Below are 288,358 nucleotides of genomic sequence, written 5' to 3' on the forward strand. Positions count from 1 at the left end.
TTTGTCACTTTCCAAGAGATTTTATTCAGTTACAGCTGTTTACAAGGTCAGACTGAAATACATTGATCAATTTTCCATTCTATAGGCAAGGGGGTTGTGCAAGCCAGTCCTAGATTTGTTGGGGTAACACAGCAACAGAAGTTGTGGCAAAAGATATAAAGTCTTGACAACTTCCTAAAGCTGGAAATAATTGGGCTGTTAAGGGATGGCAACCCAAACCAACACCTTTGATTTGTGGAATGCAATTCTTTACCTGGGACATCTTCCCAGCCAAAAGAATAAATAATTATAGCTTCTTTGGGCAAACTTAAATCACTAGAGTATTTTTAAAAATGACTGTACCTCACCTGAAAGAATCAACTGTGAGGTTTAAAATCAACCACTCAGTTTTCTTCCTTGTTTTGAATTTTTAGTCTCCCTAAGGACTTATTACATTTATGAGACAGAGTACATCTGAAGAAGTTTGGAAATCTGTTACAACGATCTGCCATGATGTCTTCTGTGAGGATGAGAAAAAGACATAATGCTTATTTTATTTGGTTATTTTTTCTTTTCAGAACCTTTTCCCGTAAAACTGGATAAGGGAGATAACAAAACTGGGATCTAGGTCAATCTGCAATGTCTCAGATTGGTATAAATCTCCTTGGGATGGATTGACAAAGAAAAAAACCAGCATAATGAGAAGGTGAAGGTCAGAGTAGAGGAGCAGGATCCTCTGTTTTTCCAAATAGCTTTTTCCTTTGACTTTGGTTTTTGTTTTTCCTGAAGACTCTGGTATCCTCTAAGCATTTCAGCTCAGGAAAGAATTATTAAGAAACAATTTCCTAGACTGGATAAGAATTGGACAAATTACTGAAGTGAAACGATTAAGCCACAGTATTACAATTTAGATGTTATCTTACAGACATAATGTCTGTGTAAGTTGTGGGATAGATATCCCGCTCTCAAGACTGGGAAAAAAAACTCAAAAAAAGACAGAAAAAGGTAAGAATTCTCCTTCAAATTTTGCCTGGCAGGTTCAGTGTCAGGTTTCCTGTGCATAGGGAAATAAAATTAAATACCCCTCATACAAAGGATTGTTACATGTTAACAATTAGAGATGACATTCTTCTGCTAAGATCACAAAATCCTTTCAGATTCTGTAGGAGAGTCAAAGATATTTGATTAATTCTTCCCTTTTTTAGACTCTCATATTCCATACGAATTCCTTAACTGGTGTTAACTTTTTTCCCCCTTCTTCCTATTTCTCCTATTTAAAATAAGGGCTACCACCAGCGCCATCCTTTTGAAGTGAAGAGCTGTCCCCGGTGTATTTTGAGCACTTGCTGCCTGTGCCCTGCTCCACCCTGGCGGTAAAACCCCCCTCGGCACACAGGCTTTGCCCTTGAGGTGCCCAATGACACCCAATGACACCCAATGACACCCAGCGCCTCCCGTGCGCCTCAGCCCCGCGGCTGCGGGCGGGGCCGCGCCGGCCGCCTCCCTCACTGCCGGGCTTCCAAGGGCGCGCACCTGTCTGAGGCGGCTCCCAGCGCCTCGCTGCCCGCCCGCGCTCCGGGCCGGGCTGGCAGCCCCTCCCCAGCCCGGGCTCTGTGTCCCGGCCCCGCCGAGCCCGAGCCCGAACCCGGCTCCCGCTCCCGGCCGGCCCCGGCTCCCGCTCCCGGCCGGCCCCGGCTCCCGCTCCCGGCCGGCCCCGGCTCCCGCTCCCGGCCGGCCCCGGCTCCCGCTCCCGGCCGGCCCCGGCTCCCGCTCCCGGCCCCGTTCGAACGGCCGCCGCCAGCCCGCGCCTGCGCACTGCCCGCCCCGCCGGAGCCCAGGGCGAGGCGAGGCAGCTCGGAGAGACCAGGGAACTACGCGCCCCGTCGTGCCCCGCGCGGCCAGCTCCTCACGGCCGGAGCGAGCGGGCCGCTCGCAGGGCACGCCGGGAGCTGTAGTCCTCCGGCGCGGGGTATTGTCTCTCCCCTTTCTCTGTCCGGGAACCCGACCGCCACCCCGCCGGGCGAGCGCGGTGACTGACAGCGCCGGGCAGCCAGTCGCCGCAGCGCCGTGCGGCCGAGCCCGGCGCCGTCTCCCCGGTGACCGGGACAGCCGCTGCCTCGGCGGAGTCGCCGGAGTCCCGGGGGACAGAGGTGAGTGGGTTTGAGCGGGGCAGCGCCCACCGCAGCCCGCCCGGCTCTCCCATCCCCCTCGCCACCGAGCGCCCTGGCGGTACCCCGCTGGGATGCGGCGGGAGGAGCGGGGACGGCAGATGGACGGCGGGAGGGGGGACGAGGGGGGAGGGGAGCGCGGCGGCGGGGCCGAGGGGAGGCAGGGGCCAGCCGGGAGCCGCCGGCCGCCCCTGTGCGCGCCCCTCGGGCGCGGCGCTGCCCGCGACCCCCGGCGCGCAGCGCGGAAGGGGCGGCGGGTCCGCCCGCGGGGGGGTCGCGGGCGCTCCGTGCCCTCCCGTCTTTTACCGCTTGATTTTTCAAATCGTCCCTGCTGGCTCAGGTGCCGCTTCTCCCCTCCCCGCGGCTCCACCCCGCGGGCAGCGGCTGGTTAATGGGGCTGCTCCAGCCCCGCACCCGCCGCCCGCCGGGGTCGCCCCGGTGCCCGCGGGATGTCCCCGCACCCGCCGGGGGCAGCGCCGGGAGGCTCCCGGGAGCGGGGCGAGCGGGTGTGCGGAGCTGCAGCGAGCCCGCCGTGCGCTGCCCCGCAGATCCCCCGAGCCCTCCCGCCTGTCCCGGAGCCCATCCCGCCCGGCTGTCGCTGCTGCCGCCCCAGGTGCCGCCCCTCTGCGCGGCGTCCCAGCAGTTCTGGGACGAATTTGCAAGAAAAGAAGGGCGGGGGGGGGGAGGGAGTGCCTAACTGCGAACAAAACCTTTCCACCTTCTGAAATACAACAAATAAATTAATCGGAATTATGGGTGCATGACTGTCTGTACGATAGCTTTAGAAAACTGTGTCCTTACTCATATGCCTTGTCAGACAAAACAGCAAATGCCCTGTTTGTGTTCTTTACACTTCATACACTGTCTTCAGTGGGAGAAGAGTTTTTATGAATAACTACTTTTTAGCCTGCTGTTGCTGATTACAGTCAGTATTTTTTTGAATGATCACATTAGGTACACCTAAAGAAAACATAATGGCCTCTCTTGCCAATTGTGAAATGCTGATGAGATTTTTTTATTAAAACATTGTCCTGCCCAAGTTCTCAAACAACTGGTAGCTATCTTCTACAGGTTGTGCTGTTACATTTCTTGTGTAACTTGTCTATAAACATGTACTACATTTGAATAGTTAGTGGAATTCAAATGTTACAGCTTCATTTGAGCTTTGTAGAGACTTGGCATCAGTTCTGCCTCAACAACTGGCACCCCTGCTGAAGAGTCTTTTGCATTACTTCAAGACCTGTGTGAGGGATAAGGGAACAGTCTCTGTGCACTTCTACTTTGCATACTTTATTCTCTTACAGTCCTACTACTGAAAAACAAAATAAAGCCAGACAGAATGAAGCCAGACAGTGTCTCTGCACATCAACATGGATCCTGTAGTGCTGAGTACCAGCTCATTTCCAGAGGCTTTTTGGGAGGTAGTGGTGGTCAGTCCTGTGCTCCTGATCTTCAGGGGTCCCTCGCTGCCCTCTGTAGCTGCTCAGTTACAGTTTAACATGGACTGTAGCAGGAGCTTGCCTCCTGTTTCTGTTCGCTTTGTTGCTATGAGATAACAAGAGCAGAAGCAGGCAACAAACAACCTCTCTCCCTTGAAAGTAAGCAAATACATGTTATTTTCTTTAGAGCAAAGGGTTTGAAAATGACATGAAAAGCTAGCATGGACATGTAAAACCATACAGAAATGCAGTGTCTGTGGGATACAGTACAATTCAACTGTAACTGGTATTTTTTGTGCTTTGTACCCCACAAATAATTGATTCAAATGGCAGACCAGAATGTATGCTGGCAGAAATCTTGAATGTTTTGTTTTGTTTTTCAGTTCTGTGTCAAAGCTGATGTATTGACAAATTATGTTATTTCATAGTTGAACAACTCTTAATGTGTACCTATTAGTGGTTTTGCCTGAAATGTTCTTGAAATATTTTGTAGTTATAAAGGTACAAAGCTTTATATCAGTGTAAGTGAATTGGTGTTTTTGTTTCACTGGATATGCTACATGTCTTATAACTTAGTACAGGAAAAGAATATTCAGACATGATTACTTTGGAATTGTGGAAGTTTGTGCCATTTCTGTGCCATATCTCTTCAGTTCCATGTTTCCAGTCTGCAAAGAAATTAGGAGAAAAGCTAGCAATTAGATAACTTGATATTTTAGTTTTGAACTAGTCTGTTAACAGTTTGACAATCAACTAATCTCTGCTTAGGGGAAACACTATTTCCATAATTTTTCTATTGGCCTGTCATGCCATTATTGCAGTAAAACATACTTGAATGCTGAGGGTTCTTGCAGAAGAGAAATATTTGTCCTTTGTCTTGAAGTTTCCTAGATAAATTTAATGAGCTGTTGTTTGTCCTGGGTGTAATTAGCAGAAAAGTTGTGCAGTAATAGTCAGGTACTGAGGGAAGGAAGAAGTGATCTAGTGAAGTAATACAGATTTTCTTTGGTTGGTATTTTTTGTTTTGGGTTTTTTAGTGTATAGACACGTTAATAACAAAAACCCTTTAATGTTGAATTGGTTCCTAACTTTACATGTACAAAATTTCACAAATATATATAGCTGAAATATATTAATATAATATGTATATTAGATAATACATCAATATAGCTGGAAGTCTTCACACCTCTGGAACATCATTATTAGAGGAAAGTAACATGTTAACAGCCTGCTGCTTTGTTTTTATAATTGTCAGGTTTTTGAATAACATTTCATTATCAGTGGTTATCATCTACAATAAATGCTTGAAGTGTAAGGGTCATACGTTAGAAAAGCAAGTAGGTAAATTGACTTGTGAACAGAGTTAAAAGGAAAGCCTCTCTTAACAAATACAGAATTGTGACGTAAGAAAACACTGGAGTTTGCCTCTTCCCAAGAGCAGCCTAACTACATTTTCAATGTGTTATTTTATAATGACATTTAGGATATTTTTTATAGATTAGAGAGATAGCTGTAAAACATCTGTTTTTCTTATCAGCCACTTCAACATTACAATATTGAATCTTAAGTTTTTTTAGTAAACACTGGTTTTTATCATAGTTTAAAGGAGATTATTTATTATCTCATACTCTCTTAATTGTTTGCTTTCCTCTTGCAAGCTAGTAGCACAGTTTTAGGTGCCAGATAGTGTTGGGCTTTACAGTAACCAGGTTAACAGCATAGATTCAGAGGATACCCAGAGGTTACGTTAGGCTGTTCTCCAGACAGCTGAAAACAGAAATATTTACTATAAGGCAAATTAGATCATGTATATATTCAAGCTCCTAGATAGAAGGTTTTTATTTACTGTTGGGCATTTGTTAGTTCTATTTTTTTTTTTGGAGGACTATATATTGAAATATTTAATGATTATTCTCAAAAAGTACTAGATCTAATTAGAGATAGCTGAATGCACAGTGACCTCTTGATTCCCAAGTTTAGCTCCATCAGGAAAGGGTCGAACAACATTTAATTAATGAGGCTTTCTTACAGCAATGTAAGAGTTAAGTTTGGTTAAATGTTTGCAAAGCATTTCTTATGTTATGATTTCCATTTAAAGGTTAAGTGTGAAGTTTCACTAGTTCTTAATGCCAAGGTGGTTTTTTTTTTGTCTCAAATTATAGGAAAAGTATTGTTAATGAAGCTGGATAATTGCTATCTTAAAACAATTTGCTAAAACCATACTACCCTGAATAGTCACAGCTGCACCGTGGAGACATAAAAATCTGATGTTCCTTTGTTTAAAAAAAGAAAAAACCAACCCAGAGAAACTAAACCCCAAGAAGCAAAGCCAACTGGATATCTCTTGGTATCTTGAAATCTGTCCTATTTTGGGTTTGGAAGGATCCTGTGGGAATGACATCCTTCAGTTGAGTATCTAGCAGAATATTTGGTTTCTTATATTTGGTGGCAGTGGTTTCTTAAATTTGGTAATCAAAGAGCTCGATAGTTTTGGTTTGGCTTTTAATTGGTAAAACTTTTGAAGTAATTGCCTTGTTTGTTCTAAGCCAGGCAGAAATACTGTGAAAGTAGTGTGCTGTGGGTTTAATCACAGTCTCCGTGTGGTTTTTTGTTATTTCTGTAGTTGAGAGCAATGTCAGTAGGATTTCTTGGTCATTTTTAGTCCATGCAAGTATTGGGTGGGGCACCACTAATTTAGCACTTTAGATATGATAAAGAAATACATTATCTCTGTGTGTATGTATATTTATATGTGAATGCACTTACCTAAAATGTTGCCTGCATATTGCCCACGTGTGTAAGATACTTGCTTTCCAAGTACCTTATACACTTTAACTATGTTTCAATGTGACTTAGTAAAGAATAAGCCTGTGGACCGCCTCAGAGTAATTACTGTCACATTAGTTCTCACTTGCTCAGATGGAGTTTATTGCAGTTTTATATAGCTGTAGTCCCATGGGTTTTTCTGTCAGTCATCCTTCAAACCTATGGAAGTGAGGGTTCATATAGTGCAACAAGGGCATAGGTTCAAAAGTTGAACAAGTTGTAATTTGTTTTATTTATATTAGTCATTTTAATACATTTTAACCTGCTTAGTGGAGGAAACTCTCTAAAACAATGGAATTTGCCCAAGTATATTTAGAACAAGACATCCAGACTTCAGTGCTGACACCAAAATGTAGTGAAATATTCTACTTCTTGCTGTTCATTCAAAGCTGTTATATGTTAATTGTAAAGTCATGTCTAGATTAATACTGCCAGTGTGTGTCTTTTTCACTCCTTTTTTTTTTCCTTTTTTTTTTTTTTTTTGAATGTTTAAGCTAAACTAAAACACATGGATGTTGGAATGATGGTCTGAAATGGATTTTTACAGTGTTTGCTATCTGACAAATTGTTTTGAGTAGATTAATTGATGGCTGTAACAGTAAATCTGATCTTGGATCCCTTTAGTCTGATACATGACTGAATGCCCACTTTTCATTGCATATGTCAATGAAATATATGTAAGGATGTTGAAGTGAGATACTTATTTTAAGCTGCCTTTACAGTCAGTGGAGAGATACAGGCAACTCAAGGGGTAATTAATCTCTTTTACATGATACATGTGGTACCTGTTTCTGTACACTGAGTGTAAAGGGGGTGAGGCATAGCTGAGTAGTTGAGCATGAGCTCTCATTTTTGTTTTGCTGGGAAAGGATGTATGAGCTTAAATAAGGATTTCCTCTAAATGGTAGTGTAATGGTGCAGTAAGGCAGAAGGTGACTGAATAGTAGGCAATGTAGGGGAGTTGGGGAAGACATAACATGCTTAGTTTAAAAAACACTGACTGTACATCAAAAGACTTGGATCCTGTTCTTTGCTATTCTGTCCTGTTATCATTTTGGACAGCGACTTTATTTGCATTTGCATCTCCTTTCTTATCACTAAAATTATCATTGTGGTACCTGTTCTTTTCAAACTGTTCTGAGTATTTAATTAATTCTCTGGCAATAGTTTTTGGTAGAGCTCACTAGCAATTTTTTTCTCAACAGTAAAAGGAATACTGGGTGCTAAAAAACCTGAAATATGATGAGAATTAAAAAGTCTTTCTTTTTTTTTTAGATCTTCATCAGATGGAGTGATACTCTTGAAACATGACAAAAAGCTGGACTGAATAGAACTTTTCCTATTTAATGAAAAAAAATTGAAAATGTACAGACCAGGAGAAACGGTCAAACGTCGACTCAACACGCATGCTCCTCCACGGATAAGAAGCGTGGAAGTTGCTCGAGGAAGGGCAGGTTATGGGTTTACCCTTTCTGGACAAGCTCCTTGTGTTCTTAGTTGTGTGATGAAAGGAAGCCCTGCAGACTATGTTGGACTTAAAGCAGGAGATCAGATATTTGCAGTTAATGAAATCAATGTGAAAAAAGCGTCGCATGAAGATGTAGTGAAACTTATAGGGAAATGTTCTGGAGTCCTGCACATGGTCATTGCTGAAGGGATTAGTCATATGGATTCATGTTCAAGCGATGAAGAAGTTGGTTTTTATGATGGGAAGGGGTGGCTGAAACCCAAACCTGATTCTAAAGCTCTGGGTATAAACAGAGCAGAGAAAGTCGTTGAAGAAATGCAGTCTGGTGGCATTTTCAACATGATCTTTGAGAATCCCGCTCTTTGTGCTGGTAACTCAGATAATTCTGCACCAAAACAAAGATCATTTTCAGTTTCTGCTGCTATGAAATTTGAAACTGGCAATGAAAGTGTAAGCAATCCAAACCTACTGTCAAAGGAAGAAATAGCCAAAGTTCTGAATGATGATTCAGTTTTTAGAACTGGACTGGAGAGTGCAGAAGACTTTGGGTTAGATGCAAGCATTTTGAATGTTGCCATGATTGTAGGTTACTTAGGCTCCATTGAACTTCCTTCAACAACTGCAAATTTGGAAACTGAGAGTTTGCAGGCCATTCGTGGCTGCATGAGGCGTCTGCGGGCAGAGCAAAAAATCCATTCCCTGGTGATGATGAAGATAATGCATGACTGTGTTCAGCTCTGCAGTGACAAATCAGGTGTTGTGGCAGAATATCCTGCAGAGAAACTGGCATTCAGTGCTGTTTGTCCGGATGATAGAAGATTCTTTGGACTAGTTACAATGCAGACAAATGATGATGCAAGCTTGGCTCAGGAAGATGAAGGGGTCCTGAGGACATCTTGCCATGTTTTTATGGTGGATCCTGAATTATTTCATCATAAAATTCACCAGGGTATAGCAAGACGTTTTGGACTGGAATGTACAGCAGATCCAGATACAAATGGCTGTCTGGAGTTTCCAACATCATCTCTACCTGTCCTGCAGTTTATTTCTGTCCTGTATAGAGATATGGGGGAACTGATTGAGGGGATGCGTGCCAGGGCTTTCCTCGATGGTGATGCAGATGCTCATCAGAATAATAGTACAAGCAGCAACAGTGATAGTGGAATTGGAAATTTCAACCAAGAAGAAAAGAATAATAGAGTTCTGGTGGTTGATTTAGGGACCAATCCAAGTAAGCACATTCCTAGCAGCATATGGGAAAATCCAGTAGGAAGGGGACAAAATCAGCCTGCTTCTCATTGGAATGGCTTCTGTCATGAGCAAGAGGGAAGCGTGCCTTTAGAAGTAATTCAGAATGATAAGTCCCAAAATGTAAGCAAACACTTGAGCCCTTCTGCTCGTATTGAAGTTCCATTGGTTTCCTCCCGAAATTCAGTACCCCCATCCAAGAAAAACGCTGCAGGCCTGGGCAATCAGAGATGGCTGCCTGTGCATGTTCTACAGGATTGGCAGCATGGAAATGCCAGCGACCAGGAGTCGTACACTGACTCCACAGATGGCTGGTCCAGTGTGAACTGTGGGACCCTTCCCCCACCAATGAGTAAGATTCCAGCTGACAGATACAGAGTCGATGGCAGCTTTGGTCAGCCACAGCTAAAATCTCACAAAAGTGAATGGTCCAAGAAGATGTTCTGCATTCAGAACAAATTTGGCCCTCCGCACAGTATCAGGAAATCGAAAGAAGATAAAAAGGTAAGAACATGCTGGGGTTGGTTCTTAAAACCCCTCCACCCAAACCCATCTGCCTATGGTACTTTTACACAGTAATAGTTGCATATTAAATTTTAAAGGTGTATTATATAATTTGCAAAATTTCAGATGAAAAAAATAATTCATTCTGCTCTCATCTGCAGAGGCGTTTCATATTCCTCTTTAATTGAGTGCAGCTCTGGAATTGTACTTCTGCTGGAAGTGTTGTCTGTCAGGGCTTTCTCACTTTTCTTCTTGTCTCTTCATTGTTTCCAAATGTTTAAGTGGCACTGAAATGAAAAGAAGGCATGGCATTTTAGCAACTTCAGTTTCTTCTGACCTTCAGCTGCAAAAGAATGGAAACAATCTGCATCTTTAGTTTGGATCCTTTTTGTAGAAGGCTGGCTTGCAAATGCTATTATTTTAATGGCATCTATTTTTATAGAAACGTAGTCTAATGATCAGTCAAAGACCTTGATTATACACTTTTAAGTGAATAAGACTGTTTTATTACAAACTTCACTCCAGCAAACCTCTCAATACAAGTAGCATTAAAAACTGACATAAAAAGATGGTAGTGGTAGGTCACAAAGCTAACATTCTGTCAGCAAGCCTGTAATCAAATTCTATTCCAAATTACTGTTTCTTCTTGTTTTGTCTACTATTAGACAAAATGAGGAGACTTAAAAACAAAAAAAAAAAGGGGTGGGAGGAGTATTCAGGATGATTACATACCCTTTGTAACACACACTTTTGCTGTTGATGGAACTAATCTCAGGGGAGTCTGTTGTTGATAACTGGAATTCTAGTAAAGTGGAGGCCATTGTTCTGATACTGAAAGGATCACTAGCAGTCTTGTATCTGAAATGTTTGCTGACTCCGGGGAAAGACAGAATCTTATACTCTTAGACTTCAAGAAGCTTTGTCATTCCATGCTTATATATTAGTGTTCACCTTAACAATACACTAGTGTATAATTATTATATATACTAGTTTGTTTGTTTTTATTTTCAGCACAAAAAGCATAAAAAATACTGTATGTGAAACTTTTGTCTATTACTTGTATGATTGTTTCAGATGTCCATCACGCTATCCAAATCTGTTTTGAAAAAAATGTGTTTTTTTCTCACCTGATTAAAAATACACAACTGCTGATCAAGTGAATGACAGTAGAGGTTAATTAGTTGTTTCATACTGTTAGAAACAAAACCTTTTTAGGGATTAGGTTGCAGAACTTCAGAACATTTTGGGTTTGGTTTGGAAAGAGGAAATATTTTTTATTTCTTTTCCTGCACTGTAAAACAAGCAACTTTAGTGTATGTTCTATTGTATGCCTTTTGTGCTGAAAATAAAAAGAAATAAACTAGTATGTACAATACACTAGTGTATTGTTAAGGCAAACACTGCTACAGGCAGCAATGTTTTCCAGACTCACAATAAAATTAAATTTCAAGTGTTGTTAAATACAAGGTGATTTATACTTTCAAAAGCCAAACAGAAAACACTTAAACTTGTAAACATTGCCCACCCAAATCACTTAAGACTCAATTCTGTCTGCTGCCCTGAAGTTTTTGCTGATAGACCAAGGAAAAAGCCTCTTTATATGCAGCACCTGGTGCAGGTGCATGGTGGATGTTGGCCCCAACTGCTGCACTGGATGCTGCTGAAATTCCTTTGGGGTCTGTGTAATAAGTTTGTGTTTGCAGTGTTGTCCATGACAGTAATATGGATTAGATATTTTTCAGAAACACTTAATGGAAGTCAAGATTATACTAACTAAAATATAATTGAAAATTTTATGCTTTGAAATCAAAGATGCTCTACATGTGGCTAAAGAGTAATAATATTTCACCTACTCTATCACACAAATTAGCATAAACCAACACTAAGTATCCAAATATTCCCTTTCAAGTCTGTCTGATAATAAAATAGGCATTCTTTCTTTGATTATTGACAAATTTGTTTGCAAGACACATTTAAAATGTTCCTACATGGCTTTAGCATTTAAGCTCTTCATTAAGGCTACAGACCCTCTTTTTCATTTTAATTTCATTTTTCAGTATTATTGAAGGCTATTGAAACTGATGAGAAAAACTCATAAAGATTATTTGAAGTAATTCACAGAGACGAAGTTGTACAATGTTCTCATCTTAAATCTTTCATGTAAATAATCAGGGGATGTCATTACTGATGATCATACCTCTGTACTTCTGGTGCTGCAGAAATAGGGAAAATCTGTATTTTCATCTTAGAGCCCTTGTTCATTTTCATAAGAGATAAATTCAGACTTTATTATTTTGTGTAAAGGGATGAGGTAAAACTTCCCATTCCAAACCATTGTTCAGGTGGGTTAGCTCCTGTGTTCTAGAAAATTACATGTTCTCAGCTTCCTGTGACCTTTTTAAGTGGTGAGGATTTATTTTACACAGCTTGCTCAGAATCATTCCAGTCTTAGTCTTCATTTGGCAGAACAGCACTTAAATTGCTCTTGTCTTTTACATCAATACCGAAGGTAAAATATCCTATGAGTGGGAATGTAGAAACCACTAGAGGGAGAAAAGGTTACCAAAGCTAGAGATTCTTGTGATGGACTCTGTAATTCCATATAAAACACTGTCTTCCTTGGAATTTTCATCACACATGAGTTCCTGGATGCAATTCTGCTCTAGCAGAGCTGCTGTGCAGATAAACTGTGATGATCACAGCATGTAATTCTGAAAAATATGCTGTACTGTACAATACTAGTGGGGGGTAAGATGGGCATAAACTGCTTCCAGATTTTATAGCTGCACTTACAAAACATTTGTGAATTGTACAGCACGCAAGAGCAGATGTGAGAAAGTGTAAGTGAACATATCTATTTAAAATTGCACTTTCAGGACTGAGCCTGGGAAGTGCTTCTTGTGAGTAGGAATAGATATGGCATTTCAGACCTCCAGTTACAAGCAAGGAATCACATTTTTTTAGCTTTGTTTTCCTTTTAATGATGATTTTTTTCAGCTCACAGACTAGAATTGTGATTAATTCTCTGATAATTGGCAAACCCACTTTTAAAATATTAATTTCCTTTATGCTGCTATAAGGCATTTAAAAATTCAATATAAGTGTGAATCGTGGAAAATAGTTAAAAATGCCTAATTTTGTTGTTAGTGGATAGCATGAGGTTTCTTGTTTTCTTTAAAATATTCTAATTATGAATTATCCCCAAATTACTGAACACATACTTTCACAATTGCTACATATTTCATTCTTTTCTAAAACCTTTTAAAAAGGTTTCTGTGCATGGCAAGAGGAGAACTAAACCAGGAAGATTTTGGTTCTAGTCCATCTCTTCTGACTGAGACCTACCAGAAGACATCTCTGGCTCTGTGCACCTCTCACATTGTTCCCTGTACTGAACTTCACATTTCTGGTGTTTCTTAAAAGTGTCACATGAACAGATTTCTATTGAATAAAGGAGACAATGAGAATTTCTATTGAAGAAATGAGACAATTAATATTCAAATGAGAATTTTTTGGTGGAATCCATGTCTTCTGTAGGTCTTAGATGAAAACAAGCAGGGAGAGGCCTGATGATGTTGCTGAAGTTTACTGAAAAGGCAGATCATGGAGGGCAAAGTGTCTTTTAATGTGAGAACAACTGAGGAAGATTTCTGATGACAATGAGCTTCTAAATTGCTCTGAGGTTGATGCTGGGTAGGGGTCAGGTATGCTCTCGTGAGGTTTGTGAGACCCACATGAGTAGTCTGATTGTGGTTTCAGTGGGAATGGAATAATTCCTGCTTTTTTTGTTTGTAATTCCAGTTGCACTGTCCTGCCTTTGCTGTTGCAGTGCTCTTTCCACCTTCTTTAGCATCCCACTAATTTCCAGTCACTTACCTACTCACTCCTGTGCATGATTTTTGGGTGACGCAAATGTAAAACACCATAAGCAATATGAAAACATCAGGGGATGTTAGAATTGGCAATAGACTTGAGAAATTGCTGAACAGGGAAGCATTCCTTTCCCTCTAGACTAAATTAATATAAATATGTTTGATTTTGTTCAACCCTCACTCTCTGTTTTCAGGCTAGTGCCTGGCCAAAAATATGTCTACTCATTACTGTTTTAAATTAAGTTTTACTGGGAAAATACTCCCTTTTCCACTGGAAAGCTTCATAACAGTCAGTTTAGTCTTTGAATTCTCTCTCCATAAGGACAGAATCTTAGGCATTGACCTCTCACCATTCTCTTTTTTTAAAAAGAAGGTCTGTTTTAATAGTGTGGCAGTGTGTATAACATTGAAGATCAAAAGTTTTGCAGCCTGAGCCTGATAACTAACACTTGGGTCCTAGGTTTATTCCAAGTGAAGATGACAAAAGCGTTGAAATGTAATTAAAAAAGTTTTTAAAAATGTTGGGTATTGGCTTTCAGAAATCCTTTACTGTTTCACACTTGTTATACTTCTCTCTTGATCACATTATAGTTTGTGCTGATGAAAAGTGTGACTTTGTAGTTGGATCCTCTTTATAGGTCTTAGAAGACAAAATAGAAAAATCGGTATTGCAAATGTGTATTCTTTTTTAACAATAAAATAAATCAACTGCTTGGTAACCTTCATAATTTCAGCTCCTGAAAATATTGTAAAAATGTAGAAGAGAGAAGACAGGCAAGCAGTACTAAGGGGTTCACTAAGGCATCTTTCCCTGCTAATCTAGTTCCTGGAAAATAATTTTTATTCCTCTCTTTTTTTCAGAAGTTTAACTGTAACTACTTTAGAGTTGTCTTTGTTTCCAAAGCAAGTGTTACTGAAAAAGACATGCTGTCCAATTTAAAAATTATTTTTTTCTTTTTTTTTTGGCGGTGAAAATCTGTAATTTGCTTCAGATCCAAGAATTGCAGTTTTTACTGTTGGTAACTGGATGGTGAACTAACTGCAAAGCAGATATTTTAGATGCAGAGACAATGTTGGCAAAGCTTTGTGGTTCCCATATTTGTTTTTTTGTTGTATAATTACATGTTTTTTTCTCTTTCCTTTAGAATTCTGTTTTCTCACTAGCTTGAATTGTTCCACCAACAGCTGTTTTAAAAGCAGAATTAATGGCAGCTGGATTGCTATTCTTATGCAGTTTAATGTTCAATTATGCAATTTAATGTTCAATTTTGGATTCAGAGGCTTAGATCTGATTTGAGATCTACCTATATACCTTAAAGAGAACTCAATAAAAATCCCAAACACCAAGCTAGATCTGAGAATGTGCTAATGTGAATTAATCTGCAAAGAGGCATCTATAGGAAATAGGTCATCTTATTTTTGCTTAGAGAAAATGAAAAGCAATTAAATTTTTAGTAATTCAATGCAGCCTTTTCATATTAATTGTAATCTTCTAAATTTATTTTAAAAATGGTTCTAGGATCTTCAAAGTGTATAAAAAGCCCAAATAATGCTGGTTGTGTTTCTTTGAAAAAGAAATTAGATAAAATCTGGACACTAAATGTTTGTAGAGTGATGCTGACTTTTGTGAAATGTCCTCATTTCAAGTTTGTGTACTAGAAAGAAAATGGCATGGAAAAAGTATTTAGCACAGAGTGAATTGAAATAATGAAAATTAGCTTAATATTTATGTTTAAACATAAAAGCCTTGAGATGGGAGATTATAAAGTTATTGTTCTCAGAATTCAGAAAGATCTGAATTCCTTGCAGCTGAGAAGATTTAGAGGAGAAAAGGAGTTGTAAAATATCAGTTTTTCACTGGACAAGAAATAGAGCCATGTAGAATAAAGATCTTAAATTAACAAAAATAAATATGGAATTGCTAAAACTTATGTGAACTTGTACATTTGGCATTCCTGATATCACTTGACTTACATATTCTGCACTTTAATTATAAACTATAAAGAAAATACCACATAATTGTACTTTATAGTTTCATTTCATATCTGCTAATATTTATCCAGAGAAATACTAACAATCTTTCTCTCTGCTTTCTCTTAGTGTTATTATTTTTGTTTTAAATCTCAGTCATCAATCACTTACTTTTCAATCAGAAGTCAGCTTAGTCTTATCTTTTCCCAAAGTTTATTCATAACTGTAATACAATTGGTTGCTGTAATTTTATTTTTGAGATGGGTTACCAGAGTTATAAGCAGTTTTAAAAATGTGTACACAGATGGTGTATTCATAAGGCTTATTTCTTGGGGTTTTCTTTCCTTTTATGTTGATTTTATATTGAATTAATATTCCCAGCTATTTCCTACCTAATGTTCAAGATGATTAGAAACTAGTTATTATGTCATTTTTTGTATTTTTCTTCACATTTTCCTCTAGTGTAGTAAGGTCTTTCTGTGTCTCTGCAATTTCCAATTACCAGACTTCCAATGTATAGAAGCTACTTTTATCTACTTATACTGAGAAAATGATCTTACTTTTCATATGCATAAATAACATCAAAATTTGTGGGTTTGTTTTGTTTTTTTTCTTTTACTTGAAAAAGGATTAGGATAGTACTGAAGTGTAGATGGGTGAGTGTTTTATGCCTAATATCCTCAGTACAGGACACAAGCATTAAATTTCATTTACTTGGATGGTCATGTCAGGACAATCTCTTTTCTGTGTCTTCCTGGAGTCCGTATAAATCTTATATGAAATTTTGCAACATTCTTCCTTGTATCATGGACCAAACTGGCATTTGAAATGCCATTGTAATGGTTAGAAGGGAGTGAAATGTCTCATTATCATCTGATCAGTAAAGAAGTATTCTTAAAAGTCACCAAATCTGTTGATCAGCACTGGTGAATATAGCATTTGAATTCTTTGTCATCCTGGTGTACCTCAACAGAGGAAAAAAAACACGGGAATTGCAGTGTAATTAAAGCCTGCAGAAAAACTGATAGTAAAGTTTGAATGATGATCGACTTTTTTTAATTAACTTTCTGTCATCTAATGGGGTTTTGTGTGGTGCTGTCCCTCCGTGATGATGACACAAGTGCAGGGCAGCCTGGAGGGTGTCCCTTCATTCTGGCTTTGTGCACAGCACCTGGAGCCTGGCTCTGCCAGCACAGACACCTTACCCAGCACTTGCTGCTCCCCAGGACAGGCCAGGGGAGGGGAGCACAACCTTTCACTATTTTCTGAGATTTTGTGTGCTTTGTTGGCATTACTGTTTCCCATCCCTTTTCAGAAAGGTCTAAATCAGGAACTTATTCCTGAAGTCTTAAACCTGCATTCTTTTTAAAGGTGAACTGTCAATACAGCCTGATCCTTCTGCTGAGGGCTTCAACAGCCAGGATTAAATTCAGTACAATTTGAATATCCACAGGAGTTTCAAATTATGTGGTCAGTGTATCTGGGCTCCAAACTGTTATGCATTTTGCCACACAGAGTCACAGAATCAAACCTAAAAACAGTGGGAGTTTTTAAAAGCTTCAAGAGCTGGAAATAGGACAAATTAAAATTTAGTGATTTTATAGTTAGTATGATTAAGTTCTGTGAACATGGAACGTACCAAATTCTGTTTAGCTCCTTAAGAAGTTGAGCTCCTTAATCTGAAGCAAACAGTTCTGCGTGACCATTCTAGCATGTGCATGGTCCTCTTGCATTCTCTTGAATGGCCAGGACATAGGATAGTGTACTTGTTCCACCTGAACAGGAGGAAAAAATTTTCTATGAAAATTAGTGCATGCTGGTAATGATGTTTTTGTCTTAGAGCTCCTAGAACTCTGTTCATCACATTTCATTGCTTTCTTATGCTTTTGTTAATCAAACATGTAAACTTTTAAAACTATTTCACTCAAATCTTATGAGAGTAACTTTTCCTGTGAGACAGTTTTGAAAGCATAGTTCTAGAAATGTAGATCATCAAGCTTGTTAGTGCTTTCTAAACATTTTTGATTAGCTTCTCTTTTTACATTTTACCTTTCCTTCTTGCTGCTCTTCCACAGACCAGGCAAAACCTCTGTCCCATCAGATTTAGTCCCTTTAGTTTCTTTTAAAGATCACAAACCATAATGTGTTTTCCATGAAAAGTTGTAAATTTGCTGGAAGCTGGCCTAAAGCCTCATAGTTTTTCTTTCTCATTTTCTCCCCTTTCTGGATTCCTGCTGCCAGCTCACTGTATTTTTTTGTTGTCAGGGATGCCAGAACTCTTAACAAAAATTTCCCCCTTCCTCAGTCTCTTGTGCTCCAATAGCTGCCTGTCTCCTTCCTTGCTAACCCCTTCCTGCACCTTCAGCTTTAGAACTGGTACCAGAGGAGAGGAAATCTATTAGTAATATCCAGACAATAACTGCAGAGAGGCACAAAGACTATTTAGCACAAAATGGAAATTTCAGGTTGTTGCATATGATAATGTGTTACAAATTTATAATACTGGATAAGTGCATTTGCTGGAATATGAAGTACAGTACAGCTTGTGCTATAGCTGGGAATTCCTTTAAGCTAACTGAAGATGTTTTCTGAAGGTGTTTGGTTTCTTTGTGTTCTGAATAATTGATCAGGTTTCATCGACTTCCTTCTGTGCACTCAGGCTCCAGGTTACAGTCCCATATTGGCTGTCATAGTTTCATGTTGTGTTTCTTTGGTAGTTCCAGCTTAAAAGAGTTCCTGTGGTGCTCAGGCCAGATTTGGCAGAGAGTATCATGAGTTGTGCTGGCATGACTTCTGTGGATCTGCCTTAGAAACAGGATTATTTCATTTTGTAAACTCTGGTGTCAGTGGCGATGAGGGCACAGCCTGCTGCAATTTGTGAGTTTGCAGGAGTGGTCAGAAGTATATGCAAAACCCTTAAGCTGCCACAGCTGCCAAAAATCTTACATGGAGCTCCTGCCTAACTTGTTTAAATACTTTTAAGAACCCATCCTATTTCATTCTATCTTTAAATAATTAGAATTGTGCAAATCATCTTACATTGGAACCTTTTTGTTCTTTCTGTCTGTCCGTTTGCAGTCTCAGATTAATCACATCCTTCACTCCCTCTACCTTGCTTATGCATAAAGTACAATGTTTTCTGCTTTTTCATTTGTACTTTTCTTGTACATCATTCTTGTTCTCAGACAGAAACTGTTCTCACTTGGACATGTTCTCACTTGGACACGTTTGAGCTGCTCTGTCAGTCCTCCTCTGGTGACCTGTTTTCAGTGCTCTCCTTGTCATATTTGCACTTGCCATTTCCTGTCTGCCTAAAAAAAAAGGGTAATCTAGTAATTTATTAAAAATAATAAAAGACTCAGACCCCATTCATTGTCCTCTGTCTCTTATGATTATACATTTAACTGGTATTTCAATCCATTCTAATTTTTACTTTTTTAAGAGTAGAAAAAGGAATGGATTTTTTAGAGCATCAGTACTTTAATTCCTTTAATCCTTTGTTGGTTTTCCCCTCCATCTGACAAATCATAACAGGATAAAGGCTTTTAGAGATATATTCTTTTATATTTTCACCATGATAGATAGTAAAAGCAGGGTGGAAAGTATCTGCATTGCAAATAGGAGAGGATGTATTGCGGTAGCACATGCTTCTCACTGATCAACTTGTTTTCACAAATTTCTGTGCTTTTTGGTTGACTTCTGGATTCCTAAAATTTCTAAGTTGAAGGCACTTAGTAAAATGTCAGATGGCCTTTAGTTTCTAGTTCTGTTCTCATAGAATTTCTTAGATTTTGTTGACTATTTAGATATTTTTATAATTTTGTAGATTTAGCAACAATATTTTTGGAAGAAAATCTTTAAGATAGGATAATAAGTAGTTCTAGGGCTTATAGGCAATATGAATTTAAAAAAAAAACCAAACAACCCTACAGCCTAATGTTCATGCAGCAAATGTCAGTGTTTTAGCTTGGCAGCTCAGAGAATGTAACAGCATATTTTTCATAGAGTGGTTGGGGTTGGAAGGGCCCTTGAATCATCTGGTTCCAAGCTCCCTGCCATGGGCAGGGACACCTTTCACTGGACCAGGTTGCTCCAAGCTGGCCATTTTTTTTTGGTCATACATTTATTGTTCTGAAATGTTTGTGGATAATTTAGTGGGTTTTAATATCTGCTTAATAGTGTAATAAAGGCCTTTAGAAGTACAATGATTTATTTATGTCTAACAGACTGCAGAAATGACATTAATATCAGCCATTGCACTAACAATCTCTCTGTGCTCAAATACTATGGATTTCTTTAGCCATGCTGATTAGTACACTCTAGTTTCAATGGCTGTTTTCTGTTCAAGCCATGAATGCTTTTATTTCCAGCTCTTTAGACCCATGAAAAACATTTGCCAAAATGGTGCTGTTTGCTTAAGATACATGATTCTTTCCTTATTTGTGTGGATGTGTGTATGCACAGCCATTTTTTAAATTGAACTGGAGAAGGAGCTCTGCCTTCATAGTCTGAATATCTGGAATAGTGTCGAGAAAAGATGAAAAGGGGCACTTCCCAGGAAATGAAATACTTGTGAATTGTAGTCTTTTTGGGTTTTTTAGTAATGCTCTCCTTAATTTCCTAGATGATTTTTCAGAGCAAAGAAGAGATTTTTGTCAGTTCAAATTATTTTCTTAATTGCAATTGTTATCCAGATGGGTTGGGCAAATGGTTAATTCAGTGCATTTTCATATTTTGTAATCATTGCTTAAGCATTGTTTTATTCCGAGGGTCTCTTTTTTCTTAACCTGTTCTTATCTTTACTGTTTCACCCAGGGCTCAGTAATCAGTTTTGCATAACAATATAAAAAACCATAAATAAAAACTTTGATTGGATGCTAATTTACTCTCTCTTTTCTAATACCACACAATTTACAAATTGTTTTTGTCAGCTCTCCCTCTTTCTCTTTGTTATGCTTCTGACAACAAATAGGTAGGCAGCATTATTTCCAAAATGAGCATCTGGTGATAATAAATCTTATCTAGAATCTGCTTCTCAGTGGAATCTAATTAGATTTGTCTTTAGGCAGTTGATTCCTCTTCCTTCAATTTGTAATGTTATCGTTTCAAAAACTTTTTAAGTGCATGTTCTTAGTCTCCCAGCATCATATATGTCAGTCTCTAGTATTTAAATAAGTACTGGACAATTTATATTCTTTTTTTGGGGATGAAATAGAATGAATAGTGAAGATGTATTTGTTATTCTGAATAAATATGTCTGCTACTGATATTTTAAAATTTTTTTTCCTTTCACCCTTTTATTTGCAATGAAAGATGAAGTTCTCTCAGGGCATCCATCTACTTTTAAGTTACACATCAAAGACCACTAAGCATCCATACTGTGTAACTGTTTCATTAGTTTCAAAGTAGCAGTTAATGATGCCATTAATTTGCTGAGTTGTTGGTAGTCTGATAGTTTTATCACTAATTCTTGGATTAAAAATGAAAAAAAAAATCACAGAACTAGTGTGGTCATACTTGACTACTGGTGAAATCAAATAGATGTACTTGTGTATTCATGTTGGTCTAACAGAAAAATTCATACAGGAGGAGGCTTGTTAATGTTTTGATCAGCTGTGCAGCAACAGTAATGAATACTGCTGAGTTGAGTCAGGGGTGGTGTCGGAAACTGAGGTATTGATGATTCTGAGATTGTAAAAAGTCTCTGTTTTTCAGCCCTGCTGCCAAAGAAGAAGTCATCATTCGTCTGTGCTGGTTTCAAGGTTGTTTATTCTGTTTATCTCTCACATGTTCTGCTGCCCTGCCCAGCTCTGTCCTGCAGGGCAGCGTGTGGGGCTCTGCCCTCAGTGGGATGTTACAAACATTAAATACCAGAAACTCCCTGGGCTGCATTTACAATAACGTGCCAACATCTGTCACCTACGTTGGACAGTGTGTCCCCAGCCTGAACCAACAGAAAAATGCCAACACCACAGTGAAACATGGAGGGCATGAAGAAGGAGAAAAAGGACAAGACACACCCAATTTCCTCCATCTTGTCCCCTTTGGACCCCTAATCTAGAATCCTAAAATTCTACTTTTGCACCCGTGCCACACTTAATTATTACTTATATCAAACACTCAGAGCTTGTAATTCATCCTGTAAGATTGAAAACTCTTTTCCCTGGACAGAGATCACAGCCAGTGTCTCTGGGGGCTCTGTCCAGGGGGGTTCCTGACCCCTGCCAGGGTCCCAGACCTTCCAGGGCAGCCAGAGGGAAGCCCTGGGTTCCCACAGGGTGGAGGTGAATTCACTGTGTGGCACAGATTCCTGCAGGAGGTGTAAGCTTTCCATCCACACAGGAAAGGCTGGCATGGCTGTAAGGGATGAGGCAGGTGTGAACCTCCTCAGCAGTACCTGCCTGGATGAACAGATCATTTTAAAAGTTGCTCAAAAAGATGCTCAAAAAAGGCAGGAACTGTTCTCATTCCACTGGGTCTTGCTTGTCAACATTTACAGAGAGCAATTTTCCTCTCTTCACATTTATTTGATCACTTAGCAAAGGTCACCTTAGCTTGTTTATACTGCACTTGTAAATGCTCTCTGAAAACCCTGGAAGCAAATATCCAGCTACTAGATTTCCAGGTTGCTTTGGCACAACCTGCCCAATTTACTTCTCAGCCAATTAAAAACAAACAAACAAACAAACAAAAACCTTAGTAAATAGAAAACTGGGAGGGAAAGTGATTTCATAGAAAAAGGGATCACTTTTAGTACTGAATGAAGTTGAGGGGATGAGCCCTGCTGCAAACTTTGGATCCAGATTCTTGTTTTGTCTTGACAATTTTGGAGCTCGTAAACAGAATCTGTTGAGAGCACTGGTGATGGCCAGAGCCCAGTTGCTGTAGAATAGTGTTGTCTCCATGGGAATTAGCAAACAGGCAGACATCTCTGAGGCTGTACAATGCTCTGGCTGCTCTTCTCTGCTTTGTGGGAGTGGTTGTTGGCATGAGACTATGAGGATGTGAAATTTGTGGTTGTTCTTTTGATTAATGTGCCGTGTATAGACTTTCCAATGAGTGATCAAAGGAAGACCAAAATATTTCAGAACTTGGAGCACAGAAACTTGCCCAAAGGAAGAAATGAACACAAATAGAAAATTTAATAAATATTACAAATCTGCCAAATGAGCAATTATAAAAGTACTAATAAATATATTTTTAAGCTGACTATAATGAAGAAAGATGCTGACATGAAACAGAGGGGAATTTGCTCTGATTTAAAGTCCTTTATTTTCTATAGCAAAAAAACATCAGTACAGAGGGAGAAATTTTCCTCACATTGAATGTTACAGTGAAAGGAATCCAAAATTTCAGGCACATAATCACAAGGCTTTGTAATGTAGTAAGTTTATGTACATCTGCTTAGCACCAGTCACCGACTGTGCCTAATTTTAGGTTCAAGCTTACACTTTGCCATTTGGAATAAACTTGATATGTATATGCTGAGTAGTTTAACAGACATCTGGTAACTTTTTAGGGAGAAAGAGTATGATTATGGGCACAAGAAAAACTAGATTTAATTACTGCAGCACTGATTCTAGTGACGGAACAATCAAGTGAGGGAGTTGCTTTCCTCAGAACAAAAGTTCCTGCAATTTTATACTGTGTGATTTCAAAAGCTGGACTTTGCAGTAGCAAGGCTATAAAAAAAAGAGTAGTGAAAATCAGATTTTTAAAAATGTGGAGAAACATTCCAAGAGAAGCTGGATGAGATGATTTCTAGGATGGTAATTTTCTATAGAAAATGCAAATATTTAGTATTTAAATGGTTACCAGTTAAAACAGAAAATAACCAGGATCATCTTGCTTTTATTACTGACATGTATTGTGTGTACATTTTAGCAACCTAACTGATCGCTCATGTTAATACAGTAAATTAATGCTGAATGTTTAAGATATTTGACTTGAGACTGGAAAAGTCAACTTTAATGACTTTTAGTATGTGGCTTTACAAGAGCATGGCAAATAACTAACTAGTTTTGAAATTGTGGTCCTGTTACATTTCCTTAAAATACAAATCTCACTATGATCAGCAAGGTACTGAAATTAAAGAAATAAATTAATGTATATTTTCTGTGGTTTTTTAGGGTGCAAAATTTGGACATTCAATGGGATTAAGTCAGGCTCCTCCTCCACGTTCTTCTGCTCGAAGATCCTTTGGAAGATCGAAGCGATTCAGCATTACTCGCTCTCTGGATGACCTTGAGGTAATTAACTTTCACTTAAAATTTAGAAGTGAGTCTTAGAGAACTTACATGCTAATAATTGCTGAAAGGAAGTTAGTAATGTATTAGGATAATTAAGGTGCTTACTATCATATTAAATTTTTGTGAGGGGAATACAGATTTTGGGTATCAACCTGTCTTTTTCAGTATTTCTTTAATAGGTTACATTGGTGGCAGCAGTGGGCATTCTTTCTGTGGGGAATTCTAACTTTATTTTTCCAATCACAGTTGGTCCTGTGTAAATCCAAACAATACACTTTTGCTGATCAAAATGTTCATAATATATCAGAAATTAATGTATCATGATATATAGAAAAATCAAATGTTCATCATATTCTGGTTTTTGTTCAGCTGATGAGTTTTGACAGCAGTTGACAAAAGGGAATTCCTAATCAACTTGGTGATTTTGGGTCCTTTTAAGTGTAATATTATGCTATTTTACATCTGGTTTAGCATCAGCTGATGTCTGGCTCTCAAAACCATATTTACTTTGGAGAAAACAAGGAATGAAAAGCCATCCTGCTGCTCTACTGTAGGATTATGGCTTCATTATATGTTCATTCCTAGTGTGCCTCCTCAGGAAAACCTGACCTGCAGTGATGTCAAGACGAATGGAGAGATGCTTCCCTTAGCCCTTCAGCATGCTTATTTGGAGGAAGTCTGGTGGCTGGGGAGGAACAAAAATCTGTTTTGGCTCTTGGCACGAGAGCCATGCAATGCATCCTGCACCACTCTTCAGCATGGGAGGGAATGTGGCACACTGAGCCCTCCAAATGGGAAGGAGGTGTTTAAAAAGCATTTGAGATGGGAGGAGGGAAGAAGGAGACTGAGATTTCTGCTGTAGGAAAATGTAGGAAGAACAGCATTTCACTGACTTGAACAAAAGGAGAAGGGAGCTCAGTGCAGTGGATGTTTAGGGAGCAGAATATATGGAGGAGCTTCTGGCATGCTTAGGGAATGCAGGTAGGAACTGCAATTACTTATTTCTCAGATGTTTTCCTATTTTTCTGTTTTTCATAGCAGTCTGTGTTCTCTGAAGCTTTTAAGTGTCTTGCTTTTTTCTAGTAATAGAAAATACTTAATTTCTTTGCGCTCATAACTTTAATACAGTAACTGCATAACAAACACAACAAGAACTTCTGGATAAAGGGGTCTGAGAACCATCTAGCTACATCTTTCTTAATCAGGAAATGGTGGTTCTTCTAAATTGAAAAAGTTTGCAGTTATATATATCCAGTTTTGACAGAATTTTTGGTTGCAGTAAGAGTGAATTCTCTCAGAATACAAAAGAATCTAGTGCTAGTAATTCACATGCAACAGGAAAAACATGGTTCTTTCCACAGTCTTACAGATTAAAATTTCATGCAGGTTTTTTGCACATCTTATGTTTTGAGTGTTTTAAACATCAGATATAAAATCTAATTTCTGTTGTTGGAGTTGTTTCACATTGTGTAAATATTCATTAAAACAGTCACTCGGGACTTAACATTAATTTCAGAAAGATATTATATTTACTGGCCTAAAAAGTCTCTTTTCCTCCTCATTATGTCCTAGTTGGTATTCATCAGTGTCTGTAAACAGAGTAGCACCAACAGGAGGGATTGAGTCAATCTGTGTCCCAATGTTCTCATCATTACTGAGTTACCTTGGAAGGGGAAACTTTCATTCTGGGTCACAATATGAACTGGACAAAGGAATGGTCTGAATTCAAATCTGTATTTGGATTACTAAATGTAGCTATGTGGGTGTGGACTGTTCTCTGTCCAACTGCTTCTTTTCACTTTGAAATCTTTTTTTCACTATGCATGCTGTAATAGAATGATACCCTAGATATCCCAGCCACCAGGAGAAACAGCAATCCAGAGGAGAATTTAAAAATCTTTGTATGTCAAAATAAAATAATGTTGAGGTGTTTTAATTTTGGTTCAAACTTCAACACTGCTCCTTCAGCATTAGTCCCAAGTATTCTTACACCATGTGTGGTAGAACATAATGTTGTTAGTACATGTTTAGTTTATTTCAGGCCGTCTATTTAGGGTTGGTGGAAGAGGAAATAACAATAGCAGGAAATTCTTAGAGACTCCACCTTTGGAATAATGACCATGAGTGTATTGTATAGGCTGCTTGCTTGCTTTTGTGTTCGTTTCAGTTATCTTAGCAGAATGGATAAGGTAATAATCCAAACGCGAAATTTGGAAGTTAATATGCTTCTCTGAGCTTATGGGTTTGATTCCTGCTGGTATTCAAATTAATCTTCTAAATTGAGCATTGTAAGTAGGTTCCATGGAGTTTCTTCTATGGGAATTTGATGAACACTGCTCATTGCTTACAGGTCTAAAAAGGCTGTATTTGGATTTTTTGTTGAAGTGTGAGCAGTGTGTGAAACACCAGCTGTCAGTGTTGCTGACTACTGCCATAAGGTGGCGTGATTTCTTTGAAATTTGTTATTTATTTATTTTTAAAAATATCTGTCCAAGAATACAGCATATCCATAGATATTTTAATAAATAAAAACATGATTTCATGAGAAAATGTCACTTTTTCTCTTAACTTGTTTGATTACTTCTGGCTATATGTGCATAGACAGAATTATTGTAAAATTAGAATTAATGGTATAGGTGCTCCTCCTCCCTTCCTGCAAAAGCTGTATTATACATGGAAGAAAACAGACAAGTTTGTAGGATTAACCTCTAGCTGCTGTTTTTACTGATAGAAACTGAATACAAGAATTTTTTAAAAATGCAGGGATAAAGATGGGATGAGAGTGCAAAATTAATGGTGCAGTTGTGCTATGATTGTGGTAGGGAGAATGTCTCACAAAACAGAAAATGCACAAAATTTTATTTCTGAACTGTGGAAACTGTGCTTGTTCACAGCAGGTCTGATTATGGTTAATGAGTCTTTAAATTGTAACTGAATTCAGAAAATGAGCATGTCTAGTATGTGCACTAGTTATGTTATTTTCGCAAGAAATGTATTTAGAAAATTTTCTTTATTAAATTACAAGAAACATGGTTTTGTTAAGAACAGATTTACTTTTTATCTAGCCATAAATTTTCCTATTTATTACATAATTTTCCTATTTATTACATAATTTGTTATTATGAAGTAGTGTCCATTAAAAACCATGTTAATATTCTGTGAGTTGCACCAATTTTACTTTTTAGCATATTTGCTGATTCATATTTTCAAGGTGTAATTTAAACTAAATGGACCTTATGGTTATTTAATATTTGGCTTAATGAGAAGGCATGATCCTGTCTTTCTTCCCACTTTCCTTCCCTGAAGGTAAATGCCAGTACTCTCACCCTCTTGCACAATTCTGTTCTGGAAACGATGTTATAAACAAGTTAAAGGTGTCTGTGAGATTGTAGACAGTAGAACACTACCTATGTAAAAATTTACCTTTAGCACAGTCATTCTAATGCTTCTATTCATCACCAGTTTTGGTAACACTTTCAACTGTAGCCCATTCCACTCAGTTTTTAATTTTTCTTGAAGTCTGTAAAAATGGGGGAACCTTGCAGCATTTTCTTGAAGTCAAAAAATTTAGGTTCCTCCTCACCAAGAAGAACATTGAAAGCTGTTTTTTCTGAAAATAATTTTGGTACTTGTACTTTTTGTATTTATCTGTGGTTAAAAATAGGGCAGAATAGTATAATGAGAGACATAATCTCTTAGGGAAACAAGTGTCAAATTCTGTAGGTATTGTTAAATAATCATTTAATGAAGAGATATTTTTAAAATTAAAGGTTATTTAATTCTTTGAACTAAGTATCACGACAAGAAAAGATGGCTGTTACAGCTTTTCTTCTTCTCATCCTGTTTTGGAAGTCTTAAAGCTATATTGTATATTATAAACAACATTTGTATCAAATTTCTAGAGTTTAGTAATGTTTTCAAAGTTGGAATGTATCATGTATTCTTTTAAAAAATCAGCATGAGGGCTTTTGTTAGAATGTTCCATCTTAATTATAACCATTAATAATGTAGTATTATTAGGTGTTATTATAGATAATAATGCTTGATTTTTTTTTTTCTGTTTTGTTAATTCTACTGAATCAACTTCTTTTTGCTATTTGAAAGCATACAGCACATCTCTTTGGTATGAGGTTTTTATACTAATGGATGACATGTCTCTGCTGGATATTAGCTTTGGCATCTGTGGGTGGCAAAACTCCCCCTAAATGCTCATTTGACTTATTAAGGAGTTTTTAAGTGGGTACCTGTTTTTGTTTGACTGATTTAAATAATCAGACAAAGCTTACACAGGGAGATAATAGCTTATATTAGACCAACTAGTATACTAGGAAAATCAGACAAGAAGATCTAAACGTGCCCCAAACTTGTCCCACCCTCTCATATGATCTAATAAAAAGTATGAACTCTCCTTGCAGAGGTTGCTTTAGTGATGTTCTTAGGTCATCACCATGGCCACAATGCTACCACCATGGTGAGTGTGAGTACATGTTTTAAATCAAGAGGCCTCTTCATTCTCAGCTTGTAACAGTGAATTCAAAATTTGAAAAGAATGTATAGTTTTGTCTCAGATTTCACCAATTAGTTAAAAAAATGTTCTACTGTGTACCCCCTATAAGAACTGCATCTTTGGCAATATTTTGTCCAAATTTGTATGTAAGATACAACCAACCAACTGGTAGTTTTGCTGTCAGCTTTCATGAAAGGGGGAGGAAAGGCCAATTTTGAAATAATAGTGCACACATGAGAAAAGTCTCCATTTTTCTATGTAAAAGGAAGTACTGCATTTTTAGGATGCTGCTAATGAGTTCCTAAAGGTTTCACCCTGTCTCATATATGGATGTTCTGAAGTCTGAGTGCTAACGTTGAGCAGCCCCTGATGCTGCTGTGTTGGAAGCTTCATGGATCTGTGCCTGCATTACTATCAGGGTTTTGCCTGTATTTTATACTATACCATAATTTAAAAAAGATTTTCACTAACTGCTCTTCAGTTTACATTTATGGATCTTTTAATGGAAAGTTCTTGTGCTCCTGACACTCTTTTGTAAAGAATCTGACAAAGGTGGGCTGGTCAACAGATCAACACAGTTGTGTGCAACCTCTTTATTATGAATTTGAGGTACTTCTACATACAATCCAGAATGTTAAACTGTGCTTTTTTTTCCTCAGACACTGAGAATAATGGGATTTATTTTCTGTTACTTCAAGTGGTGGAATGATCATCCTTCAGTAATGTTGCTGTTTACTGTTTGCTCCTGCTTTTATTTCCTTTACTTCAGATTCTGGAGAAATTTGCCATGTAAATTTGCATGTAAGAAGCAGGGTAGTCAGAGAATGTGCTGAGAGCTGGATCTCATCTCTGCTTTTTTTGTGAGGTGCATATGGGCAGTGCTCATCACGGCAGTGCTCACCCCATGCTGTGGTGCTTGAGAAGAAACCAACCGTGTTGCCTAGGATGGATTCCTTAGGGAATTAGGTCCCCATATGTGCAAAGGCACTTGGCACATACAGAGAAATTGCTTCTTGAGGAGGCAGATTGTCTGACCCTGCCACTCAAGTGCTGTTTGAGCCTTATTTCCTCCAGGCTTGGCTCTCCAACACAAGCCCATTTCTGCCACAGAGCCAGAGACACAATATGTGCTTTCAGGTACTAGAGATAAACTTGTATTCTGTGTATATTAATTTTCTTGTAGTAGCCAGTACTGCCATTCTTAAGATGTGTGATTAAAGGGACACAGGTGAATTCACATGCTGTAAGTATCTCTGCAGTTTGTGGAACTACAAGGATCAGACAGGATGAGCAAGTTCAAGTAACCACCTGAAGGTACAGAGGGGTTACATTCCTTAGTTCAGTAATGTAAGATACTGGGCTTTGGCTCTGTTATTTTGGTTCTGCTTTCCTTGAGTAGTGACAGAACTGTCAATGCTCACACAAATGGAGCTCTTGTTAGGTTGTCAACCTCTCAGAGGTGTATTTCTCCCTCACCTAGCATTCCTCTAAAACTGGCTTACTTCTCTTTGAACTGAGAACCCTCTTCTGGGTCTGAGGCATGTGATATTAAGGCAGAATAATGCTACTATTTACTGCACTGATACTGAAATGCAGAACTATTTGCTGCTTAAGGCTGATCCTTGCTGCAGTTTCTTACATTACATTTGTTGATTCAAGGGCATCTTTTAAGGCTCCTCCCTCGAAGATGAGCAGTGAGGTGAAGTAACTCCAGGTAATAAGGATGAGAGCAGTCTCTGAAGATGAGACCAGGCTGCTTTTATAAGTCTGAATGACTGGGCAACAAAATGGCAGATGAAAATGTATGCAGATAAATGTAAAGTAATACAAATGAGGCAAAATAGCTCTAGCTTCATATAACAAATGATATATATGTTTCTCATCAACTTGTTTCTTCTTGGAAGTGAGATCTTTGAGTTATAAGGGAGAGTTGCATATAAGCAACAGCTCAGTACAGTAGCAATGAAGCAAAATCCTGTATTACCAATTATTACAAAAGGAATAGAGGATTCCATTGCATACAGCTGTGGTTTGTTTTTCCATACCTGGTCCCTTTATTTGAAAATGTTCTGGTATATCAGAAGATGAAAAGATTTAGAAAAGTGTAAGAAAGGGTGGAAAATCATGGGTGGAATAGGAAAAGTAGTTGGGATTGATTGCTCACTCTCTCCTTCGGGACAAGAAGTTGACACCATTAATTAAAGATAGCTGGAGCCAGGAGCAAAACAAACAGGAGAACACAGATTGTTCATGTGGGAGGTGAGTTGGTCTGTGGGATGCCTCACCACTGAGTGCTGTGGATGCAAGAAATTTGCATGTCCTGGAGGGAAAGTGGACAAGTATTTGGAAAAGAGAGCCACTGGGGATTATTAAGGAGACAAGCCACACCAGGTTCAGGAAATCTCTTGAGCTAAAAATACCTGGAGTCTGGGAGAATGTCATCAGGGAAATGTCTGATACGTTGCCCTGTGCTGCTCCTTGTAGGAAGCCTTGTGTAGGCTTCCTTGCGCCTTGTACTGGAAACATAATCCTGGGCTGGATAAACCCATGTTCTTTAGTGATCATGAGCAGAGACAGGAGGGTGGACCCTGCCTTTCCCTGGCTGTGGGACTGTGGATGGGCTCTTAGCACAGGAAGCTGTGCTGCCTTTCCCTTGCAGGGAGGTTGATGTGAAGGGCTGCAGTAGCTGCTGCTGCTGCTGGGTGCCTGCCCTGGGTGCTGGGAGCATTCCCTGTTTGTGCTGCAGCACTGTGGGGGATGGCTCTGGCCACTGCCCTGCCCAGAACTGCTGCTGAGATAGTCCAGGCAGCTCCTGGAATGAGTGGGAATGAGGAACAGCCTGACTGGTTTGGTGCCTTGCTGTCCCTGCCCTTCCTCGCTACTCTTCCTGTTACCTGGTGTGTCTTTTGACATGACAAAATAATAACTAAGGAGGGATTTTTGCTCTATGATGAGACCTGGTTGATGTTAAGGAATGAATAAGGCTTTATTGAGTGAATTGGGTTGGTATTTCTAGAGATAATCACAGAATACATACAGCACATATTGATAGCATCTGCAAATTGTTTCTGATTCTCTTCTCATACTTAAACTGCTGGGATTTTGGATAGGAGTTTGTACCACCTAATTTTCACTGTCCTCATGCATTTATATGTTGAGTGAAACTTAAGAAACAAAGAGGAGTCAGCTAGAACTTTTACTAGAAGCTTTTTATTTACTTACTAGCATTTCTTATTCACTATTAAATCATTAAAACATTTCACTAGTGCTTCTAAAACTTAAAATATAGAGTGAAAAGCCCATCCACAACTTCCCTCTGGACAAAGAAACTACTGAAGGATGATATTTAAGGATTATTTTTGGGCAGAAAGTGCATGCATTTTTTTTTTGAAAATGCACAGGTATTTGCTGTCTGGGTCTGTTTGGAGAGTAGGTGTGGTATTGAAAATTATGAGAGTAATGTTTCACTTGGAACATAATCCTCGTAAATGCCAATGCTCTGCTTACTCACAAGAACACGGAGAGTTGTGGTAGGATGAGATAGGTTGCACAATCTGCATACATGTGATTGTAATCACACCGAGACACGCACCTACACGCCAGAAACTGCAAGAAGTTTGCTGTGAGTCTTACGTGTTTTAACAGTATTGTTTTTTAAAGTATTTTTAGATTATATTTTAATTATTTTTAGTAGAGATTGGTGACTCGGTTCATTCAGGTAATATGCTCATCAAAGGGGAATGTATGAAAAAGGGAATACTTGGGATGAGAAAGCAACGTTGACTCAATGCTTAAACAAGTTTGGACAAACCTTTACGACAGAGTCCTGTAGGCCCTCAGTGAATGTATTTTACATTAGCAGATTCCTCAGCAGGGCTGTTGTCTTTACAGAAGCTTTATTGTTACGCAGGACCTGCCTAAACACCATTTTGAAAGCTGCCTGTTCCTTTTGATGAGAAGATGCAGAACCAGTACTGAGGGCGGGGAATGTGCTGGGGAGGGAGGAGAATGGGAGAGGTGTTGATAGGGCAACAGACAGAGAAGCCTCATTTTTTTACTGGACTCTGGAAGAAGTAAATATGTGTTCAGAAAGAGCGTAATAATAAAGTTGAAGGGGCTGTTTCTTAACAATGAGATATTAAACCATTTATACATGGAGAAAACTTTTACTGATAGTCAAGTGTCTGTAAGTATAAAGTTTTGTTTGTCTAAAGCGAGCAGAAAACAGGAATATGGTTTAATGAGTAGTCTTCCGAGCTAAGAAATCTTGCAGTGAAATATTATAAATTATGCTTCTCAGGATTCAATGAGGTTTTAAAGAGACAAAGTTCGTAAGTATAAGTATTTAAGTTGACTTTCTATATAAGTTGTTAGACAATTAAGAATACACCATTTTTGTAGCCATGTTTAAAATTCTTTTGCAGTATTGTGTTGTTTTTAAAGTGAGTGTAGTAGATGTACTGATATTTCACTAAGTTTTTTAATAAGCCTTTCACTTAATTTTTATTTTACTTGCGCATGTTTACGTAAAGCAAAAATGTCTTTACAGATATGTTACCTTGTAATTGTTACAGTGCTTTTTTAAAAGTTGTGCAACTAAAGGGATTTTTCTTCTTCCATCTGGAATTTTATCCAATAAAACAGAATCCAGATGGTGTGAGTTATTAAAATAACTGCAAATAGATGAAAGGTATTTATAGAATACAAAATTTCTGAGGTGTAGAGACTAAGATCAGTTTTGATTTGTTGTTGCTCAGAAAACACTTTATTTGCAAGAAAGCAGACTAGCCGTTTAATCAAATTTTGACATTATAGTATTATTCTTTCTGTCTATACATCTCAGTATACAATTGTCTTAAATGCTAAAAGTATGGCAGCAAAATTTTATTATTTTAAAATCAGGAGGGAAATAAATAATTGCAAAGCAGGATAAGATATTATATGCATTATTTACTTAAAATTTAGTAATTGTCATTCTCACTTTTACATTGATTTCCTCAAAATCTATCAATTTTTAGGGGCTACATCAGTAGTAGGAATTTCAGAAGTGACTAAATGTGTTTCAGTGATCTGTCACTTAATCATATCCTCTTTAATATGCTGTTTTACTTTTGTTTACTATTGGACTGCAAGTTACCTTCCACTTGGATATGCAAGTTATGCTGTTTCTGCATGTTTTTATTATTAGAGAGAATTCAGTTGTCTTAAAATGTTGATCAACAGAAGGGGAAATGTGAACCAGGAATTGTTCGCAAACATTATTGCAAAAGTATTTTTTTTAAATTTTCATTTTGCAGTCCTAAGAGAATTATTTTTCAAACTTTACAATTATGGCTTGTAGAACCAGATTTTATTTTTTAAAGTGTATTTCTGGATGGCAAACCTTGATCTTACTCTTGAAAACGTGCACAGGAGTCTGAGCAGCGTGGCAGACAGCAGAGGGCACTCGGAGCAGTGGTTTGCATCATTCCCTTTGCTTCGCGGGATTTACTGCAGGGGAAGTCTCAGTGTCTGACAAGACAGCTTGTACTTCACTTATTTATACACCAGCAAGTTCCAGCTAGTTTAGCTTCAAAATGTTTTTGTTAATATTGCATTGGAATAGGAAGGACTCTTATTTCAAAATTCGTAGAGGGAATCCACAGTGTTGTAAATGAGAGAATCTTTCCTCTTCTCATCAGTAGCACATATGGGGTCTGTTTATTGTTGAGTAGCTGACAAATCATTGACAAAAATATATTTAGTCAGATTACAGAAAATTTGGAGAATTAGGGGAAAAAACATTTTATTTTATGGCAGACTTTTCATAATTTATGTGGAGACTTTTTGATGCTCCTGCTTTTTATTTCAGTAACTGGGATCAGTGAGCTAAATCATCTTCTTAAAATGTGGCTGTCATGCAAGTAGTTGTTACTTTAATATGACATTTAAAAATCAATACTTGATGAGGTTTAAGATTTTTGGTGGTGCATTCTGTCAGTGTCTTGTTTAGTTTTGGACTCTGTGTGACGAGGAGCAGGTCCAGGGGATTGCCTCTTTCTGGTTGCTTGGAGGTTTTTGTGCCTGCTTTCTTCATCTAGGAGTCAGGGATAAAATAATAAATCCCATTAATCTTCTGACAAGTTAAAACTTATCCAGGCTCCCTGTCATTCGGTCTTTCTCTTCAGCTTTTTCTGCTCTGAAAACAAATGTACAAAAGCAAATATGAGCAGGAAGTAGAGGGAGGGTAGGAGAGAAAAACAGATCAACCTTATCTAGGGTCGCTACCCCTTCCCACAGTTTAGCTCCTAAGCAGATGGATGTGGGTTTACAAATGTCATCTTTGGTGTAGCTGAATAAGGCTTTTAAAGCTGTTGTACCATATTTTAACACTTTCCATTAATAGCTTTGCAAATTAGCACTCCTTCTGCTTTTGACCTTTGACCTCTGAGTTGCCTTTCCAATTTACAAATATGCTACACAAAATCACAAGATTTTATATCTGTAGCTGCTGGAATAAGCTGTGAAAATGTAGAAGGATATGAAATTTTTAAAGGGCTTTCATTGCCACATGACACTTCATAGCCATGATCATTAACTGCTGTTGTCTAATTGCTAGAGCTTATTTTTCAGTGTTAGTAGAGTCACTGTATGGAAAAAATGGGGACATGTAATGCTTAGTTCAGTGAAACAAAATCAACAATTCTCCATGTCTGTTTAAAGGAAAGGGTTATTATGTTTACAGTGCTTAGAATGTGTAAAACATTGCCCACCCACAGTGTTCCCACAACGTTCACTGCAGTTGCTCCAGTGAGCTGCTGGTCATGCAACTACATCCCACTGTTGCATGTGGGGTCAGTTTTCTCTTATTCCTTCTTATGGGGAGCATTCTCACTTGTTAATATTGTAGAAATTCTTCTGGTCCTTCTAGGTGATTCCTAGAGGACTTAGGCTGGATGTGAGGTGTAAGTGCTGTTGATAAAAGTCCTGTATTGTGTTACCCCTAAGGGCTGTTCACAGAAAAGTTCTTCAAGCACTTCTGGTGCATTTGTGATTATTATGCACCTGATTATTTATAATATTTTTGCTATTTGATTAAGGTATTGACAATGAAAATACATTCTGCATCCCACTTGGTTTAGTGTCAAACAAAATGCAGTATTTAAACAGCTCTGGCTTTTTTTTTTTTTATAAAGTTGCACATTTTGAATACTTATCCACACACAGTAAAACTGTTCTTTGCAAGTACCATAGGGCATTTGCTCCTGAAATCCTAGAATAATGGAGAGTGTAATTTGTAGTTTTAAAAACACATTTCTTCCTGTCTACCCACCCATTTGTTTCCATTGCATTTTGTCATGGTATTAAATGCTTGTAGAGACATTCCAAACTGCAGTGGTGTGCCTATTCAAACAAGTAATCAATCAAAAATTAACTTTCCATCACAGCAATTGGCTTATGCCTCTAAAATTGTAGTTAGAATAGGCTTCATATGCAAGGGAATTAAATTTTTTCCCTGATCACTCTAAATTAAATTGAGAAGATTAAGTTTGTCTGTTAAACAAGTCTCTTCATCCTAAGTGCAAAATGGGAAGATGTGCGGGCTTTTATATACTGGCTGTAGCAAGTCAGTCTCACCATGAAATACTGAGTAAAGGCTCTTCTCTTTCCTCATTTTCTCTCTTTATAAGTTCCGAGTAACATTTGCCTTCTTCACAGGGCTGTTTGTGTATTAGGGGCTCTACTTAGGAACTGTATGGCTGTGGGGGGTTCCACATGCTGTACTGAACAAGGGAGAAAGTTCCTCTTTCCTAAATGACTACTAGCATGTCCACTTAGGGCTTAAGGACATCCCACTAGCATAAAAATGCCCAATAATCACTCCCGGATTGCAGTTCTGATGTTTATTTTTAGCAGAAAATTGTGTTCTGATTGCTTTAAAAATAACAGCAGTGAATGATTTACGTACTGTCACTGTTGTGGACAGCAGCAAACTTCCTGAAATGCTGTACTTTCCATATAGAGTCTCTTGAAGACACCTCTGTCACAGGCAAGTGAATTGCACTTCCCTCTTTCATTACAAGGAGCCTATTTTGCTCTCTGTTCCTGAGGCTCTGTGCACAGAACTGTCTTGACATCAGCTGAGCACAGGTTCAGGTCGTGAGGAAGGAAGGGCACAACAGCAGTTGGTTTCTGCAAGAAGAATTTTGTCTTTAGTGACTAGGGGCTATTCCTAGGTTTAACGAAATGTGCTGTCTCCTTGTATTGCAGGGTTTTATGTGCAGTTTACAGTGTTAACCACTGAAAAGTTAAGCAGAATTGACTATTTGAGGTCCTATTTTGTTCTGGCTTGCATTATGTAAACCTCTGAAAATAGTGATTTACTATGTAAATGTTTCTCTAACTAATGTTAGAGTGATTAACTAGTGTATTTTTGGAAACTGCCTTGGAAATCTGTTTTATTGAATACAGGACTACCATAGGGTTCAGTGTCATTTTATTTTCCTGATTTGTTAGAGGAAACGTTCTCAAATACAATCAGCATGATTTATATAAAATGATCGAGCTTTTCTGGTGAGAGATAATTGAGATCTAATCTGAATCCCTGACGAACCACAGCTTCCTGCATTGGCCTGTTGCTATTGGTAACATAAAGGGAGTAAAATAGAACTTCATACGAAATGCCTTTAAACTTTACTGGCATGTACAGGCATGGAACAGCATCGAATTTTTTAGCTTAATCTTTGAGAAGCCGACGTGTTAAGGAAATGCTTTTTCCATATTAAGTGAAGATGAATTTAGGAAGAGTACTGCTAGGAAAAATAACTGCTGTTTCTTACGAGGAGCGGGTAAGTGATATGAATTATATTTAGCTAAAGCAAGGCATTGTTGTAGTGAGAAATTAGAATGGGTTATTGTTATAGGCAACAAATTACAGAAGAATGGGATCAACTTCAGAGTGCTTTTTGCTTAGCCTTTAAGCTTTTTTACTTTAAAGTATTTGAGTTAAAATTCCTTTGTAAATGCAAATATTGGTTTTATTCTCAGAGAAAAGTAATATTGTTGTACCAACTAACACTGAGATTTTGATAGGCATTTATGAACTATGCCCAATATGTATAAAGATAAAAATCCAGCATGCTTATAATGTGTTCCTATTATTTAATTATATGCAATATATTTTGTATATGCTTTCTGTATCATTATGTCAATATTGTATCTTTAGGTAAGACTGGATATATTCTGTATATATCTTTATAAAAATAATTTTAGGGATAGATTTGGTACTTAAGGTACTGATTATATGTGATGAGATTGGTTTTGTTTGGGGTAAAAAGTTGAACATTTATTTTTTAAAGGAATTCCAAATGTCACATAGTTTATTCTTCATATGTTGTTTTTATAGGTTCAAATATTTGACAAAATTATATGGAATGTATTCAGAAAGTTATTGTACAATAGTTGTACAGTATGCTTTACTTCAGAACTCTTACATATAGAATGCTTTTGTATTAACTGTTATAAATTCAATCTGGTGATGGAGAATTGAAAAGTGAAATTGTGTAACAGTCCTCCTTTAAGTGGCTTCTGAAGGGGCACTCTTCTCAAAGAATTCTAAATCATCAAATTAATTGCAATAATATTCTGAAATGGGATAAAAAACCTGTGATATTATGCTACTTTTTAGGTGAGAAGTACATTTGAGATTATTTATTAGAAGGAAAAACTAGCAATAATTGATGAGTAATGTGGCTTTCTTTTTTATTTAAAATGTTATAATTGTATATACCGTATTTTGAGGCATTATTTCCCTCCCCTCCCAGAGTCCACTGGAGTTCATGGCACGAACTATATTGATGCTGTAATATATTTGAAAATACATATATATCATGTAAATACTGGAGTAATGTAACTGAATACCTTGGTATCTGCTCTTAATTCATACCTTGGCAAAAGGGGAAGTAGCTTCAGGTGATTTAAGAAGTAGTTTGAACAAAGCTAGATGCAAGCAGATGGTCAACTGAGTGATAGGCTTTCCCTGAGATAAGGGACAGAATGTTTGAAAGTTGGCTCTTTGTATTCAGTCTGTAATCTTCAGAACCCAGCAGATTTCCTAGCATTATCCTCTATACTGAAATCGTATGAGAAAATTAGTTTAGAAGGTTGGTGGAGCTAAGTGTGCTATTCTAACCTGAAAGGTTTATTTACAGGGGGTTTATAAAATAGTGTGTAAAGTGATGATGTACTGGGTAAGTAACAGATTCTGGCAGCACTCAGAGAATTCTTTGGATGCAGCAAGAAATTGATGCCTGTATTGCAAGAAAGTGTGCTTTGGAAAGGTGACAGAGAGGTCATTTTTAATCCCTTTTATTCTGAATCTTTCTGGATGCCCAGGAAAAGAATAGATGTTTCTGTTTAGTCTGTGATTCTGTCATTGTTAGAATAGGAGAGAGAAATACATCTTCACTCTCCTTACAGATTTTACCCTCTGTCTCTCAGGAGGAGTGGGAAGCAGAGGTGTTTCTTGACTCAGGAAGGCACCCCCACTCTAATGGCACAGATGATTTAATGTTGCTCCATTTTATTGCTAAGGCCTGGCATTTCCCAGTATGTGTCACCCCTCAGTATCCCCCTCTTTCCCTTTGTTCTACTCCAGTATTTGAGCATGGCTTCGACTTGAGTGACAAATCTTGAGGTGAAGAAAAAGGGTATTTTTGTATTGTGTTACCTGGGTAGCTGTACACATGGATTTATTTGCTCAATATAATGTCTGGGCTATAGGTGGGGTATTTTTTGGTTTTCTACAGGATGTTGTTATGGCAGAATTGGACAGTACCTAGTCACTTCTCTGAGACCTGATCCATGTAAAATGGAACATGTGAGATGGAACTAAGTGGATAAGAGTTTTTGTCACCTGAAAGATGTCATCAGGCAAGCTTCATGCAGAGGTGCACACATCTAACAGGTTATAGCCCATGAAATCTAAAAGATACAGCCTGCTCCAACCTTATGAACTTTCAGCCTTATGAATTATTCTCCTCTATGCCCTCTCTCCCTTTGTACCTTGTTGTTGGTGCAAGGTTCTGTGTTGTCTACTTCTGTTCTGGAAAAAAATATTAGGTACTCCCAAAGTGGTTTTCTCCCTGATAATTATTGTAAGCTTAAACTATTTTAGATTTGTTGCTAGCAGATCCTGAACACAACATCAAAAGCTCACAGGCCCTTCTGGTTTTTCCACCTAGCAAATAGAGATGATGCAAAGAGAAATGTAACATGTTCTCTCTTATTCAGAACTTCATGCTATCAAATATATGCTGAAGCATTTGCCAGTTTAGAGAGCATCTTCTGCTGTGTGGTAACTGGGAAGCCACTCTTTAGCTTGCTGGCCCTGCCACTGGAATCACAGAGATGCAGTCCTCAGAGCAGAGATGCATCCCCCAGCTTTGCGGGGTGTGTGAGTGTCTGTGTAACTCAGCTGCTGGTCCAGCTGGATGAGCAAGCAGAGTTCCCATGAAGGGATATACTGGAAGGCATTTTATCTTCCCTAAATCAGGTTTATTTTTTAATTTTTGGTAGTTTGTTACCATCAGATTTCTGGCATATACCATGGGCTTTTTCCTAAACCAAATTGGTAACTGGGGTAATTGGAAGAACCAATTTCAGTTCTTATCTGGTTGTGAAAGGTTTGATGGTTTCACATAATTTGATTTTATCTCTGAATGATAGGTCATAGGTACATTCACAACATAGATGTTTTGTCATTTGGAATTAAAAGCTTAAATACTTAAAAAAAAAAAAAAGTTCACATTAGCCCTAACTGGCACAGAGTCATGCCCTGTCCTTCCTCCTCTTTCAGAAAAGGCTACCTATAGGAGCTTTTCAATTTTATAGCTTTATGATACGTATGTTTTTCAATAGGTGGATCTTAATATGTGTGTAGTGTTAAATTTCATCAAATAATCAAACTTTTTATGTGTAGTACATCAAATTTTGTCCTGAAGAGCCTCCAGTGGTAGGAAACACGAGTGCTGAAGAATGAAAAAAAGCCCCCAACATAAACTGTATTTTTAAAATGAGATCATCGTAGTATTTAAAAAAATCTGGTCTTGCAACTTATACCTTTCAAAGACAAATCTAGACAAGTTTCAGCTGAACAGTTTAGAAGAGAAACTTCTTTGTCTGAATGTGGACTGCATGCAATTTCTGACAGGTTTAAACTGAGATTTCTAAGTACTCACAAATGTAGTTTGAACATATTACTGTGAATTATTGCACAGAAATTACAAGCTTTAATTTCTAGGTTTTAGTGAGTTAGGTGGATTTAGTTACATAGGAATTGAAAGAAATGTTCTTAAAATATATTTTATTCTGTGATCTATAGAAATAAATGGATAATGCTTGGAATATGATAGGTATATTTAGTGACTGTAATGTAAACTATATTCCTCCTATAGGTGCTTTTCTAACATGTTCTAACATAAAAACTACTAAGGCCCTGCTTGGAGAGATTTTAAGATGCTGATACATGTAATGTAATGTAATATGCAGTAGACACAGCATAAACAAGCAAAACCAACCCGTGGTGTGTAGAAAGTTCACTGCATTAACTTATGCTAAATGGATTGAGATAAAACTCTCAGTGTCCATTCATGATTGAGCTTTTCCATGAAATTGCACCATTTTCTCTTTAAAATTGTATTTTATAATTGTTAACTTCCCGGTTTTTGAAATAAGTGGTATGAATATTCTTTCTGCTATCATGAAAATCCTATTAATTTTGCTGCATACCTTTCAAAAACATGAAGAATTGTACTTAGCGTTTGAATCTACATTAGTGAAAGCTAACAAAGTATATGACCATTCCTAAAATGTAGATATTTTGAAAGGACTTTGTTTTTTTTTTTTTTCTGTCTAATGTGTAAACTGATACTATTACTTTACTTTGAGTCATCATTTTCTTCCTTCTTTTAGAAATGACATTGAAGTTGTTTATTCATTAACTGTACTATACAGTGATGTGACTAAGAAATTAGAAGCAATCATATTTAAAAACCAAATTTCAGTAATGCAAATTAAATTTTCTAGATTACAAACATGAATTATGGCTTCTGAATTTATAACATGATCACTTGGCTTATGTGCAAAATAGAAGTAGAAAAGATGTCCTAAGCCCCACAGAAGGATTGTAACCAGAGCCATGTTTTTGATACCTGAAACAAAGCTATTAAAGGGAGATGATTGGAGATACTTTTCATTATATGATTATGCTTCAGAGATCCAGAAGCATTTATGTAGTTAAGCAAGAAATGTCACCGTTTTTTCATTTTTAAAATCCTTTTCATGAGCGGTGTTTTGTGTTTACCTGAACTAGCACCAGGGGAATTACGTCAATAGAGGTTAGTTTGGACTTTGAAAGTCCCAGAATACTTGTGTCAGAGGCTAGATCAGATCCTCCCCTGGTGATGGGAATGGTGAGGCCACACAGTTTGTAACAAGTTCTTCAGAGAGTGTCAACAGCAGGGTGAGAGCCTGCAGTGAAAGAAAGAAAGGAGAAGGTATTACCAAAGGTTTTTGTGGATTTTGAAGAAGAGTTGGGAGTATTTGTTGCCAAGGCTGAAAAGTACAAACTATGAAGAAGTAGCTGTTAGCTTGAATTGTTTTTATATTTGTGCTTTTCTTCTGTGTGTTTCTAACCTTGAAGAAGTTTTAGATACTATAGGGCATTCTTTCCCAGCTTTTTAATGAGCAGTATAAATGAAGAGAGTGTTTTTTAACTATTTAGAAGGTTTTCTAAAGGATCAAGGACACTTTCAATGACCAAGAAAAGATTGGCCAAACTAAAATAAAAATACTTTCTATTAGTCATTTAAAAATCAATGCAATCTTAAATCTCAAACTCATTGTCCTCCAGACTTCACTCAGCTGAGTGTCAAGGTTCAAGGATTGGAGTACCTCTTTGGGAGGTGGTCAGTACTTGGATTTAATGAGACGTTAGATACCTTGAGGTCAATTATGATGAAAGTTGAGAAGTTTAGGGTAGATAAGCACATGAACTTCAACATTTTACTAGAATACTAATTGTCCTTGAAAATCTGATGTACAATATAGATAGAGGTGGTGAGGAGTTCTTACTTATTGCAAGTTGAGTTCAAGCTTATTGTAAGCACTCTGAACATCCTTTTGTTTCTGTGACAGTCAGAAGTGACTGACAGTGAAAGTTTTTACAGTCACCTGACTGACAAAACACTGAATTTTCATTTTAATGCCACATATCTCCAAATACTACAGCAAATGAAAGTGCATGAAGTATTGTTTAATTGATATTGTTTTCCAGTCTCTGCAGGTCAGTTTTAGGTATCTACCTTGTCACAAGTCCCAGCTGATTGTCTCTGCCCCTCTTAAGAAGGACTTTTGGGAGCAGTGTAGTTACTACAGCAGGAAATGCTTCTTCCAGTAAATATTGGTGGGATCAAATCCCTGGAACATAGTGGTTGAAAGACCTGGGGTGAATTTCATACTGGGGAGAAAACAACTGAGAAATAACAGCTGGCTTCTTTAGATTTTCCTCTCTAATATTATCTGTTATTAATAAGATGATAAAAGTAACTAACACTGCAAATGATAAGTGAATCACAAAGATTTCTGATACTTGCCATGAAACTTCAGTAACAATTCTTGTTTTCTTCTTTCTTTTTTTGTTGCAGTCAGCAACTGTTTCTGATGGAGGTAAGCTGAAGCTTGTTTTTACTTTTATAATGAAAAATAATCTATTTTCCACATTAAGCAAAATAATAATGTGCTTTATTACAAGATGTAAGTTTAAGGTAGTGCAGAACTCTGTGGCTGCTTTGTGAACTGTGCTAGTGAAAATATTGCAAGCTTGTGTTCACATATTTTCACTGGTTTATTTGCATAATATTTTTTTGGGTACATTTATATATGCACATTTTTATTGTAACTAGGCTTCTTCAATCATAATAATAGAGGCAGAGCTGGTAGACTTCTGTGTAATTGGATGGTAGATAAAATCTCATTCTCTGTTTTGTTGTCCTTTACATACCTTGTTTGCTTTTAAAGAGGTGCTCTAGATTCTAAGTTGCAAGCTGTGTACATTTGTTGAGGTTGAACTTTCTTAAGTGTGATCCTTTTTGAGAAGGGGGTAAGTAATTTAATATTTGTAAAATCCCAGCATGGAGTTTTTGCATTTCTGGAGTACTTCTAAGTAAACTCCTCTTTATTGCACATAAGTTGGTTTGTTTTGATTTTAAAATTCCTTTAATGTTTTAAAGGATGTCCATTCTTTGTTAAACATTAGAAGACGATTTCTCTGAAGCTTTGAAGTTAATTGAAACAGTTTAAAAAGGCTTCCTTAATGGAATAAAGGAATTTGTATAGTGTAGGGTATACAGGAGATGGCTTTTCTCCTTGTCTTCTCTGGCAGGAGTTGGTTCACTTGATCCTGCAGAGAAACTCATGTATTTTTGCATTTGCTGTTCTTTGACAACATTACAAGACAAATTTATTAAATAAAAAAGGCAAGAGGGAGCAAGCTGTGTTGCCATAATCAGTACAGTGAAATTGGAAAACAATATTGGGAATGATGATTTTTTAATATTACATGCAAATGTAAATGAAAATTTGCAATGCTATTTACAAAACTTCTTCATATCCTAATTTCTGATTCCTTGCAAGACTAAAACTGCACTTCAGAAAAATATTTCTCTTTTGGCCCTTTTGCTGGACCCACTTTCCAGTTGCTGACTTTGGCAGGTATTTTCCTTCTCTACTGCTGACAGTCCAATGCTTCTGTCTGGATGAGAAGGTAGACTCTGTGTTGTATCTGTCTTGTCCACACAGTGATAAAACAACAAAGCAGAAAATAATAGTGTTTATTCTGCTTTCTATTTCTAAAATGTAGCCTGTGTTTTCCTGGGAAAAATATGCCTTTTTTTTTTTTTTTGCCACATGTTATCTTCTTGATATAAAATCAAAGCAGACCACAGACTTTCTGACTGTGTATGTAGTTGTTGAGGACCAAAAATTTGATTGATCTTTTTTTGGGTAAAACGCAATGTACTTGTGTCTTGTCTCTGCAAGGGGTCTTGTTCTATGTTAATGAAATTTATTTTGTTGCTTATCCAGACTTGGGAATCCCTGTGATAGTACAGATACAATAAGAATTTCAAGATTTTTATCCTTCCAGCTGAAAATTTATTTTAAAACTTCCACATATTTTTCTTCTTCCAATATAACTTGTGTCTTACTCCAAATCTGTAGGTAACTGTTTTCACAATTAATTCTATACAGTTTTATGATCTCATGAAATCTAAGGGCCGTGTAAGGTCACGAAGGTGAAAAAACAGCCAAGAAGTTATGTCCCATTTTCTGCTGAATTGTATTCCCTATTTTTTTTAGCTGGCTCAGAATTTAACATGAACTCTCTCTTAATTGTTAAATGCTACTTAGGAAGGGGTATAATTTGTGTAAAAAGTGGTAGTTGAACTATATTGCATAATATTGAATCAATGCTTAAATACCCAGAGAGTGGGTTGCAAAAATAGGAGCCAGAGAGACTGTAACCAGAAAAAGTGAAATTAAATAAATTCCTAATTCATCTCAAGCTGCATTGAGTAAATAGTTCTGATTCATGCATTAATTATATTTTCTAGCATTTACTTTCATTGAATATGGCACAGCACTGATTTTTTTTTCAGTTTTCGTTAATCTCACTAATACACAAATAGATCCACAGACTTAGACATTTTAGGGTATGTCTAGTTTTGAGAAATTTTCACCAGTGTAACCACTAGTACAGCACTGCATACTTCCCTTCCTAGATTAAATATTTGTCATCACAGAATCACAGAATGATTTGGGTTGGAAGGGACCGTAAAGGTCAATTTGTTCCAGGCCCCCTGCCATCCAACCTGGCCTTGTCACTTCTAGGGATGGGACATCTACAGTTTCTCTGGGCAACCTGTTCCAGTGTTATCATTGCTGTCAGAGTGAAAAATTTCTAATATCTAATCTAAATCTACCCTCCTTCAGTTTAAATCCCTTTGTCTGCTCTTGTCAGAAGTCCCTCTTGAGCTCTTTTGTAGCCCCCTTTAGGTACTGGAAGGTGTTCTGAGGTCTCTCCAGGACCTCCTCTTCTGCTTGGTATTATTACTTAATATTAGTATTTGTACATATAACTAGATTCTATAAATACTCTTGTTAAGCTTTAGTTTGGGAAGAAAATTAATGTGTAAAAAGCAATTATGTGTTTATATACATCTCTTCAGTATGGTGGGACAGTTCTTTGTGCATTTTCTTTCCAAAGTCAATAAAGATTTATGTCATATGGCTTTTATTATGTTAGAGCCCAGCCCTGAAAGCCATCTACCCCTTTGTGTTTATTTTATATTTTACATCCCAGCGTGTGCAAGACTGGGATGTTCTTATCAGCCAAAACTCTGCACTTGAGCATTGCAAGATAGCTGACATGTAAATTAGTGTTTTTTCCAGATGTGCTGACCAGTGGCAGCTCTTAACTGTAATTGATTTGTGTAATGAAATGCAGACAATCAGAATGCAAACTGTAATAATGCTTAGATGCAATATTACTGCTGTAGATCAACTAATCTGCAGCACCTCTGCTCTAGGAGCAGCAGGAACCATTTTATGATACTACAGTGACCTGTAATTAGCAGGTTTCTCTTGCTTCCCACCTCAGAAACTGTCCTTTGCTGCTGGCTGTGAGAGTGTGTACACAGCACGCAGGCTGTGCCTGATGTTTTGAGCACTGTGCCATCTGAATTGTCACAGGGATGATCAATAGTCCCCAGCTAATGTCCGACTTTGCTATTTATACCTGGAAGGCACTTTAGAAAGGAAAAGCCTTAAGGTCAAAGGATCTATAACACAAGTGCCATCATCATTCATCTCCCAGACAGAGGTGGTGAGGTATCTGAGCTAGTGAGAATGTCTGAGTCAGTTCTCACCTGCTATTCCCTGCAGAGATCAGTTCCACAAAGCTGAAATACTTCAGCCTAACAGATACTATATGCACATTTTTTTTTCCTAAGATACTACTTTACTGTAGTTTCTGCTGATTTTTGTTTTTAGTGTTCATCACTTGGAAAAAAATTTTCCTAAGGAAAAGTGTTCCTAAAGACCTTTTTGTAAGGAATCTGATGTTTGCAGTAATAAATAATGCAAAATTGTATTTTAAAAAGTAACTGAAGAAGGTAAGGCAAAAAATTCGCAATGAAGTGCAAAATAAAGCAAATCACTGTTTATGCTTTTTGTACTATAAATACAGATGGATTGTTTCCTTTAACAGGTATATGACTTATTTGTCAGTTCTGCTGGTGGTGCGTGCTCACTGTAGCTGTGTTCCACTGCAGCATAAATAATTCAAGTTCCTTTAGCAGCAGCGGCAGAAGGTCTTTTCTATAAATTATTTATGTAGCATTTTATAATGCTTTGTGTTAAGTATACTATTGCTTCCCTCTGCTTGAAGCAACGAGGGTAAGGAATCAATTTGTTTAGAGTGGTGTTGGAAGCTCCCAGGAATTGCTGTGGGGAACTTTGTTAGCTTCCCTGCTCCCAGACCTGCAGAGGAACAAACAATGTGCTGTACAGTGAGACTGATCTGCACCCAATGGGTTCCGGGACGTCTCAGCTGAGCTTGGTATGGATTCAGAAGGATGGCTTTCAGTGAAGGGCTTGAAGTATTTGATTAAGTGGCACCACAGTGGTTCTTACCAGCTTTATCCAGGTAATGCATTTAGTGATTATATGATTTGTGTGCGTTCCTATGATTACGAGGAATGTGCTTAGCTTCTCACAACAGTAAAATGTATTTGTAGGCTGAAAAATGTATACAAAATGCATACAAATGCATACAAAATAGCCTTCATTTATTTTATTCAGGCTTATGGCTTTATATTATCTAAACCAAAACTTCCGTAGCCATCCTATCCTGAATGCTTTCAAGACTTAGGTGATTAAAGCCTCTACTTTCTTATATAATGCTGTTTTATTAAAATAAATAAAACCAAGACCCTCCACGGAATGTGTGAACTCAAAAAGTGCAAAACATTGTGTTTTGAGGATTTTTTAGATAGCATTCTGTGTCAGTTCTGTATTTCCAAAATATAATAAATGAAATTAAATTAATTTGCACTCAAAGTAGTTTTTCCTCAGTAGGTATGGTTGCTATCAAACAGAACAAAGATAAAGCTAGGTCCCTGGAATTTGAAATGTTTGATCAAGGAGCCTCCTTTTACAGATAATACAAGATAAGTCAGTGCTTCCAGCTGTGATGACAGAGGAAGGCAGGCATTTGGAAACTTCCCAGAACTGCTGTATCCATGTTGTCCATGCAGAGCTGGGATTTTTCACATTAAACTCCTCTGGCATCTTGAGATTGCTGACTGCTCCTTTTCTTTTTTAAAATGCTTTCAAGGAGAAGTCCACTTTGCCCAACAGGCCTGTGGTGAGAACATGTGAGGGTGGGAGTCAGGGCTCTGTGTTTCCTCTGATGATCATCACAGGAGGGCTCATTAGGTGAAATATGGGACCAAGTTGGAAAGTTTCTCCACTCCTTCTTTCCAAGGTGGGCTGCGTGTACCTAGGAGTGCATGAGCTGTGAGTCAGGAAACCTGATGCTGGAGCCTTACATTGGAAACATGCCTCTGCAAGAGGAGTGGAGCAGGAGCTGTGCCCTACACAGTCTTCATTTAAGTGTGATTTGGATAAATTTGGTACTAATGCTAGAGTCGGGGACGTTTTTTTCCTTCTATCTGATTTTCTTTTTCTCCAGTTCTAAATGGTGTATCTGCACTAGGCTGGTAACTGTTTTAATTGCAACTGATGATCTGGGTAGTAAAAGAACTAGAATAACCAAGCCTTTTCTGGCAAACATTTTCTGTATTGTTTTCAGCTTGGTAGGTACCACAGCAAAAAGCTCTACAGATTTTAAAAGTAAACTGACTTAATTTTTTCATTAAGGAAAACCAAAGCTGTTCCAGGGTTAAGTATAAATTGAAATAGTTCTTTTGGAAAAAAAGTCTGAATTACCTAAATTAAGTCTACTACTACAGAGACAGTTTACTGGGAATGAGTAATCCCTTAGTGCTATGTTAGCATATTGAAAGACTTGTGCTAGTAACCCTTTGTTGGAAATAGGGTATTATTTTCATTTGTTTTCATGGGATCTCCAGAGTTGGGAGTGCATCAGAGGAGGGAGAACCCAGTGCAGTTTAGAGGAGTGTAACTCTGAGGAGCTGGAGAGAGCAGGCAGCTGGTGGCAATTACAGGCAGTTAGCAGTTACCCAGGTGTAAACACTGGAGGCTGTAATTGCAGTTTGGTTTCCCGGCTGCCATGGGGAAGTTGAACGCCTGCCACTGGAGGGAGGTGATGCTGATGATTGCTGCGCCTGCCACTTCCCAATCCCTTCTGAGTCCTAAGGCACTGTGACTCCGGGATCCAGAGCTGAGCACTTGCTGTGGCTGCTCCCTGATTTCTCTCTGTCAGCCAAGCTGGTTCCAGGTGTTTGGTATGTGGGATGAGTTTGCCTTTCTGAATTTGCCTGAAAGGAACAAGGAAATTTTCATCATTCATCACTGGAGAACACCCCAGGAGTGAGGCAGTATCTGAAACTGCTCCACATCTATCAAAAAGTGGGTGTCTATTTATATGCTGGACTGTAAAATAGAACATATCCACCTGTGGAATTAAAGCAAAACACAACAGATAATAAAGTTAGATATTGTTCTTTTCAGATTCACATTAACTTCTTTCACAATACTTTCACTCTGGTGACAGGTATTCTCTAATGAGGTTAACAGTTGATTTGGTTATGTTCTTTCATATGTCTTAGAGGAAAAAGTGAATAAATATTTGTATAAGAAAATCTGGCATTATTTGCTGAGTGTTTGAAATTAGCCTTGATTAATATCGTGATTAGGTGAAGACAGGTCTTTATAGAACTGATTTGTTACTAGTGTCCTTAAATAGTATCATTGTTGAAAATACAAAGTTACATTTTGTATTTCCCTCATCTAATTTTGTATCTTTGTCTTACTTATTTTATTTTTGTCTTAAAAAGTAGCTTTGTTTGCAGAAACTCAGAATAGTTAACTGTTACATCTTAGTGAATATTTCTGAGCTAAGAAGTTTGTTTAAAAATGAAATTTTGGAACTCTTAAATTTTTTTTCCTTATCTTTACAGCTATCTTTATCACTTTCCCCAATGCTTGTAACTGTTTTTGAATGGTGCATTTTTTCAAAGCTCTTACTTCCAGGAAGGAACAGTAATGTTTTGTAACATGAAGTTTGGAAATGCAGAGTACTTCCAAATGTTTCTAACATGAAAGGAGACCTTGGGAGAAAATATAAAGTAGGGTCTTTTTGGTGAAATTACTTACTCCTTTAGTTATTCTAAGTGATTAACTGAGGAACACCATAAAAATATCCCTGTGAAGCACAGTCCATTTCTGACTGGTTGTGAATTCAGTTTTCTCAAATAGATTGCATCTCTAGTGAGCTGCATACTTGCTTTTCCATTTGGCATAAAATTGCTGAATATACCATCTATTTAATTTGAGGGCATTATTTTCTCACATCTGTTACTGCAAATTTTTCAAATAATTGAATGTCTGTGATTTTTTTCGTCCCTTCCTCAAAGAATCTCATTCAGTTTGGCATCTCTCTGTGTGCAACCTGTCCTGCTCCAAGCAGGGAGATCAGACCAGGTAGCTCAGGCTTTAGTTGTGTCTCCACAATGAATTAAACCTTATATCACCTCTTTCAAGTGTGCTGCTGTGAGTGCAGCACTACCACTTTTACATTTGTGTACACTGGAGGTGAAGGGACAATCCTGTAAAAGGGCGTGCAAGAAGTAAATGACAAATCTTTGAATAGAGCCCTGCTGTAAGCAGTTCCCTCTCTTAGAGCAGCCATTTCTTTCTTTCCCTTTCTACTTCTGTGAACAAATGGTTACTTTGACACTTTTTGTGTGCCTGTTTTGTTTACTGACATGACAGAGATGATCTGTAGTTAATTCTTGAAATTTTTGGCCTGCTACACAAAAGGGATTTTTGGTGTTTCCCTGAATTCTCCATGGGTTCTTGTTAATTCGTTTCTCAGAATAAAAAATCACTTCTGTTTTTTCAAGATCTAAAGAATCTGGTAATTTCTCATCTTGGGGTCTGTAGATGATTCCAGTATGTTGGTTGAAGCCTGGAAGGGATCCCTGTTTTTATCAGAAACCATAATAAATGGAGGATCTGTGGTTTGATGTCTCTTACTTCCTGTGGATGAGGAAGGTATCCCTTACTACTCATTTTCCTAACATTCTTTTCCACAATTGATTCCTCTGCTAAATTTTCAGTATTAGTGGGAATCTTCTATTTCCATGTAAAATTTCACAGATTGCCTGTCTACCAATTGAAGTGTATATGAAATTTTGCTGTCTCCTATCACCGCATTCTGGTGAACAGTGGGTTCTTGAAAGTTAACTTTATTTGGATAATCTTCTGAAGGAGTGCAGCACATAGTGTGAGAAATATAAAGAGGAAAATGTATTTTATTTTGTGCAAGAAGAAAACAGATTTTGTTTTGGGTCTGCCCCTTCTGCTTCTGTCAGGGAATTGCTGTTAAGAAGAAACTTGAGAGGTGTTTGGGGTGTTTTTTTCTATGCAGGTGCTCTTAGTAAAAATGGACAGGGATATTTAGAAGTCTGCACCACTGTGAGCTTGCAGAGGAGGTGTGATAAACCAAATAAACAATACTGAAGAGTAAAAGTGAATAACACTTTACTGACAGGTGCAATTTCTTTTATTAACAGAGCTGAATAGCACTGAATTGAAGGACTGCATCAGTGAGAACAGCCTCAGTAGCAATGCCAGCCTTCCCAGCGTGCAGAGCTGCCGGCGCCTGCGAGAGCGCAGAGTTGCAAGCTGGGCTGTTTCCTTTGAGCGGCTTCTTCAGGACTCTGTTGGTGTTAAATATTTTTCGGTGAGTTTTGAGGGACAATGAGAGGCTTTCCAAAATACCTGATACTGCTGCAGTAGTTTTCCTGTATTCCTTTTTTTTTTTCTTGACACTTTTCTTGCACAGGGCAAGAGACAGGAGTTTGTTATCTGTTGTTATCTCTGTTGTTATCTGAGTATCTTTCTGATTTACACAGTTGAATAAGAGTTCGCAGTAATATTCAGATTGCCATGCATCTCTGCAAAGCAGAAGTTTCAGGTGAAAATGGAAGCTATATTTGGCTTTGTTTGGGAACTTTTAGAATGCTTCCCCCTTGTGCAAAATGGCTTTTTTTTTTTTTTTTTTGGATCTATAGCCTTTGTACAAAAAGAAGAAAGTACTTTCGGTAGTTTCCTAAGAATGGGCTGTTATTCATATCTATCTCCTGAAACATTGGAAGCCACATAGAAGATGTTTTCAATGATAGAGTGGCATATTTTCCTCCAAAAGGTTTTTAGAAATACTTGTTGGAAATTGTTATGGTAGTTAAGATCACTGGTTAAAACTGCAACTTCAAGGAGTAATGCTGAGTATTTGCAAAGCATAAATACTTTGCAATACATAAATACTGTTCTGCACTGCAGATTTATGAAGTTGTAAATAGCATCACCTCTATTTTGCAAGGAAACAGAGTGTGTATATTTTTGCTCTGTTGCACTGAGAGTGTGTTGCTGATTCTGAATGTGTTACACAGGGACAGTTTGTGCTGCCCAGGTAATTTTCACAGTGAGAATATAATGAAATGTGGTATAGGAGAAGTAGATTTTTCGAATCTGCACTAACTCAGAAAGACTCTTTTGCTTGATACAAAAGTATTAAGAGAACACAACGGTTAATAAGGAGATTTCCATGTTAACTGGTGGGGGAACCCAAAACCTGCATTAACAGTAAACATCTATTTGTGGAAAGAGAGAAGAGGAAAGCAAAATAATATATTCTGAATACTGTGTTCCTTAGTTTAGCAGAGCAGCCTGAGACTTAATAGCATTTCTGCTTTCATACTGACACTTCTTGTCAGGCTGGAAGAAAAATTACAGCTCTGATCTGATGTTAGAATCCATCTGAAAAATGATGTAGTTCATGGGGCTCCTACTGAAAGTCCAATTGACTTAGTTCTAATTACTTGTAAACTTCTGGTAAACTTGTGCACACAATTGTTCTATTAAATTTTTAGCTGCTATGATACTTTAAAACTCACATTATAAATGTCAAAAGTAGCCCATATAATTTTAATCAATGTTCAGATTAAAAGGTTAAAGGTACACTTAATTTCAGCAAAAGCCAACCTCAAATATTCTGAAAATTTTACTTTCCCCATTTTATTCTAATTAGAACTTTTTATAAATATTGCAAAAGCACATGTCTTAAAGAAATACCAACTTTGAAAAACCATTAGGGAATGTTAAAGTTTACTGTATGCACCACAATTTTCTTGAGGCCCAGGAGATGTCCAGAGGGTTGCATAGATTTATTAACCTAGTTGCCATAACATAGTACAGTTACAGATTGCTGCCAGTATCCAGGAGCATTGAGGCACCAGCATTTAATTTATGGTCCCATAGCAAGTGTCTTGGTGCATATGGGATCCAGCATCTGCCTTTGCTGAGGACAGCTTTGTCACCAAGCAGGAATTACTCTCTAAGAAGGAGAGATTTTGCATGTTTTGCAAATACTCACACTTTGCATAATAGCTGCTGCTTAGAGCAGTCAGCCAGGAGGTGAGAGCTGTTTGCAGGCTCCCCTTCAAGGGGTTCAGACCAACCTCTGCAGCTCCCAGCCGTGGGTGGCAGCTCCTTGGCTGCCTGATGTTCCAGCTGGGCCAGCACTCAGCCCTCCTGGTGGAGCTGAGTTGTTGGACAACCGCCTGTGCCCAAATCCTGTGGCCACAAGGAAGCAAGAGGGAGATGGACTCTGGGCTCACAGGGAATGTGCCAAGGGGGAAGTAGGCAGTTGCTCACTAATTTGGTTCTCTTAATATGTAATTATATGTAAAGTGCACAAATGTTCCCCTGAGTACTCTGTGTATTGTCCTTTATGTGTTTGGTGTCTCAGCTTATGTATCTGAAGAACTTTAATTTCAGAGCTTCCCTGTATTGTAGTTTATCTCAATTGCTTTCTTACAGCTGGACTCCCTAAACTCTGTGTAAATCTGAAAAGCACAAACTTTATTTATGTGGAGCTTCTTCTTTCTGAGGCTGCTTTGTATGATAAGGAAGCTTCACTGATACCTATGTGATGATTGAGTGAAGGTTGTGGTGGATCAGGTTTTTTTTTTTTTCTATCTTTATTTTGCCCTGATGGTTAAAATGCTTTTAAGATGCTGAGAGGATATTGAATTATACAGATTTGGTACGAGACAGTTTATGCTTGTAGAGTTTTCCAACTGAATCAGTACCAGTGTTCCTTTGGACTTTAGGATGCTGTAATATAAATGTCCTGATTATTGTGTGTTGTACTGGGTGATATTTTTTTTCCTCTCAGTGAGTATTTTCTGAAGAGAAACCATGTAACCACGGTGAAAATGATAATTTTTTTTTTTTTTATAGTTGCCATGTGATACAAAAAAGACTGTAATGAATCCAGGATTGATTATGGGCACTTCTTGATAAACGTCTATATCAGTAGAACTGCAATTAAAGACAGGTTTACGGTGTCACTTTTAAATCTAGTTTGTAAACTATTTAAATTTTTATTAAAAGTTTATTCACCAGTTTATGCACTACTTAGTATGACATTTCAAGCTTTGTACTTGAAAATTATTTGGTTGTAACTTCATGTATTCTTCTCAGTTATATACATTTGAAAAGACACAAGAAAGAGGGGAGCACCAGGTATGTATTGGACATACATTGATTTTTACTTAGAAAAAACTGGATTGTGAAACTGATTGAAAACTTACCTTTATGCAAACTTTCCAAGCATTATATATATGTTGTTTAAGGTGGCAAGTAACTTTTCTTTGAGACATTAATTTATTTGCTTATTTTCTCCCCTAGGAATTTCTACGGAAAGAATTTAGTGAAGAAAATATTTTATTTTGGCAGGCCTGTGAATATTTTAACCATGTACCTGCACATGATAAAAAAGAGGTAAATTAATTTCAGTACCTTATGCTGCTTCTTCAGAAATTGTTACTCCTTCACAATTATTGAAATTAATGGAGCTGTGCTTGGTCTGTGTACTGTGATATCACTAAAACAGGGTGGGATGATCTAACTTTATGATGTTGGATATGTTTAAAGTGCAGAGTTAGCTCTGTAAGAATGAGGTAAGGTATCCTGGATATTTCAAATGGCCAGCAGTGGTAGCCCAGTGCATGGAAGTGCAGAGCAAATTAATTGACCATGTCAAGGAGAGGCCTCTTACACTCTTTTGGCTAGACTGCCTCCACCAACCAAGGCTGTTTCTAAATAACTGAATTATCTGCTGCTCCAAGGGTAGGGCTCTCATGTTTGTCCACAGATTATGGGAATCTCCATCTCATCCTTTTGAGGGAATACTACATTGGTCAGGCAGTTTGGGTGAATTTTGAACTTTGTAGAGGTTGGCAACACTTCTGTCTACACCACAGCCAAATCCAGTCAGATTTATGTGGTGGAAACAGTCTCTCTTCCAAGTCTCTCTTAACTCTTTTGTCTACTAATGAGGATTTTTGTTTCTATTTTCTTGTCTTCAAACAATGTATTTTCTGAACACCACCCTTAAGGGCTGTGGGCTTACCTTGGTGGGTTTTTCATTATTTTTGTGATGTGGATGTTTCAAAGTAAACAAGTTAAAAATTAGTGGTTTTGACTGTAAATATTCATATATATACTTGTCTTTTTCTCACTTCTAGAAATTGAATCTTAGAGGATGTATTTAAATAGTAACTATTATGTAAAAGGTCTAAAATCTTAAAAGAATCTACTCTTCTTTTTAAAAAAATACCTGCTGTGCTTCACTGCTTGATTATTTTAATTTTTATTTGAAGGACAACTTTTACTGTTCAAGAAATATTTGATGAATATTTGTAATCACAAAGAAAAAAAAAAAAAACTTATGTGCTTAAACTCCCAAAAGCTGATATTTGAAAAATACATATATAAAAGATTCAGGAGTGGCTATCTATTTTTGGATGAAATATATCAGTGTAAGAAATGCCTAGCTAAAAATAGTGTTTTAAAACCAACATATATTTAGCTTTTTTTTTTTTCTGTAGCTTTCTTACAGGGCTCGAGAGATCTTCAGTAAGTTCTTGTGTAGCAAAGCTACAACCCCAGTTAATATTGACAGCCAGGCACAGCTGGCAGATGATATTCTCAATTCTCCCCATCCAGATATGTTCAAGGAACAGCAACTTCAGGTAACCATAGTAACCATGAATGCTCTATGTTTATGTCTGTTATCTTTTTCTTTCTAAACTATAAAAATAGTTTTACATGCTGTATATTTTAAACTCTGGTAGAAGAATAGAAAACAGGCTGCTTGGCTGTTTTTCTGTTATGTGGAGAGACAATTTTCACTTAACTAAAAAATAATCTGAAAAGTACTATTATTGAAATGAGGCTTCAGTGCAAGTAAATAATTCCATGTGTTGCAGCACCATTGCATAGAGTGTTTGCATATGGCTGCTTTTCTTTAGTGGAGAGTTGAGTACACAAATAGTGTCTAATTTTGCGTTTTAAAATGTCAGGTGTATAAAGGGAGTTGTTCTCTTATGCTTTAGTACTACTGTCAGGGTAAGAGATTTTAGAAGTATTGGAGTCTGAAGACCTCTGAAGTGGATGTATTTTAAATAATTATTGATAATCAGAACAGTTATGCAACAACAGGATACACTTTACATTTCCTGTAGAATTTAAGTTTCTAGTTTTTTTTTTTCTAAGTCATCTCTTTGGTAGCTCTTCCACCCTACCAGTTAATTAGTAAAAGTGGTTTTGATACAATTTTGAAGTCAAGGCTATTAGCTTTAATATGAACCAGGTCACAATCTTAGGACACAATCTCAGACCATGTGCTTTGGGGCAATCTGAGCAGGGGGGTATAGTGTCATCCTCCTGCAAAGTGGAGATAGAAGGGTAGGTCTGACTGCTGGTCTGGTAGCTTCCAGCACTTTAGCTACTCCTTATGCACCTCCCAAGCCTCAGCCTTCTGTGGGAATTACCATTCACCACCTTCCCAAACATTTTTTTATGCATTTGTCATCCTGGTGTTGTGGAGACTATGCCTGAATTCCTCCTTATCCTCTCCCATTTGTTTGGTGGAGTACAAGATGTCCTCATGAGTCAGGTGACAGGGCTGATTCAGGTTTTGTCCCTTTGGAAATGCTGTATCCTTGGTAGGAGGGCTCATAATGCAGGAGAAAATGCCCAGGAGAAGTCCTGCTGTGGGTGCAGTCCCAGCCACACAGCCTGCCTGTGCCTGACCTCTTATCTCAAACTCTCAATGCCTCGGTCAGATCCCTCAGTCAGAACCATTCCTTTCACTGAAAAGTGAAGTGAGGCAGGATGAGAGTGACCTCTGCTGCAGGCCGTGGCCTTGGAGCTTGTCTGAGGTGCTGGTGGTGTGCTGCCTGCCTGAGTTCAGTGCTGGGGAATGGCTGCTTGGTGGCCCTTAATTTCTTGGTGTCAGCGAGTGGTTCTACAGGCCAGTTTGTGGACTTGGTGGATGGCACCGCTTGAGAACACCCAGCTGTGGGTTGTGTAGTTACTGCAACACACCCACAGACTCTCAAAATTCAGCTCGTGGTGGTGACACAACCTTAATAAAGTGAGAGCTCTGCTTTTGTGGTCTTTCACAAAATTTTTTAGATTTGAACAGCAACCACAGAGTGCAAGGGTGCTGCTTCGTGGTGGTTGTTGGATGAGTGTGATGCTGGGGAACAAGGAGTGTTGCTGTAAGGCTGCAGAGGAGTGGCAGAAGTGTGTGGGAAAGTGCCTTGGAAATGCTTTCAGGCCATTCTCTTTCAAGCACTGCCTGTTTGGAATACCCTTGGAAATTACTTTCTGCCATGTCCTGACAAATTTGTCCGTGATCTTGTTGTTAGAGGTAGTCATAGCAGCGTGGATGCACCCAAAGCACCTAGTTAGGATGTTGTTCCTTTTTGTAAATTGAATGAGAACTAGCGTTTTCAGTGTTTCTGGATGGAAGATAGTGTAGGTCACTTGAACATACTAAAATAAGAATAACATAGCATGTACTTCATGTAGAGTTGATAATGGATGTAAGTTTTTCTACTCTTGTTTATCTGAAAATTTCAAATTATGCTTTTAAAATATGTTTTTAATTTGTAAGGACAAGAACTAGCATCTGCTAGCCTTTTCCCAATAAGCAGAAATCATTAAGATATGTAGATATGATAATAATTCTAATCATGGCTGTAATGTGGGCTAGAAACATGGGGCAGATGATAATCAGCTCGAGGTAGATTAGTTACCCTGTCATGACTGTCCAGCTAAGTTAAAAGGTTGTAATTTTTTTGCTGTATTAAGTATGTTAATTTGCAGACTGTCAAAGCTAGCATATACAGAAGTATTTTTCTGTACTTTACCATGTGGAAAACAGTGCATTAAAAGGCCCAACAAAGATGACAGGCAGCACCTAAGCAGGAATGGGAATATACAGAGGGGAACGTCAAAACCATGGAAGCTGGCATTCAGTTTGAGTTAGGCTTCTGAGACTCTGCAGGATCAAGTTCTCTCTGCTCTATTGTGCTGTTTACAAGATAAGTTTTGGGCTAAAGCCTGTTTAGAAGGGTGTCTGCACAATCTGAAGCATGGTTTCCATCTGCAAATGGGCCACTCAGTCTCACTGATGGACTTTCCTTTATACTCTTGGGAATGCCATAACCTGCTGGGTGGTGCCCACCTTCCTTTGTGAGGAATTTGTCATGTCTAAAGAAGTAAAAACTGTTTTTTCAGATCAACTGAAACATGGGAGAAGATACTGGGCTAAAAGTATGGATTAAGTTAAAATAGCATGTTTGCAAAAATGGAATGAAAATTTAAACATTATTTAGCATTTAAGAAAAAGCTCTTCTTCACTTTGATAAATTCAGCTTCAGTTAAATCAGCTTCAGACATTTATTCCAGGCCTGGTCTAGAGCTGCTTTCTTCCTGTGTGGTTAAAGATAAATGTTGGTCATTTAATGTAAACGGTTCTCTTTCAAGATCTACAGCACTTTGGTTATTGAATTGTCCAGAGATACTGATGGGTTTTTTCCTTATCATTGGGCACATGACTGTGGTTTACTGTTAACCCTTGTCAGTTCTGGGTTAATGACATGATGATCTTAGAGGTCTTTTCCAGCCTAAATGATTCTGTGACTCTGTGAGCATTAAATATTCTGTAAAGGACTCCCAGCTTCTTCTCACATCAGCACTTAAATTTGTGTGTCTTGTATCATTGTGTATTGTTCCATATTGTGATTATATAATATTTGTGTGTTTTAGAACATAAACTTCTTGTTCACAGCTACCTTAAAATATACTTGAATAACTTAATGCTGTCACATATAGTGCTAGTGTAATAACCTTTAAAATGCATGCTCCACATAGAATGGCATCAATGCAGTAAAAGAGGATGCTGTTGTCAAGACTCTACAGCATCTCAGTTTGCAGTTTGCACAAATCATAACTTATTTTCCAAACCTGTAATGAGGGAATAGATCAAATTATATTTCACTTTAAAATGGGTGCAGTGTATCTAGCCAGGTCTAAACAATGTCATACCTATGCTGTTTACATCCTGATGTCTTAAATTTTGTGTGAGTTTCCTGTTGCAAAGTAGCTTAATTTTCTTGGTGTGTTACTGGAATGAATGTAACCATTATCCACTGCCATTTAATTTCAGATATTTAACTTGATGAAGTTTGACAGCTATACTCGCTTCCTCAAATCCCCTCTTTACCAAGAATGCATCTTAGCTGAAGTGGAAGGACGTCCTCTTCCTGATCCTCAGCGTGTTCCCAGCAGCCCCACTTCTAAACACAGTGTCAGTTCAGAGAAGTCCAACATGTCAACACCAAAAAAGGTGACTTTTGCATTGTTGTTATCTCACAGCTGTGTTTTTAAATGATCTTTTTAAAGTTCTTCAGAAAATCAAAGATAATATATATAATAAAATTAAAACGTGGTTAGAGATGCTGGCAAATACAGTTGTAAAATTTTTGTGTACTCAGGAATATACTTATTTTTTAACCTTGCCTTTGAATCAGTTTTCTAGATATTGAGTTGCTGAATATAATTGAAAATCTTAATTATTATTTAACTATATGTGTACAAATGAAAAGTAAGGGTTATTTTGCTAATGCACCAGTTCAGAAGCTTATTTTTGTTGAATATGGGAATTAAGATGTGATAATTTAACCTTTGCTGAGAGGAGACATTTTATCAGAAGTTTTGGAGAAGGCTTAAGCTAAACTAACTCATTTTGGTAGAGGGTAGTTTTTAATTTCTTAGCTCCTACTAAACTAAGACAATTCTGTGTTAAATAAGTACAGCTGCTTAAAAAATAGACCAGTAGTCTTACTGACTGATCCCTTGACTTTATTTAGGGTTTACTTTTTCTTCTTGTAGATAATACCACCATAACATTACATAACTGTATGGGTAAATTATAACTTCTCATTTTTCATGTCAATCACTACAGATTACCCCATCTGCCATAATGTATTCTTATGACTAGGAACCTTTAAAAAGTAGCATTTCAAGGAATATTCTAATAATCTAACAAGAATACTAGCTTGTTAAAAGCAAGTTTAGTTTAATATCAAACATTCCTGACATTTGTATTCTTCAACTCTAATAAATACTTGATTATACTTGTAAATGTTAAACAGTACTTTATCATTGTCTTTGAAAGCTGTTCATGTTCAAGCCTAACCTAGGGAAAATACCAAAGTGAAATTCAGTGTTTTAAAAGCAAGGCAAATGGCCTTTCCACATTAACTTAGGCATTACTGGTGAGCTGGGGACAGTTCTTTCGTATTTACTGGAGCTCTCCATGGCTCATTTCCAGCTACTGTTTTGAACTCCCAACATTTCCATCTCTGTATTTCTCTCTTTTTGCCACTGGTGAGGATTTTTGTTTTTTTTTTTAATTGCTGCTGAGAGGGATGTTGGCACAGACACTTGTGCGTGGGGTAAAGGAGGCAGCTAACCTGGCCATCACACTCTTGTTTTAGGAAGAAGTGTGGGAAGGTTTATTTTAGACAATATACTCACACCTGTGATCCAACCAGTGATTTAATTGTGTTTTGGTGATAGCTAAGTGGTAAGTCAAAGTCAGGAAGATCTTTGAATGAAGAGTCAGGAGAGGAGGACACTGAGAAGAAAAAAAGGGGAACATTCTTCTCATGGTCAAGAAGTAAGAGTTTGGGAAAATCACAGAAGAGAAGAGAAAATGGTGATTATCCAAACGGTGAGTATCACATTCTGCTTTGTTTGAAGCTTGTTTCAGCAACAGCTATGACTAATCTCACCATGATTAGCTGCTACCTAAGTGCATTCTTGGGAGTGACAGAGGAAAAGAACTGTCAACTCAGAAGGCCATAGTGTGGCTGGTATTGCAGCAGTTTTGTGGAAGATGTACAAGTAAATAGATGAAAATATAACAATATTTAATACTGACTTTCACAAGATTATTTTTCTACATTTTGGAACATTCTTCCTTTTTGTGTGCTAGTAATTGCTTTTTCAAGCAGAGAGCTGCCATTTTTATAGAAAGATAATTTCAAATCTTTACAGAAAAGTCCAGGAGCTGTACAGCAAATAGTGCTATAGTTACAGCTATATAAAAATTTCTTCATCTGCATTATCGTAGTCTTTCTTTTATCAGTAGCACCCAGGTATGTTCACATTTGAACAGTCACCATCTGTTTTCACCTTCCCTGACTGAAATGAAAAAGGAAAGTTAGAGGTGTGAAAGCCCTTGTAACCTGCTGTTTTGTTACTTAATTGTGTTTGAGAGTTTAAGGAAGAGTTCCCTTATGAAAGCACCTGTATGTGGACTCTAGAGGAGACAAAAGTTTTGCAGTAAATTGTTCTGTTGAGTTGAAAATAATGAAAAAATTCCAGTGAAGCACCAAATTTGGTCCATATTTGATAATGTAGTTTTTGCTTCTGGTAAATGCCCAGACCCACAAGATACATTTGATAAGGATAATTTGGGTGTTCTTAGTATATCCATATGTGAAAAGACATCAGAGGTATTTGCTGAGATCATGGACATAACCTTCTGAAAGTGACTAGTAGTTGTCTTAAATATTTTTAGAAGTGCAAGTATGGTGTTAGAACACTAAAATCTATCTCCCTTGAGAATATCTGAAGAGGTAGAATAATTTTTTAAGATGAAATATTGAAATCTTGTTAAATCTAGTAAAACAAAACTAATATATTTTTTTTAAAATACGATTTTTTAAATATAAAAACAAGTGGGTTTATTCAGGGGTTACATAACCAAGAAGCACTTGACCAAAAGTTGCTTTGGTTTCCATGCTTCTGTGCACAGTATGAAGATTTTGTGATTTGTTTTAAATGAAAAAAGAAAAATTTGTGACCCAACAAGCTAATATTTGAAATAGTTTTCTGTATTATAATAAACAATAAATTTATTATTTTACTGATTGCTGGTTCTTTGCCCAAACAGATTCTTTTCAGTCCAATGGATTGTCGTACAGACGGGAATCGCAAGGCTCCATGTCATCCACTGCTAGTCTTGACTTGGTAAATGGCTGCCTCTTACTAATGAACCAGTGGGGGAGCAGATGAAACAGTCAATTATTGATTTTCTAAGTACTGTGATGTAGCTTGTTTGATGTAATCCCTTGGGAAAGGGTTTTTAAGTGATACAGCTGAAGCACAATGTAATATTAGGCAATTTTAGCTTGTTAGAAATGCAGTAGAGGTTGTATTCTTATATTACTTCTTATGCTGTCCTTGGATATGTTTTGCATCTTGTCTGTCTTAACATCATGCACCAGTTTCCCTTTTAAAGACTGTAGCTCTTTAAAACCAATTTGTTCTACCTGCATAGATGAGAATCTGTTTTAAACAGCCACAAGTTAAAGCTTTTCCTCTTCTTGGCCTATGCAATAAGGGGGATGCAAGTTGCATTAGGTTGATTTTGTTGTGCAGTGTCTCTGGTGCTTCTTCTCTGTCTGTTTCTTTTAAAGTTATGTGTTCTTGTCATTATGACTTGGTCCTAAAAACCTGCGAAGTTTGTTGTGAACACTTTGTCATGCTAAGAAATGTACAAGTGAAGACACTGTGATTTCTAACCATTAAGTTCTGCCTTCACAGTGTAAAACTAATGAGGTGCAAAATTAAAACAGTATTAATAAAACATAGATGTAATACTTTATCTTTGTTGATATAGAGGAAGACTCTCAAAAAAAAAGGAAATTTAGGAGTTTTTTTGTGTTTTTTATATCCCTCTGATAGACTAGAGTCTGTGAAATTAACCATTAACTAATAACTGTGATTTTTATCTATGCTAAAAACATTGATCAGGGAAACAAGCACGGTGAAGTCATGTTTATTTCTGTTGCAGAAAAGTCTTGTCTTAAAAAATAGAAAATGCAAAGCCTGCTTAAAGCAACAACCCCTCATTTCTCTCCCACTCCCACCTGATTTAAGTCAGAAAGTTACTGTGATTTTAATGAGAAGCACCAAGTTAAAGAAAAGAGAAAAAGCATGATGAGTACCCTAAAAGGTTGTCAAAACCAATATTTTTTAGTGTCCTTTTAAGTTTTAAGTGAGCTTTTTGTTAAATTTTCAAAGATACTTCTGGTATTTAGTTGTAGTATTATTCTACTGTTACTCTAGAATAAAGGTTAGTGCCTAACCCATAGCACTGTAGTTCTAATTCCCTTTAATAGAAAAAATAATGGTCATGAAGCGAATAATCTGAAATTTTAATTTCTTTGTGGTGTATTTGTGCATAGAATTTCTATTTTGTTAAAAGAAGAGGAAATTTTGAGAAGCAAGACTGAGGAACCTGGTATTTAAAGGCATTAATCTTCACTTAAATATTGATTCATAGGGTGCTAATGGTAGTTTTTGCATCAGCAGGACATTACTGAGCACAGACATTTAACTATTTGGATGCTTAAGATTTAATTAACTTTTATAGTTTTTACTTAGTATTTCTTTAGTAAATCTTTTAACTGTTTTACACCCTCTCTGTGTAAAACTTCATCTGTTCTTGAAATAAATTTAGATATTTGCAGTATTATGATCTTTATCCAAATTTATTTCCCCCAGGATTTAAATTTATCTGATATTTGTGGTATTTGGAAGGATTTCTAAAGCATGGTAGAAAGTACAGTTCTTGGCTTGGTTCAATCTGTGCGGGCTCTAAAAGTTTATACCCAGTCCTCATTTTCCCATTGGGCACTGACCTTTCTTTTTCCTTTCAAGTCTGAAACCTCAAGATTGCCTGCATTTGTGCCAGAGAAAGACAAATCCCCCAAGTACTGCTGTGTAAACCTTCCGGATGGCTCCTCGAGCAAAATGGCTGTGAAATCGGGGTTCTCCATCAAGGAGGTGCTCTCTGGGGTCTGTGAGAAGCATGGCATCAACATAGCTGCAGTGGACCTGTTCCTAGTTGGAGGTGATAAGGTACTGCATCTTCCTGGGCTTTTTTAGAAGCGTTTTCCTCCCCATTTTACAAATAAGGAATTCTGTTCTCTCCATCCTGACTCGTATCTCCTGGTTCTGCCCATAGCTTTATGTTGGCAGTGCTGGTAAATTGAAGGAGAGTTGAATTATCCACAAAGAAAACAAATGTCTGGTAGTAGATGCTACTGCATTAAAGCTCAAAAACATAGTGACATTCAGTTGTTCAGGGATGAATGAGATGCATTAATGCTAGAGATGAGGTACAGGTTTTAATATTGAGGAAAATTTCCAAGACAACAATCTGTGGGGATGATGCAGTGTGTGTGTGATGGCTCTTAATCCAAGAGAAGTATTCTCCAATTCAAATAGAAATTGTGAACATGAAGTATTTATTCTCTTAAATTCATGCTTTTGATCCATCTAGATGATTACAATGAAAAAAATAAATGAATTAAAAAGAAAGCCCATAGTTATGGGCTTTTTATTTTAAAGATTTTAAAGACTGCTAGCTGGCTGTATTTTCTAATGCATTATTCTATGTAATTTATAGGAGTTGAAGAATCTAGGTTTGTTGTAAAAACCAAGTTCCTGAATACCTGCTGACTCCAGTGGAAATTGAATTTTGGTCATTGTTGCACACCTAGCCAAAAGAAAACACACTTTAATCATGTTCCATATCGTAAAGGAGCAGTCACTAGAATGAGTGCAGCATATGTTAATAATATTCTGAGTTACCTTAAAAAATTTAACAGCACAGCTGCTCTTTTTTACATAGTTTAAAATTAATTTGCTCTCTTCTTTTATCCCTGACATGTTCTGTAGCCCCTGGTATTGCACCAGGACAGCAGCATCCTGGAGTCTCGGGACCTGCGCTTAGAAAAACGCACTTTATTTCGGTAAGAGTCAAAAGTAATGTCTTCCTCTGGCCTTTCCCACCCTGTTTTCCATTTCACTTTTTTTAAGTGCAGTAAAGGATATGTTGCCAGTTACCTGTGCAGTGAAACAGGAGGTTGTGCAGCTGCAGGAGGGGGCTTTCTGGATCGCTCTTAGGACACAAGTGGGATTTTGATGCCAGTGCTTCAGTTTAGGGACATTTAAATATTTTTGTGATGTCAAAATGCTCAAGCTGAGGCAGCTGTGAAAGCATTGGGCAGAGCTGTGGGTCCAAAGGGACCTTCCACATCAGAAAGAGACATGTTTAGTAGGTTGGAATAGCCCAAGAAAGGTGTGGAAGTTGAACTGTGAGTCTCCTAGTCTTAAAATTAAATGGATATATTTATTGATGACATGTTCGCAGCCAGTTATAGCTGTATATATATGCCCACCTGGAACATTACAGTAAGACTAATTGTATAAATAAAATTCCTCTGATGAACCCTGAATCTTAAGTCAATGTTAAATTATTAGTATGGATATAATACAATGGAGTACATGACATATTTAGTTTTATGTAATGTATCTGATAGCATGTGGGTTTTTTTCAAAACATTTGTGTTTTTTTCCAAAATGAATCCAAACTAATGCTATGAAAACACCTGAAATAATTATTTCAGGAAAAAGTATTGAAGTAAAATATATTACATTACTGTCCTGGACTTTTGAAGTGAATGAAGTTTATTTTGTCAGGCATTCCTTATTTTGGGTGTATATTACTTTTCCTTAGGAAGCTGGACTAGTTTCTATTTAAAGGTAAAGTATTTATTAACTGCATGGCATATTCAATTTTTAAATTGACATTGAGCAGTCTTTTATTAGGTGTGAGCTTGTTGAGTCTCCAAGTTAAAAAGGAACTTTAAGTAGGCAGTACCATATGTTATTTGTGTGTTAATTAAAATGCAGAAATGTTCTACATTATTCAATTCTCTGGGTAGATGCTATGTAAGCAAATATAGTCTAATATTTGGAACATTTTCAGACAAAGGAGAAATACTATGTGGGTATACTAGGTTACCTCAGTGTTTGCCACTTCTGAATCAATCACCATCTAATGATTAAATTTAGTAACTGTTGTATTCAAAGAAAATATGAAATACAAAGTTTCAGTTATTCTGGCTTCTTGTGGAAGAGAAAAGTCAACATGACTAAACATCTTGTATTTAAGTAATTTTTGTGAGGTAAAACATGAGTTTTGTATTTAATTGTGACTGAAAAAATTACTGATAATAGTAATATCTGATGATGATGTACATTTCTTCTGATTGTTTTGTTAGTAATAAGCTTGTCCTTGATTTCATACTATAGTACCATTGCAGTCAAGTGAGGCTTATGGAGGATTCAGGGCACAGATGAAGAGAATAAAAAAAAAAAGTCAAGACCAAACCAGAGCTAGGTACAGCTCTGTGCAGGGAAATAGATGCTAACGAAAGTTGTTTGGGTATAATTTAAAAAAAAAAAAATTGTAAAATTGGCTCTGAAGAGAGCTGTCTTTAGCCTGTAAATTCTAAGTTAATTACTTTTTCAGCTTTGGTATATAAGTTTCTCTTATACCAATATTTCATCATATGGTGGCACCCTAAAGAAGTAGCATCATCTGGAATTCCACTGTGTTTGTTAGTGTGATTAAAAGTTAAAATACTTGTCCAAATCCAAATCTCATGTAATTGCGTAAGAAGTTGTGAGTCTTTCTTGTGGAACTGAGAAGAAATATTTTTCTTGCATCCATGTCTATAGTTCAGGCATGGAGTCACTTTAGAAGGACTCCTGGACCAAACTGGTCAGAGAAATATCATTTAAATATGGGAGTGCTGTGGAATGCATTTCCTTGGTCAGAAATAGACTGGCTCAGGCCTTCCCTCTGCTCTGCCAAGTACAACAGTACCATTTTTATTTGTGTTAAATATAAGTAATAATAAATATAATAATAAAGAAATAAAAATAAAAGAATACATTATTTGTCACTTCAGTTTAGCATACATTCATGCTACTTCAGTTCCAGCTAGTTACTAGCTGTAAATTGGTACAACTGTGTTGTGTATTGGATTTTACATACTTCTGTTCACTTTATTTACTGGAATATTTCACACTTGATGTTACAATTGCTGTGTTTCAGGCTGGATCTTGTTCCTATCAATCGGTCAGTTGGTCTGAAGGCGAAACCCACCAAACCAGTAACCGAGGTCTTAAGGCCTGTTGTTGCAAAATATGGTTTAAATCTTAATGAACTTGTGGCAAGACTAGTAAGTATTCTTTGATGTAATTCAAGCAGCAATATTTTCTGTCTGCAGAAGATCATATGATAGTCCCTGGAACGATTCCTCTCCTGAGAATTAGGCATTTAAATAGCTACAGATACATTTTGAGATAAAATGAATTGTAATTATAACCATTAGGCTTAGTAGTAGTTACCTCAAATATTCAGTTTATGTCTGTTTTATATTCTCCTCAGAATAAATCCAACATCCAAAATAAGCAAGCCTGAACTTTTCTTCTTCGAGAGCTCAACTCCCATTATTAGCCAGGGAAATTTGGTTGGATTAAACCTTTTGTTCCATTGTCCTGGGAATCATGAAAGTTGCCACAAATCCCCTTGCAGAAATATTTTGTGAAAGCAGACTGATTCAACTTCTCTACTACTGAACTCTTGGCTAGCATGTTCTCTTTTCTATTGTGCTGGAACACCTAGGAATGTAAAGTTAATTTCGTGGTTTTTCTAGTATGTGTGCTCTCTTAGCTGAACCAATCCAATTTTTTAAGATAACTGAAAAACCTATTGGCATAGAGGTAACTTCATTTAATGAAATTACAAAATTAACTAAATACAATCAATTTAGAATAAAAACAATCTGAAGTGTCCTCTGAAAAACATGACTTGCTGAACATACACACTAATGGTGCTAGAGTTATTTGAGCACACTTACAAACTGGAGGATTTTTTTTTCTCCATGTATTTTTTCCCCCAAATACCATTCTTCTCACAGAATAGGACTACACTCGTTGAAATCTAGGTAGTTTTACACTACTGGAATAAACATTTTTAGAATGGTAGAAGGATACATTGAAGCTACTCTGAAGCATAAAAATGCTTTGCTTTTTTTCTTTCAAAAATGTCAGACTGCATAAATTTGTTCTGAAAACAGCTTTTTCTCTATTACATACAAACTGTGATCCGACTTTAGAGTGGTGAGCAGGAACCCCTTGATCTTGGTGTCCCTATATCTAATCTGGATGGTCAACGGGTTGTTCTAGATGAAAAAGAGCCAACAAAGGGTAGAGGTAAGTTTGTATAAAAGCTTTTGTTTATGGTTCCAAGTAGGTTTAATAAACCCTGACTATGGCTAGTTTTTTCCTGTTGCTGTAAAGGTGAGGTAAATGTGATTAAATATAGATATATCACATGTGGCATAAATTCTTTTTAGCTAAAAAGCAGTGTAGCTTCTGAAGATTGAAGATTAATTTAATCTGTGATAGCAGGTACTTTTACTGTTGCTGTAAGAAATTTTGCAGTAGTAATATTTGAATTTTTTGCACTCAGCCACAGATCCACACACAAACTTAGGAATGTAGTGCCCAGTGTAATGATAATGAGAATCAAGTGCCAAATATCTTCTGTGCATTTGGCAATTATTAAGTAAGGAACATTCTGTGTAAGGAAAACAGATGCAGTTTGTACAGCAGCTGTATATGCTGCTATCATAATATCCTTCTTAAGCGTGGGAAAGTACCAGAACCTACTTCTCCAGTTTTAAGTGATGGTTTCTGAAAATAACACCAAAAAGGGTGAAAACTCATGACCCCAGGAAACACAATTGGAAAAATAAAATTTTATCAGCTAAACAGTTGACAATCTCTTGGCACAATTAACACTCTAGATTAACCTAAGCAGCCTTATGAGTAAAGGTTTGATTTAATTTGGAGACCCTTTTAGAGATATCAAACACTTATTTTCAAAAACTTAATTAGATATGGTTAAATTAAATAGAGTTAGAGCAGAGATTCTCTTTGAGGAAGAACTGGGATTATAAAGATGGAGGCATTTATTGAGGAGAATCAGATTTTTCCTTTTCCTAACCAACAGAACTGTTATTTTGAAAAATGGTTTGGATCTAAATACTTTCATAGATAATTAGTTTAAGGATTACAAGTAAAGCCTAAATCCAGTGTGCTGCCAGCATCTGTATAAGCATAAATCATAGAGGATCATTCTGGCAGTGAGTTGGTTCTGTGGCAATGTACCAGTGAAAGAGGGCTATGATTCTGTGTTACTGAATTCTCTGTAGTCAGATTTAATTTGATGGAGGCATTTGGTTACTTAGAAGATGGCAAGGAGGATACATCAGCACCTACAAAATAATTGATGTGTGAAACAGAATGAAAAGATTCAACATGGTCTTTCAATGGTCTTTTCTGCTGATTTTCTTTTTTAAATTATAATGTTGAGAATTGTGAACTGAATTATCAGATTTTACGATTATTTGATCTAAAGCAACTGAAAATTTAGTACACAAGTGAAATTTCATCATCTTTAAAAATAATGCCAATGTGAGGAAAATCTGAAGATGGGAGGGAGATTCTGGTAGGCTTTAACTGAAAAGTGTCAGGGTTATCAACTGTGCTCCCTCTTTATTTTCTGAGTACATATTAAAGCAATTTTAAAGCAAAAATCTGTTGTGTCCATCATTGTCCCTTAAATCTTGCTTCTTTGGGGAATTATAAATCGGTAGTTACAGAAGGTATATTTATGTTCAATGTTTACAGAGAAACAAAGAGGCGTATTAGTAAAACAGACTGCAACTGTATCATCTTCTTCAAGAAGTCAAGGATCTACTGTAAGTCTTCTGCAACGGTTTTTCTCCATTAGATCATCTTCTGTTTCCTTCTAGAATTCTGTATCAAAGACTGCATTCACACATGATTTTGAATTGGCCAAATTATGTAACTAGATTGAATATAGCTGTTATCTGTCTGATAGTTTTCCACTGTCAACAGCATTTATTTGTGAAGAACTTCGTCTTCATGATGAATCAGTTAACTCTTTCACTGTGTTGTGTTTGTTGGTTTGTGTCTCATTGGATTATCTGTGTTTGAAAAGAATTGAACTACTCTGTAGTTCAAAGGCCATTTCTGTCATGTGAATTCTTCAGAGTAAACAATATTATATTTATTTCTACATTTTTGGAAACTGCTATGGCAGATGTTCTTTGCCATAATCAAGACTAAACTAAAGCATTTGTTGTGGTGTTAGAGAAATGTGTTTCCAAAATAACTTTCCTCATTCCTTTAGGCCATATTATGTATACAATGATAGAGCCTGAATGTAAGTAGTACCTTAACTTTCCTTCTAATGCAGGGAGAGGGAAGAACTCTAGGAAAGTCTAATTCTATCAAAATGAAAGGCGAAAATGGAAAAAATGCTAGGGAAGTCCGGCTGTCAAAGAGAGAAGACTCTATTGCAAAGATTGGGAAAAAAAAAAGTCAGAAAATAAATTTGGATGAAGCAGAGGGTATGTGAACTTTATAGCTTACATATTAACATAAGTAGTCTTAGAAAAAATTTTGTGTCTGTGTAGGTGCCACGTGTTTAATACTGTGTTGTGAAAATCATAGTCATTACCATTATATTTTTGTTTGGTGTGTTTGAATTGTCGTTTTCGTAAGTTGAAAGTAAAATTTTAAGAGTACCTAAACACTGATGTAGGTGTCCAGTGGGATTTTCAAAAGTGAGGGGTACCTAATTCCTATAAAATAAAAGGGAATTAGTTACTCCACTACAGTTGAACATCCCATTTGATACTCTGTAAGCTGTGTGGAAGCTTGGCTTTCTGTTCACCTCTATGTAAGTGTTTGACAGGCATTGCAGAGTAGTGTAAACCCAAATGTACTCAGGTAAGAATTTTTCTAAGTAAGTTTTTTGCTGAACTCTGTAACAGCCAGGGCAGGGCAGTCTGACTGTGGAGGAGACGTGATGGGCAACAGAAAAACTTGCATTCAAGAAAAGGTGTTTAGAAGTAGAAAAAAAGCAAAGAGGTTATTGGTAATCTTGCATTTCCTGAGTCCTATTTTTACCTTTTTTGCATCTTGATAGTTCTGGTGATATCATCAGAAAAAATATCACAAGGGAATTTGCTTTCTTATAGAAAGATGTCTATGGGCAAAAGAGAAATAAATACAATATAGCACTAGAAATTTTGGCATAATACCCTGTGCCCTAGGACATGAACTGAAGTGATTACCTGTCTGTCAACCCTACACGCTCCTCCCTATTTTCCCATGTAGGAAAAAGAAACCTCAAAGGACATATTTGACCCACAGATTAAAATTTACTGCTGAAGTTACCATGTATGCGTATCCAAAGCCTGGTTATGCACATTTATACAGCAAATGAATGTTTACCTTTGAATGTTCATCTGTGAATAAATGTCCACTGACTAGAACTGAAAAAAAATGCTATGGCTAAAACTTCTACTGCAAAATATGTTTTTTCATATAAGTGTTATTACAAAATATTAGTGCATTTTAAATTATTTTCTGTTGCTTACTCTTTTGTTAACTTATTTTCCACATTTTAATACTTTCATTTTTTTTCCTAGGACTGAGTAAAACATTAACATAATTTGAAAACTTCAGAATTCGAGGCTTTCACATTTTATTTTGAGTTTTGTGATATTTGTCAAAGTTTGAAAAATGCATACCAAATGTTGTAGACTGTTTTTTAATGCAAAAACAAACAACTGTTCCATGAACTTTGAAATTTCAGAAACATTTTTGTATGACACATCTTAGAACTGTTGCATGTTTTAATATGCCTACTGCCATTTTGCAAAACTTTGGCAATAAGAAGCATTTTGAAGCTTCCATCTTGGCTACATTCAGATTTTACAGCATTTGAAAAAGCATGTTAAAAAGTCATTTTTATGAATACATTGCAAAGCCTGCCAAGTATGAGTAGAGGATTTAGGAATAAGGTCATACAAGTGCAAGTGTACGACTTCATATTACGCTAAGTTAAAACTGATACTAATGCTCTGTTGCTTTATTCCTTAATGGCTTTTGCTTCAAACAGTATTAATAAGCTGGGTTGGAACTATTGATTTTATTTAATCTGTTGGAGATGGCCTTTTTAAGCATCTTTTAATATTCTGTAGTTAAAGTGCTTTCTTCTTGAAAAATGAGGACATGCAGAGACCCTATATTAAGAATTACATATTTTTATATGTCTATGTTTTGTACCAAAGAGTTTGTTTATTGTTGCAATGCTTCTTTTTTGAGGAGTGGTATAATTCTGGGCTTACAATTGATAAGTTTCTTGTTGCCAAGTTTTGAAACTTTTTAGAACAGTGTTGATCTACTATGAGTATTATTTATAGAAACATATTAAACCATTGGATATCATTAGGGACATGATCAGAAAATCACTTCTAATTGTGTTAAAGCCTCTTTAAATAGCTGCCCCATTATTTTTAGTAATGGCTCCTTGGATGGTTACTGGCTACCTGTAAGATACTGATTCATTGCATCTCTAAGTAAAATGGGGTTACCTAAATCATCATCTGATCATACCCTGTGATGATAACATCCTGGTTTAAAACTACACTATGAATTGAATTGAAACTGTGATAAAATAGAATTACTCTGAGAGAAAGTCAATATAACAAGGAAGTTTGCAACATTCTGAATCTTTGAATGTTCAAATGGCATGCTATTTTTGAGTTCAGATGGGTAAAACCCATCCAGAATATAAAAATGTGCACCCATTGTCTGTAAGACTAGAGCCTTGTTTTGTATAAAGAATTTAAAAAATCCTGCATGTGTGTACAGATTTATTAACTGCGTAAAATAGAAGATGTGTTCAAGGCTCAGTGAATTGCAGCTGTTCTAAACTGCAAAACTCTTACAATAGCAATGCTGATGGTCTTAATTATAGTGATGCTAGTGAACATTGCTGCAATTGAAAAAGTTCCTAATTAACATGGGATCTTATTTCAAGGCAGCATTGAAAGAATTGAAGATCTTCATGGAAAATAAATGTGCTGAAAATGTACATTTTAATAGCATTGCACTTTCTGACAAAAACTTGTCAATTTTGGGTTTTTCCCCAATAGAATTTTTTGAACTCATATCCAAAGCACAAAGTAACAGAGCAGATGACCAACGTGGACTGCTAAGGAAAGAAGACCTTATTCTTCCTGACTTTCTTCGTTTACCACCCGCTGGACCAGAACCATCCTCATCTACACCCGCAGGTCCTAAAGGCCTCAGCAAGCGAGTTTCAAAAAGTGATGGCAGTGATGGATGTACATCACCCAGTGGAAAACAGGAGCCCGTGCAAAACGTTAATGAAAATTCAGTAAAGAAAATGGGTTACTCAGAAAACAAACATAAGTCTGCTTTGGCAGCACTCCACAGCCAGAAGACTTTCAGTGTTCCTCTGAGTCCTCCCTTGTCTCCAATTCCTCACGCACAGGAGGGCAACGCCGCGGTGTGGAAAAGGCAGTTGAGAGAGTTGCAGGCTGAAGGCATTCAGATGGTGGATGATGAGAATGTGGCAGACTTGACTCTTGTGGCTGAAGGAGATATTAGCAGCCCTAACAGCACTTTGCTACCACCGCCACCATCAACGCCACTGTCAGACATCAGTAAACTCACGGAAGCCAACTATCCACCCCCAACTCCTTTTGCAGGTAATCAGGAAAAATCTGGATATCAAAGATCCGATTCAGGTATTTCTAGATTTTAATAGTCTTTCCTTTTGTGTTAACCTACTTTTCCTTGCCACTGTTAATCAGTATTTGGCACCCATTAAAACAACAAAGAAAATTCTCTCTGCACCTTAATTTTTTTTTTTTTTTTAACCAAAAAAAAGAAGGAAAAAATATTTTAATTGCCTTAGTCTGTTCAAACTGTAATACTTCTGGTTGCCTTTAACAATGTACTTTTTGTTTGGATTTGGCATGTAACCATTAATGGCCACATGCAGACAAACCTTTGAAATACATCCACATGCTATAATTATCTCATTCACCCTCAGAGTACAAAACAGGATATCAGCATTTTGAGCTCCACAGCACTGTTGTGTTCCAGATTTTCTGATCCATTTCTCATAATGAGATACATGATTAGGGTTTGGAAGTTTAAGTACTTTAACAAAGCCCCTAATTATGTGTTGAAAATTGCAGTATTGTTTATGATTAAAATTTTAAATGGATAAGGCTCAACTTAGGATATATTTCACTAATAAATTTGATATTTGTAACAAAAGTAAAAATATTATTTTTTTTAACCCATACTTTGCTACACAGAAAAATAGATTGCCTCTATCACACTTTCTCTCAGAATATTCACATATCAAGTAGCTTTCTAATAGATAATTTTAAAGAAAATATGTAACTTTTTTAGGATGCAAGTTTCATGGTCTAGCAATATCACAGAGCAATATTAGCCCAAGGCTGAAGTATGGAATTTCTTTATAAACATGGACTCTAATAATAATTGCTATTACCAGAAACAGGAATTTGAAGACAATGGGTGTCGTGACATTGACATTTACAGTCATTGTACTGTGCATTTTAATGTAAAATATAAGAAGAGGTATCTATGTGCTACATTTATTTTTGATGTTTCACGAACACATGGTGCCATATTTGTATGATCACATTTCTTTGTGATGTGGGAATATACATTTTAATTATTTATCTTTTTACACAGAGTATTTGATACTGTTCTTTATCTGTATGGTTGATGATTTGTAAATACTTCTTTGGTTGTTGGATGCTTATAAATGGCAATGCAAATTATTTCATCCTCTTGGCATTTTAAAAGCCAATTCCTTTATTAGTAGTATCTGAGAAATGTTCTATTAGCGCTACCACTTAATTTCTGAAACTGAGTATTAGACGGACTTGTAACCAGTGCCTATGAATTACAGAACCACAAAATGTACTTCAGACATATTGATGTATATATGCATAGATTTGTGTTGGTGTCTTTCTGATAATATGTCAAGTGTACAACATAGGTATCAATTTGCATATTTTTCAGTGAGAACTGTTAAAAAAACCATTTGCACTTAAAAAAAACTTCATGAATTTACAATATTTTAATGCATGCCATAAGTTTCTGTGTAACCACTGAGCTGTAGCTTTCCCTTTTCCGACTTTCTACTTTTTACTTTGTAGAAATCTTTGTGTAGTTTTCACATGTATTTTGTATCATTGTTCTCTCAGGAGTAATAAATTCTAGCTCTAGTTACGCAAACTGGTTTTAAGCTTTCATTTTATTCATTATTTTAAAAATTCTTTCAGTCCTGGATTAAGAATTCTGATTGAAATTATCTTCTGATGACAAACAGATAAATAGATATGAAGTAGCAATTACCATGAGACAAAGCTGATTTTTTAGACATCAAAGGCCAAATGCTGTCTTGAGATGCTGATGGGTCACATGTGAAATCCATAGCATTGGCATGTGCTCCAGAAGGCTGATAAGGCAGGAGATTTCTTTGGAATTAGTCAGAACTCCTGAAAGGAGAATTTCCTCTGTCTTTGGGTTCTTGGGCTAAACTTTATATTCATTACTTTCCTTCTTATTTTAAACTAAAGCAACTCTTCCCTGGTCTCTAAGAAGTGAGCTGGAGATCTCAGCTCATTTGATGTGGAGTAACCAAAGTAACCACCTCTTTATTTGGTAAACTTGGGTAAGAAATGAGGGGTTGGTTGGGTGCTGGAGACCACACTACTCTTTTCACTCTTTGAGATGGGTCCTACATAACAGCACTGTGAAGCCTAATTAAAAAAGAATAATTCTGCAGAGAGGCGTGTCGTGCTGTTAACTAGGTCTCATTATGTTCTGGGGAATGAAAATCCAGTTTTTCCAAAAGTCACTGTGTTCTCACATATTTGTAGGCCACCATGAGAGAAAATAAAGCAGTTGAAAGTCCTGTAGCAGTTCCCCTTCTAAAATTATTCAGACTTTTTCACAACAAATAACTAATACCTTCCATATTTAATGTATTATTTTTAATGGATTTTAATTAGCATGTATTTCAACTAGTGTTCCATACTTTCAGTGGTGATTGTGTCTCATTATTCTGCCATAGTCACCCATGAGAGTAAGTAATCAAACTAATTTTGCAGAATTAAAAATCTAAATTTTTTTTAGCCTTCTGACAAATGAGATATTTTTTTTTTTAGGAATAATAAAAATTTTAAAAAATATATGAAACATCTTCCTTTTTTTTTGCTGCAATCTTATTGCATATATTAGGTGTATTCTACATTCCTCTCACAACATACTAGTATTTAATGGGAACTGTATTCTATAAAAGAACGGTGATTTTATGGAAAAAATGTGGGCTGAATCAAAACTTTTCTATTTTCATGATTCAAGTTTGCATGGAAAGGCTGTTTGATGATGTACATAATTATAATAAAGACTTCTGGAAACTCTCTCCAGTCAAGAATGGAAATCTCAAAGAACTAAATCATTAATAATGGTTGCTTTTTTAAGTGCTTTAATGGTTCTTCATTCATAACCCCCATCAATAGAAATGGCATTTCTGATTGGTTTATTCAATTAAAATGTTGGGATATAAAGAAAAATAATGACTCCATAATTTGAAGAGGGCTCTAGTCTTGGTTCCAAATTGGCCTAAAGACAAAGGATGTGGGTGCTTACCCTGCACATTTTGGGTTCATAAATGCTGGGAAAAGGACTGGGAGGGATGAAGGGCTCCCTCATGTTCTGCAGGGGGCAATTTGCTGATGTAGCAAAGCCAGGCCAATGTCCATCCCTCTAATGGGTAACACTTGAAGTTTTTTTCACCTGATGATCTAGAAAGCAGAATATGAACAATGGAAGGCAGCAAAAGAAGGTTTGCATCACTCTGAAATTTTGAGAACACACTTTCAAAGTTAGTTCTTAACTTTCTGAAATAAGTGAAATGTTTTTATACTGTATTAATACTTAGCTATGAAGTAAATAGCAAATCAGTTAGCAACACAAGAATCATTACTGATTCTAGTTGCGTTACTCATCAAGAGAAAATGTCTTTATTTTGAATAAGCCTGCTAGTTCTGGCAAATTTCCCACTTTAAAAATCAGAGGTTTCTGGAATCTGAAGGCATTCTTTCATGTCTCTACATATAATAGTGGTCCCATCTGTGGAAGAAATAATTATTGTGTGGTGTGATTGGCTTGAAGTGATGCATTCATTTTTGAAAGTGTTAAAATGCTGATTTAATTTCCTTGGCTTTTTTTCTTTTGTTTTATTTTTCTTTTTTAAATTGCCTGGTGTAGTCTGGGTACTTTGAATGTTATCCAGTTTTTTCCAAGAGGTTGGGCACATGTGTTAGCCATGGGGAAAGGCAGCCTCCCAAGTTTTTAGTCTCCTTAAGAGCTGTCAGTATTAAGCCACAGGCTTTGCACTAGATTGTTTATTCAGCAATATGCCACTGGTCTGAGTTGTTCATGATGGTTTTTGCCTCTACTACAAAGTAGGTGGGCATTTTGTTATGATAGCAGCTGGGCTTTTTCATGGAATACCATCTCAACCTGAAGTAGAACAATTTGCAGCAATCCAGATTGAAGTGCACAGACTGTAGATTTGAGTCCAACAAATCATTCTTCCTTCTCTTGAAAAATTCCCTGTTGTTTTTGGGGCTTTGTTTTTTCCAGCTAGATTCTCAAAATGATACTAGAGTTACAGTCAGTGGAATCATCTATCAAAGATGAAGGTCTTTTTCTTAAGATGTATAGATTGTATCCAGCAATGCAATTGAAAAATTTATTCAAAGCTACCTTTTCAGTAAGCATATGATATCATTGGTTAAGATAGAGACCCAGCTAGGGAAAATAAATGCATGGTGAACTTGCTAATTATGCTTCAGTAGAATGTCTATGGAACTTAAAGAATTAATTTAGACAGTCTTAAAGTTATATAGCTTTTTTTTTTTTTTTAAAGAAACCACTTTTTTTCTGAAATAGATATACAATTGTACCCTCAAAATAAACTTGCTTCCTTTCTTGTTGGAAAGAAATCTTTCAAAATGGAATAGTTAGTACCAGTGCTGGGATGTTTTGTGAAAGATAAATTATGCAGAAATAAAATGCAGGGTAGTCTTGGACTGACTATTGTTCCAAAGCCAAAAAAAAGTTAAAAAAAAATCCCCAACTGATCTTTATTATTCACAGAGAGGATGCAGTACCCTGCAGCTGAAGAATAGAGATCAGATAATTAGAATAGAAATCAGTGGTATTTCTGTGACTTTCACTTTTTTTGGCTACTAAATTTTTCAGTTCTAATGATAATGAATTCCAAGTGGAATAAAGTTTGTGGCAGTTAAGGAGACTAAGAGCAAACACATCTATCTTCAAAATTTGAAAAGGAACCTTTGTTTTTGCAATAAATGATACAATATTTTACATAACTAATATTTTATATAATCTCTTCATTCATGTGGCTTATTTTAGAGACAGTCCAGTGATGTTCCCTGTGTAAATCAAGATAACCACATGAACAAAAACATAAATAAAAATTCAAGAAGAGGAGGTGATTATGATGTAAAAGATGTAAGAGAAATGTAAATCATTATTTTTAACAAAGGCTGTTTTCTTGCAGTAACTTACATCCTTTACTGGTTATGTGTAAATTTATAGAAGATAAATGGGTTCTGGATCAATATAAATAAGTACCCATGAGAATCCAGAAATACTAAGCCTGGGATGTGTTAATCCTCTTTTAATCAGAGCATATTTAAATGGGAGAATTACATGTAGGATGTGACTGTGATCAACAACAAACAGAGGAGAAGGAGACTTTAGAGTAGACAAATGGGAAGCATTTAGAGTAGACAAACGGAGTAGAAAAAAGGAATACCTTGGGGGATGATTGTTTGAAATGTAAACTTATTTTGGGTAAACAACAAGATAAACATTTTAGAAAGAATTGCAAATTTTATCACTGACTGGATGAAATGTTAGAAAAATGACAGCTGCCCTTTGAACCAAATGCACACGGGCTAAACCCAGATCTGTGCAAACCCATGGCAGCATTTGGATGATGACATGAACTTTGCTGAATTATTGGTGAACTGTAACCGGTAGCCCAGTGAAACCACAGTTTAGACTCTCATAATTGAAAAATAACCTAATGAATGGCACATTAAAATTGATTCAAGTAATTCAATCCACTATCTCCCAACATAGGACTCTGCAATAATTAAGCCTCCTGTTACCAACTGCTGATGGAAAACCACAATGAAGGTTAACAATAAATGCTGGAAGATCACACTGAGGGCTGAATATATGTAGGCTGCTGCAGAGTTGTTTTATCATGTCTACTACTTGGAAAGTAGTAAAAAATTGTTTCCGTTTTAGCAGTGGAGAAATGGAAAGTTTGAGCAAATTGGACAGTGTTTTTGAGGGCACAAATGTCTGCCTGGATCAAAATCCAGAACGTTTCATTCAAGTTATTTGTGGAGTGCTCCTGGCTTTGAAATGATGTTGTGTGCAGTTCCCTTCAGCTGCTGTTGTAGCTGTGCACATGGAGGGTCCCTGCCCTGAGCAAACACAGGTTGCAGCATTCCCTCTTTTCCCTCTGTATGCCACTGGTGAGCTCCTTCCATGTGGTAATCCAAATTTGCCTTTCTGAATAATGTTTGGTGCTTTGTTCTACTTGTGAATACTTTGGAGATGAGTGCAATAAAAGGATTTCCATCTGCCCATTTCTAAACTTAATGCTGCAAATGTATTCCCAAAATTCCCAGGAAAAAAGTAAATAAACTGGTAATGTACAATATTGCTGCTTTGTAGCATAACCCATTTCCTGGCTCTGTGCCTTCATTTTACTGAGTCAGATTTCAAGGCACTGAGCATATGTTGCAGTTGCTGTTTCATCATGCAAGTGAAATTCAGCATATAAAGTCAAATTTCCTTTGAAAAGATTTAGCATAAGCTGTAGGTAGGAATCTTTTATTAAATCTCCTTTCTTCTTGGTGCTGTATCCATTAAGAGATAAAAAGAAGGAAAATGCCAAAGAAAATTTAACCTCTGGTATTCTAAAACTTCAATGTAAAGCATCCTTTTCCCTTCAGAAGCATAAATCACTTTTCAAACTTAAAAAAGACCCAAAAGATTCTTGCAGTAGTAACAGTATGTCTGTCAGTGTGGAAGTCATTCATCCACCACTTAAAAGAATTCATATGTGGGAGGGCTAATATGCAGAAGCAGCATTTCCTAACAGTTTAGGGCAGGAAGGGATAAGTGTCTTTCTGAGCGTGAAACTGCCAGATTATGTCCATGTTAAGGAGAAGTTATTTATATGTGTTTCCAGGACCCTGAAATGAACACCCACTCTAGAAAAGACCATCAAAGGGCTCCTTTTTTCAGTCTCTTGTAAGAAATGCTCTCTCGGTGTGGTACCACCTTGGGACAGGCTCCATGGAGTCAGAGACTGGAACAGTGGCTGCCCAGACTCCCGTGGTACAGCACACCCAGAGCCTTGTAATTGGAGACCAATTACATTTGGGGATGGTACAATGGAAATTGCCAGCTCCAGGAACTGCCCCTGAAAACTTCAGGCTTCTTTTCACAAGAGTTATATTCTAAGTTTTATTAAATACTTCAAACGGATTTTTATCTGCTGTAAATCAGTACAAAATGATTAATCTGGAGTTCGTTCCCTTTAACTGAGATCAGATCCTCTCTGACATTAGAAGTCAAATGCCTGGGATCAATGGTTTGAAAATCAGCAGGATATTCTTGTTATCTTTCAGTAGAACTTAGAGCCATCTGAATAGTTAATGATTTTTACAAGAACAGCAGGATTTATCAAAGTTAGAATGATGAGTGAAACACTCAATTTACATGAAAGAGATTTTATTAAAAATCGTAACAAAAATTTAGCACATTTAAAATGAATGAATTTATTGATTATGGTATAGAAAAAATATAATTGTAAGGTGTTGAGAGCAGACTTTTAAATCCCCAAGCATCTGCATTAGACTTAGGGTTATATGATCCTATCATCCTCATTTGGCTGTTAATACTGCTCCTGAAATTTCCAGGTTTTTTGTGACCCTGTCTGTGTGTGGAATTTGGTCAAATACTCCCTTATTCCTAAACTATCTGGAAGACAATGTCTTGTGATCTTTTGCTTAGATCTTAAAGTTTGAGGATTATTTAATAAAGATTTGCCTTTGTCTTTCTCTATAAAGATAGTTCTCCATAATGATAATATTAGAGTGCTTGAGAATAATACACAAAATCCAAATATCACAAAAATGAGTCAGGAGATCAGTGCCTGACTTTAGTCACCTTTGGAAAAATGCAGATGGGTGCAGTTAAGCCTTCTAAGCAGTCATTTGGCTGTGAGTCTAACACAGCAGATCTCTGGTTTAGGGACAAAAGATGACCTGCATCTTCCCATCCTTAAACAAGCTGGAACATATTAATGGGATCAAATGCACAAGAAAATTCCTTGAGAGCTTTGTGGAATGCTTGGCAAGGGAGGAGATTACCAATAAGTGTGAATGTGGTATTCCAGGCTGGAAATTCACCTGTATGACTGCTGCCATAAGCAGTGTCTTCCTTTCTTTACTTCAGTTAGGTAGGATATCTGAGAAATATTTGGGAAAATGTAGTGACATTCTTGACATGCTTCATACATGGCAAAGCATCTGCAGAGCTCTCCATGGATGTATTCATCACTGCAGTCAAGAATACATGAAGAGAAATTTTACCTTTGAAGGCCCCTCTACACCTTAGATGGTGCCCTGCACAGCTAAGTGTCTTTAGGGTTTTGTTACTCAAAAAGAAAACATGAGAAGGAGACCAGTGTAGAAGTGTTGCAATCTTCACTGCAACCTCTTTATAAAGCTCCACGAAGTACATGCAAATCTTGAGTTTACTTAAAAATTTGTGGGATACAATTATACACAAGCTGATCTGACAAATCATGCCTACTAGTTGTGATAAATAGCCTTGCTCCATAAAAGCTTTTTCTTAAAAAATTAGGGAAAAAATTACATTGAAATATTTTTTCTATATAGTGCTACTCTTGAAATCATCTTCCTCTTTGGTGAAGATGAGCTAAGATATTTTCTACCCTGATGGGAAAAGTGAAATCATATTCACAGTATCATCCCTTAGTAATTCCATATTTTGGAAATATTTTATTTTAGACAAGATGTTCTCTATTACTGCTCTGCCTGTAGTAGTAATTTATTTGATGTTACAGAGGATTGCTCCTAAAAAGGACATTAATAGAAATATATGTCTATAATGTGGATGTGTTCTTATTCAGATGAGCTTTTATCTTGTGAAGCCTGAGAGCAAACATTGACCTTATTTTTGCTGTGTTCCTACTGGACAACTTGCACACTCAGTTGCTTTGTGCAGTAACTCAGTGACACCATAATTCCAAGACTTAATGGCATTTCTTATATTTACCTGTAGAAGGGCTTGGCACCCAAATAAATACAGCAATACTTCCATAGTGTTCCTCAGGAGGAGTTTCCAGCTCTTTCATCTCTTGTGCCCTATTAATGCAGGCTGTGTCTTCTGCCTGTGGAAAGTGCTTCAACCTAGTCCAAGTCAACAGATGTGAGACCTTCCACCCCAGTCAAAGATGTTCCTTTACATGACATTTCATAGGAGGGTGTATGCTCAGTGCTAGGACAGCTGGATGACTCATGCTCTGCCCATGTATTTGTGGTAATTTGTCATTAGTAGGCATTTCAGCAATTTGTAGCTCTTTTAAAGCAACTTGAAAGGAGAGTCACAGGTCTTCCTCAAAGGGCGTAGAATAGTAGATTAAAGAGATCAAGAGAACAATTCAGTACACTCACGTTAAGAGAAACGTTCCAGAACAGAAGAATACCATTTTGCAGCACAGCCATGCAAGTAGCATTTAAAATTAAGACAATGTTCAGTTTCAGTAGGGAGATTTAAACGCAAAGTGTAATACAATCCCATTAAATGTTAGCTGCAATTTAGTAGGCTGAAGTCATGCTGTACTAGCAGGGCTGGGAGCTTTCTGCCTCTCTCTGCTCAGCTGATTTGTTTGGAGTTTGATCTAATTCCTCTGAAAAAACAGCAAGCATTACTGGTGTGAAATACTCACATTATTCATGTGGGACTTCACTGTAGGTAAAACATTAAGCATTGCACCACTTAGGATTTTATTTTTCTTAAATAGAAAGCTTTAAGCCTCAAGAAGACCCTGGAGTGATTTGATTGAAACTGTGTGAAAGTGCTTTTTTTGTCTTTTTAATTTGCATTTCCTCCATTCTCCATATCAAAAAGTTCTTGATTACAGTGATTATACATGGAAATTTCTTTTCCTTGCATAAAACTGTACCAATCACTTCATGGAATAAACACAAATGAAATATTTGAAAGACATCTATGGGATTTAACCACACCAGTCTCATGGGATTTGTGTGGCTAAACATGCTGGTCAGGCACTTGCATGTGTTGTGGCACAAAATTTGAGAATGCTTTGGGAAAAGCATGTCAGGTAAGATGGTATCTTTCAAAAGATGGATAAAAAGATATATGGAAAATGGGAATTAAAGATGAAATGGAAGTCCCTGCTCAGGTCTCCTTTTGTGCCTTGAAAGTTCCTTTTTTTTTTTTTTTTTTTTTCTTGGCTCTCAGTTTGATCTAATAACAGCAGTTCTTTGTCTCTGAAAAAGTTGCCCCTCTTTATATCACTGTAGGGGGAAACTCAGCTACAGACACCATGTTGTTAACTGTGATGGGAATCCTGAAATCAACTCCTTCATCCTTCCCTTTTGCTGCTTTTGACACAGGCAAATCAGCTTCTGTAATTTGCTTTGAGAAGCTCCTTGTACTTTGCAGGGTCACACCTAGCACAAAACTGGCTTTTGGGAGCTCAAGGGTTTGAAGTACAGCTGTCTTGGGATAGTGATGACTTTGTGGGTGCACTCCAGAGAATGGGCCTGAATCCTGGCAGCAGTGATTTTAGATGTAGCTCAGGTGCTTCTTGAGTGTTTAAAGCCCTCAGACCTCAGAGGGTTTTGCAGCCCTTCAGAAGGACCTCAACAGGCTCGAGAGATGGACAGAGAGGAACCTTCTGAAATTCAGCAAGGGCAAATGCAGGGTCCTGCACCTGGGGAGGGACAACCCCATGGAGCAGCCCGGGCTGGGGGCTGACCTGAGCTCTGCAGAGAAGGACCTGGGGGTCCTGGTGGGCACAAGCTGTCCATGGCCAGCAGCGTGTCCTTGTGGCCAAGAAGGCCAGTGGAGTCCTGGGCTGTGTTAGGAGGAGCAGGGCCAGCAGGTCAAGGGAGGAGATCCTGCCCCTCTGCCCAGCCCTGCTGGGACACATCTGGAGTGCTGTGTCCAGCTCTGGGCTCCTCAGGACAAGGAACTCCTAGAGCAGGTTCAGCAAAGAACTAAGTTGGTGAAAGGTCTGGAGAATCTCTCTTAGGAGGAAAGAATCAGGGAGCTGAGCCTGTTCATTTTCAAGAAGAAGCAACTGAGAGGAGACCTCAGCAATATTTATAAATATCTGCAGGGAGGGTGACAAAGGATGGAGTCAGGCTCTGCTCAATGGTGCTGAGCTATAGAACATGAGGAAATGGACAGAAACTGCTGCACAGGAAAGTCCACATGAATATGAGGAAGAACTTCACTGTTCTGAGCACTGGAACAGACTGCACAGAGAGGGCGTGGGATCTCCCTCACTGAAAATATTCCAGAACCCTCTGGACACAATCCTGGGCCATGTGCTCTGGGCTGACCCTGCTTCAGCAGGGTGGGACCAGATGCTCCACTGGGTTCCTTCCAACCTGAACTGTCCTGTGCTTCTGTGAAGTTGTTCTTTCATTCTTGTCCTGTAACATGTGGCCCATAATTGCTCTGTTGCAGTTCAGGACAGTGAATTGCAACTTCAAATAATCCCTTACTATTCTGCTAGAGAATTAAGCCCTAGCCAAGTAAAAATACTATCTCAGCAGAGTCTTGAAGACCAGTTCAACTGAAGGAACATCTCCCATTCTGCCCCAGTGGAAGGTCTATTCTCCTTCACCTTTGATGCTGTGAGAATTTTTTGTTCTAGAGGTGTACAAAATTATACTAATTCATGACTTTTAATGGAGTCTTTTTAAAAACTCCAAAAAATGCTACATTAAGGCAGATACATATTAGTATTTCACATTTATCTTTGAGATCCAGTGTTTAGTTACCTACATGGTACATCAGTAAATCTCTTTGGTAGATGAATATCCCAGCTGACTATCTTTGGAGAAGGTTGCAATGTTGAAAACTGCTAAAACCAGAAGATACATAATTCTCTTGTTTTATGTTTTGTTTGTTTGTTTGTTTTTAATTCTTCTGTTAGGTGCAAACAGAAAGAAAAATGATTCACAAGGGACTTCAGGAAACTGTTATGAGCAGACCTCTCTAAAAGCAAAGCCCAGCAGAAGCTTTAATCCTCCTGGTGTGAGAGGGAACCCCAGGATGGAGCTCCCTGTGAACAGGATAATTGATGTGGATGGGGTCAAGCTGGAGGAGTCTGGCACACGCTGCTGTGACGATTCTGAAGGGAACCTCAGCTTTGAAGGTTACATCTCTGAACTGAGATCTTGCCAAGGGAGGATGAGGACTGGAGTTTACAGGACATCAGACCTTCCATCTCTGATAGCTGTCAAGAGTGAGAAGAATAAGGCCACTGAGAATCAGTATAAAGCTACTTTTGTTTAAATCTCTGCTTCTAATTAAATTTTCTGGTATTTTGTTTGGCATCAGCAGCAATGGAGATATGTATTAGAGACATGTTTCTGCAAGATGTAAGTGGTTTTCAATATCCACTTGCTCTTCAAAGAGCTGGCTAGAGACCATCACTTCTGATATGAGTTGGAAGCCCTAGAATGAAAAAATAATATTCCAATGAAAGTATGGAGCTATTTGGTTTTGCTTTTTTTTCCATTTCTGTATTATTTTTCCTGGAATGATTCCATTGAACAGTGCAATTAAAATTATGATTTCGACCCCTGCCCTTCTTGTCTTTATTTAAGACAAACTTTAAATTCCCCTGTTTTATTTAAGATAATTTTAGTTTGGTCTTCTAATGGTATTCCCTTGTCTTTGGGATTCCTTGTGTTTTAGTAGATTTTTCAAATGTAAGTAAAATCAGTTACTGCTGTAAAAAAGATTAGGAATATTTTTCTTAATATCTTCCTGTCTGTCTCATTACATTTGGGAAGATGTCCAAGTGGAATTCCGTCTTGTCTAATGCATTGCCTGGATATATGCAATAAGATGATTCTTATAGGAACAGCAAGAAGCAAAACAACAACAACAACCACATACCAAAAATATAAAAAAAAAACATTCTACGCAACAACTAAAAAACCCCAAATTGTGAATTTTCTGTGCTGGGAATAGCAGCTGCTTTTGTAGCCAGCACTGGTGGTGTTTCCATACCAGAGATATATATCTAATTACTCAGTGGTGTGGTGGTCATTGGGTCCCTCCTCACCACTGCTCTCAGTGCCTCTTAACTTTGGGGAAAGGCAATTTGGTTACTGCTCTTCAATAAAGTTCAGTGCCTCTCATTCTTCTTGTTGTTCATTTTAGTTTCAGTTAATTTTCTGGCCTTAGGTGGAGTTCTGAGAAGGAAAAGATATTTAAAACTGCTGAATATGTTGGTTTTGCCACCTGCTCCTTTTCCTCCATTACCATTTCTTCAGGAGAGATTATAAGTCTGGACATGCAAAAGGGTACATGAAAAATTGAGCGTGCTGGAAATCTGCTCATCATATTGAGTGGATATAGAGAGACTGCTGGGGGTTCACTGGTTTGAAATTATTGTGAAAATTAAAAAGTCATGCTGCATATCTCCTGGACTGCAGATCCACACAGGCAGTAGGTTTAAAGCATCAAGGTAAATATTGATTAATTCCTCTATGTCTGCTCCTAAAGCATACCATGAATCATGAGTTTTCTGAATAGTTGAGTGTACTGGATGCTGTCACTCAGTTTCTTAAACTCAAATGTGTAAGATGAGAAAGAAGTTATGTATAATTTTGTAATAATAAGTTAAGATTCCTAAAGCTTAATGTTTAAGTGTTACATCAAATACTCTAGTGAGATTAAGGGATACAATACTCATTAGCTTTAATACTTCCTTTTTTTTTTCTACTGGTAAGTGATTTTGCTTCTGATGTTGAGGAAAAATCCTTGTTGACATTAAACTCAACTCAGCGTGTATGAAGGTATATGCTGTGAAAATAGCTGTACTTTTTTAAACTTTCAAGCTTTAAACTATTTTTAGAGTCATGATAAAATCGTGGTGGTGTAATTATACTAGAGATTTGGGAAACACAGCAGGCAGAACATAGCCCAGTGATGTGAAAATATTTAAATATTTATGTATTTTTAAAGAGTTTATTTCTTCTTCTTTTTTTTTTCTTTTTTAATAGTATTTTGCTAATAGTTACCCTTGAGCAGATATTTCTTTTCACAGATAAATGGCCATAATTTTTTCTTATATTCTGTAAAATTAATAGCTTTGTTCTAATCAAAACTAAAAATACAGCAGTCAAACTTAAGAGAGGGCTTTTTGACCTGGGATATGCTTTGCACTGGTTTTGTGTCTTGGAAAATAAAATCTTAGCATTTGACAGATAGAAACTTGAAATTCAAATGCAATCATGACAGTCTTTATTAATCTCTGATCAATATTTTGGATGGAACAAGGTTTATTATCTTAAATTGTGCAAGGGCACTCAAGTGACTGGGGTAACCAATACAGAATTCTTCATCTGGAAAGAGAGACAGCTGAAAAACCTTGAGTGCCATAGAGAGGGGGATTGACTTTCAGACTCTTTTCTAATGCAAGGATTAGGGGCCATCAGTTGAAACTAAGAGAAGCCAGGTGTTTCTCCACCCTCTCTTGTTTTCTATCCCTGAGCTGTTGTGCTCAGAAAAACAAGCAAATGGAAGTTCATAAATTCTGAGTACAACAAAATGGATTTGACTGTATCAAGAATTCAAAGGGAATTTGACAGCATGGGAGTCAAGCTGTGTGCAGGAAAATGAAGGATGTGAAAGAATGGAGTTTTCTTTAACATAGAGAAAAGTCTTGGCATAATGCCTGGAAATCCTGTAAACAAAGGATGGGAAAAGCTCATGGGAAAAGCTCCTTCTCTCCATGCTACACTGTCATGCCAGTCAATGGCAGATTGTTTAAAATAATGACTTCTTATCTAGAACTAATAGAAATTAATTCCTTAGACCTAGAAATCATTAATAATATTATCTCTTCTTTCAATATCTGACAGAATATAAAAGCTAAACCAGCTGGAATCATGAGTTAATAAAAAGGAATGTGGGCAGCCTGTCTCTGGCTGATGGCTTCCAATATTTTACTAGGGATGTGGTCTAGTTTTTATTACTGTGTGACTTCAGCATTATAATATGATTTGAAGTTGCCTCCTCATACTGTGATTTACACTACTAATCAAATCTACTCACAGTTAAAAATCAGCCTAATTGAAGCCCTGCTTGATAACATGATCCTTTATCTTACCAGCTTGTTCCTGAAGATAATTGAATTCTAGCTGGCTTTATTTCTCTTCCATTTTCCCCATTTTTTCCATGTGGAAACTCCAGTCATGCAGAGTTACTCTTTTGTCTTCTTCATCCCATGATGATAAATAAAAAGGGTCTTTCCATCCTTTTAGGTGAAAGAGGGAGATCTATCTGACCTGTGGCAGTTCTCAAACCTGAAACTATAACAACCAGTGATATAAAAAAACTCCCATTCCAACACTCAGAAAATCCTGAAGCATTCCAAATCTTATTTAATGTAGCAGTTGTCTTATATTTCCCTTGTTGTCATGGTATCTGATTTTCAATTGTAGTGTTTGCAGCCTCATTGGTTCCACAAGTCAGAGTTTTGTTGTGGTCTAATTTTAAAGCCTTTGTGAAGAATAGAAAATACACATCTAGGCAAACTTACAAGACTTCCCCCATAGGATTACTGTAGTTTTGTGCCTTGTCAACAGGTGTGTGATACAACACACATGCAAAATAAATCACTGCACAGTTGAGCTCTGGAGGGCTGTGTGGCAAGGAACTAAGGGGTTATGAAGACACATAAACAGGCATTGCAAAGAGACTTTGCAGGAGCTTTACTGCTCCATGGGAAGGAGCCAATACCTGGCTGCATTGTCCTTTCTCATGCCCCTGGAAGTCTTCTGGGGGCTATTTAATGTTCAAAGATGCTGTGTCTTTCTGGCCCAGTAGGACTCTGCAAGTTTTGGTTTCTTTGTACCTTTGCTGTAGCTTGAATTGCATTATTCCTGCTTCTCTTCTGATGCTGGAATTTAATTTCTTAAAGAAAACTTCAAGAAGACATGGCTCAGCTGGCAGCCTCTGTGTCTCATTGTAGCAGAGATAACCAGGGCTTACGAGCATATTTTTATTTTTGGAAGTAGCTTGATTTTTGCCATGAAACAAATCCTTGCCAGTAATCCTTGTCTCTCAGCAGCGGCGCTCACCCCAGCCCTCTCCAACTTGGATTTGACAGCAAATATTGTCATTTAAAATGGTCTCTCCTAAGGTGCTTGGTAGCTGGAAGACAGGGAGAGGGTGTGTGTGTGGTAGTGTGATGCAAACACCTGGAGGCATCTTTTCACAATTTCTCCAAGATTTTGAAAAGTTTCCAAAGGTTCAGTTAGACAGCAGCAGGTCCTTATCGAGGGGTGTGAGAAGCCAGAACAGGTCTGAGGCACCTCCCAGCTCCCAGCCACAGCTCGGTGACTTGTGTTTAGAAATGACCCTGTTTTCTGCATGAACAGGCAGATTTCCAAGCTTTGTGGGACTGTAGCAAACCTGTGTGACAACAGAGTTGCTCTGTGGATAGTGTGGGTGTTAACCCTGCAGCAAAACAAGTGGCACATCCAAGTGCCTCTCTCTGTGCTCTTGGAATAGCATCCCAACTTTAGCATTGTGGAGTGATGAAGAACTGTGAGATTTGTGACCCCTAATCCAATGCCAGTTAAAATACAGGAACAGATTTCATTGATCTTACCAAAATACTTCCTTTCTATACACAGTCACTTTTAGTCAGGTTACTCTTGATTTTTTTCAGAAAATAAAAATTGTTGAGAAGTTCTGCAAATCTTGCCTCATTACTCAAAATATTAACAAATCCAAGATGTTGCACATGAACCAACTTTCTGAATTGTTTCTGTGAAAGATAAGAAAATTGTTTATATTTTTGGTGCCAATTGATAAATTTTTTGTACAGTCTAAAATGCTGCTGTACAGAATTTTAGTTGTATCCTTGTTTTATTTGTGGTTTTGTCTTAAAATATCTATATGATCAGTTTCAAATATGAAAACACACATTGGTTTTCTTCCTCATGCCTTATCTCCCCAAAGCAATAAGAAATCCTATACTGTACAGTAATGATTACAGAATCTCAAGTGTGTCAAAGTCATTAAAATGCTAATTGTGTCTGTAGTAAGTAAATCATTTATACCACTAGAGCTGATAATGTTTAATTGATATTTAATTTCAATGTAGGGAAAAGATATGAAAAATATTTTTTCAGTTATTCTGGGACCTGCTGCCTTTTAGACATTGCAGTTTAAGTGGAAGTATGAGACAACATAAAACTCTCATGCATTTTATTAAATTCTGCAAAGATATCTTCTTAACCCTAGACTACATAAAGAAACTCTTTTAAAAGAGGATCATTAAGAATTCTTGCCAAATATTTATATACCTTAAAAATAGCTCATCCTCTGGAATGTAATAATAGTGGGGTATGTTTTTAGCCTTTAATTATTTCCTTTTGCTCTATTCTAGCAACACAAAGGGATTGCAAGCCAAATGTTGTAGCCAAATGTTTTGCAGGTAATCCTCCTCTGGCTTCTTGTCTGCATTGTCTTGGTGTGTTGTCTGGATTTGTGTGGTGGTCTGAGGGGACCAGTGCATCAGAACTGCTCTGCCCGTGCTGCTGGCACTGCCAAAATATACAGATGCTCCATCTGTGTATTTTAGGGAGGGAGGGAGGGAGGGAGGGAGGAAGGAAGGAAGGAAGGAAGGAAGGAAGGAAGGAAGGAAGGAAGGAAGGAAGGAAGGAAGGAAGGAAGGGAGAGAGGGAGGGAGGGAGGGAGGGTAAAAGAAAAGGAGCTTATAGGGGTTCAATGCCTGTGTAAGTAAATCTATACACAATGACAGTGACACAGTGGTTCTTCAATCCTTCAATGGTCCCCTTCTCATCCACATCCCTCTCTGTGCTTGGAATAACTGTGCCAGAGCAAGAGGAATACAGAAGTTTAAGTACCAAGAGTGGAAAATAATGGCTGATGGGAGTGGGATGAAACTGGTCTTCCAGGTCCATGCTAACACTGCATTGCTGTCTGTGATAATCTAATCCTGGTTTCCAGTGGTAAATGTGAATTCCCACTGCTGCAGGTCCACAGAGCTGCAAAGCCACTGGAGCATTTCCATAGGTGCCCATAGCCTGTAACAAGTGTCAAGGTGGGTGCTGTAAGGGCATTCACCCACCTCCCTGGAGAAGGTCCTGGAGTCCAAGTTTGGGAAGTATATTCTTAAATACCTTGTGTCTGCCTTGCCAGGGAGCACCAACCTGTTCCTCATTTGCATTCTTTGCTTGCAAAAATTTGCTTACAATCCCAAAATAGTCTAGAGCTCAGTTATTGTGCAGATTCACACCTCAGTTCCAGAGGAGGCTGACAAATGAAAGGCCAGGTAGAAGTTCATCTGAATAAAGCTAATTCCTGTTGGAGTGGCAAATTATTAGGCCAGGGCACAAAAATTAAATGCTTATCCCCATTCCTGAAAGAGGTAACTGGGGTCTTAATGATCTGAGTATTTTCTGGAAAGATGAAACCATGTGATGAGGAGAAATGTAATTACTATTACTTTAATTACTATTCTCCCTCATTTATAGATTTGCACATGCATCTTTTTCAGTAGCTATTTGCCATTATTTACCAGTATACCAGGAGCATGAACTCCTCCACCACCAACAGCTACATAACCTCAACCTCTTCCATGTTTAAAAAATGTCCAGAGTCAGTGCTGTGGCCAGGATGAAGCAATGCCTGGCTGAGCTCAGCCCTCTGTATGCAGAGCAGTTAGCTGAAACTTGTTTGCAAGCAGGAGATAATTGTGGTGGTGGGAGCATATCTCTGATCTTCACCTTGCTCATTTGAGTGTTGATTAAGTTTGTGTGTTGGAAAATCCAGAGCAACACCTGCTGCAATTTCATTCCTGGTGAGACTGTGAAGGGAGGCAGATGTTCATCTCCTGTGGGAAGGGGCTGGATGGTGAAGCTCTGCTGGTCTTGCACTGCCTCCATCTCCTGGAAAAAGCTGCTTCTCCCCTTGCATCTTGCCTGCTTGTTTCATGCTCTTGTGAGAAAGGACTGATGCAGATGTATGAGACTTCACTGCCATTCACTGCAATGACATCAGCTTGCACCATTAAAACACCCACTGTGTGATATCATAAGAGGTAATTTTGCTTGCTTGACACTCTGTAGTCAACAGGATTTGGACTCCTATTTGCAAAAGAAAGTCCAGTTTAGTCCAAAGTACACCGAGCAGGGCTGATATGAAAGACATTGCTCTTTAGGAGAACCCAGCTGGGATCTTGTCTAACTTTAGGTGTCTGCTCCAAAGGTGTCTTTGTATCCTAAACACAGGTGCTACTTTATATATTTGCTAGGGATGTAATCAATACTGTCTGTGGATATAAAGAATTGTTTGTTTAATACCTTCCATGTATATAAAGAATGATTTGTTTCATCCTTGAGCTGAACCATGCTTTTGTACAGGTGACTCATACCTTAAATTTAACATTTCTATATTTTCAAGGTCTCCACTGCCTAATCTGTGAGCCTTGATACCCACCTCAGATGTAAATACATATGCAGGAGGCCTCTGAAGCTAGGTGGGGTGACTCTCATCTGCCAGTTCCTCTTGATCTCTGAACAATGTAAGTCAATGACAGCTCAGATTGTTTCAGCAGCAATTACACAGAGCAGCAATTACATTTCTACAGCAATTACAAGGAGTGGCACTGGAAGTACAGGAAAATGAGGGGGGAGAAAGAGAGAGAGGAAATACAGCAGGGATATTGACCATGTTGTGAAATATTTAGCCTGTTCTCAAGGCTGTGAATTGTACACAGTCACTTCTGAAGTCAGGATTTGTGCAGTGGGGAGAGGGCTGCTCACCAGAAGGGAACCCAGGTTCTTCCTGGGGCATCTCTGCCTGCCTTACCTTTAGGAGTGCAGGAAAAATGGCCTGGAGTTTTGCCAGGGACAGAATCCCTATTGATTCGGTGAAAAAAGTGTGCATCAGTCCCCAGCAGGATGAGACCATGGACTGGCAAAAGGGAGATAACAGAGGCATCAGGAGTGGGGTTTTTGTATGCAGTGAGAGGGCAGCCCTGCTAAGGAACAGTGTTCCTCCTTCCAGGAGGCAGCCTTATCTCTCTGCCTACCTGATACAGCACCAGCTCTCCCAAATATCTTCAGGGCATGGGATTGAGATCCAAGAGTCCTTTTCCTGCATAGGAACAAGACCTTGGCATCAGGGAGACTGAAGGGAGAAGCTTGAAGAGTCCCTTACAGATTTGCCACTAAATTTGGCATGCAAAAACCCCAGGGAAAGCTGAGGCAAACACTGTGCTAGAGCAACAAATGGACAAATCTAGGATGAGTATCCTTACAATGGTATTGAAAAATGCAGTGTCCAAGCAGCCCTGCTGGCCCTGGCAGCTGCCTCAGTGACCCCGAGGGATGGGAGCACCCCCTGCCCAGGGCACAGCTTGAGCAGAGGGCACCTCTTTGTCTGCCTTCCCCTGGTCACTGTGGCCAAATGCTGATCAGCTGGTGTCAGCTGGCTCTTCAGCCCTTGGCACAGGAGTTACTTGGAGAGCAGAAGAAACATCTGGTTTATGCACACACAAACACACACACACACACACAGACACACACACACACACACATATATATATATATATATATATATATATACACATATATATACACACATACACAGATCAAAAGCATACAGAAAATGTAGATATATCTATATATACATATATATGTATACAGGTTTCCATCTCGGATACTATTAGGCCTGCAATCAGAATAATTGGAGCATTATTTGTGAACTCTGCTCTCCATCCTACCATAGGAATTCGCCCCAAAGTCAAGGCAGGCTGTGGGGCTGGCATCCTTCCCATGAGGTTGTCCCTTCCCTGTCAGTGCTCTTTCCCCTTCAAAAGGGAAGATTTCAGCTGCCTTCAGCTGCACAAGTGGAGCCACTTCCCTCACACAAGCCTGACTTATAGACCATTTTAAAGTATGCCATGGGGGCGTCTAATATGCTAATGAAGAAAGTGGGTGGAATTGCAGGAATCTGAGCACAGCTAAAAATGTACAGTGCCTAACAATTGCAAATCAGCCTGTGCTCAAGTTACCTAAATGTGTTGGCATCGGTGGAAGGTGGGTGCCTCCACACCTCTTCTTGTCAGTTTTCAGTGAGTACACAGCTAAAAAAAACCCCACACGCCTCTGTATATGGGCCCACTGTTTCAGCCAGGGTTATCAGCAAAGGTTTATACCAAAGTCCTTGAAAAATACAGTTACCTGCTTTCCACTCTTATGCAGTAGGAGGAAGAGTCTCTTCATGCAAACGCACCCTAGACTGGCTGCAGGCATTTATTTTAGATAAATCATGACATCTGGGTGTAACAGAACTAAGTGTTATCCTGAAGTGGACTTCTAAAAGCTTGTTTAGATCTGGGTCTGGCATGTACAAATTAAGGTTCTGACGTTGTGGATCATAGCAGAGCTTTAAATCACTCACAGCTTTGTGTGATTAGGAGTGTAAAAGCACAGCTTGGTTTTGTTTCTGCAGCTGAAGCCCAGCTCTTCCATTGCTATATTGATAGCGTTTGTTTTTTTCATAACAGAACTGAAGTTTTTTTGGATGCATTAAGAAAAAAACACCCATAAGCACAGCTGCAGGTAAAGGCATTAAAAAGATGTACCTGCAATATGTAGATGCAACTGCAGTGGCTGTACCTGGCCAAAACTGAGATCTCACAGAGACATGGAGCCATTACAGAAGTGGCTCAGGGTGCTGGGCTGGGGAGGGTCCTGTGCCTGCTCCTGTGGGGTGCAGGCAGTGAGGACAGCTGTGCAGCACTGGACTGGGCAGGAGGTGAATACAACAACCTCTGGCTGGAGAGGGACTCACAAGGTCTGATCCTTTTAGCTGAGGGGTGGTACAGCTCTGAGTGCAGGCCCAGTAGTGTGGGAAGAGAAGGTGCCAGTGCAGAGCAAGATCAAAGAGGTCATGGCTGAGGGGATAAGAGGGCAGCAGTGTCAGATAAACACCAGTGTGGGGGGTTTAAACAGAAACATGCCAAGGCCAGCTGGAGAACATCATGGAGAACATCTGGAGAACATCTGGAGAACAACGTGGAGAACATCCAGGAGCAGCTCCATTTCCATGCAGAGATGTGATGGAGATGCCAGAGGAGGTCCCAAGCCCTGCAGAAGGCAGTGGCAGCAGGAATACCCAATAACACCCTGAGACCATCTTGTGCACGGGGGGATGGCAGTCCCTGTGCTGCTGTGCTCTCTGAGGTGTTGGGGGCTGCTGGCAAAGGTCGTGGGCCAGGATGGGACATCCACAGCCAACATGTCAGGGGGAATGAGAGGGAGTGAGATGAAAGAAATAACATGCTAGATCTGTGAACTGCTTCAGTCCCTGGAGAGAAGAGAAAGGAAATCAGTGCAGAAAACCCCAGAGCTGTGAGCTGGTGGGTGAGGGAAGCCAGGAGAGCTGCTAGAGGTTCTGGGGGAGCGTGGGAGGTGAGAGGAGTGAGGAGGAGTAAACATTTGGCTGAAGGCATAGCTTTCTGTCCCAGGATTGTCTGCTGAGTGCTGCAGCACCCAATCCATGCTTGCTGAATGCCAGCTGCACAGCAGCCAGCTCTGCCAGGTGTGCTTTTTGCAGCCTTGCTGCCTGGAGGAGTGGGGAGGGGCATTTGTAAAAGAGTTTGTTTGGCAGAGATTATCCCCAGTTTGAGGGCGGCAAATTCTGGTGCAGGAGAGGACAGACTGGGACTCCAGATTTTCTTGAGAGCCAATGTAATGTAGCTGGATTTTACTCTAAGGTCCATAAAAATAACTCAACTGTCCAGTTTGATTTCTTTTTTCTTGCTGAAATAAGCAAACAAGCAAAATTATTTCAGCTTTCTGTCTTTGCTTTAGCAAAAGAAACACAATGGCTTTCCTCAAGGCACCACTCTAGAAGACATAAGAGAAGGTGGAGGCTCACTTGTCACCCAGTGGTGAAGATGCTGGTTTTGGGTGTGAGTGACAAGATTGAGGTTGCACCATTTGCTGAGACAGATGTGACATGTGCCCTGCTGTGTTGGGACAGCTGAGGAGTTTAAAGGAGAGGAGAGGAAGTGTTCCTCATGTACTCACAGTGCTGCTGTGTTGCCTTATTTATTTAAAAATGTCACTGTGCTTTTAGCCCATGAGTGCTGACCTCAGTTCTGGTGATTTGAATATTCAGTGATTATCAGAGACTCAAGCTCAATTGTTGTGAGTTTTGGTAGTGGCTCCCAGGATGATGGGAGTGATATCAAGCAGCAGAGATGAAGGAAATCCCATCTGGCACGGAAAACAAGGTCTCTAGTGTAGTTTGCAGGTCCCCCAGAGGAAAAAAGAAGGGAGTGGGTTGGGTTTGTACACCAATCTCAAGTTAGCACTGAGTGCCTTGTTAGTACACCAGGAGCAGAATTGCCACATGTGCTTTCTTGCATCCTACACATTCCTGAAAGATAAATCAAAAGTTGTATTTTTAATGCCAGAAATAGTTCTAATTGCTTCCTGTTCACATGTACTCATCAGGTTGTACAAAGGTCTTGCACAGAGCACACTTACAGAGCTTTAGATCCTGCATTAGTTCCTTGTGCCAGCAATGCCCCTGCAATTGTCTCCTTATCCAGGGAGCTGGGTCTGGGCTTTGTGCAATAATGTCAACTAAAGCCATGAAATCAGATCATCTCAGGGGACAACACTACCCCATTAGTTTGGGTTACTTTATCGCTATGTAAAAGCTTAGAAATTTGCAATAATACAGGGGGAATCGCTAATAAGAAAAGCTTTTCAATTTTTTTTTAGTTTTGCAGTAGCTGAGTGGAAGTTTCCTCAGAAATATTTACAATGGTCAGAAAATAATGTAAAAATGGGGAACACATGAATGTGCAGTCACCAGACAGCCCTCTCACTACCTTGGCAGCTGGTACAGAGGAATGAATGCAAATGGATGTGTGTGTGTCTAGGCTTGTCTTTTCCACTAGTGTCTAGTCAACTAATTGATGAAAAAAACCCTCTGCAATTTTATTATTTCATATTGATGGCTGACTCAGTTAATTTACGTTTTGCAGATATTTAAGGATTTAGGGTAGTTGTTAATATTGTTTCATTATTATTAAGTAGTTCAAAGGCTGGGCTCAGTCTGAGCTTTTATTACTTATTTTTAAATTTAAAGTAATAAAAAACATTGCAGTGTGGGAAATGAGGAAAAGGCCAATTTATGAGGCATCATTTTCAGTATCTCTTTTACAGCTGCAACAAGACTTCTGTCTCTTTCTCCTCATTTATCGTGTATTTATTTGCCTTTTCTTTTTCCCATGATGTCAATATAAAGAGGAAAACAACTTCTGAAACTGATGTATTTCAGCCTTTGATACAGAAGGATTACAGTCTGCAAACATGAAAAGGAATTCCTCGTCTTATTTTGAAACTTTTCATTGTCTTTAGTAGTAGCAGAATATGGCTTCAAATACATTTGGGTTCTGTGTTTTACAGGAAATGTTCAAAATTAGGTACAGCAAAATTAAGAATCAGAATGTGCCTTTCTTGAAAGGAAAATGGAATTTTCTTTGAAAACAAGAGCTGGACTCTAGCTGGAATTTCACTGGTGGGAAGAGTTGCAACGCTCCAGACCTTACAGCTGCCAAATATCCTATCACTCTGAAGCCAGGTTTTCCTCTAGCTCATTTGTACAGATTTTCTCTCTCTTATTTATATTTATGCATATGTATACACACATATGTTTATATCCATTTAGTATTATACAGAACCTCATTTGAAATGGGAACTAGATGAAGTTTAAAGCCTAATGTCAGGGAATTTTTCTTAAATTTCAAATGGATTATTTCTATAGCTTTGTTATTTTTCTCATTGCTGTTAAGTTATTAGCTCCACAGACACCTGATTCTTATTTCCCTGTATACTAAGTTTCCACCACTAAGCTGGAAATAGTGAGTCACCGGTGAATAGACTTGAGAAGGTGGTGGAGAGCAGCTCTGCAGGCTCATCAGCCTGACCCACGGGACGATGGTTTTGGCATAGATCATACTCTGCACCTATGAGCTCCCAAATGCCCAAAGCCCTGTGAGGTTTATAAGAATTCAGCATCAAAACTGAGTCTAAGTTTTCTGACCATTTTCCTGCCAATAAGATAAACTATTTCTCAAAAAAACCCCCAAACATTTTAACAATTCTACAAAATGCTTGAAAGAGGCAGACAAAGTTTCTTGTTTATAAATAGGTGAAAGATGACAATTTAACAAAATGTACCAAAAAACCACACCTCAAATCCTGCCTTTTTGCTATGGCTCTAAGACCTGTTCAGACACCTCTCTGCTGAACAAAGGTAGGCAGTACATGGAGCACTTGGGGATTTCAGTGATTCAGATCCATCTGAACCCTGAATTCACTGTTCAGACCTCACTCAGGGATAATTCCCATTTTATGGTGGGGCTTCTCTGGCAGCTTTTGCAACTCCTGGCTTTGATGGCTTTTTTTTAACTTTGTGCCAGCACCATCCTATCAGCTGATGTGGCTCCTGATGGTGTTTATTCCTTTTGTCATGTTAAGGAATCAGTTTGAGCTAAAAGCTTGGAACTGTGAGTCCCCAGAAGGACACACTGCAGCTCTTGGTGGAGATCTACAACATGAACTGCAACAACTGGGAGTAGACACACTGACAAGTAGATTTCATTCTTGCTTTTCTACTCTGTTACTTTTAGGCATGGAAAAATGCTTCCCTGCAACACACATTTGTCACCACAGAAACAGTGTTTCTGGTCCTGGAAGTGGATGATTTTTATTCTGGAAAAGGGTGGAAGAGGGTATTTCCACAGTCTTAAAGAAGTATCTTTCTCCTCTTCTTACTCCCCTGCTCTTCCCTTTCTACAAAACTTTAGGGAACTCTTGAATGGAATAGCAGGTAATGGCTTTTTTTCTCCCTTTCTTTGCAAAATTTCAGTAACCTGGATGGCAAGCAGATGTCTACAAGCCATTGAATAGGCATTATTGATTTGAAACCTGATGGCCAGACTGAAGAATGAGGAGAGGAAGTGGAAGTCTATGTTTCAGCTTTGCTAGGTGTTCTCAGGCAGATCAGATTGGCTGTACATCCTATTTCCAGGTTTGAAATGAGTGAAAAAATAGGACAGATCTATTCTGAAGCTTTATTCACTTCAAATCTTTGGCAATAAGCAATGCTCAGAGGCAAAGATTTTTCTTCTGCCTGTTTGTTGGATTTTGGGAAGGAAATTCCAACTTTGCCTGCTTCCTGCTGTTCCAAGCCTTGCTCACAGTATCAAAGTTTAGTCCATAAACCTATATCAGCCTAGTGGAACTAAGAGGAATTATTACTGTGATGAAAGACAGAGCAGTGTGTCAATTCCCTGCAGCATGATAAAACATCATGTCAAAATTGTGCAGGGATAGCTCTGCTTCACCACTGGGACCTACTGCCATGGCTTTGTTGGGTCAAAAAAAATTAAAAATAATCATATTCCTTCCATAGCTGTGCTGGTGAAACTTCAAAGGGCAGCACACAACTTAAGCAAGGACTATGGCATTCTTTCTGTTGTTGTGGCTCTGGGATTTTGGGTGTGAGGAGGTGTGGTCCCTGATTGACAGCACATGGCAAAAGCCTCGAGCACAGACACTGCTGTTCCAGCCAAACCTGTGGATTTTGGTTGTGGGGCAGGGTGGGGCTGAAATAGATTGCTCTGGTGAAATCTCAGTTTTAGCAATACCTCTGCATCTGTGGGAGAAGTGATTCTGCAGTGCAGCTATCTCAGACAGGCGCTCACAAGACAGAGATGGCTTTGCTCAGTTGGTGGCAGAAGGGAGCTTTTTGGTACACAAAAAGTGTTATCAGAGTAATGTGTATTTTCTTTCTTTTTAACTTTTCCAGTTTGTTGCTGGATGGCTGCTGTTACAAGTCATGGCTGGGCAGGTAACCATCTGTTAATGAATAATCCTTGGTATTGGCATTGATCTGGTCCATATTTTGCAATGTAATGCCATCTCCTGAGTGGGCTTGCTTGGAGCTCCTTGTTGTTGCTATACCATGCTTTGACTTAGCTTCTGAAGAGAAAGAAGGGATATATCTAGATGAAAAATCTAGTTGCTAATTATAAGCAACATTGGATCAGCTTCTCTGGAGTTGCCTTTCAGTGCTTGCTGATTACAACCAGGGACCATCTCCAAGGGTCAGGCACTTTGGAAATTCTTCACTCCTGGTTGTTTAGGGAGAGTCTCTCCCTATGGGGCATTCCCTTCTACTCACAAAGACATTAATGATTAACAATGATAACAGCTCTGCTTACTTAGAAAACTAAAATACCTTAAAATCAAGTAAATCACAGTCCCTTGTGAAAGCTTGTTCCTGATTCACCCTCCTGCTTCAGCCCAGCCCTGGAAGCTTTCCTCTGCCAGGCAAAACCTTCATGAGAGGAGAGCAAGGATGAAAGTCTGTGCTCCTCTCACTGTTGTCTTGGCTCTGAGTCTGAGCAGGGACTGTGCAAGCATGGTAAGTGATTCTTCTCCCTCTGAGTGGTGGATCAGCTGCCCAGGTTGTCTTGGGGTTGGATGAGTGAAGCCACTGACCCAGAGAAAGAGAGATTCAAAGGCACCACAAAAGGGGTTATCCAGATGAAGGCTGACAGCAGCACTCACTTAGTGGGGGCAATGTAGGATAGCTGGTACCACACACCTCTCTCTGTTTAAAGCAATTGCTTACATCCATGCCTTGCTATGGAGCAGGAATGGGAGGGGAGGAAGGATCACAAAAATTGAAATCCTTTAAAAATATATCTCAGAAATGTGTTGACACAAGCAGGTGCCTGCAGTAGCATGGAGGGTGAGTGCTCCACTGCCAGACACTGCTGCTGTCTGGTAACTGAACAGGCCAGCTTAGACTATCTTCTTCTTTTCAGACTTCTCCTTGTTTCCATGCCAAACCCCTTGGTGTTTTTGCATCATGTATCTTGTCTTTTTTGGGGGTATGTCTGCCAAGCACATGAAGCACTGCTGAGCAGGTTGTGATGGTCTGAATTTGCTAGTTTGCTAAAACCTCGCCGTAGCCTGGTATCTACCATGGACTAGCAGGGTTGTTAGTTCACTGCTGCCTTATGATCAGCCTTATTTCTCTAGCTGGGTTAAAACTATCTCAGATATACTTGGATGGTGTTACAATCCTAACTGTCTCAACGAATTACAAAAGTATGCCCTCAGATATTACATGAGGGAGCAGAGAGGAATGCTCATGTTTTAGGTAAAGATCCTGGCTGGAGCCTTTGCTTGGTGGTGGCAGAGTCTGTGTAGAGTGCAAAACTCTTCTTTCCTCAGAACTGTTCAAGCCTTCTTTATTATCTCAGCATCAGCTTTTTCTTAACCCTCACTTTTTATATTCCCTGTCCAGTTCTATGTTCACCATGTGTGCTTCTTTGACTGCTTTTGTGTCTTTCTTTTTGCTATAGTTCAATTTCCAGCGACTTTGGTGGCAGCAGCACTTTATGTGTATTCTCTTTTTATTATTTCCCATGGCCTAAAATCAGCTCAGCCTAATGCTCTTTGCTTGCTGATAGGCAAACCCAAATACAGTTAGAAGTTTCTTTTGTAACTAATGCCCTGGGGGGATACAGTTAAATAGCAGGAAAAGGCAAATGTTGGGATATTATTTGTAACTGTGAACCGGCCCCAAAATGCATGTACTCTTCCTGCTGAGAGAAATAGGAGATGTGTCCCTTGGCAATAGAAAGATAAAATGGAGCAGAGCTTTGGCCTTTGTTGTGTTGTGCTGGGTTTTCCTGGTTTAGCTGGCACTTTCAAGAGTCAGCGTGTATCTACCCTCTTTCACCAGACTGTGCCCCACCAAAAACCAAAAGCAAATAATAACATTTTCGCAGAAGCATTGGGAGAAACACAAGTTCAGGGCACCCTGGAAAGTAAGTTTTTACCAGTAATATGGTTCCCAGAGTGGATTTGTGTCTCCAATCCACATTCTCTTTTTCTCTTTGTAGCACTACAAATCTGGGGCAGGAAGAAGCTCAAGGCATGGGTTCACTCGCCCACAAGGTACCAAGTCAAATCCAATAGGTTTCATGGCTGTAAGAATTGTCTGCCTGTCTCTATCCGTGCTGTGCAAGCTGGTAGGAAGCCTGTCTTTGTTACAACATGAATAAGGATTATAGGATGGTTATGCCAATATTAATTTCTGTTTAAAGGGGAATTTGAGATTAACTCAGGAATCTCAGGTAATTTTCCTTCAGGTGCAGATTAATGGGAAGGTGCTGATGGGATTTTAGTTGTCTGAGCTGGCATGGCTTTATATTATTTCACAAGGTGGTGTGGCTGAAGGTGTGCAACAACCTTTAATCAGAGCTGCAGCTGCCCTGTAACTTTCAAGCACATTAACTCTTTGTATGTACAGGTTCAGTTTCTACCCTGGCCCTTGATCTCTCTGTGGGACAAGGGTTGGAGTTGCATGCAGCTTTCTGGGTTGCATTTGTTCTAGTGGCACTGCAATGGACAGACATCCTGGCTCTGGGAGAGCGTTGCAGTTCCCATTGTTAAAGCTTTTATTGTCCTGTGCTTTTGTTATTGAAGATTACATGCATTGGGCCATTGGGCTTTATAGGTTATAACAGTCTTCAGTGGCTTTTGGGATGCACTATATCTTCTGAATGGGGAGGTATTTTCACAACTCTCCTGCCTGCTTGTACTGGGAGGTATCAGACTGAGAAAGTTGCTATCAGAACATTTGTTTAATTAGTTCAGAGAATGAAAACTGGGACTGACAAGGTGATGGCAGAGGGGATGGCAGTGGCTATGTCACATTGCTAGAGAAGGAGGCAATTAGGGCAGATGGGGTGACCATAATTCCAACTGGTTAAGAAGGCGTTGGACCAAAGGGATAAGTTATTTTTTCTATAATGCCAGTAACTGACCATAGCAGCTCTTTGAGATGTCTGGGCTCATGGGAGTTAACAGATATTTTAAGAGTGTGCAGGAGCCCCAGCCATCATGGGAGGGGTAAGCTCAGACCAAGGAGCAGTCAAATATTGTCTCTGAGAAATGGAAATGTGCTGTGCTGCCAGTTTGGTTGAATGCCCCATTTCTCTCTTACAGCAGTGGCTGGCTTCCCATTCAGACTTCGGGATTTCAAAACAGCTTACTTTTAGTTTAATGGTTAAATAAGCTCTGACAGTTTTTCATTGTCTTTTTTGTCTTCAGCCTTTCTCATTATTAAGATTAATTTTGAAGGATTTTTTTTCTGATAGACTCCCACTAGCCTTCCTTAAACTCCCACCACCCTTCCTTAGATTGCCATCACTGATGTGGCAAATATAAAACTTGCCCTTTTTAGACACTGGTCTCATCAGTTTCTCTCCACTTTTAAATAATCTGTTTATCCCAAAGGGAAGTGGTATGATCAAAATTCTCTCTCTACCCCCAACCTTTAAAACCTTATTCTCCTGACTGTTTCTATTTCAGTTTGTACTGTCTGGTTCCTTAATTATTTTAAACAGATATTACAATGTGATAGAGAGCCTGAAAGTATACAACTTCAGAAATTATTTTAATATGCAATTACAATACTACATAATTAGAAATTATAATTGCAATTAATGAATATAATTGGCATTTGCTGTACCAGAAATGGCAGTATATTTTGAGCTGAAATGATCTGAGATCTTTGTTCCACTGCAGAGTCCATTAATCTTTGTTGATTCAGTCATTATGTAAGATTTTAAGCTTCTTATGCACTAGACATTGCAGAGACAGAGAGTCCAGAGTACAGCTGGAAAACTTGCAGATATCTATCTTCATAATTTCATATAATAGTATGTAATATAATTTGTGGGTTGGCTTTCAGCTGCATTATGAGTTTTTTATATTTGTATTTCAGTGTTTACAGAGGATGGACATTTATGCAAATTTCCTTTCCGGTTTGGTGGAAGGTTTCATCACACATGTTTATCAAATTCATTTTCCAGAAAGAAATGGTGAGTTGACACTGCTCATAAACGAAAACAGCATTCAAATGAAATGCCATTCTTTTAGTGCTTTAATCTTTCTTTTGGAGTAACTAACACGAGCTGGATGTGGTGCCCAAGGGGCAGTTCTGCTGCTGGTAGCCCTGGCATTGGGTTTCCACAGCCACAGGAGGCTCAGGAACTGCAGAAATGTTTCCTTGTTGCCTTCCTATTGGAACTGCAATTTCCATGAGGGACAAGAGCTTGTACAGAAAAAAGCAGGACTAATGGAACAGCCTGGTAGAGACCCTGTGCTGAGGGAGAGAGACAGACACCTGCAAGAGAGGACACTTGGTTAAGGGACTGTTGATGTGTGCAGGCTGCACTTGCACTGCAGCAGAGACCCTCTGATTTTTGAGGAAAGCTGTTTTCTCCCCACCCCCATGTCTCTAATTTCTATCCAGATTGGCACCAGAACCCTTTGGACAGTGCAGTGCTAAGAAGTGAAGTATTACTCCTGTTTGCTCGTTAATGATTTATTCTACTAATGTGTTTAAGGCCAGGTCTCCTTTTGGGCAAAGGTTACTCTTTTACTTTTGCAGAAGCTGTCAGAAGTATTCATTTTTGGTGTAGGAGCAGTCAAGTGGGAGCCCTACTGAATTAAAGCACTGAATAAAAGGATAAACTTTGCAGACAAACTCATATGGTAGGCATATATTAACTGAAATCAAAGCCAAGAAAGCAGAGAATATGTGGGTACCAGTAATGTGAAAATTATGCCCAGATGAGCCATGTGAAAGGCAAACACCTGTTTTCAGGGTGGAAATAATATTTCAGAGTTTATTTTACTTGCCCAGAAAGGGCAGAACTCTCATTTTTTATACCGGACTGTCTAATTTTTTCATGATCTGTTGGTGTCTTTCTGATGACACATCAGTTTCAAGTTTAAGTGCTGGTGTAACGTAAACAATACAAAATAAATGTGCTTACACAAACAGACACTGAACTTCAGGCTAGGAAACCACTTCAGAATTTCCCCAATATCCACTGATACAACCTAAAACCTAAACCTAGGAGCCTAAAAGCCTCCTGGAAACAAGAATTTGAGACTATCTTATCTAAAGAAAGAGAACTGGAATAATTTTCCAGTTTGAATCCTGTCTTTGATGAACTGTAGTCACAAAGAGTTTGACCTTAGTACCCACCTTATTTCATGCAATGCTTAAGAGGGATCCTGTTAATACAGGACACTGTGTACTTCTTTCTAGCCAGTTAGGCCACAGAAATGGAAAAACCTGTCAATGGATGGTCCAAGGTTAGAGCACACTTTAGAGCTGACCTTGAACAACTTGCTTTTATGCTTCTGACTTTTTAAAAGGCTTTTACAAGCAGGGAGACAAGGAGGAGGACAGCTGGAGTTATTTGGATTTGACAGATCATTTCACCCTATGGGTGACCTTCTGACCAGTGTTTGCTCATCACTCATAAGCTAAAAGCAACTTAATGTGTGACTTCAGGCACGGAGATGCCGGGAAAAGGCCCTGAATAGCAGTTGGGAAACCTGCTCTGTGCTCTTTTTGTGTGTCTTGGCACTAACCCAGGCTGGACTTACACTGAATAGCTGATCCCAGGGGACCTGGCAGGCTCCAGCTTGGGGCAAGGCTTGTGCCCTTCCTGCTCCTGCCTCCTGCAAGCTGCTAATAAGGGATGATGGGAGGCTGGGTCCAAACTGCTTCTTCAGGGATGAATTCCAGCAAACCCGACCAGGAGAACACTGACTTATGTGTTTAAATTCATGTCCTCAGACCTCAAATCATACTTTGGGTCAGAACTACAGGCAGGACTTTACAGTGTAGGCTAAACCTCACTCAAATTTACTGTAGATTTATGTTTTTTCATACTACATATGACACAGGTACTGTATTTCAGCATATATCTTCTGACCACAGAAAGCTCTCCCTACTGTATTTGAGAGCAAAAAACAAGCTGTATCTTTATAAATATTTATTGAAAATACAGGAAAGAAGACAAAATAATGGCACTATTTAAATAACAGCCTTCCTTTAACAGCATCCTATATTGCTTTTTCTCTTAATTATAATCTGTTTTCACAGATAAATTTCCATTTAGTGGCCTATTACTAAGTCTTACATATCTTGCTAAAGACATAGTCTAAATTTTCCTTTTGTGCTGAGGAGGAAAAAAAAATAGCTGGAATTGCTTCTGAGTTTCACTGGTACCTCCAGGAAGAAAAAGCAGTGTAGGGACAGACAGAATGGGGGTGCAGGGAATACTCGTGACAGCAAAAGGGGAGGGTGGTCTGAGCTGGACTTGCTGGTGCAGGGGAGCTGCCAGCTCCTGTCCCTGTGTCCCAGCGTGGGAGGGGTTCCTAAAATTCTGCTCTAGGGGACTGGCAGGAGCAGACCTTGCCCGAGATTTTGGCTATGAGTTGGAAGGTGTTGACTGCAGAAGCCTTACCCTGTGCTTCAGTTCTGGATGGGAGGGGCCCCTGTGCAAGGGTGGGTTTGGGTCTGTGTAGGAAGGACATGATCTTATCATCTTCCTTGGAAACTAGAAGATAACTTTTGATATGTTGGCCACAGACTGAAAACAGCACAGAGGAAAGCTTTTTGGCAAGCTGGAATACAGGATGGGGAGTTTGTGACAGTCCTGGAAAGGAGAAGTACCTGTGGGCTGAGCTGGGAGATGTCAAGCATCAGGTTCTGAATTTTTCTGGAGCTGGTAGTGGTTGTTCTGTTGTTGTCAGGCAAAGTCTGTCAAGCCATGTCTCATGGTCAGGATAACACTTAAAAAAGTCTCAGGCAACCTCCAAGTCTCAAACATAGTGACAACACCAGCTGTGATGGCAAAGCTCTTTCCTTACCTGTCTGCCTCAGGCCTGGGGCTTTGCTTGTTCTCCAGACATCCTATGGTTAGGGCCCCCTGTGCTCCTAGAGGGAAAACCAGCCTACTTTCCATTGATCCTGCCAGTTAGGCTTCATCTTTTGTTTGTCCATTCCCATGCTATTTACCATGTATGGATTTAAAATGTTATTTAAATCAATCCCTTGTAGTGGACTTTGCTGATATAATTAGTTCAGTATCTCTGCCCTTATGTTTTCACTTTCATGGTAGCAATTTTATATGACTAGCTGATGTAAAGATATTTGCTATCCCATTAATTTTGAGTGTGGGTGCATTTGCAAATAGCATCAAGAAATAATAAGGCCACTGGGTTGGTTTGGCTGCTGGTGGTAACATTCCAGAAGACTGAAATATCACCATTTCATTTTTGGTAAACCTCTAACCAGACAAAACATTTTCGAAAGAAAAGGAGGCAGACAAGTGAAATAGCTTTGAGGATGAGCTGAGATTCTCACAGAGACTGAGATCTGTGGTGGAAAATAGAAAAGGATTATATTACTGTATGAGAAGCTTGGCTCCAAGGAGGCAGCTTGGCATCACAAGGGAGGACCAACCTCACTGTAGTCTCTGCACGGTGATAGGGAGGAGTGGCTGTGGAGGGCACCAAGTGGGAGGACCAGTGGTTTGTGGAGGGCTGGTAGAAGAAGCCTCTGTCAGGGTCTCTGACAACAAAAGATCTTTGAAGATGAAATATTTGAGATTCCTCTTTGCTTAGAACTTGGCTGCTGCTGAACAGTGACACAAGTAGTGCTGAGGACACTTTTAACTCATTTCTCAACTTCATTCTTGTGCATACCAGACCACCCTTTAAAGAAAGCACAATCCACTTCCCACAGAAGGATCTTTGAGGAATTTCCATCAGCTCCCAGTAGTTGTATTAGCCTTAATTCCTGTGAGAGAACAGCCTCTTTAAGTATGTGCCACGTTAATTTGCACCAACTACCAAGCACATATTTTAGTGTACCTTATATAATTGAGGGCACCAAACTTAATATACGTGGCCTATTCAGATGCTCCATAGGAATTATGCATTTTAAATACCACATCTAATTAAATTTTAAATGCTAGCATCTAATTAAGAAGGAAAATAGGGCAGTTAAAATGTAGACGTGCTACAATAAAATTTCAATCTAACTTGTGACATCCTAGGTTGAAAAATTTGATCACATAACTGCTCAAGGAATGATAAAACCTTGCATAATGGAAATAGATCATCAGGCACATTAAATAAACTCCAGTGTTTTCTAATGTCATGCAGCTGATACCTATTATTCTGCATTATTACTGGCTAGGGAGGATGTTTTGGGGATGGTGCCCTGGGACAGGACATGGACCTCATATACAGCCTCAGTTCAGTCTCATGCTCCCTGTGTGTCCTCAGGGAAGCCTCCAAATCTACTCCTGCAAAAGAGGAATAGCAGCTCTGTTCTGCTTGGAGTGCTCTGAGCCTGAGACAGCAGACTGAGACAACAACCACTAGTGAGGACTCAGGCCCTGCTCTCAAAAAAGAAGAGGTCTTATAGATAAGTGCCTTTGGAAATCACCATCGTGAAAGTTATTTCCTCATTTCATCTTGCAAGTTCCAAAATAAGAATGCTTTAAAGGAACTGAGTCTGAAAAGGGTGAAATGCTTGTCACTGAAAGTCAGAGAAAAGTCCCTTTGTGGACAGTCTCCTGCCTCCACAGCTTATTACAGTAACTGTCAGGCATTAAAAATGGGCTGGGTCCTGTTTTGCTTGCTTTGTAATAAGTAAAGAAGACATAATTTATTTGCTTTGGTTTTGTTTTTTATTTTTGTCTTTCATGTTCTAATCCCAAAATAGGAAGAATGTTGGGTTTTTCTGAAGGATTCATTGCAAATCACAGGTCCTGCATTTGCATCTTATTTTTAGTATGTTTTTAATATGAGACATTGAGCAGAGCAACTTTAACAAAAGAAAGCTTATTCTTTCCTCTGCTCTTAAGAGAATTTGAATGCAACTGATGCTAATTAGAAAAAAAACCATACATGAATTTCCAGGTCACCAGAGTGTGAAAGCTCTGTAGTTTCAATGCAGACATCCAGGTTGTTCAAAGATGCACTAAGCTGCACTTTTGATTTCTTTTCAGGTGTTCAACAACACATAACTTTGACCGGGACAGGAGCTGGGGATACTGTGCTTTTCTGCCCAGAGACCACTCAGGTAAGGCCAGCCAGTGCTGACTTGCTCCAGGTACCTGGCTCCTACTTTGCCACCTGCAGGAAGGAGGGACGATGCCTTCAGTGCAGCTTCTATTTGTGTATTTATTTTGAAGCAAGCCTTCACATCAGCTGTTTCCATAATCTCTTTGTGACGCTGCACAGCCTTAGCATTATGAATATCACACAGCCTTTAATTCACTCTCTGTTGACTAACTTGAAGCCATGGAGAGAATTATAGTAATTCCAGCATGGGAATTTAAACTCCTGCTGGAGCCAAACACAAAGGTGATCATCTTCTCCTCCCTCATGGCTTGGATGTGCCTTTTAGCTTTCCCTTAATTTACACAGCTGCATTTTCTGTCTGTCTGACCAGGTAGTTTTTTTAGAAGGCGCAGAAACATTTGACACCCTGTACAACACACAGCCATCACTTCCAGCTTTCCTTTCTTGAGATCTCATGGGAAAGGGCAGCTCTCAAACCCAGACTTCCTTGAGCTTTGGGTTGTGTCAGAGAAGACAAGAGGCCAGACATGTTCATTGCAGGAGTCCTGAGGGATAATGAAAGGATTACTTGGCTGAACAGCTCTGTGGCTTCATGTGGTCACCTCACTCCAGTGCTGCAATTACCTCATTGCAGAAGTCTGTCTAAAAGGGGAAGTCAAGGTCTGTGGCAAAGTCAGCTTTATGTATAAAAGTCACTTTAATTGACACATAAGGTGAAAGCTCACCTGGGACTATGCATCCCTTTCCTCAGCATTCCCTCAGTGACTTTGCTTATCTCTGTATTTCTGGCTCCATGAGCTGGATGCTGGGGAATCCCATTTTATAAAGAATATATATACATATATATATATGTATATCTGTGCGTGTGTGCATAAATTTTAATTTATGCCACAGACCAGCTTGAAAAATCAGGTGTTGCACTGGTCGAACATGATGCCCCTGAGGCTTTTTTTGGATCTGTGTCTAATTCTGTTCATGTTCCTCTTTTTGCTGTCTCACTATTTTCAAATGAGACACATTTAGTCTGCAGGATATGACCAATAGCCTTAGATATTCACTTCCCACTTTCAAATGAAGGGCTTTTTCTTCAAATGAAGGGCTTTTTCCACCAACCCCTTTCAGGGAGTTCTCCACAGTGTCAGGAGTATTATTGTCAAGCTGATTGCAATCTACCAGAGCACTTGAAAAGCCAAATTAGCTGAATCACGCTGACAGTTTAAAATTAAGCAGTGCACAGCATCACCTTTTTAAACATAGCTATTTTAAATTATTTTCCAGCGTGGCTTTAAACCAGATTAACAGTAGATCAGAGGCCAGTGACCTAGCCCCAAAACAAGCAGCAATGTATACAACTTTGTAATGCAGGTGTGCCAGACATGAACATAGACTTTATGGGCAGTTCATGCTTACAAGATTCAAGTTATGAGGGCTGCACTTAGTTATTCAGTGGCTTCCCAGAGCTTAAAATAAAACAAAAAATAAAAAGAGTTATATATGTGAGAAAGGAAAGGAAAGAGAAACAAGAATAGGGTAGCTGGAGGAGATGACCACTGGCTGTTGCAAAATAAAAGATAGCCGCTTTATTTCTGGAAGCATTTAAAATTTGAAAAAAATAAAATATTTTTTAGCTGTTGTTTTATTTATAAACATAAGTCTACTTAGGGTGGTTTTGTTGTTTTTTTTTTTAAACCAGCAAGCACGGTTTTTGAATTTGGGAAATGTTTAACAGATCATTTACCATAGCTTAAAATGAACAGGCCTATCATAAGGTTGAAAGGAAAAGCAGCATAATGGATGAAGGGAATTTGAAGCAAAAGAAGGAAAGTTTGCCTGCTGAACTAAGAACTAAGAACTAAGCAGTCAAACTGAACAATGCTGATCTTTAAAATGTGTAAAATAATAATTTTTAAAAAGAAATCATCTGAAGTATTAAATCTTTAGGTGTTTTTTCTTGAAAAACAAGAAAAAATGGAATTTCAGGGAGAGAGTATCCTTTGGCCATAAGAGGCTGGTGAGCAGAGTATCCATTGGCTTGGAGAAAAAGCTTCTTTAGAGCAAGGGTTGAAGCACAAACTTTCTCCAGGCCAAGAATAACACATGTCTGTGACAAGTCAGCTTCAAAACTTTGGAGGTACTTACAAATTAATGTTAAGCAAGCACTGGAAGCTTTGATCCAGAAAAATACATCTGCCAAATTCAAGGGGAAGTTTAACCAAGAAGCCTTTAGCTCTAGGGTGAGGTGAAGCTTGGGTAGGAAGTTTCTGCTGGAGGGAGCTGTTAGTACCACATACACATGGGCCAGCTGGGCTGTGTATGCATAGCTCGCATGTATGTACAAATATCCATAAATGTGGGACTTCCAGATTTTGGGCAGTCTGGTAGGACTGCTTCTCTGAATGTCTGGAAATCTTGGACAAGTGGCCAGAACCCCAGGGAGACCCAAACAAGGGGGAGAAAATTGCCAGACAGTATTTTTAAGATCCCTCTGGACTGATCTGGAAAGAAGCAGTAGAGTAGTGTGGGCTGTGCAGGTAAGAGAAAGAGGCATCATCCCAGGAGGAGCTTTGAGGAAGGTGGGTGGCAGAAATAGAAAGTTTTTTTGGGAAATATGGGCAGAAAGGTGAGACAAGGCTACTGCACAATCAGCAGAGACTCAGAGAGGTGAAGCTGCAGTCCAGATGAGAGCTAGCAAGCATGGAGTGTTTTACACATGAGGGTGCTTCAGCTAGTGCTGAGAAAGCAGGGACTTGGCACTCCCCAGTTAATGGAGAGTTAATAGTGAGCAGGATTCCCCACTGGGAACTGAGATGTGTCCATCTGCTTATGAACAGAAATTGTTCCAGGACTCCAGGAAAGATGTGGAACAACACAGAACATGCCTGCAAGGTCAGACTGGAGTGGTGGGTAGGATGTAGCGAGGGACAGACTGAGAAAGAAATTAATGAGTGGAAGTGCTTTTTGCAGATTTTACAAGGGTACAAAAAAATTCTTGAGCATTTGTTACAGCAGAAGATGACTTGGAGATCAGGTCATGGTTTGGATTTAGTGGGAATAGGAAATACAGGATTTTCCTTTGAGGAAACATTACGGCACCAGCAGTTTCATAACTATCAACAGCAGGAAGAGTAGGAATGTCACTGACTTCACTTGCTTTCCCTTGATGTTATCCTGGATTGAAACTACCAGTGAATACACCCAGACCAGCTATCTGATAGGAATTACATCACTCTCTTCTGAAGTAAATATTTTGATCCCTGCAGATTTACACTGCTGTAGCAAACTTCAGGATGCACCATTTGTGCTTTGCCTCAGCCCTGTTCATGTGTGCCTGTGCCTCTACGTGTTGCATCTCGTGCTCAGGACACACTGTCTAGCTGAAGAAGCACCTGGACTGAGCAACACTGGAGATGGTGTAGCAGAGTTTGACTAGCATTAAAATGGAAGATTTGAATGCAGACAAGCTGTTGGGCCAACTCTGGAGCAGGTGTGAACATGCCCTTGGTTAACTGCAGGGGAGATACATCCCTTGGCACTGCCTGCAATCAGAAACACTGCCTGACCAGCAAGACTCTTACTACTTTTACATTGCACATTGCCAAGTAAAACTTTTATTATAGGAGTTGTCCTGGCACCTACCTCCTCTCCCAACACATTTTTGCATCATTCAGAAAATTCCCCAGTAAATGGAGATATGGTAGACTGGTGCAGTTTTCATCTTTCTTGGTGTGATTTACTTGGATGTATAAATGGGGCTACAAGCATCATAAGGTCACCCCAGGACAATGTGCTTTGTGGTTTGCTTTATAATTTTTCCTTTGGTCCATTAGTTTTAGACATAATCCAAAATCCCAAAGCAAATGCCTCTGTCGAGGGCTGTCCTTTGTGCAGGCTGGAGGAGACGCACGGGGCGGGATGCCGAGTGGGAGGCGGCCGGGCAGGGGCCGGGCAGCGGCAGCACCGCAGCCTTCCTCCCTCCCCAGTGTAAAGGCACAGCTCCATCTCGTGGGCACCTGTCCCCTCCTCTTCCTCACCACAGTGCCAGCTCTGGGGACTTCAGGTGTGCCTCGACCTACCCCCTTCAGACAGCTTAGTGTTGGACGGCGAAGGCTCAGCCCGGTGATCTGCCACATGGTTCTTAAAAGCTGGATAAACACGTTTCCAGCGTTTTACAGCTGGAAACAAACCCACTGTCAATTGGTAGGACAAACTTTGTTTTATGTTAGTAGATGGTATTAAACCCACTGGGCATCGAAACAAAATGGTTCATGGAGCCAAAAGGACAAAGCATGACTTACACCATACTTACTAACAACAACTTCTTATGTAGCCTCTCTAGATCACTGTGCAGACAACCCCTGCCAAAATGGAGGGACCTGTTCTCTCACTCACAGCCACAGGATGTACCACTGTACCTGTCCTGAGGAATTCACAGGCGAGGACTGCCAGCTGAGTAAGTATCTCCTACCACGAGTGTTACAACATGAAATCTGAATAGTAAGTAGAGCTCATTAATGTTTGCTTAATGAAAAGGTAGTGCTGTTGTGATGGGAGAGACCACTGCAGCATAAATGTTTGTGTAGGTGGATTTCCAAATGGTTGTGACAGACAACCCATTCCTGACAGGACAACTGAAAATAGCTTGCTGTGCAATTATAAATCCAAGTATCCTCTGAGCATGGGAAACACAAAAAGGCTCCTCCCCTTCCTTTGCTGTTTTCAAGGTTTAAATATCCCTTACATGTTTGGAAATTACTAAGATCTGGTAGACAATGCACAGAGACACGAAAAAGCAGCACAATTTCAGGTGATGCCTTATCCGTTATGTGCATGCACATGCTGGCTATAGTGATGCTGTCCTGCTCACAGGGCTTTAGGAGAAAGCCACCTCTGTCCTGAAGTTCCTGGAGCTGCTGCTCTACTGGCTGAGTGCCTCCACACTATGGAGGCTGGCTAGCTTGAGAAGAACTGTCAAAAACCTTGGATCTTCTCAACAGGAAAAAAGGGATGAGCAGGGAATGATAATAGAGATTGTGGTGCCATTTTTTTGCAAGAAATAACATCTGAACACTTGTGCTGTTTGTAAAACTTCATTTCAGAGAAATGTTTTGACAACAGTCTCTACGAATTCTTTGATGTGGGTGTGAGCTGGTCAAGAGTCCAACACGGAGCAGTGGAGCAGTGCTCGTGTGTGAACGGCCAGATGGAGTGTGGGCGTGTGGAACACAAAAGTAAAGCACTATTTTGTACCACAGCTGTAGGTCTGCCTAGAGTGGGAGTAAAGGACAGTGAGCTTATCAAAGCCTGAGTGGTGTTGCACACCCTAATGCTGCCCTTGCAGCTCATGTACCCTCTCTAAAAGACAATATTTTAGCTTTCCTTTCCAAGAGTGAGCCATTATACTGACCCAGGAAATCCCTTCAATGTGTCCATCCTTATTTGAGGAAGCAGCTATATGCATTATGATGAATTTCAGGAACACACCTCAGTGCTTTCTTTGAGAGAGATGAAACTCTGATCTTCAGCATGTAAGACTATACAACAGGTTATATAGTAGAAGTAGTAATATAGTAATATAGAAGTGGTAAAGTTTTTTCTCCAAAACTATAACCTGCCTGAGAGGCACACCCTGCAGAGCAACAATCACTTCATATTGCTGTTTTGACTCTGTGTTTCTTCCCAAGTCCATCCCACTCTTGAACTACCAGCATGTAAATTTTACCTGCCTTCAAGATCCCATAAGGCCTGCATTGGCTCCAGAGTCCCATGATTTTTGCCCCATTCCTGGCAGGGTTCATGCTTACATTATGAAGCCTCCTCCTTTTTTAAGAGGTTGTCAGAAACCCAATACCCTGGCCAGCTAGAACAGGATATGTACTTTGGGCTGTCACCCAACTGAAGAAGTCAGCACAGCACCTTTTCTTTGGAGGAGAGATGTTTGGAAGCAAACCATGGCCTCACCTATATATGTGCTCTGATATGACTACTCTGTTGCTCAGTCTGGATAACTTTTACCCTGTCCAGATTCACAAGTAAGTCACAGTCCAACTAAGTTTCATAAAAGTCCTTTGAAATATGTAGGTGCTTTTGTTCCCACCTAAAACCTAAAGAAATTAAAGTATGGAGAATCAGTGGCTTTCTAGGACATTGAGAGTCCATGTGACAGTTGGGAAATTTGATAGGACTTAATACTTCCCAATCACAGATCTTAAATATTTAACTGAACTCCCTACTAGATATGTTATTATAAATTCTAATAGAGCTCAGAGGCAAGTCTGGAACTGGCAGAACCTTCTGTAGAGAAAGAAATGTTAATACCATCTCCACTAGTAATAATAATCACCACCCCCATTTTACCTATTGTTCATTGATACTATCTTTCAATAGCTGACATTATCCAATAGCAGTGACAACAATGAAACAGACCCTAGTGGGCAGAAATCTGTCGAGTTGCCTTTTCTTTAATTTATCACAAGTGTAGGTCTGACATAAACAAAAAAGAAAAACTTCCCCCAAATGCATATGCACAGAGGAGATGCACTAGAGTAAGTTAAAATGGACTGATTCTCTGGAATAATTTGTACCTTTGGTTTGATCATTGCTTGTGTTTTCTTGTAGGTTGTGTCCATAATCCTTGCATGAATGGTGGAGAGTGCAAGATGGTTGCCTCCACTGGGAAAATAGTATGTGATTGCAAAGAAAATTATGCAGGGAAGTATTGCAATATTGGTAAGTATAAAAACCTACAGGCAGACAGAATTAGGAGTTTTCATCTGGGTGTAAGGCTGGTGGGTTTGTCTCTATTGTATTCTGTCTTTGAGGACATTTCTTGTACCAACTGAAAAGTCACACAGAACAAGGATTTAATGTATTTCTCCAGTGCAAAACATAACACACACTTCACCAGTAAGACTCTGGTTCTAAAAATACTTTTTCATGCCCTTTAATTTATAGAAAATCAAACTGAAATTTTAATCCAATTATACATGCCTATAAAATAAGTGCATGCTTCCATTTTGCAGAATCAGTCACAGAGTTGTACTCTAAAGCTACTGCCTCTCTACAGATCCATACATCCCCTTATAAAGCAGGGATTTATGTCTGACAAAATCCAGCAGCCATTCTTTGGTAGCACTAAATGACTGTGGGACAAGGAAAATGCTCACCCTTTGGGTTACTGCACACTTTACTTTAATAGCACGTTTAGTCCAGTACAGGTTATACAAAAACCCTTCCTTTCTTTGGTGGGTCAGGGCAGAGAAATCTGCTTTTTGGTATCTATGTGTTAGTCCTGCTTTCCATTTTAGATGCTACATAGTTTTGATACAACTTTCCTCCAGAAGATTTAACATTTATCCCTGCAGGGGTTAAATCCTGCTTGCTTGCATGCTATATCTGCAAGTTATGCCAGTGGCTATTTGTTAAATAAATGCACGTTTAGGCATAAATTTTAATAGACCTTCAGCCACACCATCCTGTGACCCCATCAATTCACTGGCTGTGACTTTCTGAGTGCATAAATCCCATGGCTCATCAAAACTGAGGCCATGACTCCCAGTAGCTCTGGTGGGCACTTTCTTAATCTGAATGGGTGATGGGGTAAAAAAACCTGTAAATGAACACTGCAATTTATATCTGGCATTCTTTTTGTTACTCTGATAGTTAACAAATGGTGTAGCCAATTATTCTAGCTAGGGAAAAAAAATCCATTTGGGAGGCCAGCAGTCCAGCTGGAATGGCAAATAGCAGGAGTGAGTGGGTAAATTGGACAGTGTTGAGCTGATCCTGAACGTTCACTCACCAGGTACCTGATGAATCATGCAAAATGGGTTTGTGATTCTTTAAAGTCCTTCATGAGGAGCACTACTTTAGCTCAGTTATTTTGTCCTTTAGTTACCCTGGGGAGATTGTCCCAGGTTTTGGGGATGCTGCTGCAGGGATCTGGGTGAGGGGCTGCACAGCACACGTGTGACCTGGAGCCCAGGGTAGGGCTGCACTCTGCTCATTTTCACATTAAGCTGCTTTTCCAATTCTTGTTTTATTATCTGGTGTGACCTGGAGCATGGGATAGGGCTGCACTCTGCTCATTTTCACATTAAGCTGCTTTTCCAATTCCTGCTTTATTACCAGCTTCACCTGCCCGGAGTGGCAATGGTGCACAGAGACATCCACCCAGCAGGGCCTGGATAATAAACATCAGGAAGGCAGTGTCACAGCTGTCATACCAGTTCTGACTAGCTTAGAACAAGAAGTAAGCAGGTGCTCTTTGATTACTTGAAAATGATAAAGCAAACATTTGGTTTGCTAAACAAGTGGCTTTGGATGCTCACAATCCATCTGCGTTCAGCTGCCTAACACCCCTACACAGAATGGGAACTGATGGATTGTGTTTTTGTGTCAGGGCCTTGCAAAGAGTCTTAAAAAAGAAAAAAACTCTTTGTCAAGATTTAGTCATTCTGAATTAATGCAAATAAATGAGTTTTCAGGTCTATAGACCTGGTACTATCACTACAGTAGGGCAATGGCATTTTAATGAAAGTTACAGCCTTGTATTCTCTGACGACTCATAAATGATTTTTTAATATTTGTTGGATTACTTTTTTCTTTGACCCTTCAATTTGATGCAGTGAACAGACATTGCTTTTTTTCTTCCCTTTTTACTGTCTTGTACAGTTTCCCCCTGTCTAACAGGATGTACCTGTGAGGTTATCCTTTAGTCAGAATAACTGGTGGCTATAATGCTTGATTCAGGGAAAGTGTTACAGTATTTCCTCTCCAAAGTACTTTTTTCTGAGTTATCAGTTAAAGAGGCAACCTTAAAGCCAAGGTGTGATGCAAAACCATCTTCTTATATTTCCTTTTTTTTAAGCAGAAATCTATCAATGTAATAAACAGGATGTCTCCCAGACTGTTATTGAGCTGTAATGTGTTTGAGGTATCCTCTGCACTTGACTTACACAAAGAATAACCAGCTTTCATGTGTGTCTAACAGAAAACCAGCAAATTTATCTTAACATTATACTCAACAAATATTAATAAATGAGGTACCATCCTTCATCCATCAGATCCCATGCCTAAGTACTGCTGTGCCCCAAGCATTGGTACAGTAGACTGAGGAGCAAAACTAGCAGGTTTTGAAACTGAGAAACAATTCTCTTGGTTGAGGACTTAGCAGATGCTTGGACCATCATATCTGTCAGACCTTTACCTGTTTTCCATGAATTTGTCTAAACTCTTTAGTACTCCTTTATGCTTTTCCCTTTCACAGCATTCCATGTCAAGAAGTTCCAGAATATAAATAGATGTGATGAAAAGAAGTATTTTCTATTGTTAACAAAAAACCTACCGCCTGGTAATTTTATTCTTCCCCTTTGAACAGTGAGTAACAGAATAATAATAACTTTTGTGATTTTAAAGATACCTATTTATCTGTCCATTACTTTTTGGACTACAGTGTCTCTGTCAGTACTCAAAACTCATCTTTGATCTTAAAATTCTATGCAAACAATCATTATATATATGTGTGTGTGTATGTGTATGTGAATATATTTTTCTAGGTTATTATCATAAATGACCATATAGCTACTGGAAAATAATGAGATGACTTAAAAGTAACAGAAGAGATATCCATAACAAAGGAGATTAATATAGAAAAGACAGTTTTTAATATAGATTTCTATTCTTTGTGGCAATACATTATTTTCTTCTTAAATAAGATACTTTCAGTACTAGAGAAAGAACTGCCATTTAAAAAAAGTGTTCTGAGACAGTTTATATGCATAGGATTTCAGTGAAGTTTAATTTTGAAGGAAATTAGATGCATCGCCAACAAATCTCTCTCCAAAGAGATGCTGTTTAAAATTGTTCAAGGATCCATGTTTAATTAAATTCAATTCATAATAATCGCCCTTAAATATGCATCTATTTTCAGAGATAAGAATTTTGTGCTTAAAGAGTAGCTGCATTCTCTTTGGAAACAGCTCTTGCTGGGGCAGCTCTGAATCCAGGCTCTAGGTGAAATTCAGAATCAACTGTCCAATCATGAGTAACAGTGGTTCTCACATTGAACACAAAAAGTTATCAAAAGGGCCCAAATCCAACCACTTTAGGTGTGGTAAATGTGGGCAAGAAGTGAAAACTGGGAAAGATGTGAGTGGAATATTTTATCTCTAGCCCAGCCTGGCATTGGGAATGGAGACTGAATTTATTTGGTAGATAATAAACTTCATAAATATTTAGCTTCACTGGAGGCGATAACTGATGACAGACAGTTATAAATATGTAATTGTAAAATTATTTGACATTTTCTTTGAATGGAGAGGAGCCATGGTGAAGATGTTGGATGAATACAGCGGGATACACAGCTAAAGACAAGGAGGAGTTATCTGGCCAGAAGACACATAATTCACTATAATGTGCATTTATTGAGAAGTTAAAGGGGATTAAAGGGTAAAGGAAGGAGATGTAGAATTTTTTTTCAGGGGGTTAGTGCCTTTAGGTTTTTGTGGTTGAAACCCCACCATTGCATTCACACTTTTTTACTTTAGTTGAATGGAATGTGAATGGAAATTAATTTATATTTTGCCAGATTTCCATGTAAAAGCACTTCTTTTTCTTACCACAGCTTTGTTACTGTTGGTTGGATGTTAGTTGTTAGTAAATTTGAGGTATTTATTTGTATTTTAAATTTCTTCTTGATTTATTCTTAATTATTCTTTATTTATATTCTGATATGTTAGTGGGGTATATTTATTCTGGTACTTAGTCACCAAGTCTTTTCCTGAAGCATTTGCTCACTGTGGTTGTGGGCTGCACTAGGTTTGAGCATTGGGAGCACTGCACAGAGGATTGTATGTTTTGAGTTTTCTTCGGATTAAGGCTTAGGTAGTCATAATAATTTTGATAATATTTTGATCATGATGAAATGTGAAGTTGGTGAAGGTATTTTTGAAAACTCTGCTTTGTAGCGTTTGGGGTATTTACCTCATTAGGCTATGGATAATGGAATTAGAGATGTACCATATCTTTAAAGAAAGCATGAGTTGGAATGCTAATTGTGGAAGGCTTCTGGTTATGTAAGATATGGTGTATGTCAGAAGAGGTTGAGGATTTTCAGAAAAGGAAGATGATAGAATATCTGAATATATAATGACATTCATGAAAAAAAAAAACCCTTCTTGGCCACATCTTTAGGGGTTAAACTGGAGGAGTTTGAGGTAATAGAATTAGTAAAAATGACAGCAAACCCACCTTTTTAGTGGTTCTTTAACTGAAATAGTGTGGGCAGTTTTCTACTAAAAAAGCTACTTTAGTAAAGAAAAATCAGCTCTGGAGGTTGGAAGGAAAGTTTTAAATTTTTTTTTTTTTAAGAAGAAGAAGACAGATGATAATGAATTTTAACTTTCTGGTTTATATTTACCCTGTACTAGAATTCTTTTGGATTAGTGTTTAATTTTTTACTTTCTAGAAACACAGGGGGAAAGAGGGTGAAGTATAATAACAAGGCCACTTGGCTGACAATTATAAATGGCATTTAACTGGCCAGTCAGTCCCCCACTGAACTTGGACATGTTGGTCTGTAAGGCTTGAAAAGGATTTCTAAGTGGGGCTGAGAAGATGCTTGTGGCTTGCATGTATGAAACACTGGGCTTAGTAGCGAAAGCAGGTTGAAAAAGAATAAAGTCATTATTTCTCCACAGTTGTGGAAAAATAGATGGAACAGGAGATTAAAAAAGCACCATTATGTATTAATATGGCTTGGAGAGGTGATTATGTTGTTTGCACAGGACAAGTTTTAGAGGTCACCATGGAATTTGAATGAGGGGAAGGCATGGGTTAATAATGCAAGGATAATGAAGAGAAAGCCTAAAGCAGAACTGAAGTAATAGTAATGGTGAATTGGATTTTTGTCAGATTTTGAACTATTAAAAGAAAATTCTAAAATGCTGGAGTTACATGGATAAAAACAATGTCCAGTAGACTGTTGCCTGCAATGATCAGTGGTAGGAGGCACTGGAAGATGAAGAAATGGGTGAGCATGGCATTGTCCAGTAAGTCCCCACCTGTGATTCATTGCACTGAGACAGTGTCACTCTAGGGGATGGTGAGCAGGAGACCAGAGCTGTGGCTTTGCAAAACAACCACTCCATGTCATTTATGGAGGTGGCAGATGTGAGCAGTGATAGGCTCTTCTTATCTCCAAGCCTTCTTTGCAATTTTAGGACCATAAAAAAGCTTTTGGTGAATATAGAGAAAAACAAAAATTAAGAAGGAAATACTGTTTGCATGGAGGTTATGGATTAGTAACTTATGTTTCACACCTTGGCAAATGTGGGCTAGAGAGGAGAGCTCATGAACTGTGCTGGTAGCAGCATGGCATACAGCAAGGACTGCCTGTAAGGATTCAGAGATAAGGCAGGTACCAAAGAAGAGGGAAAAATTTCTCCAGTCAGAGATAGGAGTAGGTTCAAGATCCACAGAGTACTTCTTTATTTTTACATAGCTGTGCATTTTCCAGATACTGGTGGACACTAAACTTTCTGTGTTTTGCTGTGTATTCCTAAAGTGTTGCCTTTTTGGATGACAAGTTATAATCCTAGTATAAACTAATATGATTAATATTAGCAGCTGCTAACATGAAGCATCTGCTTAGTCCTTAGTCTTGTGAGAGTGCCTGACTTGGCAGCAGTGTTACTGGGTGCTGGTTAATTGAAAGCCATTAGGGTGTTTTTAATCCTGTTTTTGATTTATTTGAGACGTGATAGTGGTTTCAGTTCATTGTCTTACAGAGGGCAATCTTCTCTTGAAGTGCAAGGGGATTGACATCTCTTAATCCATGCAATTGGCTGTAATTGTCAGGAAGGTGGTTGAGGGAAGATGTGGAAGATGTGATGCAGCTCATTCTTGGATTACTGTATTGTTTGTTTCTCCTATCTCCTGCTTTCTCCTCTCAGCCCACTCTGGATGCTCTGGGGGCTCAAGAGACCCCCACCTCTCATTACAGTCTCTCTACAGAGCAGCTGCTCCTCTGCTGACCACCATTAACTGCTACACAGTCTGCTCCTTTTCCTGTCCAGAGGGTTATTTTGGCTCATACTCTAAGCATATCAGGATCTACAGGTATATTCAAAAGAATGAAAGCTTTCACTATGAATTAGACACTCAGATAGTCTTGAAAATCCTGTATGGCAGTCTGTGTAACTCTCAAAGTAATATAGCACTGATATTGGCTTGTTGTTACCAGAATTTCTTTCCCCTAGCTCTTGAAAGCCTTTTTCCTAAATATATTGCTCCTATTAGCTTTATATACCTACCTATTGGATTGCATTTATGACTCTGTAAATCATAACTATTGTACTAGAATTGAAGATAATAAATAGAAAAATGAAATGGAAAAAGAGCCACTCCTTCCTCTTATCTAGGATATTACTTTTCTAAGCTATAAGAAAGTACTGGCAGAGTATAGATTTCTGGATTTAAACTTTTATTTTAAAGAATTCAACTTATTCAGAAGGTAGCTTTGTACATTATCTTTTATAACAGATATAAATCTCTTCAATTTTACCTCAGATGATCTAAGCATTGGCAAGTATGAAGTTACAAAGACACTAAAGAAGAAACATATCAAAAAATAAGTCTAGTTTCAGTAAATGCAGTGTGCCATCCTTATGCCAGGATGCAACTTTAAGAGCTTTTGTGCATGTAAATAAGCTTTTTTCCCCCACGGTCTTAAATCCATCCTTGTTTTACATGTTAATTTTCTGCTAGATTTATTGATTACAAAAAAATGACAAATTTTCTACCTTTCTGCCTAGCCTTTAGCTCAGAGAGATTGGTTGTGTCATAATTAGGCTGCAGTTTCAGCAGGCATTCATTCCAGTGTTAGGTGCTGTCAGTCCAGAGGTTTTTGTGCTATTCAACAAACTAGAAAGTTGCAGAATTATTTAAATCAGTTATTTGTTCTATATATGTGCAATCTGCTGTTCATGACCCCAAACAGAAATACTAAAATCTAGGTAAATAACAGTATGATTAAATTATATTGAAATATAGATACATAGGTCCCTTTATATTTCAATTGCGGTATGAGTTCATTAATTTTTAAACTCTGAAAGCCACAGTGGGTGCTGTTACACCTCACATTCACAGACAGGCAGGAAAATGCAAAGCAATTTGCTTCAAGCCAGAACAGTCCAGTCCTGGTGCTCCTGCCATGCAATCCTCTGCCTCACGTCATCAGACTTTACATTCTCATCATTAAAGAGTGAAAAAAATGTCAACTGGTTTCTTCAGTGGAGTCTGCTCCTTAGATATTTACAGAGATTTTCGGTGGTGTAGGGACACACTGGAAGATAAGTCAAATCCTCCTTTGGAAGCAGTACGAGGTTCACAGGGATGTCTTTCAAAGCTCTCTTCATGGTGTTTGTTTCATTTAGCACAGAAATATTTGCCTTGTCGCTCTCAGAGCACCAGGCAGGGTGTGTGTGTCTGTGTGTGCTGTGTTTCAGTGCATAGCTGGATGGAAGGAGATGCCTGTAAGAGCAGGCTCCATGAATGCCAGAGGCTCCTTTCTCTCACACATTTACTGCCAGCCTGGAGTATGGTTGGCTGCCTGTGCAGCAGGGCAAGGGCAGCTCCCTGAACTCAAAGCTTCCACGCCTTTCATCTCTGAGGGCATCTCAGCTACCCAGGAAGGGAGGTCAGGGAACTTCTGGCTGAATAAAGAAAAGACAAACCCTTCTGCAGGCAGCCCACGAGTCTGAACTCATGTAGAAAGGAAATTTGGCTTATACCCTTGTAGAGGATGGCTTGAAGGGCAACACGTCCTGTAATGCTGAGGCCATGTAAGAAACAAATGAATGCAGAGGCATAAAAGAGCATTGTTCATTGCTGGTCATCTTCAGGAAGCAGCGTGAAGCTGAGTCAGGGCAGGTTTAGGTTGGATATGTCCTTTTCCTCTTCCCCCCTCTCTGTTCCTGCCATCAGCTTATATAGAGCAGTACAAAAAATTAATCTAACATTGTATTTCATAAAAGCATTACACATTGGTCAGGGATAAATCAAAGCATTGCTGAATAAATGGGTTACTTTAAACCATCCTGTCCCAGAATCAGAACCATTGGTGAAAAAAAAAATTATAAATAGAATGAAACAGTTTATGTATATGTGGAAAAAAGTACATTCCAAGCTAAAAAACATCAGGAAAATTGATGGTGAAGTGTTCTGGGGAAAAGAAAATGTGAAATATTCATTGTTTTCTGCAGAGTTTCAAAGGAAGCTCCTAAATATGTTCAGGTATGTAACTACAGGACATGAAACAAGATCTGGAGACAAAAAGTCTTGTGTAATGCTTTCAGAAAGTCAGCAATTGGAACTGGTTGGATAACTGCTATTTCAGGTTGCTGTTAATATTAAGATCCAAAACTGTTTTGTTGGAAAAGGCAGAGACTTGCTGTGACTTGCTTATAAAATACAAAATCTTAACACCTGTGCAATGTTTTACATGAGCTATTGAAATACCTTCGATTGAAAAAATAAAACACAACAAGAAATTATTTATAATTTTAAATTTTAATAATATTTTTTCTGAAAAGAAGCAAAGAGGGATGATAGTGGCATAGGACTGCAGAGTAAGTTGAATTTGCATTTGCATCAAAACTTTCATGATCTGAAAGTTTTGGCCATTTCTACTCTTAGCAGTGATTGGTGGTAGTATAGGGACGTGAATGAACAAGAAAACATATATTACATCCTCCATTACTTTCTTCCACATAAGGAAATAAATATGTTTCAGAGTTATGAGACATTATGGAAGCTATATGGATTTGGGACTGAACAGTTCCCAATCAGAGCAATCCATTAAGAACTGCTGAAAGCAGACCACCTACACACTGTTTCTGATAAAGAGGGAAAAAGATTTTTTTCAGTGCTGTAACAGTTCAAAAAAAAAAAAAAAAGAAAATATTTTTTTAAACTGTTTTTCCTGAATTATAGGTGATAAAATGTATAAAGCATTGCCAATACTTCTCATGGCCTTAATGGGTACCATTGTGCTGCTGCCAACCACTCAGGTAAAGGTTTCTGGAGTGGAGCACAGACCAAAGGAAAGCTACTAATGAATGTTAATGTTTCACCTCAGAAGCCTTTCCACAGGATAGCAAATTAACTCAAGTTATGTCTGTTTCCAAAATACTCTTCATACAAGAGAAACAAAAAACTTCTTGAGAGATATTACTGCTCCCCTCAACAAGTGCAAGATGTAATCTTAACTTCTCAGCTACAGAAGGAGAACGTGAGGGATGATATAGAAAGAGCCAAATTCTTCCAGTTAAAATACATTGGCAGCTTTAGCAATGACTGGCAGATCTGATGGAATAGAGATATGTTGGATTTTAAGCCTGACAAGGATAAGCACAAATTGTAAACACCATCTGCAAGACATCCAAACCACTGGTATTGCAGAATATGGCCCCAGGTCTGTACTGAAATACAATCCCTTGTTTCAGTCTCATAAAAGTAGCCACTCTAAATTGTTTCTGAATGCAATAAATACAGTACAAGTAAACACAGCACCTGGTACTTCCCTGCATAAATGAATAAACTTAGCATCCGGCATGATTGAGGTATTTTCATGATGCTGTTTCAGGCAAACAAAGCAGGGTAACTTGCAACTTGCTCAAAAAATAAATGGCAGGTTTGCCAAGACATGGTTACTCTTGCTAACAATACAAATGATAGACAAGTTATTTTCTGTGAGGTCCTATATTATAATTTTTAAAATATGAGTTTGATTTAATGTTATTTTTATAGTCATTGAATAAAGGGAATTTGATTCAGGTTGCAGGTGGGAGAAAATGTGATCTGAGCACATCAGAAGTGTCTGTCAGGCCAAGCTAGAAAGTGCATTTAGCAAAGTGTTTGTATACTAACTAATGTTCTTCCACCAAAATTCTTGACCTTCATCTCCCAAACTTATGCCATATGCTTGCTTGTGGTTTTGAGGTCTGTCTACACTGATGACTTGGCAGGGTAATTAACAGCAGCAGTTCAGTACTGTGGTTCATTATTTCAGTCCTGGTTATGTGCCCTGGTTCATGTATCACCTTATTCTGTCAAAATAAACAGGCCTTTGGCAATAGCTGTCTACACTGTGTGGTGTGATGGATCATCCTCAGAGGGTGTTTTTCAACAGTTGGTCAATGATGTTATATCTTTAAGTATGTCTATATGTTTAGAAGAAGATTCCATCAGTCTTGTGACATGTCAAGGACATGTCACATTGACATGGCTGGGACAAGAAACACTCTAAGGCTCGGTCACAATTAATCCTTTTTGTGCATTAGATGGTTTTGTGTTTCCTTTGGGATACTCTTAGCTGTGTTTTGAGGTGTAGGCTTTCTGCTCAGTGTAGCTATTTGTATACAAATGCATCCCCATATGTTTTTCAGCCATAATGCTGGTATGTGCTGTTGATAGATCTTGGCAGCTGAGTATACAGGTCATAGAATATGCATGTGTCAGACCTAGCTGAAGAAATAGCCCTCCTGCAGGTGACAAAGACGTGGGTTTTGAATAAGAAAATTCAACCTACAAGTTAGAAGTTTGCAAAATTGATGAATCTGCAACACATAGCCATATTTGTAATAGACATGAGTATAGTGTGTGTGTGTATATATATATATATATATATATATATATATATATGGATATGTATAAGGCCATTAAAAGAAGTATTTTCAAAAATCAGGTTCTTGAAGCACTTGCAGAGCAGGATTATTTTCAGTACTATGTCTCTGTTTGAGCTGGTTGCCTTAAGCACCCTATATGTTCAATGGAGATTCATTCAATGTGGACAGGAGTCTATGGGATCTACCTCATCTTAAAAAAGTTACCTCAAACAGGCTGGATCATTTTGGCACTAGAAATCTCTGTTTCTCTTAATTAACTAAAAAGGGAGCCTCCAGAGATGAGCTCAGATGTGTCTAAAATTAGACCAGAGGAATCCCAGCCATATTGCTGACTTTGCTGCAGATTGCTGACTGAAATCTTACATACACAGTACAAATTTTAGGTCTAATTTTTTTCTATTTTGTCTCTTGATTACTTACTTGCTCCTGTGTAAAATTAGGTTAACTTACTACTAATTTAAAGCAGAGGTTTTAACTTCTTAGGTTCCTTTTTTCTTTATTAAAAATTTCTTGTTTGGTGCATTCAAGAAACTAAAAAAATTCTTGTTTGGTGCAAGGTGAAAGGCACTGCAGGGTTGGGCTCTGGCTGTCATTGCAAACCTCAGCTGTGAAGGGAGTGTTTAACATGCAATTATCACTGATTCCTGACCAGTCTCTTCCTCTGCCAGACCCGAGCCATCGGTGCTACATTGGCAATGGCACAGATTACAGAGGGACAGCCAAGACAACCATTTCTGGACACAGCTGCTTGCCTTGGAATTCAGACCTGCTTTACCAAGAGCTTCATGTTGACAGCATTGGGAAAGCAGTGCAGCTTGGCCTGGGGCCCTTCCCTTACTGCAGGTGAGGAAAGTTCTTGTTTGTCCTGCATTTGTACATCAAGAGAAGGATGTGTCGTGGAAATGAGAAGCGCCAGGGATCTCAAGGCAGAGATCTCCTTGTCTCAGAAAAGCTAGACTGATTTTAGTAATCAGTCAGCCTGACAAGAGTGATTGTACAGAAGACAAGATCTGGTTGATAGACTCGATCAATAACTGGGTCTGCTGAGAGAAGCTCAGATACAAAATAATGTTGGAAATTCCAGGTCCTTTTCTTTTCCCCTGGGTAATGAGTTTTTTCCCAAATGAGACCATAATGCAAAACTTTTGACATTGCTCACTGATGTTTATCCAAAACGAGAAATCAATTGAAATGGCTAAATTTAATTTTTTATTCTTTGCTTGTGAAAGATATACCATAAAGAAATATTTTCAAAAGAGAAAAGTTACTTGAAAATGAAAAATCAAAGCACTATCTTTAAATAAGATTGAAATGGGATGTCAAATCTTTTTGATTTCTTACAAAGGAAAACTATTGCCAAAGATTTCCCAGTGTTTCAATTTTGATTGTACCATATAGTGATAAACTACATTTCTGCTGAAGTTTTCTGTTAAGCTATAATGAAAATAGCTTGTGCTATGTAGGTTTGTGACTTCTCCTCAATCACCTTATGTTCTTCCCCCTGTTTCTGAGGTATCCATGAGCTCAATGGATATCCACAAATAAATGTTCTTATTTAGAGAGAAAATTTCTCATCCTGAGCAAACGCTAAACCTGCCAAACTTTAGATGATTCTCCATAAATTACTGGTTGATGCCTTTTGTTTGTTTGCTTGATTGCTTGAAGATTTTGTTTGTTTGCTTGATTGCTTATTTGTGTGTATGTGTGTGTGTGTTTTTAATGGAACTTAGACCAGTAGTTCAGGAAAATCAGAATGTCCTGCACTTCCTAATTTGTTTAGTAATAAAAAGCATGAATGCATGCTGAAGTAGCCCTTCTCTAACTAACACCAACTAAAAATAAACAATTCCTACCCTACCTTTAAGCCCTCCCACCTTGATTTCCAGGGCTTGCTCCTCATGCAAAGACTTCAGTATCTGATTTATGGTGTCCCAGCACAGCGTGGCAATTTATCTGGCACACGTTTTGTGCTGTCATGAAACTTGAGCCCTTTGATTTGCATTATTTATGCCCAATATTCACTTTCAGATTTGAAATGCAGAGAACAAAATGGTGTAGGAGCTGATGTGTTCATGTTCTGTAGAGCTGAGAAAAAAGCTTTTCACTTTTTTGTCAGCTTGTTACAATTTCTGGGGATATCTCTGCTGTACTATATAATCCTGCAGATATCTTCTTCTTCAAATAGTCTAATTTAGAAACATTGTTGGCGGAAGATGACTCAACCTGTGTTGCTTCTTCAGTTCTAAGAATTTGAAAGTGCTCTAATCTTTTCCTGATGAACAGTCAGATTGAAAAAGAAAAAAAATAATCGAAGAACCTTACAATAACAGAGAGTGCTTGTGATAAATCCAACTGAAATTAGAATTACTGCTTATCTGGAGCTCTGAACTACTTTGTCTATTCTTCTTGGTCTAATAAAGTCTCCCTATATTCTTGGAGGTGTAGACTGGGCAGATTTCTGGTTACTTATTATGCATTGATAAAGATAGGCTGTACCACAGAGAAACCCAAGTGGAATCAAACAAAAATGTATTTAACACCAAGATAATAAAGGGCAAAGTAGTTTCTGTTACTCCTTTTTTATTCCCAACCTTTTTGAGGAATACAATATTTTCTTGAAACAGTCTTTAATTTCTTCAGACTCTCTAGGGAATGTGAACTTGAGATTTGCAAATTAATTTTTGCTAGCTATTCTTGTTATGGATTTTCTATGAGTCTACCTGTGTTGGAATCTCCTTGCCTAAAAAATAACCTAAAACAGAAATCTCTCCCATGGGATTTAGTTCTGAAAATAGCTGAGCTGATACCTGTGAAAGCACTTCAGTGTGGGCTGTAGTTAAATGCTGTGAATGTGCTCATGCATCCAAATACTTGTAGGCAAATTTTACAGGTGTTCAGTTATGTCTGTATTTCAGGTCCTAGTGAACCTTAGTCTTGGTTAGTTTTAAGATGAACAATTATATTGAAAATCTGCTCACCCTTGTAGGTGAGTACTTTGTCAGATGGCTCAAAATCTGAGAGCCCTGTCAGTGCTCTGCATGGTGCAAGAGGAAAAAGCAGAAAACCTTTCAGAAGCTTGGAACAACACTGTGGTTAATGCTTGTAATTCCCTCTTCCCCTGAATTAACCAGAAATCCAGATGATGATGATAAGCCCTGGTGTTACATCATGAAGGACAACAGTTTGTCTTGGGCGTATTGTGACATTCCAACTTGTGGTATGTAAAGGCTTTCTTAAAATCCATGGTATGAATGAATTAAGATTTATTGATACTACAACAAGGTTTTACTGCGTAATTTTGAGTGTTCTACTGTTCCCAGAAGTGTTGAATATTTTACTGTTTCCAGTAAACAACAGGCTTCTTTTGCATTTTTGGAGTTGTGATACAATCTGTGATTCTTGTCCTGAAATAGCAACAGTGTCATGCTACTGCTGGTCACACTGTCATACTACTGGTTTGGTCACAACCATCCCAATATCCCCAAATTTTCTGCTAGAACATGCAAGGTGCCAGAAATTACTGACATTTTGGTAATTTTGGTAAAAATTATTGTCACCCTGGGAATTACAGACCCAAAAAAGGGAGTGGGCTTCTGTGAGCAATGAGAGGTCTACACCCTGAAGATGTGTTTAATGGTGTTTAATTCCAAAACATAAAGACTCTGGTAGTCTGAAGCCATATCCCTTTTTATCTCAGCAAGCAGGGAAAGAAGGCCACTAGTTCCAGACAAAGTAGATATCTCTGCAAGCACCAAAAGGCCATGTGGAAGAAGACATAAAAAAAGAAGTTTTGTGAGACCCAGGATTGTTGGGGGGTCTTCATCTCTGCCTGGATCTCACCCCTGGACAGCAGCTATATATATTGGAGAGAGTTTCTGTGGTGGAAGTCTGGTTCAGACCTGCTGGGTTGTGTCAGCAGCACACTGCTTTGCTAACAGGTAAGCTCACCCCTTAGTGTGACAGTGGGTCTTCACAACAAATCTGAACTGAGACAAGAAAGAAGATGAGATTATAGAAGACCAATGTGTCAAAAGGAATTTCTGGCAATTTGAATACTCCAAATAATCTAAAAAATATTTTGGACTATTATAATCTCATAAGCCCTTATCTTGTTCCTTAAGTAGTCTCAAGGAATCTAAACATCCTGACTAAAAGAATAAGGTAGGGTGAAGCAGCACACAGAATGGGGCATCACATGTGCAAGAACCTGCAGGGGAACAGAAGTATTTCTCTTCTTGTTGGTTACCTTTCTGAATGTTTATGCCTGTTTTGAGATATAACAGAGATGACTATGCTCACTGCTGTGTTTTGTTCAGAAAGGCTGAGACAGCCAAGCAATGATTTATTAGAGACAATAAATTACCGTTGGTTGACACAAATGGAGTGGGCTGAGTTTCACAAAAAGCCACATGGAAGAACTAAACTGTCAAACTTCAGAAGCTCATTTTCTTGAGAGATATTTTTTTTCTCCTGTAGGACACTGGAAAAAATATTGATTATAGGACGCTCTTACTTTATTCTACATACTTAATTTTCACAAATGTTCAACACTTTCCCTGATTTCAATTTGATCACATTAAAGGAAAGATATTACATCATTTGATACCCATTGTTCCTTTGCATAGTAAAGAAGCCAAGAGAAACAGAAAACCTTTTGCCAGAATATAGACACAGATAGCTTGTAGAGCTAATAATACCACTATGAATGCTGTACTGAAGCATTTGGAGCTCAAGCCACAATGCATTTGTTTTTCAAATGTTGTGAAATAGCTACTAACTTTGGCAGCTGTTCAGGACATTTCCACCCACTTCCAGCTGGTCGTTTGGTACGTACAGATTTTCCATAATTACTGCATTGTAATTTGTGTTCTTCTGTTTGTTTAGTACCTCTGGTAGTCACAATTCCAACTGTTTTCCACTAGGCGACAATAGATACCTGTGCAACTCAATTGTTTCTTTTTCTTTTCTGTAGCCCCTCCTGTTTTATTTCTTTTCCTGAATGAACCATCTGTAAGTCCTAGTAGAACCATTCAGTGGTTAAATTATTCTAAATACCGTTTCAGAAAGTGACCTTCCACTGTTTTACAGGCCCAAAATTTGATTTTCAAGGAGGTACTGCAAAAATTCTGATAAAATCATGGCTTTACATATTGATAGAACATTTTATTGTCTTGTTTTTCAGCAATACAGAATACACTTTGTCCTTTCCTTTGTTAACCTTAAACATAGTTCTTGTAGCAGTGTTGCTGCTGTCTCTCTGCACTGCAATTGCCCAGAATCTCTTTCCTCTGAGTCCATGGCTGCTGGTCATTGCTGTGCACTCAGTACAGTAGTTCTGGGGGAGGTTCTCTGGTGCTTTCATACCTGATGGGCACAGAAATGCAACCAGGGAAACTGCAAAGATGCAAATCACTCTGTGTCTGTGCATGATGTGTGACACCAGATATTTTCTTCTCCTGCACTGGGTAACAAAACACAGGTGTGATCCAATGTTGGAGAAACTTGCTAACTCAATTCATTGTAGATTTATGCAATTTGAATTGGTTTTAGAACAAGAGTGAAATATGAATTCTCTTGCTTTCAAAGATAGAGAATATATTGCCTTTCTTAAACACTTCCTGATTATTCCCAAATGTCCCTTACTTCCCAGTTGCTATACTTGTTCTTATTAGCTTTCTTTCCTAGGACACTGGATATCAGAGGACTGTGGTCTTCTTAAAGTGAAAAACTGATAGTTGGAAAAGATGGTGTGAATTGCAAATACTGTGTTCTCCTCTGGACGGGAGGTTTCCCATTAAATCCATGTGCTTTTGGGACTTCACCAGGTTGCTTTTGATTCTGGACAACAGATATAACATAGATAAGCAAATCACAGAACTGGTGATATCTTCTCGGTGGAAGTTTCCCAGATATTCCTGAATTGTCAGTGTGCGAACACCTTTAAATCCTGGTGCATGCCTATAATTTTTTTCAGGAAACTGTTTTCCCAGAGAAATTAGATATCCACTACCGAGTCATCTTTTGATCCTCCATTTCTTTCTGAGCAGTTTTTGTAATCATGGGCAATGCTGAGTTTAAGTTGACTCAGTTAAGTTTCTAGAAGTGTTTACACCCCCCAAAGATGCTTGTTAGCCAAACAGCAGCTTGGGCAGCAGTGCCTGTGCTGGCATTTTCCTTCTTTAAAGAAGCAGCAGCCTTTAATTAGGCTAATCAGGACCCACAGAGCCTGGGTCTCACAGTTACATCTTTTTCCTTGCCCTCTGTAGGGGGAAACAGGTAGAGGCATTATGAGAGGGTAAACAATGGACATGGAGGGAATCTAAGGTTATAATGGTTCATAGGATACCCAGCCACTGGAAAATCAGGTGCATTTGTCCTGCTAATCACAGAACTGCTTGTCTCTCTCTTGCATTACAGTCCACTAAAATCCACCATTCGAGTAGTTCTGGGTCAACAAATATTTAATAAAACAACTGATGTAACACAGACATTTGAAATAGAGAAATACATCTTGCATCCTCAGTATTCTGTGTTCAATCCTACGGAACATGATATTGGTGAGTATTTTTCTTCAGACAGTTTTATTTTCCGTTTACTTGACCTTGTTTCAAGTTTAGATGGTCTGTTAGAAACTGCCTTTAGAGTGGAAAAATCATAGATACTAGGAGAGGCTTTTGAATGCAGAGGGTTCTTAGTTCTACCAGAGTTATAACAGCATCTGAAGGCTAGACAAATTCAGATGAAAAATAAATTGCAAATTTTAAATAATTATGATAATTAGCCTTTGGAGCAATTTACCTAGATATGTGGCAGATTCATCATCACTTCAAGTCTCAGTGAGATTAGGCATTTTTTTCAGCTGAACCAGAAGCTGTAGGCTTGATGCAGGAATTACTTGGTAAAATTCTATTGTCTGTATTGTATAAAGGATCTGACTAGATGAATGTAATAACCCCATCTGCTCTGAAAACCTGTGGTACTCAGAATCATTTTTTACATTGAGATAGATTTTAAAATCAGCTGTCTTATCAGTCAGAAGTTAAATGCCCTTCTGATTGACCTTATAATATTAGTCAGAATGACAATGGAGCAGCAACTTACTTATTTTCTGATCTGCTCTTGTGAAAGTTGTCACGTCACTCCAGGGCATCAAGCTGTGTGAGCACTTTGTCTATGAGACTATTTAATAGCCTGACATTGGGAATATTTTAGGTCAGGCATGTACTGGCTTTTTTTCTGGCTCACAGATGGTGAGTATTTTCTACTATATTGCAAAATGCATTCAAGTTCTGTGTTGGTGGGAGCTCTGTCACAGTGTTCAAGGAGACAAACTGGATTTGAGACATTTCTCTGCTATGAAATATCCTGGTGAAAACCACCCATGATGCTTTGAGATCTCATAGCTTTTTTAATTACTCTGAAATTAGGTAGGCGTGCCTCACCAGTGTGCTATGTCCAAATCTAGGGAGAGCTGAACATGGAGTGCCTAAGACAAGTCCAATTCCAAAAATAAATGAGAAAGCAGAAGCTGTTGTGGGGGCAAGATGCAGGTGTTTGTTCTGTCCAGTCAGTGATTTCTGCTGATGCAACAGAAGAGTTTTGTCCTGCTGAAAATACTTTTCTAAAGGAAACAACTATCACATGAATGTTTGCTAGGAAATTTGAGGGATTCAGAAGCAGGCAGAGTTAGTGGGGAAGAGGAGAAAGATAAGGAAGTGTGGGAGCAAGGTTTGTGTGGGCTTCTCAGACTGTGAGCTACTGCTTCTCTGTTCCACTAAGGCCAAAAATTAGCTGGTAGAAAAACAAGACTATCCAGTAAGGTCACTTGTTTTCCATACAGCTGTGCTCACAAAACTTTGAGCTTCCAAAAGGCCTGATGAGAAGGTTTAACAGGTGTGTCCACATTACCTCAGCTCTGTTCTCTTTGAGTGGTGTGGCCAAACCAAGATGCTGCCCTTGTTCCACCCAGTACATAGCCCCCTTTGCTGCTTTACAGCCAAATGAAATAGGGAAGAATTTTTTGAAATCTTTCAGTATCAATCTAATGATGCTTCACAGCTATGTATTTACACTGTTTTCAACCCCATGACTGCTTAGCAAAGACTGTGTAGGTTATGAAATATTTTGTAGCTTCAAGGAGCTTGGTTTTGAAATATCCCAAGGTTTTATTCCTTAATTTTAAAGACCTTGAATTTTGCTGAACTCAGTATTAACAGGACACAAAATACACCAGCTCTTGGAGTAATTAATTTTTTAAATGGAATTGGAGTTAGGCCAGTGGCCAGGCTTTCAGAAGCAGTGAGTATTTGCACATCCCACTTATTTCAGCTGAAAGTTGGGGATATGTCACTGTTATTTAACTATTAGGTGGGAGGAGACACATGTATTTTCTATCTTCCCCCTTCTCTACAGAGGCAGTGAAGCAAAACCTGCTCAGTGAGCATAGCATAAAATAAATATTCCCACAAGGGGAGTAGCTGAATGTTTCAGCCTTCAATTTGCTGTGAAATCAGGTGCTGTTGAGATGAGTCTGTCTGTCTTTGATTGAAATATCTTAATTAAGAGAGGCTTAGGGGATAATTAAATTTGTATCTGAGACCCATTACTGCCAATCCCATTAAAGAAAGGGAACAGTCACTTTCTTCCTCCTGTATTTTCTGTTCTGCAGCTTTGATTAAGCTGAAGAAGAATGGCCAACGTTGTGCTGTCAAGTCCCAGTTTGTTCAGCCCATCTGCCTGCCAGAAAGTAACACTGTTTTCCCTGACCAGCTGAAATGTCAGATTTCTGGATGGGGACACAAGCATGAGAGTGAGTAAAACAAAAGCTGATGTTTGTAGAAAAAAATGATGATAATGAAAACATAATGCTCGGGCATAGGTTATACAACTGAGAGTTTGGTAAAATGTTTTGCAAGGGACTTCAGGTGGGATTTTTTTTACCTACCTTTGGAGTTTACAACATTTACATCTGAAATAGTCATCCTGAACTTCCTTTACAGGCCTTGGAATTTGGAGTGTGATTCCTTTGACCAAATGTTTGCACCAATTTCAGGATGGAATGAGCTATGAGCTAGCTAGATCTCAGTGGACTGGGAGGAGAGAAAGCAGCTCATTGGAGTGCCAACACCTGGAATTTTAGCAAAAAGTGAATCTTTCCCCTGATTTCTCCAGATAGAGAATTTTAACTTCACCATCAAGAAACTTTGAAAGTGTTGATAGGAGAAGGCCAGGTAGACTTTAGGCTAAGAAGTTCTTACACCCAGTTTGAGAAAGGGGGAAAAAATAATCCCATCCTTTCAGAGGAGAATTTTCAGGATTATGAGGCTGGACCATGCTGCTTCTATGTTGAGATAGCAAAGACCTATGTATGTAGATGAGAAGGATTGAGGAGCTGGCTGCTACATTTTGGTGACAGACAAAGTATGAGCAACTATCCCAGTCTAAATGTATAAAGAAGTAACGGAGTCTTTGAAAAATGGATGATTTATTATCACATCTGGAAAGAGGTAAGGACAAGAGTGCTGGAGTACTGTTCCTGAGTCTCTAGAAAATGAGAGAAGCCAAAATAGATTAATGGCTGGACATTGCAATACTGTTATTTTATGGAGTCTGACTGGAGGATCAGAAAGTGATCAAAAAATTATTTTATTTTAAAGATGTCCATATGATGAATATTACTGAGAGTTGTTAAATATGTTTATTATGTGTTACATGTATTAAATGTGTTGTATTGTGTCTTGTGTTTTCCTGTTATGCTCTTGACATTCTATAAAAATTACTTTCTTTTCCTTTCTGGGAATTTTTTTAAGATATATCTGGTTATTCAGATGTCCTGCAAGAAACACTGGTTCCACTTATTTCAGAGGAGAAGTGCAGAAGTCCTGAAATTTATGGAACAGAACTCACAGAAAATATGTTCTGTGCTGGCTACTTTGATAGCAAATCTGATGCTTGTCAGGTAATGCTAAGTCATCTCTAGGCAGGTGGTAGAAATGTATTTTGCTCATAAATGTGGTAGTGGTACAATTCTTACTTTTGACTTTATAGTGTTCCCAAAGAAAATAAATGTTCCTAAAGAAAAGAACCTTACGTGACTGCTTCCACCTTCATTTTTTATCACGTTCAATGTCAGTTAAGCTCCACAGAAGGGATCCAGGGTATTATATTCCTCCTACCTTCACATAAGACAGTGTTTGTGCACTGGAGGGTGTATTGCTCTGGTCCTGGCTGAGCCTGCAGGTGGTGGCAATGGATTTCTGCCCAGCTGGCAGGGATGTGCCAGCAGGAAAACCAGCATGAACCTGAGTGGGGTCAAATCCCAGAGCTGCTACCTCTTGACTGAGGGAAAATAAGGACACCTGGGTAGGAGGTGAGGAGCAGTGGTGAGGCTTGGAGGAAGGAGCTGAAGTTTCTACAGTGGATGTGACTGAATGGTGTAGAATGTCAGTAAACTGGAAACTGTGTTATGTAACCTCAGTCTCTCATGGAATGACCTCATACTCTTACTACTTCCAGTTATGTCACACCTTGGCTCTGAATAAGGATGCAGAATTGTTGTGGTGATAGATGAGACTCCTTAAAATGAAGGATCAGATTGTTCCTTACATAAAACTTCAGATTTCATCTACAGCTCATTTTGAAGGAGGAGGATTTTGCTCTATTTATATAAATTTGTGAAAAGGCAGCACCTAGATAATAGCTGGCAGTGTAAGTGCAGGAAAGAATACCACTGTAGTGTGTGCTGGAAGCCCCATAGAGGTCATAAACATTTCCAAAGAAAGGTGGCAGGAGTGAAATGGAAGCAGCCAGCAGTGGCTCAAGGCCAGGGCTGAGGTTAGGGTTGCAAGGATTCACATGAGCCAGAGAGGTGAAAACTACCCAGCTCCCCTTGCCTTTCCTGGGAAGTGCAAATACAAGAGACAGCATCACAGCTGATTCTCTCTCACAGCCCAGGAAAAACAGAAATTGGGAATGAAAAAGAAAAAAGAAAGTGGAGGGAAGGAGAAAGGAGTTGCACAAAGACAAGTGGTCTGGAGAGAATTACAAACTCTGAGAAACAGCAATTTTGAGTCCCAGATGTTGCTGAAGAACAGTGCTCGTGACATGAAATCATTATTAGTGAATCAATAATTCATTTTTTCCTATTGTCATACTTGTAGTGGGGTCTGAGGAGAAACAATATAGACCTCTTAATGTAATAACAGATGTAGCTGACCTCTGGGTTTTTTTTAATGTACATTAATGTACACTTAGAATATTAACCTGTAAACCATGTATAAAAAATACTCCAAGACCAAGAAACTTCAAACAGACAATGTGTTTTCCTTGATTATTTTAAAAAGATTTTCTTGGAAACTTTTTTTCATTTAATCAGTGCACTGATGCCAAAATTGCAGTCAATTAGACTAATTTTGAAAAATATGCAAACAAGCAAGACTTCATCTGATGTCCCTCACTTATCACAGAAATCTTCAATATAAAGGCAACACAATTTTCCTAGGTATTTTGCTCTCAAGAAATCTCAAGAAATTTCCTTTTGAGATAGGAAAAAAAATCTCCTTGGTCTCAAATAACTAGTGATGGCTGCTTTTACCAGTACCATTTACTAAGTCACATTTTTAATTTCTAACATTTTAATTTCTCTAGAAAGTCAGTCTATGAGTAATAATAATAACCCCTGTCCTTAACGTTTTCAAAGTTTAAAATAAGTAGAAATGTTCAAAATTAACTCTTGCATGTTTGGGCTGATTTTTGGTTTATGGTTTAATGACAAATTAAATTCTCAGTAGCAAATTCAAACACTTGAAAAACCCCATATGCCACAAAAATACTGTATCCCACAGTCACAAAGTGTGGCTGTATGCAACACCTTTCTTTGAAAGCTCTCATGTTCTCTGAAAGTTGCAGTAAACTGCATCAAGAAACTGTCCAAATGCACCCATGTAACCCCTTCATGCAGTGCTGATATTACAACACATTTGCCAAGCCTCAAAGGCCATTGAAAATTATCTAAATCAACCATGCTTTTCAGCAGGTGTCTGAATCTAAAAATTTCATATTTTTAGACAAAGCTGGTATTTTGATACTTTTGTTAATGCTTAATTTTTAAAAATACATCATTATATCTAAATATTACTAAAAATGCTTTCTATAATGAAACTTCAGTAAACTGCTTTTTTTTTTTTTTTTTTTTTTTTTTTTTTTTTTAGTTTAAATCTGATGTGCAAACATTCCTATTTTAGGATTTTCCTTAACTAATCTTGTGACTGCTTCCTATCAAATTAGATAACCTTTGCTTACTTTTGATGCAGGGAGATTCTGGTGGACCTCTGGCTTGTGAGGAAAATGACATCTCTTACCTCTATGGAATTATCAGCTGGGGAGACGGCTGCGGCAGAGCCAACAAACCTGGAGTATACACAAGAGTGACAAACTATGTAAAGTGGATTAATGAGAAAATAGCCCCCCGAAAAACTAGTTGAATAGTTAAATACACTAACATTTGAAGCAGAGTTCAGGAGTCTTTTGGTTTTATTTAAAGTGACATAAATATTTTATTATAAGCTGATATGAAAAGCCTCATGGTAGTTCTTAGCAGTTCCAAGCCAGACCACCAAAAGCAGCCCTGCTCCATCTGATGTCAGCAGCCTTGATCTAGCATTCAAGGGCTGTGGATTGCTCAACACACATAACTGCCTTTATTTGTCTTAATAAAAAAATCTCCAACATATCAAGACAGTGCACAAAAATCTACAACTCTCTGCCTGCCTGGTGGATTAACTAAAAATGGATTTGATGTGTTTTGAAGTTTCTGGTGGAGCTGTCATCCCCCAGACCAACCTGCAACAATATTGCCCTTGTATTCTCAGTTGAAATGAAAAAATAAACAGGAAAATAAAAAATGAAATTCCCTCTCCCTGAGAAATGATCTCTTGAAGCTCAGGGCAAGAGACACCAAGAGAACAACGTAGATAAAGCTGCTCCTCAGCTAAGTGCAACAACAGGTCTGGGGAAAGAAACCAGAGGGTTTAGGGTTTGTTTCAACCAAACACCTAAGCATATTTTTATATAAACACATTTCTGTGTTCCACTGACGTAAAATCAGGAACCTGTCTCAGAGCTCTGCTGAACCTGGTGTGCAATTTTCCAGCAAGGTTAACACAACACCTCCTGAGAGCTCAAAGTCTTCCTGAAAGATGTTGGAAGATGGAGCAGCTGATTTAGGTTGATACAGCCATGACCTTTTGCAGACTGTGATCTGCTCCTTGCCTTGAGGATAGCAATGGAAATACTTCACCTTGCTGATAAATCCCTAAACATTTCTTTAATTTGACAGTGTTTTGAAGATGTCTTAGGTTTTGTACTAACAAGTTGTTCAACTATTTAGATAATTCAGAAAGGAGGTTTCTTGTAACAGATTTTTCAACTGGATGGCTGGGGTGCAGCTTGACATTTTCCTTAGGGATTTGGTGATACCATAAACCACAGGCTTTACTGTCATGGTCTATAGAATTGTTATGGGAACAACCAAAGCAATTATTACAATATACAGCTGTTTAGAGGCAGTGGACTCAGCTGTATTAGCAAAAACAGGCAGAAAATTATTAAACAGAAAAATTCTGACAAAGAATGGATTTTTTTATTTTCCTATTACAGGAGACCTTTAGCTATGTCAGATGTGTACATTTAGGTGTTGATGTGAAATGTATTTCTCCCCTGGCAGTGAACATTTATGAACTCTCTTAAGTTTCTCAAGCAAAGTTGTTTTTTTAAGTAATAGAATTTTAAAGCAGTGCCTAGATATTCAGATGTGGTTTTTTGTTTGCAGTGTCCTCATGGGTTTCTTAGTAGTGGTGAATGTTATCTGCAATTAAAAGAATTTTTTTTAAGGAAAAATAACCAAAACCTGCATCTGTGAAAGTAAAAATATACAACAATGCTAATCTAGATAAATGATGTAAACTGTTTAATAAAAACATTTACCCTCTGTTTCTTGAACTTAGTCTGTCATGTATAAAGTTACAGTAAGATCTTTGAATCCCTCCATAGGCTGATCTAGAGGTTGAGAGCTGGTAGAAAGATGAAATAACACTTTGTGCTGGAAGGCATTGAAAAATCTCTCTGTAAGGGTCAGTTTCAGCTGGTGGTGCTCCCAGTTTAATGCAAGTGTCACACACATTTCCAGTAGGCAGATCTAAGCACCTGGGCATGTTTTGCAGCTATTGAAGCTGTGAGTCCCAGAATTAAAGTCTTCAGTTTGTTTTTCTGAGGCACTAAATGGTAGCTTGAAAAACTGATATCCACCTTTGGGATCTTGATTTCAAAACAAGCTGGACACTCTTGTTGTGGGGTCTGCCTCCCTGGCCATTTGCAGTCTGAGTCTGGCTTGCTCAATGCCCTAAAATGAATATGTATGACCATGTGACAGGACTTACTGTACCTGCTGCTGAGACAAGTACTGCATCAGCAGGAAGGAACTATTTGCTAGTCTTTGGAAGGGATTCATCAGGAAGAGGTTTCCACTCAAAGATGAAGCCATTCTGAATATCTGTATCTGTTTTGTGACTTCAGCTTCACTTTGAAATTAATATCTATCCACACTGTGCACCGTTTTGGTCATGCAGTTTCGTGTTGTATATACTCTCTTGGTCTTCTCTTGCAGAAAAGAAGGTGGCTGTTTGATAGGAAAGGTGTTAGACTGGTGTTTCTGACAATTTGTGTGGAGATTTTTAGCTGTCCTGTTTTTAAAATCTATGCTGCTTCTATCAGTACACAACAACACCAGTACAAATTACACACTTTGAAAAAAGATATTGAATGGCCTGTTTTCTGCCTTCAAAGTTCTAAATGACAGATCTCCAGCTGATACTACTTTGAATGCATTAAAATTAATTTGTGGCTTTCAAAGCAGCCTGTTTATCCACTGTGACTGCATTGGCTTGGTGGTACTAAATGAAAATCATTTGAGCCTCAGCTGTGAGGTGACTGGCACAGTTTTACAAGCACAGAGTAGGGATGGCAAGGAGATGTCCAGGTTATGAGATGTCCTGACCTCTCACACCCTGACATCAGTCACATTCCTATGAGGCACTCCAGCATCTGTCTCCTGCCTTTCTGTTGAGCATTACCCCATGGAAACTAATTCTCCATATTTTTTACCCCCTTTAAGTGATTATTGCCTTGGTTAAAAAGAAAACCAAACTCAAATGTACTACTAAAATTTTATCTTTTTTACTAACTCTATATTGAAATTGAATTTGAATGCAAAGCCAGTTGAACAAACACTTCCCTATTCCATTATGAAACACACTTAAAAGATGGTTCTATTAAATTGTATGTTATTCCATGCAAACTGACCGATTTAAAAGGAAGAAAGAAATGCAAACATCTAAAAAAACCCCCCTTCTATTATGCTACTGAAAGAAAAATGTGCTGTAGTGCTGTTTAAAAAAAGCTGATGAACTAATTACCATCAAATAAGATGCAGCAGGAGTATTTTTGGAATAATGGACTCTAATTAGTCCATTGCTCGTGGAAATAAATCTGAGGACATCATTAACACATCTTCTTCTATTAATTGTAGCTGTTTCTGGTTTGGTGTAAGCGGGTTGTTATCTCGTGACAGTTGCATTGCAAAGAGGAAAAAAAAAAGTGAGAGGAGTATTTTTATCCGGGGTAGTTGGCAGTGTCTTCTGGGAGCCAAGGAGAGCTGTAATTATACTTTTGAAAGTGAAAATTGGGCATTGTAAAGAAGGTGTCGGAAGGGGGCGTTTTGGCCGGCCAGAGGCGGGCCCCGCTCCACGAACGAATCCGGTGCGGGCTTTGCGGCCGCCCGGGCGCGGGGCAGCCCCTGCGGTCAGCGGCAAAGTCCGGAGCCGGATCGGGGCGGGGGTCGCGCCGGAGCGGATCCGCGGCGCTCCGGAGTGCTCTGAAACCCTGGGAGAGGAGAAAAGAAAATATTAAAAAAAAAATAAATCCAAGATCCCCCCGCAGCCCAGAAGTAAAACACGTGAACACAGATTCATGGGACGGCCCGCAGACCCCCTTTCCCCAGGGGCCGGGCGGGGCCGCGCTGGCCGCCCGCCCGCCCGCGCGGGGCCCGAGCGGAGCTATTTTGGAAGTGACCCCTCGGGCGGCCGGAGCGCGGGGCGGGCGCAGCCAGCCGGCGCAGCTGTCCGGAATCATGACTGAAGATGACGGATTCCGTGGTGGTGGAGGGTCACGTCAAGTTGAGAGACGGAAAAAAGGTCCCCGCTCCCGGCGCCCCTTCGGCCCGCGGGGGTCCCCGACCGCCGCCCCCTGCCCTGAGGGGAGCGAGCCCGCTCTCCCCCGCGCGGCCCCGGCTAACCCTGTCCCTTTGCCTCTCGTTGCAGTGGAAGAGCAGGTGGCTGGTGCTGCGCAAGCCCTCCCCGGTGGCAGGTAAGGGGCCGGGCGGTGGGTTCGGGGCTCGGGCCCGGAGCTTGCCCGCTCCCCGGGCCGAGTGCCCCAGAGCCGCGGCGGGGCCGTCCCGGAGCGGCGCCGCCCGGGAGCCGCGGCCGGCCGCGGGGCGAGCTCTGCGCTCCCTGAAAACTACGGGACGAGTGACTTGCCAAGGCACCGGCATTGGATTTGGTGCCCGTTCAAAATGCACTTTTACATTTTTTTTTTTTATTTTTTTTTTATTTTTATTTTTCTGGTGGTGAACTTACTTCTTCAGGTTGATTGCTGGCTGTAAAAAAAAAACGCACCAAAAAAAACCCCCAAAAAAACCCTGACACTGTAAGCTCGGTAGTTATTTTTGATCAGTGTTTTGACAGAAAATATCACTTCAATTTAAAAATAAAATGACATTTTGAATTACGGAAGAAAAAAAAAAAAAACGTTTCCATGCTTCTGAAGGGGAAACTGAAAACGTTACACAGAGCTGATGTTTTGCTGCTGCAGAGGGAAAAGTAGGCTTCAGGTTTCCCCATCTGTTCCCAAGAGGGAAAACATTTGGGCCCGAAAGTATCTTTCCAGGGCTAATGTTGTCCACACTTGGAAAACGTGAATCTGCACTGCTGCAGAATGGATTATGGCAGCCCTTCTAGCCTCTTGCTAGAAAGACTGAAGGCTTCTCAGTGATTCTTTGTTACCTGAGTTGCTACAAGAATATTTTAGTGGTTTAAATACCTGTATCTCATCTCAATCTGTGAAACCTCCCTGTGTGAAAGGGCATCTGTTGGTCATAGGGCTAGTACATAGACCTGTGAACATGGGCCTGAGTTTCTGTTGTAAGCCAGCTTTGAAGGCTGTCGATGGTGAAGCCTGACTGAAAATGCAGCTTATTTCTCAAAAATACTGTTTTTATTCTAGCTCAATTAGCCAGGTTTACTAAAAAGACCCTGGTGATTCGCTTTTCTTGGTATGCAAACCATAGCCGTTCCTCAGACACACAACTGTATTGCAGAATTTCTAAATACCGTGGTTGCAGCTGTTTTTGCTAACAGGTGCACAAAGACAATTGGGAATCCATGTCAAGCTCTGCATTAGTTAGCAGACAGTTTAGTCTTTCAGTCATTTTTTCTCTGTGGATGGAGATTTTGCCAGTCCCTTGCCCAGCTCAAAGCTGCAGGGCACCTCAGCGGGGCTGGGAGCACCATCCCCAGTATTTATAAAATGGTGCATGGGGATATTTGTCTTTTGTGGTTCATAGCTTAGTTTAAGCTGTAGATGTTGCAGCTTTGATATTGACCATCAATTTCATCTACATCTGAGTGCTGTGTGATAGGAAATGAATGTGGGGGAAAGAGGGCTGGTTTTGTCATAAATGCTAAAGGTGGGAGAGGTCACTCCCCTTTCCTTTTGGGTTTGCTTGTGAAAATGCTTGCTTTCTGCATGGGGTTATGGCACTCAAACTGGTTTCTTCCATTGCACAATTACTGTGTAATAAACACCTCTGGGAAGTGGTTAATAGCAACAGATGACACAAGCAAACACACAAAAAAAAAAAAAAAAAGAAGGTGTAGCACATAATGATTTTTAGCAATGGCTGCTGTGTAGCATTTAACTGGGAAACCTGAGCCGATGGGAACAATCTCTTAGCGCAGTCTGCTTGCCATTTAGTGGTTGGGTAATCTGCAAGCTACTGTAAGAACTTCATTTGTGGTTCAGTATGTTCTCATGAAAATACAGATAACAATAGCCTCTCGGTCTTTAGAGTCTGTAATGTGAACATCTTTCCTAGCATAGCTCCTAATGCTCAGAATTAATGAGTTAGTCCCCACTGGACTTGGGAGAGGATCTGAAATGCCACTGGACTTTGAATAAAATAGGGAAGATTTATTACTGACCTCCTTATTTTTGAGCCTCCAGTTTAACCCTTAAAAGACACCTTCAGTGTTTGCTTCCTGAAAACAAGGACTATAAACTACCTGGGGTTGGGCTGGGAAAAGAAATCAGAGTTCTGCATTGACTTTATCGAGCTGATCCTGCAGTTGTCTAAAGCCCCTTTGTATTGCAGCAGGGTGCTGAGAAATTTATTATGGTCTGTGCTCTGCATCATCATCTCTGACAGTTTTGCTCCTTTTAGACTGTTTGCTCATGCTGGTGTACAAGGATAAATCTGAACGAGCAAAAGGGCATAAGGAGAGGAGCAGCATGACCTTAGAAGACATCTGTGGCTTGGATCCTGGGCTCTCCTATGAGGGCCTGAATCACACGCTCGCAATCATCTGTCTGTCCCAAGTGGTGATGCTGGGATTTGAGAGCAAGGAAACGATGTACGCGTGGGATGTGCGAATACGCTACAGTCTGGGGGAAGGTAACCTTTGTCTTCTCACAGTTTTATTCTGGTTTTTTTTTTTTTTTTTTTTCTTTTTCTCCCACAGGGTGAAAAACCAAAGAAAAGTGAAGTTAAAATGCAAATAAAACAGTACAGTTCAGGACAAGATTGTTACTTGTTTGAGAGTGGACAAACTGTTCTCTCCCTTAGATGTTAAAGCAGGTATCCCTTCCAATAGCTTTTGACTACAGTAAAACCCAGTACTGATGGATAACTATGACAGCTCTTAATTTGTGGTTTTGATTTTGACACTGATACTGTGTAGCTTTGAAGCAAAAGTGATCAAACTTCTGCTTCTGGTCCTACAACTGACTCAGGGATTCTGGCAAAAGGACTCAGGGGCAGCCTGAAATAAGAGATGCAAAGTCCTGAGTAGAACTTGGCCAGTTCATGCCCAGGTTGCTGAGCTGCCTACTGGGTGTTGCATTGATAATTCTTATTGTTGGTCATGTGCCATTTCAAAAAGAGACTTTTTGCACTGAGGAGTGTCATCAGACACATTCTTTCCAGCTTTCTCTTTCCTCCTATTTTATTTTCTTGGTTAGCAGCTGTAAAATGTACTGTGGTGAACAAAGAGTGGTAATGTTGGTAATCCATAGTATCTGTCTTATGTTTGTTTAGTCATAACTAGGGAAGGAGGGTAGGTGTGTGGGAGACACACATTAGCAATCTTTATCATTTGTTACATATGCTCTGCCATATGTTGGGTTTGTGGGCTCATTCCTTTGCAGTACATATGTAGAAAGATGGCCTGGGAGTTTTAAAGTAAAAATATGTAGCACTATGAGAAGTGAGATGTGTGGATATAACCCCTAGGGTTATCAAATTCGAAGCCTTACATAACAGGAAAGGTTAGAGGAGTTGCTGAACAATACAGGCATGAGTAGCTGGAGTGGTTGGTGCACTTTGATGATACAGCTTTATAGTCTTACAGTGCTGGTTTTGTTTCTTTCTTTTTTTTTATTTTTTTTTTTTAACTAGGTTTGGGATCTATATATAGCATAGACTTGTCCTAAAAACTGAAGGAATACTTGAATATAACAGAGTATGTGTGGTTTTTATGATCTTGCACTGATGTAGTGCTGGAGTAATTTCAGTCTGGGTGTGAGGGTTATGGTTGGGGTTGGAGGACATGTGAAAGCAGCAAAGAGTTTTTTTCAAGGAAAGCTGTGAATGAGGTAGGAATAGAGCCTACTGGATTATGACATGTGCAGCCATGGAGTAAAGGTGGAGAAATTATGTGTGTGGAGTGAAGAAATGAAGAAGCAAGAAAACAAGCATAATTGGTTGAACTGGCAATAATTTGTATAAAGTTAATTGCAGACAATCTTAGGGGCAGGAGAATAAACCAAAGCATTGAAATTTCTTTTCAGAATTTTATCTTTCATGTTCAATTAGGAGAACAAAGTCAAAGTGCATCTAGTTTGAGTAGACAGAAATAGAAAAGAGAGAAGATGTAGATGAAGAGAAGATGGTGACTGGTGTTTTTTCTTAAAGTGTAGTAAGGGTGCTTTTGTGTGCCTTGTGCAAATAAGGTGGCTGGATGATAAAAATAGGCTAGGGAGAGATGACCTCAGAGTCTGGGAAGCAAAAAAAAAAAAAGTGAAAGGAGCTGACACTCTTCTTGAATGAGGACCACAGAATGGAGGCGTTCACACTGGAGTTCCCAGTGTTTTCTCTCAGGTTTTAGCAGATGAGGGGATGTGATTCCTGGAATGTGCTCAGGCTCACAACTCATTTTGAGAAGTTAGTATACTGCAGGTCAGTGCATAGCTGTGAAAAGGAAAAGATGGGCTGAAGAAAGTGATGGATTTAAGTAGTACCTTTTGTTCAGGGATATACTCAGCTCTGTGTCTTCATAAATTTCTTTTTATAGAGTAAGAGAAGTCAAAGGCTGGGAAGAATTTTGAAAAATATTCCAGTTTACCAAGAAAGCAGTGTATGGAAAAGCTTTATTTTCAAATATCCTTTTCCTTTTACTTTGGCTCTGTTCAGATTTGTGTGTGCTGTATTTTGACAGTGCTCTAGAACTTGTGCTGGAACTCTTTGTTTTCAGCATCTATTGTAACTTGCAATTGATTATGTGAAGAGTGGGCTTCATTCCTCAGTTATGAAGGAGAAGGAATCCTGACGCTGCTTCTCCCGTGGTATAATTGCCAGCAAAATACTGGGCAGAGTTAACTGAGCAGAGGAATGCAAATGACATTAAAGATTGCTTTCTGAACATTATGGATCACGATGGTTTTGCTGTCTTTTTGATAGCTTATGTTTAAGTAGGTTGCGTAACGACTGCGTGCCCAAAAGGGGACATGGTGTGACTATTGATTTGCTCCCTAGCAGTGTTACTGGCAGAACTGTAAGCAGAGCTGTGGTTAGTTAGATCTATCTCTGTCTCCTTGCACATTTCACTCGAATGACTTTGTGGCTAATTCTGCTGGAGCCTCAGGGAACTCAGCAAATGCATGTCATAGATGAGGAGTTGGCTTTCAGCTTGGATCGTGACTAAGAATACAGCAAGCAGTTAGATGAGAAGCAAGACTCAGACCCAGATGAGATTTGTGATGCTTGAAGAGGCATGGGCAAGAAACAGGGAAGAGCTGATGCAAGAGCTGAGAGTACCTGGAAGTTACCCAGTAGATTTCATAGGCAGGGAGCTGCTTGTGTAATCTTTGATACATAACCAAAAATGAAATCTATGTTATTTCTTGATAAACACCACCAAAAACCTCCCCCTGGAAATAAGTCTTGATGCTTCTCTCTACCAAGACAGATGTTGTTTGTTTTTTTAATTAGTTGTGGTTTCTGTTTTTGTTTTCTTTGTTGGTTGGTTTTTTTTTGTGTGTCTAATCACAATATGAAAGAAACTAGAGCAGTAGTGGAGGTCAAAACAATTGTTTGAGAATTATATGCTTGCCCACTTAAATTGCTCCCTTTGAAACACTGAGATTTAAGCCCTTGAAGTGATCCCAACTTATTATTCAGAATGCAATAGCCCTGGAAGAGAAAATGGGAGACCAGCCTAGAACAACTACTTTAGGTAAGGATACTGCAATTAGACTGGAATTGGGATTGGAACCTGGATTTTGTAAACTTGAATGAGATAAGTGTTTCTTTGTCTTTCTCAACTCTTTGAAAATTTAGGATGTGAAATATGAAAAAATTAACTGACATCTAAAAGTGTTTGTTACTTATAAATCACTTAGCTTCCTAGTAATTTAAAATGTCTTGGCATCTACCATCGCTAACTAATGAAAGAGCCGCAAAGGTGGAAAAATGTAATTTTCCTCATTTTACTGCTAGGGAGAAAGTGAAGCAGTTTATTAAAGTTGCAGATGAGTCAGTGATAGATTTGTTTAGTTCTTTGAGCCTTGGCTTTTGGGCTTCTTGAGCACCGTTTTATTTTTGTGCATACATGTGGAAAAGGAGAGACACCGGTTAGAGGAAGAGACAGAGAGCAACCCATGTAATGATGCAAGGATGGAAGAGGTAAGTGAAGTCTAGGCTGGATGATTCACAAAACTGAGATAGGGATTAGCCTGGAAGATTTAGGATAAATTAATGTAGCATTGCAACTTTAGTAATTTGTAGCATTAGGCCAAGATATGGTGGATTTTTCCCAATCCTAAACTGGCATAATAGGGAGTAATGGCCTAACAGCTACTTGCATGTGGCTGTCTGGGCTCCACATAGATTTTTATGCCAGAGTCTCATGGTATGGGCAGGTTTTGGTCCAAGTAACACAGCTGAACTGAGTGACTTACATAACACTTGTATATTCTGTAATAATTTTTTTTCCTTATTTGATAGTTCATAGATTTCAAGTCTTTGTAGCCCCTGGCACAAAACTAGAGAGTGGGCCTGCTACCCTGCATTTCTGCAATGACATCCTTGTCCTGGTGAAAGACCTTCCTCCCAGTGTCATGGGGCAGTGGAAGCTCTCGGATCTGCGTCGCTACGGGGCTGTCCCAAATGGATTCATCTTTGAAGGGGGCACCAGGTGTGGCTTCTGTAAGTACAAATGGAACCTGTCCTCTAAATGTTGCTTGATGCCTTTTGCAGAAATGTAAATGAACTCTCATTCCAAGTGGAGACTGCAGAACCAGCTGTGCTACTTTGTCAGACAGGCAGCCTCTTATCAGAGGGTCTGTTCTGAGTAGATTTCTGCAGCCTTCAGCCCTGGTGTTCAGGAGAAATGTGGCTGTGTACAGTCCTGGCTAAAAATTGCCTTGTGGCTCCCCAGATGTTTAGTCCAAAGCTGCTGTTGAATACAGAGCAAAAATATGGTAATGAAATTTTATGGCTTGTGTTATTCAAGGGATAAGGTAAAATGGCTTAATGTTCAGGTTATTAAATTGTGATTAATTATTTTGTTGTTCGCTGAGGGGAAAGTGATATGGAGCTTTGAGGTTACAGGCAGCATCAATGTTTTCATTTTGTAAATGCTAACTTCTATATCCCATAGGGGTCTTTTTACACCTTAAAATTAGAACAACTCTCTGGTCCCTTCCCTATTAGCAGCTTTGTAACTATGGGGTGGAGATGTGTGATTTTTGGGGTAAAAATTAAAGAAAGCAAGCTGAGGCTAGTTTTCATAGCCTAGTAGCTAAGATACACCTTTATATGGAGACAAATCTCTTGCTCCAATGGCCAATTTAGAGCTTCTCTAATTCTCACTCAGATAAAAAGTATGCAAGATCTGAAAAGGATAGTTAATTAATGCACAGGTATAAGAACATATTAGGTTTATATTAATAAATTTTTTAATCTCATAAGCAGAGTTTGCTGAATTGATGATCTGTGAGCACAGCTGGGTATGCAGATTGCCAGTTTGGATGTGAAACTGTTTGACTTGCATACTTTTTTCAGTGAACAAACTGAAAAATTAGAAGAGTTGATCCAAATCCAGAGTTGATCCAAACCCAAATATATTCTTCCTGGGACTAGCATACTGCTGATCTGCATGTAGATTCTGATTGCTATACTTCTATGGACTGGAAACCCAAGTTCCTGACCTCTTTCTGACCTGACAGGAGGGTGTGGCCAGGTGGGGATTTGTCTCTTCTCCCGGGCAACAAGGGACATGATGAGAGGAAGTGGCTTCAGGCCGTGCCAGGGCAAGTTTAGGTTGGACTTTGAGAAGAATTTGTACACAGGAAGGGTTATCAAGCATTGAAATGAGATGCCTGGAGGGGTGGTGAAATCAGCATCCCTGAAGGTGTTTAAGAAATGACTGGACATGCCTTTTAGTTGACATGGTGGTGTCCAGTCAAAGGTTGGACTTGATTATGTTAGGATCTTTTCCAGCCTCAATAATTCTGTGAAATAAGGAGCTGTAGGTGCTGGAACCTGAATTATCCATGGTGGTTTTTCTTTTTTTCCTCCCCTAAACTTACACTAGTTTCTGGTGAGAAACAGGACGTCATCAGTAGCTCTCCTGTGTGCATGCTTTCAAAAATATGAAATTATTTTTTTAAGGTTACAAGTGAACAGAATTAGAAAAGTGCTTTGGAAAAGCACAATCTACCTTGTGGATCATTCTTAAGAAATATGTGTGTTGATATCTGAGACCTTTCAGTTGCCATGAAAAGGTATTTGCCTTTCCCCTGCCTGTGTGCATTCAGAGAGAAGAACAGCATAGTCAATTTGGTACAAAATAGCTTGCCACAGTTGGAAACTCTTTACAAGTTCAAGCTGATCTTGTTAAAGGAGTTGTTGCCCTTAACTAAGCAGTCAAACATATCTGCAGGCATAACAACATTTAAATATGTGTTTAGTCTAAACACTTGATTTTATATTGCCACTATAAGAAAAGTTTTTGAAAATAGAACCTAAAGAAAAACAGAGCTCTGGTTATTCTTGACAGAAGTGTGTTGGTAAAGAGAAAGACCATCTTTCTTCAGATATCTTTTACCCCAGTCCTCTGGAGTTCTTGAGGCAAACAAGGAAAAAATTCTCAGGAAAAAGAATTGATATGTTATTACAGAAGTTGTTTTAATTCCTAAACAAAAGCACTCTCCATTACCCTGTCATGTGAGTTTAATATAATATTATGCAGACTCTATTATTAATGTTACTTTCCTACAGGTTAAACCATATCTTTTCTTACATTCATCCTGTGGAGCTCTGAATGCAGAGGATTAGTGAATTTAAGGTTTATATATCACTGTAATAAATATAAAATTAAAAGGAACCAATAATCTTTTGGCTTGATTGCCTCTCCATAATAAAAGACAAAAAGCATCTAACTGAAGCAAAGCTTTTTTGGGTATACCTGTGGTAGAACTGAGGTCTAGGAGGTTATGAATTTGTTTTAGCTTTCTATTTCTTGCTTCCTCACAAAAGTTTTTGTAAAGATAAAACACTTCATTATGTTCTGTTGCTTAGTACAGGTTTAATTCAACTCCAAAGGCTTTGGTACTCAATCCAGAAAAAGGGAAACCATCTGAAATAATGCTGAGGTTTCAAACATCAAATCTAGGTACGTTTTCAAGATGGCTCACACAAGTTTATTCATAAATAGGAAGAAGAACATTTACATTCTGAACTCCTGTTGCTCTCAACATTGCAATTGTACTACTAGAGATTAAATTTTTTTTCTGCTTCTGAAAGCTGCACAAAAGTTATTTTCTGGGCCAAAATTTTGTTCTCTCTGTAGCTGAATCTTAGTCACACACCGTTTGCAAAAAAAAACTGGTGTCCTGGCCTAGCAATCAGTTGAGAGGTTTACATGGAGGAACAGGCTGGAAAAAAGGAGCCTCTCACTTTCCCAAGTTTCCAGCTCAATTTGTGTGCACCAGTTAAAATGACCAGTTGCCAGGAGAATCTTCACTTAGAGGTCAGTGTGAAAAAATTCAAGTAGGGTAATAAAAGGGCACATTAACACCATGAGAATTCAGGCTCTCCAGTGTTCAAGTGCTTCAGGATTAGCTGCCAGAGCCTGGTTTAAAGGTGCCTCATATTTTCTGACAGCATCTCCTTGAAGAAAGGAACTTGTGATAGACTCTTAGTGCCCTTTGAAAGAGCAGATGCTAATTGCAGGATAAGCAGGAATATTTCTGTGATCATTTTGGTGTTCTGATAGAATTTGGTACTTCCTTCCTTCTTTCATTCCTTTCTTGTTTCTTCTTCTGCATTTATTTGAAATTTAGAAGTAGTAGGGGAGGTTAAACTGGGGCAAAAGCTGGAATTTTTAAAAAAAATACTGGGTTGCATAGATTAAAATTTCTGTTTATATACAGATATTCTTTGCTGTCTCCTGCTTAGGCCTACTGCAGGCTACCAACATTATCCCTTTTTATCTGTTTTTAGTTGTCATGGCCATACCTTATTTGGCAATAATAGGAATACTCTGTCATATTCCCCACAGAGAAGAGCAGTGTGAGATCCCCTCTGAAGGGGGCTGCTGAAGGCCAGGGTTGGGATGTACATGCTGACTGCCATGGAATGACCTGCTGTGGTTCCTGCCTGTCCTGCAGCTGAAAGGTTTCAGGCTCCAGTATTGCCTGGCAGCTGTTAGGAGTAGTAATTAATGAACAAGAACTGACTCTTCCTCCCTGCTTTCACACACAGTACAGAGATTGAAGTAATTTTTGGCTGTTGTCCATTTTTAAAGTGTGTTTGCCCATAGGTTTGCTTTTTTAATATGATCAGTTAAAATCAACTATGGCAAGATTAAGTAGTACTTGGAAATTTTATGGAATTGGCAACTTGTCCTGAATGTTTGAGGGACTGTGCAGTGCTTTACTGCTGACTGCCACAGAGGACTGGCTGAGTGTTTCAGTCTCATGCAAGTGGTTGGAAGTTTCTTTTCACCAATTCTCATAGCCCATGGAGAGAGCTGAGTGAGCCCTTCAGTCTGGTGAACAGCTGCATGGTATTAACACTGTGCATACTACACATTCCTTGGCTTCTAAATGCCTGTGCACCAAACCAGTTCCAACACATGACTCAGATATGTAATTTCCAGTAGTGAATTTTTCCCAAAAAAGTAGAAAAGAAATGTAATCACTTGCTTTTATGCATGCTTTAGTTAAGCCCTACCTACTCGTTCATCTCACTTGATGTTTTTTGCAAGGACCCTCAGACTTCTTCCTTCCCTTGCAGTCTAGTTCTACCTACCAAAATTAGAAAGAAAATGTTTCCTGTGAGAGCCAGTCAGCAATTAAGGTGCTCATATGAATAATAGAATCTACAAAGAGATTATTGTATTTTTCTGTTGGATTTGTATCCACATACACATGGACATACACTCTTTGCACTGGTTACATAAAGGTAATCACATTTTGTTTTGGGATTTCCAAATGACTGATAGTTATTTGCAGAAAAAATCCCATGAGTTAAGCAGTCAGCTCACATGCACACCTTTACTTTCTTTGTTTCCATTAAGGTCAAAGGCTTGTAGAGCCTCTTAGGAGTTTAAGTAACTCTTGACAAAGGTGATAAAAGAACCAAGTGGCCCAGATGTACACTTTATGTACAGAAATATTTGAGGAACCTTTCTTTTGCCCTGAGTGGCAACAGGGAGGTATAGGATTCTGCTGAATTATCAAGCCACATAGTATATCACTGTGTGCTTGAGACCTGAATGTCCTCTGCTATGTTGTGTCTATATCCTGCTTGCTTATGCTGCATGGAATGCAAAGGTCATATTCTTGTAGACTCTCTGTACTCTGTTCAGGAAGGAGAAGTCAGCTCAAAGAAAAAGCTGAATTTCAGATAGTTCCTGAATACATTGCACTCAGTTTTTTTTTTTTTATCATAATACAATGTTCTCTGACTTTGGCATCTCCTAGGAAGGGGAGAGATGGGGCAAGACTGCAAGTAAGTCACCAGCATAAATCTTCGTATCTGTCAGGCTGTGTGATTAGTGTTGTAGTCTCCTCTGATCATGAAGCCAGGGTGTGTTCATGTTTCTTTGGCTGAAGAATTTTTGATAGGTAAGAGCTGAAGAGATGCAAATGTGGTGGAGTGACGAATCAAGTTATGAAGATGCCTCTAACAATGTTGTCTTGAATAGATTTAAGCAGAACTGGCAGGGACCTAGATGTAATATAAACTGAGAATGACAAAAGAGTGTGGAGCAGAATATGTTTCTCCTAGAGAGGTTAGTTTACAGCTTGCTGGTTATACCTAATTAACTCAATTAGGTATTGTGGTTTGTGGTCCACTCTCCATTATCCTTTTTGTTTGAATCCTGCAGCCCTTTGTCAAGCTGGCAATTTCTTAAGTGAAATGTGAGTATCCTGTTGGATATGGCAGGGTATCTGTTTGGAAAGTGATGGGGATGAACTTGTTCTGGTCAAGATCAGCTCTGCTTTTTTGAGTAAAATTGGAAAAAATACTAATGCAACTCAGAATTGGCTAGAAACATGCAGATTCAGATTAGGGCCTGAATCACAAGGAGAGTAATGTGCAAAACCCGACTGCAGGTCTAAGATTGGATATTGGAATTTTATAGTATGTTTGGCTCTGGTGAAGTAGCAGCACTTCTTCAAGGTCTATATACTAGTTTAATTTCCCTTTTTGTTTGGTATTGAAGTTTTATCTCCCTGAAATTGCTGGTTACTGGGGTGGTCTTTTGTCTGATGCTTTAAGATAGTAATTTTTCTTTTTCCTTGATGAGATTTATATTTGGACGGACAATTTATAAAATGTTCTGTGGAGCCTTTCTAGTCTTTTATCTTGTTCATGCAGCCATGTGTCATGGAGCTCATAACTTGTTTGTTTATTTAGTGAATCTCATTCTAATTTTGCTTGGGGCTATTCTTAATGAATGGAAAGCAAATATCAGAATAGAGCAAAGGGTAAAGATCTGATGACAACCTGTGGAGTTATGTTACGTTCTGTTAATAATAGACACATAGGACTTAGTCTAGGAAAATTTATACTATAATCCAGCAATATAACCAAATTCTAATTTGTTAGCATATAAAAAGCTCCTCTTGCTTAAAACAGGTTAAAAGTAGAATTAACTTGGTTCATTCTTTTGAAGACACTTTAAGTATCCCTGACACTTCCTGCATAGTTAGGTTTGACCTACAAAATTTTAGGGGTAAATAGGAATAAAAGACCTGGACAGCTGTTGAGGGTAAGATGTCTGTTTTGACATTCAGGGGGGATTGGAACTAGATGATCCTTAAAGTCCCTTCCAACCCAAGCCATTCTATGCTTCTAGGACATTACTCTAACTGCCTGAATGTCATAAAATTAGCATAAATTATTAGACAGCTATTGAATTTATATGTGTGTTTGTGGTATAGTGTGTGTATGCTGACCTGAATTTTCCATTTCTTTTCCCAGGAGAATATCTTGTTGACTTCTTTTCATGGCTTGCACTTAAAACTCTTTTGATTGTTGCATTATAAATAGCTTCAGCTAAATATATTTCTAGTGTTTCCAGGTGAAAACCATACATATTTATGTTGTGCTTTCTTGCAGGGGCTGGTGTTTTTTTCCTCTCTTGTGCTGAAGGGGAGCAGATCAGCTTTCTGTTCGACTGCATTGTCCGCGGCATCTCCCCGACCAAGGGCCCCTTTGGTGTGCGTCCGGTGCTCCCAGGTTAATACAGGAAGTACAGAATAACCCAGTGAAGTAGGAGCTTGTCATGTCTTACACCCACTGCTGCTGGTGTGAAAGCAGCTCGCAGACACCACGGGTGTGCAGAGTGCAAAGTGGTTTTCGTTCTGAAATGTCACCGTAAAGATTTATAAGCTGGATATACCCAGTTTCCCCCTGCTGCTCTGCTTCATTCATGTTTCTGGTTGTATTGCTGACTCCAGCCCTCTCTTATTTAACAGTACTAAAATATGGCAATTTGAATTAAAAGGAACCCTAAATTTTAGTTTTAAACTTACGCATTTAACTTGGATCCATGTCTGCATTGCTATTTTGATAGTTTAATGGAAAACTAACTTCTGGAGCGTTTTGAGTTTATCCAAAACTAAGTTCTAGGTCTTGTCAGCCTTAGAAAACCTTGTCAAGCCTCCACATCACATTTAAGTTTTTCAACTTGAGTTTTTTTCCTGATGTCTGAGGATTAAATTCCCTTTCCTATTTCGTGGCAAGTGCTTCATGTACTTCAATGTTCAAAGAGGAATTTGGATGGCATCATAATAATGCCTATTTCATTTTGATTTCAGCAGATGAAGTACAGTATTGAGTCAGAATGACTGTCAAACAGGACAAAAGTGTAGAAATGAGATTGCAGAAAATTGTATGTGATTTGGTGGTGGCATACAGTAGGAAGAGGTTGCAAGAATGGTGAAGGCTGATCTGGGATTTGTGGAATGCTTAGGGTTTGTGTGTTAGGCAGTTGATAAATGTTCAATAGGGTTTTATTGGTGTTATAAGGTTAAGAAAATTGCAGGAAGGAAATGTGATGTAAAAGATTAGATCTTTAGATCATTAGATAATGTGAAGCTTGTGAAAATAAATTCTGAAAAAATAGGTATTAGTTAAAAATTAGTAAATTCCGTAAACACAAGGCTCAGTTCATGTTGTCTTTCTCATGGTTGTAAGACAGAATTAAGTTAAATAATCAAGCAGAAGTAGACAAAAAAGGCATTCTCATGTGATGATATATGTTTGCATTCAATTAACTGGAGTTTAGGAAAAAGAAGCCAACAGGAAAAAACCTACAACAGAAATACAAAAGTCAATATTTATGCTTGAAGTTTTGCTATTGAACACATTTTTCTGCATATCTAAAACTATGTGTCTATATAAATATACAATCCCGAAGTCTTGTCAAACAAAAATTTCTGTCTGGAAAAATTAAGCCGACAAACACTGATTCTGCTTTTATTTTTTAAATTATTTTTTATAATTTTAATTTTAGCACAATGTTTGAAGATTCATTTTTCAGAAGCATGTAGGAATAAATCTGCTTTCACATGTTAGTTATCTCTTCTGGTGCTTGTGGGTTGTTGGGCCACGTATCGCAATCCCTTCCCTCCTTCAGGAGCTCTGACTTCACTGAGGTGCATGAAGTGGATGTGGAATGCCCTGGGGAGTATTTGGTGGTTTTTGTAAGAGATCGTTTCTGAGGTCTTTCCATTTCTCTTCTGTGCTTGATATACTCGCCATTAAAATCTCATCCACTTGATTTCATCTCATTTTCCTGGACAGGAGAAGTGTTTTGTCAAGAGTTGTGCTCATGTACTTGCAGACTTCTTTTCCTTTATTTATCCAAGATACTTTGAGCCCTCTAACTTTCATTCCTGTGTATTTTACCCTTGTCTCTTCCAATTTATTATCCCTCCCTATGTCTATATTCCATGTAAAAAAAAAAATAATGTTCTTTATTTATTATCCTGTACAGAAGCTTGTACAGATCTGTTTAAGGCACACAGACACGTACAGTTCTGGTGATTCATGCATAAACTAATTTTCCTTATCAAGTATGTTGTAACACAAAATGTACTCTTATGCTTGAAAAGGTTGAGTCTACCAGATGCACACCATGTGTCAGGTATTGAAATTCCCTCAACCTTTGAAAGCATCAGCTTGTAAACAAATTAATTATCTGTACGCTTCAGATAACTAGATCAAAACTTCAAAACTGGGGGATTCTAGCACAAAACCTCTTGTCTATGTAATTCATATTTACTGCAGTGCAGAATGCTATACAGCCTCAACTGTACTTTATGTATGCAATATTCTGCTTTTGTGCAATTTAAAAGCTTTTAGAGAAACCTTCTCTTCACAGTTTGCTACTTGAATTTGGCATCTTTCCTTCGCCTGTGCCTTTCCAACTTAAACACGAAATATGCTTGAAGCATTGTGGTATTTTCAAGCAAGGAAAATACACAAAGGGCAGATGTACAGAGAAACAATGTAATATAGTAGAAGCAGTCACAGTGACAGTGTTGGACTGTCACCAATGCCCACAGCACAGTATAATCTATAGAGGTTATGCAATCAATGTAGTCTGTCCTTGTCTTTGTAGATGAGATGAACGAATGAAGCCAGTTGCTTTGTGTAGGAACACCTCAACAATATGGTTAAAAAGGTGCTGAAATATTTTTGTTTTAGCATGAAATTAATAGGAGATGGTGGAGAGTGGTTTGAAGAAGACTGAAAAATGACCCGTTTTCTTACTTGCCATAGTGATTCTTATACAAATGTAAAATAGCTGGTATCCAAATGGAATTTGTAAACTGGGTGTGCAAGGGGTGTTTACTCAAGGACAATATTCACATCTTCTTGTCAGGATTGCAGTTTTAAAAACTATACCTTATTTCATTAAAAGCATGATGTTCTTATAATATGTATCATGGATATGTAACTTCTGTACATATTTTATGATGTCATCTATAAAATAGGCAATGAAAATACAGTGCAGTAGAACTCATAAACTTGACTTGCCCATACAAGATATCACAATCTGGTCTAATCTCTCAGCAGACCAGCTTTGATCAGCCAGTCAGACTAGAGAACTCCTGAGATCCCCTCCAACCTGAATTATTCTGTGATGTTTTGGAAATGAATTAAATTACTGTTCTCACAATAAAAAATAATTATGTGTACACCCAAAATAAACTGGAAAAGGAAAAGAAAATTAGATGTTTTATGATTTATTACATGTTGTAATTTTGGGAGTCCATTGTTTTCAGAATTGAACCATGATAGTCCTATTGATATCTCCATTAGCAGATTGGAGGTTTTGATTTGTTAAAAGCTGTGTGATCAGGTCTTGTAAAACCCCCAAAGACATAGAAGACAGGAATGTGAAGGTCGTGTAGGTATAGGTAGCTGTAGATATTTTTAGGTAGTGTAATATTTTAAATAATGGACTCAAATGAGTGATGGCTGTGGATGGCTTGTTTTCCCCAGTTGGAAGAGAGCTATTGTAACTGGCTACTAACATGATCTCTTTTTTTTTTTTTTTCCCTTTGAAGAGATATTTAGAAAACAGTCCAGAGAATTTACATTCTGTCTTGACAATTTACATTGTCTTGACAGAAGTCTAGATATGGACTTAGCAATGAACCTCTGATTGCATGGTTTGTAATCTATACTGAGTTGCATGCTTATTATGTGAGAGATGTTTATCAGGTGTGTGTTGAACTCTTTTTTTTCACTAGCAAGATTCACGTTGAATGCCAAACCTGAGCACAGCAAAGGCCCAAGAGCCCATCAGGGGTGGGCTTTGATCAGTGGGCAGACAACTACTCTCTATATCTGATTATGTGACAGTCTAGTCCTGCAGTCTGTGAAGACCCCAGGTGGAATGTTGATAGTCTGGATGCTCTCTTTTAATTCTGGAAGCTTTTTCAGCTTTGTAACTGACTGGAGAGCGTACAGTTGCTGCTTGCTGAGGATCCATCTGATGGTCTTTCTTTTTGTTGAAGCTTGATACACCTTTGGCCATTGCAAGACAGCTCTGTGGCTGCCTTCTGCAGTATTTGTACCAAGTGCATCCTCCTCAAACTTTTAGGACATCTTTTCATTCCCCCAGACATCTTACAAGGTGTGGAGATGTTAGCAAGGTGAGAGTCCAGGCCTGATTTACAAATGTACCTACAGTTACACAGGAAGAAAGAAAAGAGAGTTTTCCACCCTAACTTATTTAATTTTGTTTAACAAAGTAAACCAGTGTTGCATTTTAAAGGTGCATATAATCAATCTGGTGGCTGCTGACTTAACTGGATACAATACATTTTTTCCTGACAGGTGCTTATTGAACAGCCCTGCAGCTTTGAATTACTGTGACACTTTATTCGTATGTTACCAAAATATTCTAAATCTCCCACGATGAGCAGCTGATGTGGCTTTAATGAATACCCACCAACGTAATGTAAAAATAAAATCTCCAGCAGAGGCATTTTTAGTCCAGCTAAATTTGATGTAATCCTTCCCCTTTGCCCCAAAGCAAAGAAGATTTTGATGACTGCCTCACATAAAAGATGATTTTCCTCATAGCAAGGGATCCATGTTTGATTGGAAAATGATTAAAAAAATATTAATTGAAGGACCTGAGTGAATCACAGGACAGGATACATTTGTTAACAGTTTGGGAAATTAAGGTCCTAATTGTTCTTGGAGCTGCTCTCGGATGTTGTGTGGGCAGAAGCTGTCGGAACTTCCTTGGACAGCTGTCTGCTGTCCCCCTGAGTTACTAATGTGGTAAATTGCCACCCAATTATTTAGAGATTGTGTATTGGGCATGCGAAGGTAGAGGATGATACCCACAAATCCAACTTATGGCCTAAAATCTTATTTTAAAAAAGGGTTATCACAACAGCACTCATGGGAGGTCATAGGTTGTGCACTCCAGTGAGGACTGGTCCCTAAAAAGTGGCTGCCAGTGACTTCAGTCCATAGTCTGATCCTGTAGGAAAATTCCTGATTAGAGCTTGCTCATCTGTAGCAAAAAATAGTGGTACAAGAATCTACTTCTGGGGAATAATATTGTGTGTGTTTTCCATAGAAGTCTGGCTTATTGGCAGAGAAGATTAAAGGTAAGACAAAGACTTGGGCAAGATTAATAGGTAATTACCTAAAACTTAGACTCTGTGTGTTTGTCAGGTTTTGAAGGTGCTTCCTAGAAGGTGATTCTGCTCAATCTTCCACAAAACAGGGCAATAGAGCAGCACATAACTATTAACTCAATATTATACGTTTTATCCATAGGCAATCTTTAAGGGGAAGTGTAACCAAAATTATTACCGGTTCTATTGGACAGACAGTAGGCTTAGAGGTTTCATGTTGTTGGGTGAAACCTGATGTGTTCTGTAGCTGTATAGCTGATAGGGAATTTGGCCTCTGGAAGCAATTGGACATATGAAGTGCAAACTTTCTGACTTCAGCTTCCCTCCTACCTCATCTTGTATTTTATTATAAGCCAATTTTACAAGATCAGTTGTTTGACCATTTAAAATAAAATTATATCTTTTGCTGTCTGTAAGAAGGACTTAATTTACTTAAAAACTAGTTGTTGTGTAGGTGCCCTAGTTATGTTTTGAAAATCTGTATTTGTCAAGTAGTCATATTGTGAGGAAAGTGAAAGGACCTTTCCTGCTGTGACAGTTCTTTGGAGTGGGAAGGGTTAGTGTCTGTTTGCATCTTTCCTTGAACAATATGCAGATCTGTTATGATAACTTTATACTCAAAGTGCTCATAGAACATCTTTCTTGGACCTTTTTTGGACATAAGGCATTTAACTAGATACAGCAGGGTACCTGGAGCAGAGGACATTAAAAATAGGCAGCAGCTTGTAGCGCTGTATGCTACTGAGCAGACCTTTGCATGGACCTGTCTGGTTTGCACCATAGGTGCTGGTGGCCAAATGTGATTTCCTTTGGCAGAGGTCCATATGGAAGTACTGGGGGTTTCATTTCAGTAAGCACTTGCACAGATTCGAACTAGTCAATGCCTAATGTGAGCTGTCTTGCAGTGTAAATAGGAATGGATACCTAACAAAGCAATCTACATCTAACAGTCCTATTTTCTGTCTGAGCTGAGACACACAGAGGTCACAGACCCTGTTTGTCATGGGCATTGTTGCCTTGTCTCTGTTAGAACACCCTTGGGTTACACTGTATGTTGTTACAGATAGATTGTATATATCTTGGTTTTTCTGCTCATTTTACCCAGATTGCAGACTGCCAAAGATGGAAATCTCCTTGACATGGGTAAGAAAAGCTAGAAAGTTCAGCATTGTCATTTCTGTTCCTACCCAGAACAGGTCAGAATGGGAATATGGTTAGGGAGGAGAATTTGTTTCTTGGGGCAGTTTATAATTTAAACTCCATGGAGCTTCAGCTGACCTGGCAGTGCTCCTTCCCCCAATTATGAGCTTGCTTTTACTGCTGTGTTGACAATATCAAAACCAAGTCTTTTAAAACTAAAAGACCTGGGTTGAAAGTGAAACTTTTATTTCATTTTTCCAACTGGTTTTTGTCTTACTAACCCAATCACAACAATGTATATATGTTTTCATCCTCTTTTCCTCTCTTATTAAATGATTCAGGGTTTTTGTGGTGTGCTTCTACTGCCCAGTTGATCAGATACACAAGAGCAGCAGTTGTGAGGAAGCTAATCTGTTTTTGCTGCCATTAATTACTTTTCCTATGTGTTTATAAGAATCACTGAAGTTTCTGATGATGAGCAAGTTAACCAACCATATCCTCTGCAACTGCTGAACATGACACACTAAGCAGTGCTATTTGAAGGAATCTGTAAGGTTTCTCTTGGGATAATGGTTATGATTACTTCCAACATGTGGTTTTATTGTTATGTCTGCTGGAAATAAAATGATTTGGAGGAAACTGGCCTGTTTTACTGATAAGACTTTCACATTCTGTTTAACTTTTGGTCTTTTTGCTGTTTTTAGGAATATAATGAGCCACCTTGAGTGAAATAATCTCAGCTGAATTGGCAAACTTGCTAAAATGTATGGGGAGAATCCATAACAGTACATTTTAGAAGTTATATCATCCTAACTTGTCTTGTTAAACATGAAGATGGAGAGCCACCAGGTTGCTTATTTTATATCTGACATCTGAACTTAAAGACAGTCTGAACATCCAACTTGAAAGCAAAGTCTTTGTAAATAGATGATCTGGATTGGAAGATGTCAGTTTAATCACTCCGATTCTTGCTTTATGATGTAGATTTGTAAATTTCTAGGATAAAAAATTTGGTGTTTCTGATTGTTAAAATTCCCAGTGAATCCAGGACAGATTTTATGTGGGTCAAATTAGATTTCAAGTCATCTAGGCCTGCTGGATGCTAAGTATTTCTATTGACTATGGTGCTGTGCTCTTCAGTGTTCTGTCCCTGGTGATAACTGTTACAGACATTGGTTATAATCTCTGAAAATCTTTGACACTTTTAAGTTACTGTGTAGCACATGTCCAGGATGGGATTGAAGTCAAATTGTCCCATACATTTTTCCAATCCTCATTTCAAGTATAAGAATGTAATTTTCTCTTTCCTTATTTTTTATTTATTTTCCACATTACCTTATTTATTTATTTATTTTCCACATTACCTTATGTATTTATTTATTTAATTTATTTATATGTTTATTTATTTATTTTCTGTTTCTTTTTAAAGATCCAAGTACAAACCCAGCCTATTCAGAAGAAAGATTGGCTCATGAAGCTTTGCAATTAGAAAAGCGCTTGAGCTTGCTGTCCCATACAAGTCGTCAAGGTAGTGGAGGTAAGAAATACCTTTAATTAAATAAAAATATACTATGTTATGTTCCTTCCTGCGCAGGCTTTTAAAGTTGTATGGTATGTATTATAAGATGTGGAGCTTACAATAAAAATATTAGGGAAATGGTCAAGACATTTGGTTTGTTATGTATCTTGTGAGGCAGTTCTCTAACAGTATTGTCCGAAGTCCTTTGATGGAGACTGGATGTTTCCAACTCAGCAAACTGAGTTTTGAATCAAACACCATTAATCCAGGAAGCCCATTTAGGATGCTGAGTCATACTGAAATTTTGCATGTAAAACTTAAAAATAACTGTCTGCATCAAATCTGATATTTCCTTAATACCCTAATGCAGCCTGTGAGATGAACTCGTATGGCTCACACATCAGGCTTACATCTGATTTTTGCAGATTTTTTTTTCCTCTGCTATCTGTACATGCCTTTTCTGGGGTTGTTAATGTATCAAAGTAGATTTGGTGTCTAGCAGTGGATTTGTAAAAGGGCCTGTGCCCTGAACCACCATTTGAGCTGTTTAATAGCCAAAGTCAGATCATCCAAACACCTATTTTGCTCTTGACTCTAAAGCCTGCAAGCCTAAAAAATGCCCCTGTGAAGATCCTCAGGATTGTGATTATGTGCTTATATACTTGTCCATGGCTGCTTTGGCTTAGACACTGCTGGGTAATGTGACTGAATTCCAGTGAGACTTCCTGAGGTTTTTCTTAATTAGCATATAACTACTAGACTTAACTGAATGGATAGAAAACAAATGAGACTTGGTAGATAAGCATGCCTGTTTTGTTTTTTTTTAATTGAGTCCCTCTGGTCTGAAATTATGGCCCAACTTCATGTACAGTTCTGCCCTTGTGCTACAAGAAAGTGGTTTTGTATTTGTTTGTGATGTTTGTGTTTTGTCCTTGTCCTCTTTCATGCCAATGTTTAATTTTTTTCACTCATATTCTGTCTTTGGTGGCAGTAATTACCCGTTAAAATGCCTTTCTTGCAGCTGTCATAGAGGAAAACTATCTTGCAATATAGACATAAATATAGATAATATAGACAGAAGATATTTTTGTATATAGATGTGTAAACATTTTTATAACAGTATTATTTTTATTTGTACAGTGATCTATGACTGTATTTTGGTACAGCAACCCAATTAACTGTATGAAAGTAAAATATGTTTGAAAAGGGGAGAGCTTGGTACATAAACTTTAAAAGTTTAGCCTCAAATGCATTATGTTCCACAGTGTGGTAGGGTTATGGTGAGGTAACATACTATTGCAATTTATTTTTCCCGTGGGGCTGTGAGGTTATTCCAGGAATTCTGGCTTTCTGATGGCAGTTCCATTTACAAAAAGCAGATGGAATATCAGGGCCCTTCCTGTTTGTACATACTTGCCATGCTTGAGTCTGTTGATTGTGTTTTACACGTAGGTTGATGTGTTTCCTTCTTTTCTAGGAGATGACAGGAGTATTTCAAGCTCATCTTCGGATACCAGCCACTCAGATGTCAGTGTTGGGAGCAGGCTGACAGTGTGGCCTGAGCAATCTTCAGCCAGCACCTCTCAGGAGAGCCATGGGCTGGCAGCTGCAAAGGGCATTCACCTGGGAGAAGAAAAGTCCCTTCCAGAGGGGGCACGTGGCACCACTAAACCCCCTCCGAAGCCACTCCGATCCAGACAGCTGCAGGAAATCGGTCGTCAGAGCTCTTCTGACAGCGGAATAGCTACTGGTAGTCACTCTTCCTACTCTGGGAGCTTCTCTTCCTATGCTGGGAGCTTAGACATTTGCCATGGTGATGAGTTTGGATCATTGCTAAGCTTGCCATTGAACTTTCCTTCAGATCAGAGTCTATGTACTTGCCCTCACAGTGAGGCCCAGAGAGGTGTGGGATCAGAGTATCAGGTTCCCAGCTCTCTCAGACACGTTTATGATGTACCCAGGAGTGTGTTACAGGCAGCTTCTAAAGAAGTGCAGCTGAAGAGTGCAGATTCCACGCTACCCAAGGACCAGGCCCTGCCAGCTCAAGGTGCCAGTGAGCCAAGACTGCTACTACCACACTTGGAAGCACAGAGGGGACATGAGCACAGGCAGCACAGAGGGAGACCTTCATCCTTACTCACAGAAAGCAGCAAGGACTCAAGTGATGAGACGTATGTGGATTTTGTTTCGAGGTGGTCAGACACAAAACCACAAGGACAGGTGTCAGACTCCAAAAGTAGTGAGCTGTCACCACCTGGTGGGGCCTCAGCTGACCCCTGTGACACATGTAGCCCCCACCTTGGGATGACAAGAGCTCTTTTTTCATCTTGTCCAATCTGTGGTGGACTAAAGGTAAATACCTAACACTGAGCGGATGCTAACGAACCTTAATTCATAGAGCATGATTAATTTAAAGTTATGTAAGTTGTAGGTCATAAGTAATACTGTTTCCTTTATACTCTGAAAAGGTAATAACTTATTCTGTTGTTTATGCTGAAATGGAGAGGCTTAGCACATGGTTTCCTCAAAATCTGTGCCTAGTCAAGGAAACACTTGAGCAATATAGACCACAACCATTACTTTTAAATCAGCCAATTTTGGCTTTGGGTGCATGTAAGTGAAAGAGAAGTTTTGCAGCCACTGGATTTGTCATATAATGGCAAGCAAACACTGACCTGTCTTTCTGTGGGTATTTAGAAAGAAAGAAGAGAGGTCAAATAGTATGTGCTGCTCTTAAGGAGATCTGAGTACATACATTTGTTTTATTGATGTTTTTGTTTTCTTGGTCACTGTAGTTTGAACATACCTTGCACAAGAAGCCAGGTTAGACCCATTTCGCACTGGAGAAACACAATATAGTCAAGTCAGAATGGCAGTCTGGTTCTGTGACTGGCCAATGACAGGTACTTTAGAGCAGGTACACAAAATTTCACTAGCAGTCTACAAACAGGACAATTTATTTGCAGAAAAATTTATTTTTGATCTCTAGTCACGTAAAGACTTAATGCCTAAACTGTGGAGGTTCGCTTGCCTTTCCAAACACATTTGCCAGTATCTAAGAATTTGATATTCTTACAAATTCTTTTTAGGCCTGCTATGTTCTTGTCTTTTTATGGCAGTAATCTTTATACATTAATTATACATTGTATGAAAATGTATCTGATTTTATCCATGCTGGAGAAGATTTTTTTTTTTGTGAATGTGTTCGCTAAACTTGAAGAGTGTAAAGCAGCTGCTTGTATTAGTGAAAGGCTGGGAAGGTTAGAGGGAGTGCTTAATTTAGGGAATGTGTGAAGCAAGGATTCAGCAAGAGAGACTTCTGCATGAAGAATTAAACACAGCCATTGAAGTGTGTGCATTTAATTAAACATGCGATTACATAAACCACTGCTATGAAAAGGGCTTGAATGCCTAGTAGGTGATGAAAAAAAAAGTTATAAATTTGAGGGATTGTTTTCATCTCATTAGGTGTTTCATGCATTTGCATCATTGAGTGCCTTCACATGTTTGCAAACTAGAAAGCTCTGTCTGCCTGAGCCACTTGCACAGCCCCATCACAGCACCTTGGATGTTACTGTGCCGTGTGCCTGCAGCACTTGGCAGGTAGGGAGGCACTTGTGGGAAGGTTTTCTAAGGCTGTGGTCAGTAGGATCAGTGATCTTCCAAGGCCATCCTCGCCAGCCACCTGCACCACAAGGCCTGTAGCCCAGTTCTGGAAGTGTAGCTGCAGGCAGGGGGTGCACAGCCAACATTAGCTGTTGGCTTCCTGTGACTGCTCCCTGCAGTCAGGGAGAATTTGGGAAGAATGACCAAGACTGATTTCTGGAAGGGCTCTGCTTTGGGATTAGAAAGCTTAAAAGTGGCTTTGTTATAGGCAGGGAGGAAAGAAGTAATTCAGGTACAATTAGCTCAAGTGGTCTAAATGTTTCTGGGTGATCCAAATTGTTGGTTTAGATGTGAATTTATCAGATCTTACCCTGGATATCTGTGGAAGATGGGAAGCTGAAAGTGACTATTCCATTGGATATCTTCAAAATCATTAAAAGCAAAATTATGTCACTACAACTGCCTGTTGACCCCAATGACATAAATACTCACATCTTTTATTACAAAATGCTGTCAGGTTTAATGGTGTTTCTAGCTGCCATAATAAGTTGGCAAGAATTTCAGATATTGTCTATACGTAAACAAATTTAGTGATAAACACTGGTGCAACCTTCTTCCTAACTGTTGTTTTAGCATGAGATATGCACATCTGCTTTTTTTTTAAGAACACATTTATAGGCAGTCACAAAAGAAGTCTCATTAAATGAAATGATTCATGAGTTTGTTTTTACTTTTGAAAGAAAAAATAACCCTTTGATTCACTCTCTTGAACTGTCATGAATGAGTTATTTTAGTATTATTTAATGGACGCTGTCTTTGGCTTTTCTTCTGATGAGTTCAGTGAAAGCACAAATCCATAGACTGTATCTAAAAATGATTATTACTCCTTGTACTTTGAACAGAATATATTTAAGTTAGGGTCAGGAAGAGTTGATTTATGGATTGATGAAAACACCAGGTTTTCATGTTTATTCAGATTCGTGTTCAAAAAGCTTTAATGTGCCAGTGTTTGGAGTTCCTTTGGAATTTTGAGTTATGCTGTTAATTAAATTGTGTTAATGGCTTTTAAATGTCTACTATTTAAAGTGACCCAAGTAAGAGGAAAGTCTGCAGCAGTAATTAAGGATATAAGCATTTGTTTGTTGTGCCCTTTGGTACAAATGGAGGTTAGGTTTGGGCATGTGGCGTGTGCATGTTGGAGTTCAGCATGTGAAGAGTTGGAGAGAGGTTGCAGGTGAAGATGTTAATATGTGAAGGGCATGGTGGGAGTCCTGAAGAGGATTGATTTGTTAGGAACCACCTGCTCCTCTAATGACAAGGATGATGATGAAAACAGGGAGAACAGACCCTGGGAACGTGCCAAAGCTCAAACAGAAAGCAGGGCAAGGAAGCCTTTCTGTCACTCTGCATGAAAAATAGAACCAGCATGAAAAGAGTTACTAAATATTGCTTCTATTACTTGTATATTGTATTTATATTAGACACTGGGGGCTAAGGAGCAAGCATGCAGGGTGATTTGCTTTCTGTTGTACGGAATTGTGCTGCACTCAAGATGTCCTTTACAGATTTCCAAGGTGTGCTTTTGCTATTGTAATTTGACCTAGTTGATTTCAGTGCTGTAGATGATTGCAGAGGTGAATTAATTGTCTATTGTAAGTATAATTTAAGCTCAGAATTGGTTGTTACAATTTCTGAGTAAGCTGTAGAGATTTATTATTAGACTTATTATGTTTTTAACTACTTAACTAATACTAATTTGATGAATAGAATTTCATTGTATGCTTGTTGCTCTGTAACTTCTTTTGATGCTATAGTTTGAGAAATGTCAACTTTTTTATAGGTTTTTTTTTTCTACACCACCATTGCTTGTAAATTTTCTTAGAAGTATGAAAAATAAAATTATTTTCCAACTGGTTTTGTCCTTTTCCATCTGACAAGTGCTGTGTCTCATTGTGCTTTGCTTTTTGTCCCCTGACCTTCTTCTTGCAAGTTGAATTAATATGGAGTGTTTATGGCTGTCTCTTCATGCTACTTAGTGTTATACTCAAATAACTGTTGACAGCTCCAAATGTCCCTATTAGTAGGAATTACATTTATGTATGTCTAGCTCATGCTAAACTCATATTTATGTCAGTGGGAGTTCTTATTTATGTAGAAATATAGTCATGAGTACTGCTTTGGTAGTTAACTTGCTATGATAGAGGGGAAAAGAAGTTGTCATTTTGTGTGTGGCTGTTGTCATCAATCTCTCTTGGTATTCAGCCACCGACTTAAGTTGATGATTTTAAATTACCAAGGCCTCCTTGGGGACAATATGGTCTCCAATTAGGAGCTAATCTACCCAAATTCTCTGTGAGGTACTTGTATAATTCCTGCTATCACAGTGACTCTGTGCCTCAAACTTTGAATCTCCCAGCATATCTGTAGTAAGTGGAAATACAGAAATGTGGTGGTCTTGATGGATAAAAGGGTTTTTTTGCCAGGCAGTGGGATCCACAGCTCTGAGGGGCTGAGAATCCTTCCCTACACAATCCAGGGAGGACTGGCACCTGCCTTGGGAGCACGTGGATCTCAGTTTAAGTGAGGAGTTGGTTTGGCTAGGTGGTAGAATATATATTTAACTCTTTCAGTCTGTTGTGTGCTTTATTTTGCATTACAACTCCATGGGAAGGCATGTGCATGCCTTGAGCAGGCTCTTTACTGCTGTGCTTGATCGTGCAGCCCCACATCCCCCTTTCAGAGCTGGTTAACCACCTACAGCTTTGGGTGAGTGCAGAGTCTCTGGGTTCTGGAGAAACTGTGAATATCTGTGTGTTCCTTGTGTACTGTAGACTAAGGAGAGAGATTAAGCCTAGGGAGAAGCACAGATGATGTGACTTCAGGCAGAGAAGGGGCTTGAACTCTAAAGCATCCTACACTGACTTGCCTGATACTAATTTCACAGGGTCATAAGCATCTTGTCACTGGGTTGGGAATATATCCTAAATCTTCCAAATCCTGTGCAAACCCCTTAACCCTAGAGTTAGCTGGTGTTTCTCTTGTCATTGTAGATGCTGCTTTTGAAAGTGGTGAAAGAGAAGGCCTGTAAGGTGTTAACTTTCTTAGTGAAATCTGAGAAATGTCAGCTGCATGACTACATGGCCATATCTGTGTAACTGAGAATGTTTTAATTTTTTTTGGCTTTTAATCAAGTACTTTTCTAATGCAGTACTAAAGCAGATACTAAAGAAATCACAATGTACTGTTATCTACAACCTTAATTTAGCTATTTTTTTTTCTGTTGGGAGTCATTACCTCTTTCCCCAGGAGACTGAAAACCTTATGTGTTTACCTTGTTCTGTGTTTATTTCCATGCTTTCTCTGACAGTGTAGGAACATGATTATTTGTAATTGCACATCTTTTACCTCTCTTTTTTTACAGTATTGATGTGTGGTGCTGTAACATTTTATGCTTCCTCCCACCTTTAAAAAAGCTACAAGCTGTCTAAATTCTCAGCTGAGAAGGAGGCATTTGTCATCTTCTACAGCATTGTTGCTACTTGTATTTCTGCTCTAATCCTAGAGCTCTGGGCAGCTGGGCAACATGCTGTCAAAACTATAACAGGAACAGTTTGCACCTCAGAGCAACCTGGAAGTCTGTTGTTATTATTGACCTGAATTATGTGTTTGTGAAGTTTTTGTATCTGGGTCCTGCTGACTTTTTGCATGAATTAGAAAACTTGCTTTTGCGCTCTTTTCTTTCAAGATTTAATTCCTGTTGTTTTTCTCTGAGTCCTGACTGTGATACATGAAGCAGCAGTGATGTGCATCTCCCAGCACGTGTCAACACTAAATGAGGTGCCTGCACTGGACAATGATTTGGCCATCTGGCATTTTACTTACATCACTGTTATTGTAAAAGGCTCTGAAGGCTCTGAAATTTTTACAATAAAGTAGTATTTTTCTTCAGACTTTTCAGAGATTCAAAAGCATCTTATAGCCCCAACAGCATCTTTCTGAAATAGAAGAAATCCATGTTCATTGCTGTTCTTGACAATGAAATGCAGTCATTTCTGGAGCTGGACAAAAGCACCCAATGCTGTGCAGATCAAAGATGAGCAAAAGTGTGTTCCCCAGTTGAAGCTGACAGAAAAAAGGGGCATAAAACAGGTGGATGTAGTGTCAGGCTTAAAACTATATTAATTTTATTTTTGTTTTTGTAGTTTTGGCCAGGAGCCCAAGTCTATTGTAGAGATGATCTCCATCCTCTTGATCTTATCTCCCATCCAGGTGTGCTTATGCACTGTGTAGAGATACTGGTTAATGTGAGCTTGCAGGAAAGCAAGAATTTTTTTCTTCCCAGTTCCCCATTTAACTTGTACAGTATTGTAATGCTTCTTGGCAGCTTTCAGGCTTCACTCCCAAGTAATCAAGAAGAGACCTAGCTTCCTCTTCCATTGCTGTTGCTGGTAAGAGCTCACCTAAGTGACCCAGCTCTGCCAAAGAGTGTGCGTGGAGGAGGTCAAGGGGTAAGAATTTGGATTTGAGATGTCACAGAACACATGAGACATGCCAACCCTACCAGGGCAGAGCAGATCTGACTTGCTTTCAGCCCTGTAGGAGGTTACCTTATTTTTTATCTAAAAAACTGTACTCAAGGTACTCTCCATCTATCATGAAAGAATCCTCACAATTTTTGTGCAAAGAATAAGGGTTTTAATCTAAATTTGGAATAATAAGATTTGGCACATCTTGGGATCTGGCACTAAGGGGAACAGAGAACCTGTGGTCTGTAATGGGAAAAGGAGTGCCTGCCACAGAAGCACTGGTGAGTGAAATGATAACAATGTCAAGAGAATGGAGCATCTTTCCTTACATGAGGGAATGCAGACAACATAACTCAGCAGAATTCATTCTTCTGTACCAAACACAAGTGTAGCTGGATTGCTTTTCTGTCAGAGAGCCCTGAAGAACTTGATAAACCACATTATTGACCTTCTATCCCCATCACAATCAAAAAACGGGAAAATTGGCTTCCTCTCCTAAATAAAATCAAGCTGGATAATAGCTTTTATTATTACTAATACCAATGGCTACTTCTTCCTCTGTTAGGAGCAGTAGCTTTTCTGAACAGAGAGAAAGAAATGCTTTGAAGGAGGAGTTCATATGACAAGAAAAGGTGGAAAAAAATTCCCTTTTCAATGTAGCGTTTGTGGGGTTTCTGTTTTTGATTCAGCTGTAAAGGAGACTCTTCAGATTGTTTGGAATGTGGCCAAAATGGGAAAATGGAAGGCTTTTTTTTTCATCTTTCTATCTTACCCCCCTGCCCCCCTCTCCCCCCCAAAATAGAAATATAGAAATCCATTTATTTCTGGAAAAATTCAACAGAATCCTACAAAGTGTTAGTAGACACTTTCTATCTTCGTTTTCTAAAAGGGAGAGAATAAAATTCACCTGCAGAGGAAGGAAAGAGAGGAAAAACAGATGTAAAGAAAGCATAGATTACATGGAGCTGAACTCAGGGGAAGTGAATAACTCCAGTAGCAGCCCTGGATTGAGATTGCCAGGTGTGATTCCTATATGGTTTAGCTCCTTCTAGAAGATCATTAACAAAGTTACTTTCAAAAAACCTCAATTCCTTGACTTGCATTTCTGAAAAATGTTTGTAATGTCTGCCAACATTCTATTTTTAAGGTTGTACATTAAAAAGACTATGCAGGAAATATTTTGTTTTGATTAACAGTCAGTGATATCAAAGTAATTGCATGGCTCAGGAGGAATTGGTGAGTGTCAGTAGGATAGCAATCACTTCAATGGGATGTCTGGAGGGCTGACAGCAGCTCCCTGTGAGTAGATGAGAGGACTGAAAATAGATGCTCAGTAGGGGTGTGACCTTTCCAACCAACCTTTTTTGACAGAGCCACTTAAAACTGGAAGTATGCAAATTAGAAGGATGAAATGTGTTCCAACAACATTAAACAAGCTTGTCCACAACTCAGGACAAGACATAGGAGTGGAATTAGTTTTGGTAATTCAAGATTCACAATATACTTATTACTTCCAGATATCCATGGAAATGCTTTCAGCCTGGCCAATATCATGTCAGCAGAATTACAGTGAGTTGTAATTAATTGTAATCAGATTATATCTGAAGGTATTGGTTGTGTTGTGGTGTAGGCAAATCCTTACTGTTTGTCATATTCAATCCTATTCCAAGTTACGTTACTTTAGTCATAAAGAGCTAATAATTTTTTCAGCTATTATGTTTGTGAAATGTAATAATATGGTAACAACATCTTCGTATGGGTAATGCAGTTTTGAGATTTGTTAGCATGAATATATGTGGCAACAAATCTACTGAGTAGAAGATAGTTTATTACCTGCTCCATTGAACCTGCTCCATGGTTTCATTATACTGAAACCAATTTGAGGAATGAATCACTGAAATATATTTATATGTTCAGAACTGAATGAATGCTTCCCATAGGCAAAGAAGGTAGTAAATGTGCCTAAGCCATTCTGATATAAGAATGCCTACTAGTTTTCAGGATGGACTGTTTTTAAAGTTCCTTGAGATATTAGGCATTGATGTATTATGCAGAATTCTGAATGCTTCTCCTGAAATTCCAGGGAACTTGTTTAGAGGAGAAAGGAGAGGGAATTCTCTAGAAGCCCAGAAGGAAGATAAGAATGTCAAATTTACCTCTCATGCAATTGTACAGTTACAGTTCTGACCAAAATGTCCCTCTGAGTTGAGCAGAAGTCTTGTGCAGACTTCAGCTCCTTTCTTCTGACACTCCTAGAAGCAAGGCCACTGAAATCAGTGTACCTAGAATGCTCACTTCATTTTGGATGCATGTGAGTTAAATAAAATGGATCTTTGATATTTAAAAGAGGCAGATTTCAAACCCTGTCTTACAGTAGAAGAGTGGAATTGACTGCTCTGGACCTCAGGCAATACAGAAAGAATCCATACTGCAATCTGGTGTTCTTGCTCTGCTGGCTTAGTGTTGAATGCCTTTGACAGACCTGCCCACCATGCTATAAAGCTGCTTGTCTATAGCAGACAGACTGACAGCAGGAGTTTGTGATGGCAGAGTGGTGTTTTGGGTGCTGTCTCACTTTTTATAAAGAGAGGTAAGAAGCTTGAGATTTGGACTGATGCAGGGATTTTGTGTTATGGTGTTCTTGTGACCAGCTTACCTCGCTCTAGCTGTGATATCTGTGTTTGCTTCCCAGGGCTGTTGTCTGATGGGATGGTGTTTCTACAGGACTCTGGATCTTGAAAATTCTGTCCAAGTGCTAAAGATTATATTAAATGCAAATTTATATGGCAGAAAATTTGCTTGCCTTTTCAGAGAACTGTGAACAGGAAAGGAAGTCATTAATGAGGGTTGCTAAAGAAAAAAATCAACCTGCCAGGACAAGTAGCTGCTCCACAATTTTTGTTTTAAAATAGTGAAAAAGTCTATCAATAATTTTTATGACTTCAACAAATTGTTGAAAGCCATTTTCTATTTAATGAAAGACCACAAAGCAGTGACCCTGAATAAGTTATTTCAAGAGAAATTATTTTTGTGTGTCAAATTGAGTTTGAAGAATAGTGCCTTTCAAGAACTGCAGTTACCAGAAAAAAAGTTGTGCATGTGGGACCCTTACACTCAATTGATTCAGAAAATCTGAGACTGAGGACATGGCAGTTGAAGATCAGTTCCTTCTAAGAACAGGATTAGCCTGAGGGCTGAGCAACTTTTCAGCATTCAGAAAGGAGCAAGGTATCCAGAACATGCTTGAGGATATGCCTGAACTTCAAGCCAAGTTGCAACAACAGAGGGAGGAAAAAGCTATACCAGTATGTTTTCTTAATGTATTCTTTTCTAAAATCCTTATGGAGAGGCATATTGCATAAAATCTAATTTTGCTAATTTTTTGGACGCAATGACTTTCTTCCCCCAATTTCTCTTATTAGATCAAAAGCCATTTTGACCAAACAGAGATTAGGTAAAACTGAGCTCTTCTCCAGTAAGAGGTGTGAGAGTGTATGACTGCAGGGAACTTCTGGAGCAGTGTTTTTGGTAGCCAGTTAACCCAATTGAGTTCCCATGGTTCTGGCTAAACTTAGCTTGAAATTTAGGAACTCTGGGTAAGAACCAAGGTGCCACAGTGAAACCTCAGTTACTTCACCTGGCCAACTGAGTAAATAATTTTTAAAGTGTGAAAAAAGCTCTTTTTACCAGCTGCACACAAACTTTTCTGCTCCGTTCCTAAATTGAACTATGGAGGGAAGTTCTTCCTTGCATTCTGGCCATCCCTGCTAGTGTAACAACATTTTGTGCCTTGAAAAAATATCTTAGTAATTCAACTGGTGAGTGTAGGACAGAAGTGTAGGGAAAAATGTTATGTAGAGCTACTGGTTTTTTTCTGTCCCCTTTGGTTCAGCTCCAGGGAAATTTAATGCATCAATATAACAATGCAAAATCTGTGTATGTGTGTCAAAGACTGAGCTTCCTTGGGCGGGATGAGAATGTTAAGGTCAAAATAAGTGTGATTAGTATGATAAATGAAAGCCAGGATGTGTGAGTGAATACCAGTCATATATAGGGTTTCTAGGCTGCAGTAAAATGCCTTTACTGCATGCAAGCTCTGCTTGTATGTCCTCCTGGACTTATCTTTTATGTCCTTCCACAGCTTTTTGTCCAAAAACAGGGTAGATGAAAGAAAGCAGACCTTGGGACTTTCTCTGCAGAAGTTCAATCCCACTCGAGCCCAAAGTGTAGATAGAAAATGGGCTTTAAAGTTGACTTTGTGCTCCTGAGTCTTGTCACATGAGGACAAAGGGTTATTTGCAGGATAAAATGCAGCAGCAAGCTGTCAATCAACTAAAATGACTGTTTCAACAGCTGGGAATCAGTGGGACATGAACTCTGGCTGTGTTCCTTCTCCCTAGCCACATCCTGTGCAGTAGTCTGGATTCTGTGGAATCCTCTGCTAATTCAATGCTGATTGGAAGCAATTTTGGATGTACAGATGTACTAGAAATTTGAGCCTGGAAAATATTAAGGAAATATAAACCTTTTCCAGATCTGGTTTATTAGAAGGACAGAGAAGTGCTAAGTGGGCTATATCAGGGCTAGTAACTGTATACTTGAATCCCCTGTAGCACAAGGAAAACATTTCCAGATGAAATTTGCTGATTCATCTCATTCCTGGAGACACAAAGTCAAGCAGAACACACATGCTACAGAGATAACTGCTATAGGAGGCTTTGGAAAAAACTACAGATATAATTGTGCCTAATAATTTATTGCACTGCTCTCTGATATAGAAGAAACCTGGGAGCAGCCCCCATGGATAGTTAAGTATCTGTATCCTTTGAAGCTGTGCAGCTTAATTACAGTTTCATTACTTTTGACAAACCATAATTTCAGTGATGGGTTGGGGATAAAGAAAAACACTTGTCTTAATTTTACTATTTTGAGCTTTTCCTCCCTTATTTGTCCCTCTACCTCCATCCATTTCTTTCTACTGATGATCACTGATTATCTTGTTAATAATTTTTTTTTCTGGAAGAAGTTGACTAACTATAGCTCTAAGTGTGAGGTTGAAAAAGGAGGAAAATGAATGTGAAGATCATATTGCAAGGCTTTCATTTTTGTTCTTCATAGGCCCATAATTAAGCCCACTCTAGTTCTCTTTGTGGAACAGGATGCACAGGTTATAACAAGGATTCTTTTCTCTGTGTCTTTATGTGGAATGGGCTGGAAGGAAGGAATCAAGTAACTAGTCTAATGTAAATTGGCATAGCTCCATCAGCTACAAGACAGGCACAAGTGTAATTTTAGTGCCAGCAGAAGATAAGCTCACACTGTGGAACAACAGTCTTTGGGGATATAGAGGAAGAAAAAGACTTTTCTTAGGGCTTTCCCCAGGTGAATGTTTCAAAATGGTAATTAAAGCATAACATAAACTTTCTCCATCTCCAAGAGCCCTCAGGGGCAGGTCTAATTTGTCTCTAAGATCTGAGACGTCACTTTGCCAACTTTTGAAATGTTTTAATTTGAGTCCTCTATTTACTGTCACTGCAGCTGTAGAGTTGTAGTTGAACAACTTTGTTTGCAAAAAGGGATCCCTTTTCTTCACTAATAGCTGACTTGGATTTTAAATCTTGTTGCAAGCAGAAAACTTGGGTAAAGGTGTACTTCTTGCACTTTTGTGTGTAAATTTTCCATAAATTGCTGCTTTGGTAACCACAAGAGCAAGGCCACCTGAATCCCTTTGTGAGCACGTGTGTCCATAGGTCCATGTGATAATGATGGTCCTGGTTTATCTCCAGCCTCCCCAAGCCTCCTGCTCCATAGTAGTTCTGTACTGGCTGTGACTACCTTGAAATGGGGTAATGCTCTGACTCAGAACTCTGTGGTTATTGGGCTGTGCTGTTCTGAGAAGCTCTACAGCAGGACTTCCATTGGCCAGATGCTCCTGCAGGGCTGAGATGCTCTGTGGGGGCACAGTCAGTCTTGTGAACTTTAAAATGCAAAGAGAGAGGATCATGTGAGGGATGCATCCCATCTGTGAGCACCTTGCCTCTCCTGTTGTGTGCTGAGCAAGAAGAACGAGCTGAGAGCCACACACTGATTATTGCACAGCAGTCAAATCTGCTGTTTTCATAGCTGCTTGGGCCCATCTCAACCTCACTTTCAGCTCAGGAGAGTTTTGCCTTATGTGGTTTCCTTGGGTGCAGAAAGAGTGGCAATTAACAGATCTGTTGTACAAGGAAGCTCAGGCTATCAAATGTGGGGAAACTGAGTGTATTCTAAATAACAAATGTTCTTGCAGAAGTGTAATGCTACCCCCTGTTGGAATTTGGGATATATGAAACATAAACCAGAATACATGGAATTGAAGCCTCTGACTCTGTGTACATTACTTTGTTTCCATTGCACTTCACAAAACTTTAGAAATGCCAATCTCTCTAAAAAAGTATATTTTAAACATAAATAGGAATTTCTTTTTCCTTCCAGTTACCACTGAATTAAATTTAAAATATTCTTTCATGGTAAAATACAGCTACAGACACAAATGCCTGTCGTTTTGCTGTCTTTCTGTAAGAATACAAATGTATAACCTATTAATGTTGATTTTTATTGTTTACAATCATCTCTTCATAAAGGCCTTGCAACTTCTAAAAGAGAAATGCAGCCTGTCTCTTTGCATGGCTAAAGCTACAGTGTTTGCTGTGATTCAGCTGCAAGCTGAGGAAAGGAAACTCTTGTGGAAATGGGACTGGCTAAAGCAATGCTGTGCTGGACATTGAACAGTCTGGAAAAGTGTGTTTGATCTCTTGTGCATTAGCACTGCAGCAGTTTCTGTCTGTGCCTTAGGAGAGCTGAGCTGAACAATGCTCTGGGAAGGGGAAAAGGGAATGTAATGTTTCTATGAAAACATCTCTAAAAAGCTGACAACACTGTTTTGAATTGGAAAATCTGCTGTGTGTCTTAATGCTTAAAGTAAAAATTGTTCCTTTTCATAAAACCGTAGAACATAATCTGCTACTGTAAATCAGGACAGCTCAGCTGAGGAGTTGGGGGGAGCAATGTAGATTTTAATTACCTGGAAGAATTGTTTGTCTTTATTTTGGCCTAAGAATATATGACATACTGAACTTCAGATTATATTGAGGTGTTTGCCTTTGTTCTTAGGTCTCATAGTTGCAGAGAAAGCATTTATCACTTCTGAGATGAGAGTGGTTTATTTTAATGGTCATTGTGTAAGGCGTCGATAATGCCCTGAATGGTAGGATGATTATTATGAGATACCTGGTGAAAGATGAGGCAGTGAAGGCTGATGTTAATGCATTGAATTATGTACCTAGAATCAATTCACAGGGGTATTTGTTAGGGTTCTGTGCTCTGAAGTTAGGAGATGCTGTGACCCCACTGTTAAGTTTGAGGAATATATCCTTTGACATTTATATATGGTGTTTTTATTTTTCATGAAAAATTCTTTTTAGTTCCTGTCTTGTAACTCGTCCAAAATTCTGCCTGTGTTTATCAAATATATTGGATTAAAACTGGTTTAAGAGGCAATTTGCTATGTCTGGTGTAGCCATTTCTCTGGCTGTAATTCTTCAGCCTAGTCCTGCCTCTTTCTGTGGAAAGTCCTCCTGTATCATGAACCAGGAGTGAAATGTTCTCTGACTCTGTTTCAGTGTCTTTGTCCTGTGAGGTCTCTTCAGAATCTTAGATGAGCTCATCCCTTCAGCAATATTCATAATCTTTAGTGTCCATCTTTCCATTTGAATTTCTCATACAGCTCTTCCTAGAGAATCTGCAGCCTCTCTGCAGAGTGTCACAATATTTATCCCTACAAAATCTCTATGAAATAATCAAGTGCTCTTACCTGTATAAAAACCAGTGCTTCTGAATTTTACCTGTGGTTAAAGAGTAGAGACCCTCCAATTCACAGAAGTATTAAATAATTTTATTAGATCTGGAGCCATCATATCAATCTTTGAGAAATAATAAGAAACTCAAACCTTATGAAATTAGTACGAAATGGTAAGACAAACCCATGGATGGAGGTGGCAGAGTGTCTTTATTTTATTTCCATGTTATAACTTGTACTTTTGGGCATGTCTCTGTAATCACAAGCTGTCTAGCTGATATTGCTGTTGGGACAGTTCAGGAGAGTTTGGTGTTTTGTGCCTTCAGACTTTGCTATCGACCTGGGGTGATGTTACTGCTTTGGGCCAGCTGCACATTCTCCTGACTTATATTTTTTTGTCCAGCAAGTATGCAAGCTTGGCTTGTAGCAATGCCTGGAGACAGACACAAACATCACTGATGTGTTTGCACCAGGTATTTTATGTGCCTTGGATGGTATTGCATAGCTGCTTCCTCTAGAATTCTGTCTGAATACTTCTGTGCATAAGGAGATATGTGTGTGATGTTAAAAGGTTGTTTTTTAGGTTGAAAAGTTAAGCTCCTCAGTGTTGAGGAATTGACAGATTTACTGTTGCTCATGGCATCTTGATTGTAGCCACACATGTGTCTCTCTCGTGCAGTGAAGGAAACAGATGCCCCATGAAAAAATTGGAATGTGACCATGTAATTGCATTACAGTGCAGTTGTTCAGCACTCTCCTAGTGTGACTGTCCATTGTAGTAATTCTAGGTCTGCTTTTGAAAAGCAAAAGACAAGAGCAAATCCTGTGCCTTGTTGCTGTGTCAGTTCCCCCGTGGGCTCATATATATTATCAGTAGCAGAGCTTGAAATTTGACCCTTCAGTGTTGCAGCTGGACAATCTGAATTTCTGCTGCCTGGCAGATGGATCCAGCTACTGGCTTTTGTGGCAGGGAACTCAGCCCAGCTTCTCTTTCTCTCCCATGAGTGGACAGCTTCAGAGTATGCCATAGGCAAGTTGTGTCATTTTTGGAGGTAATGATCACGTTCTGATGTTAATGGTTAATGGTGTGACAAGAGGCTCCTGGCTGCAGGCAGCTGGGAAGCCCAGAGCAAGGAGCAGGAGATGCCTCTCAAAAGCATATAAAAAATCACAACTGCAGGAGCCTCTGCAAAAAAACATGAGAGAGAGAAGATAGCAACACGAGTCTGGACTAGAATTAAACCATATTTTTGTATTTGGTTGTTTCTCACCTCTTGCTTTTTAAACAAGACCTGTAACTTCTAGATGAGCAGAGCTTGATTATCCCACAGGGATATATTTTAAGGGGTATATTTTAATATGGCACAGCCCACGGCTTGCCAGTGCCACTCAAATTGCCAGCTTCATGCCTCATAAAATAGCTGATGTTTGGGCTTGGCTGAGCAAGTGGAGATGTTTCTCGACTGACTTCAGCAATCTTTCTGTAGGGAGGCAGTTGGCTTGCAACAGATGAAGCTGAGTAATCAGGAGTTTGTGGCTGAAATTGGAGCCCTGCACCAATGAAACATGCTATGGAAGGAGTTTGTTTCATTTGGATTGTTAGGAATGATCATAGAGTTTAAAAATTTTGTATCTTTTGTTCTAAACCTGATCAACTGCTGGGTGAAACAGCCCACTAAGGCAGATGACCTTTAAAGGTTGCTCCATGTGCCTGTAGTTATTGACCTTTCCTGGGAACTTTATTTTTCTTGTGGCAGCCTAAGCATACAAGCTTTAAACTTTACTGTGATTTAGAATAATAGAATAAATCATTGTCTTTAATCCTTACAAGAAAGGTACTATAACTGTCAGTTTCATTAGGGACTGGTTTCTTTATGCTGAAATATCTGAGCTTTGCAGAACTTTAGACATACTTTTTCTCTTCCATTTTCTAAAAGCACTTTAAACGTTTTTTTGCGACACTGATTTCAAAACCTTCATTCAGAATCTCTCACTGAGCCCTTTGCTCCTTTGTGAGGTTTCTGATGGTTCAAGTTTATTGTAATAAACTATATTATGTGACTGTAATCTGCTGCCTCCCTCTACACACAAGCGATGTGAAGCAGTTGGAGGGTTGTGATGATGTGCCACCAGCTACACACAGCAGGCAGAGTGTTTGTTGTTGGAGAAATCTGCTGACAGTTCCTAGTTTTCAGGGATTTTGAGTCATGATTTTCATGGTTTCCTCTTGAAAAACTGGATATTTTGCATAGCCTTGTTACTATATAATAGCTTTAAAATAAAGGGTATAAAGGGAGAGAGAGGAGAAAAAACAATCTAGATCATCTATCTCCTCTGCAAAAATGAGGCATTTGACCAATGTTGCAATCAAGCCTCTGTTTATGAGTACATTTTTGGAATGTGCAGAATAAAAACCTCACAAAGCAAATACTTGCTTCTATTACTGTCAAGTACAAAGTCCTGTTTCATAACAAGACAAATCTGGGAGCCTCTCATTTATGTTGAACCTTTCTTCTTCAAGTGTAAGGACTCAGATTAGGGCAAAACTTCAGATGTGTGCTTAGACTAAGGCAAGAGAGACCTAAAAAGCACAGACTATTTTGTGCTGGAAGGTGCCTTTAAAGGTCACCTAGTTTAACCCCTCTGCAGTGAGTAGGGACACTTTCTACTAGGTCGGGTTCCTCAGAGCCCCATACAGTCTAATCTTGAATGTTTTCAGGAAGGGGGTATTTACAACTTCTCTGGATGACCTGTGCCAGTGTTTCACCACCCTTATAGTAAAAAAATTTATTCTTTTATATCCAGTCTAAATCTATCCTGTTTTTTTTTTTAAAACCATTACCCTTTGCCCTATCACAACACAGTCTGCTAAAAGGTCTGTCCCCATCATTCTTATAATGTAAGCACTGAAGGCTGCTCCAAGCTCTCCCTGGAGCTTTCTCTTTTCCAGGCTGGACAACCCCACCTCTCTCAGCCTTTCCTCAAAGGAGAGGTGCTCCAGCCCTGCCATCATTTTCTGTCCATGTCTGGACCTGCTCCAAGAGGTTCATCTTTCCTGTGCTGAGAACTCTAACTCTCAGTAGGCGCAGAATAATGGAGCTATAAAAAGCTGCCAAACTTAGATGAGCTGAAAGAAAAGCTTTATTTCTAAAGATACACAGAGGGAATTACATAAGCTGTGGCTGATGAGGTGTGTCTGAAATGTTGACACAGTTATCAGGTGACTGGCATTTCATTCCTCTTGCCAGTGATGATAGAACCCTTCTCAGCATTCAAACCTACAGAAGCTTTTTCTTGGAAGTGTAGGTTATTACTTTTTAGGAGGCAAAATAGGAAACAAAAGTATTTTGGCTCTGTGAAAATGCTTGGTTAATACTGATCAGCTATCCATCATAGCCAATAATGGGAAAAATTTGTTTGAAGGCAGTATTTTTTTTTTTTTTTTATTTTTTATTTATATTCACCTAACTTGCAAGATTCTGTCTCCTTTTTCTGCCACAGAGGTGAGCTTGCAAAACTGTTCTGGTGCTTTTTGTTACTATGAATCTGGCAAAATTTCTATAGCCAGGAAGCTGTGCAGTACAGTATCTTTGCTCTATTAGATGATCTGGATTTTTAGGCTGATCTTGGACCCAAAGACCAAAACTCCCATAAGCAGCACCAGACGAGGATTAGGTATGTAATCACTGAAATTTTGTATAGAGATGGGTAGGCCTGCTCCTATGGGACAGTATTTTTAACTGCTGATTTTTTTAATGAGAACTGGTGTGATCAATCACATTTTTAATGAAATTTAAAGTCAGCGAAAATTTGAATATAATAAAATGAAACTTTAAAGCTAAAAACAAGGTGAGAGGAAGGCAAAGATATTCCAAATATACACAAAGGGGGAAAAGAAAACCCCATGAAATAAAAAAGGTGAGAGGAAGGCAAAGATATTCCAGATACAGACAGAAGGGAGAAAAGAAAACCCCATTTTGATTGTGAAAAGGATTATGTGCCATGGTGGTTATTTGTATACACTGAAAGAAATGCCAGGCTTAAGTTCCATTTAGCTTTCTAGGGCGACCGAGCTAATCTATGAATAATGACCCAGCATATCAAACCACTGCTTCTCCTAACATCAATCATTGAAGTCTACCCAAGATATTTGGAAGCAGAACATAAAAAATGAATGTCACCTGACAGCAGCCAGATCAGCAGCAGAGCTAAAATAGCCCTGGGCATGCAGCTCCTGGTGTGTGCTGCAGGGATGGTGAATATCTGCTTACCGAGGCTGCTGTACTGCTGGGTGGCTGCAGCCAGGCACACAGAGCCCAGCACTCAGCTCCTGGGCCACTGACAAAAGATTATATGTTAATATGAGGATATTTAACTTATATTTATGAGTAATACTATGAGGCATGCAGGCCTTAGGTAATCATGTTAGTTTTTGTCTGAGTATCATAGCAGGTGTAACAAAAGCGTATGATTTGAGTGAGGTCACTTACCCCTTTTCTCCTCTGATGTAATCACAGGGTGGGTTGAGATCTGCATTATGTTCTGCATTTGAAAACCATGCACTTACATTTGCACATGCTGCCATAATAATTATAAAAGGTTCTCCTACAGGCAAAAGTGTGTTTTGCTGTGTTTTGTAGAATTATAAAAGGTAGCTTTTACATCTCTATTGTTCTTTCTGCTGTGTTGCCTTTGCTGTTGCCATTGCTGGTGAAACCTCTGCTTTACAGAGGATTGCAGCAGGAGGCCTCAGAGTTGCAGAAATAATAGAATATGATGCACTGAAAAGGGAAATTAAGACAATGTTAAAGACTGAAAAAATCACTTAATAACAAAACACTGCTTTTATTTTTTATTATCTCAGGCTCATTTCTTTATCTAAACAAAGCTGAGTCTTGTTTGATCTTATCTGATTTCTTATCTTTCCTATAATTTCAATAATACTTTAACTGTGTCCCACATCTGTTGTAATTTCACACATCAAACTTCTGTTGGCGTTTTTGCATCTTTGTCAAGTATAATCTAATATTTTCTGAAATGCTGTGTTTTTCTCTTTCACAAATGAAATCGTGGCCACATTTCTGATTGCTTCTCCTCTCTTCTACTTTTATATACCTTCTGTATTTTGTCAATTTTCCACTTCTTGTAAAAGATTTTTCATTCTAAAATTTTCTGTTTTCTTTAGGGAACAGCAGTATTACAGTCTGGAGCCTTACCAGCTATATCAGGTAGGAGCCATTTAGTTACTTACTTCATTTAACAATGATGTTTAAGTCTCAAATTGTGATAAGAGAAAAGATTTATGGAAGCAGAAATAAATACTATATTGAGAGGTGTCCTATTCATGGTTGGTTTTGCTGCTGCAATTCATGACTTGCAATTATGAAGTACATTGTAATCTCTAATAACCTTGGTTGAAAAGATTCATATATTTGTTTCCCCCTTTCTTTTCTTAATCTGAAGAGGTTCAAAGTTATTATTCTTTAAAAAGCTGTTTAGTGCCTTTTCTACTTACATGTTCAAAGAACAACAAGAATTTTTTTATTTTTAGGCTGTATTTGCACTAAAGGCAAACATGATTTTTATGTTCAGTGTGTATAGCCAGTTCCCTAAATAACATAAAATCACAGGAATGAATCTTTACCAGAAGCAACTGGGAGATGCTTCTCTTGTGTCAGTGAAACTATTGATTGACCAACAAAATCCTTAATGAGAGGGCACTGAGTATCTGGCCTGGAAAGATTATTTATGCACAGGCACTGACCATCCTGCATTGTGAACCTCTCTACCAGTAGAATGTGCTGGTCACTCGAGTTCCCTGTCTAATGCAGCCAAACTGGTCTGACACCTTTGAGTTATCATTTACTTCAAGGAAAACATTTCATAAGCATTTAGTTTTGTGTGATTCCTCTCTGGGTTAGACCTTGGAGAGATCTGTGCAAAGAATTTGGTTAATATTTTAAATGCTTTTCCATTCCTTAAATAATTTACCTGCTAATTCATCAGATCCATTAAATTTCACAAGATGCCCACCTCCAACAGACATGGAGCTTTTTGTGCTTGGGTTTATTTACTACTTTAAAAAACCTTGGCCAGTACATAAAGCAGTGCAACTGATGGATTCTTGTGAGAACAAATCCAGTAAGGTACTCAGGATCAGGAGGTGTCTCTGGTGAAGGTTAAAAATAACTCCTTCCTTCTTCTGTCTTAGTAGGAGAAAATCCAGAAGCATTTAGCAGATCTTCTTGATAGTTATTCCACTCAAGTCAGTGGAATTACTCTTGATTTATAGAGGTGTAAGTAGAAGCCCAAATTGGATCATTAATTTTATCTTTCCCTTTGGTACTCAGGTTTTTAGTCCACCACTCAAATCAAAAAAAACCAGAATATTTATGATTCAAGTGTGTTTAAATACAGGGAAACTTCTGCTGCATGTGGTGGGCACAATGTTATTTCTGTATTAATTTCAGTGTCAAGTTAATTTTGGGTGCAAACAACATCTGACAAAAAACTTAATCTCAGACTATTCATGCATATGAGGGAGTTAGCTGTTTTGGTAAAACCTATCACGAAGCAAATTGGAAATGCAGAAATACAGGATAGATTTTTATATCAACAGAGAGAGAAGATACAAGACTAAAGAAGTTTCAGCAGGTGCATTTTATTGTCTCATACACTGGAAAAATGCAGTTTATGAAAATAACTCTTGCAGGAAAAATATAATTGTTTAAGACAAATGCAGCATCTAAAGCCAGTGAGTGAAATTTTATTTCTGAGGTTTCACCTCTCAAATGTTCCAATATAACAGTGCAATTTTATTCTTCAATATTAAAACTATTTTTCAGAATACAAAAGGAGCTGAAGTTTTCTGTGTCTCATTGCATTTTTATTATCCTTAGATATTTCATTTAAATGAGTAATAATAATAATAATAATAATTATTATTATTATTTCATATTAAAGTTTTTTCTTTTATATGGGTGAAATTTTAAGCATAATTGAACTTGGCATTGAAAAGCTTTCAAAATAGTTCTGTAGCATTTGAATATTTCATCTAAGGTGTTAACTGAAGGTTCCAGGGTGCTGAGCAGTCATTCACACTGTTTTATTGGACTAAAGGAACTGTATTAGAACTTGTCAGTGGCTCTTTATTATGAGAGAATATTATCCGTTGTTGAGAACAAAATAGAGGCACACTAATTTGAGGTAACTACTTTCAAAACCTGTATTGTGCATATACATAGCAAATATCTCTGCTAGCATGGATGATTTTACTTACCTAATACCCAACACCCAGATATAACATTTCTTAGTATAGTGGTTCACTCACAAACACTTTTTTTTTAATCATATTTTCATTCAAATACACTGTAGAATGAAAATTCATTTCTTCCTGGGCTACACATGTTCTGTGCAATACATGCTCTTGTAGCAATACATGGAATTAAACAGTCACAAATCAATTGTTTGTGTGCTTTTCAGTTTATTGGTAGGGAATGTGGATACTCTCTCCTTTTAGTTCGATATACTGAGAAACAGACTCAGCAACTTTAGAGAATTGTGTTTCATTCGAATGGCAAAAAGTGTTTAAAATATGTCAACAATTCTAAGTTGTATTATTAGATGGAAAAAAAAACAAGTTGGGGTGAATAATTTAATTCTGGTTTAAATAATTTGGTTGCCTTTGTTATAAATAACTTTGTAAATACTGATTAGGAAGAGACACTGAATTAGATTACTTGAGTTTGTAGGAGGAAAATGTTCCCATTGTTATCATAGCTTTGTACTACAGATAAAGGTAAGGGATTCTTTGGAGTTGTATGATGTGTGAATGTGTGCTCTTAAGTATAATAGACTGCATTTATAGTTATGATGGACCTCAAAATACCATGACAGGATAGAGGTTCAAAAATATGATTCAGATTTCCTGAGACTGCTGGATTTGGAGACAGCTGAGTTTGGTACATTTTGTGTGAGCAGTCTCATGGGACCTGTACAGAGACTCCCATGACTGCTTAAGAAACCCTGCAGCTTGATCTGGTGGTTGCAATTTCAGAGAGAAGTATGTAGGGCTTTTTCTCAGGAACTGCTTATGTGCTTTGAGTTAAGGGATTATGAATAAGATCCACATTCAGTGTGGGGAGGTGAAACAATATTCCTTCACAGAATGGTGAGCTGAAGATCTTGCCATTATCTTCACTGCCTTTCTGGTACTATAAACCAAAGCACTGAAGGAAAAATAGGACTGAAGCAGTTGTCTAGTGAGAGTCTCTGCCCTGATGTTTGGTTGTTCTGTGTATGTCTGACAGATGTTTGTTTAGTTCTGCAGTGAGAATCCTTAATCCACCTTGAATTATCCAAAGTCCTCTGCTATTCTTACATTTACAATGTATTTCCTAGCAGTTGTGCTGTTTCTCATTGTAATTTAAGCCTCTTATTTTAATCTTGTTCTCCTTTCTATTCCATTGCAACACCTTAGATAAGGAACCTCTAGCTCTTACTCATAGGGGCAAATTATTTCCTTAAAAATATTTGTATTTTCTCAGTTGAGTAAAGTCTGTCACAGCAATCTTCTTTTATGAATGATGTTTAAACCATGAGGCTGTTTTGTGTGGAGGGGAAATGTCACTATTTTTGTCCTTAGGGAAATGCCACTATTTCTGTCCTTAGCTGCCAACCCCTTCCAAATGAGCTGAGCAGACTGAATCCCAAGACTCCTATTTTAGAGAAGGGAGGCTGGGAGCTGGAATAACTTGCAGAAGTGCCTAGGGATGTTGCAGTCCCTGGAGAAGGCATTTCATGCCAGCTCTATGCACCATATTTCAGCAACTTTCATCCTTTCCCAGTTCCCACAGGGGAGCTGCTTGCCTGGGCATTCCCATGGGCCTGGCCCAGCCCAGAGGATTTCAACACTCAAATTAAACTTCCCTGATCTCCCTGTGCCACAAAAACCAGCAGGTGAATGGACAAGTAACAAATATGCTTCGAGGGAAGCAGTGCACTTTCAGTTTTGCTTGTTGACTTGTAAATTCTCTCTTCTTTTCCATTTCCCCCCTTATTCCACGGGAGCAAATTCATTGTCATTGCAGCAGACAATCTTGCTCTCTGAGCCCCTTTGCTTGCCATACCAAACCTACACAAAGCTTGATGAGAAATGTTCCGAGGGGATGGATTTAGGAATACACATAAAACAATGCTGTGGATTGGAATTCAGCTGAAATATCACCTGAATGCTGATTATGAACACTGTATCTCTATTAAACTTTTATTAGGTAGATAGGGACTCAAGGCAGACAGACAAGAAGAAAGAATAAAATTAAGTATATAACAGGTGCTGAAAATAAAGTCAGCTGTCTGACAGCTTAGCTTTTCTAATGAAAACTAGGTGCTTTTTTGTGCATTTTAAAATATTTTTATTGCATACCTATGCAGCATGATACTTTTATTCCAAGCTTAGGAGTCAGCTTTTAGGGAATTAATTCAGAGCAAAGAGAAAGAAGAATCTGGGCCATACTGTGGTGGTTATAATTTCTTAGGTTGAAAATTTGAAATTCTCACTTTTTTTCAGGATTTGTGCTGTCAGCTCTTCAGCTCTAGGAAGGCCAACTGCACTCTGATATTTTTATTTAGCTAGTGAAGGACTGTGTGTTGAACACCATAGATATGTCATATCATACCTTATAGGGTTAAACACTGTAATAGAAAAGCATCACTCTAATGAGAAACTGATTAATGAAACCCTGCCATAATATGGCATGTATGCTCTTTCTTTATTCTTTTTCTTTATTCCTGCTTTATTCTACAAGTCCATTTAAAATAATTCTGTAGGGGAAGAAATATAGGAGCCCAGAAAAAGTAAACTTATTAAAATACATATTGCATTTACAAACTAAATGTTGGCCTTGGTGACTGTCTGAGTTAAGAGAGGTCTTTTCCCAGGGGGGAAGGAAAACTGTGGGGAAACCATGTCAGTGAATGGTCCCAATGCTGCTCTTCATCCTCTGGGCTGAGCAGATCCAGCAGATCCTGTTCTCTGTACTGGGGGTGACAGAAGGTGCTGAGCCTGTGCCACAGTAACCCTCTAATCCTGGTCTTTACTTATTTGTGATTTGCTTCCCCACGCCTTCTCTGACACTGAAATCTGGGGAAGTCTTATAGGACACAAAGGTGAGGGCCTTATTTGCCCATATAGTGATTATTTCAAATTTTAGAAAAAAATTTTGGTTTTGTGTGTGGCCTTCATCCCTAGCCAGCATAGATTCACATGTATGAAGATTTTTGAATTAATGTATGCAAAGCATCTTTGAAGGTATTTTTCAAAAAAACCCCAGACACTGAATTTCCTGGCACAGGGAAATGGTAATAATTCTAGCTTAATGCTTTTGCAGTTTTAAGGACAGGGCTGGGCTGGGATGGCCCACAGCATGGGAAGATGAAAAATTGCTAGAGGTAGTTAGGCCCTCTGTTATTTTTTGCACAAACTAAATAGACATCTTTGAGGAGCAATATTTGAACAGAGTGCTTGAATGCATTTCTAATTTTGAGAGATTCTACTACTTTTAAAGTTGCCTGTTAGAGAGACAGGAGGCATTCCTGAATATGAAGAAATCTATAGAGCAAGTAAACATTTTTAAGTATCCCCTTCAGCTTTTATGTCTTGCAGATAATGTCCTTTGTATAGCAGAAAATATATGAAATTACTTTGAAAATCAAAGAGAACGAACAGGGAGGTTTTTTAGGGCAAATATACAGGAGCAGGAAGTCTCCTGTTGCATTTACATGCAGCAACCTCCTGGTGCTCTTGCAGGGCTCCTCCTGCCACTCAGCTGCTTCAGCCTTTGGATGCTCTTTCAAGCAAGGGATCTGTTTTCAGAGGAGATGGGAATGGTGCTTGGGTGAGTGGGTCAAAGTTCTTCATAATAAAAGTAGTTTAAATTCAACTAGAAGCAGGCTTTTATCACAGAATGTGGTGTTTTCTTCTGTCCTGACTCCTTAATATCCCAGAGCTGAAGCGTTTCTGACCTACCCCTCAAAGAGGCTGGATAGAGAAGTGATCACTTGGTAAATGCAGTGCAGGGCTGTGTGTGTCTCCTCACTGGTCATGCAATGATAGGTCAGAAGATTTGAAAATGTAAACTGTCTGGGCTCAGTTTATAGTTTATATTCCATCTTCCCTCTTGTTATTTTTTTCATGGCTCTTTCTTGTAGCACATGTGCTATAAACTCTCCTTATTTTTGAACAATGGGCATAAAGTAATTATAAAGCTAGGGCATATTTCAAATAGTTGTCATCTTCACTGAGCTACATTAAACTTTTGAGCCTAATCAAATGTCGGAATTCAAAATATACTGCAAATTATTTTAATTTTGTCACATTTTGATTACCTTCTTCCTCTTACACATTGAGGAAAGTAGAAGAGAAGTAACTCTCTTGATGAGATACTCAGTTCTGAGAAACACTTGAGTGAGTCAGCCACACAGACCTAAATGGCAGAGGAAACTGAATAAAAATATTCTTAACAATCCCTTGTAAAATGAGAAGAATAATGGAAGGGAGCGTCTGTCTCCTGCTGGATACTTTTTTGCTCAGAAATTTATCTTGCTAACTTGCTTTTTCCATTCCTGCAAGTATTATCTTTGAATTCATGAATAAGAAACAAACCAGTTTATTCAGTAGCTGAAAAGGAGGAAGAAAATATCTAGGTTGATCTCTGTTGACATGTGTTTATATGATGAAGTTCAAAGCTTCAAAAAAAATTTCCTGAGAGATTTGACTATGTAAATATTTGTTAGTTGCCAGATTTGAAAATGAGGAAAATGCAACAGGTCAAGTCCTGAAACATTAACATGGTTCTTTTAAATAAGCTCCGAATGGGAAAATTTAAACTTGACCATAAATGGATTGGAATATCTTATTGTTTTAAAGTTCTTTTCCTGTCCTGGGTGTTCCTCACAGATCCTAAAAATGTTGCTTGAGAATCCACAATGCCTCTGGAATAATTTCTGTTGAATTGCCATAAATTTTTGAGGGAATAAAAAACCCAACCCCACACTAGTTTTGTGATGATGCTGAAATTAGCATAAGGCTCTAATCTTTCTTCAAAGTAAAGGGACCTTTTGGCTTCATAAAATATATTCTGATGTTTTCAATGCAGAGAGAGGATGCACTGATATGAGAAAAAGGAAGACGAGTTAAAGGGAAAATATAAGTAAATCAGCTAGCCTGGGGCTGTCTTATTTTTGCATTTATTTTTATCAGCAGTCTTGGTAAAAAAAAAAAAATCCAAATAACATTTTTAGTTGTTAAGTCCTCACCAGAGTTCTACAATCTGTAAAGGTTCTACAATCTGACCTCATTTGTTAAAATACAAAATCAGATTCTCAGTACGGCATACTTTAAAATTGAATTTTGTAGCCTTGGATTACCCAATATATGCTTTCATGTACATAAAGACAACAAACTAAAGGTTTTGGTTTAGTTGTGTCCTTTTGAAACAGTTTTTTACTATTGTTTTAATCCATTGTCCTCATTAAGTAAAATAATGACTGGCTTTTTAGATTTATTTTATAAAACTCGGATTAATTTTACAAGCTTGGAAACCCTTAGATTTAGAATTAAAATTGTATGTATACTTTATACAGGAAGAAAAAAAAAAAAAAAGAAATTACCATTTTTTTTTTTAGATTCCGGTGCCGTGCAGCTTTCTTAGCTATTTCAGAATATTTATCTTAGAGAATTTCTTCATGTTGCATAAGAGCTGTGGTAATTTTTGGACTCTATTTTCAAAACGCTTTGCAGAGCAGTGTCTCACCTGCTCAGGGACTATCCACCAGCTCAGCAGGGTGTTGATTCTGTGTGAGCCCGGCGGGCTGCAGCGCTCCAGCCTCCCCCGCCGCCCGCTCAGCTCCGGCTCCTGCACAGGCAGTCCCACCATTACTCCTGGCGGGCAGGAAAAGCCTCTCCTCTCTCCGAGGTGTCCGCAGTGAGGGCGGCAGGAGCAGGGATCCCGGGCTGGCCGGGCCGAGGGAGCCGCAGCCAGCCCGGCGGTGGGGATGCTGCTGGGAGAGCGAACGTGTGAGTGCAGACACGCCGGGCTCACCCCGGCTCGGGGGTGGCTCCGTGTGGTGGAAGAGTCTCTCCTCCAACCCGAGCTTCCAAAGAAAGGCTCGGCAGGCTCTTGTTGTTCGGTCTCAAGGCAGTTTATTGCAAGTTATCGAAAAGATTTTCTTCTCGGGCTGCTGCGGTTTGCTCAGCATCTCAGGCAGAGGCACACACACACCCTGACATCCTCTCTGACTCCCTTCTCCTCGCTCCCCACCCAGGGCTGCTGCTCTCTTTTATATGATACATTACGTGTTACATGTTTACAGTTTTTCCCCAATGCCTATTACCTATATTAAATGGTGCTTTTCTATCTTTTATATGGTACATTACGTGTTAAATGTTTATAGTTTTTCCCCAATGCTTATTACCTACATTAAATGGTGCCTTTCTACTCTAAACCAATCTGTGAGTGCCAACATCACAAAGAACATGGAGGTAAGGAAGAAGAAAGAGGGAGGACAGGGCAGGCCCAAATCCCTCCATCTTAAAACATCTGATCCCCTGTTGCCTTCAGGGGAAGGCAAGGCGACCTGGTTTCAAGGAACAGCACGGCAGCCCAGTCTCCCCTGGGCCACTCGGGCCAACGACACACGCAGGCCCAGTGTGGTGGACGGTCGAAAGCATTTATTATCTTATCTCATGGGTTTAAATAGTCTTGGGGGACTCTGCTACGTCAGGGGGGGTTGGTAGGGTCTCTAGGGTTAGTCAGGAGTGGAAAACTACTGGGTTAGGTGTGGTTACATTCTTTGGGGTAATGGATAACATGTTGCAGGGTGAGAGGGGGAAGGGGTCTTTCTTTCCGTCACATCCCGAAATCTTCCGTTCGCCTGTCCCTATCTACTACAATCCCCATGTACAAAACCAAAATCCCCCTGTATAAGACTTAAAACCCCCCTGTACAGCACTCAAAAATTCTTCCCTTTACTTTGTGACTACTTCTATTACAATATCTAAACTTTTGTGACTTCTTGTTCTTCCTGCAAGGTTGGTAAATCATGGTTCAAATCCAAAATCACAGCTGTTTCCAGCTGCCTGCCAGGGTCTCAAATGCTTCTGACCTGGGCCCGGAACATCCAAAAATGTCTGAGGGACATTTTTAGTTCCGACACAGACAAACCACACTGCAGGGCTGCCACCCTGCAGGTTTCTGAGCTGATGGCTCTTGTTTCTTCAAATTTCCCCAATGCAGCTTCCTGCTGGCCAGAATCAGGCTGGGGAAGGGAGGGAGGCTGTGCCCTCTGGGGTGTCCATGGCTGGAACACTGGGAGAATGTTTCACAAGAACCTGGATTCAATCCCATGTGTTCCCTTGCCTCTGGCCTGCTGTATCCAAGTCTAAACAGGGCTGGTGGATTGCTGAAGTGTGGCAGTTTTCTTCTTCACTTAGATAGGTTTTGGATCCACTCTGACCAGGTTTTAAAGGATGCTTCAAGCTTTGCTGTTGCTAAAGCTACATTATGGATTACCAAGGCATCTCTCAGCACCATTCTCATTGCCATTTTACTTCTCAGCTCAAGACAGCTTTCCCTGTGAGGAAGGTAGTACTCACCACAAACAGGGAGGGACAGCATCCTTAGGTATAGAAGGCATCCTTTCTCTCTAAACAAAGAAAACAACAGATTTAGATTTTAATACCACAAACTCAGGATAAAGAGTTTAGCAAAAATTTTTTAAAAATTGGCTAAATGAAGAACAATGACTTGTAATTTTTTGCATTTTGTTTTAGTTTGTTTCTATGTGTTTTAGAAACATCTACAAATGAAACAGGTATTCAGATTTAATGTGAATCCCTGTCTTTGAAAACAGGTAGTGCTTCTGTCATGACAGCTTCTGGGTCTTTGAAAGTGCATAGAGGGCACAATCTCCAAGCTGGTAAGTAATTATGAGGTGTGTGTGCATGTAAATTGAAACAAATTTAAACTTAAATTACTTTAAACTTCAGAAAATATTAAAGGTAATGCATGATTTGATTCTCTATTGTAAGGCTTACGTATTTCTTTGGGTTTTTTGCTTTGAGGAGTTTTTGTCAGAAAGGCATTGACAGATGGGATAAGTTTAGAAGAGGCAGTGACAGATGAGATAACTGACAGAGTATAAGCAGTAATCTTATTCACAGCAGTAAAATGCTGCCATCACTTTAACAAAGGGCATCCACCAAAAAAAAATTCACCTCAGGCCATGAGAAATCCTGTACCCTAACAATGATATGCTGGGAAAAAACACCCACCACATTTAAATATACTTCTTTATGATAATGGAGGAAAAAAAATAACCACTGCCAGCAGATAGAATTATATGTGTTTGTCATTCAAAATTAATTGCAACATGTTCATTCTATGGACACAGCATTTTTGCTTGCCTGGTTTTAACTGGAGTGGAGTTTGAGATTGTGAAGAAACGTGGGCATCTCTTTTCAGCTTTATGTTCAGGAAAGACCAATGATGTTGTGCAGCCTGTCTCTTTTGCAAAGATGGTGATTTGCACTTGCCAAGCAAAGTAGTTTTTGTAAGGGCTAGCTTGAGCATTTTTGATGGTTTTTCAGAAATCAAGAAGTTATCCATCATGCTGGAGGTGGAATTTTAACAAGAGTCTTCCAGATGCTCCCAAGATCACCCACGCATTGCTCCCTGATTCATGCATGCAAGACAGCTCTGCTCCCACACTGATGTACAGCAAAATGCACTGCTGGTGGCTTCAGTGGCCTTCAGTGTGAAGGGTTGTACAAGTGTCCTAAATTTTATTTCCTTGCTGTTATGCTCATAAGGAAATGCTGACATTACTGTCACAGAGAAGTCAGCACTAGCCACTGTTTATGCTTTCTGAGATTTAGTTCTGTATGATTTATTAATTTAGTTCTGTAGATTTATTCTGTATGATGTAGTTTAAAAGGTTACAAGGCAAAACCAGAAAAGCATAGGCTTTGATTATATGGCACAAATTCCTAAATCCAAAGCCATTAACAGTGTTCCTGTATTCTAGGTCCTAAAGGTGGGTATGAGATGCTAACTCTTCCTTCAGAACCTGGAACTCCAACTAGTTCTGAGGAACCTGGTGAGTACAGATTTTTGTGTCAGAGGTCACTAACACCTCTTGTTTCTTTTTCATTTTTTTTTAATTGTTTAGATCTCTTCTAAGTGTAATTTTTGAAGTGTTGCCCTTTGAACATGTCAGCTTTACATGCATGCTCACACACACTTATCTTTGGGATGTAGTTATAGTGCTGGTTTTCGTTCTGTATAATTTATTGTTCATTTCTGAGAACGGTGCCCATCCTGGGTAGAAAATATGAATAACTAACACTTGCTGAAGGAAAGGCTGCAACACCAATTTCAAATAGAACTTTCTTCTTCCCTCCCCAGTTATGGTCTTTTCCTTTCTTTTCCCCTCAGTTGAGGCCCACTAAAGTTTCACTTTTGCTCTTCTGTTACTTGCTTGACCATCTTTTTTGATTCCTACAGTTTCCCCCTTTCTCTTCAAGCAATCATAATATTCTAGCAATTCTTTCAGAATGTTTAACCATGCATTGTGGTCTGTTCTTCTCTCAAATCCTCCTTTCACAATGTTCTCAAATACTGGCCCTTTGACCCCTCTTGGAAACACCTCCTGTCTTTGTCCACCCAGAAGGGACTGCTGCAAGCACTGTCCATGGCTCACTCCGTGCACCATGCTTTCATTAGTTGGAACATTTGACCATGCTTTTTAAATAAACTCTTCTCTTCAAACAAATAAAAGCCAGTTTTCAGTGCCTAATAAGGTTTTGTTTTTTTTTTTTTGTTTGCTTGGTTGGGTTTTTTAAGGAAAAAAGTGAAACCCAAATATTCCTATGTTTACAAAGAAAGCACAGTTTCTATTGAGACAGCACTGACTAAACTCCAGAAGGCTTTTCCTTTTCTTTCCTTCCATTCCAGTTTGCCCAACTGTTATTTTTCTTTTCTCTTTTTTCTTTTTTCTTTTTTTTTCTTTTTTTCTTCTCCTTCTTCCTTTGAGATTAATACTCAACTGTTTCCAGGTTTTGCTTTTTCCCCCTCTCTGTTTCTTTTGCTTTTCTTGCACAAGGCCTACCAATTCTCCATTTGTAGCTTTTTAGATCTCAGGAAAATTGCTTGGCTTGTTTGCATCAGGTATGATATTCAGCTTCCTTAAAGCTGTGAACTGTTTAGTTCTGTAGGGGATCTTGTTAGTTTTCATGCTAGCTAACTTCAAGGATGCTTCACTTAACACTTCTGTTATAACACTTTTACAGAACACAGAAAGACTTCAAAAATTATCTTTTCCTTTAGGACTATTCGTGACTCTGTACTTAAGATTGTCACTTGCTTGCCACTTCTAACATTTTGTGATGCAGGTTTTGAATGCTATGATTTTTCTGAGTCCCTTCTTGCTCAATAAGGCCAAATTCTTTTGCAAAACCTTGGACACAATAATTGAAAATAACTTCTGAGAATGATATTTCATGAAAATGTAAAAATTTCTTCTGCATTCGGTCTGCATTGATTTTATCATTTTGTTCTTAACATCTTGCTTTGCAACAACAACTTGAAGTCTGACTGGCAGAGAAATTTTGTATACTTTTTGGATTTTCCTATGTTTTTGTAATGAAAATCTATGAGAAAATTGGCCAAATTGCAAGGCTTTTCAGTTTTTGGACTGTACAGTAGACTCCTTTGATTTAAACAGCTTAAGCCTGGGGAGATTCCATTATACTGGAACATGCCCATATACTGTTGCCTAACATTGTATGAGCTATTTCATCCAAGGAGATGAAAAAGTTTCCCTCAATGGTTTTTCACTGCAGCTGTTGTCTGGATATAAGAAATCATTTTTCCCTATTCTCTAAAATGCCTTGATATCCTGCTGCCTCTCTGTTCACATCTCAATAGGGTCTAAATGGACAAAAAAGGGGTTTGATATGAGTTCTTTGTGGGGACAAGGAAGAGCTTAAGAGAAGAACTTCATGAAAAAAGGAGAACCTCAAAGTGATGCTGTATTCCCTCTGCACTCCTCTGTCTCAAACTGACTTAAGAGTAGAAAGTCTTTAAGGCTAAGGACTCCAACCAGACTGAAAAGGCAGACAAAATTAAAATGAAAGCAGGGCTAGATGAAGTCTTGAGAGTTAAACTAGTAGACAAAAATTGTTTTTTTTAAAGTGAAAATTGTTTTATAGGAACTGTTTCCTAGTAGGTGTTGGTCTGTGTCTTTTTTAGACAGTTCAAGAAAACTCTGTGGGATTTCCTCTACAGTTCTTGTGACCTTTACTATTTAGAAGTGTTTTCCCACTATTTTTTTCCTGCAATGGAGGTCCTTTAATACTTTGTTGTCCTCTTTTGGCATTGTTCCTTCCTATCTTTTCCAATTCTGCACAGGGAAGCTGTCAACATTGTCTCCTCAAGTTTGCCCTCCCTTTGCTTGAAACAGTTCTTCAGTCCCTGTTTTTGGGATATGCTTTAAGAACCTCTACTGATCTTGCTTTCTTTCTTGCAGATGATATAGTAGTTAACATCTTCCTAGAACAAATTACTTCATATAAAGCTTTACTAACCTAAGGTAGAGGTGGAAGCCTTGTGAGGTAGTGCTGCAGAGTGTTTGCCTTCTGCCACAGCACAGCAGAACACAGCCCTTTCTGTCCTCCGTGGCATTCTGCACAGATCCTGACTTGCTGAGTGTCTCAGGACATTTAAAGTAGAAGCTGTAGTTTTCTCATGTCCCATCTGCCACTGAGGAATGTGCTGTCTGGGAAGCAGAGTTCTTGCTGCTCAGTGTTTGCTTGCAGTGTGTCTGCACAGACATTGCTCATTGCAAACATGCCTGTTGTAACTTGTTACTTATTTCAGAAGGGGCTGTAGGTTATTCAGCTGATGTCCCTACACCAGATCGACCACACAGTGAGACAGCCACTTATGTTAATATTCCTGTCAGCCCTACTTCCAAAAAACAGCTTCACTACATGGAACTGGAACTTCAAGAATCTAGCACAAGCATAAGAGGTAAGGAAGTCTGTGATACTTTTAAACAGCAAGGAATATGCAGAATGTATAGGGTATGTGGAATCCAAATTTCATATAGGGAGCAGATGAGGGAGCTGGGGGTGTTCAGCCTAGAGAAAAGGAGGCTCAGGGGGGACCTCATCCCTCCTACAGCTGCCTGAAAGGAGGTTGTAGTCAGGTGGGGGTCAGCCTGTTCTCCCAGGAAATAGTGACAGGAGAGGACACAGCCTCAAGCTTCCCAAAGGGAGGTTCAGGCTGGGCATCAGGAAGAATTTTTTTCACTGACAGTATGGTCAGGCATTGGAACAGGCTTCCCAGAGAAATGATGGAGTCATCATTCCTGGAACTGTTCAGGAAAGGACTTGATGTGTGGCACTTAGTGCTGTGGCTTAGTTGATGGTAGTGCTTGGTCAAAGCTTGGACTCAGTGATTTGGAGGTATTTTCCAACCTTAATGATTCCATGATCTACCCACAGGCTTCTGCTAACAGAGGAGCTGAACCCTGCTATGTTTCTGAGACAGTTTCTTTAATTGGTATCTCTTCTTGGAAAAGATTTTTGAGTAATGAAATTCTATAAGATGTTGCATCCTTTTGACAGGTGCGCTCCTTCTACAGTGAACGTTTCAAACTCTGGAGTTTGAAAGACAGTAATTTGCTTGTGTTCTCAAGATTTTCATTGCATATTAGGATTACACTTACCTCATTTTTCTTTCTTGGCTTCAGAAACAGAGCTGTGGGTGTACAGGGCTTGCTCCTGAAGACACTGGCTTTGGAGCCATGCAGCAAATGATTCAGAACAGAACACAGTGTTCTTCTATCTGCTCTCCATGTGGGCATGTGAAAGTGCTGCAGAGAGAATGCAAATAATTTAATTTTTTTATGTTTTTGTTTAATTTTTTTTATTATTTTGTTTGGATTTTATATTTTACTTCTAATGCTTAACTTGGGCAATTGGCACATAAACATGCAATACATCTGCCATGTGTCATCATTTAGAGATGCAGTCCTTGCTACAGCAAGCTTCTCATCAGAATCTGGTATTTAATTCCTTTCATTTGATATTTATAGGTTTTCCATCTATACTTCTCAGCTATAAAGATTTTAATTTTTATACTTCTAATTTCAGCAATTTTATTAACTTTGAAGTGCTAGCACTTTTCCAATGCTTTTTGCTTTATGTAATTTTAAGCTTCTCCCAGACCTTAATGTAGTTGTCTCTACAACATTGTGTTGAAATATAAAAGCAATATTTTCTCTTAATTTTAAAGACAATGAACCAAGTAATTAAAAATGAATAGTTAAATGCTATACATTTTCATAATTGTCAGCTATCCTCCCCATCTCAAACTGTGTAACTTTAAAGGTGCCTGTAATGACCATAAATATTTTATTTTTTTCATATTCAAGTTTTCCCGGCCTCTAGCCTTATAGAAGTATTTTACTGCTTAACAGACTGAGCAGCTTTTGTCTCCCCTGTTGCCAAGAAAAATGAGCTGAAGTGGCATTCTGTGTGAGGCTGAAGGTGGCTGCTCTGGTAAACATTCACAGGGTGCCTAATCCAGACAAAGAACAGGTCCAGCTTCTACAAGTGTTTTCTGTTCAAATAGCGGGTGTTGTTCATTTCCTGATTGGCAGCATGGTGAGGAAGCCTCCCAGAAGTGGGAGAGCCAAGTTCTATTTAGTATTTTGTCATTGACTGGGAGTAATAGGGGTGGAGATTCACACCTGGGGCAGAAATACAAATGATTCATTTGCTTATTTGAGGAAAACCAGACCACCAGAATATGTAGACAGCAAAGGTTTTGAGGTGTTTTGTTTTAGTGGTGGTTATCACCTTACTCCCTTTATGCAGCTTTCTCTGAGACTGGACAGAGATAATGCAGGAAATCTGTGAAGGAAGAGTCACAACAGCTTTTTTACTCAGGAATATGTGAAGGGTGTAGTTCTTTAGAGGATGCCCTTTGGTGTTTCAGGGGGTGGATCGTCCCGGTACGCCCAGATTGACATTGCAGCCACCGAGACCGCGCACAAGGTGGGCACGCAGCACGCGCAGTGCCGCGAGGAGCGCCTGCAGGAGCTGGAGCAGAAGAAGAAAGGAGCTCAGCAGTGACCTGGAAAGAACTTTGTGGTCACCACAAATTCATACTCATTCATCTTCCAAAAGATCCACATTTATTGTAAAAAAACACTCACACAAATTGCTGCCAATGCTTCTTGCAGTTGTACCAGATTCATTCCGATATCTTGATTCCTAATTGGAAAGCTGGTAGCACGAGGGGTGTGTTTGGTCTTTCCTTTTATTTTAATTTGGTTGTAAAGTCCAGATCTTTTGTCACATGCAATGACAGATGTAAATTACCTTTTTCTATAATTCTAAAATCACGGAGAACCTGGAACCAATTTCAGTGTTTATTAAATGGTGGCATTTTCTTTTAAAATAAAGAACTTGAATGTGTGTAGACAAGGGAATGTGAGTGTGTGTGTGGTAAGTGTACACATATGTTTGCATATGTATGTAAACATTACTGATAAAATATATGTATATTTCTGAGTGTATAAAATATGTAAAACCTCTATTAATATATTAATGGACTCTTACAAAAGCAAGAAAGTTCAGTGCCTGATCTTTTTGCAGGTTCAGTTTTGTTCAATTTATGTGCTTATTTATGGACATGCTCAACTATACCTATGGATAATTCAGTTTTATACCTCACCAAGTCCTGCAGCTTTGGCTAAAGTTGCTCAGATGTAAAAGCTGTAATGTCAGAGATGCACGTCTGCAAACAGACAAGAGCACACAAACAAATTATTTAATTATGTCTATAAACCACAGTAATATGAAAGAGCATTTCTGTTATTAAAAACCCTTGGTCATTGGGTATTTCTGTTCTTAAAAAGCCTAGGTCAAACCATGAGTTTGATTTTGTAGTTGCTGGGTACCTGTAATTCTTAGCAATTTTGCTGGAGCTGAACATATGTATCACTTTGAAAATCAGGTCTCAGTTTTCTCACACAGCACGTTTTAAAACCAAGGTATTCAAAAGAAAGACTTGCTTTTCAAAATTAAGTCTTACATGTCACAGAAACTATTCCTATATGTAAAACAAGCATCCACCTTAAATCTAAAACTTTATTGAAAAATTCTCTGCTGTCCCTAAGTAGCATAAAACCAGTTCTGTGTAAGAGGATACCTGCTACAGCCTTGAGGCACAGCAGGATGTTATCCTGCAAAATAGGGTTACCCATGAGTCTGCCATATCTTGCTTTTGTACAGTGAGATTTTATGATTCAAAATTTAATTTCCCATGTTGTCTATGTAAATATTTTTATTCAGCCTCATATAAAATACTCTTCAAATAAAATGTTATATAAAATGTGCGGCAGTGATGCTAGACTAACTAACAAACAAATGTATTTAAGGAAAGAAACTTTTTTCTGATAACATATCAGCTTTGGCTTCCAGAAGTTGCCAAGAGTGACATCTTGGGTATTATAATTTTTTGTTTGTGTCCTCTTATGATCCAATATTACAACCAAATTCTGTTTTCTAAATATGGTTATAATTTATATAGGTGGGTGGAAGTTTTGTGCCAGTGAGGATTTTATTAAGTGACTTAAAATGAGAGGTGAGGTTTTGTTTCTGAGGCAGAATTTAACCTACAAATTTATTTGAATGTAGCCTCAATAGTAATGTAAATATCATAAATCTCTCAAACAAAAAAAAACCAAAAAAAACCAACAAAACCAACAGTGGTTGAGAGTTAACAATTGCCATTCTTATCTGTCTTGTGTTCAGATGTATTTTTTCTGTTGATCCACCTAGCATATTTCTGAAGGGAAAACAGATCTTTCTTATGAGATTCTAAGTTTAATAGATTTTTCTTTGACAGTGGAGAGTGGTGATCTGTTTTTTAAATTTCAGTACAACTGGAATAGCCTGGGCTTCCTGGGGCCAGGTTTATCTGACTTCTTCAGTCAAGGATCCTTCACTGGAGGACTTGCAAGGTTAAATCTCTTATTTTGGGACTATTTCATATTCAGGATGAGCACAGCTTGACTGATGCATTTAAATGTGGTTTTTTTCCCATGACAATATATAATAAAATTACAATATTTCTGTTGCAAAAATCTGTTTACCAGGAAAATAAATTACCCAAGGTCTCTATGAAGGCTGTCTTTCTGAATGTTTCTTGTATTAAATCTGGGACTTGTAGAATGGGTAAATGTGGGAATCCAGGGCTTCCCTCTGGCTGCCCTGGCAGGTCTGGGACCCTGGCAGGGGTCAGGAACCCCCCTGACAGAGCCCCCAGAGACACTGTCTGTGATCTCTGTCCATGGAAAAGAGTTTTCAACCTTACAGGATGAATTACAAGCTCTGAGTGTTTGATATAAGGAGTAATTAGTGTGGCATGGTGCAAAAGTAGAATTTTAGGATTCTAGATAAGGGGTCCAAAGGGGACAAGTTGGAGGAAATTGGGTGTGCCTTGTCCTTTTTCTTCTTCATGCCCTCCATGTTTCACTGTGGTGTTGGCATTTTTCTGTTGGTTCAGGCTGGGGACACACTGTCCAACGTAGGTGACAGATATTGGCACGTTATTGTAAATCCAGCCCAGGGAGTTTCTGGTATTTAATGTTTGTCACATCCCACTGAGGGCAGAGCCCCACACGCTGCCCTGCAGGACAGAGCTGGGCAGGGCAGCAGAACATGTTAGAGATAAACAAAATAAACAACCTTGAAACCAGCACAGACGAATGATGACTCCTTCTTTGGCAGCGGGGCAGAAAGACAGAGACTTTCTACAATCTCAGAATTATCAATACCACAGATTCTGACAGGTAAGGATTTGACACAATGGTAAAGGTCATCAGATTGCTGCTGGCCTCACAGAGGAATCACAATTTTTAAAAAATGCATTTTTCAGGTTAAGCAGGGCTGTGAACCTGTGCATGCACATGGTTTTCTGTGCAGATGTGTTTGTGTATGTTATAGTAGTTTCTGGTTATTGTAAATTATTTTTACTTCACTTAAATAGGACAAATAGAACAGAAGCCTTTAACTTAGTGTTTTAAAAATCACTTTATGTTCTCCTGCACTAAGTTATATTAGGAGCTGAAGCGGGAAGCCAAAACACGCAGTTGCATCTGTTAAAAACTGGTTGGTTTTTGTTTCAGTAGTACCTACAGGTTGTATGTCCCTGTCAAGTTACAGGCTTGACATTTCTGTTGAAGGAACCAGAGCTTTCTCATTGGAACAACAGGACCTCACAGAAATGGAAACCTTTTTTCCTAAATAAATAAAATAATTTCTTTCAATTCAACTTCCTCTAGTGAACCAGGGGCAATGGAAATCAAACCACAGTCCTATTAGCAGGCTTGTGCTTGTTCACACACCTTGCATAAAAACATGTGCATGAGTGATCTAAAATACAGTTTGTGATTTCTACGGGATGAGTCCAGATACAGAGCTCTTTGCAAAAATAAAAAACACTAAAAAAATCTCCCATTCATTTTGAAATAAATGCAACTTGTAACTTCTGATGATAAAAAGAAGGACTTGCTCATTTTTAATTTAGCATTCTATCAGAGTCAGACTTCCTCCTGTTTTTACCAGAAGCACAAAGTATTAATTACCAGAAGAACAAGACAATGTGATGTGGCTGGTACTTCTGAAAGATGTTCTTGAAGGACTTTAATGTAGCAGAAGTGCTCTTGGTGATAAGAAGAAGCTGCCATCGAGTGCAGTGTTTGGGCATAAGCATTGGTGTGCTGTGTGTGCACCTCCTTCCTCCTGACAGACCTACTGCCAAATGTCACTGCTGCTTCAGTGGGGCTTATGGCATTGTTCATAAGCTGCTAGGGAACAGTTTTACATGCAAATATTTGGGCGATGGAATTTTCTCCAAGGTAATATGCTGCAGGATGGGGGGATGGAGTTTGGAGGGATTTAATTTCACAACAATGCAAATAATTGTCTGGGTTTTAACAGCACTCCGGCCCCTAATTGTGAAAAATGCCAGTAGGTGTCTTTAGGCATGTAAATGTTTGTGAAAATTTGCCCTGAGAGTTGTTTTTCAGCAAACATCTTGGAAAAAATCCTAATTTTTCCTCTCTGCTGTAAACAAACCAGCTTTAATTAGTGTAGCTTGGAAAACTATATTTGAATTTGAATTCTGAGTGATTACATTTTTTGTGAGATGCTGAAACGTGCAGCCCCTGGTAAATTTCTCTTCTAATTTGTCTGGAATAAGACACATACTTGATACAATAACCACAGGAAGAAGACACAGTATTTTACAAGTTACTGTTCAAACTATGATATTTTTTTTTTTTTAAGATGACAGTGCTGTTACATTTTTATGTCACCTTTTCTTTGGGAAGATCCTCAGGTCTCTTGATCAGTCATACAAAAAATGTTCTAAGTTGAAAGAAAATGTTAACTTAATCTCATCCAGCAATTAGAACAAGCAAAGCAGATTAAGGTTGGGAGTGTTAAAAATAATTAAAAGGAATTTTTGTAAGGAGCAGATCTGCACCAAACACAACACAAACAGCTGGGCAAAAGAGGTGAGTGTGTGCTCAGCTTTGGTACAGCCTTACCTCGAGTGCCATTGCAGTGCTTGGCCCCACAGTTTAAGAAGCAAGGGCAGGTCCCTGAATGTGTCCAGAGAACAATAAAGCTGGTGAAAGGGCTGGAAGGGCTCTGAGGGGAGGCTGAGGGCTCTGGGTTTGTGTTGTTTGGAGCAAAAGAGGCTGATGGGTGACCTCATTGCTCTCTGCAGCTTCCTAAGGGCAAGCGGAGAAGAAGGTGCTGAGCTCTTCTTGCTGGTATCCAGAGATAGGATGTGCAGGAATGGTTCAAAACTGCACCACAGAAGGTTTAGACTGGATTTTGGGAAGCATTTCTTTACCAAGAGGTTGGTTTAACACCGGAATAGGCTTCCCAGAGAGGTGATTCTCATGCCAGGCCTGCCAGTGCTTAAGAGGCATTTGGAAAATACCCTTCATAACATGCTTTAATTTTTGGTCAGCCCTGAATTGGTCAGGCAGGGGGATTAATTGGTTGATACTGCTCCCTCCAAATTATTTTATTATTCTATTCTATTCTATTCTATTCTATTCTATTCTATTCTATTCTATTCTATTCTATTCTATTCTATTCTATTCTATTCTATTCTATTCTATTCCCCATTCCATCCCATCCCCAAAATGATAGGCTTCAGAGTAGCCTCACTCTAAGTGGTATCAGTTGGTTATTGATAAATCAGCTATCAATTTTCTCTGAAAGGCTGGAATATAAGTGACAGGAAAATACATGTAATCTTGACCTGGATTCTGATACAAGGAATAGCTTTGTAAGACAGTGAGCAGGTTTAGGGAAGTGCAGCTGACATGTGAACTTTGAATTTAGTAAAAACTTGAGGGTGACTGAACTTTAAAACTTACATACTTTCAAATGCTTGCCTGCATCAGGGCATCTAGAAATTCAAATATATTATCCCACTGTGTACACAGAGGCGTATGTAACATCACCATTTTACTGAAATAATACGTGTCAACTTATTTGAGGAATATGCAGTACGGGGGGTGGGATCAGAAAGCAGATTTAGCACGACAGTAATTTTTCTCTACATTATATGGTTGTGAAATCCTTAAAAAGAAAAATAAATAAATAAAAAAGCCTTAGCATCTGCTATTGTATAAGTTAAATTTTACCCATCTGTAGGCTGAGCTGGCAATTTATGGATAGTCCATATACAGAAAATAGAGCTGATTAGATGTTCAGAAAGGAGCCTGCTCTTCGGATAGTGGAGTTTTATTATGTAATTAATCACTCAGATTCATCTTCCCCCATGTCTCTGCCACATTTGGAGGATTTACCCAAAGGCCTGCCTTTTGCTGCCAACAGTCAGCAGTTCTGGACACAAATTAGGAAGCACAGGAAAGTAACTTCCTGGGAACTTGATGAAGTAGGTAGGTGTCAGCAGAGAACCAGAAAGCAGCAACTGTTCCTTGCCAGCACGGGCAGAAGGGCAGCACACAAGATGTGTGTGTATAAAGAGCTGTGAAACAGAGAGCACTGTAACCTGAGAGTGCCCCCAGTTCTGTGTTCAGCTGCACCGGTGTCATTTACAGTGGCTGGGGTGCTTGGTGGAGATGGATCAGGTCTGCTGAAAGCCCAGCACCTGATCTTGGATTTGCTGTCTCTGTGCTTTCTATAGTGAATCACAGAATTATGACAGTAGTGACCATAAGTGATCAGAAGCAATGGATGTGGGAATGCCTTTCCTGCAGGGACTGCAGTGACAGCCCCGGGTGTGCTGCTTTGGAGCTCTGCAGGCAGCAAATACTGTGGAAACATTTGACAAGCAACAGCAAATACAGTGGAAACATTAAACAAGCATAGAGCCTCTCATTGCTGTTGCTCTGTCTGGGGAATTGTCAAGGTGTAAGTTACAGCCTGCAGCTGGCCACATGTGCAGCATGGCCTGTGATGACAGCCCTGTCCCTCTGTCCATCAGCACAGAGTGCTGCAGGGAGGGAGAACAGCTGGGTAACAGAAACCTGGTGGCCAAGCAGCAACACTGCCCATGCGAAGTGCAACTAGCTGCGCCCTGCTCTGTCTCTCTGTAAGTGCTCAAAGCTGAGCAGACTGAGTTGCTCTGCTCCTAGGCTGGAAGGAGCTGCTGAAAATTCATGGTTTTTTCATGGTATGTTTGTGGCTAAACAGGGTCACTCCTCTTCCTTCTGTAATCCCAGACACACAACATGGCAGCACTTTGATCCGGAATTCTGACTGTCCTATTTGGTTACATTGGCTGTTTTGGTCTTTCAAAAGTTCTAGTACAGCTGTTTGTACTAGATATGGCGTAAAAATGACAAGAAAAACAAATCTAAAGAACATCTCTGGAAAATCATGTTCTCATCCTGGATTAATAATCATTAATAAAATCTTTGTTTTGCAGTTCTGCAAAGAATGAGGGTCAATTTGTGCAAGGCTTGATTGGTGGCAAGGCTTTAGTGACACCACCAAATTGAGGCTAATGCAAACATTGTTTAAGACATATACATGCCAGACGTAAACGTGAGACCCAGAATTTGGATCTGAAATGGTTGGGAAATGGACTCTTTCCCCACTGAAGGACCATTTAGTTAATGGTTTTGGTTCAGATGTCTTCTTGAATTAGAAACTGATATTTGAATTTTGAAATTGGACTAAAGGACCCAATGCCAGGCATTGTAAATTATTGGTTTTCATATGTGAGTTTCCAGTTTTCAGTGTGTTTATTCTTAAAATAGTGTAGCTTCCTTCTCTCTTTAAAGTGCCTGGAAAATTCCAACTGTAGAACATTAAACAGAATTTTATTTTAGTAGGAGGCTTATTTCAAAGTGATTCAATGCTCACGTTGCCTATAGAAATTGGCACGTTTAAGTTACAGTAGACCAGTGTCGAGAGGCAAACTTGGATACTGAAATGGTTAGTTTTATTAAAAGGGACAGCTTTTGTGATAAATCAGTGAGGGAACAAAGTTCACATATTAAGCATTAATATCTGTGTACTGTTTCTGATCTAGGAGAGTCCTCTTTTATTGAATGGTGGAATAATACACTTGAACATTTGGATATGAAAATACTTTAAAGACTATTGGTAAAAGCACTTGGGTTGCAATTGTTGCTGTACCAAATATGGCTCAACTTGAAATATTTACTGTGGAGGAAAGCTTATGAATTTATTTTGGCTCTTAATGAATTTATTTTATTAATGCTTCCATTTTATGCCTGTAGATACTAGTAGAAGAAATCCATGCAGTCTTTTTTCTGTAGATGAACATCCTGCTTCCCAATAGGCACTAGGTGAATAGACTGAAATACATGTTAACTGTATGATGTATTTGGAAATGTTGTTTCTGGTATTTAGCAGCACTTTGTTAGAGAACATAATGCATACAGAAAATGCAGCACTCAGCTCTCAGTTACAAAGGTAGGTCTGTTTGTATTGAAAGCAACAATCTACTCTATTTATTGACTTAATTACTTTATTTCTTCTATTCTCATTAAATGTTATGGAATGAAAAAATATATTTTAGAACTTCCTGCGTACTGCTTACTGAGAAATGCTCAGCCAAGATCAGCTGCTGAGGCAGCACAGTTAAGTTAAGGTGGTTTCTCTGTCTCTTGCTTTTTACCTTAATCTGCATTAAGCCTGGCTTGAGGGAACCCCACAGGGAGAGCTGGACAAACAGCAAGCAGGAGAGCCCAGGCAAGGATCCTGCTCCAACCAGCTCCTGAGCATCTGCAGAAACAGGATCTGAAAAGGCAGATGGCACTTCACCTGACAAAATTTAAATTATCTTAATTGGTGAATTTAAATATTCCTGCTATTGCCAGATCTATCATTCATCAGGATCCCATGGGAGGGAAGAGGGGAAATTATTGCAGCAATAAATCTGCTACAGTGCTGTTCCTTATCTGATTTGGTACAATGATGCCATCTTAGCTGCTGTACCAACATGTAGGATGAGCTTTTTTAAAGAAAGGATTGGTTATTTTGGTTGCATTTAATGTCGTATGTATTTATTTCCCTCACCTTTCCACCTCTCTTTTTAACAAATAAAATCTGTCCTACATGAAGTCATGGACATGTTTACTTAAATTGAAGTTCTTTTCAGGGCAGAATTTTACTGACTATAAAATATGAAATGGTCTGATTTCTTCTTTTCCTAAGAAATGCAGTTTTTTTTCTTTTTTGCATCTGCTTTTGTATTTCAAATTGTTTCTCGGAGTCGTTTAGAAATTTGTTAATTAGAAAAATTACAAAAGGATCAGCTAGAACACCTATTAAGGAAGAGAATATTCAACCACTGTAAAAAATTGTTAGTTCTTTCCTTTTCAGATGCCTCTTCCATGCAACCTAGAAACTCCATTGCTCACCTGTTACAGGATACAGGACTGCAGGTATATCTCATTTACACCTTTTTTCTTGGCTTTGAATTTTTGTTGCTATTTACAGAAACTACCCACTCTTGTTATTTTGACCATATGAACAGTCTTTGGAGGAGTAAAATGGCAACAATGAACGGAATTGTGCATACACTGATGTGTATGAGGTGCAGAGCATAGAAACTAGAATGGAATCAGACTTTACATCCCCCTAGCCTGTCCCAAATCTTTAAAAGCAGGGAAAGCCCTGAGGAGCCTTGACAGGAACAGACTCATGCTTTCCCGTATGCTGTTGTACTCTAACTCAGCCACAGACTATTCTAAGGGGAAACTGGGTGCAGGGGCAGCAAAAGCCTTTTTATTTTGTTCTCCTGTAGATTTGTGTGCCGTCTTTGGGTCTGATGACTCAATAACAGCTCTGTTCAGTAACTGAAGTGAGGTGACTCTGTTGACCCCACTCTCCAACCTTTGCCTCTGATGAGCTGTGACTTGTTCCCAGTTTTACATTACTGTTACATGTAAGTATTTTGTCAGCCTCTTGTACTTTTCACTTGCCAAGCATTCTCTCTGCTTGAGCCCACCTGGCCTTTGAGCCCAATTACTGTCATGGTGTGGTGGGTAAAGACAAAGCACAGCCAGTGCCTGGCTCAGCCATCACCTCTTTAAAGCCTCTGCTGAAGCACCTCTGCTCTTGTTCAGTAACAGATCAGACCCTGGTTATTCATTCCATGACTCCAGCACCTTCTGCTTTTCCAGACTTCCTGAGAAATTATTGGATAAGCATATTCTACTTCAGGTTGACACTGATGATGAAGCCCAGCTTTGTGCTGTGCCCTCCTGTGGGGAGCACAGTGCAGCACTGCCTTCAGTGCAGGCTGAGCCATGCTGCTCTCCCGTGGGCAGCACACCTCCCTCAGCAGCAGCATCTGAACGTGCTCTGTGAAAGCTGCTCCACTCCCTACCACCCTGCCAGGACTGCTCAGCAGCAGTGCCCCAGTGCTTTGTGCAGCTCCTCTCCCCTGCTGATGCATTTGCTGCATGTATCCAAATTCTTCAGCCAGGGTCCATTGCTTTGGGATCCTCCAGACCCAGGTTACAGCCACCAAACTGACCTGCAGCTCACAGATTTAGTTCTTACCCTGCCAAAGGGGAAAGTGAAGGACAAAGTGAAGTCTTTGCTTTCTAACATAATATAGACTACGTTTCTGTGCTGCATTCACAGAACAGAACTGATGTAGACAAATGTGCAAGATAACACAGCTACTGCTCTGATACAGAAGCTGAGCAAGCCTTAAAGCCATAGTCTGGGGAAGAAATAAGTGTGTAGCATTTGAAAAAAAAACAAACACCAAAGCAGTTTTCTCATAAAAGGCTTGTAGTTATTTTCAGATTTACTTTTTTTAGCTTGCCAGCTAAAGGTATACCATAAACTACATGAACAGAACTGTCTCTAAGGAGACTGCTAATATTAGTGGCAGCTTCTTATTGTGATGGACAACGATTCTCTGCAATATAAATAACTCCTAGCTTACATTAAATTAAAAAAGTAAAAAAAGAAAAAAAGATTCTAGCTTCAAAGAAAATCTCAAAGACTACTACCACTGTTTTGGTTCAGATCATTTGCATATGAAGATAGTTTCTAAGTAAAGAATCATGTTACTTTTAAACCATGATGACCCAAGATGAACGGCCTATTCTGACTATTTCTTATGGAACAGGCAGGGAGAGCAAGGCTAGAGGACAGCTGCCTGATCCAGCACACCTCAGCACTACCATCTGTGAGGAACAGAGTTCCTCAGCCAAGCAGTTGTAATGATTCACCCACACTGGACCTTGGCCTTGGCCTCACTACTGGAACAGTTTCATTTGAAACTTTCATTCGAAATAAAGGGTCAGCATTATTAAAGACAATTTCAACTCATGTGTCTGATGTCTGCCAAAGCTCTGACCAGAAAAATCTGGTGTTGAAAGGGGAAGTGATAATAACCTTCACTGGAAATTGCTGGAATATACAATCAGAGATAAGCTGCTTTAGAAATCCTTCTGCCTATTCAGAACATAGAAACACGTCCTTGTGGTGCAAAACTACCCCTCCTCTCTTAAAAATCAATGTGTGCATGAACATTACAGGAATTAGCAACATGCTTAAAAACAGGGCTGGTTACTTCTCACTATATGAAAGGGAAGGTGAAAAAAAAAGCCTCATCAGTATTTGTTTTGATTTTTTAATGACCAAGTGTAGCAAAACCAAAGCAACCATGAACAAGATAATTGTACACACATGTTAGTCAATAACTAAACTGTGCAAATTGACCTCAGTACTTGTTCCCTTGTTACTCTTCCTCCTCCTCTCACATGAAAGATTCATATACAGTGCAGCAGTGCAGCTCTGAGCCATTGCTCAAAGTCAGTAAAAATATTTTTGTAACCTTGAGTAGGAAATGTGATAGGCCAATAGAAATACAGACTTTTCTGGTCTCTGTTTAACGTTCCTGTGCCTCAGTGTTTGCTTTCATTGATCAGAATACTTTACCTGACTATAAGATTAGTATTTTTTTACTAGCAGGAATCCTTTGAGAGTTCACATATTTTTTTTCCTTTTGCCAAAACTGATTATTTCAAAGGCTGCTACTTGATTCAGAAGTAAGATTTTTATGATCCAAGATGTGCAACCTAAATATTTAATCTAATAATTTAATTTTACAGTGCAAATAGAAAATTGGTAATTAAGTATACAAAACAATTCTTACAGGACACATCTGTTCGATCCTTACTATTTCAGAAGGACTCCTTGGTAAGTCCTGTTCAAAAAACCACATTAACTCCTTTGTGTTAATAGACTGATCCCATGAAGGAGAACAAATTTTTATAGTTCATTGTGTTGAAGACCTTGAGAGATTCTGCTGGATAAGTCTTGCAAGTGCTTCTTTACCTATCAGGAAAACAAAAGACACAAAACAAATTTCAGGAAGACAATAAATTATCAATATAGTAATATATTCCGATTTTGCTATGAGTATTTGTAAGAACAGAAAGATCAGAGAGCAGGAAGATTTCAGGCCTTTTTAGGACTATAAGAACAATTATGTGTATGCTGTACTAAACATGGAGAACAGATGTGTCTTGAATTCCCTCTCTAGAAGTCATTCAGCTTGCATGAAAAGTCAGCACTGGATAATCTACTTCTTCCCCTCTGCTACTGAGTTAAACTTTCAACATGTATGTAACACTGGATTTATACAGACCTTGTATCCTAGTTCTTTTGTCTTTTCTTGCAGCATGGCATATTTCTCTTTGTTTCTGTTCAGATGATCCTTGTCTCCAGTTCCCTCTACATGCTTCAGTTTCTGGTGTGAAATCTCTAATTGTTTCTGGTAATGATGGTGCTTTTCAATTTTTGCTTCGAAATGTTTCAGCTCCTCCTAAGATAACAAATACACACAGCTTCAGAGAAGTTTCTTTCCAAACCTTCCTTTCTCTTGCCAAGACACTCCTAATGATAACTTTACTAAGTCAGGCACAGAAAGCTTCTTCAGTTTCCCACTTCTTAAAAAATGTCTGGACAATCCATTACCATCACCACAAGCCTGCTGATTTTGAAAGCAGTGCTGAAAACAACCCACTGCAGAGTCCTCAAAAGGAGACTGTGGGTGGCTGTGAGGTGCTACAAGATGAGGGCAGTGAACACCAAGCAAAAATTTAGGCACAAGAACAGAAGACTGAGGGAGAGACAAATTTTTAAAAAAAGCCTCTTAAAAATCTGATTAATATGCAGAGTAAGATTAAAAAAAATCTTTTCTTTATACAAATTGAATTTAAAAAAGTGGTATAAACTGCTCATGACTTAATTTCTATATTATTTCATTGAAAATCAGTCTTTATCACAATAATTTTGTGTCAGCTCAACACAGCTCCAACATGGGAAGTTAACAGTACAAGAGATAGGCATAAGAGGGAAATTGCTGGGTATACAGATTGCAGTACTTCCCAAGGACATAATTAAGACATTAAGTAAGAGGGTGCATTGGCAACAAAGAAGCAGGACCTGATCTTTCCAAAACTCAAAATATGCAACAGTTGTTTTGAGAGGATTCAGAATTTTCATTCTGTTGATTATAACAGAACCAGCGTATGGTTTGTTACACACATGTCTATATATCTGAAGTATTAAAAAGGCAGCATGACTTTTTTATGTGTCTGGAGGGTAATATAGAAGTGGCTGCAATCAGAGTAACAGCAAGCGTTTCTTCATGTGGCAAAATATCTTTCTGCAAGACAAGTCACTGGAATTCTACTCACCCGAAAAGATTCAAGCTCTTTCTCAGTGAAATTAGCTGATTTGGCCATGTCCCACAAATCAATCACTCTTGGTTCTTCAAATTCTAAAGAAACACATATAACAAAATGAAAATCTGGACACAATGCTTTTAATGCCCAAGTTCTATGAAAGACGAAGAGATGCCTTCTCACATACATATAGTTATTAAATTAAGAACAGAGACATTAAGCACTGCATTTCTAATAGATCTATTTAGATGAAAAGGGAGATGTATCCAAGTACTGGATAAAACTAGATACTAGTAGTAGGTAAAACAAGTAGGTTTTTAAAAGCAAAAAACCCCAAACCTGAGGAACTGGATAAAGGCATTGCTTGCCCTGCATGTTGTCTCATTTACTTTTCCTCCTGGGGCAACATCCCTTCTCATGGGGGCATGGAAGACAGAACTATCTTCTTAACACACTGACTATATCCTTCCATCAGGCTTCCAGTGTTTGGCTCTAAACAGGACTGGCTGGCTCTATCTCTTCAGCCCACTGTGGTACATGACACACTGTGATACTGTGACTATGCCCACTGATTTTAATTTTTTAAAAATTAAATGAATCCCAAAGTAGCACAAAGCCACTGCATCATACCACTGGTTGTGTCATATCCCTGGTGACTGACTTTACGCAAACGTTCAAAGCCCTGATTGATGCTCCTTAACTTCTCCTTCAGTTCTCTGTGTTTGTTGTGCAAGATTTCCTCTTTCACCAGGTTCTCCTCAGATGGATTGATAACATTTTTGTGGATATCTGTTGAAGAACAGTAAGTATTATTGATTGTGGGCCAAATCTTGGTAGTTCAAAAACTCCAAAAATCCCCCAAATCTGAAGTGAATAAACAAATGCTAAATTCTTAGGATTTAAGTTGAGTGGAAATAAAGCTGGTGAGATAAAACAGCCATTTTCTCCAGACTTTAGAATCACATTTTGCAGCAGTGGATTAATGTTTGCTGCATAATTTCATGTAAACTACAATGGCCATCATTGCTAATCTGATGGCATCTTCCCTGCATGAAATGCAGGCAGTATCAGAAAACTGAAATGGCAACAGTTTCATTAGTTGGCAAGAATTTTGGCAGATAATGCAGAACTAAACCCAGGCAGTATCTGAAAATGCCAGCATCTGCAAGTGGTTCTGACAGAAATGTGAGGAGTTTCAAAGACATTTGGAAGCAATGGAAACAATGGGCAGAGAAAAGAGATGTACTGATCTTGAAACATCAGAGAAATGTTCAGGCACCTTCTGTTCTGCTCACAGTCTCCAGCAGAATATTGTATTCACGAATCTTTTCTTTGTGATGCTTAAATTCTCGCCAAAGCTTATCCAACTCCTCATCAGAGAACTTCCCAGAGGTCTTGGCCTGAAAGAAACATGAGCTCATTATGCTTTCCAGGCCAAGTGCTTTAAGAGCCCTCAACTGCCAAAATGTCTTCACACCTCTCACCACATTTAGAAAATTATTAAGTGCAGCTTTTCTTTAGATCTTTTGTTTTAATTCTCTTAATATTTGTATGTGATCAGGATTTAGATGTTGATGGATAAGATGCCTTTAATCATGTTAAAAAAAGTTTGCTTCAGACTTATAAAGCTGGACTTGCTACCAACTACCCAGTGAAGAGTGTCTGGCATTCCTATTCCATGGGAAACAATTTAATACAGAAATAAGGGCCATGGAGCTCCACAGACAACTGTAAGTGAACCACTTGCATGAGGGATGCAGCCTGATATTAAAAACAGTCTTTACTTCACCTTACTCTGCTGGCATGTGAAGATTTTATCACTGCTGTGCATTTGCTCTCTAACTATTAAGGAAGCACTGCTCACACAGCTGGGGCACTACCCACAAATCTGGTGGGATACTTGCTGCAATGCCTGATCAAAAGTGAATCTTTTTGAAAGCTATTCAGACACCCTTTTTTTTTTTCTTTTTTTTTGCTTAGGGAATATTTCTCCTATGGCACCTTACTGCTCCTCAAAGACATCATGTTGCTTGCCAAAGCTGTATCTAGTTACAATAATATTTTAAAATGCAGTAAATATTTGCACTAGACTCATAGGAGAATTCCTATGATTCCAGATTTACCTGACTAATTGCTTCTTAAAATTTGAGTTATTTAATTTCTGAAGATTATGACGTTGCCAGTTTTAACTGCCCAAACTTGAAAATACATCTTCCACTTTTTATGCAGTAATGCAAATCCTGGAAATTTTCATTTGACTATTAGGTTGAGAAAGCCCTTATTTAAAACCCTTCCCCACAATACATTTCACTTTTAGGCAGTTTACAAAATGGTTCTATTTTAAATGCATCTTTTTAAAAACATCCATAAACAACAATAAGAAAACTGAAAAACTGCATAGATATATGTGGGAGGGGACTTGGGAAACTGTCCCCCCGAATTACCCTGGGAGGTGACAGGTGTGTAGTTCCCCGCCTCCCCTGTTATCAATCAGTATGTCTGTCATCCCTTGGTGCTAGAAAATTCTTTGTTCTTTATACCTCCATTGGTTCCTTCCCTGAAGCCGCTCCTTCCCCTTACCCTCATTGGTTATAACCCTGCCACTCGACCCTGACTCTGCCCCCGAAGCCTTCCTTCACTGAACGCTTCATGCCTGGACCCTCCCTCTCTTGTCCCAGTTATAATCCCGATTCCGCCCCCTGTTCGGCGCTCTCAGAGCGAGCTCCCTCCCGGAGTGGTTGTTTTCCCTTCGCTCCCTGAATTGCTGTTCCTCAATAAACCCTCCTGGAATAAAGCCGCCTGTGTGCCGTCCCGCCTTCATAGAGGAAGATTTCATTACGCTATCCGGCTTTCGAGGACTCGGCTCTCTGACAAGCAGAGTGGTCAGAGACCCAGAAGCCTCAGATATACTACCACACAGTGTGACAGTCACACTAAGGGAAGCCATGATTTCAGGGAAATGTGAGGAAATACTCTGTTTGACCTCAGGGGACCCAGGCTCCACCTCCACAATCAGATTAATGTTGGCGTTTTATTTGCCAAAGACAACCTGCCACTGGGTGGTCTGGATGCAGAAGCTCACATTTTTCCTCAGGGCAGAAAGATGTGAGCTACAGAGCAAGGCAACCTGGTCAGTACTTTTTTGAGTAGTAAAGCTATTGATTTCTAAGTCTGAGTGCTCTCAGAATACACAGCTAAGAGTTCAGTGAAGAAATATTGATTTGCTACACTCCAGTTCCTGGAAATCTTACCTTGCTCCATAATTTTTCCAGTCTTGGATCATCTAGTGTGTCACTTTCTGTGCCATCTTTAATATAGTTGGTATCAACTAGTTGAGAGTCCTTCTTTCCATTCATTCCATATTTAGTCATAATGACTGCAAGAGAATAGAAGTTACAGAAACATGAGAACCAACTATGTATGTATGGAAGGTGAGAGGTGGGCTACATCTGTCACTTGCAGAGCTGGACTTTGCAGCTCATGGAGGAAAAGCTAACAATTCAATACACGATGATCCCAGGTTCAGTGACCTCTTCTGAAATTACTGAGAGCAAAGGACTCTTAGGCTCCTGCAGCTCCCTACTGACCTGCAAAGAACTTGTTGTGTGCTCAGTGTCCAGAGAGGCAACTTGTTATTTAATAGTTTAAACACAAGTGTTTAACCACGCATGTGTGTGATGCAAAGTTTAAACTCCTTCTTTCCAAGACAGCCCTTACCATTTAAGTTGCGTCTGAGCTTGGCTTCCTTCTCTCCATCTTCATCCAGCCCTTCAGCCTTCAGTTTTTTCCAGCTCAGCTCATCCTTTTCTTGTATTTTTAGATCACTATGCAACTCTGCCAGTTTCACAGCAGAGAGATGTAGCTAACAAGAACACAGAAAAGTTTGTATTTAGTTATGTGGAGTCCCCTTTTGCTTCAGAGCTACCTCAGGAACCAGTACAGATACATAACAACCAGTATGGCACAGCAATTCTTAAACAACGTGCCATTGCCACCACATGTTCTTTCTTGTGGGCCATCTTCTAACCATACAGTTATAGTGAGTTGAAAAAATTTTTGGTTAGTACAGTTTTTCAGTCTACCAGGTCACTGAGGATGGCCTTGCAGTTCAAAGAGCCACTTCAGCAGCAATTTTTTACTATGATCAAAATGAAAAAAAATTCTCAGATAATTTCTTAATATGGTTCATGTGCATTAAAACATACAAAGCCTAGAGGTACTCCTGTCTGACATACTAGAAAAAAAAAGGTAAGACATTGAGGCTAAGGATAGAAAAAAAAAAATTGTTTAAATGAATGCTAGGTCAGCTTGAAACTTTGTGAGCTACAGAGAAAACAGGAACAATGACTAATATGTGGCTGGCTAAGCAGTACTGCTGAGAGTTGATTCTGAACTTCCAGATTTTAGCCACCTTAGTTATTTGGTTTAAAACAAAGAAATGTAACAAACCATCTTAATACTTCAGAACCACTTTTTTTTTTTTTTTTTTTTTTTTTTTTTTTTTTTTTTTTTTCTGTGTCTACATGATCAAAAAACAGATGATATGGGTGAGGAGAAGCCCAGAGAAGAAAGGAGATAAAATCCCTCCAACTACTGCATGCCCAGCTCCTGGGAGCTCAGATCCAGCTTGTAACCACCTGGGCTCGTCAGTCCTAGCACAAGTTTATCTATTGAGGGGTTTTTTACCATTAAAACCAGCTTACATGTTATAAAAATTCTCATTTTCAGTGAGGAAGGAGTATGTTTAATAAACACAGACTCAGAACTCAGTATTGTTTTTAGACATCTGAATGAAACTGAAAAGATTCAGCTGTTTCTTTGCGTGTCAGTAGGTTATTTTAAAGTAACTAGGAAAAGTGTAATTACTTTAAGCTAATGCACTTCCTATTGACAAGAATTCAGAAAACTATCCACATTATTGTTTATGTTTCCATCATAGGCTGTCCTATTAATTAGTCTTGTGCCACTGCATACAATTATTTTGCTTTTAAACTATTTTTTTCTCTGCATTTTGCACTTGGATTACTGAAATTACTAAGATCTAGAGTAGTTAGAATCACAAGAAAATATAATTCTTATAGAACTCATTAAAACTTTTGATCCTCTAATACCAAAGCAAAGGAGTGTCCCTGTTGTGTCCTTTACCATCTACTTTTGGGGAACTGCTTTATAGAAACAAAGCACTTAGAAGGAACTACTTTATTTATGGTTCTTAGTATGTACTGAGTAAAAGAAAAACCTTAATCATGTACTTGTTTGCTTTTCTGGTGCAGGATGACCTGGACAGCCCAAGCATCACTGCTGCAATGGCATCAAGTATCATTTTCTTCAGCAAGAATTGTGTACTGAAGCTTCAAGACTGAGTGCAAGGTTTGGTACAAATTGTGAATGGAAGGGCCGAGCATTTTGGTAGCTATGTACTCTTAATATTAATCTGCATTCAAGTAGCATGGACATCACATGTAGTTGGGCTGAGGAAATACAGGAATAAATAACCAGGCATAATTAGATAAGAAGTAATTTAGCTCCTAAGTACTGCACATATAAAATAAAATCTTTTCTATGTGACCTTGTAATCAGAAACACACTACTGTATAAAAGATTACACAGTGCAGTTTATGTTAGAGACCCTCTGCAGTTAGTGCAATCCCATAAACATGTACAGCTTTCTGTTTTCTAGAAGTCATAGAAAAGAATATCAGAACTACTAAACAAAAAGCTTGGAGACATCATCAATCAAACATGTTAAAGTCTTAATAAATACTAAGGAACTACATTAAGCCCACTATTCCTTAAGAGAAAACAAGATTCTATTAAAATTTCTCCCAATTAGAGCAATATTTTTCTAATTCTCATTATAATTTAGTAGGAAAATAAAGTAACTGTCCTTGTAAGCATTATAAATCCTTTTAAACCTTTTGGAAGCCCGTCACCTGTCCCATTAATGTAATACAGAATGAATACATAAGTTAATTTAAAGTATTCAGTTCAAGAACTACTTCCTTTAAGGTTATTCCATGCTGGACCCTGAGTATACCAAGTAAAAAATGTCAACGGTATGACTCCTCATCACTTTACTCCCATCACTCACATGCTGGAATAACTAACTAGAACCAGAGGTGCAAAGTCAAGTTTAATGATTAAACAGGCAAGAAACAAGCCCCTTAAACTCATTCCTTATTCCTTATTGCTTATGCTGCCTGGACATTAACATCCAAGACAGGTACCTGGCAGTTCTGGGAATGAGTGCTGGAAATTTGTGAACATTACAATAATTACAAAATTTGCTGTTTGGCTGGCTGCAATCATTACCTGCAACATCCTTACCTACCCTCTTGCCTTCAAGAGGGAAGAGCCCTTTACTACAAATTTACTCTTTATGAAAAGAGATTCTGGAGAAAGATCAAGCACTCCTTCCCACCCCCCCTCAGGGAAACAAAAGGAAAGTCTGGCTGCCAGCTCCTGGTCCCTCTAAGTAACATTTTGGGGCTTTTTTAAGGACTGCTCCTCCAGCTGTGTGTTGCAATGCTAAACTGCGGTATCAAACTTTTATGTCAAAATAAGTTCCCTGTTTTTTGGTAGTTTCTCTATCACTACCAAAATAAAGGAATGAAGAGTTTTGCATTGACACATAGAAGTATTTCAAAGCAAATGTAACACACAGGCTTAGTTTTCCCTCTTATTTCATATATTGCCCAGACATACTGAAAAATCACTTTATAAAACACATGCTGAGTGACAGTTGTACTCAAAAGTGAAATTTATATGTTGGCAAACTTAGTTTAAGTAGGTTTTGCATCTCTAAAATCTAGCTTACACATATAGAATTTACTAACCCTTAGTTCTTTACTGATAAGAGCTAATCCATTTTATATTTTAGCATCTTAACATAGATGATGTAAAGCACCTCAAATTTTAATTCCAGAAGAGCCAGGTATGAACATGAGAAAAGACTGTAATTGGAAAGGTGAGAGGTAGCTGACATTACTATCATTACAGATTATTTCTAGTCTCTGTTGTTTCTTTTTCAGCTGTCAATTCAACAGCTGGAGTTTCATTAACACACTTCCCTATGCCCCATTCCATCTGTCACCCATCGAGGAAAGGAGTATTTTTGCTATCTACCTTTAGCACATTGGGAGGCAGCACTACGGCAGGATTCTATTTTTTGGCTAAATTCAAGGATGCCTTACCTCCAATTCAATAGCTCAGGCTATTCAGAATACAGAAGATCCAAAATTAATGTTAACTATATTTCATTGCCTGAAAGAACTGAACCTTTACCAGTCATTCCCATGGTCCACAATGGGATATGGTCCACAGGGGATATCTGCAGTGCATTCTTCTCCTCCCACTGCAGCTGTTCTTTTTAGTTCTAAGTAAATATTTCCACTGTAATGAAATAATTTGACTGTATTTTCACTTTAATTAAACATTTTTTGTAGTCCACTGTGAGAGAAACTCAGATATTGTTTTGACTCACTGTCAAAATTAAGGGTCTCATTTGGGAATGGTGAAACCCATTTGCTGCTGTTGCATTTGTCTACATCACTTGATGTGAATGTAGGCGACACAACCACCAGGGTGGAGGTTTCCTCTCCGCCTGCAGTGAACTTCTGCCCTGTGCAGGGCAGGAAGCGAGGCCACGGCCTCCAGACAGATGCGAGCATCCCAGCCCTGAACAACACGGCTGAAGCATCAACCAGCGAGCCTTGGAGCCAAGCGCAGATCCTACACGGCGGGAAGTTTGGTTTGGAAGCCCCACCACGGGGCTTCCCTCTTTTTCCCACCTCCTGGACATGTGGTTTAGCTGCATTTAAACAGGAGCAGCTCAGCACCTCGCGGGCTCCGGCACCGTCCCAGCGCGGAGGAGGCCGCTCCCGCCGCGGGCTGCGCGCAGCGGGTCGGGACTGCCGTGCCCGAGAGCAGAACAAACGCCACCGCAGCCCCGAGCCGGGCCAGACAGCCTCGGCCTCTCCCACGCACAGGTGCCCGCTCCTCCCGTCTCCCTGACGGGGAATCAGTGTCTGAAGCGGCCGGGCCGACCTCGGAGCCCACTCGCGGCAGCGCCATCGCCCCGCGCCGCCCCACTCACCCGCTGCGCCTTCTCCCAGACCTGGTTCAGCCTCACCACCCGGAACTCCCCGGCCTCCCGCCGCTTGCCGTCGGCCGCCGCCAGCCCCTCGTTGGCCTCCCGGGAGTACTTGCTGGCCTGGCCGGCGGCCGCCAGCAGCAGCGCGGCGGCGAGGGCCGGCAGCGCCCGCACGGCCGCCATGTCGCGCCGCGCGGGGAACTACAACTCCCGAGATGCCGTGCGGGAGCGGCGGGCGGTGCTGGACGGGCGGAGGCGCGGCCGGAATTCCAGAGTCTGGTTTGGGGTCCGGGAGCGTGAGAGGTGTTAGGTGTGAGCCCATCTCTCCGTGGCATTCTCCTCAGGGCTTGCTTCACTAAATATGCTGCATATGGCACGTTTTGTGAGTAGTTCCCCCCCCCCCCCAACACTTGGTGTTGATGTCAGCTGTGCGAGAACAAGGGGACGCTGGGTTCGAACACCACTACTTTAATCAGACAAGGTTTTCGGGTAGTAACACAATGTCCGAGAGTTCAAAGAAAAAGGCAGCTCGGGGAGTGGAAGGCAAGAACGGGGAGCGGTTCCCCCGTGCTGCCTTGGCGGTGGCAGAGAAGAACGCGGGTACCCGGGACAGCACAGAGGGATGGATGGTGGGATGGGCAGGAGGGCGGTGGGAAGGGCAGGAGGGCGGTGGGATGGGCAGGGACACGAGCTTGGGTTGTTCCCCAGGGGTGAAGTGTGGGAATGGCTCTGGGCTCGGTGCTGTGTGCTCAGAGTGCCGCTCTTGGGCAGGAGAGCCGCTCCTGATGGTGCCAACCTCCTATCTCAGTGTGCCCTCCTCAAGGAGCCAGCCAAAGAGTGGTCAACGGGCAGTTTTGGGAAGGAATTAAGTCAAGCTGTACTAAGAAAAAAGCCTCTACGATGCTGTGAAAATGCACAGTATTTAATCCAGTGTTGTTGTGTTTATAAGAACCAATAGATTGCCTAAACTACAATGAGATTGTGAAAACAATGCGCCAGGGAGGATTTTTACTGGACTGTAATATTTTGCCTGTAAGTAATATAAAAATTTTGTGTTTTCTCTCTCACATTTTTCCTATGTCAGAGATTTTCAGTGTTAATAACCTAGAAGCTGTTGCTGTAAGACTGAATTGCAGAAGTGGCCAAAAGCATTGCACTATACATTGCATTGAAGAGCAGTTGAAGCGAGCTTTGAAGCAAGCTGATGATGCAGAAAGAAGTCCATCAGCCTTGCCCAAATCTTCTGCAGCTCTACACATCAATTTTAGGATTTAGAGCTTCTTGTAGCCTCAGTATTACAGTGTATATATGTATGTAATTTTGGTGGTTCTGTCTTGTCTGTCATTTGAAATACTGATTGAGTTTTCAGGCTCTCTGCAAATAAATTGAACTTCTATGCTCTATAAACTCCAACAGATTCTCAATCTTCTTCTAGTATTGAGTGTACTTGTGCACAGCTTTATGCATTTGTTTGCCTAAGTTTTTGAGCTACACTAAAAATTTTAGAAATAGAGAGGGGCTGCAGCACCATTCGTTTGCTTGTGTTGGCTTGTTGGATGTCATTTTCCAGCGCCTTTACCTCTGTGACCCCAAGTGACCAGTTTTGGTATAGTTCTGTGTGTCCTGGCCCAAGCAGAAGTGCTGCAGGGCAGAGTGTGGCCCAGGGGCAGAGCTGGTGTCACCTGCAGAGACGTCCCACTCCTGTCCCCAGCGCTGGGCAGTGGCATGAGGACAGAGGACAGTGCTGGGGACAATGCTGCCTGCTCCTGCCTGCTCCTCTGCCAGCACTGTGGCACCGAGTGTGTATGTGGGGACAGCAGCACCCAGGAGCACCTGGACCACAGCCCCACCACTGCAGGGGACTAGCAGTGGGGGCATCAGGTAGTCAAAGACTGTCCAGATCCTCTAGTCTCTGGGGAAAATATGTCAAAGAGTTTGTTTGCAGTTTCTCAGCAGGGCTGTGTGGCCCAGGGGTTTTATTACTGGGCTCCATGTGTGCTGTGTGGAGAGGGCCCCAAGAAATGGATGAGTTGCCAGTGTCACCCCACAGGTATGTCTGGGTCATGCTGGGATGCAGGAGCTGAGTCCAGGCTGGGGAGAGGGAATGGGGGCTGTCATGAGGCTGCTCTGCACAGTGGGTAGCAGTGAAACCAGGGAGTGGGGAAGGCAAAAGACTCCTTGTGGGTCCTATCTATCATGCTGGGGCTCCAGCAAGGGACTTCAGAGACACCCAAAAGGTTCGACAAGCCAAACATTTTATTCAAGCATTTATGCAAGCAAAATTTAGTTAAACAAGTAAATGCCAATTGTAATAAATGTTTCCTTTGAAGAAGGATGCAGCTCAAGCACTCTTATTGGGGCCTGAGCCCTCTGCCCTGGGGCAGCAGCAGGGAGGAGTCAGTGCTCCAGATGCTTCAGCTACAGATATTTCTGCACCCAGAGAGCCTTGGGGTCTGCACATATCTCCTTCCCCTTCCTGGTGATCAGGCTGTTGGGAAAAACAGTGTTGAGGCACTCAGCCAGGGCATCAGGGTGCTTTTGCTAGGTCCTGCTGGTAGCACACTTGTTGTCCCTGTCCATGCCCTTCCCCATCCTGGACAACCCCGGACACCCTTGGGGTGCTGGCCTGGAGCCTGGCCATGTTGGGTACTTACACCACGGCTGGCATTGAGCAGGTGTTGCTGGTCTTGTAGGCAGATCTGATGATGCTGTGTGGAAGGGGGTATGAAATGTAGGAGAAGCAGCACATCGTTTTGTCTTCTGTGAGGGAAGAGAGATGGGCCCAGTGAGACCCCACACTGCGGCAGAGGCTCTGCCTATCTCCCAGGGGATTTTCCATCACCTGTGCTGTGTCCTCTGGGAACAGCCCCTGAAACCCTCCATCTCTGAGGCTTAGTCCCTGCACTGGTGATACCATCCACTCCCAGCCTTCTCCATGGACATGAGGGTCTAACAGTGGGGATGGGGCTCTCTCCTGGGGAAGGAGAACCTACCGTCCTTGGAAAGTGCAGGACTCCTGGAGACTCTGCGATCAGCCTCAGCCAGGGAGCAGATGGCCACAAGGAGCAGAACAGCCAGGGCAGCTGCAAGGACCTTCATGGTGCTGGGAAGGCTGAGAGAGCCACGAGTGAGGCTGGAGCTGGGGTGTCTGTAGGGCTCTCCTCTGCATGGTCCCCTGCTCCTGCTGGTCTCCTTTTATACTCCCACCACGGGGTGGGCACAGGGTTTCAAGAGGAAAATGAGTGTGTCATACCAGGAAAAGTATATGAGGCATACAAACTGCAGAAAGGGAAGTGCCAGCCACGGGGCTGTGATTTGCAGATTCAAGAGAGAACAAATCTTATGAGGAGCAGCTGAAGGAGCTGGGTTTGTGTTGTAGTTGAGATGGTCACAATACAAAGCAACACACTCCGTTTTCAGAAGGCTTCAAGCCTATTTTTATTATAGCATGTATGCTTTTTATACATTCTTACAAAATTCATAAGTTTACACTTTACTCGTTGGTCACCAAAGACAGACAAGGTGCTTATTGGAGCAGCCAGTTGCAGTTTTATCTTATTTATCCTTCTTTCTTTCTTGGTTTCTATGTCAATGACCTTGGTAGAAAATTCTTTCAGGGGTAAACATGGATCCTCATGTCAAACTTCTGTCTGGCTCACAGAAGTTTCTATAAATGCTCTTCCATGGGTTTGTTTGATGGTAGAAGAGAACTGCACTCCAACTTTTTGAAAGGGCTGTAGTGAGGTGGAGGTGGCTCACTTCTCCCAGGTAACAAGTGACAGGACGACATGAAATGGCTTCACATTGAACCTGGGCATGTTAAGGAAATGTTCTTTTCTGGGAGGGTTGTCAAACACTGGAACAGGTTGCCTGGGGAAGTGGTGGAGTCACTATCCCTAAAGACATTTAAAAGACATGTAGATGATGTAATGTGGTGTTTAGTGACATAGTTTGGTGGTGGACTTTGTAATGCTGGGTTAACAGTTGGACTTAATGATCTTAAAGGTCTTTTCCAACATAAATGATCCTACAATTTGTGTCTGTGAACTTCATGGTACTGCAGGGCTGGAGCTGGGGTGGGTGCAGGGTTTTCCTCTACACAAGGCTCAGTACCTGTTGCTGCTTCCCTCCTATTCACCCAGAGTTCCAAGGAGAGAAAATAAGTGCATCATGGCAAGGAAATTATGCCAGAATTTCCCAGTTTTGCTGAGCTAGAGAGATCAAGGGAACCACAGAAGGGGATGTGCTTGTGATAGATCTGCAACTTTCAGATTCCATTTGAGTCTGTGGCGAGAATGGCCAGAGGCCAAACCCCCAAACACAAGCCCTGCTACTGCTGCAATGATGTGTTGGTTGAGAGCCAGGCTGGGATGTGGACTTTGCTGACCAGAATTCTGAGGAAAGCCAGAACAAGGCTAGACGCTGGAAAAGAAGGAGGAAATAGCAAGTTTCATAGCTTGCTTTCTGAGTGTGCACTGTTGGGGTCTTTAGGAACTGGTTATATCCTACCTTTCTCAAGCAAGAATTTTGCTGTAGTGGTGTGTATGAGGTGCCCCCTGTTAGGGTTCGTTTGTTGGGACTTTAATAGTGTAAGAGTTTTTGAGATTGTGAGAGTTTTCCTTCTTTAGTTCGTGTAGCTAAAGAAGGAGTTTGAAATGTGTTTGATTGTGTTTTTAAGGTTATTTTTTATTTATAACTTTATAAATTATTGTATTACTTTATAAATTATTTTATTTATAACTTTATTTATATTTTATAAACTCACAACAAATAGAAATAGCTTCCTTTCTAAACAAAACTCAACAAGTAAAAAAAGTTCTAAATAAAAAAAAAACAACAAATGTTCTAAATAAAAAAAACACAGTCAAACACATTTCAAACTCCTTCTTTAGCTACACGAACTAAAGAAGGAAAACTCTCACAATCTCAAAAACTTTCACCTTATTAAAATCCCAACTAACAAACCCTAACAATTTTGGCATCCCTGGGTGGGCACAAACCACCAACATTTGGTTGGTGGTTAACATTTCGGTTAACCCCTACCAAAATCTCAAAACAACTAAAACAACCAAAAAATTTTCCTAAACTCCAGCATCTCCCAGCTGGCAGGTGCAGCCCCTGAGGGGATGGCACAGGGGCAGCTGGTGTCAGTGCCACACTCCCCGCTGAGCCTGGTTACCCCTTATCCCTGCTAGTGAGAACCACTAGCCACATGAACCACTGTTAATATCATGTACCCTCTCAAAATACCTAATTTCTGCAGGAATGAGCCTTTTTGGGTAAATGAGGGTCTGGTGGGTGGTTTGCAGCTGGCTACCAGAGCATCCCTGGCCTGTGCACTGCCAGACATGGGGCGTGAAGACCCCTAACCTCACCTTCTGTGCCACCCGTGCCAGCTCCTGCTGGCTGTCAGAGAAAAGTTGTAGAATCCCTCTGCCACCTTCTGTGCCACCCGTGCCAGCTCCTGCTGGCTGTCAGGGAAAACTTGTAGAATCCCTCTTCATTGGTCCCTGTCAGGCTCAGCTTGCTGGCCTGCTACTGCAGGAGGGGGAAAGAGGGCTGGGGGCCGTGGAGTGTCAGCTCTGGGGACTCCCCAATCCATTCTTGGGGACACTGAACCTGTCCTGCTGGCACAATGGCCTTGCTGTCAGCTCACTGCCACAGCCTGAGCAGTGCCTGGAGACAGCAGCAGTGGCACCCCCAGAACCGTGCTGGGGTGCCAGTGGGGTTAATACCAGGAACTGAATGAGGGAGAGGCCAGAGCACGGTTCAAGGGCCTCTGCTGGCACAGTGGGGCACCAGCTAAAATCCGCTCAGGAGCTCAGGGGATGTTCTGCATCACCTTTCTCCCTGGGGACCTGATGCTTCATTTTTGTGGGGCAGGGGTGCACAGGAGTATCCCAGCTGCTGCTCTGGTAGTACCCATCCCCAGCTCTCTGCATGGATTGGGGGGGTCTCTCTGTGTCCTCTGGGATGGGAGAGGATACCTGGCTTCTGAGGCCTCCCAGAAGCAATGGTGGGATCACATAGATGGGCCTCAGATGGGGAAGTTGTAAGAAAATAAGAGCATCATAATGGGGAAGTATGAGTGCATCATAACAAGGACACTGTCAGGGGCACCCAGATTTGCTGAGCTGGTGAAGGCAAGGAAACCACAGAAGGGGAAGCACCAGCCACCATGTTGTTACTTTCAGATTCCATTTGGTTCCTGGCATGGACTGGCCAGAACCTAAACCTGCCAAGAGCCAGGCTGGTACATGCACCAAGAGCCCTGAAGGAAATCAGGGCAAGACTGGCTGTGGAGCCACAAGCTGCTACAACTGGCAAAAGGGAAAAAAAGGAGAGTGTAGCAATTTTAACTATCACTACTCCCTGATTAAGAGTCCCTTTCCAGCTCTCTTGCAGGACCTCTCTAGGCACTGGAAGCTGCTCTAAGGTCTCCCAAAAGCCTTTTCTTCTCCAGGCTGAACAAAATGAACTTGCTCAGCAGTGAGCCTGGTCTTGTGAAGAGCTACAAAAGTACCTTAACATTGTGTGTAGTCATACTGGCTCTACTTGCACCTGCAGGGTTTTTTTATATTTTGGATTAGGTATTAATAGTTTGAAGGCTTTTTGGCCCTATACAGATCCAGGTTCATTCTTGACAAACTCTTCTGGGTTAATGTTGGGAATTGGTAGCACAGAACTTTACAAATCAAGATGTCTTTGTAGATGCCTGGCTGTCTTTACTTGGCAACACAAAATATTCTTTATGCCTGGCATCCATCTCTCCGCATGGTTTTGTAAACAGGGAGGGAACCTATTTCTTCTTTTAATTCCTTTTTGTAATAAGAGAGAAAGCATCTTTGTGGACCTTATACATTGATTTTTTTTAGAGAGATATGTAGTTCCTTGTACTCCAATTCACCTTAAATTGAAGAGAATTTATTCAGATGTGCTTTAAGTTTTCCAGGACAAGACAGAGATACCTATCTGGACTAACTGAGCTGGGTTCACTCACTGAAGACACAATCCTGTTTGTCAAGGGATTAATCCTGTTTTTTCACTATGTGCTGTTCTGTAAATCTCAGACCAAGGTCAGAGTCAGTTTTTAGACATCAATTTTGACTACTTCAGCAGGGCTAAAAGGAGCTGGGATCCTCTGATATTTCCTTAAGACAGCTGCAGTAGCTCACTGGGATGGAAAGTTACAGTTGTCTTGAAAGCACTTTACACACTCATCCCTCAGTGGCCCAGAGGCTGACAGCTGTACCTGAGACATTGCTGTAAACCTGCATTTTCTGGGAAAACTCCATTTTCAGCTCACAGAAGAGCAGGCTGCATCACAGCTCCTGTCTCCATGATTCTCTGCATGGGTCACTTTTACTTTCCTGTCCAAGCAAACTCAGCTAATGTGTCCTTTTCCAGCATCAGAACTTGTTCCAAGTCTGAATTTAGGAAAACTACTCTGTTGTAGTGTGAATGAGACTTTTTTGTGCATTTAAATTAAGTTAATCTATGTAACTGTTTTCTTTTTCTGAAACAGCTTCTTTATTTTCCTTGGATTTAATTCTGTGCATTCAAGCAGGAAGTTAAACAATGTCAAACTGAAGAAAATTAATTGCATAACATGCCGAAAACATGAACTGGGGAAGTGCTTGTTTTTATTTTCCCTTCTTACCTATGTCTTTAATGTGAATTACTGGAACATCAAAGAGAACTAACCAGTTTGGAATTTCTTTTAAAATATGTATTCTCATAAAGTGGATAATTTCCTCTATGCACTTAATTTTAGTAGAAGAAAAAAGCAAATGTTGGTATAGTATTATTACAAAACATCCCTCTAGATGAGTTGATTTTCAGAAGTTGTAACAGCTGACTGTTGCTGTTTTCTTCCTGAAATTACTTCCTCAGCTGTTGTTTAGGGCTGATGCTGAAGATAAGCATATAAAAACCAGCTTATCAATTCTGCCCTTTCAGAAATTATCTTTGCAGCTGATTAAAGTGAACCATGACTTGTTTTGAGAGGAATCAAAGCACTGGCATTATTAGCTCTGTTTTAGTGCTCCTGACTGCAGCTCTAGATGACTTCTGCTAGCAGGAGTGAATTCATCTTTCCTTTCTATTCAATTCTTAGCACATGCTTGTAAAGGCTCTTTCTATTTTTTTTTTCATTCTTTTTTTATTTTTTTAAGTGTGCAGGGAATAAGGATTTTTTATGTGGAATTTTGACTTGTTTCAATGAGATGGAGTTTAGGTAATGAATATGTTCAAGATTTGAAATGAGAGGTGGTTTCTCAAGAACTCAGACTCCCAGAAACCATCCTTGAATTATAATTTTGGTACTAATGTTTTATAATCCATTAACTATACCTCTGTGAGACTACTTTCTTTTTAAATAGTATGTATATAAGAAACTTCTGAATAGAATTTGGGCTGTAGTTTATTAGTATTAAAAGAAACCCAATAAATGTAAAATGAACAAATGAACTGCTAACAGGTATCTCACCTGCTTGTAAAATGCTGCTCCTCTCTGAGATGAAGCCCATCAGTGGAACTCATGGTTGGGTCTAATTCAATTAAAAAAATTCAAGAGCTGTTCAGTGGAACAGAACATGAAGTAACAAAAAGTACTCTGGAGAATGCCAAGTGCCATCTCCTTGAAAACCATATACTGAAATGCTGTATTTTTCCCTCATCATCCTATTATAGATAATTGATTGTAACTCCATTCCTCCTGAATCATCCTTTCTGGAATTCAACAGCACAGTATAGAAACAAACCTGACAGATGTGCTCCTTTACATCAGTTTTCTGTCAGAGCGACTCTGTCCTTTTTTGTCGGGAATTTAGTTAAGGGCTCTTTCCAAGCATGGTTGCAGTTTCACTTGATTCCCATTTCTCCTCACAACTGTAGGACAGCAATGCCAATGGCTTCTGCAGTGCTGATTTTCATGGGGAGATGTGACAGTAGGAGGTCTTCAGCAAGTGTGCCCCTGTGTCCTGCTGCCTTGAATAATTTCTGCCTCTTGCTTCTCTGCCTTGCTTTCTTTTCTCTTCTTCCTCTTCCCATCTCCCTTAAGTCATGCTATTCTTTGTTTACTTACCTTCATGAGCTCTCTTCATATGTTCCATTTAGCATTGACATCACAGCTTTCTAAGTTTATATTCATAATAGGTACATTATGTTTCTCCAGTTCCTTTTCCATTGTGAGTATAGCTTTCAAACTTTACCAAACACCTGCACCTTTCAAAACTCCTGTCTCTCTTTTCCTAGACGTGCAAGGAAGACTTGTATGTTGCAGTTTGCATTATTCAAATGGAGTTCAGTATCTTTTTTTTTTCTATCTGTTGAGACATACAGAAGCATCTCTATTTTCTGGTATGTTTGTTATCAGAACTTGTGAAGAGAAGCAGCAATATTTTTCAAGTTACTGTTTTATGGGGAATTTAATGTTTGGTGAGCAGTCTTCTGCAGTGGTTTGCCATTTTAAAGCATAACAAACTCTGGCATGAGCACTTGAGAATGTTAAAAAAAGTAATTTTCATTCTTATTACATTTCATTCTCATTACTGTTCCTGAATTTTCAGCTATTTAGGCAGAAGAGGAGTCATGGGAGCTGTAGAATATGAAGCAAATAAGCAGATGGGTTCTTCAGTGCAGCTGAAATAACTGCTCTTCCTATAGAAGATTCAAAGGGGGTATTTCAGAGCTAGGAAACAATCTACATCCCTTGCTATGTCTGGGATCTTAGTGCTTCCTAGTGGGCATGGCAGAGAATTCCTCAAGGAGAGAGAGACTGCAGTTGAGTGAGAAGGATTTCACCAGCCAAACACTGATTTCAGGGTATTTTGTTAACCTTGTTGGTTAAGAGGCATTCAGATGTACAAAGCCTGAGTAGCAGTGGCTGAGCATCTGGTCAAGAGGAATGAGCCCAAAAGGACAATAATTGTAGAGGGAGATGAGATCATAGCATTTTCAGGAATGGGAGCAATTCTCACAGATTTCTAAGTTCCTGTTTACAACAGCCTGGAAAAGGATTTAGGAGTCAGAAGAAGAGATTCTTCCTTGCCTGAGGTACACACTGTCCAGATAGAGATGTGCTTGAGAGGAGAGCAGGTGGGGTTTCACAACACAGCAAGGAGTACTGAGCTTGCAAATAGAAGAGAAATGTGTGTGCTATGGGAGTGATGATGAACTGACTTTCTTTGCATAGCCTGGGTCAAAAAGCAGGAGGAGAGGCAGAAAAGTCTGCTCTAGCTGATGGCATCCTGTTATCCTTACTTTTTCAGCTGGATTCTGTTGCTTCTGCAAGATGGGATACCACGGGAAAAGAAATCAGGGTAATTGTCAAGGAAATTGTTTTCTAGGGAAAAGTGGTTAAATGAAAAGAATTATTCTGGAGAGTGTTGCATGTGGCATAACTAATATTGAGCATTACAGATGATGAACCCAGCAGCCAAAAATAAAAATAAATGGGAATCTAAACATCATACTAATTTTTATTTGTTTTTTCTAGATAGCATCCAAAATAAAAACTGTTCAGAAAAGATGGAAATTTAAAATGAACAATCAAAAATTTACTGCACTTGGGAGTGAGTAGCAACATCCAAATGTGGCTGTTCATTTCCACAGGATTAGGAAGAAGGTGCACAAAAGGAAATGGATGATGTCTCCAGGGCTGATGTCCTTCTTCACCTGTCCCACAGGACACTTTGCTGAAAGGTGTGGCCAGTGCACATCCTTGCTGCAAGACTGCAATGGAGCTTGAGCTGGAAAAATGCAGTTGGTTCTTGTACCTCCATCCAGAAGACATGGTTGCTCTGCCCAATTAAACCAAATGCTAGCAAGCCTGTGACTTAACATTGATTACACAGAATTCATGAGCAAGTGAGTTGTGTTCACTTGCTCATCTTGTCATCTTGTGGATAAAACCTTTTCAAACATTCTCCTTCCTTCCAGCCTGCAGTTCTGTATGCTTGGTCTGTACAAAATGTTCTTGGAAGGGAAGCATAAGTAAAAGACCTTTTCAGATATTTACAAGAGATTGAGAATTATTCCTTATCCTGCTCTCCTCGTCTCTATGTACTCAGCTGGGTATGAAGTCCTCATTTTTCATCACATTCTACAGTCCCTTCTGGAACCTAATGCTAAGCAGATGCTGTTTCTCTTGAGATGGTAATTAAAATTAATTGTTCATAAATTAGGCAGCAAGTAAAATTTGCTGTCAGTACTTACCTGAAGCATAAGGGTTTTTTTATTTTAATCAGAACAAAACTGAGTTTTGGAGTGGGCATTATTAGCTGCATTCCAGTGCATTGAAAAACTATGGCTTTGTCCAAACAAGTCTGCTGTGGCCCAGGATTTCTCCCCTGTTTTGGGCTCCTTGTTTTCCAGAAACAACATGCAATATTTTTTGCCTATTTTGAGCACAGATGTACTCCCAAATGTTCTCTGGCTATATGGATTATTTGTTACTGGTTTCTTTAACTTGAATGGAGCACCACAAAAATCCCACAAAAAAACCCCCACAAAAAGTGTAGAAGATACTGGAACATATGCATAAATTGAAATCAGACTTGATTAAAGACACATATATTGTGAAAAGGAAAGGTAAATAAGTCTTGTAGTGCATAGCTGGCAATCAGAAAATGAAGATGGAGGTGCTTATCATTTTTCTTCAGCTTTTGGCAGTTGGGCAGAAAAGCTGAGTCGTATTAACTGACTGTTGGCAGGTAAAATAGATTGGAAGCCTATGCCATGAAATACGTAAAGTGAAATTAATCTTCACAGAAACTGTATCTTGGTTTTCAACAACACTTTGACATAATGGTGAAGAATTTAGACTGCTTTAAATTACATTTGTCCAGTTGTTTATGTAAATCCTTTATTGCAATAGTGTATTCTCATGTGTGTGGCTGATCAATATTTAAGATGTTTTTATTATCTCCAAGTATTTAATCCAAGAAAAATCTGTAATTTTGTTGGTTAAGTGATACTTTTGTTGGTTAAGTTATGGAGATTTCAAAGAGAACTTTATGTATTCAAGAGTGGGATGATGTCATCTGCTTTGCACATAAATTCTGTAGCCTGGGAACTTGGATGTTGCCATGGGGAGCTGTGTGTCAGTCCTGTTGTGGTGTCTGTTATTGCTGTGTGTGTCTGCAAACTCTTACACTGTGTTTGCTAAGTCGCTCAGGACCTGATCTGAAAAACTTTTACATCAAGGAAAATTGGTTTTCTTACATGGGTTTGGGGAAGGTCTGGAAGGTCCATGCTTGCTCCCAGTGGAGGAATAGATTGTCTCTTAGTCTGAAAATGGGCACATTCTACTTCTGGATTATTAAACAGGCAGTAAATCTAAGGTAGAAGAGCACTGATTAATGGCAGTGCACAGAAAGAAATGCTGTCCTATCAAACGTCACCACTGAAGATGAATGCAGATAGTGATTTCTGATGTGAAGAGCATCACCAGGAGAAATGTACAGAGACAGAGGGACTGGGATGGTGTCTATGGCTTATTTTTCTGTTCAACTTCTATGCCTTGACATGCCCAAGCCAGCTTTGGATCTAGGTTTTGGAGAGGCTTGCAGGCGAGTCTCCCAGCTGTCAGTTCCCTTCAGAAAGGTGAGTAGCAGGCTGTGCCTGAGAAAGAAAGAAAGAAAGAAACAAATAAATAATTACAGAGAAACCCTCATAAGATTTGGTTCTTTGGAAAAGTCTTTGGCCACAGGAGGGCAATACTGTTCTATAATAAATGTGGCAAGGTTTGTTCCCTGAAAGTCTGGTTTGTCAGCAGGTACTTGTGGGGGAGTGGGATTGATCATAGCTAACAATCATCAAAGTTATATTGATCAGGAAGTGAATTTATGCCTTTAGCTATGTTCACAGGAGCTGAGCAGTTGGTTCTCCCAGTCCTCCTTTCCATAAGAGCAAACTGCAGCACAGAATCCGAGACCTGTGATGACATCTAAGGAGCTACTGCTTCTCCATCCCTGGTTCACATTGGCACTGGTCTGTGCTGTCCCCCCTTCCACCATCTCAGCTGGAGGCCAGAGCCAGGAGGTGGCACAAGCAACACAGCAGTGACTGTGGCAGCCCCATGGCTGGTGGAGGGCTCTTTGTCCCCTGTCTCTCAGCTGTTTCAAATTGAAGTAGGGAGAATTTTAACTGATAATGGTGAGAATCTCAGAGTGTGTGACTCTCACTAATACTGGCAGGAGTATTCAGCTGGGAAAGGTGGATTTTATTTTAATTTTTTCCTTCAGAAACTTTTTGTGATTTCCTCAGAGGCTGAGGGCATTTTCTTCTGTCCTAGAATCCAGGCACAAGAGCAGGAATCCTAACTTATTAGGCTATTGATTTATGCCCTTGCTCTTTGTTGATTCATGCCCTTGCTCTTAGCTGGTCAGATAAATCTCATTAGTTAGAAGATTCTCCAGAGAAACAAGTGTTGTGGGTTTTAATTCCCCAAAGGAGATGATTGAGTTGAGTGTGCATTTTGTGGCTCTTACAAGAATAGGAGATGCCACTGTTTGGTCTTATGAGAAAAAATGAAACCTCCATTGTGTTCTTTATGAAGATTAATCTGCTAGGAGTGCTTTGAGACCAGTGGATTTAAGTTTTAAAGGAATGGGAATACCTGGTTTGGAAAGACTAAGAGTGTAGTTTGAGAATGGTGTTTTGCAGAGTCAGAATGTGAGTACATTTGAGTGCTTAATACATCACCTAACATACTTCAAGTACTTAAATGTGAATATGAAAGTAATTTGTGCAGTCTGGCTGTCTATTTATTTTGGAGACAGCTGTACTCCCCAGGCTAATAGAGGAGAGCAGGCAGCTTCCTAAGGCCAGCTCTGTCATCAGTGTTACAACTATGACAGGAATAGTCTTCAAGAAAAATTAAAGTAATATTGAAAGTTAAAAAGGCATATTTATGAAGGATATATTGCTAGCTTCCAAGCTAACCTTTTAGATCATCTGGAAATGAAAATGTTTCAGAGAATGAATGCTACTGAGCTGCTGCCCTTTTAGCTTCTATTTCTGAATAAAGACTCAAAGAGGTCCCCTTCTGAAAGACAGTTCTTCCAAGTGATGTTTTTCAATTTGTAGTTTGCACACTGCTTCTGATGGATCTGTGAATGCTGAAACTCTTGTCTATAGCTTTCTTTTAGAAGGTGCTGAATTTCCCCTGAATGTGTCATAAATGCTCTTGCATTTATGTCAGTTTTGTCTTTAATGTTAATTTATTTATTTTATACTTTATGTTTTAAAGTGTGGGTTAAGTAGCATAATCAAGAACAAAATGTTTTCTTTTGGAGGAACAACTTTTAAAAGGCTTTTATTTTTAAATTTGTGAACTGAAACAAAGCTGACAGTTTTAAGGTGATTGACTTGGCAAGGAGGCCAGAAACCCAAGGAAAATGGCAAGTCCTTTGCAGGGCTTGTGGCCCAAACTGACAGTTAGCATCTTCCAAACTACTGAGTAATTTTGGGAGCTGGTATCCTCAAGTGCTCTGAAAAAGAGAGGAATTCCTTCAGGTGAGTGACAGGCAATGTCTTTTTGGCAAAGAGTGGATGATGATGATACAAACCACAATGTCATGAAGTTTTTCCAGCTAAGTTTTTTTTCTAGGGGAATGTACATTTTGCAATTAGACACTTAGGTAAGACTTCTTTTATTTCATTTTACCTATCACTTGATTTGTATGTACAGTGAAGATAAAAAAAGTGTCACCAGTCACCCAAATCTGCACTTTTGAATATAATCCCTTTTCACTTCAGTCCATAGTCACTTTTTCTGCTCAAACCACTACATTAAAAATCCCATTATTGACTTTACTGTCTTAAGTATTGAAGAAGAGTTGAGTAGTGCTTTTTCCAGTCTTTGTGTTTTCGAACACTTAAGATGTGTGAAAATGGCCATGTCAAAGATGATTCTGATATTGCTTCCACCTGAAATTTTTTTCCTGCTCTCTACCACATATGTATTGTATTCCTAGGTAGATTTGCACATATTTTCTGTCACTTCAGGAGAGGTCATGAACAGTCAAATGTCAGCTGAATGTCAGAGAAATGGCTCATATAATGAAATCTATTAAGGTGTCCAATAGCCCTGTGCAGAAGAGAAAATAATCTTGCTTTGTGACCTTTAGGACAAATTAGACAAAACAATAAAACACACAGAAAGAAATGCCCTTCCTGGGGTTGAAGCAAATGGACAAGTGTTGGTGGAAGTTTTTTGCTTTATTTTTTTTTTTTTATTTTTATTTTGCTTTTTAAATAATTTAAAGTGATGGTTACTTCAAGTGCTTATTTTTGTCATACATCTGAATGTTAGTATGCAAACCCAACTTTTTCATTATTTTGATCCTTTGTTTTTATCATGATCAACCTATTTTTATGACTAATCGTGGAGATATATATTGTTTCTTTATTCACTGATTTAGAGTCCAGAAGAAACCATTAGGATTGTCTCAACTGATCTCCTGTACAAGCCAGCCAGGAACTGAACTGCATAATTCCAGCATAGATTCTTATTGAGATAAGAAACACAGCTTTTAAAATTATATTGCATTTGGTCTCAAGACTTCCAGTGACAAAAGCTCTCTATATTAACTAGTAAGTCTTTGAAATCCCTAATTACCTTTGCTTATGAATTGCATATTCTGTCTATCCTGGATGTAATTAGTGTCAGTTGGCTGCTATGGCATCTGGATACATCTGGTTTTTTACTCATGAGAGAATACTTGAGAAGAATGACAAATAATAACTTGTCTTGTTCCACCTGGACCCTGATACCTTTGGCAGTCCAGCTGAACTATCCACAAATATTTTTGGTTTAAACTCGGAAAACTATCCACACCAGGGTTTTAAACGTCTTTGTTTTGAAGGTAGGTGGGACAGGAGAATTAGCATTCCCAAAGGCTAACTTTATCCAAAAGTCCAAATGTTCCTCTGCCAACCACAAAAGAGAATGTTAGAATATTTGAAGTTAGGTTCCTGATTATCCAGGGCTGAGGAGGATGCTCTATAAATATTCCATAGTGTCCACAATATACTCTTCTTAGAGGTTTAATTTTATTACTTTTTTCTTTACAAGTCTTTTGGCTACATGTGGGGGACTGTTTGAAGGAAGTGTACTTCCAAAAAGAGTGGATTGACTTTCACTGAACAACCTGTCAATAAAGAAAAAATTACTAACACCTGAAATAAGGGTAGTTTTCTTATCTCTGCCTGATGAATTCCTATCTGGAGAGTGGTAGGTGCCTCTTCATGCTTTTATGATGAGGGAATAGTTTTATTGAAATAGATCAAGGACATTTAAAATCTCTAATAATCAATTAAATAAACTTAAATCATCTCTGGCCTCAGTCTGCAGGGGTACTCTCTACATTTGTTTAGGCTACTGTGCTTAGTGAACAGTTTCATATTTTTTGTCAGGGTTTTGTTATTCTTGGTTTTGTTTTATGCTTTCATCTCATTTTGTGATGAACATGCACACTCCGTGGTATTGTTTCTGAGCTCTAGAAATATGGTAGTGCATTGTCACTTTTCACTTACACAAGGCCACAGTGACATTCAAGCTGGAGAGAAGTATTATTCCTAAGCATTGGGGCACATGAATCACAGATATTTACAACTTCAGCGAGCCAGGTGTTCAACCCAACCCATGAAGCTGAGAGACCAGAGAGGTTTTCAGCAACATGGCCAGCACGTGCTGGAGTGACATGATTTTTTTCCTGTGAGCTTTCCCAAAACTGTTGCTATATTCCAGTAAAAGCCTCTCATGACTTCTGTTCAGTCTTATGAAATCTCATGTAGCAAAAAGTTCCTGACAGTGCTGTTTTGGCTAATGGCTTGCTACTGATTCAGTCCTTTTGGATCATTAACAGAGCTATACTGGCTGACAAGTGCTGTCACCACAGGTAAACAAAAAGAATCCCTGTAATCCAAATTAGAGGAAGGAAAATTATGCTGATGGTAAAATCTTTGTCTGTTTTACAGATTTTGAGGGATGTAATGAGAATCTTAAAATAATAGATATTTCAGAGTTGGAGTTAAGGAAAAATAAATAGAATTGCCCACTTAAAAGATGCATGTTCTGTCTCCAGCTCTGGCAGTGATCTGCTCATTACCTTTAGAAAGGCTTTTTCATCATTTTTGTCTTGCATACTGCTGTTGGTTCAAAGGGTGAGCCTTTTGGGATTAGAGCCCTCTCAATGTTCTGCTGTTTGATCACAGCCACTCTTTTTCTTTTGTGGCTTCTATGTTCTTCTAGCAAACAAATGCTAACAGGAAGCTCCAAGGCTGTAGAGACACACAAGCCTGTAGTCTTTCACAACTGATTTTTTTTTCAGGTGTTTTTATCATCACAAGACAGAGCCAATGGATCCAAAGCTGTGTTGAAGGCTGATCCTTGGTGACATACTGCAATAAGGGGTGCTTATTTCTATTTGTTAGTTAGCTATTCCAGGGGAAAGAAACCCAAAGCTGCTTAAGTTTTTAAACCTATTATGTGATATTCCAAAAGGTCAAGTTGCTGTTCTTTTAGAATACAATTTAATTGAAAATTGACAGTAGTCTGGATCATCTTGAGGAGTAATGAAGTAGACTATTGATATGCACCATGTGTTCCTGACTAAAATCAGAAGGCTAGGAATGTTCAGCCAATTATGCAATTTGTGAGACACTGCCCAATTAGTTTAGGACCATACAGAAGCAGGTACACAGAAAGATACTTTGTGTATTCCCTGTAAACAGAAATCCCCAAGCTACAGAGGGCTGAATTATGTACAGGCTAATAAAGGCAATTAATTGTTTGAACTCTCTTGATGCGCTTTATCCCTAGAAAGATTTTTCTATAGTAGAAATTTACAGTATAGCATTATAATTTACATTTAAACATAACAGTAAGGAAACACAGCTATTAATGCAAAGAACAGGAACCAAGGATACAGTTTAACATCTGGAAAAATCCTCTTATTTTTTATAGTGAATGTAGCAGTTTTTGCCTGCTTCATTTTACATATCTACCTAAGAGCAGGTGTTGTTGTCAAATTCTCTAGTTAAAGGAATAGCATTTAAAGAAGTACAGGTGTGGTTTTCACGATTAATGAACTTTTGTATAATCTTAAGCAGGAAAATATTCACTGTGGAAGATGTTTAAACCACAGACAAATAACTCCATGTATTTCACATTTCAGCTTTGTCTTTATGGTTTATTAGTTTGTACAGTTTGTACAGACCCCTATAAAGTAAAAAGACACATCTGGTGATGTAATATTTTGCAAGAATGTGCCTGAGTGTGCATCTATCCAAAATGCAGAAAAATCTCTCAGTGTGTTTAAAACATCAGAATTAGTTTTTTGTTAAGTTTTTTTTAATGATACAAAAAGGGAATGTTTAATTATGTCTAGCCTTGGAGTCACACATGGGATGTTCAGAAAATTTGTGCAATTTGTTAGAGCAGCAGTTGTTTCTTAACTGAAGGAAATATTGACACTGGCAAGTAAAGACAGGATAGCGAGCAATTCAGTCTCCCCCATGGAAAAGAAACACCACATTGCAGAGGCTTTAACTGAAAATTAAAGCTTTGTGTAGTTTGCTTAGCTGGTGATAAAATGTGCTTCAGAGCTCCAGAGTGTCTGAAAACCAGGTTGATTTAATCATAGACTCAGGGGCTTTATTCCCATGAGCAAGAGAATTAAAGTTCAGCTGCTTTGTAGTGGGCTAATCGCTAATTCCAGGGTGGCTGGTACTGAGAGATGGGACTCAGGGTGATGAAGGCTGCTTGGCAGCCTCTTCATTGCATTGCTGCTGAACAAGGAAGCAACAGGAACAAAAAAACTCAACCATGAATCCTTCAGGGAGTTTATCAGGTCAGAATTAAGGAGTTGGTTTCTTTGGCCAGCCAAAATGTTTTAGTGGAAACTGATTCTTCTAAGGAGTGCAGTGGCACAGAGGGATCTGACGAACTCCTGTGGGATATTTGTATTGCTACTAGGGACAGCAAACATAGGGACATTTGCCTATGTCCCAGTCCTGTCTCTAAAGAGATGTTAAGCTCTTCTGAAGAATTTTTAAGTGAACTGTGTGTTAAAGACACCTTCATGGAGGAGTGGGTAAGCAAGACAAATTCCATGTAAATTGGGTGGATACTCTAACAGTCAGATCAGTGAGTTAACAGAGGTTGCATCCTTGTGTGGCTAGGTTTAGCTTTACTAAAAAGCTACCTGATAACCCCAGTCTCTGGTTTGGGTAGTCACTTCTGCTACTTTGAAGGCTGTTTGGATGCTTAGAATGTACTCAGGTATTTACTTGGCTCATTATTTTTGGTATTTTCTGGGCTGTAAAAGCTGATACTGATCCTTTCTATCCATCATTTTCACTTACAAAATCAAGACACACATTAAACTGTTCCTTTAACTAGTTTGTCTCTGTTCAGATATCATAATATACTTTACAAACCCCTTTTTATTAGTTTCTTAAAAATGAAAAATAATTTAAAATAATTTAATAATTATTAAAAATAATTTTTAAATAATAAAAAATAAATCAAAATTAAAAAAATCATATAATTTACAGTAGCTATGAGGTTCTTATACAAACACTGGAAGTCAGAAGGGCAAATATCAGATTAGACAACAGCAAATTTAAGCTTTCTCCTCCCCTCCCTGCCATAATTTGTTTCCAGTACCATGTGAGAAGAAAAGAAGAGCACCAGGCAGGTCTCTAACTTTCAGTGTTTAGGAGAAAGCAGCATGCAAAGCACATAAACACACAGAATATGCATAGGCACAGCAGTGAACGTGTTGATATATGACACACATTTCTCAGTCTGCTGTTACTGTTTCCCTGGAAGGCACTAAAACATTGAAATGCCTTCTTCCAAGTAAGAATCAAATCATAATTTCCTAAATATTTCACACAGCCAAATGCTTCACAAGTCTATCCATTTCAGCAGGAACAAGCACCAGCACTCACCTCTTGGTAGCAATTTTGCATGACTGATAAACTGATTTTGTAGGTCTGGTGTTTTGACATATTGACCAAATCTTTTGCAAAATGATGTTTCTCCAGGACTAGAGTCTTAGGTCCTTTGGTAGCAAGTCTTATATAAAGCTTTTCCCACAGCTGGAGACTTTATGAGGTCTTTCTGTCTTGCAGATTTTCTATGTGAGGTCTTCAACAAACTCTGTTCTCTTTTTGGCCATCTTTTTTTTTTTGTGAAGACAGTAAGAGCATAATCATCTTTGAAATGTCAAATCTTCTTTCTTCTTGGACAGAAAAATGGCCAATAATGCAACAGTTCACTAGGAAAGACTGATGATATTATCTGTCTTATTTCCAAAGAAAATAAGTCAAAAACTAGGTATGAACTGTGACTATGAATGCTGAAGTTACCATTTCCTGGTACAAAACTAGATCATAACACTAATCACTGGGTGTGTAAAAGGCTCTGTTACTGCTTCAGAGCATAAATTTATTAAATTACATCAATAATAATTACTAGACTATTAAAGACTGATTTTACTCTCAAAAGTACCTGCCAAGTACATATCCTTGCTAGTTTCTGACTGTCAGTTTTTTTAATATTGTTTGCAGCTCAGAAAAGTTTGCAAATTTTTGTCATTGTACTCAGTGAATTTAAATTTGTATTTTGAATGAAATTTGTATTTTGCTTGTTTCCTCAAAGCCCCGCTGTTTTTCACATCTGATGTATTTATATATTCTCTTTAAATTTTTTGTCACCAGGAAACTCAATTGACATAATTTTCTTTTGGTTGATGTAATTATTGAAAACATTAGCTAGCATCAGCTCCAAGGCTTATTCTTCAAAAACTCTAAAAAGTAGAATCCTGCCATCCCTGTCAACACTCCAGTTCCTTACTTATCTTAGAAAATTAGCCTCAATTTCTGAATCTCACTTTTAAGGCAGTATTACAGGTTTGCACCATATTCAGTGCTTTACTGAAAGATTAGATCTATTTTCTATCCTATTGAGAAATTCCAGGGTCTTAGCTCTCACCCCCACATCATCTTTATTCTTTAAAAGACACCTGCCACTTGCCAAGTGATTTATGCTTTACTTTGATTGTAGTAATAAGCTGAAGAAGTGCGCCTGTGATTATTTACTAAATCTAAAATGTAATTCAAAGGAGAAACTGCAACTTTCTCTTCTAGAAACTCTGAGTTCATTCTACCAGATAATCATGTATTTAGGGCTGTGATAACAGATGCATAGTGTCTATGAGTCACACACATTTTTTTATGTCAGATCCAAAATTATAGCTCTCTTTTGATAATTTGTACTCCAGAGTCTTGCCTCCAGAGGAAAAAGGTGAAGGAACAGCATCTGAGAATTAAATACCATGTGGAGAACATGACAATTCGCCTTTCCTGTGTTGGAATTAGAGTTTAATTACAATCAAAGAACCCTTCAACCTAAATTGCAATTGCAGATTTTACAGCCACATCTGATGGTTCCTGTCTTGCAAGTAGTTTCGTGGAATGATTTGCATCAGTTTATACTCTGTTTGCTAATAATCCTTCTCTAAGAAAGAGCTCCAGCAGAGATGATGGGCAATGCTTTTGAAATCTACAGGTCTTCCCTCATTCTGAATTTATTTCTCTTTCACTTTTTAGATATGATATTGTCCCACAGCTGTGCACCCCTGATAGCAAAAGTCTCCTTTTTACTTCAGCCCTGACTAGAAAAATCTGAAGCTGTAATTCTAATGAATTGTCATAGCAAATGGTGCAGTTTATCTGGTCAAGCGGGTCCCCAGATGTGCATATTCAGTCTTTAGGAAACCTGCATTATTCTTCTTTGGACAAAATGATAGTGTGCTGTACCAATAAAGAGTTTACACTGATACCAGCCTCCACCTATATCATCAATATCTTATAGTTTAATTTTTTGTGATGAGAGCTTCTTTCTGTATAGTAACAGGACAGGAGGGAAAGTACGAGCAGGCTCAGGTAGAATTAACAGTAAAAACAAGAATAGCGATCATAGCATAAGTTGGTTTCATGCAGATAAAACAAGATTTTTCAATCTAAGTACAAAGGAAATGCTAATTTTTGTTTGCATATATTATATAATGAATTGTAACTGATTTTTCCCAGCTAATTTGAGAATCCTTCTTTCTGAAATTAACAGGGAGAAATCCAGGCCTTAATGTTTCATTGTTTCCACTGTGCTCGGTTTTGTCTGCCTGTTGGCTTGCATAGTAACATCAATAGAGAGCCATCCTGCTTACATGAAGAGCACTGTATTCCTGTTAAACTCATTTTATGCCAGTATTAGTGAAATATAAACCAAGCCTAACCTTTGTCTTTTCCCCATCTTCAAAACTGGCCTAATCCTCAATTATTTTCATAAGGCTTGATAAGTAATAACTCATGAGTACTTATGTATCTGGATCTTCACAAAGAAAGCCTAAAAGAAAGTTAGCCCCTAAGCTGTATTTAAATTTCCTCTGTAGTTTAACATCTCAAAGCTTTTTATAAATATTATCAGTTGAGTGCTCAGAACATGGGGGTGGGAATATAGCCTTTTTCTGGAGGCTATTTCAAGGGAGAGCTCATGTACCCAGCATCTTATTCTCTCCAAGTAGGGAAGATACTGAGATGCCCTAAATCCTAAGTGTACTTCCCATCCCACAGTGCTTGTTCCACGTGCTTTCATAGCAGGTGTATTTAGTTGTCCCCCTCATCAGTTTTAAATTCAAAATGAATACATTTGCTTAGCTGCTTCTTTCAACAACCATCTCCAAAAAGATTAGTATCACCAAGATCACCCTAAATGACTCCCAGCTGATGAGCACAAACATAATATGATTTGGAAGCTTCAATTTTAAGATTGCTTTAATACCTCCAAGCTGATCACAGCCTTTCACAACTGCTTGTATACCAGTTATACATCTAAGTGCTGTCCTATTTCTTCTCCCACCTGTTTATGAGAATGCCTCTTTACAGCAATCTTTTTTTATACAAAAGCATCCTGTTTCAACACCCTTATTTCAAAGTGACTGCTGCCAGAGGAAATGCACCAGTGTGAATACTTAGATTGTTATGGAAATGCTGGAATAAAGAGTTTGACTGAGGGCCATCAAATAATTCTGCTTATTGAGAATTAATTTATTTTATCTCCTTGCAGATCCTTGTGCTCTCTTAAATTTAGATCAGAGTGGGCTCTTTAGTGAATGGCATGACATCAGAGTGGTCAGCACACCAAAGTGTTCTCTGTGTGCCACGGAATTTGGGGATTTTTAAGATTTGAATGGTGGAAGCAGCAGTAGTTTTGAGAGAAGAGTGGTTTCTTAATCAAGCACAGTATATCCAACCAAAAGCTCCTTTCTCTCTTAATTATGTAACTTGCCTGAATTTACTGGGGAGGGGCAGAAAACATACTGATATAATGAAAATGTATAGGGAGGCTTTCTTCAAGAAGAAAGAAATGCCAAAAAAACATCTTTGAGAATGAGATATTGATGAGAATTTGACTGTGTTGAAAATGAGATGTGTAAATGTATTGCTTTTCCTTTGATGCTTCAAAAATATAGTTTTCAACCTCTTGACTGCAACACACCTGAAATCATTCTGCTTCTTGTCAAACCTCTGTCAGATGTTCTTTAAAAAGGCTATTTGGCAGGTGTATGAAACAACACATACAAAAGGCTTTAAAGATTTTGGGATAGTGTCTGATAGCTGTGTGAGCTACTGACCAAATTGGCAATTGCAAACATCTTGTGGCACATATTCGTCTCTGCTGTTGTTCACCTCTGCCTTTCCAGACTCCTGAGGAAAGACTTGGGGGTGTGTGTGAATATTTCCTGTTCCTACAAAGAAGTTTCAACAGCATGGATGAATCCACTCCCATAATGGGTTTCAGAGAAAAAATGGGTGGCAAAAATAGATTGCTGACACTTTTTATGCATTGAGAGGCATTAAGTTTACAAAACTATTAGGCATGCCCATTAATCTGTTATGAGCAATTGCCTTTCTGGTAATTCATCCATTCTACCATTCATTGTATTCTGTCCCAGCCAAATTACCAGCATTCCAGAACAGTGTGCCAAAAATCAGCTGAGGCAGTAGTTTACAACTGACAGGAAAGGGACCTGTTAAATTCAGAAGAGCTTTGGAAACCAACCTATGCAAGTCCACATACATCACAATTTCAGAGAGGCAACAAGCATTACAGTTTTTTTATTGCTATTTAATCAGTCAATAGATGAGGTCTCTGGAATATTTGAACTCTTCATAAGGCTTTAGACTGTACTGTCTTGTAGATAACCAGCTTTATTGAAGATCAATGTAAAACCAAATGTACTCATGATTTGTGCTAAAGACTTTGACCTCTGGAGAATATTTAAAGATATCAAAAGAGAAAACTCAGACTGTTGGCGCATTAGATCACTATAGCTCTTCTGCATCAAGCTCAAGGATTTTTTTTATTGTTGAAATGTTAAATGTAATTTTCAGTAATATGCTTTAATGCATGTGTATTGTTTTATGGTTGCTTTTAGCCAGTTGAAAAGTGACCATAGTCCATTAATAATGGTGCAAATATGATAGTTTAAAATAATTTATTTCTTCTAATTTGGTATCAAAAAGACCAAAATTGTTGTTATGTAGAAGGGAAAAGTCAAATGAGTAAGGTTCAAACTCAACAACAGACATTTCATGAGATACTACTGTCTAGTAATATAATTGTCAATTCCGACAAGCTGGGTTCAAAACCTAGAAAATCTCTGTTCAATACAAAATTCTTCACCCTTGTCAATAGTTATTAGCATAACTATGTTTGCTCTTTTTTCTAAGCTTTTGAGACTCTCACTTTTGTTTGCTGGTGTTTCCATTTTTAGGCTTAGTCAATAAGTTCTCAGTGAGCATTTCTATACTGTTAATGTATTTAATTATCAAATATTTGTTATTTCCGTATTCTAAAGGGATGTCTTACAACAGTACAATTCTCCTCTGGGATGAGTGCATCGATTTTGGATTCTAGAGGATTACACAATGCTTTTAGAGGAGTTATAATTTAGAGCAGTTAAAAAGCTCATACTGTTTTGGCACATGTTCCTATATTAAGAGCACGCATATATTTTGACTCTCATATTCTCATTCCTTTAGTTCTTTTGCCTGTGTAACAAGCAAAGAAAAATGCCAGTGTAAGTGGCAAAACCATTTATTACCACGAGATCTCTGTACTTCTGGCCATGTTTGCTGGGTTCTGGCACTGGGGGAAGGTGAAGGATTTTTTCCTGTAATGTGACTCCATCCTCTCCACATGCTGCAGTTCCACAGCACAGGATTCTTCCCTTCCCATTAATTTTGCCTTGCAGAAGGCAGCAGGAGTGCAAGGAATTCCTGCTCTGAAGGTGACAGAGCTGCTCTGCCCATCCCACACCTCTGCCCCACACCCCTGACTGACCCAGGGCTCCCCTGCCCAGCAGGCAAATAACTCTGCCAGACTGGAGCCTGCAGGTTTGGGTGCAATTCCATTTAGGCTAGATGTGAGGAACATTGCTGCATTTTCAGTGAGAATGTGCTTGTTTTTTACTAAAACAAATGGGGACAACTAGTCAACAGAGAATTTATGAAGTATCTGATGGAGTGATCACTAGCAATTTTAAGAGAATGCAGTTTTTGTAAAGCACCTTTTCTCAGTAATGACTGAAACCAGAGAATATTGTCAGCCTGCCTCATGCAGAAATTAGAAGTTGATTTCCCAAAGGTCCTGTCTGGTCTTTCAGAGGAGGAGTTCCTTTTTCTTGTCATTAAATAAAAGTAATTTCTGCATCAATAATGAACTAATTGTTTATAATTGTTAATTGCTTTGGCTTAGTGTCTGATAAAATTCTACCACTTCCAAACTTATACTGATTTTCCATTTGTAACAATGTTCAACAACATCATGCAGGATTACTTTTTATTTTTTTTCTCCATCCTGAAAACATGTGTTGGTGACTTCATTAATCATAATTTGGATGTTTTTAATCACTTTGATAAAGAAAACAATTATTTGCAGGTAGTGCCAAAGTTTTAAAATCAGACTGCTGAATGGCATTGAGGGAAATGCTTTGCAGAAATCTCAACATATTATGTCAACACAATTACATTTATGAGAGAGATTAAAATCTCATAAGGGACTCTGCCTTCTGTTGGACTCACAACTTTCAGCTTTAGGGAAGGGAAAAAAAATCAAGATAGCTTTTCACTTCAATGGTTGAAGTCAACTGAAGGATTAACCTCTCCTTCCCAAAAGGCAGACATTCTTCTGCATAACTATATCTATGGCATGTTCATTTTCTTAGGAGCTTAGACATTTTTTATGCTGCTTCAGTAACTGACAGATGAACTGGAAGACAGGTTTCATTTCACATACTTTAATTGTATCACAGCTCTTGGACCATCCAGCTTGCTTGCTGAAGCAGTGGAACATTATAGTCTTTCACTAATACCTGTCAGATGTTTTAATTTACCAAAACTAAAAAAAAAAAAACAAAAAAAAAAAACCAAAACTGATTCAGAAACAGCCTGCTGGATACTCCCTGTTTTCCCTATTTTAGAACATGTGCTTGTCCAAAATCTTCTCAAAGCTGATGGAAGTGGGTTTGTTTTAGAGGTAATAAATTTTCTGCATCTGTGAGCACTTTCTGCTTTGATAAAGGGAGACAGCACAATACATAACGATTGTGCTCAGACAAAGTTCTAGAGTAGCACTTTGGCTTTTGCAAGTTGTCAGAGCTTGATTGACTTCAGTGGCATTCTTCCAGTTTGCCAGTCTGAATATTTGACTGCTTCTGACTGCACTATTTTTTCCTCCCTTTCTCATGTGAACTTCTCATCTAAAAGATCTACCTCACCCCTGAAACTGCAGGTATCCAAATGCAGGTGTTACACATCCCAACTATTTGTTTCCTTGCACTGATTGCCAACCTCTGAGAGGAGCCCCATGCATCTTGTGGTATCCTGTGCATAATGCAGAGATACTCTGCTGCATTTTGCTTATGGCAATGTCTAAAATTAACAGTTGGTTTTTTTACTCATTGTTATCACATAAATATACAGATATCCAGGTTCAGTGTCTGCATTTATCTGGGATATTCAAAACAGAAATGTATTTTCTTTCCTGTTTTTGTACTGACAAGTGCTTGGTAGGTTTTCAGTCTTTGTTTAGTTAGAAATCAGCATGATCTGTGTGTTTTCCATTTGGCAGCATTTATGTCATACACCCACAAAGGCAGAGATATCCTTTCTGTCTGCCTCCCCACACCACAGAAGCTACTGGTCAATAAAAAAAAAAGGCTACCTTCTCTCCTTAAGGGACTTTAAGCTCTAGAGTTCAAGCAGAATGAGAAAAGCAACAAAAATACCTCTACAAAACAGACTCACCACAATCCCCTTCTGACTGAGAAGACAAGGTGTGTAAAACACTTTCTTCCTTAGCCCCAAACACCACATAAGCCAAAAGATGAAATATTCCTATGTTGCCATCTCACAGGTAAAATGAGTTGCCTATTTGAATGTTATTAGTGAAAAAAAGGTTAATTCCTGTGTAACAGGAGGTAAAGTCTGGTTTAGGTAGCCATCTTAGCAAGAGAGAAGTCCAGCATGTCAAAACTCTTAGTACCTACCTGTTATTTGTATCTAGTAAGAGTTTAAGAAGTTCAGCCCTTCTGAAAACCAGATCATGTTCACAGGTGGCCTAAAATCCTTCTCTTAAGCATGGAAATTTGAATGCTTCTGTCGTATTTCCTCACTGGCAAAATGATGAGTTCAGAGAAACCTGCTTACTTAACCCCATTCCATCCAGTGCCCTAAGCTGAGATGAAAAATACTGCTGCAATATTTCCTAGCAAATACTTGAGCTCTCTTTAAAGAATCCTCAGTAGTGTCAAGCACAGTTTTCCTGAAAGTCTTTTCAGATTTTTAATTATCCTGGATAATTAAACTTTTTCTCCTTTGCAGCAATTTGTGCTTATTACTCTCTCTCCTATGCTCAGTAGACATCAATAATAGTTTGCTGCCTTCATTTTTTTCCCAATCTTTGACAAGCTGGCAGACCATTAAGTTTTCTCACTCTTGTCTTCTCTATGCACAATCAGCACAGTCCTTTGTTGTTTTCTTGTTTCATACCTTATATCCAACACTCCTCTCTGGCATTTTTAATGGCATGTTTGCCCATATGGTGGAAGTAGGCAAACAAAGCCAAGTTCATGGAATTACTGGGGGAAATCTTACCTTTTGATGTTCTCAGTGTATTAAAACCCATAACCAAGGCAAACTTTGTCCTTGATGCATTTCCACCAGATTGCTACTGGGGGTTCTTTTTCATGCCATCTGTACAGGGAATGAACATGACAGAGTCTGCAGAGGTAGTAGGTTATTCATGGTAGCAAAAGCCACACCTGTTTAGGAGACAGGTGGAGAGAACAGGTCTGAATGATCAGTCAGCAGAATGTCAGGTAGGATTCAGGGTAGATGCATTGATGAATGTAGGAAGAAATTGTGTGAACTCCCCCTAATGGGCCCCAAATTGGTGTCACCACTTGGTGGGAAGGTTGGGGCGGGAAGGTTGGCATGGTCAGGTTCAGGGAAAGCAAACAAAGATCAAAAAAGTGAAACATCTCTGTACAAAGAAGAGTTGTGTAACTGGTGAATCTTCTGGCTGGAAGGGACCCTTGGGGTGAGAGCCACAAAATAAACAGCAATTTTGGAGAAAAAGATTGGGACTTTATATAAATAAAGGAGTATTGAACAGAAAGAATGGGAACCACATTCAGACAGGAGGAAGCAGGATCTTGCATGTCTGATTGTAGACTTGTGAATACCCTTGGCCGAGACATTGTGGCTGCTGGATTAAAGGGAGTTTATAATGGACTCAGACAACAGACTGGAAAATTTCATGGAAAAGAGTTCAGAGTAACTAAATATGCAGATATATATATATATATATATATACAGCCCAGGAATCTCCTGGAGAGGACACTGCTAGATGACAGGAAATCAGGATAAAGAATTTTTGTACTGAAATTTGGTGCTACTGTTTTTGTGGAGAAGATTAGGTGACATGGATCTTTGACGCCACCCAGTGCCATCTTGATTCCGAAAGTCAGACCAGTGCACTGAATTTTTGCTAGGTGCAGCCAATACTTTTTCTCCTAAGGAGATAAAAATTAAATTCTGGGCTTGTTGTTAATGACAACGACTTCCCAACTGACATCAGCAGATGGGTACTTAATTCCAGAAACTTCATCTACAATAGATTTTCCTGGAAGAAAGCACCGGAACTGAAAAACATTCTGTGATGTTGCTATTTCTGAGAAAATAGTGCAAAATTCAAGGTGCAGCACAATATTAATTATCCCAAATGCACAGAACAAATGTTTTGAATGGCAGCTGCCAGAGAAAAACTTAACCAGAGACATATTTTGATTTATCATATTTAAACTTTGAGACGTTATGCGTTCTCACAAGAACTCAGAAAAAGTTTTTTAGAAACAATAGTTTTCTGATAATAATATTACTGTGACCATAACAAGATAAAATAGTCTCATTCCTGTCTTGAATTAGAGCAATTGAGAGACTCACAAGATTCTAGTCAAAAGTGGAAATGTCAGGGCAGAAAATGACATTTGATTCTAGAAAATATTTTGTAGAGTTGGCACTGCTGCCCTGTTATTGGCTTTATTATAGGAGATAGATAAGATATGTCTATTTTATGATAGATAAGGGGAAATTTAATTGGAAGTTTAACTTTTTTTCTGATCTAGAAGTATTTTCTCTGTGCCTGAGGTGTGACAGCCTCATTCTTTGTTCTGACTGTGGCAATGATCACTGCAATTTTGCCTCTGATCCCCTGCAGATGTAACCAAGTTCTTCCCTCTAAGGAAGATGCAAAATTTTTCTACAAGCCTATGCACACACACTGCCTCTCCTTTCTTGTGTGTACAGTGCTGGGGACCAGATACTGTGTGAAGTGTCACAAATGGTGTGAAATACAAAGAAGTGCTGGATCACTTAACAGTAATTTTGATGCTTTATAAAATCCCTAAAGCTTTGTGGAATCGTAATGAGGTTGCATCAGTTCCCAGAAGGGGCTTGGACACCAAAAGAAAATGTGTGAGTGTTTTAGTGCCCAGAATAGGATTTCAATTTTCCAGTTAATCCTCTCTCTACAAGAACCATAAACCCATGATTTATATAGTTAGGTATCGAAAGTGAAAACATGTACAGAGATATGTGAAGTAAGCTGCTGTTCTTATTTATTGCTTATTCTATAACAGTGCTCAGTAATCCAGTTCAGGGCAGAGCCTGATGTATGAGAAGCACTGCATAAACAACTATCAGAGAAGTTGCCTATTTGAAAAACAGTATATTCCAAAAAATATTTCAATTTTTTTTACATCTAGATATTTAGCTGGCCTTTAAAACTAGATGGGAACATCACTTAAAAAAAAAAGTTTCATTTATTTCCAGCTGAACAGTTTTGAAAGGAATGGAAATATTGCTGTTTTTAAAAGACATCTTTAAATGGTTTAGTAATGTTTTTCTTAAAAGGCTTCTGAATTCTACTTTCCAGACAGCTTACATTTGGTATGGCTTTCAGCTCCTCACAGATGTTCTTATTCCAGATTTTAGTTTTTGACAAAGTGACCAAGTTCAATGTTAGCTTGGATGAACATCATTCAAATAAATGTGAATGACTCCACATGAAATTGCACAAACCTGAATACTATTATGTAATCTTCTCAACCCAAAACACTCTTTATGTTGATGTCAGAGAGAGGTGAATAAGAGTTTAATGTGGCACACTATATTGATGTATATTTTCAATAAAGGTGTGCTTTATGTATAAGCTTGAAGAAATTATGTGATGTATGCTTCTGTGACTGCTAAGAAATCAAAAAGATGCCCCTTTCCTGTGATGTGTTTTAAGCCCAGAGGTGACACAGATTGACATTCCTGGGGCTTTTCTTCCAGGTACTTCTGAACAATGGGTTAATGTGCTTGACATGTCTGGTGTGATTCTGTCAAACCCTTGTCAAGCAAGGATTTTGCTGTAGTGGTGTGTCAGCAGTTTATGGAGGAGCAGGGGCCCATCAGCCTCAGTGAGGAAATAAGTTAGAGCCAGCTTTAGTGGGAATGGGAGAGAAAAGAGCTCTGCAGCCACAGCCACAGCCGTGAACAGGGACTGTGTATGTTACACTGCACACAGTGCAGGAATAGTGGTGAAAGGAGCAGTGCTGTCTCCTTAGAGAGCCTCTCAGTAATGATCTTCAGAAATCACTTCCACTTATCTGCATGGTGGCTGGGCACTGGAACAGCTCCCCAGGGCAGTGATCACAGCACTGAGCCTGGCAGAGCTCAGGAAGCCTTTGGACAGTGCTGACAGGCACATGGTGTGACTCTTGGGGTGTCCTGAGCAGGGTCCAACTCCGGATATTCCATGATGTTATGATTCTAACTCTATCCCTTCACAATAAATTGATTCATAACAGCTGACTGTGAAAGGACCCAGAAGTTCAGACTCCTCAATTTATCCAGAAGGCTAAATCCTTAATTAGCATGAGCAGTGCTCCAATTGTAGGTAGCTTTTCAATCCTGCAGAGAAAAGTATAGCAAGAATATGCTATACTGAAACCAGAGGAATTCAAGCAAGAAATATAGTATATTTTTTTATTTGTTTATATTTGTTTATTTTAAGCAGTGAACAAACTGGGTCCTAGAACAATTTATCTAAGTAAAAGTACTTTCTTTAGCCTTAAAATTGTTTGCTTTGATACTTAGGTCGGGTAGCTAAACAGATTAAGTCACCATTGTCTTCTTGGATTTAATTCTTGGTGTATTCTGCACTATAAAATATATTATAGCAAAATTTAAAGTTTGTCACAATGTCCTGTGAATTCTTAGTTCTTCTTATTTAGTTTTGCCAGCACATTCTCCTGCCTCAACTATTTGTTTTTTGATAATTAATTTTGAAGTGTACATACAGCTGCCAAGTAGATGTACTGGTAAGCATGCTCTGGAGTATGGATAAAGAAGATAGAAGAAATAGAGCACAGTTCTTTGAGTAAATATATACTTGAGAGGATGAAGTGGCTTTAATTAGAAAACTGCTCAAAGGACATTAGGAGAGATAATACTAGGTGTATCATCAGGGTATAACATCCAGGTATATCATGCTGTAGATATATTCTAATATTTACTCTGAAGACTCTGAAATGAGCTCCTTTCAGACCAGTGATGCTGGAAAAGATTGACTGATGGTCTGACAATTTATAAATTCTCCTTTTTAAAATTATTTTACAATAAATGTTTTCTACCCGACACTCAACAATATCAGATTTTTATCCAATTGAAATGCACATGGACGTATCCCTTTATCTAATAAATAAATTTGCTACTTTTGTAGGAAAATCATATTTGAATTCAATATATTTTCTGTTTCATAGCTGTGAAGATGTGCATATTCTTCACTCTGTTGTAGCATAGCAGTGTCTCACGGCCTGCCACCCCAGAAAGAAGTGCTGAGACTCACAAGATTCCTACTTCTCTAAAGTCATTTATCCAAACTGACACATAGGCTTTAAAATAAATGCTAGAGCTGGGATGGTTAAAAATGTGTGAGCTTCATATAATTCCCTTTTCATAAGAGACACAAAGCTCTTTGTTATACAGATACTGTCTGTACCAGTGATGTACTGTGGATCTCGTGCTGCTGTTCCTTCCTACCTTCAGTCCTACATTCAGAGGAGCTGTTTAATGTGGGAATAGCAATCTGCAGGTGGGGTCTCCAGTGTGTATTAAGGTGGGAATAAGCAATTGAAGACATGCTGAGGGTATAAAGTCATGGCTGCTGAGCTTAGACCACATTTGCACTCAGCCTCAGGCAACTAACTGAAAATAATAGCAATGACACATATTTTTTCCAGTACTTTTTGAGTGCAAAGCACTTCACAAAGGTGGTTAGAAAAGCTGTATCAGGAACTGCAGCCACTCTTTGCCTCAGTGACTTGTCCACCCAGGAAACTAGTAATGGTGCAGTTCTGCTCTGTGAGCTACTTCTGTCCTTTGAGGTCACTCCCTGCAGGAAAGTGGCTGCATTTCATTTGGAACAAAGCTTTAGGTGGGAGAACAGTAAGGTATGAAAGATGTGAGAACTGGAATAGTTAATGATTCATGTAGATTTCTAAGGGCAGCCTGGCTGAGCAGAACCACTTATGTAATGGTTTGAGCAGGTGCCAGAGGTAGGTACCAGGTGATGGGAGAGGTGTTATCCTGCTGTGGAAAGTGGAGGCAAGACTGGGCTATTTCTGAGGGAGGTGCTTGTCCCTGAGCACAGTGCATGTTGACTATTTGTTGTAAACAGGTGCCTGGGTACTTGGGAAATTCAGATATGGTTGGAGTGGAGGCGGGACATAATTTACCAGATCTTGCTGAGAAAAGGATGTACCAGCTTTAGGAAAGCCTCCCCTTCCTTCTGGACAAGTCAGGACATCTAATTAGTTGTTTCGATCTAGTGACCTTCCCTTCCCTTCCCTTCCCTTCCCTTCCCTTCCCTTCCCTTCCCTTCCCTTCCCTTCCCTTCCCTTCCCTTCCCTTCCCTTCCCTTCCCTTCCCTTCCCTTCCCTTCCCTTCCCTTCCCTTCCCTTCCCTTCCCTTCCCTTCCCTTCCCTTCCCTTCCCTTCCCTTCCCTTCCCTTCCCTTCCCTTCCCTTCCCTTCCCTTCCCTCAGATGTCACAATTTTCAACTCCTAATACTGCAGGTACTTAAAATAGTCACACTGCACGCTGTGGGACCTTTTCATCAGGAGAAAGCTTTCTCCAAAGTGAAAGAGAAAACATTTCAGAAGCTAAATTTTTCCTGGTTGGCTTTTTATTATAATAATTTTTCTGCTTTTATTTTGTAGATGATACTTCCCACTGCTTTTCTCCTAGATAAAACATTGCAAGATTAAAATATATTTGCATGCATGCTCTGTGATACATTTTTATTCCTGTTTTAGTTGACATAAGATTTCTTTTGTATTGTCATTCAGTGCTTCCAGCAGTCTCAGAGGCAGTGCAGAGTCATGGACTCTGCATGTCTTTTCTGAGACTTCCAGTGGTGACAATTTTTTTTAGTAGGTTTTGCTTGCAGATGTTAAATTACTCTCCTATTTCATGTTTTTATCTTCATTATTTCAGGGTGAGTGTGAACAAGGGTAACCCTTCCTTTGATCCTGGTGTGCAAAGGGATGCAGTCAGCAGTGACTGTACCATAGGCTGGGGGAGGAAGGAAATGAACAATGCTCAGCATCCTTTCCCATGGTCTGGAAAATCCTCTTCCAGCCCAACTGCACTGTGGCAATTATCAGAGGGAGAGAGTCTCCACAGACCTCACTGTCAAGTTTCTTTTCAGGTGCCTTCACTGTGGCACAAAAGTTTCTACAAAGCAGCAATTTATTTCATGAGAGGGGATCAGAGAGAGCCAGGGGAGGGGAGGGACTATGTAGGACTTTATTCCTCTTCTGCAGAATAGGAAGCTGCTGCTGTGAGTGCTTAAATCAATGAAGCATTGAACTTGCCTTCTCCCTGGGCTTGGATCATTAGCTCCAGGGTTATTATAGGTGTGCAGGTTAATCTTGGTCTGTTCCAATTCTCTGGGTAATTGAAACATGGGAGAAAAGCCCCATCCACCACTGACTTCCCTTAGCAGTCACTCTCCTTTGAGCACCAGGGGCTGTTTTCCCTGGAGCATGTTATTGTGGTGTTACTAAGAACACAAATGTTCTCAGAGAGGGAAGACTTTACACAGCAGATATTTTGGAAAGTGCTGAGCAGAGCCTGATGACATGTAAAATTACGTATTTGTCTTAAATAAACTTGCTACTGATCATGATTGATTATTTTTCTGTTTAATGATTGCATCCAGGATGAAAATGATGGCTGGGGGGCTTGGATATGATGATAAAGATGACTCACATCTGGAGTAGGATCACAGTTTAGGGAAAAAGATCTGCAGAGAAAAGGAAAGCTACAAAAACAACAAAGAGTGTATGTATATAAGGCATAATTTCCTGGGAAGGAGGAGTAGGTACAGCAAACAAAAAAGCAGAATCCTTTCCTAATGACAGTAGTAAAGTGCTGTAGTCCTGGTTCTCCACGGCTGTAAACATGTTTAGCTCCAAGAAGTAAACAAAAGCCTCTTGAAGCCTCTCTTTTGTTAGCAATAGTAACCTTTTCCAAGTTTCCAAGAAAGTCTAGCTAGAAATTCACTTCAAATAAGGTCCTTCAAGAATAGGCTTATTATGTCCAACATGGCCATGGTCTGTTATTTGCATGGGGGATATTGTGCATTGTGATCTAAATATATATCTAGATATACATACACATATATATATATGTGACTACATATATGTACTTTAAACACTTCTGTAAGGACCTTTAAAAAGGGTCTTTTTAAAAAACCTGACTTTGAGTCAGGTTTAAAAAAATTGACTTTGAGCCTGGCTTTCTTTTTGATCATAAGCATTAGTGCTAAGATAAATAATCAGGGACTTGAAACAGTAGAGATGAGTCTGCTGCTACCTGATAGTTGGAACTAATGACTAGTGGAACAAAATGGCATCTGTTTTTATAGGTCAGTTCTGAAACAATTAGTAAACATAAGCATAAAATGGTGTCAAGTATAGAAAGTAATAAAATTTAGATGGCAAATATATTCCCAGCAGGAAGACAGGCAAATGTAACAGGGAGAGAGCATCAAGGCTGCTAGAAGAGGGTTGTGAGATTGTAGTATTGATAGCTTAGGATATTTCACATATTCTAGCAAAAACTTGTTAGGTGATGTTATTAGATGATTATCTTATTTGCACCAAATTCAGTGTAAAATTGTCTATGGCTGCTGTATTTTTATTTTTTATGTTGATATAATCTAGGACAAGTGTTGGTGCAGAACATCTTAGAGCAATTCTTTTAATGAAACCACATGATCTTGTCTTTGGGTTTTTTCCAACATTGATTGGGAATTCTCTGTATGCTCATCTAACATGGATCCTCAAATCCTTTATGAGCCTTGTGTTCTTCCCAATAAACTTATGGCAGAATTATTTCCAGGACTCAAATTACCTAAGTTATGGTGTTGCCAGTAAGATTTTACGACACTCTAAAATAATATAGTGGCTGGTGAGTGGTGCAGAAGCATTTACTGTGTAATGAAGATATATTATTTCTATATATAGAACTGTTCCACAAACTGTGGGCCACTGGAAATATGTAATAATGCATGTGTGCCTTTTACTGTAGAGATTAACTAGGCTGCAAAAGCAAACACAGATCAAAACTTCATCCCTCAACTGCACAGTAAGACAAGAATGGAAATGTTAACCTGTTTTTTCTTACCAGCTGAGAAAATTGCTGTTTGCATTCGGGAACAAATTTCCCATAGGGACAAATGCTGTCACTGCACTGGAAGGCAGAGATGCATCTGCTGACTGTATGGTATCACAGGAGTTTGTGAAGCTCTACACTCAGTGGAAGAACATGTGATACTCAAAATGACCTTCAAACACCATGTGGGTTGGTTGGACAAAAGCAATGAAATATCAGATTCCAGGATCTCTTAATTTTGCTTATTAATCTGCATTAATCCCCTTTTTGCAAGGGAATATCATGCCACCTATTTTTCTTCAAGTTCATAATCACAATGTAATGAATTATTTTTCTGCTGCAGCAATGTCTTCAGCAAGAGGGTCTAAAGTTGGAAATGCCTGACCTGATGAGCCAGAAGTGTCAGTATCAACTTGTAAACTTATTCTAACCATGGAAATTCAATGTGAGTCATACTGGACAAAATAAAGTCTGGAGACTTGAGACTCTTTACTGGCCAGGTCAAATAATTATTATATATTTATATATTACATATTATTATATATTTATATATTATATAAAGAAGGAAAATAAGCCATAATAAGCAGGAATTAATTTTCTGTTTGTGGCTTGAATATGAACATATCATTGGTTTTGATTTCAGTACCAAATGGTTTGTTGGATATTGGACTCTCTCCAGAGGCATCTAGTAAGTGGTTTCTGATTTTCTTACTGCATGTTTGAGAATATCCACAACACCTCAATGTTTTTCTCCCCTGTTCCTAATTAAAAAAAATACAATTTTTAATATAAAAGTTTAGTTCCTTTAGAGTCTGTAAAAGCACAGACTCAAAGTTCACTTTCTTCTGTACTAACTTCATTTCTCAGTCCTAGAATAGCGAGAATATTTGGGGCAGATAAACACAGAAACAGGCATCCAGGAAAAATCAATTTGCTAAAGGAAATGGCAGTCTTTTATATCCACCTTGATTAGAAACTCATTTCTGTAACATTCATTCAGTTCTTCAATTTCTATTTCAGATTAATAAAGAGGTCCAGAGGGACAGAATTCCCACATCACCACAAAACACCTAATTCAGCTGTTTCTAGAAGTTGCTGCATAGCATTTGCTTTCAGCTTTGTTGTTGAATTTGAGGTATTTTAAAATGTCATTACCTTCTGTGGCACTAAGAATTTTGAAGTAAGCAAAATGTCAGTAGGTGTGTGAATTCCCTCACATTCTTGCTTTCATGCCATTGATCTAGGTGAGTTTGCTCTTTCTGTGTGAGCCATGTTTTTTCTTTCAATTATCTGGATGTTTGACTGTTAAAGCATGTAATCCCTAAGCTTATTTTTTTTTCGTGCGGCTCATTGCTTCTCTTATCTGCTACTTAATAGGGTTAAGCAATTTTTGTAGCCACAACATTTCCTTCTGCCATTTCAGAGAAGTACCCACAAATTAATTTATAATTTATTATTTTAAAAATATTATTTTAATGTATTAATTTATATATATATATATGGCCTACAAACTTATTTATTGCCAACAAAACAAACCTTACAATCCTTCCTGGACCTTGGAAGATTATCTGTGGTGAACAGCCGTGTGACAACAGCCTTACATTGGTTTATCCATCCCCTATGCAGGTTTTCATATTAAGCTACTCTCAAGCTCTATTTGTAGAAACCTTAAGGATTTTTTTAAATAGGCTTTACTTATCCATATAAAATTTTTTGCCAAGGATTTTCATGTTCTTGCCCTCCCAGTAGTTCTCTCAGTTGTGTTTCTAACATGGTTGTTGCTTGTGATTTAAATAATTTAAACCTCTCCTAATTAAGTAATTCCCAGGGATGTTTCATGAATACCTCTCAACTATTTATTCCTGAAACCCACTGAGGTTAGGAGCACTGGCAGACAGAAGCTGCCATCTCTCCTGATGAATCTGTTGGTTCCATCCATCTGTACCAGAGGTGTTTGTCTCTCTAATTCCCCACCTAACACTTCAGCTCTATGTTACTGCAACTGTGACCAGCTTTCTCTTTTTCATGGAAGACCTAGAAAAGAAGAATCCCAACACATCACCACAGCTACCAGATGCAAGATGATTTACAGCAAATATTAATCAATTTGACAGTGACGTACACATGCCAGTTCAGAAACAAAATGATTTCTATTAAATAGAACAGCTTTTACCCATTTTCCAATCAATGCAGATTGTTCTACAGTTGTCTTACTGCATTATTCACTCTTAAGCTGAAGACAGGTGCCCTTTAAATAATGTAGAAAAAATTCTGAATTGAGTCAAATAAAACAGACAAAGAAATATCCATAGTGGAACAGAATTGTTTCAATTAACACTTATGTTGTTCAGATGGTGTTAATGACACAAGTAGGGCTAGGATGTTAAAGTGTTTAGGAAAGCAGGATCAGTGGGATCCCCAAGGGCTGTTCTTTCTGTCATTCCTTTTCTCAGCAGGAGCAGGGCTTGGTCTGCAAAGTGCCCAAAAGTTTTCACTCACCAGGCCCATAACCCTTCTCAAAGTCCCATATTTTAAAGGGCTCCAGTTTCTATCCTACGTGTTCCCTTTCTTTCAGAAGACCTGGATAAACCCAGCCTTGCAGGGGCAGCTGTGCCAAGATCAGGATGTCCCATCCCATGTCCCAGCCTATCTATAGCCATGGGAGCTGCAGGAGCATTCCTGACAGATCAGAGGGGTGGTAGGTTTGCAAGGAGACAGACCTAGCTTCTAGAAAGTCTCTTTTGGTCTCTTTGGTCTGTACAAAGAAGTGCTGGTGAGGAAGCTGCAGCTCTGGCTGTTGTGTGGCCTGGTACCAGCTCATGTGGCATTTACAGCCAAGGTTTCAGAGCAACTCTGCAGATGCACAGCATATGGCATAAGGACATTGAACTTTGTGTTGTGTCTTATCACACCTCTCTATTACACCTTATTATTTAATCAAAATACCTCTGTTTTACAGTGGGAGGTATGTTAGTACACTTTTTTGATTCTCCTTTGTGATATTTCACTCTGGCCTTAAAGTTCTTGGCGTGAAACCAGAAGGCAAAACAAAACTCATGGGCAATGCAATCCCAGCAAGAAAGACAAAGCTCTCTTCTTAGGAAATCTCTCTGAAAGAGCTACTTTGGCCATATGGAAAAGTTGTTGTTTCTCCCTAAGCACAGAAATAACAAGGCACAACTGTTAACTGAAATGACAAATTCTTTCTATTTAGTGTTAGAGATTCTGCATTGACAATATCTCCCTGGCTGTGCCATTAAAATGCAGCAGGAAATAAGAAAACCAAAGTGATAAAGAAAAGTAGTGCTCATTATGGAGGCCCCAAATGTTTTGTAGAACCAGGCATTGATCCACTTGACTTCAGGGAGCACAGCATTGCATTGGTTGGTGGAAGGGTTGCAGTATACTGCATTATTAGGTTTATAAAGAGGTCTGTGATCTTTTTAAATTACTACAAAATTGCAGCAGATTAGCAAAATGCCTTACAACTTACAGTGGAAAAAACATTTTTAATATTTTATGTTCCCTGAATAGCAGCAGAAAGTACATATTTATTTCATGTTGTAATAAACTTTAACTTTGTTTTCTAGATGCAGTCTGCATCTAAGAAACTATCCTTTTAATGGAATTCTTAAGCAAATACCTGAAAAAGTTATTAAAGCTTTATGTGAATGGCCAAACAGGACATTGCTGAATTCCTTTCTATTTGCCTTCCTTCAAAGATGATATTGTAGCAATAATAGATGTAAAGCAATAATGGATACAAGCCCAGTATAAATATTTATAAAACCAAGGAGATCATAAATCTAATAACGTTGAGGAAAATATATGTCTGATTCTGACTTCTTTTTAGACTGCTAGACAAAAATCAGGAGTGTCTCCTTAGCTACCAGAAGAGTCACCTATGAGGAAGTGATAGAAACAGCAGTTCTTGTGCCTTGTAGAAGAATAAAAAATTGTGAAATATTGCATGTGTTAGTTCAAATATGAACAGAATAATAAATTATACTGCAAAATGAAGAAAAGTGTTTAAATGAGCACATTTTATAAGCGAGAACTAAAACATATTTGAAGTATCTTTGGGGGCTTCACAAAGTGGGGATGTTTTACCATGTAACCTTTGGCTCATTCCTAATTCTTCCACTTGTCACTGTGATGGGTAAAGGAATATTGTTCTTTTAAATGAACATTTTACAAATAGTCTTTATTTGACTGAACTGAAAATCTCATTTGTGAAACAAGAGGGGATCCTCATGGTGATACAAACAAATTAAATGTTTTCTGAATAGGTGTTCTACAACCAATCAGTGTGTATGCCTGACAGCTTAGGAGAGGGTCAGTGTACACAGGGTCCTGACCTCTTGGCCATGCTGTATATTTTAAAATAGGATGGTGTGTCACCAACCAAAGCTTTCCTTTGTTGTTTTGTAATTCTAATAAACAGCTTTAGTGATTGGTTAAATCACTTGGGCCTTTTCAATCAGATCACAGCAGCTGTTTAATTTACAACACAGTTAGGATCATCCTCTAAACCTGTGGGCTTTTGTTCACAGTAATCAAGTGGGAATGATTTCTCTTTCAGGTACCATTCAGTAAGTGTTGTTGTATTACATCTTTCAGGCTTTGGATTAGTAGTGCACATCAAAGCAGTTGATAGGGTTGGATATGTAAGAATATCTATCCGCCTCTGACAGGGCACAAGGCTTTTTCTCTCAAGACATGAAGACTAAAATGAGCAGTGCAGCTTGGCAGGTGCACTGTGTTCTGGCAAATCAATGACATTAATGATTAACTGCTTTGGGTCATTGCTCTGATGTGCCCATTCACAGGCAATCCTCTAAGATGTAGGCGAGGCCAGTTGAGGCTTGTTTTATATTGTATTCTTCAAATGGGTAATTGGTGGATAAAGAACTCATTTATTAATTTCAAACACAATCACTATAGCATTGTACCATCCCCAGGTATAATCCCTGTTGATGTACTGGAGAGTTGAACAAGTGCAAAAATCTGTTCTCTTGTGTAACCATCAGCTGGGGAAGTGCTAGAAATGTATGACTCAGCTTGAGGAGTTATCAGCTCTTGAGATCTGGCCTTGTGTCTGAAACTCACTGGAGAACAAACTGTTGCTACTTATTCCACAAACTTTGGCTGCATATTTGAAGTTGAAAAAGTGAGGTCTGCATTTCCAAATTGTCTGGAGACCCACAGCATCAGGAGTGCTGAGGGGATAATATGGGGTCTGGGCAGCACGGTTTGGAGTTTTGTAATGTAGAAGTGAGCTTCAAAATGTTAACTTAAATTTCATATCTATTAGTTTACATATATTAATGTACAATTTTTTAATGATTGAATTGCCAGAACAATGGAGGTATCCCTCCATATGTAGAAACTGGTGATTAATATGCTCACTTAGATTAGTATTTGTGCAGTCAGAAAGCTCTGAAGCCAAAATTGTGTTCAAATGAGGATTGCAAAAGATTATACAGTTCTAATTTCCCTTAAGACAAGGAAGCTTTCCCTCTGATAAGCAACAGAGTATTATTTCCCTAACACTGGTGTTCACCTTACTTATGTTGTAGACAGTGCACCATGAATAAATAACAAAATCATCTCTTTGTCCCTGTCTTCCAAGAGCAAAACCCTCTGGTAACTCTGAAATGCAGGTATTACATAGCCCACCATGTACAGCCACAGTGTTCTGGTATTGCATTTTTTGGAATTACTGTTCAGAAATATTAAGATATTTTTGCCAAATAGGGCAATTGCATTCTTTCACTGGAGGATCATTCCTGATGGTCATGTGTGACTTATATGCAGAAAATTATTATGGTAGGCAGCAGTGGTGTTGATAAATATCTGATATACCATAATGCAAAGCTATCATCTACAAGTCATCCATATAATTTCCTTTAATTTCTTTTTCTAGAAATGCTTGTCTACATGCACTCAGTTCAATTTTTTTTAAAGTGAGTGTCACTGATTTCATACCTGACAAAAAACTTAAAAAATAAACAAAAATATAATGATGTGATCTCCTGCCATTCTTGTGTCCATGGCAATGTAACAGTTTAAATTTTTCTCGGTCTTTAGGTCTAATATATTCTGAGAACAGCAGCATTTCCTCCTTCAGAAACAATTTTACCACTCTATAACACATGAGCATCTGGCAACCTTCCTAAACCTGGGTGGAAATGGATGTGGAAGCTGTTTTGTTTCAAGATAACCTTTCCCCTGTGTTGCTGTAAGTCTTGAAAGCCATGGACATTTCATGGGCAGTGCCTTCTTAGCAGAGACTCTAGCTGTATTTGTATATTCAGTGTTTTCTGTTTCTTCTGTTTGACTAATATGAAAGGAATAAGTTTTTCTTTGTCAATTCTTTATTTAAAAATCTACAAAAAAAAAAAAAAAAAAAAAATCCCCGCAGCGTTCCCCAATCTTACTCCACTTTTGCTGCCCCATTCAATTCAGAAGGGTCAGAGATAACCCTAAACTCTACAAATTACAATTTCAGTGCTTTCACTGTCAATTTTTGAAGAAATTTGTAATTGATTAATTTTTTTTTATTAAGTCAATAATACTGAAATATGAAGGAGTTTTGCATACATGGAGAAAATTGCCTTTACTGTCTGACTGATATCTATAAAGGAAATTACTGGTTTGATTTGAATAAAGATATTAAAAAAATTTCAAGATGGCAAAAAAAAGCATAGAAATATAGGTCATTCCAGAATTCCAACCACTAGTAAAAGTTTAATTTGCCCACTGTATGCATATTTTTTGTCATTCTGTTTTATTGCTATACTAATTTTTTTTTCCCCTTTAAGATATCTGCCACCTCCCTCTTCTGTTTGACAAGTTCCATCATGGTCCTCTTAAACTGAGAAGTTCCAGCCTCCATGCTTAGGGATAATTGGTCAGGAGGTTTGTTGTTGGCTTTTGATGTGATTGGTGGAAGACTCAGAATAAGAGATGTCTCTGCCTTTTTTGGGAGCTGTGGCTCAGATATACCCAGTTCTGGAAAGGTCAGATTTTTCTTTTCTTTCATTTTTTTTTCTTTCTTTTCCAAGTACCTTCTGGACCAGGCTTTATACTGCCATGGGTCCTGTGGTGGAGAATCAAAGCCCTGCTGTGCAAGCCAGCAGAGGGTACAGTGGGGAGGGCAGAGAAGCAGCTTGCTCCAGTGATGCTCAGCTTCTGTGCAATAGCCTGGTTTTTAGCAAGCTCCATTTGTTTACATCCCTGCTAACTGGGCATTCAATTCTGAAGTGGCAGAGGCTTGTCTGATAATTTAAAATAATAGATTCTGGAGGACAGTACACTGTCAGAGCTCTATGCCTCCGGTGACTTCTCAGATCTCATTTTCTCTTGATATTAAACCAAGACATTTCAGATCCTCTATGGCATTTCAAGTGAGTTTTGGTTTGGGAAATCAGACTGTAAAGGAAAAACATCTATCATGATCATTATACAAATTTCACATTCTGCTGTGAGCAATTTTTGGTAAAATATTTCACAGTGTTTTCAGGTATGTCGGTCTGAGAGAATCTTTTCAACTAATTTCTGATTCCTGTATATCTAAACTAATATTTAAACCTTTAACCCCATTCAAACTGAGGAACTTCTGATGCAGCTGTGAGATGCTGCATCATTAATATAGCTCTGGCACAGCAGAGTAGCAGTGTGTTCATTGCCTGAATTGGTGGTTTTATTTTGTAGTTTCTGGGTTAATATCTCTTTCCACAGAGCTACTACAGAACCAAGCTACCTGGATTTTGACCTGCAGTCCTCTGGTCCCAGAGCTGACAAATAGGAAAGAAGATAGTCCCCAGTAAGACACTAATGTGGGATACCAGATTTGCAAGCCAGGAGAAAGAAGGGTTCATTTCTCAGGTCTTGCCATAATCTTGTTTAGCAATTTATCAGGATGTAGAAAAAAAAGAAGCCTCAAGATAAAATATTCCCTTTCTAAGCTGCTTGGAATGGATACATGTGTGATGGAAAAATGATGGCAACAGAAAGGTGAAAACAGATAATAACTTTACTCCTGGAGAGCAAATTGGTCTATTGCTGGAGGAGAATAGACCAGTATTATCACTTTTTGATTTCTCAAGAGAAATCAAAGAGCTGGGTCATTTGATGCCATATCTTTGGAGACTAATGGCTGATGTCTTTCAGAGCAAAATGCAGTACGGTTCTATAACTGATGAAAATCATTGGTTGTGAACACAACTGATTTTAAATTATTTACTTATACTCCCAATGAAGCCAGAGTGATATTATTTTGTGGGTGAAATACATTAAATTAAAAACTGGGCTTTGGGAGAAGAACTAAACTGTTTTCAGTTTACAACTTTGTAAAAGTTGAGGCTGTAAAGAATGGAAGAAAATATTCAAATATCTGAATACAATAGCTCAGTGAATTTGGAGTTCATTTAGCTTTGTTTCAAAATAGCACTTTTCTATTAAACAATGAACCTAAATTAAATGTATAGATCTACATCCATACTCCTGTCATCTTTTGATGGAACAAAACAATCTAAGCTTCCCACCTACTTTGATGCAGCCAGAGAGAAAAACATAATTATTTTTCAAGAGGAAAGCCACTTTTTCTCACAGTAATGTGGCCATTATTCAATCATATTTCAATCAGCCTAAGTGGCCATACTCACTATATCTCCCTGGTTTGTTTGCATCTAAAAAATGTCAATATCTCTTTCTATTAAAGTGAAATACAGCCATTGATGCAGTGTAATCCCATTTCAGATTTACTTTTAATGAAACTAAGTAATTATCTTTAAAACATTTCTAAATTAAAAAATACATGTCAAGAACTGTATTAAGTAAATGGATTCATAATTACAAGTAAGCTGTACAGAGAATCTGATGTTGACAAGACCCCAAGCCCCTGTAGAGTTACTGTGAGGTCAAAAGACACCTGACACAGAGGTGCTGAAGTGGCAGTTCTTCAAAATCTGCTCTTCCTATGGGAACTGATGACCTTTCTGGGACTAGGAGGTAAATATGGAATGAGTTCATGCCCTGTGCTCTTGCTCTGAATATAATTATGTTCAAGATGTAAATGAGCCAAGATGTGAATTGACAGCGAGGGACAAAAGAATTAGGGTGTGCACGGAGAACCAAACATCAGTAGATCCCTCAGATGTGTTTTCATCTTGACAGAGTGAGTGACTGGAATTAGTGTTCAACTCCTTTATGGTTCTGGCATGATTAAATGTAATTTGGCACATGCATGAATAGGTAGGCTTCTGCAAATCTGAGCTATGGATACCATCTCCTGGAAACAAGGGCTTCTGCTACTGAAACTCTGCATTCTGCAGACCACAGCCATGGGAGGCAGAGACAGGACCAGGAGCAGAACTTTCCTGTTGCTGATCTGGACAACTCTCTGGAGCTGGGGAACCAGGGATGGGTTAAAATTGAGGTGGAATCAAACCCCTTAATTTTCCATCTCAAGGGATAGGCAACGGTGTGTTACCTGAGGAGGAAGTCCTGACTGTAAGATACAGGAGGAGCACACAAATGTCCAGTTCAGAAATTTATCGTCTTGCAAGTCTTATGGTTATTACAGGGAATGAAAGTGCTGCATTGTGCACTCACTGGAGAGTCAGAGGTATCAATGAAAGAGCAAAGAATGATTACTCTACAGAAACTATTCAAGGAATAGCTTTGAATCAAGCTTTTGCTGGATTCAGAGTTACAGACTGTTAAGACTCCTGATCTGTATATAGATTTTCATTTCATTTTGAAGTTGGGTAGAACCTGAGATATCATTTAGTTCAAACCCAAAATAAATCATATGGATATGGAAGAAGCACACTTTCCTTATCATGTGAATAAAAAATTTATAGAATCTTTTTTATTGCCCTGAGAGGCAGCTGGCTTGGAATAATCAAAATTTGACTCGATGCTAGGGAGATACATATTCAGACCTGTTGCTAAGCAAGGAAAATACAAATGTAGTGAAATTCTTCAAGTCATTTTGAAAGAACATGGTGACCTTACTGTGTAAATAAAGAAAAACCTGTTTCCCATCCAGGTATATCAGTTCAAATTAGCAGTTACCTGTGCAACTGTGTATGTCTTTGTCTGGGCATTTCCCCATCTTTCCTTCTGCCCTGTTTTTCTTTGGATCCTGAAGGTCCTCCTTTAACAGGATATTTTAGTGTCAGGTTATCAGTGTCTTAGTATAGAAGTGTCTCAGCTGTTATTCTGTTACAGTTGCAACATTTTCTGGCCTTTCCCCCCTCTCATTTTCTTTTTTCTACTTATTTTTTTTTCTTTTCATTCACACTGCAGTTAGAATTTTGTTGGATCTGGTCTGTCTAAAGGTACAGAGAGTCTTGAATAACCTGTCCTTATGAGGATGTCCTTTTTCTGTTATTTTCTACTTTGTATTAGCTCATTTATGCTAGAACTATCTCAATAATCTTGTGGTCAAGGTGCCCACGAGCCTCTGAAGCCATTTCAATGTTGAATGAAGGCAGACTGCCCTCAGCACTTTGATTTCATTTCTTCAAAATTATTTCTGTATTTGTTCATTATGAGGCTGGCAGTGCCCTGGGACTGCACCTTAGAAGGAATAAAGTATTGCAGTGGTGTGCACTGCTCAGAGAATCACAGAATCCCAGGGTTAGGGTTGGAAGGAGACCATGTCCAAAGCCTTGCTGAAGTCAAGGTAAACAACAACCTTCATCCTGCCATGCCATCACAGAAGGATGTCAGATTGGCCAAGTACAATTCCCTTTGCTGAGTCCATGCTGACTACTCCCCAAAACCTTCTTTTCTTTTACTGGCTGTTTGATGACCTCCAGAATGTTATCTTCCATCACCTTTCCAGGGATGGAGGTGAGGCTGACTGCCCAGTAGTTTTCCTGGGTCCTCCTTCTTGCCCATTTTGAAGATGGGTGTAACATTTGCTCACATCCAGTCAGAAGGTGGTTGTTTTCTGATACCAGATCCCTGGGATCAACAGAAACAAACAGATTTTTGCATCCAGCTGGTGCTTCTGTGCATCTGGAGCTATGGTGATCCATAGCTACATCCAGGCAAAATTCCCCAAACATCTTTTCTACCACATATGAAAGACTGGACTCTCTCATGAAGTCAGCTATTTTCAAATTTAGTCTTACCTTACAAGCTACTCACTCCAAACTCCCCTTGCTCTTCCTTCACCATCTTTTAAATCACAGATGTTTAATTGCTGACTCTCTTTATCTTGCCCATTAGGGCCCATTGCCTTTGGGAGTTGTTAATGGAGTGGGGTGACACTCCATGTTAATGGAAAGGGATATGGCAAAACACTTCTACTCCATGAGTAGGAAATGTGCAACTCCTGTTTTACTGTGAATCCAAGGATTTGGGGAGTGCTTAGAACAAAGTAAGGTGAGGTTGTGGTCCTCCTTTTTCATGCAAAATGATGCAGGCCTGGTTAAAGCCTTGTGCATTCTGGGAAGTACATTCATCATCAATGTCCCTTGAAAAATAAGGGTAAATTACAAATTTGTGGTACTTTGATGCTTGAGTCTCCTAGCAACAGTAGTTCCTCTGAAGATGACCCCTGTCATTTCAGAGTGCCTGAACCTGGACATTTTAGATAGCCTTCTAATGTAATGAACTTTAAATAAGCCTTTCCTTTGTGAAAGCCTCATTTCCCACTAAGCAGATTTTATTTCCAAATCTCATGATAGCTTAATGATAAAATATGATAATAGTTCTGCTTATTCTGAATAGAATCACAAAGAAGGTAAGTGGTTTCTTATTCATAAGTGCACCTGAATTAATTTTTAATAACTAGCTGTTTTTTAAAACTTATCTTTGAGGTTGAGAAAAGCAGCTCTTATTTACTGAATGGTTTAGGGCTTTACATGCAATATCTATAATTATTTGTGGACCTGAGATCCTACTGCATGACTATTAAGTAATTTTACTTGGTTTTCACATTTCTAAATTTCAAGTTTCATTCCAAATTTTTTCCAACCTAATTTTCAAAACTCTTTCAAAAGGCTTTTTCTTTTGTCTGTGAAATAGAAAATTTTAATGAGAAGACCTCTAAGGGCTTCAAAAGTAACTGAAAGCTTCAGAGAGGTAAATGTGAGTTGTGCAGAGTGGTGCACAGCTGTGTGGGACCTTTAGATGTGTCTCCTGGCTGTGATGCTGTAGGTGCTTTTATTAATGGAGTGAATGATGGCAGGGAAGTGATGCTCACTCACTTTGCAGATTCTTTGGGTGAATGGGTGAGTCTTTAAGCTGATCTTGATGTACAAAGGAACAGGATGCAATCTGATGAGGATGAAGCCCTGCACTCATTCAGGAACAGTCATTATCACCATCCATAGAGGAATTTAAGAAGTGTGTAGATGTGACACTTAGGGACATGGTTTAGTGGAAGACTTGGCAGTGCTGGATTAGTGATTGATTAACTTAACATTATTTTCCAAACAATTATATTTTACAGAAAATTATTAAGAAAAATAGTTGCAGATGAACTGGCCAGTGTTCTGTGTAATTCAGGTTTCAGATACCTAGGTCATGAGATATAGAAGCCTATATTTAGCATTTGAAAATGTATAGCTTTATTTCCCCATATATGAAATTAGAGGTGCAGCCAGGTCCAGAGGCTGACAACCTACATAATTAATCTCATGTGCTTATTTATGATACATGCAGTCTGCACTGCAGTTATTGGTTGCATTTTATTGGCTGCATATACTGCCAAAAATGGATAGAGGGATCCTCTTCCACTTGCCTTATTAAAGGATTCCCATTTTTTGCCTCAAAATTTCTTAGTGTGCTGGACAAGTCTTAAATTAAGTTCTAAATTGGTATCAGTATCTGGATGTAAAAGGATGAGGGTGAGGCAGGAGCAGGATGGGGAGGTTTGTATTCATGTGGTACAGGTTTATGGCTACAAGAGTACAACATTGGCACCTGGGAAATGGAAGTGATTGAATAGAAAAGGGCTTAAATGATTCACATTTCTAGCCACCTATTGTCAAAGTATGGAAAGCAGGTCAGTTTGGTCTGCTGGAGGATATCAGAAGAACCACAAGAATTGGTTCAATGATCTATTTGAACACATCTGAAATTAAACAGCAGCATTAACAATAAAATATTGCTGGGGTGAGAAGTGCACACTCCTCTGCTTTAGCAAAAAGCAAAACCCACGGGCATGCAGCACATTTCTCTTTCCCTGATGGCATTCCTCCATCCACTGAAGTAGCAGGTTCCTCTGTATTCTCATCAGAACTCTTTGCACACATCAGTGGCAATGCCAAAGCACAAAGCAGCAAATTAATAGAAACGTTTTCATTCTGATAAATGCAAAGAAGTCAATCAGTTACCTTCTATTGTAATTAAATAGCCATTGTAACACTTGTCTCACCAAGGGAAAAACGACAGGCTTGGTAGGGAACTACATGATATTTTGAAACATCTGATAGAGTATTAAATTGTTAAATAACAGTATTCTATGGAGATTACAAGAGACATGCAAAAGATGTTTAAGTGCTACAGGATAAATCCATTTGAAATATGAAGTCAGAGAGATAAAAACACTGTATCATGTACAGGTTATAAAAGGCAAGAGAAATGAACATTAAGATACAAGACAGGTCTGTACTCATCTTTGTACTATCTCTTATCTGTAGAAATTATATAAGACAATAAATCAATATTAAACTCTCAGTTTGTTGAGTGGTGTAAGTAAAATGCCACTGATACACATTTTTGCACTCATGTCTGAAATACAACAACAAAGATGAAGTTAAATAATCACTCAAATTTTACAGAAATACAGGATCTCATAAGAAATCAGACTGGAAGATACCTTCACTTGTAATCTGGGTCAACTGTGTGGTTATACCAGGATGTTCAGGAATTTAGCCTGACTTTGGAAAGCCACACAGGACAGGGACTGGCTCTTGAGCAATCTGCCTCACTGTTTGACTGCCCTCCCAGGGAAGAGCTTTCTCCTTGTCTCCTTGTCTCCTTGTCTCCTTGTCTCCTTGTCTCCTTGTCTCCTTGTCTCCAGTCTGAACCTCTCTGCTCTCAGTGTGTACCCGTGCCAGGGCTCTGGGGCCACTCTCAGCTGCAACGCCCATGGCTGCTCTCATCTGGGACCTCAGCCACGCTCCTGTCCTCACCTCACCTCACCTGGTCTCACCACTTGGAGCACTGAGGTGGCCTTGCTCCTGTCCCTGTCCCTGTCCCTGTCCCTGTCCCTGTCCCTGTCCCTGTCCCTGTCCCTCCTGGGTGCAGTTCCTCAGCCCTTCTCCCAGGGCTGCTGTCCCCAGCCCAGAGCCAGCTTGGCTGCCATGCTCACTGCAGCTCCTGTGTGCTTGGCAAATCTCATCTACAGAATATCTTCTGTAACTGGCCAAAGTCCACAGCTTGGACTGAATTCTGCTAACCTCATGTCCATGGTGCTGTCTCCCATTTCAGAGTCTTTCCTTCCACTTCCTGATGGTGTTTTTACTGATACAACTGGACTTTAGCCTGAGAAGGCTTTATTTTCCAAACATCATCAGTCTAACAATTTATCAGTAACACACATTTGGCAAATAGAGCTAAACAGTGAAGGAGCATGGGATTTTCTTAATAAAATTGTCTAGAACATCTGCAATGGAACCAAAGTAACTAAATAAATTTCTGAGTAATAAGTTGTATTTTTAAAATAAATGTAATCATATAAAATTTCATCACTTCATAATTTTTGTTAATAAAATTTTATGTATCAATGAGAAAATCAAATATGATTTTCTCAGCCTGTGTTTATTAGATACCTGAATGAATCCCAGGCACAAATATAAGCACAAAAGAAAAAAAAAGTAATTCTAATAATCTAAAATACATCTATAGCCCTTTGAACTAAAACAAATGAAGGAGATATGGCTGGACAAGTCTGTAAAATCATGGCAGAGTTATTATAAAACTGTTATTATAGCTCTCTTTATTTAAAAAAAAATTTACTTTCTTCTTGAGTGGAAATTTTGAACCAGCTAATAAGTTGGAAGTTGCAGTAGAAAGGATCTGTAGGTAGTGGTGGAACACACAATTTCCATGTCTGAAATCACCTTTGCAGTTTTTTTTATTCTGGAAGAGTACTGAATGTCTGTGTATGGTCTGCAGGCAGAACCTCTACTCAAAATCAGCCCACACATTCAAAAATTTAGGCAGAACAGCAAGACAATTATGAAAAAACACAAGCCCTTTCTATTTCATTCCTCCAGTGAAATTTGATGGCCTTACATTTCTGGCCTGATTGTTGTAAAAGTTTTAATATTGCATGGCCTTTGAGGGAATTTGGTCTCAGCACACAGGTGGGAGGCTGTGACATGGTGAGTTTTGATTTTTATCCTTTGCTGCTATTCCTCCTCTTGCTACATGACTGCTTAAAACAATAACCCTCAGCCAGATATTTTATTATCTCTCTTTCTTGGAAATATTAATCTTAAAGCCTTTCAGGAGATGCTGAGAGCCTGTGGAATTGCAAAACCCACTCAGTCTCATGAATCCCTGTTTGGGACCTGTATAAAGCAAAGGCAGTTCTCCAGCCTCTGCTTCTTTCACATTCCTTATACTTAAAATCCCTCTGGGAATAAGCTCTGTTTTTTGTTCTTCATGAACAACACTTATGTTTTCATGCCAGATTTTTCACAGGGATTTCTATAGCCTCTTTATTTCCAGGCAGTGCATAGCCATTGTCTAATCCCAGGTGTGTTTATGGTTAATATCTAAATTAAACTGTGAGCAGCTAAAACAGTTCAGGATATTCTGCATCTCATAATAGATGAATATTTGGATTTCCTGCCAAAAGACTGTGGCTCAGCTGAAGCAGCCCCAATAGAAGAAGTAAATAAGTTAGGAACTTAATTACTGCCTCACATGATATGTATTCAGAAGTTTCTGTGCGTAACAAAACAAGTTCAGAGAATTGCAGTAATTTCCCTTGCCACTTTATTTGATTGTGTGGTGATGGAGAGGGAATAAGGTAACTTAATTTGCATTAAATTTATTATGATTCCTGTTTTTCAAAACCAAATATTCACTGAGAACAGGAAAAAGAATAAAACAGCCCATTTAGGTGTTTTATTCACAGTCTTGTTTTGCATCAGTTATAAATTACAGTGATTTTATATTCCCTCAACAGTATATTAAACTGTCTTGCAATAAGCAGATGTTAAAGAAACACTCCTAAAAATATTGCACGGGCCATTTTTACAGTGAAATTAGTCAAAAGCTGTATGACCAGAAAAACCTTAGGATGAGGAGAAGTGAGGCTCTTGCTAAAAGTCTGTTCGGGAAATGAAGTATTTACAGTCCCATACTTACAAAAAATAATTAAGTCAGAGGCCAAAGGTGGTTCCAGAGCAGATTATAAATCATGAGATTTTAAAGCAGATCACCTCTGAGATTTTTAAAATTTGTTTTTTTGATTTAGAAACCCTTAGGCTGTACATATTTCCTCTTATCTTCCTAAGCCACAGAAACTTGGAAACTTATTTTGTGTTCCCCAAATGAAAGCTGAGATTATTATGTACAGACATGAGTTAGGAGCTTGGACTCCAAGAAAGAATACCAAATGAATTACAAAGCCATTGCTGAGAGTTTCAAACCCAGCCTTCTTTCTTGCCTCGATTTTTCTTTTCCATATAACTGAAGTACAGGTTTGAATGGCATAGACTGGATCAATCAGAATATGTGAATGTTTGGCTGAGCACTTCTTGGTGATGAAATCAATCCAACACTGCGGGCTCTGTTCTCCATCAGACAGGTAAAATCCCAAACTCCTGGACAATTTTGTGTCTTTTGAAAGCAGCTCTTCTGGTTGTAAGATTACTTACACCTCTTTTCCCTTTGTTTGATTTACAACAGCATCAGAGAATATTTCAGCAAGTTTTGTGTAGGGTCATATTTACTTTTGGAGGCTGTTGGACTGATTTCTTCTGTGAGTCTCTGCATGTGTGGAGAAACACTGCAGGTGACAGAAGGACATCATCTTGGACAAGCAGCTGCAAGAAGAGCCTTTCTAGAGCAAACCAATACAATTCACATGGATTGACAATAAAATTTATGCTTCTCAATGCATCCCCAGCCTCCACACCCTCACCAAGCAGCACTTTTGGAAACAGGGACTGCTCTGTAAGAGCAAGAACCTTGTCCTTCTGGAACCCTTCTTTGAAAATGAATCTCTTCCTGTCTTTAATTTAATGAGATTGAGTTTGGAACAGTCCTTCACATTAATCCTAGCATAGGAACCCAAGGAAGAGAAGAATTTTGAATATTTTCCCCCATCCCAATCTTTATTTTTTCATTTTTCTTTTTCTTTTTCTTTTTCTTTTTCTTTTTCTTTTTCTTTTTCTTTTTCTTTTTCTTTTTCTTTTTCTTTTTCTTTTTCTTTTTCTTTTTCTTTTTCTTTTTCTTTTTCTTTTTCTTTTTCTTTTTCTTTTTCTTTTTCTTTCTTTTTCTTTTTCTTTTTCTTTTTCTTTTTCTTTTTCTTTTTCTTTTTCTTTTTCTTTTTCTTTTTCTTTTTCTTTTTCTTTTTCCCCCCTCTAATTATCAATGTACAAAACAATATTAATTTTAAAGATGGCTGAATTTTTTTTCCCTAACTTCTCCAGATACTAAAATTGCAACATGGCCTGATGGCTCCTGCAGTTACTCAGCAAGCGTATCAGTCTCTAAGAGAAATAGTCACTAAATCATGGTAGAAAAAGAGATAAAACAGTAAAAACTCTCTCTGGTGTATATGGTTTGAAGCTTAAATCAGATTCTGTGTGAGATCTGTGTTGTTAAGGATGAGGAATGGGCTTTTCAGAGAACACATTTTACTCAAGGAATCTGTTTGCTTTCTGAGCTCATTTCACATTTATTCTTGAGCTTGCCCAGTTTTGCTAATCATATTGTGATTAGAAACTACCTCTTCTTCTGCATGTGTAGCTGTTGGTGTTCTCAGCAAAAAAAGATCCATGATTTTTTCTGGACTTCTTGGGCATTACTATAAAATACAAATACTGATACATTCCTACATTATCTTATTAGAACTTCTTGCATGTGTCTTCCATATCATAAACAAGGAAAAACCTTAATATACAATCTTTTTTCTTGTTTGTCTTTTTGATTTTTTTCTGATGGAACAAGAATGTTATACTAGAAAATACATTTTTAGTTCAAGAATCTTTTTTTTTTTTTTTTTTTTTTTTTACGTATATGCCATTATAATCTGGAATTACTACTGTGAGGAATATTGGATTTATGTTACCAAACTCAGTGAAAAACATGGCTTTCCAAATTTTGTAAGAATTCATAAAACTATTAGAATGAAAAACAAGATCACAGGTGACATTTCAAATCAGACTGCCTTTAGTGTGCCTCCATGTGTGAAAAAATAGAAGCCTTCCTGACAAGCAGAGAACAACGAGCTGAAATAAAGAAATATTGATATGTGGAAGAGGAGGAAGTGAAACAGAAAAGGGAAAACTACCTGGGGCATTATGTGGATGGAAAAAGAAGGCGAGGTAAGAACTGAAGAGAACAATGGGCAACATGTCAATTACACATGAATCAAAGGCTTAAAAATGCAAAATGCTAATTGAGATAATGAAAAAAGTTCAGAGGACTTTTTGCAGGTAGTATGTCAGCTTCAGATATTGGGGAAATTTTTGGCCAGGGAAGGAAAGGAGGTGGAGAGGGTGTCCCAGATGTAAATAAAGCCATTAATTTCTTGAAGTACATCACACCTGAGGGAAAGGGAAAATCTAAGTGTAAAGTGGGACTGATATTGCTCCTTTATCATGGTGAGCTGAGGGAGAATTTAATTCCTTACAGTTCTGTATCAGCCCAGACATCTGGGATATTGCTTCCAAATTGAGAAGAATCTTTTAAGGCACCTAAATCTATATTTAGGGATGTGAATAAATGGGTTATCTCAAGGGCTTAGCCCCAGCACTCTCTCAGACAACTAGCAGGTGTATGTACTTGTGCACAGAGACAAAACAGTTGACCAATGCTTGTCATGCTGAAATATCTGTATTGTGCATGCAAATCATCATGTTATCTTTTTGGTTGCTGTTGCTAAGACTTGTACTACTCAGCATTTGGCTTAGACCACTGTAGTTTTCTAATACAGAAAAACATTTCAGTGACTACACCTCATGTTTCCTTCGGAGAAAACAACTAATTCTATATAATTCCTTATTTCCAGTATAACTTTTGATGAAAAAATAGAAAAAAGGTATTTTCCTTTTATTTATCCATGTCCTCACTTTACTACTTGATAATAAAAATGAAATTTAGAAAAAAAATAGCAGGAACATAATTTTGTTCACACAATTTTGGTAAAATCTGCAAAATTCTTGAAGAATAAAATAAGATAACAGAAGGGCTTTCAGATTTGGAGAGTAGGCATGTGCAGAAACAGAGAAGTAGAAACTGCTTACTCGGAGCTGAAATATTGAGCTCTGAGAAGCACAGAAATTTTTTGCTTATCAAATTATGTTTTTCTTATGCAAGATTGTTCGTATTATCTGAAGAAAGCTTTGTGCATTGTGAGGTGCCAATACAAAGTCTTGCCAGGGGTTTTCTCCTGGATGCCTGTGAGCTGGTCCAGCTGCCTCTGTGGAGCTGTCCACACTTGGTCTGCACATTACTCAAGTGTTACTGAACAGCATGATGGAAGCAGGAGCCTCCAAACCATTCAGCTGGTAAATGGCTGCAGGGAAACCCCAGTCCTGTAGCCAGTTCCTCACCTGGGAACCTGCTGGAATCACACTTGCCCTGGTTTCAGCAACCCAGCCCTAAATAATTGCAGTGAAATATGGCAAGGACCTGCAGTGCTGGGGCCAGACACTGCAGAGACCTGAGCACAAATACTGTGCTGCAGTGCTGGAGCTGCTTCCTACTCAGCAGGCTGTTTACTTCAAAATATACTGCTAAATAAGCCTTGAGTTCTCTCAGGTTATTTATGTATGTCATTGTAGTTGCAGATGAAATAGCCTAGGAAACAAAATTCAGGTGAGAGGCGGATGAATTGATGTTTTAAGTTGAGTATTTGGTTTGATTACAGTCATTGCTTTCATCCGTTGAAATTTTGTCTTAATGAAACACGGTAACCTCTTAGTGTCAGGCAACCTTTGAGAAATGCATAGCCTTACACTGTGAGTTTAAATTATGTTTTCTTTCCATGAGTATTTCAAGAAACCTGTCAACATAAATGCACATAAATCTGCCAAACATGCACAGCATTTTCTGAGGAAACATTTTTTATGACAAACTCTGCATAGGAGTAATGGATTGCAAAAGCTATTTTTTTTTTTTTTTTTTTTTTGGAGGTGAAATAATTTTTCAAGCACTTTTCAAGACCAATGCAATGGCCAGCACTCCATCTGTCCATCAAACACAGGTGAGAAAACTTAATATCATAATAAAAAGCATAATGCCACAAGATAATCCCAAAGCATAAACTATGGGTATCTGTTGCCCCTTTTGAAAAATCAAAACCTATTCCCCATGGCTTGCAGGATTCTCCATCACTGAGAATAAATTTTAAAAAAAAGAAATTCAGCTTTCCTTTCATTACAGAACAGCAATGAACTGCAACCCCTCAGGCACAAACCTCTGTTATTTGGGCATGTAGTGGTGGAGGAATTTTATCTCTGTTTTAGCACTGTAAGACCTTGTCACCTCCTCAGCAGCAGGACAGGGGAGCAGTGAGATACCAACACAGGCCCAGCAGTTGCCAGCGACAAATCAGCCTTTTTTGAGCTCTGCTGCACGTTAAGAGCAACTCCCCTACACTGCATGTGGGGAAGATGTGCCAGAGCAAGAGCACATGTAGTGAGAGCTGCAAAATCAGTGAGTAAAATAATCCTAGGGAAAGGGCTCTTGAAGTACTGAAATAGCACCTCTTCCTTCTTCTTTATACTTTTTAAAATATATTTTCTCTTTTCCTCTCTTCAGGAATGTTCTGTAATGATATTAATGAGCTCTTAAGTGTTCACTGAGCCAAGAAACTCATTGTAGGCTGAAGAAATAGTATGAAAGCCTAAAAATTTAGAAATGTAATTGTTTTAATTATGCAATTGCATGGGGAGCTTGAGAGTGTGCACCATAAGCACTCAGACAGTGCATTAAAGAGGAGGGAGACTGAAGTTCTCAAAGGGCTGACAAAGGCAAGCACAAGGCACCTGTGGTGATTTGTTGAGGAGGATGTGCAATTTGGGTTATAGCTGACCTTACAGCTTTGTGACTTGGTTGATTCAACTCCATGGTTCAATTCACCTGACTTAAAACTTTTTATAAATTGCATTCCTAAAATACTTATACTTCCCCCTAAAAGTATTCATCACTATACAACTAAATGGTGGCATGTGCAGTAGGATTGTTCCTCGCTGATGAACACTTGCTACAGTGCTTACATAAGGAGCTGACATTACAAGACATTATTGCTCATATTTGTTGCACTGAAGCAGCTTAATAATTAAACACTGCCAAGTGCTGTGTGCTTGCCAGTGCACATCGTTTAGACCCCTGAACTTTACCACATGAGAAGTGTGACAGTAAGTTGGGCTGTACAGCTGGGAAAGCCTAAATCAGTCTCATCTTTGAGTAAGACTGGACAACAAACTCTTCAAGGAGCACCTGCAGCCAGTGGGTGAGCAGCTGATTTGGAGAGCCAGGGATGGTCAGAGTGCTCAGAGCTTCTGATGAACCAGTGGCCCTGGGGTGAGAGATGGATTTGATGGGGCACAGCAATGGGGGAGAATGAGCACCACATTAGATGCAGATGATGCTCTTTATGACTTCCTGCCTCTTCTCCTCTTCAAGAAGGGATTTAATAGGCAGCCTTTGGCTCTATTTCAATAAAACTTGGTGAAAGAGTTGGGGCAGATGGTGCCAGCTGAACACATTCTTTGGTGTCACAAAAAAGGAGATTATTCAGAGAGAATGCAGCTTTGCTGCAAGGTTTACTTTCATTTCAGCATTTATGTGTACAAAATTATTCTTAACTTTGCATTTTATGTCTTCTCATACAGTCCAGTGCAATTTAGAAAGGTGAGTGCTTTTCAAGAGTGGTCCTAGCACCAAGACTATTCTTTTCTCTCTTTCTATATATTTCTCTTCAGAGCTGACAAATGTCACGTTGCTGTGCCCTGACAATCACATTGAGAAGTCACTTAGCACCTGCTATGCTTTCCAGCTTGCTGCAAGATTGGAGCTAATAGCAATACCTAAAAACACCATGCAGACCTGTTATGGTGTTTAGCTGTTGACTTATGTTTAGTGCAGAACATGAAGTGGGAAATTACTTCCATTCTCCTGTGTTTTTAGGAGCTTACAGCTCACTTCTGTTTGCTTGTAAATAAAAAGCATCTTAAAAGGAAGCATGGACACATAACAGGACTATAACAGGACACAACTCAGTGAAAGGATTCAAAAAGTCTCTCCTGTCAGGTGTCTTTAGTCCAACAGAACCATGTGCTTTGTTTTGCTCCAGGTATCTTTTGTATCAACACACAAAACATTTCATAAAGTAAAGGAAGAGAAACCCAGACAGGTTGAAAAAAACTCTGCTTGCTCCTTCTTGACAACAGTATATCTCAACAAACCACACTGGCTCAAAATAAATTGAAATTGTTTGTGGTAAGTTAGGCATGATCTCCTGAGCAATGTCACAGAACATACCTGGGCTTTCTATATGGGGTAAAGAACAGTGAAATATCTATAATGAATAGATATGTTTTTGAGTCTACAGACGCTGTCCCAGGTGTCTGTAGGATTTCTGTCTCAGAAGAGTGTAGCTCTGCATTGAAAATTAACAGTAAAGAAAACACTGGGGTTTATAGAGTCTTTTCCACCTTTTTTTGCTCAAACCTCTCCTGCTGGGAAACCTCTCTGCAGCCAGAGAACTGGCTGCCAGACTACTGAAGGTGGGGAAAGGCAGGTTTTTGGTTCTAGTGATCTAACACAGTACACAGGCTGCTCCCTGGGGAGCCAAAGGAGTGGGCACCTGCCCTCTTCCATCCCTACCCTTGCTGCTTTATGTGCTCAGGGCAGGCTGTGCAGCCCCTTTCCCTCCCCAGTTCCTTGGAGCACATGGAACCGTGTAGGAGCATGGCCCCTGCTCCGGCTGTGCTGGGCTTTCTCCTTCAGGAGGATAGGTGTCAGAGCTGTTTTTGGATCAGGAGTCCCTGACTCACACATGCACAGGCCATGGAACCCTGCTGACCTCCCATTATCCAGCTTGTTCCCCTCTGTGCCAGGAAACACCTCAGTGCCCACAGAAGGAACCAGTCCATTGGCAGCAAATTGGCTGGGGAGGGAATTTAAAGAGCTGCTGGGGGTGAGTGGATGTCACTCCCCACCCCAGGTTACTCCCCGTGTTCACATCTTTCTGGGCAGCCAGCAGGTTTTCTTGTAAAATACTCATTAAAGGAAGAACATTTCCATGTATTTCACTAGTATGACAGTCAAGTGGGAAGTTGCTTATTTTTCTGTGACACATCCTGCAAAGAGATTAAAGTCAGTTGTCTTGCTGCAAGGTGTTACCCTATAAATCACACAGGTATTGTTACTGAGGAAAAATTAATACTAAAGGAGCTTTGCTATCCATCCAGCATGGCATCCAGACTGGAGGGAGAGGATGAGACGTGCACTTCCCATTAACCACAACAGTTACAGATATTCAAAGTTTTAACTGATTTTGGCATTAAGGAAATGAAATCTACTGTTGCTATGGGAGACAAAAGATAAAACCAAAGTATTTGAATGTATAAAAAGTGAGCACAGAGTTGAAAAAGGTTGATGGGGAGTGATCAAAGGGAATCCTTCATCCTTTACAGGAGGTAGAAAGAAGAAATGCAGCTGAGGAAAAAATCTCTTTCAGTCACATTAGAAAGAATGAAAGAGACATTTCTATACACAATTTTCTTTATGCAAATTGCAGAACTTATACATTTTCAGAAATATTGGTGAGAGTGGAATATATAAACAAATGAACAGAACTAGAGAGCAAATATTATATAAAATTAAAGAAAAAGCAAAGTCTTCATCCCAGCAACTCGGGCCTTACCAATACTTTAAGAACTTGTTTTAATTTCTTACTTCTCTCACATGCTTCATACCTTATGGCAAAAAGTTTAGCAGACTGGATTTGACTCCACTTATTGGGAAATTCAGCTATATATTCAGCTTTCCTTTCCTGAAGAGTAAAATGTTACCTCACTGAATAGTTGCAATCCCCTTTTGTATCAGAGACTTTAAAATCTATGCAATTTGTTTGCTTCTGGCTGTGAAGTCATAGCTTCCTCTCCTCATTTTGGGATCTTCTTAATGAAAGAAAGCCTCTGTTCAGAAAGGAATTCCATGCATTTGAATTTTTCAACAAATAACTTATCTACTACTTTTGGCTTACATTAAAAATTGTGAAGTACCTTTCTTGGCCTAAATACATGAAATTATTGGTTTGCTAAAAATAACAACAATTGGCAGTTTGATGACAGCCTTTAAAGTTGAGACATTTGAAGTGCATCTGTCTTCTGTCTTTAAGGCAGTAACAGTGAATTTTATCATTCTTACAGAGAACTGTGACCAAGATACTTTACTCTGGTACATTCAATTTTTCCTAATTGCAGTTTTCTCTCAGTCTCTTTCCTGCATCTTGTCAGCTTCACTTCTCTTGGATCTTTGTTCTGACAATTTTATTTATGTTCTGTTTTCTCCTTCATTTACTCTTTTCACAAAGGAGACTAATCACTTCACACAGATGAGTTCACAAAAGTCTCATTTTTAGCTTTTTTTAAGTCACCTGATCTTTTTCTATGTTTTCTCTGCTGGCCCTATGACTTTTGACTTTCACAGCACAGTTTCCTGCATTTGATTGTTTTACTTGAACATTTAACTACTTCTCATTCCTGCCTGACATTTTAACAAGACTTAATCAGGACATTTGCACACATTTTTCTGGCAATAATCAGTTGAAACCAAAAGTGGGTGTGGGTGGAGACCTATTTTGTGAATATTTATAGGCAAACATCTAAAACATTTTGAAAGTATTGGATTTTTATTAGCATTTTGAAAATTTTATTAGCATTTTGAAAAGATTTCTATTTCTCAGATGAAAACTGCTTGAAAATTAAAATATTTATTTAAATATTCATTAAAATATTTATTTTCCATGAACTGTAGAGAGACCCTAAAGAAAAGCTGTTGTTTTGAGGCATATCAAGACACTGAGCAAATGTGAAGAGCTGTTGGCGAAGTGTAGGGGAGAGAGGAGGTAACAGACAGGATACATTTGGGCTCTGTAAGGCCACACTAAAATTTTTCCATCAAAACCTCCTGAGTACCAGCTGCTATCAACCAGGTTTTGGCTTACACAACCCCATTGTATCCTATTTTGGCACACAAGCTTCCATTTGCAGTGTGATGTGAGAGAATGGTAGCACCTTTTCTGTTAAAGATGCTTGTCAGGCATGCTCCAGTATTCTCTCTGGTTAGAATTTTCCCCTGTTGTTTATTTTGTTTTTACAAGGCTTTTATTCCACAAGTGCTCTCCACATTTCTCAGTGCTCCTGAGACATTTGCCATCTAATTGTTTGTGACACAGCTTGGCTGCTCTGGGAGTGCCTTACAGGTGCCCTGCTGAGGAGAGCTCAGCAAAGCGTGATTCAGAAAAGAATTTGGAAATGTGGCTTGTTATTCCCCACACCAAAGAGCAACACAGGAAGGATAATCCATTGGTCTGAAAACCTAAACCCTGTGGTGGAGCTGCTCTTACATTTGGACAAAGTTTTCCATGCTAAGCTGGGCTTAGACCCAAAACCATTTCTATTACCAGAGGCTCATCACAGCAGCACAAGTTACACCTGCCTGCCTCAGAGCTGGCAAGAAATGCTCACTCAGATTGGGGCTCAATTCAGCTCAATCTGTTGTTAATAAAAGATGCAGGCTGTGTAGCTACATATCTATATTTGTTTTTGAATCTGCAGCTTGCTAACAAATACCAAATCAGAGTGATTATATTTACATTCCAGCCCAAATCATTCAAAGGAACAGGATCAGACAGTGAAACTACCAAGTGAGAGTTCATGTTTTCTTAATGATGGAGATTTGAAAATACAGACAAGCTGGAAGCTCTGTTTAAAAAACTATTGAGTAAGTGCAAAACTGTCAGAGTGAATTTAGTTGATGTAATCCAGATGTTTGCATTTTAAGTAAGGGAGAAGACACATCAATGAAAATTTATAAGAGTAGTGAGGACATGCATAATGAGACACAGGAGAGAAGAATGTAAACCAGAAGTGTCAGTGAGGATTAGGCATATGAGTGTTTTGCTCCATTAGTATGTATTAGTGCAGCCAGCCATGTTTGAATTTCAATTTGACATAATTTGGAAATGCATTCTATTGTAACACTTTGTTAAATTGTGTACTGTGGATTTCAGGAGAGTTTAAAGGAATCAGGAGCTCTGGTGCCACCAAAATTCAGTGAGCCAGTTGTGTTCCTTCACAAATTGTGGTGGTTGCACATCTTTATCAAAAACTATCCTAATGACTTCAGCATGGGTCGTACCCCTTCCAGCCAGGACTGTACCTGATTTTTTTTCTGAAACAGCAACCAAGAAAAGGATTGGGCGAAGTATTTCCCTTAGCTTTCCTCACAGTGAAACCAGTTATTAAATGCCAGTATATGCCAGGGCTACAGCTTTGTCTGTGTGTCCACAAGCACTCATTATGTTGGCAGCTCTCCCTGCAGCACAGACAGTATCACCATTACATCAATATCAAATTCAGATTTCAACCTGGAATTCAGGGATTGTGATTAACCCTGTCATCACTTGAGATATTTCTTATTGTGTCCCTATTTCTGGTAGGACCAAACACAATTCAGATATTTTCAAGTTCCTCACAGCATCTTTCAATCCTGTTTCATGACTTTATTTCAATATGGAAAGTATCACTTACCAGAATATAAATTTTTAAGTATTCTTCAGCTTTCCCACCTGGTACACTCAGCCTTGAACAGACTTAAATACATATACAAAGATATCTCTATATTATCTTTCAGTAAAGCTTTCTTTTGCTTTTTATCCATATAAAGTGTGGCAATGGCCAGTGCCATGACAAAGACACAGTGTAGTTATATCTGAGCTATGGACAGATCTATTTTTTATTTTCTCTTTTTTCATGTTTTGTGCCTTTTGTATTTTTAGTTGCTTGAGCGACCAGTAAAGAAAAGGAGGTTTTTCCTACCTATGTTCAGAACATATTAAAGCCTGTCTGTTGACTAAGCCCACAGTGCTGGCATAAAGCAATGAAGATTTGAGGAGTGGGTGGGTAACCAAGAAAATCTAAGAACCTAAAAATTATTAGATTAGAAATGTGAGAAAGAAAATCTTTGAAAAAAAATGGATATTAACTTATGCAGTTGAAATGGTTTTGGTATCTTTAAGAAAAACACGGCCTTTAACTTTGTTCCCACATTTTAAAATAAGTATTTTTTAGGAAATGGCTATGAAAAATGAAAATGAGCAAAGTCCCCGGGTGACTCCCTCCCCACATTGACACTGTAGGGAGCTCTTCATGCTCCTGAGTGCTGGACTTGAACCAGATTCAGGTTTGGATTAAAGTAGTCCTTGAGTTTGTTTGCCTCTGCCTTCTCCCTCAGCTACTTATAAACCATCTGAAAGAGAGAAATATGCCTTCATCTCAGTGCAAACCTGCTTCTTTGCAAAGGCTTTGAGGGAGGAGGGAATCTATCTCTTTTTTGAGTATCAGCTGAGGATTTTGCCTATACCTTCATACTCCTTCAGCAAGAGAAATTGATCATGTGTCAAATAATTAGGTAATTTTTTCCTGCTAACTATGAGAAAATTATACTCTCTCTTCCTTATGACTGGAACATGTAACATATCAGAGATTATTGATACACATTTGATAGGAAAACCCTGCAGGACATGCTTACAGCAGTGCTCCTGTTAGTAGAGTATTTTGTAGTTTAAGTCATTACTTCTGATTTTCATATTTGACTTCCCATCGTTAATTCCACTATGAAAGCAAATTTGATGTTGAATATGAAGAACAACTGCTGAAGTTCATATTCTGGAGAGATTCTCATTAATTTAAATGGAGTGGCAGGAGCTGACCCTGAGTTAGTAAGGACACTTGGCTTTGTGTGTGCATTTGTTTTAGGCAATGAAAATATGGTTTGAGAGCAGCACTAGCATCTGCCTTGGATAAAAAAACATATGAGCAATTGCCTGGAGAAGCAGTGAGCTGCTCACCTGGAAAACACAGTGTTTAAAGCATTATTTTCATGCCCATATTTGTCTTTATAGAACAAAGAATTAGAGAAATTCAGTCCCTGAGAACTAGAGCAATGATTTCAGGTTTTCATTTTACTGAGACAGACTGTGAAGATGATTGAGCTAAAGTAATTTTTTTACATCTCTTGTCACAATTTTCATGACAAAATGCAACTTCTAGACCTACTTTAGTTCTAACTAGCAATTATCGGGTTGTTTATTCTTTTAACACTTGACACTTCTAAGTACATCAAAGAAAAGTGCAGTTATACTACTCTACAGCCAGATATTGTCATTATTCTTCAAGAAGTCGACATATTTCTGGAAAAGAAAGATTGTGAGCCACTAAATATTGCAATGAAATGTTGCTAATTTTATATCAGTGTGGCAGGGGCTGGTCCTGGTTAGCAAGCAATTAAAAAGAGAGGTTGGTAATTATAGTCAGAGAAGGCCACAATACCAAAGATTTTTCAAAGAAGGCATTTGCCTTTCAGTTTGCCTGCCCAATTTGCCAACAACACTATCAAAATTCTTCCCTGTAATAGTCTTAGATCTGTTTGCTTGCAAATTATATGAACAATATAAAGAAAATATGATTTCAGAGATCATAAATTTGTAAGTACTTCCCAATTTGCAGACAGTGCTGTATTCTGTCTGGCATCATTGGTACTTATGAAGGGGATACTTCTGATTGTTATTTTTACTCCCTGATGAGGAAGAAAAGGAAAAAAATATCATACTTCATATAACAACACTATGAAATGTGAATTGCAATTTTACTGTTTTTTGGGGGTTTTTTTAAAGTTAGTACTACATGTATTTTGCAGCTGTAGGTACACAGTGACATTTATTCTACTCCCTGTGTATCTGGTTTTTAAGTATACAGATGGTCATACTGCATTAGACCCGTAATGATATCTGGTTCCAATTTTGACAGGAGGGAGAAGAAGGTAAATGGGCATTAGTATGGAGGAAGTTATAATAAAAAATCTACCAAGAGCCCTTTTCCTTGGCCATTGTGTTTGGAGTGCACTCGGTATTTTTAGAGAGAAGTATAAACACATACAAGGTTTGCTAATGGTTCCAGTACCTGTTCTGAGGGCTAATTTTTCTCAGCATTGTTTAGCATTAAGTGGGTGGCTGAGAAATAAAAAAAATTGCAAGATAAAAACAAATCTATGCTCAAAAATTTTCTGAGCCTTTTATGAATAGGAGTGTATCTTCTGCTTTGTAGATGAAATTTATACATGAATGCAAAATTGTGATTTGTAAATTTTATCCTCCCAAATGTGTGCTGATTTCTTCTTTAGGAGATGTTTTCTCTAACTATGGCTTCCTGCTGGGTCAGAGTGAGCTCACACAGCACTTGCTTGAAAAGGGAAGGAAAGAAATTCA

General features: G+C 38.9%; 5 protein-coding genes and 2 long non-coding RNA genes across 14 annotated transcripts; 4 read left to right on the forward strand and 3 right to left on the reverse strand.

Annotated features, from left to right (window-relative positions):
• The first annotated feature begins 2,002 nt into the window (after positions 1-2,002).
• RGS12 (regulator of G protein signaling 12) lies at positions 2,003-85,779 on the forward strand. 7 transcript variants are annotated; one of them, XM_077782731.1, is made up of 18 exons: positions 2,003-2,129; positions 7,688-9,632; positions 23,605-23,724; positions 42,916-42,937; positions 51,049-51,218; positions 54,230-54,322; positions 55,432-55,575; positions 59,064-59,243; positions 60,479-60,632; positions 61,860-61,936; positions 63,632-63,832; positions 64,655-64,728; positions 66,882-67,008; positions 67,948-68,044; positions 69,527-69,597; positions 70,119-70,272; positions 72,871-73,488; positions 85,131-85,779. In XM_077782731.1, exons 2-18 carry the CDS (start codon positions 7,776-7,778, stop codon positions 85,490-85,492), a joined length of 4,521 nt encoding a protein of 1,506 aa, XP_077638857.1. In that variant the 5' UTR covers positions 2,003-2,129; positions 7,688-7,775; the 3' UTR covers positions 85,493-85,779. The 7 variants fall into 7 exon arrangements, with proteins under 7 accessions (XP_077638857.1, XP_021406413.2, XP_077638856.1 ...); XM_021550736.3 differs by lacking the exon at positions 85,131-85,779 and having other exon boundaries at positions 2,004-2,129; positions 72,871-75,022; XM_021550738.2 differs by lacking the exons at positions 70,119-70,272; positions 85,131-85,779 and having other exon boundaries at positions 72,871-73,046.
• A 14,733-nt stretch (positions 85,780-100,512) lies between these two features.
• Positions 100,513-140,936, forward strand: HGFAC (HGF activator). The gene is made up of 14 exons (XM_021550692.2): positions 100,513-100,705; positions 102,198-102,252; positions 104,087-104,183; positions 109,188-109,261; positions 113,591-113,713; positions 114,360-114,491; positions 115,879-115,989; positions 127,616-127,790; positions 130,079-130,164; positions 130,645-130,885; positions 133,365-133,504; positions 135,616-135,756; positions 136,757-136,905; positions 139,259-140,936. The coding sequence occupies exons 1-14, from the start codon at positions 100,640-100,642 to the stop codon at positions 139,427-139,429; spliced, it is 1,761 nt and encodes a 586-aa protein (XP_021406367.2). The 5' UTR covers positions 100,513-100,639; the 3' UTR covers positions 139,430-140,936.
• A 1,220-nt stretch (positions 140,937-142,156) lies between these two features.
• LOC144246207 (uncharacterized) lies at positions 142,157-143,459 on the reverse strand. The gene is made up of 2 exons (XR_013339868.1): positions 143,296-143,459; positions 142,157-142,883 (listed from the first exon to the last, which is right to left on the reverse strand). It is a non-coding gene; the product is annotated as an uncharacterized LOC144246207 (long non-coding RNA).
• DOK7 (docking protein 7) lies at positions 142,957-203,122 on the forward strand. Of its 2 annotated transcripts, XM_077782732.1 has the most exons (12): positions 142,957-143,194; positions 143,321-143,366; positions 145,483-145,728; positions 149,557-149,757; positions 156,187-156,306; positions 163,810-163,917; positions 165,377-166,251; positions 185,054-185,096; positions 194,779-194,844; positions 195,952-196,023; positions 198,804-198,956; positions 200,931-203,122. In XM_077782732.1, exons 1-12 carry the CDS (start codon positions 143,141-143,143, stop codon positions 201,065-201,067), a joined length of 2,121 nt encoding a protein of 706 aa, XP_077638858.1. In that variant the 5' UTR covers positions 142,957-143,140; the 3' UTR covers positions 201,068-203,122. The 2 variants fall into 2 exon arrangements, with proteins under 2 accessions (XP_077638858.1, XP_031360446.1); XM_031504586.2 differs by having other exon boundaries at positions 142,957-143,366; positions 145,498-145,728.
• An 8,984-nt stretch (positions 203,123-212,106) lies between these two features.
• On the reverse strand, positions 212,107-222,461 carry LRPAP1 (LDL receptor related protein associated protein 1). Its single transcript, XM_021550651.3, has 8 exons — positions 222,278-222,461; positions 217,900-218,044; positions 217,434-217,558; positions 215,462-215,582; positions 214,813-214,971; positions 214,195-214,277; positions 213,141-213,317; positions 212,107-212,827 (listed from the first exon to the last, which is right to left on the reverse strand). Exons 1-8 carry the CDS (start codon positions 222,455-222,457, stop codon positions 212,762-212,764), a joined length of 1,056 nt encoding a protein of 351 aa, XP_021406326.1. The 5' UTR covers positions 222,458-222,461; the 3' UTR covers positions 212,107-212,761.
• A 51-nt stretch (positions 222,462-222,512) lies between these two features.
• Positions 222,513-223,687, forward strand: LOC110481860 (uncharacterized). Its single transcript, XR_002467330.3, has 2 exons — positions 222,513-222,656; positions 223,359-223,687. It is a non-coding gene; the product is annotated as an uncharacterized LOC110481860 (long non-coding RNA).
• Positions 223,688-224,512: 825 nt separating this feature from the next.
• Positions 224,513-225,458, reverse strand: LOC110481878 (C-C motif chemokine 5). The gene is made up of 3 exons (XM_021550701.3): positions 225,268-225,458; positions 224,929-225,034; positions 224,513-224,762 (listed from the first exon to the last, which is right to left on the reverse strand). The coding sequence occupies exons 1-3, from the start codon at positions 225,371-225,373 to the stop codon at positions 224,693-224,695; spliced, it is 282 nt and encodes a 93-aa protein (XP_021406376.1). The 5' UTR covers positions 225,374-225,458; the 3' UTR covers positions 224,513-224,692.
• Positions 225,459-288,358: the final 62,900 nt, after the last annotated feature.

The sequence above is a fragment of the Lonchura striata genome, chromosome 4, assembly GCF_046129695.1.
Source record: "Lonchura striata isolate bLonStr1 chromosome 4, bLonStr1.mat, whole genome shotgun sequence".
Taxonomy (NCBI): domain Eukaryota; kingdom Metazoa; phylum Chordata; class Aves; order Passeriformes; family Estrildidae; genus Lonchura; species Lonchura striata.

Excerpts from the sequence above, each read along its gene's own strand:
- RGS12 (XM_077782731.1), top strand. The coding sequence starts at position 7,776 with ATGTACAGACCAGGAGAAACGGTCAAACGTCGACTCAACACGCATGCT. Across the intron at positions 55,576-59,063 it reads TCAAGGAACAGCAACTTCAG|ATATTTAACTTGATGAAGTT; the intron begins GTAACCATAGTA and ends ATTTAATTTCAG. Across the intron at positions 70,273-72,870 it reads AAATTTGGATGAAGCAGAGG|AATTTTTTGAACTCATATCC; the intron begins GTATGTGAACTT and ends TTTCCCCAATAG.
- HGFAC (XM_021550692.2), top strand. The coding sequence starts at position 100,640 with ATGAAAGTCTGTGCTCCTCTCACTGTTGTCTTGGCTCTGAGTCTGAGC. Across the intron at positions 115,990-127,615 it reads AGGGAAGTATTGCAATATTG|ACCCGAGCCATCGGTGCTAC; the intron begins GTAAGTATAAAA and ends TTCCTCTGCCAG. Across the intron at positions 133,505-135,615 it reads TCCTACGGAACATGATATTG|CTTTGATTAAGCTGAAGAAG; the intron begins GTGAGTATTTTT and ends TCTGTTCTGCAG.
- DOK7 (XM_031504586.2), top strand. The coding sequence starts at position 143,141 with ATGACGGATTCCGTGGTGGTGGAGGGTCACGTCAAGTTGAGAGACGGA. Across the intron at positions 163,918-165,376 it reads AAGTCGTCAAGGTAGTGGAG|GAGATGACAGGAGTATTTCA; the intron begins GTAAGAAATACC and ends CTTCTTTTCTAG. Across the intron at positions 196,024-198,803 it reads AACTAGTTCTGAGGAACCTG|AAGGGGCTGTAGGTTATTCA; the intron begins GTGAGTACAGAT and ends TACTTATTTCAG.
- LRPAP1 (XM_021550651.3), bottom strand. The coding sequence starts at position 222,457 with ATGGCGGCCGTGCGGGCGCTGCCGGCCCTCGCCGCCGCGCTGCTGCTG. Across the intron at positions 217,559-217,899 it reads GCTCAGACGCAACTTAAATG|TCATTATGACTAAATATGGA; the intron begins GTAAGGGCTGTC and ends ATTCTCTTGCAG. Across the intron at positions 214,972-215,461 it reads GACTGTGAGCAGAACAGAAG|ATATCCACAAAAATGTTATC; the intron begins GTGCCTGAACAT and ends GTTCTTCAACAG.
- LOC110481878 (XM_021550701.3), bottom strand. The coding sequence starts at position 225,373 with ATGAAGGTCCTTGCAGCTGCCCTGGCTGTTCTGCTCCTTGTGGCCATC. Across the intron at positions 225,035-225,267 it reads TCCTGCACTTTCCAAGGACG|AAGACAAAACGATGTGCTGC; the intron begins GTAGGTTCTCCT and ends CTTCCCTCACAG. Across the intron at positions 224,763-224,928 it reads TGCTCAATGCCAGCCGTGGT|CCTGATCACCAGGAAGGGGA; the intron begins GTAAGTACCCAA and ends TTTTCCCAACAG.